Here is a 275000-nt window from a genome sequence, read left to right on the forward strand (position 1 = left end):
TGAATGTTAAGAGTTAGTATACCTGGGCTATAGTTCAGTAGTAGAGTGCTTGACTAGCACATACAGACTCTGCTTTGATCCCCCACTATGACGAAAAAATGCAAAATTAACTCAGGCCTTCAAGATGACTTCATAGGGAAAGGCACTGGCTGCCAATGTGGATGATCTGAGTTTGACCCCAGGAGAACACAATAGGAGAGAACTGACTCCCCAAAGTTATCTTCTGATACTCACGTAGACACACAAACACACACGAACACACACACTGTCTCATGTGCTGCCCCTAGGCCCAAGAAATAAAAACATGTAATTTAAAGTGTTTTTGCAAGTGTTAATTTCAATTCTGCTCTCTTTCTGAAGTTTTTATTCTAGTGCGTGTGGAGAGCATCAGATTCCCTGCAACTGTAGTTACAGATGATTGTGAGCCACATGTGGATCCAGGTTTCAAACTGTGGTCTTCTACAAGAGTAGTCAGTGCTCTTAAACACTGAGTCATCTCTCCAGCCCCTGCTTCTGATACCACTTTTGACCTTCCAGACAGAATATAGGTGTGAGTATTACCCCAATCCCGAGGACACAGTGGGAGAGGATCTTTGGTGGTTACTCACAGGTATAGGAGCACCAGACTGATTGCCAGGAGGACCCAGGTTTCCAGGGAGAGAACTGAAGTCAGGTCCATCCTGGCTTGTCTGTCAGCAGTGCAACACCCTGTGTTCTCCCTCCAGCTGTGTGTGCTACCCTCTGTAGGGCTTCCCTTCTGCCCAATGGTGCTGAAGTGTGCGCAGCCTGCAGTGTTTATACCCTGGGAAGATGGTGGGGTCAGGGATCCAGCTACCTGGACTTTGGTATCCTCTTCACTTTGGCAGATCAGAAAGTTCATGCACAGCCCATTTTAATATCTTTTGAGCTAACATTCAGTGAGGAATCAATAAACAATGTAGTCATTTCAGGAAGATTACAGGTTCTTTGTTTTTATCAGAAATTAAACAAATTCATTGACATGAAATGCCCTCTCACCAAGGCTGTCTTCATTCAAAAATACATGAAATGAAGCAAAAATTGTGCTGTCTGGATGCTGACCTTTTCAGAATGTCAGTGTCCCTCCCTGAAAGACATTTTGTCATTTTTAACAACTCAACTCAGCAAAACAATAGCAATCTGTTAGAACCTGTCCTCACCTGTGCCTCTAACAAAGTCACTTCTCCACGGTATGACTACCACACATGTGTCTCCTTCCCCTTAGCCCACCACTGAGGGTCTTCCTGTGTACCCTTTACTAGAGTGTAAGACGGTTCTAGGCAGTAGTCACCATTATTATAATAGAGTCGTCATTCAGACCAGTCGAGTTGAACTCGGAGAGATGGCTGGATCTAGTATGTCCCAGGGGACCAACAGTTCAGCATGGTCCAATGAGGTCATGCTTTACAGAGTCAGGAAACGAGACTCAAGCCTGCAAGTGCCCCTGGCAGCTATGGCTCACAACCAAAGACTATATGGAAAGTGGGGGGTGTGTGAAAATCCCTCTGATGAGTTGCTTGTAACAGTTAGGGGAGTTGTTTTGAAGGGATGAGATGTTCTAAAAGTCACTGACTGTAACTTCTGTAGAACCATATCTAAAATTATTGAAAATTACACTGTACACCAGGTGGTTTTGGCACACTCCTTTAATCCCAGCACTCTGGAGGCAGAGGCAGACAAATCTCAGTGAGTTCTAGACTAACCTGGTCTACAGAGAAAGTTCTTGGACAGCCGTGGCTGTAACACAGAGAAACCTTGTTTTGAAAAACAAAAGAAAATTACGCTGTATTTGATTAAATCATGCAGTGTGTGAATTAGGCATACCAATGAAGCTGATATATTATTTAATGTTTATATTTTTATTTATTTGTTTGTTTGTTGTTTAGAAAAAAGAAAATCCAGGAGTCGTGATGAGAATCAGATGGTAGAGTGACATCTCAGCAGTCACAAAGCCCTGGCTCCATCCCCAGCACCAAGTAACTGGGAGAAGACTTCTGTAATCCCAGAACTCAGGGAGCAGAGGCGGGGCCCAGAAGTTCAAAGAGAAAGTTCAAAGTTATGTAGAGAGTTTCAGCCCAGCCTCAGATACATGAGACCCTGTCTAGGGGAAAAACAACAACACAACCCAAATTCCTCTACTCCTTCTACCCCCCAAAATTCACTCTGTGACAGGTTATCGTGAGAAGGAGACAGACCTCGCCACTTACTGCTGAACTATTGACTCCTAGCAGGTTCCGGGAGAGAGGGAGGCCTTGTATTCAGTTGTGTGCCCACTGGTGGGTGGTGACCCCACAGGCTCTAACTGACAGTTCTAAACCCACAGTCACACAGGTGGCACTAGTCAAAGTCTGCAGGACACAAACAAATCACGAATATGAGAAAGAGATTTGCAGGGAAGAAGTGAGGGTGACGAGGGTGGGAGTGAAGGGAGAGAGTGGGGGATTAGTCAGGATGCCTCAGATACACGTGTAACGTTGTCAGACGACAAATGTGTTAATTAAAAATAAGGACAGTATGTGCTCTGGGGTGGGGATGTAGGTCACCTGAGAGAGTACTTGTCTAGTATGTACAAAGACCTGGGCTGGATCATCAACACCACACAACAGGGCCTGGTGGTGGTTCTAATCCTGCACTCCAGGGGTAGAGACTGGAAGACCAGAAGTTCAAGACCACATTGTCTACATAGCAAGTTTAAGTTAGCTAGCTTGGGTACAGTGTGAGACCCTGTATTTAAAAAAGGACTTCAGAAGGAAGGCACCATGCCCAGCACATTCTCTAACTTGTTCCCAATCAAATTCACAAAAAAGAGGATAACAAAGTGAAGTGTATGTATCTTTCTTTTGAGAATCAGCATGGGCAGGTGCGCACGCATGCACGCACGCACGCACGCACACACACACACACACACACACAATTCTAAGCCAAATAGTAATAAACAAAACCTAGTAACAGTGGTCTAGTGATTACACTCTGTGATGAGCTAGATTCAACCAAAATTCAAAGGACCTAACACAGAAAAGGATGCTGATATAAGCTGTCATTGAACGAAATGTTACAGGCTGGCAAGATAGCTCAGGGGGTAGAGTCACCTGTCTCTAAATCTGACAGCCTGAGTTCAATTCCAGTTCCCATGGGATAGAATGAGAGAATGGATTCCCTCAAGCTGTCTTCTGGTCTCTACTTCACACACACACACACACACACACACACACACACACACACACGCACACACACGCACGCACGCACGTACGTACGTATGTATGTATGTATATACAGTCACACATAAATATATATGAATTAAATACTTTTATAAAGAACACAGCCCACCATAGAGATGGCTCAACACACAGAGCACTTGCTGGTGATGACCTGAATTGGGATCTTAGCACCCACATCAGGTGGCTCACAGCTACTTAACACCAGTTCCAGGGGATTCATAATGGCCTCTGTAGGCAGTGCTCACACACACACCCATACATACACATACACACACACACTCACTCACATACTGACTGACACACACATTCACACATATGCACAGACACCACTCACACACATTCTTACACATCCAAAGACACACAAGCACTTATACACATACCCACACATACATGTGTGCACACAACAGCATACACACACTCACACACAGGCTTGCAAATAAAGCACTCACACACATACTCACATACACATTCAAACACACACGAATGTGGTGTGAATTCTAATTGGTCTTCACAGTAAAAACCTGGAGACAGATATCAAGGTAAATGCTGAAAGATCAGAGAGACAAAGGAGCAAGCCTCACCCACCTCTTAAATCACCTGCTCCTCAGCCTGGAAGGAGTGCCTGTCGCTGCCCAGCTTATAGCCCTCTCTCCACCTAGCCATATCACTTCCTGTTTCCTCCTCCCTAGTGCTGGGATTAAAGGCTTGTGTGCCTCCCAAGTACTGGGATCAAAAGCATGAGATTACAAGTACTAGGATTAAAGGTATGTGCCATGACTCCTTGGCTTCTATGGTTAACTAGTGGCTACCTCTGCACTCTGATCTACAGGCAAGCTTTATTTGTTAGAGCACAAAAAAAATTACCACATTCCCCCCTTTTTGTCTAAAATAAAAAAAGAAGGCTATATCTACTATGTGAAAAACTACATACAGTATTACAATAACTACATATAATATATACAGGCAATGAATACATCAACAATGTCTAGTCCATTAACAATTGACAAATCCAGTGAAAATATTCCATATCTACCCTATCTTGGTGAGTCCAAAATGTTGTACCTAATTCACTTTCTATTATAACTTGCATTACCAAATCTATTTTTAACATCTCTCAACTTTATACACTTTACACCTCTCTAGTGAATTTCTTTTCTGAATCTGGTAACAAGGAAAACTATAATTATAAATATGAAGTCTTCAACTCCATCAGAGACCTGAAAAGGAAATAATATTACCTGAGTAAGCAGCAAGTGCAAGCAATGGACTTCCAAAAAATGCAAGAAATGACAGAAACAGCTGGCTGCCTGGAAAGTCACTCAAGGTTCCTTTGCAACATCAGGGCATCCATTCTAGAATATCTGACAGACTTTAACTGAATTTTCCCAAGTTTCAGCCCTGAGAAAATTCCTCCCAGAATCCTGGGGAAGACACCAAACCTGGCATGGGGTATCTGAGGGGAAGGAATCTTCATACACCTTGGTCTTTTGTCTGTTTACTTTTTTCCTCTATTGACAAAATTCTATACAGCTTCAGTTCCACCCTGACTCTCAGTTCCTCTCTGAACCTACTTTTTCTGCCCCCTCATAGCTCTAGTAATAACTAAGCACTTATGCTTTTGGTCTCATCTTCATCCCCTGTTCCTTCATCCTCCATCTTTTCTTCCTCTTCTCCTCTCCTGACCTGATACACCTACAATTTACAAGAAACTTTTCCTTGGTCTTCATTCCTCAGCCTGAGCCATTCTGCATTACAATCTACAGAATCTGTGTCTTCCTCTCTTCTCTCTCGCCATGCAGTTCTTTCTACCATCTACTGATGCACAGTTCTCTCCCTGTATTCCTGCCTCACCCTTCACTTCACCTGGATATGCAAAAAACTTCGTTCTCAGTCAATAGCTCTAGAATGCCATTAGACCTGAAGGCAAGGGATGGTCTAAGCTACTCTGTCCCTGCTAGTCTTTCATAGCTTTATTTTGGGCTTGCCCTAGCTAAAGGAGAAATTTGCAAAAGGCAGATACTCAATTCAAATGCTAAAAATGGGGTGCCAGGAGCTCAGAGGCAACAGGCTCTGCCTATGTGACTTTATCTAAATACTGGTCCAAGCATGGTGCTCATACATACACATTCTATGTATGGTGCTTATACATAATTCTATGGGAATTATGAGCACAAGAAATTCATAGCAAGGCAAAGCTGAATATTAAAGATGTATAACACCAAATATTCCATGATAAATGGCTTCACTTTTGACAGACGCTTGGTTGGTCAAAGTATAGCTTATTATATACAGCTGGACTCCCTATAACAGATTCTTGTGTCTTGCCACAAGTCTTATCTGTGAAGCAAGATTTTCTGAAGTATTGATTGTCCTGCCTTGTGTTGGCAAAGTTCAACAGTCCTTTCTTTTGTGTCTTACTTGTCTCATTTGGACAGCAACTGTCAGTAGTCCAGGCAAGGGCATTTTCTTGCCCAGTGGCTCTAACTTTTGCCACAAAAAAGGAAACTTCATATGGAGTTTCTTCAGTGCCATTCATCTCCTATGAAGTAGATTACTGCTGCCAGGAGCAGACATGTCTCATCTTCAAAAAAAAACCTATGCTATTAAAACATCTTAAATGCCATATTCTGTAGACTCTCAAGTATTTCAAGACTAGTTGTCTATCTAAAATATCTCTGTTTGACCTTGAACATACCAAACATGACTACGAGTTTAATTGTAATAGATGACTAACTACTAGCTTTCCTTATTATCCTAAATAGTTTGCAATAAAAATTTCAAGGACTAGAAATTTGTATTACACTGTTAAATGAGTTGTATAGGTACAATATCTTGAACAATAGTAGAAATGTATGTATAGTATGTTCTAACCACTATAACCTTAAATTTTTATCACTGAATAAGCCAACGTAAAATATTTAATACTAGTAGATCCTTTTAAAAAGTAGTTTCAATAACCTACCCTTTTATTTTATCATATCTATATACCCTTTTTATTTTCAGAATAGATTCAATAATCTACCCTTTATCCTATCATTTCTGTATCCCACTTTTTCCTTTTTCTAAACAAGAACCCTGAATCTAAATTTTTTGTTCAGCTTTTTTTAACTCATTACCAATGACAACTTGTACCCAACCACCATAAACAATGACATATACCCATAACCCAGTGAAAGACCAAAAACCACTGACCCCACCTCTTGGGAATGTGGGCATAATGTTCTTAAAATTACCTCCTGCTGTCTGGGGGTGATGACATCTTCAGGAGACCCTGAAAAATTGGATTAATTATCAAGTCATGGGAGAGCTAGCTGTATTATTTATTGTCCAATTTCTGCATAATGGGAAAATGCAGGGCTTATCTCAAGTCCTGGTTAGAATAGTCTTAGCCACCTTAAAATTGTCCTGAGCAGTTTGTAGTCCAAAGCCAATTTTTGGGTGATGTTTGTCAGCTTAGTGGTGCTATCATAGTCCTGGTGGAAATGTCATTGTGGGGACCCATCATCCTTTTGAAATTTAAATGTCATTGTTAGGCATGGTCATGGTTCACTGCCAAAAACTTAAACATTTTAAATGTCATATGTAACAGATCACAAAGAGGTTAAAGGATCAATATTTGTTATGTACATCCAGAGTACAAAAACTTAATTCCTAATTACTTGATGGAGACTCAAACCTGAAATGATGTACAGGAAGCTAGAGGAAGCCTTTTTCTAGAATTAGTTAGTTAATGACCATTAATATCATGACAAAAATTAAATCTTAAAAGTTTGGGGATAATATTTATACTTTAGGAAAAGCTTTAAGGACTTAATATAAAACCAAAGAATTATGAGATTAGGAACAATAGAATAGTCTCTAATTTTGATTTTTCTTCTGTCCCATATCAGGTGGCTCTTCTGACAGGAGACAGAGCTTTTTGATTTTACTTTAACAAGTATGTTTGGGTTTAGAGAATGAGAGAGCCATAGTCCAACTCCAAAGCCAGCCTTAATTTCCAACTGGACTTAATTCAAAAGACCATTTGAGTGATATGTCTGTAGAGAACAGCAGAAACAAACATTTAGGAAGTTTCATGAAACTTTATCCTGTTGGAGATGTGATACACCAATAGGCCAATTTACTCTTTTTCTTGAGACATTTTTCTGGATGATTTGTCCTTTTTCTTCACATGTCTCATTTTTCAAGTGGTCTTCATATTTCTTCACTGGGTGTCTTCATTCTCCTGAAAAGACAACAACAAAGCCCTTCCCCAACCCTAATTTTGGGGAGGTTCCCTTTTGGCAAGTTATATCTGATCAAATGAGAAGCATTTGTTAGTCATATAAATTAGTTTAGATTGAAGGGTCATGCTGTTTGATGAACTATCATCTCTTTCAATCAAGAGGTCTCTCTTGTTAAAATGTAATCTTTATCATTTTTGCTTTATGGTTTCTCTGAAAGTTTTGTTTTTATCTTCTATAGCTGTTATATCATTTAGAGCAGTTTGGGGATTTTTTGTTTTGTTTTGTTTACACTAGACATTAGGTTCTTTAATTGCTCTGGGAAGGAGTTTCCTCCATGATGACAGGAAACAACTGAACCAAATTTGACATGGGGGCCTGCAAGAGACCCCTCGAGGCATTTCCTGATGGCAAAGGGTTACTATACCTGTCCGTTGTTGATCTACAATCATTAGTCCAGTGTCTGCCTTTACCAACCCTTCTGCATACTCCAGAAGAGACGGGTGGTCTCTTGGGGCTGTTCTCAGAAATATCAATGTTTCTAGGAATATTCTGTTTATAATCCTTTTTTAGCTGAGCTTATTTACCACAGTTGAAATACCTGACATTCATATACCTTGCTCTCCCTTTATACAAAGAGTAGGGGATTGGTCCTGCCTCAACTGAATGTATCATGCTTTGCTGTTCCCCTATGGGAGGACTTACCCTTTTGGAGGAGGGAATCATGGATAGGTAGAGGGAACGCCTGCAGGGAGGGAACAGAAAGAAGGATGATATGGAATCTGTGTATGTAAAATGAACAAAAAAAGTTTTCTTTTAAAGGAAACATCTGACATTTAGATTTTTCTTCAAACCCCTGGAAATCACCTCTCCTATCCAAGCATCATCATGATAAAGAGTCAATATTAATTGTTTCTTGTAGTCATTCCTCCAAGGAATGATCTTGCCTCTAATGGCCTAATTACCCTTGTGCATTGTGCAGTAGCATTTCAAAAGCCAGAGATTCAATTACTATGTGTCTAGCTTCTGAATTTGGTATAATTCTATTTACTGCTGAAGTTAATATTTGTAGGAAATCAGTGAAGGTTTCTTCTTTTTTGTTTTTGATTTTTGGAGACAAGAGTTTCACTGTGTAGCCTTGGCTATCCTGGAACTCACTCTGTAGACCAGGCTGGCCTTTACCTCACAGATATCCACCTGCCTCTGCCTCCCAAGTGCTGGGATTAAAAGTGTGTGCCACCACTGCCTGGCAAGTGAAGGTTTCTTTTGGCCTGTATAAGTTTAGTAAAGTACTCTTTCCTACTTCTGCAGTTCTGTCCCAAGCAATCAAGGCTGCTGTGTGGCACAAGGCCAGGGTGTGGTCATCATAAAGAGATTGCCTTTGTACAGTAGAATATCACTCTCCAAGATCTTGGTCTTGGAGGATTTCCGTATCTCTAGCCTTACTTTGTTTTTCAGTGTTCTTAGCCTCATCTTTCCAACTGGTCCTCCACTTTAACTGAGGACCGGGCTTTAAGACTGCCATAAACAAGTCTCTCCAGTCTTGAGGGATAAGTTGACCATGAATTTAACATCTGCTTCACAAAAGGTGAATGCATGCCAGATGAGACTATCATTTTCTTGAATCTCCTCAAATCTAACAGGAGTTGCACAGAAGTCATTTCAGCTCTTACACAGTCTTGGGAATATCTGTCATTTGATAATTCCTGTAAGGTTACATGATAAATGAAAGTTGGTTGTTTGAAAACCTTAGGGTGTCCACTCTAAACTTATAAGGCAATACTAAAATTGCTTCTCCTTTAAATTCCTTTCTCTGGGTCTGAATACCTCTATGACCTATTTTAATAATTTTTTTCTAAAATTTTTATTGACACTCATATTAACCAACTTTTAAAAATATAAAACAAAAATGATCAGACAGATAATGTTTATAATTGACATTACATAAATGTGATATATTGCTTGTACTCTAAGAAATAATAGCTAGTGGAGATCCAAGGACAGAGCTAGCCACAGAGTTAGTCACACAGGTAAGGCAGTAGTGGCACATGCCTTTAATTCTAGCACTCAGGAGGCAGATGAAGAGTTCTGTCTGGATCTCTGTGAGTTCAAGGCTATGCTGAGTTATGCAAGATTAACTAAAAGAGAAACAGGTAGGCAGTGGTGGTCCACACCTTTAACTCCAGCACTTGGAATCACACACCTTTAATCCCAGCACCAGGAAATTTGAGACTGAAGTGATATGGCTGGGCAGAGAAAGGAATATAAGATGGGAGGAGAGAGGAACTTGGGCTCTTTCAGGCTCTTGCAGCCTGAGGAGTTGGTGAATTAAGAGGTGGCTTGCTCTCCTCTGATCTTTCAACTTTCACTCTGGCTCCAGGTTTTTATGAAGACCAATTAGGATTTGTGTAACATCTGGCATCTTACTTTGGGGGCATAAATTTTTAAAAAAATTTAAAAATTAAAAAAAAATTAAAAAAACTGGCACAGGCCAATGTTACAAGCAGCCAGAGTCTCCATTCTACCTGGGCTGAAGTCCCTATCCTGCCAGATAAGTTTTTGTTTCAGCCTCTCTGCAGCAAACTCCATAGGTTTGGGGCCTCCAAAATACCACAGGAGTTAGCCAATTTCACACATTACTCTGTGTAGACAGCTGACTCCAGAGATGCGGGCCCAAGCCCAGGGTCAGGCCCAGGCACAGACTTCAAACACACCAGAATTAGCTGCTTTTGCACCTTCCCCAATGCAGATACTGGCTCTTTGACTTCTCCCCTCTTTCAGTGAGTCGTGGCTTTCTCTGGACCCCCTTCTTGGGCTGCTGCCACACCGTCATCTGAATCATCATTGTCAGCAGATTTGGTGAGTCAATTGGGATTTCTTAAAGTGGGAAATTAGTTAAAAGAGAGCTTTTTCCTACATTAAACAAATGGCAAACACTACTACAATGGAAGAAGTTTGATCTCTGTTTGATAACACACTAGACAGTCTCAACATGGAACAATTAAATGAGAGGATAATTAAGTTAGATGAGATTGATGTAAAGTCAATTATAAACATTATTGGTTTGATCATACTTATTGTATGCCTGAAAAATTTGGTTTATATGAGTGCCAAGTTGGTTGATTGGAGTGCCAAGATACAAGCCTTTGAAAAACATATTAAAACAGATCATAGAGATATCCAGACCCAGACAGAGGGATTTAAAGGAGAACCAATCTCAGCATTGAATTATAAGGATACAGAGAAACAGCCTAAGGCTTTCAAACAGCCAACCTTAATTTATCCAGTAACTTTTCAGGAACTGTCAAATTTTAGATATAGCCATCTACATAAGAAGTGAAAGGACTCCTGTACAAATGTTAGATTTGAGGAGATTCAAGGCAGCAATATTCTCATATGGCATGATTTTGTCTTTTGTGAAGCAGATGTTTAACTTGTGGTCAACTTGTAATAGAATTACCCCTCAAGACTGGAGAGATTTGGTTATAGCAGTCTTAGGGGCTGGTCTCAAATTACAATGGAACACCTGGTGGAAGGATGAGGCTAAGACCATTGAACAATGAGGTAAGCCTAGAAGTATGATTTTTCCCAAGGTCAAATTCATGAATTAGGCCATTATGTTTATATACAAAGACAATATTCATATGATGACCACACCCTAGATTTATGCTTCATGGCAGATTTGAATGCTTGGGACAGAACTGAAGAAGTAGGAAAGAAAATTGAATCATCTACTAAAGTTATACAGGACCCAAAAGATAACTTTACTGATTTCTTACAAAGACTGACTTCAGCAGTAAATAGAATGATGCCAAATTCAGAAGTTATACAAATAACAGTTGAATCTCTGGCTTTTGAAAATGCTAATATACAATGCAAAAGGGTAATTAGGCCATTAAAAACAAAGTCAGCACCCTTGGAGGAATCGATTGGAGATACAATCAATATTGAAGCTCATGATCGTGACGATGCTTGGATAGGAGAGGTTATTTTCAAAAGTTGGAAGAAAAATCGTAATGTCAAATATTTCAATTGCGTAAACAAGGTCACCTAAAAAGGGACTGTAAGCAGGGTGTTCCTAGACACAACATTCTTTCAAGGACTAATTCCAACAGAACGCCCCTTTATTATTGATTATGCAGAAGGTATGGCAAAGGTAGACATTGGACTACTGAATGTAGATCAACAAGAGACAGTCAAGGTAATCCCTTGCCTTTGCCGTTGAGAAACTTCCCAAGTGGCCTCTCGCAGTCCGCCATGTCAAATTTCATTCAGTCCTTTCCTACTATCGTGTAAGAAAACATACTGCTCTCAATAATAGAACAGCCATAGAAGAGAACAAAAAAAACTTAAAAAACTATAAATCAAAATTGTTAAGGATTAATAGGGATCCTCCCAAAGCTAGGTTTGGTAAAAGATTTTGTCTCTATCTTTCAGGAGAATGAAGTCAAAGAATCTGAAGAACACTGGAAAGTGATACATGTGAAGAAAAGGACAAATCATTCAGAAAAAAAGTCCCATGAAAAAGAGTTAATTGGCCTATTAGTATATCACATATCTAACAGGATAAAATTTCATAAATCTTCCTAAATATTTGTTTCTCCTCTTCTCCACAGACAAATAATGCAAATAGTCTTTATGTAGCCCCTGTTCAATTGAAAATTAAAGCTGGCTTTGGAGTTGGAGTGTGGCTCTCTACTTCTCTAAACCCAAGCATGCCTGCCAAAGGAAAATGGAAAATCTCCATCTCTTGTCAGAAGAGCCACCTGATATGGGACAGAAAAAAAAAACAAAATTAAGAGACTATTCTGTTGCTACTAATTTCATGATCCTTTGGTTTTATTTTGACTCTTTAAAACTTTTCTCAAGGTATGAATTTTATATCAAAATTTATAAGGTGAATATACATATTTTAAACTTTTGTCATGATATTAATGGTCATATAGAATGCTAATTAATTCTAGAAAAAGGACTTCACCCAGCTTCCTGTACATGATTTCAGGTTTGAGTCTCTATCAGTTTTCTGCATTGAACAATGACCTTGCCTAACAGTAACCTTTGAATTCTCCAAAAGGATGATGGGGCCCCACAAGGATGATTACACAAGGATTATGATAAGTCCATTAAACTGATAAACACTGCCTAGTTAAAGGTCAGCTTTGGACTACAAACTGCTCAGGACAATATCAAGATGGCTAGCTGAGATGATCCAGCCTCACAGTCTACTCTAGCCAGGACTTCTGACAAGCCCTGCACTTTCCCATTATGCAGAGACTGGACTCAAATGATACAGCTGCCTCTCCCAGGACTTGACAGTTAACCCAAAATTTGTCTTTTCAGGATCTCATAAACATGCTATCAGCCCCAGACAGCAGGAAGTAGTTTTAAGAAATATTATGCCCACATTCCCAAGAGGTGGTGTGTGTTTTTTGGTTGTTCAATGAGTTATAGATAGTACTTTTGTATATAAATATTCTTATATTAGTCACAACTTTCTTTTAATATTTTATACTAAAAAGAGGAAATGTGGTGATATATTGCATGTAATCTAAGAAATAAAAGCTTGCCTGAAGATCAGAGGACAGAACTAGCCACAAGAGTTAGCCATAGAGGTCAGGCAGTGGGGTGGCACATGCCTTTAATCCTAGCACTCAGGAGGCAGAGGCAGAGTTCTGTCTGGATCTCTGTGAGTTCAAGTCCATGCAGGGCTACACGAGATTAATACAGTCTAAACAGAAACAGCCAGGCAGTGGTGGCATACACCTTTAACACCAGCACTTGAGATCACACACCTTTAATCCCAGCACTAGGAAAGTTGAGACATGAAGTGATATGGCTGGGCAGAGAAAGGTTGGAAGAAACAGGAACTCAGGCTCTTTCAGGCTCTTGCAGGCTGAGGAGTTGATGAGTTAAGAGGTGACTTGCTCTGCTTCTCTGATCTTTCAACTTTCACCTTGGTATCTGCCTCTGGGTTTTGATTAAGACCAATTGTGATTTGTGTAATACATAAATCCCATATAAATTAATTATCCTCTTATTTAATTACTCCATTTTCAAGATGTCCCTCCTATTATATATAGAGACCTAACTCCCTCCTTTGTAATAGTGTTTTCCATTTTTAACTTGGGAAAGCCTTCTCTCTTTTAATTAATTCCTCCCTTTAAGAATTCCCAATTGTCTCCCCAAACCTCACCAACGATGATTCAGATGATGAAGTGTGGGTCTGACTGCTCTCCGTACAACAGTAGAAGCTGCAGTGGTATTCAAGGCAGCTAGCTAGTGTGGCTGCAGCCTCAGGAGGGGGGTCCTAGTAAAGCCCACAACCCACTGGGAGAGAAGAAGCCAAAGAGCCAGCCATCTGCATGGAGGAATGGATGAAATCTGCTAACTTCTGTGTTTTTTTCAAGCCCAAAAGCCTATGGAGTTTGCTAAATATAGGCTGCAATAGAAAAAAATCTCAACTCACTCATTTTCTTGAGAAAAAGAAAAAAAACCTCAACCAGAGGAATAGTGACTCCAGCCACTTGCAGTTCCTTGTGTGCCAGTGGCTTAAAAGCCATAGGCAAGTGGCTTTTTCATAAATTTGTGCCCTACAAGTTGGATACCAGATGTAGTATGAATTCTAATTGGTTTTAATAATAAAAACCTGGAGCCAGATATCTGGGTAAACGCTGAAAGATCAGAGAGACAAGGGAGCAAGCCACAAGCCACTTCTTACCTCACCAACTCTTCAGCCTGAAAGGGGGGCTGAGCTTCATCTCTGCCTGCCTTAGAGTCCTCTCTCCACCCAGTCACATCACTTCCTGTTTCCTTCTCCCTCTTGCTGGGATTAGAGGTGTGTGCCACTACTGCCTGGTCTCTATGATTAAATAGTGGCTAGCTCCACACTGTCATCTCCAGGCAAGCTTTATTTGCTAGAGCACAAAGTATCACAATACATGTATACACACACAAGCACTCACACACACACATATACACACACCCTCCCAAAAATTAATCTTAAAAAAAAAATCATGTCTTCCCAGCATAAATAAATATGATAGTGAACAATTATTTGAAAATGCAAACAAACTGCTGGACTCATCAACCTAACAAATATATCCTTTAAAAATATAAAGAATACAATCTTTTTTTATTAATATTTTCCATTTATTTTACATACTGACCTCAGTTTCCCCTCCCTCCTCTCTTCACATTCCCTCCCCCCACCGCCCTTCTTCACACCCACATACATTCCTCCTCTGTCTCCATTTGGAAAGGGATAGGCCCCATGGGAGAAAATATTATTTTTTAACACTGTCTAGAGAATTTTATACATGAGTCCTATATTTGCATCATTTCCACCTTTCTCTCTTCTCTCTCCACTCCTCCAATTATCCCACCCCCTCTCAATTCCATGACTTCATCCTGCTAAGCCCACTTAGTGTTGCTTGGGTGCACATCAATTTAGGGGTGACCACTTACAGGTGTGCCAACTCACAGCCCACAAGCCACACGAAGTCAAGGGTAACTCTGAATTCAGCCCAACACAAAATCATACACTTGTTTAAAGCATTGTAAGTTTGGGGGGTTGGGGAAAAACACAGTTTCTTGTATCTCAATTTGGTTCTAGGGCATGGATTTTGTAGATGACGATGCTGTCACACAGTGTCAAAGAGCTGGCCTCAGAGGCATATTTGACACTTTCACCACTAGCACATCCAACTTTTTTCTCTGGACATCTCCCTCCCCGAAACTTTTCAAAAATGACCCATCTTTTTATTTTTTTTATAATTTTTTTTTTATTAAGAATTTTTTTGGGGGAGCTGGAGAGATGGCTCAGAGGTTAAGAGCACTGGCTGCTCTCTGAATGGTCTTGGGTTCAGTTCCCAGCACCCACAGGGCAGCTCACAACTGTCTGTATCTCTGGTTTCAGGAGATCTGGCACCCTCATACAGACCTACATTTAAGAAAACACCAATGCACATAACATAAAAATAAATAAATAAATAAATAAATAAATAAATAAATAATAAATAAATAAATAAATAAAAACTTTTTAAAAGAGCCGGGCGGTGGTGGCGCACACCTTTAATCCCAGCACTTGGGAGGCAGAGGCAGGCGGATCTCTGTGAGTTCGAGGCCAGCCTGGGCTACCAAGTGAGTTCCAGGAAAAGGCGCAAAGCTACACAGAGAAACCCTGTCTCAAAAAACCAAAAAAAAAAAAAAAAAAACTTTTTAAAAGAAAAAGAATATTTTTATTCATTTTACATACCAATCAAAGATCCACCTCATTCCTCCTTCAGCCCCTTGAGCCTCATCTCCAACCCATCCCCATTCCGTCCTACAAGAAATTAAAGCCTCCCTTGGAGAGTCAGCAGAGCCTGGTACATTTAGAAGAGGCAGGTGCAAGCCCCTCCCCTTGCCTAAGACTGTGTGAGGTGAACCATCATAGGTAGGGGCTCAAAAAAGCCTGCTCATGTACCTGGAATGGATTCTGATCCCACTGCCAGGGGGGCTCCTTAAGCAGAACTAGCTACACAACTGTCTCGATAGTCTATTCCCATACAGGCTCCACAGCTGTTGATCTAAATTTCATGAGTTCCCACTATTTTGGTTTGGTTGTTTTGTGGGTTACTCCATCCTGACCTTGATGCCTTGCTCACAGAATGCCTCTTCTCTCTCTCTTTGACTAGACTTCTAGAGATTGGCCTGGTGTTTGGCTGTGGATCTCTGCATCTAGTTCCATCAGTTACTGGAGAAAGGCTCTTTGATGACAGTGAGTGTATTCACTGTTCTGATTACTGTGGTAAACCAACTCAGGCACCCTCTCCACTATTGCTAGTAGTCTAAACTGGGGTCATCCTTGGGGATTCCTAGAAATTGTGGTATCTTGAATGTAATTGGCCCAGATAATATCTTAGGAAGTGGCATTATTAGGAGGTGTGGTCTTGTTGGAGTAGCTACGGTCTTATTGGAGAAAGTCTGTCACGGGGAAGGTGGGATTTGAGGTCACAGCTATGCTCAAGCCATGCCCAGTGAGACAGACCATTTCCTCTTACCCATGGTTGAGATTTAGGAATCTCAGTTCCATCTCCAGCACCATCTCTACCTGCACATCACCATGTTGCACCATAATGATAATGGACTAAGCCTCTGTAAATATAAGCCATTCAGGTTACATGATTTCCCATTCTAAGAGTTGCCTTGGTCATGGTATCTCTTCACAGCAATAGACATCCCAAGTAAGTCAGCCACCTAGGGCCGGGCGGTGGTGGTGCACGCCTTTAATCCCAGCACTTGGGAGGCAGAGCCAGGCAGATCTCTGTAAGTTCAAGGCCAGCCTGGGCTACCAAGTGAGTTCCAGGAAAAGCGCAGAGCTCCACAGAGAAACCCTGTCTCGGGAAAAAAAAAAAAAAAAAAAGACAGCCACCTAGGACAACTATGTTATAGCATAATTTTGTCATATTAAAAATGGTGTAGATGGAGATGTGGCTCAGTGGTAAAGACAAACAAGTTTGCTGCCAAACTTAAGGACTTGATCTGTCCCTGGGGATCCCATGGTGAAGGTCAAGAACTAAGCCCTCAACATTGTCTTCTGACCTCCACATGCACAATGGCATGATCATCTAATAAACAAGGGAATGTAGTTTAATGAAAATAGAAGTGATTGATGCTTGCTGACTTTCTATGGCTGATTATTTCTGTTTGATAATTATCAGTAGAGGCCTTGTCTCAACTAATGGTCCAGAGCTCTAACGCATGAATTCAATTTATACTGGCTAAATGATATTTCAGATACATTCATTTCCCCGCTCTTTGCTTCCTTAACAGTAATTGAGTCGAGCAGAATAGGGAGGTAGAATAAATATTGATTTTCAACAGTAACTTTCAAACTTTGCTTCCTGGTTATTCTGGCACGCACAAGTTGGATTTGTGAAATGAAGATGTTTCAACAGCAAAAAGTCAACTGAGAGACTTTATTTTAAAATAATGGGTAGGACACAACCTGTTCCTGGGAACTCCAACACATCTCTGCTCCAGTTGCTAGCCAACAGGGAAGACTCCTTAGGATAGGCTCCCCAACCAAAACCCTCGATCAGATCCTGCAATGTACAAGACCCACATCCTACCCCAAACCTACCCATCCTCCAGTGACCCCAGTGCCTTCCTGAGACACAGAATCCACCAGTTCTCAATGAACCAAGAGGTGAGTGATTCTGCTCCCACCCAGAGTCCTGCTTCTAAGTCCTAGGCCCTGGGGCACAACCAGTACCTGGGAACTCCCACCCATTTCTGCCCCAGTTGCCAGCCAGCAGGGAAGACTCCTATGGGCAGGCTTCCAAACCAACCCCCCACATTGGACCCTGCAATCTAAAAGACCCACACCCTATCCCAAACCTACCTTTCCCCCTGTGACCACAGTGGCTTCCTGAGACACAGAATCAGAAAGCTTGGATTGAGCCAAGAGCAGCTCCCTGAGACACAGAATTTGCCAGCTCCAATTAGACCAAGAACTAAGAATGGAACAGAGTGGCCCCCTGAGACACAGACACAGCAAGCACAGATTGGAACAAGAGCATCTCGCTCAGACACTGGCACCTCTTCCACCTACGGGAGGAAGAGATGGGTAGATGTCAGTGCAAAAATACAGTCAACAACATAAAGAGAAATATGGTATCACCAGATCTTAGTGGTTCTACAACAGCAAGACCTGAACATCATAACATAGAAGCAGCAGAAGAAAGGGACCATAAAAATAACATTATGAAAATGATAGAGGCCTTTAAAGAGGAAATGAAAATTTTCCTTAAAGAAATTGAGGAAAAGACAAACAAAAAATTGGAGGAAATCAATAAATCCCTTACAGAAAGCCAAGAAAATAATTAGAAAGCAATTAAACCTGTGAAGAAAACAGTTCAAGAACTAAAAATTGAAATAGAAACAATGAAAAAGAAACAAACTGAGGGAATGTTGGAAATAGAAAATCTGAATAAACAAACAGGAAACACAGATGCAAGCATAAAGAACAAGAGATGGAAGAGAGAATCTCAGGCAAGAATACAACTGAGGAAACAGATTCGTCAGTCAAAGGAAACACCAAAGCCAAAAAAGCCATAACACAAAATGTCTAGGAATTCTGGGATACCATGAAGAGGCCAAACCTAAGAATATTAGGGATAGAAGGAGAATACCAACTCAAAGACACAGAAAATATATTCAACAAAATCCTGTAAGAAAATTTTCCCAAAATAAAGAAAGAAATACCTATGAAGATAGAAGGAGCTTATAGAACACCAAATAGACTAGACCCCCCCCCAAAAAAAAAGTCCCCTCATCACATAATAATTAAACCACTAAACATACAGAATAAAGAAAGAATATTAAGAGCAGCAAAGGAAAAAGGCCAAGTGACTTATAAAGGGAGACTCATCAGAATAAGATCTAACTTCTCAATGGAGACTCTGAAAGCCAGAAGGTCCTACACAGATGTAATGCAGACCAAGGATGCCAGCCTAGACTTCCAATCACCAAGACAGAGTGAACAAGACATTCCAAGACAAAACCAGATTTAAACAATACCTATCCACAAATCCAGCCCTACAGAAAGCACTAGAAGGAAAACTCCAACCTAAGGAAGTCGGATACAACCATGAAAACACAGGCAATAGATAAGCCCACATCAGCAAATCCCAAAGAAGGGAAATACACACACACTACCACCAAAAGATAACAAGGATTAACAATCACTGCTCATTAATATCCCATAATATCAAAGGACTCAATTCACTATTTAAAAGACACAGGCTAGGCCCCTACGACCTATCCCTGGGACACAACCAGTCCCCAGGAACTCCCACCCAACTCTCTTCCAGTTACTGACCAGCAGGGAAAACTCCAGCTGGAAGCTTCACCACCACCAACCCCCTCACCCCCACAACTGGACCCTGCAATCTACACGCCCTGCCCTAATACCCATCCACCTGAGACACCAGCAACTTCCTGAGTCAAGGAAACCAAACCACCAGCTCTCGTTGGACCAAGAGTAACTTCCTGAGGCAGGGAAAACAATCCACCAGCTCTCAATGGACAAAGAGTTCTCATTGGACCAAGAGTAATCTCCTGAGACAGGGAATCCACCAGCCCTCATTAGACCAAGAGTGGCTTTCTAAAAAATAGAATCTGCAACCTCTCATTGGACCAAGAGAAGCTTCCTGAGACACAAAATCTGTCAGCTCTGACTGGACCAAGAGCCCTGATAAGACCAAGAGTGGGCTCCATGAGTCACAGAATCAACTAGCTTGGGTTGACCCAAGAGCAGCTCCCTGAGACATAGACTCTGTCTGCTCCAACTAGACCAAGAGCTAAGATTGGACCCAGAGGGGGCTCCCTGAGACACAGACACAACAAACAGAGAGTGGACCAGTAGCAACTTGCTCAGATACAGGCACCTCTTATATCTATTAGAGGAGGAGATGGGCAGACATCAAGGCAAAAATACATACAACATAAAGAGCAATATGGCATCACCAGAATCTAGCCCTCCTCCAACAGCAAGACCTGAACATCAGAATGTAGAAAAAGGAGAAAAAAGCAACCTTAAGAATAGCATCATGGATCTCCGAGCGAGGCAGCAAGATGGACGCGGGATTCTTACGCAGAACAAGTGCGGAACAGGATAATCGGTTCAGCAACAAACAGAAGAAGCTCCTCAAGCAGCTGAAATTCGCAGAATGTCTAGAAAAAAAGGTGGACATGAGCAAAGTAAATTTGGAGGTTATAAAGCCTTGGATAACAAAAAGAGTAACTGAAATCCTTGGATTTGAAGATGATGCTGTGATTGAGTTTATATTCAACCAGCTGGAAGTGAAGAATCCAGATTCCAAAATGATGCAAATCAACCTGACTGGATTTTTGAACGGGAAAAACGCTCGAGAATTCATGGGAGAGCTGTGGCCCCTGCTGTTGAGTGCACAAGAGAACATCGCTGGGATCCCCTCTGCTTTCCTAGAGTTGAAGAAGGAAGAAATCAAACAGAGACAAATCGAACAAGAAAAGTTGGCATCTCTGAAAAAACAAGATGAAGATAAAGATAAGAGGGATAAGGAAGAAAAAGAGAGCAGCAGAGAGAAAAGGGAGCCGTCTCGCAGCCCACGGAGACGCAAATCCAGATCTCCTTCCCCCTAGAAGACGATCTTCCCCTGTCAGGAGAGAGAGAAAGCTCAGTCACTCTCAATCTCCCCGTCACAGAACCAAGAGCCGGAGCCCTTCCCCTGCCCCAGAAAAGAAGGAGAAATCTCCAGAGCTCCCGGAACCATCAGTGAGAACAAAAGACTCTTCAGTACAGGAGGCCACGTCTACAAGTGACATCCTGAAATCTCCCAAGCCTGAGCCTGTACCAGAGCCCAAAGAACCTTCTCCAGAAAAAAATTCCAAAAAGGAAAAGGAAAAGACTAGACCAAGATCGCGATCACGTTCCAAATCACGATCTCGGACCCGTTCTCGATCACCTTCTCATACTAGACCAAGACGGCGACATAGATCCCGATCAAGGTCTTACTCTCCTAGAAGGCGGTCAAACCCAAGAAGGCGACCATCTCCTCGAAGAAGAACTCCACCAAGACGGATGCCCCCTCCACCAAGACACAGGAGGAGTAGGTCTCCAGGCCGACAAAGGAGGCGCTCTTCCGCATCGTTGTCTGGAAGTAGCTCTTCGTCCTCTTCATCTCGTTCCCGGTCACCACCAAAGAAGCCTCCCAAGAGGACATCCAGCCCCCCTCGAAAAACGAGAAGGTTATCTCCTTCAGCAAGTCCTCCTAGGCGAAGGCACAGGCCATCATCTCCAGCAACTCCACCACCTAAAACTCGCCATTCCCCAACCCCCCAGCAGTCGAACCGTACAAGAAAAAGTCGAGTTTCTGTGTCTCCAGGAAGAACTTCGGGTAAAGTGACAAAACATAAAGGTACTGAGAAAAGAGAGTCACCTTCACCAGCACAAGCCGAGAAAAGTGGAGTTGTCTGAGTCTGAAGACAAAGGCAACAAGATGGCTGTAGCGGATTCTGTGCAGCAGAGGCGCCAGTATAGACGACAGAACCAGCAGTCTTCATCTGACTCTGGCTCCTCTTCCACCTCAGAAGATGAGCAGCCCAAGAGATCCCATGTGAAGAATGGTGAGGTAGGCAGGCGGCGGAGACATTCCCCCTCTCGGAGTGCCTCTCCATCACCTCGAAAGCGCCAGAAAGAGTCTTCTCCTCGTGGTAGAAGGAGGAGAAGTCCCTCTCCACCACCAGCCAGAAGGCGACAATCTCCTTCTCCAGCTCCTCCTCCTCCTCCCCCCCCCTCCTCCTCGGGCGGCGCAGATCTCCCACCCCACCACCACGACGAAGGACTCCTTCTCCTCCCCCACGCCGCCGCTCACCTTCTCCAAGAAGATACTCTCCTCCCATCCAGAGGAGATACTTTCCTTCCCCACCTCCAAAGAGGAGAACCGCCTCACCCCCACCCCAGCCCAAGCAAAGGGCATCACCATCTCCACCACCAAAGCGCCGGGTCTCCCACTCTCCACCTCCCAAACAGAGAATCCCCCCAGTCACCAAGAGACGTTCGCCCTCCTTATCTTCAAAGCATAGGAAAGGGGCTTCCCCAGGCCGCTCCACCCGAGAGGCCCGGTCACCACAACCAAACAAACGGCATTCGCCCTCACCACGTCCTCGAGCTCCTCAGACCTCAAGTCCTCCCCCTGTTCAAAGAGGAGCATCAGCATCACCCCAAGGAAGGCAGTCCCCATCTCCAAGTACTGGGCCCATTAGGAGAGTCTCCAGGACTCCGGAGCCTAAGAAGATTTAAAAGGCTGCCTCACCAAGCCCTCAGTCCGTAAGAAGGGTCTCCTCTTCCCGATCTGTCTCTGGATCTCCTGAGCCAGCAGCTAAAAAGCCTCCAGCACCTCCATCTCCTGTCCAGTCTCAGTCACCCTCCACAAACTGGTCGCCCGCAGTACCAGTCAAAAAGGCTAAAAGCCCAACACCAAGCCCGTCCCCTGCCAGGAATTCTGATCAAGAAGGAGGTGGGAAGAAGAAGAAGAAGAAGAAGAAGAAGAAGAAGAAGAAGAAGAAGAAGAAGAAGAGGAGGAGGAGGAGGAGGAGGAGGAGGAGGAGGAGGAGGAGGAGGAGGAGGAGGAGGAGGAGGAGGAGGAGGAGGAGGAGGAGGAGGAGGAGGAGGAGGAGGAGGAGGAGGAGGAGGAGGAGGAGGAGGGGGGGGAGGAGGAGAAGGAGAAGGAGAAGGAAAAGGACAAGAAACACAAAAAGGATAAGAAACACAACAAGCACAAAAAACACAAGAAGGAGAAGGCTGTGGCTGTGGCCACTGCAGCTCCTGCAGCCCCTGCAGCCGTTTCTGCTGCCACCACCACATCAGCACAGGAAGAGCCTGCGGCAGCACCTGAGCCCAGGAAGGAGACTGAGGGTGAAGCTGAGGACAACCTTGATGACCTCGAAAGGCACCTGAGGGAGAAGGCCCTGCGGTCCATGCGGAAGGCTCAAGTGTCCCCACAGTCCTAGGTGGACATGTTTGTTACGTTGTAAATTTGATTTGGTTTGTACTCAATTCAATTTCAAAATTGCTAAAATGTGTTTGAGCTTTAGACTATAACATTTGTTGTAATAATTGCTAGGTTGAAGTTCACCATGTTTTAAAAAAAGGGGGCATGGATTTACATTACAAAGGCGTCCACGGTGTATTAGTGACATTCTTCCATTGACATTTAGAGTGAAATATTTTAAGCCAAAAAAAAAAAAAAAAAAAAACCAACTTTTTTTTTAAGGGTGTTTAAATATTGTTGACATTTTTGTGGTTCCTTTAAACGCCCTTGCCTCTCCCCAGAGTTAGTTTGTTTTTTTCCCTCACCCCCACCTTTTTTTTCTTCCTCCTCTTCTTTCTCTTAAATTTGAGCACCCATGTAAATTATGCTTTCAGCCTTGGGTAGGTTCGTAAGCTTGCCCAGAGGGAGACCACTGTTGAAGGACAAAGGTCTGAGTGAGTGTGTTAATGTCGCCAGCACTCCTGTTCTGTGGAGTCTCTGCTGACACCTCGGGGTTCCAGCTCTGGAGAGCAGGGCGGCACTGCTCACGAATGCCGAAGAGTCTGTCTGTGCATGCCAGGCTCATACGTTGATTTAGAACTCTGGGATTTTGTCCTCTTTGGGTTGGTTTGTTTTCCTTCCCCCCTCCCTTTTTCCCCCCTCTCTTTTGTAAAGGCAGTTTATCTGACCCAGCAAGGACCCTTCAGTTAGATAAATTTGTTTTATGAAACTTTGTGGCTCCCATGCATATTTTTTTCCCTACTCTTCGAATTGGTACACACAACTGAAGAGCTCTTGCATTGGCAGGCTAGGAGGGCCTGGACTTGGACATAGGGTCTTGGTTTCACTTGTTTTATTTTATTTTAATTTTTAACTAAAGCTATATAAAGCTTGTGGATTAAACAGAATAAATTTCTAAATTTAAAAAAAAAAGAATAGCATCATGAAGATGCTAGAGGCCTTTCAAGAAAAGATTAAAAATTGAAGAAAAGATAAACAAAAAGTTGGAAGAAATCAATAAAGATATTGAGAAAAAGACAAACAAAATATTAGAAGAAGTCAATAAAGAAATTGAGGAAAAGACAAATTTTAAAAAATGGAAGAAACCAATAAAGAAATTGAGAAAAAGACAAAAAAATTGGAAGAAATCAATAAAGAAATTGAGGAAAAGCCAAATAAAAAATTGGAAGAAATCAATAAATCCCTTACAGAAAGCCAAGAAACCCATGAAAAAGCAATTAAACATGTGAGGGAAACAGTTCAAGACCTGAAAAGGGAACTAGAAACAATGAAGAAGACACAAACAGAGGGAATGCTGAAAATGGAAAATCTGAGTAAACAAACAGGAAACACAGATGCAAGCATAACCAACAGAATACAAGACATGGAAGAGAGAATCTCTGGTGTAGAGGATACAATAGAAGAAATAGATTCATCAGTCAAAGAAAATACCAAAGCCAAAAAAGTCATAACACAAAATGTCCAGGAAACCTGGGAAGAAGCCAAACCTAAGAATAATAGGGATAGAAGGAGAAGAATACCAACTCAAAGGCACAGAAAATATATTCAACAAGATCATAGAAGAAAACTTTCCCAACTTAAAGAAGGAAATACCTGTGAAGATACAAGAAGCTTATAGAACACCAAACAAACTAGACCCCCCAAAAAAGTCCCCTCGTCACATAATAATTAAACCACTAAACATACAGAATAAAGAAAGAATATTAAGAGCAGCAAAGAAAAAGGCCAATTGACTCATAAAAGCAAACCCATCAGAATAAAACCCGACTTCTCAATGGAGACTCTGAAAGCCAGAAAAACCTGGACAGATGTAATGCAGACACTAAGAGACCATGGATGCCAGCCTAGTCTAATATACCCAGCAAAACTTTCAATCATCATAGACAGAGTGAACAAGACATTTCAAGACAAAACCAGATTTAAACAATACCTATCCACAAATCCAGCCCTACAGAAAGCACTAGAAGGAAAATTCCAACCTAAGGAAGTCAGATACACCAATGAAAACACAGGCACTAGATAACCCCACAGCAGTAAATCCCAAAGAAGGGAAATACACACACTAACACCAAAAGATAACAGGAACAAACAATCACTGGTCATTAATATCCCTTATATCAATGGACTTAAATCACCTATAAAAAGACACAGGCAAAAAGAATAGATACAAAAGCAGGACCCATCTTTTTACTGCATACAAGAAACACACTTCAGTTTCAAAGAGAGACACTACCTCAGAATAAAAAGCTGGAAAAAAGTCTTTCCAATCAAATGGTCTTAAAAAGCAAGCTGGAGTTGGAGGGGGGGATGGAGAGATGCCTCAGTGGTTAAGAGCACTGACTGCTCTTCCAAAGGTCATGAGTTCAGTTCCCAGCAACCACATGGTGGCTCACAAGCACCTGTAATGAGATCTAGTGCCCTCTTCTGGCCTGCAGGGACACATGCAGGCAGAATGCTGCATACATAATAAATCTTTTTTAAAAACAAAAAAATAAAATTAAATAAATAAATAAAAAGCAAGCTGGTGTAGCCATCGTAATATCCAGCAAAATAGACTTCAAACTAAAATCAATCAAAAGAGATCAAGAAGGATATTACATACTCATAACAGGAAAGATCCACCAAGATGAAGCTTCAATTCTGAACATTTATGCCCCAAACACAAGGATATACACATATATAAAAGAAACATTACTAAAGCTTAAATCACACATAAAAACCCACACATTAATAGTGGGAGACTTCAACACTCCACTCTCACCACTGGACAGATCTGCCAAATCCAAACTTAACAGAGAAATAAGGAACTTAACTGATGTTATGACTCAAATGGACTTAATAGATATCTATTCCACCCAAACAAGAAAGAATATACCTTCTTCTCAGCACCCCATGGAACCTTCTCTGAAACTAACCACATACTTGGCCACAAAGCAAATCTCAAGAGATACAAAAAAATTGGAATAACCTCCTGTGTTCTATCAGACCACCATGGTTTAAAGTTAGATTTCAACAACAACAAAAATTACAGAAAGCCTACAATCTCATGGAAACTGAATAATGCTCAACTGAATCACCAAAGGGTCAAGGAAGAAATAAAGAAATTAAAGACTTCCTAGAGATCAATGAAAATGAATATACTACATTCCCAAACTTAGGAGACACTATGAAAGCAGTACTAAGAGGAAAATTCATAGCACTAAATGTCCACATAAGGAAGTTGGAGAAATCCCACACTAGTGACTTAATAGCACACCTGAAACTCTAGAACAAGAAGAAACAAAGTCACCCAGGAGGAATAGACACCAGGAAATAATCAAATTGAGAGCTGAAATCAACATTATAGAAACAAAGAGAACAATACAAAGAATCAATGAAACAAAGGGTTGGTTCTTTGAGAAAATTAACAAGATAGACAAGCCCTTTTCGAAACTAACCAAAAGGCAGAGAGAGAGCATCCAAATTAGCAACTGACAATGAGGAAATCCAGAGAATCATCAGGTCAGAAATTATACTTCAAAAACCTGTACTCCACAAAATTGGAAAAACTAAAAGAAATGGACAATTTTCTGAATAGGTACCACATACCTAACTTAAATCAAGACCAGATAAACCATTTAAATAGCCCAATAACCCCTAAGGAAATAGAAACAGTCATTAAAAGTCTCCCAAACAAAAAAAGCCCAGGACCAGATGGTTTCAATGCAGAATTCTACCAGCTCTTCAAAGAAGAGTTAATACCAATACTCTTTAAATTGTTCCACACAATAGAAACAGAAGGAACATTACCAAACTCCTTCTATGAGCCTACAGTTACTCTGATTCCCAAGCCAAACAAAGATGCAACAAAGAAAGAGAATTACAAACCATTCTCCCTCATGAACCCTGATGTAAAAATACTCAATAAAATACTGGCAAACAGACTTCAAGAACACATCAAAACAATTATCAACCATGATTAAGTAGGCTTCATCCCAGAGATGCAAGGTTGGTTCAACATACGGAAGTCTGTCAATGTAATACACCATAGAAACAAACTGAAAGAAAAAACACATGATCATTTCATTAGATGCTAAAAAGGCCTTTGACAAAATCCAACACCCCTTCATGATAAAGGTCTTGGAGCTGGGCGGTGGTGGCGCATACCTTTAATCCCAGCACTCGGGAGGCAAAGGCAGGCAGATCTCTGTGAGTTCGAAGCCAGCCTGGACTACAGAGGGAGTTCCAGGAAAGGCGGAAAGCTACACAGAGAAACCCTGTCTCAAAAAAAAAAAAAAGAGGTCTTGGAGAGATCAGGAATGCAGGGAACATACCCAAACATAATAAAGGCAATTTACAATAAGCCAACAGCTAACATCAAATTAAATGGAGAGAAACTCAAAGCAATTCCACTAAAATCAGGAACAAGACAAGGCTGTCTGCTCTCCCCATATTTATTCAATATAGAACTTGAAGTTCTAGCCATAGCAATAAGACAACATAAGGAGATCAAGGGGATACAAATGGAAAGGAAGAAGTCAAGCTATACATAAGTGACCCCAAAAATTTGACCAAGGAATTTCTACAGCTGACAAACACCTTCAGTAATATGGCAGGATACAAGATTAACTCAAAAAAATCAGCAGCCCTCCTATATACAAATGACAAACAGGCTGAGAAAGAAATCAGAGAAACATCACCCTTTACAATAGCCACAAATAATATAAAATAATTTGAGGTAACTCTAACTAAGCAGGTGAAAACCTGTATGACAAGAAATTTAAGTCCCTCAAGAAATAAATTGAAGAATATATCAGAAAATGGAAAGATCTCCCATGCTCATGGATAGGTAGGATTAACATGTAAAAATGGCAATCTTACCAAAAGCAATCTACAGATTCAATGCAATCCCTGTCAAAATTCTAACACAATTCTTCACAGACCTGGAAAGAACAATACTCATTTTCGTATGAAAACACAAAAAATCCCAGGATAGCCAAATGAATCCTGTACAATAAAACAACCTCTAGAGGCATCATGATCCCTGACTTCAAGCTCTACTATAGATCTACAATAATAAAAACGGCTTGGTACTGGCATAAAAACCGACATGTGGGACCAATGGAATCGAACTGAAGACCCTGACATTAATCCGCACATGTATGAACACCAAATTATTGACAAAGAAGCCAAAACTGTACAATGGAAAAAAGAAAGATTATTCAACAAATGGTGCTGGCATAACTGGATGTCAGCATGTAGAAGACTACAAATAGATCCATATCTGTCACTATGCACATAACTCAAGTCCAAGTGTATCAAAAACTTCAACATAAATCCAGTTACTCTGAACCTGATAGAAGAGAAAGTAGGAAGTAGTCTTGAACACATTGGTACTGGAGATCACTTCCTAAATATCACACCAGTATCACAGACACTGTGGATAAATCAACAATTAATAAATGGACCTTTTGAAACTAAAAGGCTTTTGTAGGGCAAAGGATATGGTCAATAAGACAAAATGACAGCTTACAGAATGGGAAAAGATCTTCACCAACTTCACATATGACAGAGGGCTGATCTCCTGAATATATATATAAAAAACTCAAGAAACTAGATATCAAAATACCTAACAATCCAATTAAAAAATGGACTACAGAGCTAAACAGAGAATTCTCAACAGAAGAAGCTCAAATGGCTGAAAGACATTTAAGGAATTGCTCAACATCCTTAGTCATCGGGGAAATACAAATCAAAATGACACTGATATACCATCTTACACCTGTCAGAATGGCTAAGATCATAACTGAAGACAGCTTATGTTGGAGAGGCTGTGGAGTAAGGGGAACACTCCTCCACTATTGGTAGGAATGCAAATTTGTACAGCCACTTTGGAAATCGGTATGGTGGTTTCTCAGAAAATTGGAAATCAACCTTCCTCAAGACCCAGCTATACCACTTTGGGGCATATACCCAAGGAATGCTCAATCATACCACAAGGACATATGCTCAGCTATCAGCATTATTTGTAATAGCCAGAACCTGGAAACAACTTAGATGCCCCTCAATTGAAAAATGGATAAAGAAAGTGTGGTACATATACACAATGGAGTACTACTCAGCAGAGAAAAACAAGACATCATGAAATTTGCAGGCAAATGGATGGAACTAGAAAAAATCATCCTGAGGTAACCCAGACTCAGAAAGACAAACATGATATGTACTCACTCATAAGTGGATACTAGATGTAAAGCAAAGGATAACCAGACTGCAACCCACAGCTCCAGAGCGGCTAGTCAGTAAGGAGGACCCTAGGAAGGACATATGGATCACCCAGTGAAGGAGAAATAGATGTGATCTACATGAGGAAATTGGGGACATGGGGGTAATGGAGAGCAAGAGATGGAGGAAGGGAACATAGGGAATGGGAGGTTCAAGATGGAACAGGGACAGAGTAGAAGAGCAAGGAAAGAGATACCATGATAAATGAAGACATCATGGGAATAGGAAGAAACAGAGTGCTAGAGAAGTTCCCAGGAATCCACAAGGATGACTCCACCTTAGACTACTAGCAATAGTCGAGAGGGTGTCTGAACTGGCCGACTCAGGTGATCAGATGACTGAATACCCTAACTGTCATAATAGAACCCTCATCCAGTGACTGATGAAAGCAGATGCTGAGATCCACGACTGGGTGCCAGGCCAAGCTCCAGGGGTCCAATTGATGAGAAAGAGGAGGAATTCTATGAGCAAGAGATATAGAGACCATGACTGGAAAAAGTACAGCGACAACTAACCAAACTAGTAGAAACTCATGAACTATGGACCATGGAGCCCCCATGGTACTGGACTAGGCCCTCTAAATAGGAGAGACAGTTGTTTAGCTTGAACTGTTTAGGGGGCCCTCAGACAGTGTGATTGAGACCCGTTCCTAGTGCATGAGCCAGCTTTTTGGTGCCTAGTGCCTATGGTGAGACTCTTTGTGCCGACTTGGAATCTGTGGTTGGAATGTAAAATGAATGGAAAATCTCTTAATATTAAAAAAAAAGAAAGGGGAGTCTCAGCTAAAATTTCACAAGAAATAAAGCTATCCACAAGCTAAGCCATCTCACCCACCCAAAGTATGATGAATGCAGTCTCAACTTGGCAGTTTGGGTTTTTTCCCTGCAAAAAGGGATTGAACATCATGCATGATGCTCAAATGCTGTACCACTGATGTAGCTAGAGTTTTCCTGCCTTGCCCACAGTCAAGACAAAGCTTTGTCACCAGCCAGTCCCACAGCCTCTCAGACCCAGCCAAGTAAACACAGAGACTTGTATTGCTTACAAACTGTATGGCTGTGGCAGGCTTTTTGCTAACTGTTCTTATAGTTTAAATTAATCCATTTCCACAAATCTATGCCCTGCCACATGGCTCGTGGCTTACCAGCATCTCTTCATGCTGCTAGTCAGGGTGGCAGCTGGCGGTGACTCCTTCTGCCTTCCTGTTCTTTCCTTTCTCCTCTCTGTTAGTCCCACCTATACTTCCTGCCTAGCCACGGGCCAATCAGTGTTTTATTTATTGACCAATCAGAGCAACTTGACATACAGACCATCCCCCAGCACAGCCAAGTGCAGACCATCTCAGACACCTGCACTCAGGCCCGTGGTCCTAACCATCCTCCATGCGAACCTGCTGGGTAAAGCCATGAGGAACCCGAGAACGGGCTCCCACAGGACATACAGAACATCCCACAGCACACTGAGCTATATTCCCCAGCAGCCTGTGTGCTCTTTACTTCCATAGAATGGAATTATATTTAAAGAAAACATGGAGATGCAATACTGTATATTAAAGTAATGCTCCCGAACACCTGGAGTCTCTCATCTACTGACTTCCGTATTGAAGTGACATGTACTTTTTTTAAAACAGGGTCTCACACTGTAGCTCAGGCAAGCTAACGTAAACTTCCTATGTAAACAACATGGTCTTGAACTTCTGGTCTTCCAGTCTCTACCCCTGGAGTGCAGGGATTAGAACCACCACCAGACCCTGTTATGTGGTGTTTATGATCCAGCCCGGGTCTTTGCACATACTAGGCAAGTACTCTCTCAGGTGAGCTACATCCTCAACCCAGAGCATCATACTGTACTTTTTTTTTTTTTTTTTGGTTTTTTGAGACAGGGTTTCTCTGTAGCTTTGGAGCCTGTCCTGAACTAGCTCTGTAGACCAGGCTGGCCTCGAACTCACAGAAATCCACCTGCCTCTGCCTCCCAAGTGCTGGGATTAAAGGCGTGCACCACCACCACCCCGCTATACTTATTTTTAATTAACACATTTGTCATCTGACAACGTTACACGTGTATCTGATGCATCCTGACTAATCCCCCACTCTCTCCCCCTTCACTCCCACCCTCGTCAGCCTCACTTCTTCCCTGCAAATCTCTTTCCCATATTCGTGATTTGTTTGTGTCCTGCAGACTTTGACTAGTGCCACCTGTGTGACTGTGGGTTTAGAACTGTCCGTTAGAGCCTGTGGGGTCACCACCCACCAGTGGGCACACAACTGAATACAAGGCCTCCCTGTCTCCCGGAACCTGCTAGGTGTCAATAGTCCAGCAGTAAGTGGTGAGGTCTGTCTCCTTCTCACAATGACCCCTGACACAGAGTGGCAGAGGTTGAATTTCGGTGGGTAGAAGGAGTACAGGAATTTGGGGGTTTTGTTGTCCCCCAGCCCCACTGAGACAAGGTATCATGTATCTGAGGCTGGTCTCAAACTCTCTACATAACTTTGAATTTTCTCTTTGAACTTCTGGGCCCCGCCTCTGCTCCCTGAGTTCTGGGATTACAGAAGTCTTCTCCCAGTTACTTGGTGCTGGGGATGGGGCCAGGGCTTTGTGACTGCTGAGATGTCACTCTACCATCTGATTCTCATTACGACTCCTAGATTTGCTTTTTTCTCAAACAACAAACAGAGAAACAACAGTGGTCTCAAATAATAATAAAAGCTTTAAACAATGCATCAGCTATATTGGTATGCATAACTCACACACTGTATGATTTACCCATTTACAGTGTAATTTTCAATGATTTTCATTATGGTTTTATATGGTTCTATAAAGCTACACAACCAGTGAACTTTAGAACATTTTCATCACTCCAAAAAAGCTCCCCTAACATTTACTAGCAACTGATCAGAGGGGTTTTAACAGACATACCCCTACACAAATACACACACACACACACACACACACACACACACACACACACACATACCCCACTTCATATTAGCTTTCTCAACACTTTTTATTGAGATGCATAGCTGTCAGGGGACACTTACCGGCTTGAGTCTCATTTCCTCACTCTGTAAAACATGACCTCATTGAACCATGCTGAGCAGTTGGTCCACTGGGACATACTAGACCTGGCCACCATGTCAACATGACAGGTCTGAATGATGATTCTATTACATAGTAGTGACTACTGCCCAAAATATTCTCACGATCTAGTAAGGGGGATGCAGGAAGACCCTCAGTGGTGGGCTAGAGGGAAGGAAATGATATATGTGTGGGAGTCATACCTTGGGGAAATCGATTTCATTTGTTAGGGTCACAGGTGAAGACAGATTCAAAGGTACTATTATTTTTTTTGCTGAGTTGAGTTGTGAAAAATGATGAAGTGTCTTTCATGTAGTTACAAAGACATTCTGTAAAGGTCTGCATGCAGATGGATGGAATTATTTTGGCTTTATATCTCATAATTTTTAATGAAGCCAACCTTGATGAGAGGGCATTTCATGTCAATGAATTTGTTTGAATTTCTGATTAAAAAAAAAAAAGAACCTTTGGTCTTCCTGAAATGACAACACTCTTTATTGATTCTGCAGAGAATGTTAACTCACAGGAGGTCAAAACAGGGTATGCATGAACTTCATGATCTGACAAGGTGAAGAGGATACCAAAGTCCAGGTGACACAGAGGTGATCCATCTACTGGCTGGCGCTCTGGCCCCACCATCTTCCCAGGGTATAAACAAGGCAGGATGTGCACACTTCAGCACCGTTGGGCAGAAGGGAAGCCATACAGAGGGTAGCACACACAGCTGGAGGGAGAACACGGGGCGGGGGGGGGGGGTGCACTGCTGACAGACAAGCCAGGATGGACCTGACTTCAGCTCTCTCCCTGGAAACCTGGGTCCTCCTGGCAATCAGTCTGGTACTCCTATACCAGTGAGTAACCACCAAAGATCATCTCCCACCATGTCCTCGGGATTGGGTGATACTTAGACCTATATTCTGGTATTGTCTGCAAGGTCAAAAGTAGTACCAGAAGCAGGGGCTGGAGAGATGACTCAGTGGTTAAGAGCACTGACTGCTCTTCTAGAGGACCCAGGTTTGAATCCTGGATCCACATGTAACTCAAAATCATCTGTAACTACAGTTGCATGAGATCTGACGCCCTCCACAGGCACAAGAATAAAACTTTAGAAGGTGAGCAGAAGATGAAATTAACTGTTGTAAAAACATTTTAAAATTACATGTTTTTATTTATTGGAGCTAAGGGCAGCAATGAGACTCTGTGTGTGTGTGTGTGTGTGTGTGTGTGTGTGTGTGTGTGTGTGTGTGTGTGTGTGTGGACAACTTTAGGGAGTCAGTTCAGTTCTCTCCTATCATGTGGCTCCTGGGGGTCAAACTCAGATTGTCAACATTGGCAGCCAGTTACCTGTGAAGTCGTCTTGAAGGCCCAAAATGAAGAGAAAACTGAGTTCATTTTGCATTTTTTTGGCATAAGGAGGGATCAAACCAGAGCCTGTATGTGCTAGTCAAGCACTCTACTATTGAACTATAGTCCAGTTATACTAAATCTTAAAGTTCATATTGACAGTGTGCAGATCTGCTGGGCACACACACAGGAACTTTCAACTCCCTCTTTCTGAGGTAAGGTTGTTTTCTGATAAGATTTACTCTGGCTATGACTTGATTGAATTTCATGTTACCCCTAGATCCACCAGAACTCAGTAGAAACAGGTATGAACAGAGGGTTGCCATGCACACTGGACCCCTCAGCTTTTCCCTAAGTTCCTGGGAACTGGAGAGGCAACCAAGTCATTGCTTTGCTTCATTTGGGGGTTTTAGTCAAAATAACCTTCTCTCTTCTGTGTATGGGCACAAGGCTTTCTGTTTCACTTTATAGATTTAGGACCCATAAACATGACATCTTTAAGAAACGGAATCTGCCGGGCGGTGGTGGCGCATGCCTTTAATCCCAGCACTTGGGAGGCAGAGGCAGGCGGATCTCTGTGAGTTCGAGGCCAGCCCGGGCTACCAAGTGAGTTCCAGGAAAGGCGCAAAGCTACACAGAGAAACCCTGTCTCAAAAAACCAAAAAAAAAGAAAAGAAAAGAAAAAAGAAACGGAATTCCTAGACAGGCCCAGTAGAGGCCGGCAGAGGCAGGTAGGCCCGGCACCGGTCGGCAGAGACATACAGGCCCGGCGGCGGTCCGCAGAGGTAGACAGGCCCGGCAGCGGTCAGCAGAAGTAGACAGGCCAGGCAGAGGCAGGCAGGCCTGGCATAGGTAGACAAGCCCGGTGCGGAGGCAGGCAGGCCCAGCAGGCGGCAGCCGAAACACAGTTGCAATAAAGACCAGAAATTGAGCTATTACCCGCTGAAGAGCTAGTGAAAATAGCTCTTAATCAAGAGCTTGGAACAGGGACACCTTTAACCCCAGCACCCGGGGAAGAAGCTATCTCTGTGGGATGGAACCAGAACGAATCTGAACACTCTGTCTGAGGCCAACCCAGGGCGCAGCTGCTGATCCTGTGAAACCTAACAACTTGGAGGTGTTGGTGAGACTACCCCACTCAGCTGAAATCCATCCGGGAGAGGATTCAGTCCCTACAGTTTGAAGTCTGAAGAAACAAGATCAGCTGAGGAGTTGACAAATGAACAAAACATGACCTGGGAACACAGAAGAAGTCACTGCCCAGCCACCAAACCAGATCACCAGAATCATAAGTATATACTTCACCGACTGGGATCAGCTGCTCCTGAAGGAACAGCCCAATAGCACCAATGTAACCAAGAACTCCTACTGAACCAAGACTAAAAATTAGAACAAGAGAGGCACTCTCAGACACAGACACCACCTGCACCAAGCAGAGGAAGAGATGAGTAGATGCCAGTGCAAAAATACAGGCAGCAACATAAAGACCTATATGGCAACATCAGAACCTAGTGATTCTACACCTGCAAGACCTGAACATACCAAGACAGAAGAAACAGAAGAAATCAATCATAAAAATGACTTTGAGAAGATGATAGAGGCCCTTAAAGAAGAAATAAAAAATTCCCTTAAAGAGGAAATAAAACTTCCCTTAATGAGGAAATGAAAAACTCCATTAAAGAGGAAATAAAAACTTCCCTTAAAGAGGAAATGAAAAACTACATTAAAGAGGAAATAAAAAACTCCCTTAAAGAAATGAAAGAAAAAACAAACAAAAAATGGGAAAAAATCAAAGAAAGCCAAGAAAAAGCAATTAAACAGATGAAAGAAACATTCCAAGATCTGAAAAATGAATTTGAGACAATAAAGAAAACATGCTGAGGGAATGCTGGAAATAGAAATCCTGACTAAACGAACAGGAACTACACAAACAAGCATAACCAACCGATTGCAAGAGATGGAACAGAGAATCTCTGACACTGAAGACACAATAGAGAAAATATTTTCATCAGTCAAAGAAAACACTAAAGACAAAAAAGTCGTAACACAAAACGTCCAAAAAATTTGGGACACGATGAAAAGACCAAACCTAAGAATAATAGAGATAGAAGAAGGAAAAGAATACCAACTCAAAGGCACAGAAAATATGTTCAACAAAACCATTAGAAGAAAACTTTCCTAAGATAAAGAAATAAATACCTATGAAGATACAAGAAGCTTACAGAACACCAAATAGGCGGGATCCAAAAAAAGAGTCCCCTTGCCACATAATAAAACACTAAACACACAGAAAAAAGAAAAATATTAAGAGCCGCAAAGGAAAAAGACCAAGTAACATATAAAGGCAAACCCATCAGAATAACACCAGACTTCTCAATAGAGACTATGAAAGCTAGAAGGTCATGGACAAATCTTATGCAGACACTAAGAGACCATGGATGCCAACCCAGACTATTATACCCAGCAAAACTCTCAATCACCATAGGTGGAGTAAACAAAATATTCCAGGATAAAACCAGATTTAATCAATACCTGTCCACAAACCCAGCCCTACAGAAAGCACTAGAAGGGAAAATCCAACCCAAAGAAGCTAAACACATCCATAAAAAATCAGGCAATAGATAATCCCACACCAACATACACAAAAGAAGGACAACACAACACAACCACAAATAATATCAGGAATTAACAATCACTGGTCATTAATATCCATCAATATCAATGGTCTCAACTCACCTATAAAAAGACACAGGCTAACAGAATGGATAAGAAAACAGGACCCATCCATCTGCTGCATACAAGAAACACACCTTAACTACAAAGACAGACACTACCTCCGAGTAAAGGGCTGGGAAAAGGCTTTCCAAGCAAATGGACCTAAGAAACAAGCTGGTTTAGCAATCCTAATATCCAGCAAAATAGACTTCCAACTAAAATCAATCAAAAGAGATCAGGATGGACATTACATATTTATCACAGGAAAAATCCATCAAGATGAAGTCTCGATTCTAAACATTTATGCTCCAAATACAAAAGCACCCACATTCATAAAAGAAACACTACTAAAGTTTAAAACGCACATCAAACCCCACACATTAGTAGTGGGAGATTTTAACACACCACTCTCACCAAAAGACAGATCTACTAGACTGAAACTTAACAAAGAAATAAAGGACCTAACAGATGTTATGACACAAATGGACTTAATAGATATCTACAGAACATTCCATTTTAACACAAAAGAATATACATTCTTCTCAGCACCCCATGGAACCTTCTCAAAAATTGACCACATGCTTGGCCACAAAACAAATCTCAACAGATACAAAAAAAATTGGAATAACCTCCTGTATCTTATCAGACCACCATGCCTTAAAGTTAGACCTCAACAACAACAAAAATTATAGAAAACCCACAAACTCATGGAAACTGAATAATGCCCACCAGAAACATCAATGGGTCAAGGAAGAAATAAGAAAGAAATTAAAGATTTCCTAGAATTCAATGAAAATGAAAGTACAACATACCCAAACTTATGGGACACTATGAAAGCAGTGCTAAGAGGAAAATTCATAGCTCTAAATGCAAACATAAAGAAGATGGAGCAATCCCATACCAATGAATGAACAGCACAACTGAAAGCTCTAGAACAAAAAGAAACAAACTCACCCAGGAGAAATAGACTCCAGGAAATAATCAAATTGAGGGCTGAAATCAATGAAATACAAAACAAGAGAACAATACAAAAAATCAATGAAACAAAGAGTTGGTTCTTTGAAAAAATCAACAAGATAGACAAACCCCTAGCCAAATTAACCAAAAGGCAAAGAGAGAGCACCCAAATTAACAAAATCAGAAATGAAAAGGGAGACATAACAACAGACAACGAGGAAATCCAGAGAATCATCAGATCAAACTTCAAAAACCTGTACTCCACAAAAATGGAAAACCAGGAAGAAATGGACAATTTTCTGGATAAATACCACATACCAAAATTAAATCAAGACCAAATAAACCATTTAAATAGACCAATAACCCCTAAAGAAATAGAAACAGTCATCAAAAGTCTCCCAACCAAAAAAAGCCCAGGACCAGATGGTTTCAGTGCAGAATTCTACCAGACTTTCAAAGAAGAACTAATACCAATCCTCTTCAAAGTGTTCCACACAATAGAAACAGAAGGAACACTACCAAACTCTTTTTATGAGGCTACAATTACCCTCATACCCAAACCACACAAAGATGCAACAAAGAAAGAGAACTACAGAACAATCTCCCTCATGAACATTGATGCAAAAATACTCAACAAAATATTGGCAAACTGAATCCAAGAATACATCAAAACAATTATCCATCATGACCAAATAGGATTCATCCCAGGGATGCAAGGATGGTTCAACATATGAAAATCAGTCAATGTAATACACCATATAAACAAACTGAAAGGAAAAAAACACATGATCATCTCATTAGATGCTGAAAAAGCATTTGACAAAATCCAAAACCCCATCATGATAAAGGTCTTAGAAAGATCAGGAATACAAGGAACATTTCTAAACATAATAAAGGCAATTTATAGCAAGCCAACAGCAAACATCAAATTAAATGGAGAGAAACTCAAAGCGATACCACTAAATTCAGGAACAAGACAAGGCTGTCCACTCTCCCCATATTTATTCAATATAGTACTAGAAGTTCTAGCTAGAGCAATAAGACAACAAAAGGAGATCAAAGGGATACAAATTGGCAAGGAAGAAGTCAAACTTTCACTATTTGCAGATGATATGATAGTATACATAAGTGACCCCAAAAACTCTACCAGGGAACTCCTACAGCTGATAAACTCCTTCAGTAAAGTGGCAGGATACAAGATCAACTCAAAAAAATCAGTAGCCCTCCTATACACAAATGATAAAAGGGCTGAGAAAGAAGTCAGAGAAACATCACCCTTTACAATAGCCACAAATAATATAAAATACCTTGGGATAACACTAACTAAACAAGTGAAGGACCTTTTTGATAAGAACTTTAAATCTCTAAAGAAAGAAATTGAAGAAGATATCAGAAAATGGAAGGATCTCCCATGCTCATGGATAGGTAGGATTAACATAGTAAAAATGGCAATCTTACCAAAAGCAATCTACAGATTCAATGCAATCCCCATCAAAATCCCAACATAATTCTTCACAGACTTGGAAAGAAAAATACTCAACTTCATATAGAAAAACAAAAGACCCAGGATAGCTAAAAGAATCCTATACGATAAAGCAACCTTTGGAGGCATCACCATCCCTGACCTCAAACTCTACTAGAGCTATAGTAATAAAAACAGCTTGGTACTGGTATAAAAACCGACATACGGACCAATGGAATCAAATTGAAGACCCTGACATTAATCCATGCACATATGAACACCTGGTTTTTGACAAAGGAGCCAAAACTATACAATGGAACAAAGAAAGTATCTTCAACAAATGGTGCTGGCATAACTGTATGTCAATATGTAAAATATTACAAATAGATCCATATCTGTCACCATGCACAAAACTCAAGACCAAGTGGATCAAAGACCTGAACATAAATCCAGTTACACTAAACTTAATAGAAAAGAAAGTAGGAAGCACTCTTGAACGCATTGGCACCGGAGACCATTTCCTAAATAAAACACCAACAGCACAGACCCTGAGCACAACAATTAATAAATGGGACCGCTTGAAACTGAGAAGCTTTTGCAGGGCAAAATACACAGTCAATAAGACAAAAAGACAGCCAACAGAATGGGATCTTCACCAACCCCACATCTGACAGAGGATTGATCTCCACAGTATATAAAGAACTCAAGAAACTAGACATCAAAATACTGAACAGTCCAATTAAAAAATGGGCTAAAGAGCTAAACAGAGAATTCACAAACAAGAATCACAAATGGCTGAAAGACATTTAAAGAAATGCTCAACATCCTTAATCATCAGAGAAATGCAAATCAAAACGACTCTGAGATACCACCTTACACCTGTCAGAATGGCTACGATCAAAAACACCAATGACAATCAATGTTGGAGAGGATGTGGAACAAAGAGAATACTCCTCCACTGTTGGTGGGAATGCAAGCTTGTACAACCACTGTGGGAATCAATATGGCAGTTTCTCAGAAAATTAGGAATCGAACTACCTCAAGACCCAGCCATCCCACTTTTGGGCATATACCCAAGGAATGCTGATTCATACCATAAAGATACATGCTCAGCTATGTTCATAGCAGCACTATTTGTAATAGCCAGAACCTGGAAACAACCTAGATGCCCGTTAACAGAAGAATGGATGAAAAAAAATGTGGTACATATACACAATGGAGTACTATTCAGCAGAGAAAAACAATGAAAGTGTGAAATTTGCAGGCAAATGGATGGAACTAGAAAAAATCATCCTGAGTGAAGTAACCCAAACCCAGAAAGACAGTCATGGTATGTACTCACTCAAAAGTGGACTCTAGATATAAAATAAAGAACAATCAGACTACAACCCATACAACCATGGAGACTATATATATATATATGAGGTCCATAGGACGACTGTGGCTTATAATAAATTTCAACTTTACTCAATTCCTGAGCAAGCCTCAAGGAAACATCTCACTATTAAGATAAGAATACATACTCTATCAAGATGATAATAGAAAAATAGATTTTTTAAACAATAAAAAATAAATAAAAATAGAAAAATTTGAAATATTAAACAAACAAACAAACATTTCCTGAAGTTACAAAAAGGGAGACCTAGGGACTCATCATTCCTCTCCACATTCTATTCTTTCCCTTGTTTTATATATTTAAAATTTTTTTATCGGTGCATTCTGCTGGAGTTTATCGGTGGATTCTGCTGGAGGATCCAATGCAGATAAGCACTGGAGGGCTCCTGTTGCAAATCACCCTTTGGAGCGATGGAAGGATCTTTCTACTAGCACGTGGAGTAGACCCAATCTAGTGTTGGTGTGGTCCCGGAGTTTGGTTTATGTCTTTCCTCAGGACAATGAGGTTCCTCTTTGGATTCCTGAGCACTGAACACGCCCTGTGGCTGCTGCTGAAGCCCAACATGACAGAGACCTAATGGGTCATCATGAAAAAAATCTACCCTTCTGATGCCAATGGAGATTGAGAGCTCAATATGGCCAGCTTTGGCAAGCATTAATGTAAGCCTAGGAACTGTAGCTATGAGATTGGATTCTCCAGAAGAGCTGCCAGCCAAAGTCATGCTTGGATCAAGAAAAACGGGCCTTGGTGGTTCGTGTTTCTGGAGTTGTATCCATGCCAATGGATGTCCACACAATCCAGAAGAGAATCTGACATTGCTGCTGCCACTGTTGCTGTTATAACAATGGCGCACACCACTGCTACTGTTTCGGGGATTACCATTTCATAATTGCTTACTACAGCTAGCACAGTGGAGACCCTGGCAACAAAAGTAGCTACTACAGTTAGTTAATCTTTCATTCTATTGGGCATGATAAACTTAATTCAGTAGTTATATACATCTCGATTGGCATTGAAAATTATAAATTTATAAACTCAAGTTCCGGTTGCTTTTGGGGTACTATCTTACAAGGACTCCAACGTACAGTATGGCTCGATAAGGAAGGGAATGGCTCAGTTGCCTTTAGCCTACTGGCTATGGGTTAGATAGGACCTCTGTTGGTCTTTTCTGTATCGAATACACAGATTGCAAGCCCAGTGCCACTTTGAGATCTTTGGCAGCAATTAACCATGCAGCTCACACACGATTGAGCCGGTATGATAATGAGTATTCAGGGACGGATAATGCCTGGGGAGCACTCACCAACCTAAGACAGAGCTCCTGTGTGGCCTGGGCAGGCTTCTCCATGACGGGTAAGGTGACCTGCTGACGTCCCACGCAACCCAAGTCAGAAGCTCATTTTTTAATAAAAGGGGGACCTGCAGGGCCCTGGCCCCCGTTTTGGGTAACTGTTGCCTTGCTTGCAGACCTTGACCTTGATATCCTCCCAATGCTAATTCCCTGCCAGGTTCCACCCTTCTGAATCTTAAGGGAAGTTCCTTGTCTGTGTATCCTGAATAATGGGCATTAACAGCTTAGATGCAAGATTGTAAAACATCAGTAGTGAACTTCTGCCCTCCGGGGTCCTCCCATTGTGCTGTAAGCCTGTAATGAAGACCTCCTACCCCCTTCAAGAAATGACATTCGACATTTAAAATTAAATATATATATATACATACATACATATATGTATATATATACATAAAATTGAATGAATTCTGCGAATGTAATCTATGAATACCACAAATGTGATTAATATCATGAGTGTAATTTAAAAAATTAATTAATTAATTAATTTTAAAAAGAAACGGAATTCCTGGGCCCAAACCTCTGCCATTTGTAGGAACTCTGCTGAATTACTACAAGGTGAGTGTTGATTGAACTCCCAATATGGCTTCCCTTGATGTCCAAAAATGGTTTAGTTCTATTAAATGATCCTTGGGAGGAAACTCAGAGACTTCAGGCCATCATACTGTGTGTTCTCATGATATTAGAGATTTTCCAGTGGTTCCTTGGGGTTCTGTTGCCAACTTAAAACTATCAAATGTGTTTCTGGGTTTATAGTATGCATTCAAGTATTTGCATGTGTGTGAGTGCCCATATGTGTGCAGGTGCATATGCATGGATTTCTGTGTGTCTGGAGAGGCCAGAGGTTGGTATTGGGTGTCTTCTTGATCGCTCTTCACTTTATACTTAGAGGCAGAGTCTCTCAGTTGAACCCAGCTCTCTCTGACTTGACTGGTTTTGCTAGCCAGCTTGCTCCAGGGAGCTCCTGTCTCTGCATCCTGCAAGCAGGGACAACTGTAGGGCTTTAACCCCTGCCTGGAATTGACATGGATACTACAGATTCAAATTCTGATTTTTAGGGCGTGATTTTTTTCCCACTGAACCATCTCTATAGCTCCCATTGTCAACGTTCCCCTACATTTACTAATTTTGGGTGTGTGTGTGTGTGTGTGTGTGTGTGTGTGTGTGTGTGTGTGTATACCATGGCATGCATACATAGGTCAAAGGACAACTTCTTTGTCAGTTTTCTCCTTTTTCCACCACATAAAAGTGATAACACATGAAACTCAGGTTATCAGGGTTGGTGGCAAGTGTCTTTTCATCCGAAGCCATCTCACTGGCCCTAATGTCAGTTTATTCAACGTCAAGTTTGCCTTGGGTGAAACGCCCAGATCTCCAGCCCATTTCATCTTGATATTCAGGACATGATGCTCAAACTTTGTGAGAAAAAAAGAAGTTTGTTTCTTACCCAGTGCAAATTCTGGAAAGGCACTGCTGTACTTATTGGAAGAAAATCTTGAAGGGGTTTCCAGCTTCAAGGACACCAAGCTGTATGCACTAGATTAAAATTCTCCCCTTTGTACCCAGGCCCATGAGCAACATTTTTTCTTTTTACTGAATATTTCTGAAGCATCAGCATAACACACCCACATGACACCTTTGGGGAACTTTTCATATTTGGGTTCTCTGCATAATCATTGAACCCCTGAGGTTATTTCCATGGCTCTATCCCCAACATTCACCCTTCATGACATGTCTGGGTCCTTGAGGACTAGAGTATTTTGCTTCACTCTCTTCCTGTAGGAACTGGGGTCCAGGTTAACGATCACTTCTATTTGGAAGAAGATTTTATGTGTATACCTCTGTGGGTTTGTGCACATGAGTGCAATACCTATAGAGACCAGAAGAGGGCACTATCTTCCTTGGAGCCAGAGTTACAGATGGTTGTAAGATACTGGATGTGGATTCTGAGGATGGAACTTGGCCCCTCAAGACAATCAGCAAGTACTCTTAACTGCTGAGTTACATCTCCAGCCCTAATGACAAAATTTTCTATTCTGTGTGGGTTTGGTTTTTTTTGTTTGTTTTTGTTTTTGTTTTTGTTTTTGTTTTTTTGTACTGAGAATGGGATCCAGGGCTTCTACATGCCAGGCAAGTGCTCTAAAGCTGAAATGTCTGCTCAGGTTTTTCTTCCTAAAGGTTCTATGCTTACTTTGCACATTCTTTAATACAATTGTTATTGTTGTTGTTGTTGTATGGTGATATGTATATGTACATGTCTATGAGGTTGAAGGCAGAGGCCACAGGATGTCTTACCCTATCATTCTCTCTTTTCCCACTGAGCCATTTTGCTGGTTCCTCTAAATGTTACTGAAGAACTTTTCTCTGTCAGAAACAATAAACCCCCTTTCATGGGATTTTAGAATTTGGTTCCCTGGCTACAGAAGGTTTGATACATACAGGGCAATAATGGATTTCATGCTATTTCTCTTTCCAGGGTGTATGGAATTTTGACATTGAGTGCTATAAAAAGTATGGAAAAATATGGGGGTGAGTATTCTGGAAAGTTCCGTGGAGTTGATCCTTTAGTTGATCAACTCTACATGTGCAAGGACAATGCCAGCCCAGGACTGTAGTCACACACCTCTCTGTTGTAAGGGTGATGTGATGTGCCATTAAGTGCCATGGCTCCCAGGTCTAATTACCTTCAGAACATTGAACACTATGGCTTTATGACAGGCTTTGGTGTTCCATGGACTCTGAGCCTTGTGTTTTGTTGCTTTGGTTTGGTTTTGAGACATGGTTTCTCTGTATAACAGCTCTGGTTGTCCTGGAACTCACTCTAAACCAGACTGACCTGGAACTCACAGAGCTCCACCTGTCTCTGCCTCCTGAGTTCTGGAATTAAAGGTGTGAGCCATCCCCGTCCCCAGCCAAGACTTTTGACAGAAGAGTATATCATTGTGTCCCGTGTAACTGAACAGACTTTGCAGATCCAATGTATTTAAAAACCAAGGTGTTCTTCCTTGGATCTACATCCTTAATGGTCCTGTAAAGCAGCTGAGTCGGCAGCAGGAACTGTTCCCTGTCATTGATGCTGGAGTTTGGGGACATCTTTGGAGTGGGTGTCATCATTGCCAGGAGATACAAACAAGTGGTAGGAGGCTCTGGCTCTCCCTGCCTCTTCATCTCTTCTCCTCCATCCTTAGGGACCACAGGCCTGAACACAGGGTCTGCTGAGTTGACATAGCCCATAAAGACCATGTCATTCAATGCCTGCAGCAGGCTGTGTTGTCTGTCCAATGGCCCTGTGTCTCCTGGAAATATTATTGCTTGTCAACACTTGATAGTGTTTTCTCAACTTTTCATTGAATAATATTTATTTATTTATTTATTTATTTATTTATCCACTTACTGTTTCTTTGTTTGTTTGTTTGTTTGTTTGTTTGTTTGTTTGTTTGGGACAGGATCTGGATATGTAGAACAGTCTTGCCTTGAACTCAAAGATATGATTGTTTCCGCCTTCCAAGTGCTGGAATTAAAAGTGTGTAGTGCATGGCACTAATATCGTTTTTATATGAAACATTTTGCTTATATTTTTCATTAGTTTTATGTGTCTCTGTCTGTACCAATGAATTTAATTGGACTTACTTACAGAAGCATGAGAGAGCAAGAGGTTATTTACAGGAGTGTGAGCAACTTACCAGTGGTTCACCACTCACATAGACTTCTTTCCCTCCCCCATCAACTGTTTCCTTTTTCCTTTTTTGTTATACTTGTTTATTTATCAGAGAGGAGCATGTGTTCCCTGGCACACATGTAAATTTCAGAAGACAACATGTGGCAGTCAGTTCTCCATTCCACCGTGTAGACCCCAGGGGCTGAACTGGAGTTCATGGGGCCATTTTCCTCCCCATTCTAGGGTTAGCTGTGTGTAAATCCTCAGGCAGGCTCAGGCCCCTGAGCTTCCTGCTGCAGTGTTGACAGTCACATCACCCACAGGGCCTGTGGAGGTCATCCCAGCTGCAGTGAGTTCCAGACCAGGGAAGACAGCACTTTGCAGCTCTCCTCTCCCTGCCAGGCTCTCATGTTCTTTCTGCCCTGCCTTCCACACTGAGTCTTGGGGAAGTTGGTAATGGTGCCTCATTGAAATTCTGTGTTTTCATTGTATCAAAGCCAAAGCCTGGTGCACTCTAGGCAGTCATTCTACCACCAAGCTGTAGCCCAGGCCCAGAGAATGAAATATTATATTTTATTTTAAGTGTTTAATTATTAATGTTTACTATAAAATTTTATTTATTTACATTTAATTTCTTTATATTTTACATTCTTTGGTGTTTTGCCTGCATGTATGTCTTCCTGAGGATGACAGAAGCACTGGAACTGGACTTACAAACAGTTGTGAGCTGCTAGGTGGTTGCTGAGAACTGATCCCAGGTCCTCTGGAAGAGCAGCCAGTGCTCTAAACCACTGAGCCATCTCTCCAGTCCCAATATTTTATTATTAAACATCTATTTCTATTACTTTTAATTATGTGTATGTGCATGTGTGTGCTTCTGCACATGAGTGCTGATGGTCATGGAAGCCAGAGGCATTGGATTCCCCTGGAGCTGGAGTTACAGCTGTTGTGAGCCATCCAAGTGGGTTCTAGGAACCAAACTCAAGTCTTCTGCAGGAACACTATGTGCTATTAACCATGGTGCCATTTCTCCTTCCCCTCACAATATTTAAAACATGCAAATATCAGAAAATGATATAAGCAACTCTCACATATTCACATCTAGACTTAAAAATTCCATTTGTTGTTTCTAATTATGATGTCATTGGAACTGTTGTTGGGTGTTTCATATTGCTCCAGACACTTAAGTAATGAGAGTTACTCCAAACTTTAATCTAGGCTCCCTGGCAGCAGGGAGGAACAGTTGCTGTGAACTGAACCTCGAGCCTCTGTTCAGAAGCACATTTACTAAGTGTATGCAAAGGCTGTATTTGGGGTACAAGTTCCTCATACCAGAGTGCATTTGATCAATTCTACATGTTCTCTGAAGGAAGTCATCACACCCCTGCAACCTCACTCCTTATTGTGCACTGTTTGCAGTACCCACTCATTCAAGATCTCCAAGCATGCCTGGACAGTCTTGTGACTAAAAACGTGCAACAGATGGAAAACCCCTTCAAAAAAACAACTCTATAAATCACAGAAAAGAGTCACTGTTCTCTACTATGATTTCATCAAGGTCTAGGTACCTTCAACAACCAACTAATAGATTCTGATCTTTTTTTTTTTTTTTTTTTTTTGAGCTGAGGATTGAACCCAGAGCTTTGTGCTTGCTAGGCAAGTGCTCTAACACTGAACTAAATCCCCAACCCTACATTCTGCTATTACCCTAGATACATTGAGAAACAAATTTTTTTCCAAACTTTCTTTTTTTTAAAGATTTTTTCGTATTTTTTGTCCCTTCTATTCTTTTTTTTTTATTTTTATTTTTTTATTTATTTTTTAAATTACACTCATGATATTCATCACTTACACTCATGAAATTAATCACATTTGTGGTATTCATAGATTACATTCGTGGAATTCATTCAAATATATATATATATATATATATATATATATATATATATATATATATAATTTTTTATTTTAAATGTCGAATGTCATTTCTTTTTTTTAAAGATTTATTTATTTATTATGTATTCAATGTTCTGTCTGTACATATCCCCACAGGCACCAGATCTCATTACAGATGGTTGTGAGCCACCATGTGGTTGCTGGGAATTGAACTCAGGACGTTTGGAAGAGCAAGCAGTGCTCTTAACCTCTGAGCCATCTCTCCAGCCCCCGAATGTCATTTCTTGAAGGGGATAGGAGGTTAAATACAGGCTTACAGCACAATGGGAGGACCCCGGAGGGCAGAAGTTCACTACTTATGTTTTACAATCTTGCATCTAAGCTGTTAATGCCCATTATTCAGGATACACAGACAAGGAACTTCCCTTAAGCATTCAGGAGGGTGGAACCTGGCAGGGAATTAGCATTGGGAGGATATCAAGGTCAAGGTCTGCAAGCAAGGCAACAGTTACCCAAAACGGGGGCCAGGGCCCTGCAGGTCCCCCTTTTATTAAAAAATGAGCTTCTGACTTGGGTTGCGTGGGACGTCAGCAGGTCACCTTACCCGTCATGGAGAAGCCTGCCCAGGCCACACAGGAGCTCTGTCTTAGGTTGGTGAGTGCTCCCCAGGCATTATCCGTCCCTGAATACTCATTATCATACCGGCTCAATCGTGTGTGAGCTGCATGGTTAATTGCTGCCAAAGATCTCAAAGTGGCACTGGGCTTGCAATCTGTGTATTCGATACAGAAAAGACCAACAGAGGTCCTATCTAACCCATAGCCAGTAGGCTAAAGGCAACTGAGCCATTCCCTTCCTTATCGAGCCATACTGTACGTTGGAGTCCTTGTAAGATAGTACCCCAAAAGCAACTGGAACTTGAGTTTATAAGAGAAACAAATTTTTCATTATAATGTTTATCCAGGATACAATGACTCTACTAGATACCCAGTACATCCCACCTTTTATTTAAGCTGTTTTAATTACCTTCAAGATTATGCAGCCACACAGTGAAGATACCCCTTTATGTATCATATTGTCTCACAGTCTTAGGTAGATAAGCCAGAATACATTTTCCATCCAGTAACATTACTACAGTGAAAACAAGTATAATGTTAGGATAAGAATTCCATTAAAATGAAGTACAGGACTGAATGAAGCTAAGGGATCTGCAATGCTTTCCATGACTTCCATTCTGGACACATCAGATAATCAACTGAAAAAGTTTCCTTCCTTTCTTGTTGTAAATCATCAATAATTTCAGAAGAATTAGGGTGATCCAACAAATGCATTTTAACCCTTTCTAATCATACTTGCTTTCAGTAACCTTAAAGATGTAATGCAATGAGATGTCACATTCTAAATACATTTTAATTTAATATGCTCCCTCAATGTCTCTAACTGATCTCCCACTAGGATTACAACTTGTCTCAAATCAGCTATTTCATTGACTACCTGTCTATTCTATTTTGCTGAGCCCAAAGTTCTACACATGTTTATGCCAGTCTTTAATAAATTCAGCAGTCTGAATTTCCTTATGAAAGGCCAGACCAGCTGACACAGTCAGTTAATGCAATAATTCCAATGGCACAGCAACAATTATTCAATCATCCTATGAGTTCTTCTTATATTCTCTCAGAGAGTTTCTGGACTAGAATCATCACAGGTTAGCATATCATGGCCTCAAAAACTTCACTGGCATCCAAACTGTTGGCCTTGCTCCAAGAATGTATAAACATCCAGAGGTGACATCTAATGACATACTAGCATTAATGCAGGTATGAAGAGTACAGTGTTCCATGTGATGCTATAGTGATTAAGGTGCCATTGTTTAGGCCCTTTCAGTACACATGCTACAAAGTGGTGACTTTGATTTCATCTAAAGGACAAAGTATATGTACCATCATTAATGTTTAACCTTCTTTTCCATACTTTAAGAGGATGTAAGGCACTTGCTAATTTCTACAAGTTAGTCTGAACTGAATTGCCGAAATGTAACATAGGAACTGACATCTCAACACCATTCCATTGTATAGGTTCATCAAGAGTACAACTAATTTCTCTAATTCCATTCAAACCATTCCTTTGCCATCTCAATTCTGAGTGAGAATACTTTCCTCGTGGGAAGCCATGGGGGCTTCAGTCAATGACTTTTACCTGGGAGATATTAATAAGTGTAGCTGGAAGTTTTCCTGTGTCTCAGTCTGCCAGCAGTCAGGACAAATCTCTCCCACTCGTGTCCCCCAGATAAACACACAGAGGCTTTTATTAATTATAACTGCTTGTCCATTATCTCATTCTTATTACTGACTAGCTCTTACACTTAAATTAACCCATAATTCTTATCTATATTTAGCCATGTGGCTTGGTACCTTTTCTCAGTTCTGCCTTGTCATCTTGCCTTTTTTGTGTCTGGCTGGCTACTGGCACAGCCTTCCTCTTCCCATAATTCTCCTTGTCTGCTTATCCCACCTATGCTTCCTGCCTGCTACTGGCCAATCAACATTTATCAACCAATCAGAGCAATACACATTCACAGCATACAGAATAACATTTCACAACACAACATGACTTGGGATGTCTATTCCCATTCCTCATGTCCCACGCAGGCCTCCATGGCCCACATGCAGCAGACACCTGTCTTTCCAGAAGGCTGTCTGACCAGTACATCACACCACCTCTGTGGGCGGTTTTAACCCCTTCAAACTGGGCTCTGGTTGAAAGCAAAAGCCTTCCAGTCCCGGAACAGGGCAGCTGATGTTAGCCTCATGACCACCTTGATGGGCTGTATACATGCAGGCCTCTTTATCTGATTGTACCATCAGTGAATGGATGCATTTAGCATTCTAAATTGTTTTGGCTCACTACTGTATACTGTGTTCTTTCATTTTCTTCTTTGTGGTATGGTGGTTACAGCCTAGGGCTTTGTGAATGCCTTTGGCCTTTTCCTATTCTTTTTTTTTTTTTTTTTTGTCATTTTTGGACACAGTCACAAAAAGTTGCCCAGACAAGCTGTGAACTTGGGACCCTCCTACTTCTGCCTCACAACTAAATGGGATTACAGGCTTGAGCTAACAGGTCCAACCCATATTCTTTGCTTTTTAAAATTGTTACATTTTGTGTATGTGTGACAGAGAGTCTGTGTGTGTGCAGGCCTGGCAGCAAGTGTCTTTATCCACTGAACCATCTTGCCAGGCCAGTGTTTTTTATTAGTGCATATTAACTGTCTAAAATGGGTCTCCTTATGACATTCTCATACATGTGTACAATGTACTTGGACAATTCTTACTTTATGTCACCCTCTTTTTTGTTGTTGTTTTGGTTTGTTTGTTTGTTTGTTTGTTTGTTTGAATCAGGGTTTCTCTCTGTAGCCCTGGCTGTCCTAGAACTTGCCCTGTAGACCAGGCTGGCTTCAAACTCACTGAGATCCACCTGCCTACCAACTGCTGGGATTAAAGGCATGTACTACCACTGCCCAGCTACTGTCTCCTTCCTCCCTTCTATTGGTCCCTGAACTGCCCAAATACTCTCTTCTATGTTCATGTTGTCTTTTCTCCACATCTCTTTTCCACAGATCAGAGAAACAACCCCTCTTCCAGACACTAGCTTATTTTAAATCTCTCCAGTAGCTCTCCAGTTCCATCCATTTTCCTGCATGGGCCATGATTTTGCTCATTTCTGCCTTAATCATTATTCTCTTGGTGTGAATAAACAACATGACAATTTTTTTAAGCATTTATTTAATCAGGGGCTTCCTTTCAGTTTCAGAGACTTAGTTTTTTATCAACACTGTAGGGAGCATGGCAGGCATGGTGCTGAAGAAGTAGTGGAGAGCTACATCCTGATCCATAGGAAGAAAGAGTGAGCCTAGACCTGATGTGACATTTTAAAACCTCAAAGTCCAAACCCAGTGACACACTTCCTCCAAGGCCACACCTCCCAATCCTTCTAATCCTTTCAAATAGTGCCACTTCCTAGCAACTAAGCATTCAAATACATGAACCCATGGGGACCATTCTTATTCAAACCACCACAATCTCCATAAGTAACTCATAAGGTTTTGGGTTGTTTTTTTTGTGAAAGGGTTCTCTCTGTAGCCCAGGCTGGCCTGGAACTCGCTATGTAGTCCAGGCTGAACTTGAACTCACAGAGACCTATCTGTCTCTACCTCTTGAGTACTGGGAGCAAAGGCATGCACCACCACACCCAGTATAACTCATAAGATTTTAAAATGCCAGGATCACAGAGCTGGAGTTGGAGCTCAGTTGGAAAAAGGCTTACCTAGTATGTATAAGGCCCTGGGTTCAATCCCTAGCACCTCATAACCCAAGCAAGGCTGCAAATACATTATTCCTCAGGAGGTAAAGACAGAAGGCTCAGACATTCAAGGTCACCCACTGCTATGCAGTAAGTTTTAGGCCAGCCTGAGCTACACAAGAACCTGTCTCAAAAAAATAAGCCACAGGACTATAAAGACGGCTTAATCTCCTTCCAGAGAACCTGAGAGTTGGATTCCAAGCCCTCGTGACAGACAGCTCACAATTGCCTATAACTCCATCTCCAAGTGGATCTGATGTCTCTGCCTCCATAGGTACTTTCACTTACATGCACATACTCAGCTATACATAATTTAAAATAATAATCTTTTAAAAACAAAAATTGAGGCAGAATCTGGATGGGCACCTCCCCATCCCCACCAATCAGTTCACATTTAAAGAACATCAAGAAGAGGTGGTGTGATGGACCATAATTGATGGGATGATCTGTGTGTCAGAAGCACATGGCAGGACTCAGCAGTGCATCAGACTCAGTTTGGGAGTGGACAGGCAATGGAGTGCTTCACTGATGTGGTTGAGGGGAGCCAGGCTACAGAGACCTATACACATCTCTCCCCACAGAGCCCAGAAGGGTTCTCGACCCACTTTTGGGCCTCCACTCCCTGAATGTCATCAGCCTCCAGACTCATGCCCTAACACTAAGCCACTCTAAGGAAAAGAATTTCTTCCTCACCCCCCACACCCTTCAGAATCTCTCAGGGAAACATTCTGATTAGCTCAGCTGGGGTCACACATTTCATTCCACTCTGGCTAAGGAGATTCGCTATGACCCAGGTGGCATAAGTGAGCTACACTCCAGTGACCAGAGAACTAGGATCACCTAAGAAGCCAGGACTTCAAACCACAGATGCAGGGCAGAATAAGCAGGATGGTCTTCTCTTCTTTATTGATTTACTCTGGGTGTTTGTGCGTGGTGTATGCATGCCATGTGTGTGCACATGTGGGAGGGAGTGCATGCACCCGTGCAGTGTCTTCCTTGATGATGATGATCAGCATCAGCACCATTTGAACAGAATCTCTCCCATCATGGAGACCAGGCTGGCCAAAAACACGAGTTTCACCTGGGTCTGCCTTCTCAGCACTGGGATTAAAGGTGTGTGTGCACCACCACACCTGGCTCCATCTTATTTTTTGAGACAAAGCCTCTCACTGAACATGGAGCTCAGCATTTCTGCAGGAGTGGCTGAGCAGTGAGCTCCAGGTGCATCACTGCACCTGGTTTTCACACGGGTGGTGAGGATCAGGCCTGAGCGGGTCCTCAGACTTCAGCAGCAAGCACTTTACCCACTGAGCCCTCTCCCCAGCCTCAGATCTGATTTTTTTTTTTTTTTTAAAAAGTGTGTGTGTATGAAGTGTGTATGTCATGCGTGTGAGTGCATGTACACAACTGCCACAGCACTCATGGGGAGGTCAGAGGACAACTTGGATGTCAGTCTTAGCCTTCCATCTTGTGTGAGGAGGGGGTGAGCTTCTGGGGATTCTCCTCTATCCAATGAGGTCAGAGACACTGGTCATATGTTCAGCTTTTCTTTGGTGTGGGTTCCAGGGATTTGAACTCAGGTTTTCATACATGCACAGCAAGGGCTTTACTCTCTGGGTCATATCCCTGAGCCTTGATCTGATTTTTTTTATTGTGTTTAAAAACATTTGAGGCCAGGCAGGATGGCAAATGCCTAAAATCAAAACACTTAGGAGGTAGAGACAGGAGAATCAAGAGTTCAAGGTCATCCTGGACCACACAATAGGTGTAGGGAAAGGGAGTTGGCTAAAGAAACCCACCCTGACCCTGGAGCCCAGAACTAGGGAAAGAAACACAGCCTGGATCTGGGACCTGAGCCCAGAACAAGGAAAACACAGCCTGGGTCTGGAAACTGAGCCAGAGAAAGGAACACTTTATCCCCAAACCCAGAACCAAGGAAACATACCCTGACTCTGAAACCAGTACCAAAGACATACTCTTGGTCCCTACAATCAGAGCCAGTGAAAGAAATATGAGCTGGCCTTAGAATAGAGTCAAAAAGCTAAGAAAGGCCAGTGAAAGAAACACAGTCTGGTTCAGATCAGAGCCATCTCTGCCAGTGGCCAACTGATTAGTGAAACCAACCAATCACAGAAAAGGAAAGTAGCACTCTCGTCCTGGGGCCCAGAACCAAAAGAAACATTCTTGGTCCCTAGAATGAGAGCCAGTGAAAGAAATATGCCCTGGCCTTAGAATTAGAGAAAACACACACACACACACACACACACACACACACACACACACTCACACACACAGGCCAGTTTTGCTCTTAAATCAGCCATCTCTGCCCCGACCCACAAAATTCAGACAGAAATAGATTATCCCTCCTAGATACCCAGAATAAATATATTTTAATTACTTAATTAGTCTTATTTTTGTGTATATGAATGTGTCCACCTGTGAAAAGAGGGTATCAGATTCCCTGGAGCTGGAATTGAAAGCTGCCTGATGTGGGTTCCAAGAACTGAATCCAGGTCCTCTAAAAGAGCAGTAATTGATCTTAACTGCTGAGGCATCTCTCCAGGCCCTTTAGAAGAGCTGTAACAACACCATACCCAACACAAGTACTTAGAGAAATTCTTTGTTGTTTTTTTTATTTACAATGCATAATTTATTCACAGAGATAGGATTTTTTTTTTTTTCTGAGACAGGGTTTCTCTGTCTGGTCCTTGCTGTAGGGCAAGGCTGTAGACTAGGCCAGCCTTGAACTCACGGAGATCTATGTATTTGTCTTAAGGAAAGTGGTAAGTTTTAGGCCTCCTGAAGGCCTCTCCACCATTGCAACAAACCGAATCAGAGCGAATCAGGAAAAGTCCAGGTTTAAAGGGTAAAGCACTCCTGGGCTAGTCCCCAGCTCCACAGAGGAGAAGGGGATGAGACTAGAAGAACCACAAGTCTGTTTTCAGGGATGCCGCTTATATATCGCCTGTGGGAGTCCTCCTGAGCCTCTCTGGGGAGGAGCTGTGTTTGGCGGGCTTTGAAGGGGCGGGTTGAGGGAAAGAGATGGGGGAGGGAGCTAAGGTGGGTCTTCCACCAGACTCCTTCCACACAGAAAATGTGACTGCTAATTTCATGTGTTATCCTCACTGGACTAGGGGGTGCCCAGATAGTCAGTACACTGTCACTTCTGGGTGTGTTTGTGAAGATGTTTCTACAAGGGAATAGTGGTTAAACCCATAAGCTGTACCAAGATTTGCTCTCACAAACACCAGAGGTACAGCAGTTTACTGACGGTCTGTGATAAAGGTCTGCTATAATCTGAACTGTGGAGCTTGGGAGTGTGGGTGAAATCTCCCCTGGATGGAAGAGCAGATAACTATAAACAAAGATAAACCCGTCTGGTCAGCTTCTCATCTTCGGTCTGGTGAGGCTCCCACTCTGAGGGTGGACACATAGACTGGGATGACATCATTCACGAGGCTCTCCATGGGCTGGACCCAGCTTCGAAGATACTGATCCAAAGCCTAGATCTCCTCTAAAAACTCTTCAGAACAAAGCTCAAGAATTGGGTATGGCAGGGCATATTTAAGAAACCCAGGATTCAGGAGCAGAGGTAGGAGTTTCACAAGTTTCTGGCTGGCTTGAGTTACATAGCAAATTCCAGGCCAGTGTTGGTTGCACAGTGAGGCCGTCTCAAATTAAATACACACACACACACACACACACACACACACACACACACACACACACACACACACACACACACGGCATGCAGTCACTTCAAAAAAGTGTGTAAAGGTAACAGGGCTCCCAACCCACTCCCCAAGGGGCTGTCGAAAGCTCTTTGTCAAAAAAGAAACAACAATAACATCTTTGCTTACTCCCAGTGGGATACAACCAAACAGGACCAGACACCAGCAACCAAGAGACAGGACAGGGTGGTGGAGGCCCCACCCCCTGCCTCCAGGAGTCCTCCCTCAGGGCAAGCACTGCTCAGACCCAGCACTCACTGTCTCATCTTACCCAGCTCCTGGCAGACAATGCTCAGCCTCCCTCACTGTCAGGACCTGGGCCACTGAGCATGTGACAGAAATCTGCTTGCACTCGCAGGTTCCATCTAGGCAGCTGGGGTGGGGGTGTCTAACTCGATGGAGGGTTGTCAAGGTGCTGGGTCCAGAATGGGATGTTTTGGACGTTCGTGGTCATCACCCATGGACTTCTACACCCAACCATCTTCACTGGGCCTGGAGTCTGGTTTGCAGTCATCTTCCTCATCTTCATGGCCCCAAGTGCCTCAGTTCCTCTCAATTCTTCAGGCCCATAGACCCTGCGGCCTGAACTCCATCTAATTCTTCACCCAGCCCCTCCCAAGGCCTGCCGGAGTTCCATTGAGTGAAATAGGAAAAAAGGCCCTAGAGCAAACCAGAAATCCTACTTGTTAGTGATGAAGCAGGGGAGGGGAAAGGTGAATTGTCCATATTGATATTTTATGCAGAAACAGCGGCTGCCATTTGTGGGACACTTAGGCTGACCGGTCACTAATCCCCACGTACCCCCTTTACTCTTCTGCATGCCAGGCACAAAGCAGCACACAAAGGCAGGGGTTGCAGCCTGCACCTCAAACCAGAGCCCAGGCATCTAACTAGACTAATGAAGGGCAGTGGGAGACTGTGGATTTGTAACGCGAGCAGAAGAGGCAGCTCAGACTTTACACCTCGTTGCCAGTTTACAAACGAGGGTGAAATACAAAGGACTCCTCCTTTCCAAGTGAAGAGTGAAGGGAAACACCAGCAAATCAAATTCCGGTGCTCGTTATTTTTGTTTTTGTTTTGTTCATTTTAAAAGCTATCGTAGTCTCAGATTAATCATTGGCTCTTATTCTCAACGGAGGACACAAACGTTGAGACAGATGCCAGTTTGGTGACTCCAACAGGAAACAGTTCCTACAATTCTTTAATCAGGTCTCCAAATTCAGGATCTCCATCCCCTAGACAATTCAAGTTTTCACAGCTAAATCTTTGTTCATTCATTCTTTTTTTTAACTTCTGTGGTCTTCATACCTGTGTTTATATTAACTTTGGGGTAATTTAATTTTATATTTTACTTATGCGTGTGGAGAGCAAATATCCCACAACAGACATGCTGAGGCCAGAGGACACCTTGGTGAGGGTGGTTCTTTCCTTACACCTTTCTGTGGGTTCTGGGGTTAGAAATTAGGCCATCAGGCTTTTGCAGCAAGCATCTTTACACTGAACCATCCTGCTGGCCCAATTTATGGAGGTTTTAAAATATATTCGTGTGTGTGTGTGTGTGTGTGTGTGTGTGTGTGTGTGTGTGTGTGTGTGTGTGTGTGTGTGCTTACATGCATGCAGGTACCCAGACTGTCAAATCCCCCAGAGCTGGAGTTAGCCTGAAGTTGTGAGCCACCTGACACAGTTGCTAGGACACACATATGTGGTATACCTAATACCTACCTTTAATCTAAGCACTCAGGAGGTAGAGCTAGGTGGATCTCTGTGAGTTCAAGGCCAGCCCAGTCTACAGAGTTCCAGGACAGCCAGAGCTATATAGTCAGAATCTGTCTAGTAAAAACAAAAACAACAGAAAAGATTTAATAAAAGATTGTTTTATGTGTATGGTATTTTGCCTGCATGTACATCTGTGCATCACACGTTTGCAGTGCCCATGGAACTCAGAAAGTGTCAGATCCTCAGGAACTAGAGTTATAGTTATGAAGCACCACATGAGTGCTGGGAACTGAACCTGGGTCCTGTGAAAGAGGAACAAGTGCTTGTAATACACTGAACCATCTCCCAAGCCCCATTTTTAATACTTTATTTTTAAAGATTGTACTTGGGTGTGTCTGTGCATAGCAAGAATGTGGAGTCTAGAAATGGAACTGAGGTCATCGGACTCGGCGGCAAGCATCCTTACCAGCTGACCCATCTTACCGGTCCCATGAACTTTTTGAGCTTTCTGTGGCTAGTACCCTTTATATTTATCTTTCACTATGCTTCTATATCATAGGCAAGTTATATAAAATCTCAAAAGTGACACTTATTTAATAGAGTTGAGCTAAGCCCATGTACGTCTACTTTCAAAGCACTGCATTAATAACCTTCAGTTCTCTTTATTTCATGGACTAATTCACTTGATTAGGTTAACTGCCCACATTGGTTAGCACTGATCATATACACCAGGCAACTAGATAAGATGGATGGAAGGAGCCATACTTTTAGATGTGGGAATGTCACTACACTTTGCTGAAGTGATTATCTAGGGCATCCTTTTAACTTCCATAAACCTAGGTGGGGTTGGAAATGTAACAAGGGCAGAGCATTTGCCTAAAGAAGCCTGGATCCGATGCCGTATGGAGACTCGGTGCATTCAGTTGTTCACATCTACTTCCTAGGATTTTTTTCCCCCTCTATAGAATTCCCTTACTCAGCACCTTCAAATGCCACACTCTTGCCACTTTCAGGTTGGATTTGAGGCGACTTCACATGAATTCATGCCTACTACTGAAATCTGGTCACAGCAGGGGAGGTCATGTGAAGGCCTAGACTTGACTTTACAGGCTCCATTTTAGGGAAAGGGCCACTATCTCAGACCACCTGCTGTACTCAGTTCCAGGAAAGACCTCAGGAATGTGCCATAGCAACTTGAAAAGATACAGGGAAGTAAAGTTTAACAAGATCCAGATACTCTTACAGACATCCTATCTGCAATTTATGGCCCTTGACAATGTCTAGATAATCCTGTTGAGCAGCCCAGATAATCCTGCTCAGCAAATTGTGATTCCCCACCAAAAAGTCTAATCCAATGGTTTCAAAGTGTAGTTTCACACCCAAAGTCTAGACCAATAGTTTCAAAAAATCACCTTGCCCCATATCCCTTCTACCCAATCCCAAGCATGTAATTCCCGGTTTGTGGTTTTTCCCTATAAAAACTCTGCCAACTCTCTGGCCAACCTGCAGTGGCCCAGGTTGAACCCTTATGTGCTTGCATCAGAAACCTGCTCCTTGGTGGTCTCTGGCGGTTTCATGAAATGAGTACAACAGTCATAGGCCCACGAATCTGTTACTGCTGTCTTACAAAATGGTCCTGTTATCAAAACATTGTATACATGTATGAAATTCTCAAGGAATAAACAATATATTTTAAAATAAACTTTAAAAGTTGGTAACAAGGGCTGGAGAGATGGCTTAGCACATAAGAGCATTTGCTGCCTTCCCAGAGGAAGTTCAATTCCCAACACCCACATGACAGCTCACAATTGACTCAACTACAGTTCAAAGGGCTTCAACACCCTCTTCTGGCTCCCACAAGCATTGCATCAAACGATGCACAGACATCACACAAGCAAAATACAGCACATACACAAAGATTTCTGCCTTCAATCCCAACACGGGGCAGACAGGAAGGTGGGTATGCCAGCAGGGACAGTATAGTGAGACTTTGAGGTTTTTTGTTTTTTGTTTTTAAGACTTATTTACTCATGTATTTTATGAGTTCTCCATCTTCACATCAAAAGAGAGAATCTGATACCATTACAGATAGTAGTAAACCACCACCACATGGTTGCTGAGAATTGAACTCAGGACATCTATAACACTCAAGTGCTCTAACCACTCTCTCCAGCTTCCCAGAGTCTGTCTTAAAAACAAAACAAAACAAAACAAAACGCATTCTCATTGTGGTGTTTTGAATGAGAATAGCGCCATAGAGCTTATATATTTGAACGTTTGGTTGCCAATTGGTAGATTATTTAGGAAGGATTAGGAGGTGAGAGTTTTGGAGATGACTCATTGAGGGCAGGCTTTGAGGTTTCAATAGCTCAATTCAACTGCCTCCAGCCTGTAGATCAGGATAAAAGGTCTCAGCTACTGCTCTAACACCAGGTCTGGCCCACCTGCAGCCACATTCCCCACCATGAAGATCATAGAATCACCCTCTGAAAACCGTAAGCAAGCCTCTAATTAAATGCTTCCTTTTCTAAATTAGTTGCCTTGGTCATGGTGTCTCTTCAGTGACAGAACACTAACCAAGACATTCATTTATAAGCTTTGGAAATTCTACCCTTTTCATTCAACACTCTTCCATGGCTCCCTACAAGTCTTTCCTTCATGTGCACAGGAATCAAGCTTGCTTACCTATTTTGCTCCAGGTTAAGAGTTCTATGTCCATCAGCTAGTTTTGGCCAACAGAAAAAAAAAGCTAAGAACAAATTTGAAAAGCTGAGAAATGAACAAGAGAAAATGCTAATGGGGCAGGGACATTTGGGCAGGAGAAAGGGAATTGTGTGTTTGGGGGGGGGGCGGGGGAAGTGACTGGTATTCCATTGTGCCAAGATTATCTTAAGTCTACCAACTACTTTATTTGGAAGCCTTTGTATCAGCTGGAGCTGACAATATTGCATCACTAGGGATACCATAGGCAGAACTTCCAAGAAAACCCTGTGGCCTGAGAGTCAGCCATATCACACCCTGAAATATTAACTTGCGGTGAGACCCTAAGATCTTCAATCTCTTTGTACTTCAGTGAATCTGTAACAGCCCAGCTCTCTTGCAGAACTGTGGTGAAAACCAAGCTTGAATGTGTATATGAGTGTGCATGCAGTAAATGAACACAAATGAGTCAAGTGTCCAGCTAAGATTTCTTCTCTTCCTCCCCTAAGACCAAAGACTTAATAGAAACTTATACTGTCATTATACCAACTAAATGTCTACTTGAACAGACAAGTTACTTCAAGAACTATTTTGGCATTCTTTTAAAATTTGCTTTATCTACCAAAACATTCTTAGTAATCACAAATTGCTTGCTTGTATTTTATGTCCTGAAGCATCCCAACTGGATCAATACTCACTCCAGGTGCTAGAGAGCTGGTTCTGTGGTTAAGAACATTGGCTGCTCTTGCAGAGAGGATTTTGATTCTCACCACCCATGTGGTGGCCCAAAATTATCTATAATTCCAGTTTCAGAGATCTGATGTCTCTGCTGGTCTCTATGGACTCACTTCTTATGAGTGAGTCTCACAGAGGAGTCTGCAGGCAGGAAGGTGAGGAATTCCAAGTTGCCCACTGCTTCCGGCAGGAGCCACTAGGCTCGGTTCAAAATAAGAGTCTAAGAGCGTTGAACACACCTTTATTCAGGTAGAAGTACAAAAGCACGTTCCTAACCCAAATGCATACATGTGATTTTTACAGATTCTGCTACTTAGGGATGAATCAATCCTCTGCCTCAGTCACCACAGGTGACTATTGGTCTCTATAAGTAAGAGTATACAAGTTTGATAGGGACAAAAAAAAAAAAAAAAAACATGCATTTTTCATTTGCTTTTACATTTAAATCAATTTGATATATGTCGATTTTCTTGCCTTGATGACATCAACACTACGCTTGCTGATGGCAAAGAAGTAAAATACAGTGGTAGGACTATCCTAGAGGTTAGCCACAAGGTTTACAGAGTGAGCAATTTAGATATTGGTTGAGGATCCTAGTGAACATTACAACATCTGAACTATGGAAGCCTCAACTGCTTGATTGACAACTAGAATTTTAAATAATACTTTTCTTATTCATAAAATGTTATGAATTTTAAGATGAAAAAAATGCTTTGACACCATGTAAAGAATCATGAACTCTATGTAGTATAGGGCAGGGACCCTGAACTCAACACCTGTGATCATTTCTATAAATCAAAACAGCCATGATCTTTTATATGGCCTATAGATTCTATTAAAATACAAAAATAAAATCCAGGCACAGGAGCGCATGCCTATAATCCCAGCTACTTGGGAGGCAGGAAGATTTCGTGAACCCAGGAAATCAAGGCCAGCCTGGGCAACAAAGTAAGACTGCATCTCAACACAAAGTATGGCAATGCACAAACGATTATGCACAAAGCCCTATGCTTCAAAATACTACCCTGGGTTGATGAAGGGAGTGGAGGGAGACAGATAAAGAAGCAAGCCTAGTGGTTACAAGTTTACCAGGAACAGACCTGCCACTCTCTCGAAATACTGTCTAGATACAGCACTAAGAACAGCAACATCCTTATCGGAAGGCTGTATTTTCTTACAAAGTTCTCTGATTTGTGTGTTCTTTGTTTCCCTATCAAAAGCAGACCTGAGCATTTTGTTGGCCTTCAATACAGGCATATAAAAGATTTCTAAACGTACACATACATGCAAAGTAGGCACTGAATGAATGTAGCTAGACCACCAGGAGTCTTACTGGCTCCCTGATGTCCTTGTCATCTCTTTTAGAGGGCTGTGGATGCAAACAAGGCAGATGAAAACTCAGGCATTACTTGCAAGTGTTTGGGTGCCTGTCACAAACTCGGGAAGACGGAATCCTCCAAACGTGGATGGCTGATGTGGAAATACAACTCTTGAAAGGAAACTTCACCACAGGAAAGAAGATCCCACAGAAGAGCAGTGTCAGCTAGTGAAAAGCTTACAACCAGGACATCATTTAAAGACGCCTATGAGAATGTAGAAATCAACAGGAAGCCAAGGGTGTGGCTATGGAAACAACAGCATGTGGGGTCCTCAGAAAAGAATAGGCCCGAGTCTCCACTGCTTGACATTCAGGACAATAACAGAGAAAGCTCACGGAGCTACTGTCAGAAGCTCTGTCAACACTGGTACAAAGACAGCATCCTAGGCAAACTGTGAATACGAATCAATTTCCAAGAAAAAATGTTTTAATGTGTATAGGCCAAACTAAAATAAACTCACTTAAATGTGTTCTATAAATAAAATACTCGTACCTTCTTAGAATATTTTTTTAAGGATGCTGTGAGAAAATGCATTCACCAACTGCCTTCTGGATTCAGTTATTCTACACTGAAAAGACTGGGACTAAATAGGAATAATTACACACAGAAGTAACCATTTTCTCTCCAATACTTTGATACTGGATAAGGCCTGAAACAGAGTGGTAAGTTTCGCTGTTTGCATTCTATCAGTCTCATCTGGTGCAGATGTTCTGATCTTACCATTTTGTCATATCCAGATTCTCACCTGGTACATTCTGATGACAAATGGACCCCTGCTCACAGATTTGCCACGTTTACCACACCCGAATGACCTCTTGGACATAGATTCTTTGATGTGAGCAACCACTGGGGTATGACTGAGTTTCCTCACATACACCCCATCTTCACAGGCTTTCTGCATGGCACAAACGTGACACTGAACCAACAACGTAGTTGACAGATGGCTTTTTCACATTTGACAGTGGAATTTTACTCCAGTACAATTTTTCCAACTGTGACTAAGGTATGAAAATAAGCTGAAGAATGTACCACGTTCTGTGTACTCTAGCACTGATTTACAGGAGCCAATGAAGAATTTAACACCAAAATACTTCCTAATACTCATCACATTCAGCGGGTTTCTCTCTGGTATGATTTTTCTGAGGCTGTCCAAGGGCCGAGCTGATGACGTTAACACAGTTAGTACATATCTGACTTCTGCGGTCAATTCTCACATACTGAATGAGGCCTGAACTTGACTAAATGTCTCCTCAAGTTCATTGCATTCATAAGGTTTCTCTTTGGTATGGACCCTTTCGTGTGGGATGAGGTGCGCTCTCTGATTGAAGCTCTCTTCCCATGCATCACAGTCAAAGACTCTCTCTCTAATGGGAACTTCTTGTTGCAGAGTAAGATCAGAGTTGTGACTAAAACTTTCCTCATAATCGTTGTAGTCATATGATTTCTCTTTCCTGTGCATTTTGTGGTGCTGAATAAGGCAAGAGGTTTGGCTGAAAGCTTTCCCACACTCATTACATTCATGCATTTTCTCTCCGGTGTGAATTCTTTGATGCTGAATAAGATGAGAATTCAATCTGAAGTCTTTCCCACATTCAGTACACGTGTAGGGCTTTTCTCGGAAACGGATTCCTTGCTGTTTCACATAGGCCAGCCCACATTCATCATACTCGTAGGACTTCTCTTGATGATGTACCCTCTGATGTTCAACTAGATATGAGGTGTGGCAGAAGTCACTGCCACACACGGTACATTTACAGGCCATGTCCTTGTGAGTTCTCTGATGCTGAGTAAGGTGCACGCTTCGGCTGAAGACTCTTTCACAGCTGCCACACTTGTAAGACTTGCCTTTGGCATGAACCTTCTTATGCTGAAGCACATCTGAGCTCTGGCTACATGACTTCTCAGGTGCATCACAGGATTTATCGGACACTTCACATCTGTAGGATTTCTCTCTAGTGTGTATTCTCTTATGTCGACTAAGACTTGAGCTCTGACTGAAAGATTTCTCACATTCCTTACATTTGTAGGGTTTTTCTCTTGTGTGAATTCTCTGATGTCTAGTAAGAGCAGAGGCCTGATGGAAGGTTTTCCCACATGTATCACATTTATAGGATCTATCAGTGGTAGGCATGTTCTCCCACTTATTAAGATGGGACAGATCCATTAAGCTTTCTTTATAGTCACTACTCTGAAAATTCTGTGTTAGATTTATGGGTTCTTGTTCACCAACAGTGGGGTTCTGGTTGAAGTTCATGTCATACTTACTGTCATCAATGGTCTGTATTCGAAGAACTCTCTGATCTGCATCAAGTGTAGAGTCTAGACTGAAGCTTTTTTCCGGTTCACTGTTCTTCTCACTGGTGAAGTTTTTCTTGCTGATTGTTATTTGTCTAAACTCTCTCTCCAGAAAGAGAAATTTTCTTAGAATCTCCTGGAGCCTTTCTAATCTGTCCTCAGACTTATACACTTCTCTGGTCTCAGGAACTTGGGCAATATTCTGTTTGAATTTTCCTACTCTCACTTTGTATGAATGTACTTCTTCTGAAATTTTCCGCTTAGGGATCAACAGCTTGTTTTCTTCTCTGGTCTCTCCATCTAATACAATATATAAATAGAAAATACAAATGTAATCTGTACCCTGTAATAAATAAATAAAAATAGGAGGAAACTAAATAATGTAGTATCCTCAAAGATAAGCAAATTTTATTTACTTCAAAAACCAAGCACAAAATTTCAACAGCAGATGTAAGGGCCAAGAACAACAGGTACAAGGTGGGACAGAAATGGATCAAAGGATGATACAAACAGGCTATTTTAGCAAAGTAAAATAACAGGCAGTAAGACATTTCAAATGAACAAATATAAAAATGGGTTAAAAATGTCCTGTAACTTAAACTGGGACCTAACACCCTAGTATGAAAGGAATTAAAATGTAGAGGTAACAAAGTTGAGTATGAGCTCAGCCAGAACTTGGCTAAACACTTGTACTTTACATCTCCACTGATTCATCTGACAGGTTCTGCCTTACTCACCTGAACAGTCATCTCTTATGACTTCTTTATTCTTAGTTTCCAGATCAAAGACCTGTAGATCCTGTTCCCGCTGGGAGATCCCATCAGGCTTGGAAATTGGAAATCCTGCTCACAGAGAAGGAAATAGAATATGGCAACTTATCCCCAGATGCTACACTGCCCTTTCCTTTCTAGTTACAGTTAACACAGAAGATAAGTTCTGAGAAGACATTTGTCAGGAAGACCTAGAGAATGAAGAGGACAATGTCCTCTAAGGAATTCAGAACTGTGCTCTGGTAAAGGGTATGCTAAGGGGAGAGTTTGTAACTTGGAAGCAGCAACTTACATTTAAATATAATTTAGGGAATTTATGCATGGGTGTATATCTGTCTTCACAGAAGTTATCATTAGTATTCCTGTGGCCCAGCACACAATGTTGGTGTTAGACCTGGTCTACAAGTACCACATTGCATCCTCAAACTGTAATCCAAACACCTGCTACACAGTTAATAAGTATAGTAGCAAATCAGTAATAAATAAATATAGCGAAAACCAGTAAGACAGACAAGTTCAATGAAGAACACCAAAACAGGAATTATTTCTGATTATCTTCAGCACAATAGGGTAACAACTCAAACAATTTACAATATAATTCTAATTAATAAGATTTTAAAATCCCCAACATATTACTTCAAGGGATAGACAGATGGCACAGCGGTTAAAGGAACTTCACTACTCTTGCAAGGACAAGTTTAGTTTCCAGCATCCACATGGCAGCTCACACTGGCTATAACTTGAGCTCCAGGGAAGCTGAAACCCTCTTCTGGCCTCCTTGGGTACCTGCACTCATGCACATACCCACACTCAGACACATACATATAATGTAAGTTCCAGGACAGCCAGGGCTGCATAAAGAGACATTGTCTCCAAAGACAGAGAGAGAGTGGCAGCTGTAAAAGAGTCTTCATGCACCTTACTCAGCATCAGAGAACTGACAAGGACATGGCCTGTAAATGTACCGTGTGTGGCAGTGACTTCTGCCACACCTCATATCTAGTTGAACATCAGAGGGTATATCAAGAGATGATGGCTGTCCTGGAGCTCTCTTTGTGGACCAGGCTAGCCTCAAACTCACAGAGATCCGCCAGCCTCTGCCTCCTGAGTGCTGGGATTAAAGGTGTGAGCCTTTAAAGGTGTGAGCCACCATCGCCTGCTTCTTTCCAAGCAGTTATGAAGTAGAAGTTAATTGTTCAGAGAGTAACATTCTCAGGATTTCTAACCTAAGTGATCAGACAGAAAAATATTTTCTAATTATTATGTGTAAAATGTTACTATTTTTCTGATGACCATTCTGATACAACTGCCCTTCATGTCAAATATCTACTGTGCCCAAATGTATTTGATTTAAATCATCATTCTAAATAAATACGACAGATGATTCTTAATTTAAAAAAAAAAAAAACATTGTCTCAAAACAAAAATTACTAAAGGAATGGAAATGCTTATTTGCCCTGATTTGATTATTTGCATATGATAAATAAGTACTGAATTACCATAACGTTCCTTGAAACTGTTCAAATATCTTGACTTTTTTTTTTTTTTTTTGGTTTTTTTCGAGACAGGGTTTCTCTGTGTAGCTTTGCGCCTTTCCTGGAACTCACTTGGTAGCCCAGGCTGGCCTCGAACTCACAAAGATCCGCCTGCCTCTGCCTCCCGAGTGCTGGGATTAAAGGCATGCGCCACAACCGCCCGGCCAAATATCTTGACTTTTAAAGAAAAAACGAGGCCAGGCAGTGGTGGCGCATGCCTTTAATCCCAGCACTCGGGAGGCAGAGGCAGGCGGATCTCTGTGAGTTCGAGGCCAGCCTGGGCTACCAAGTGAGTTCCAGGAAAGGCACAGAGCTCCACAGAGAAACCCTGTCTCGAAAAACCAAAAAAAAAAAAAAGCAATTTTATTCAGCTATGAAGAAAAATGAAGGAGGTGAGAGATGGCTTAGAGAGTGTACTACATTTACAGAGGACCTGAGTTTGATTCTCAACACCTATGCCAGGCTGTTTTAACAGCCTGTAAACCCAGCTCCAGAGAACTGGATGACCTCTTGCAGACTCTAAGGGCACCTGCACTCACACCTACTTTGTGTGCATGCACACACAAAGTAAGCCTTTAAAAACAAAAATAAAATTTGTAGAAAAATGAAGCTGGAAATGTTACATTGAATGAGGTCACCCAGGTCCAGAAGCTTGCAGTCTTCAGATTTCTGTGTTTAAATTGGGAGTGTCTATACAAGGAAGCTAAAAAGGGGGGAGGGGCAGTTAAAGGAAATAAAATAGTAGAAAACACAGAAAATACTGGAGGTAAAAAGGCTTAAATGTGAGTGGAGGAGGAGTGGGGTGGGTTAACATAAGATGGGAAAGATGATGATGTATATAAAAGCCATATGGAAACCTATGACTTGTAAGCTAATAATATTAAAAATGGGGTGGGGGTGGGGCTTTAATTCCACCACTGGGGAGGCAAAGTAAGGATCTCTGTGAGTTTGAAACCAGACTGGTGTACACAGCAAGTTCCCAGCAAGCCAGGTTAAGGGAGGTATGCTGCATGGGTAGAAGATATTGCTCCCCTGAACCACAAGTCCCAATGACAGGTGTGCAATATCTGTCTCCCTATGAGTTATTGGTTGGAGAGACTTCAGAGGTCCCCCAAAACCATAGAGAATATTGCTACTGCCCTTGGCTTGGTTGCCTCCCAGAACTAAATATGGCTCTACTGCTGAAAAGACCACACACTGGCTTCAGGACATAAAGAAATCAAGTTGACAACTTCATCTTTGCTGGCCAGTTTTCAGTGCCAGAAGGTGCTATGCAAGATACTGGGGAGCCAACACCAATGGTCTAATCTAACTGTGAACCCTTCAACCTACCATACCTCCTCGATAGACACACAATAACATCACATCTGTTATAGGGATAACCTAGCACTTCCTCATTGAATTTGAGGCCTGTTCTAAAGAACAAAATATATACCTGGTACTGGAAACCTGGCCAAAACTCACAGCTGGAGAAATTATAGGCCCTACTTCTGTTTTGCTAATTGGACATGGTGTCAAACTGTCTCCTAAATGTGCTTATACTGACAAATTAGTACTGCTTTCAGCTGTGGTCAAAGAAGCTTCCATATGCAGTAGGCAACTGTTGATGCAGAGTCTAACTAGTCAGAGTTGAGAACAAGTGATCATTGAGTGCTCAGCCCTAAAGAGAACATCTGTATCACCCCTTCCATGACTCAAGAAACATCATAGAAGGGGTGCAAGTAGGGGGAAAGAGTGCTGTGAAACAAAGGCCAGCAGTGGTTGGTTACCTACATAAGACTGGGCCCATTGCCAGGCAGTGGTGGTACACACCTTTAATCTTAGCAGAGGGAGGCGGATCTATGAGTTCAAGGCCAGCCTGGTCTACAGAGTTAAGTTCCAGGACAGCCAGGACTACACAAAGAAACCCTGTTTCAGAAAGAAAAAAAAAAGGACCAGGCCCATCAACATTCCACTATGAATAGGAGAGGGACTCAGAAAGCTGCCTCTCCCTGGCTCAGCAGCTAGAAGTACTGGCTGCTCTTCCAGAGGACCCAGGTTGGGTTCAATTCCCAGCACCCATTCACAACTGTCTGTAACTCCAGTTCCAGGGGATCTGACACTTTCACAGACATACATGTAAGCAAAACACCAACGAACATAAAATAAAAATATGGGCATTATCGTGCTCGCTTCAGCAGCACATATACTAAAATTGGAACGATACAGAGAAGATTAGCATGGCCCCTGCGCAAGTATGACATGCAAATTCGAGAAGCATTCCATATTTTTCCAGAAATCCACAAAGATACCCCCACAATAGACTGCTGGCGATGGCCGAGAGACAGCCGGAACTAACCTACTCTGGTGATGGGGTGGCCAAACACCCTAATAGTTGTGCCAGAAACCCCATCCAAGGACTGAGGAATCTGGATGCAGAGATCCACAGCTAGGCCCCGGGTGGAGCACCGGGAGTCTAATTAGCGAGAAAGAGGAGGGTTTATATGAGCGAGAATTGTTGAAACCAAGGTTGGATAAAGCACAGGAACAAATAGCCAAACGAATGGAAACACATGAACTATGAACCAAAGGCAGAGGGGCCCCCAACTGGATCAGGCCCTCTGAATAGGTGAGACAGTTGATTGGCTTGATCTGTTTGGGAGGCATCTAGGCAGTGGTACCAGGTCCTGGGCTCGTTGCATGAGTTAGTTGTTTGAAACCTGGGACTTATGCAGGGACGCTTGGCTCAATTTGGGAGGAGGGGACTGGACCTGCCTGGACTGAGTCTATCAGGTCGATCTCAGTCCTCGGGGGAGACCCTGCTCTGGAGGGTGAGAATGGGGGGTAGCCTGGGGGAAGGGGAGGGGGGCAGGAAGGGGGAGAACAAGGGAATCTGTGGCTGTTATGTAGAACTGAATAGTATTATAAAATTAAAAAAGAAGAAAAAAAAATATGGGCATTATCAGCACTAATAACCTTTCTGGGATAGCCTGAACCATGAATCTTGTACCCTGCCCATCTTTGTTTGTTTTGTTTTTCGAGACAGGGTTTCTCTGTGTAGCCCTGACCATCCTGGAACTTTCTCTCTGTAGACCAGGCTGGCCTCAAACTCCTGCCTCTGCTTCCCAAGTGCCTGCACTTCTTTTGAATAACATACTTAAAAACAGTTTATAGAGTGCCAACTTTGTACCCAAATGTCAACATAATAATGGCACCCACTTTTATTTTAAAAAGGGGGGAGGGCACTTGGAGACTGGAGAGATGGCTCAGATGTTAAGAGAACTTATTGCTCTTGGAGAGGACCCAGGTTTAATTCCCAGTACTCATGGTGGTTCACAACTGTGTATAACTCCAATTCCAGAGGATTCAATACCCTCTTCTGACCTTCACAGGCACAAGCATGAATGTAGTATACATGCATACAAGCAAAACACACATAAAATAAAATGAATTAATCTAAAAAAAAATTTTTTAAAGGGCATTTAGCCTGGAAAATATGAACCTTGGGAGACCAGGTGAGCGTTAATAAGATCAGAACAGATACATGAACAGCATGCACTGTTTCTGAATCCCAGTTGAGGGTTTAAGTAGTCAACCATCTTTACACACTTAACTGAGATCTTTCATGTCAAATCAAAAAAATACTGCTGAGCTACATTAGAGCAGTTGCCTCCACACATATGGCTTGAGTTTACATCCCTGGCATGGCAAAATAATATTCATAGTGCAAAAATGCGACATGAGGGCCAATCATTTTAAACTCAGCCATTTATTTATTTACTGCTGTCTAGTGCAAACACTTAACAAAGAGATTAACCTTCTGGTATCTGTGACAAAAATACAGCTATGGGTAAAACATGAATGGAAAGGGAGATTAAGTCATGGATTGAATCATAAAGTTCTTATGTTATAACCCTAAACACTAAGGAAAATTAGTAAATATATATAACCTTACACTTCAAATGGAGTATGGTGACCCACAAAAATAAAGTTAATTCCCAAGGATGTTAAAAATGGTTGCTAAGAACATGCTTGCTTGGACAGGCAGTGGTGGTACATGCTTTTAATCCCAGCACTCTGGAGACAAAAACAGGCGGATCTCTGTAAGCTCAAAGGCAGCCTGTTCTATAGAGTGAATGTCAGGACAGTGAGGACTGTTACACAGAGACCCTGTCTCAAAAAAAAAAAAAAAAAAAAAAAGCCAGCTTGATCACAAAAGCAAGCTGGATAGGACAAGAGGGTTTCTTGTAGTCTGTAGGTATGCAGGTATGTGTGTCCTTTGTGTGTGAAGAAATGACAAGATAAAATGAGATCAAGTTCCACCCAGTAGTATATCATACTTTTAAGCTTGTGTTAAACTACTACAAAAAGTACACAAGTTAACTGTTGGAAATTCTGTATTAGGTAAAATTAACATTAGTTTACAATTATATAGAGATCATTTTACAATTTACAAAGCTTTTAAATATACATCCATTTTGATGCCCTATACTATTTAATTTTTGTGCCCCCCATTTCCCCTCCATCAAGGACACAGTTAAGAACACTTAATTAGAAAAGTTAATATAATTACATCAATTGGTATGGTACCACAAAGAATCAGAGGCAAGAAGACAGAACTTTAAAGGAAGGATAAAATGATACCAAACATGAGCAAAGTGGTGGGGGATGGGTGGATGGGACACTGTGGACAGGCTATACTCACTAGAAAGAACATACAGCATGTGCTCTCTGCTCTAAAACAACAGGAAACAATGATAACTGAAGAGATAGGGTTAGCTTTATGACTTCTCACACAAGTAGTTGACCACCAAGTGTGGTTTATGAATGAACTGAGTTCCAAATGCATGTGGTTTTATGGAAGGCTTCCATGTTAGAGATTCACCAAAGGTCATTTGGGGATCGGCAACTTTACATAATGGTGGCATCCCAAGGAACATCTATTCCATCAACCAAATTTAATTATCTTACAATCTTGGAAAAGGAGTTTCCGTGCAGGGACGAGCACTACCGATGGAAAGCCGATACCTGGGCCATCTCTTGGTGATTCCTGCCGTAAGGACTGCAAGTGTTTCTCCAGAGAAAGCACTTGCCTGGGTATGACTCAGGGCTGGGCAGGAATTCACACAATGAATCCGGGTGGTGGGAAGGCGGAGAAGTATGCCTATAAAGATCAAAGAGCCAGGAATGGAAAACACACTAGAAAAACCTTCCCAAGAAGTAAACTGCCTCCCCACAGGTAAGAAAATTTCTTAAATCCAACATGAAATCAAGAAGGTTAAAAAAAAAGAAAAAAAAATGCCCTAGGTGCCACCAAAAAGAAAAAAATAGGTGGGGGAAGTTTTAACTATAGACATAAATGCACAAAAGTGCATGCAAGATCAAAGACAGGCAAAAAAAAAAAAAAAAAAACAGGGAGGGAAAAAAGAACAAAGCTCACATCAAGGAGATTGCCAACAATCCTGTCCCTCCCCTGCCCCCACCCCCACACACAGGTATTTCTCAATAGCACTACAGATTGCCTAATCCCAGGCATCCTCAAAACAACAAAGAAACATGATTTAAGGGTTTAGCCCACCTAGTATGGGATGTCTTGAGGCTTCTGCTACATGGGGTATGGTTGCTTAGGATTACCATCTAGGTAATGCACTATAATGTGTAATACCCACAGTGAGTCACGACTTTAAATGAAGTCTTTCGATCCTGCCTGTCTGGAGATGAGTTTGAAAATCTTAAAAACCAAGAAAGTACTCAACAAGAGAGATTTTAGTCTTTCTTTTAAATACGTGTTTCTTTCTTGGGAAAACCTCAGATACAGGGCACAAAAGATCAGAACAGAGTGTTTGGCAAGGGGTTGGGAAGATACTTAAGACTCTCATTTAAAAAAAAAAGAAAGAAAGAAAGAAAATGAAAAGGTGAGAACTTAGCCAAAGCTCAACCAAGTTTCTCTTTGCTAACAGGAAACAGATGTCCCACAAAAGCAAGAGACATGACCTGGGGAAGAGTAGAAGGTCTCCTGATAACCCAAAGGAACCCTAAATTAACCCCCGAGAGGAGAGGACCTCAAAGACAGAGGGCTGAGACTTGAAACCTGAGCATACTCCACTGACCACCTCAAACACCTACTCAGAAACAAGGAAGACATCCAGTGGGTAAATTGAGCAACAGGAGGGTCCTTACCCAGTGAAACCACGTTTCCATAATTCTCTAACATCACTTCTCTGTAGAGCTCCCTCTGAACAGGGTCCAGGCATCCCCATTCCTCTCGAGTAAGATGCACAGCCACATCCTCGAATGTCACAAACTCCTGAAATAATAATTCTGGCTGCTTTCAGGAATGGGCTACTATAGCACCAAGGCCAGAGAATGATGAACATGACACAAAGGGCATCTAGTGGCTATTTCTGTTGTGGAGGAGGGAGAACAGACTAGAACCTAGAAAATAAATCCCTTAAGTGCCCGTATCACAGTGCCATGGACAAAGGTGGTGGTGGGGAGACAGGAATATCTGTGTCAAATCCAGGTCTCTGAAGAGGATCTGTTCCCAAACTGCTACTGAAGAGACTCCAGGCAAGTTTAACAAATGGGATAAAAGAGAGGCCACACTCAATCAGCAACAAGAAACCCTGAGGAAAAGCAGAGGGTCCCTCAGCTCACCTGGTACCTGGCTGTCAGGAGCGCAGCTGCCTGGTCTCCTGGGCTTCCCTCATGGGGAAGAGCAGGCACCTGGGGAACAGGTGGAGCTGAGGGAGGAGAAAGGAGCCAAGAGTGAGAGCAGCCCTTCCACAGGGCTCCCTTTTCAGAAGATACTTCCCCTGCCCAAGGTGTGGGTAGCATCCTCCTTCACATCACCACTGTAGTAAAGCCAACAAACATTTACCAGGTTTCAGGTATGTCTACTCCTCCTTGGTAACTGTTCCTACCTACATATGTTTAGGACTGTGATATGCATTTTACTAGGAATCTCACTTTTTCCTTGACATAACATTCCTCCCAAGGAAAGGCTAAGCATTACACCTGTCGTTAGATGAGCAAAGCAAAGCATAAAGACAAATAGTGTTTCCTGGCCAGCCTGGTCTAGGAGTGAAAAAGGTGGTCTCAAAAAAACAGAAGCAGCAGCAAAGAGAATGCTGAAGACATAGCTCAGGTGGTGGAGTGCCTGCTTGGCATGCATGATGCTCTGAGTTCGATCCCCAGCACCATGCACTGGGTATGGTGGCACACAACTGCAATCTCAGCACCTGGAAAGTGGATGTACAAGAATCACAAGTTCAAAGTCATCAAGTTCATAGGAAGTTCAATACCAACTTGCACTACATAAGACTGTCTCAAAAAGAGTTGAAGGGGACCGGGTGTGGTGGCACAAGCCATTAATCCCAGGACTCAGGAGGCAGAAGCAGCAGGATTTCTGTGAGTGCAAAGCCAGACTGGTCTACATAGTGAGTTCCAGGACAGGCAAGGCTATGTAGAGAGCGCCTATCTCAAAACAACAAAAAAGTTGAAGGACTTGAAGTGATTTATCCAGGGTCAGGGTTTTAGCAAACTTCTGATCTTTTCCCAGATACCATTTACTATAAATTCCATTTTATGCTTTTTTGTGGTGGTGGTGGTGGTGGTGGTGGTGGTTGGGCACTGTTCTCTGCAACTATGTATGAGGCTTTCAAGAACAAGGAATAGTCATGTTTCTTCATAATCCTTTACACCCTCCTCCAACAATGCCCCCACAGCACCCTCCACTTAATGGCACTCCATCTGTGCTGCTAACACACAAGTTACTTCAGGCACTCACAGTGGTCACAGAAATCTAAGACATAGTTCTTACATAATGAAATCAGCAGCTAAGTACAGTAAAGAATGCCTACAATTCTAGTAGTTGGGAGGCTGAGACACAATTCATCCAAATCGTGGGCTGGATAGTACTAGGCTGGTCAGGGCTACACAACAAACTTTGTCGGGGAGGTGGGGGAGGACTGCCAAACCTACCTATCTAATACACGTATGTGAATGTACAATTAGTTTGTAACATTTGTGCATTTAAACAGACACTGTGCTCAACCAAGAGATAAAATGGTTGCGTTCTTGACCAAAATTAGATTATTCACAAACTGCAGTTGCAACAGAATGGCAGGTAGCAAAGCTCACTAAGTCATCAGGAAAGGAGACACAAAGTGAAGGGCACAGAGGGAGGGAAAGGTTCCTTCTGAGTCTATGAGGAAGCAAAAAGCAGGTAAGGCTAGTGAGATGTGGCAAAAGCAGCCTGTCTTAAAAAGTGGTCGGGCTGTGGTGACAGGAATGAAGCCCACATTTTCAAAAGGACAAACAGCTAGGGCAGGACAGAAGACTAGCCATCCTTAACAGAGGGGCACAACCCAGGAAGGAATCCCATCTGTCCCTCCGTCCAGTTCTTCCTCTCAAGGCCTCTCTCATACCAGGCCCAAGAGTTCCTTAATACTACCATTCTCCTGGAAATAAGTGTTGTCTCTGCCTTACCCCCAGGGAATCCCTGCTCCATCTCCGTGTCCTGCAGAAACTGAAGGTCTGGGGAAAGACATTCAGACTGGCTCTCCAAAGGCTGAAACTGGACCCTTGGTGATCCTGCTGCTTCGTGGGATATTTCCTCCATCCCTGTTCAAGAGGACAATGACCATCACTGCAGGGTGAGATTAGGAGAAATTACTTAATAAACTAAAATGTCCCACCATCATTTCACAGTCTTAGTACTTAGCAAACTATTTTATATATGGGTAGATATTTAAGAAAATTCAGTTTAAAATCAATTTAAGACCAGCCTGGTCTACAGAGCGAGTTCCAGGACAGTCAGGGCTACACAGAGAAACCATGTCTCAAAAAACAAACAACAACAACAAAAAAAAAAAGGGTACTCAATTCCAGGTGTCACTGTCCACAAAGCTAAGTTTCTCTAAATGCAATTTATTAAAGTGCATGGTAGCTGGGCGGTGGTGGCACACGCCTTTAATCCCAGCACTCGGGAGGCAGAGCCAGGCGCATCTCTGTGAGTTCGAGGCCAGCCTGGGCTACCAAGTGAGTTCCAGGAAAGGCGCAAAGCTACACAGAGAAACCCTGTCTCGAAAAACAAAAAAACAAAACAAACAAACAAATAAATAAATAAAGTGCATGGTAATCTGGGTCCAAAAAGGAAAAAAAAACGGTCATTAACAGTTACCAAAATAAACAGCAAAAGGAAAAAAATGGGAGCTGAGGATACATACAACTCAAGGTATGAGTACTTCCTGGTATGCACAAAGCCCTGACTTCAATCCCTAACACCCCCTCCCCTCCACAAAAAAACAAAGAAGGGTACCCACTCAGTTTCAAAACTTAATATCCAAATTGTACGGGCTAAGAATTCGGTACTATTCAGACTCTAATGTAAATCCCAAATCTGTGGTATTAAAATATATATCTCGCTGGGCCTGTAATCCCAGCTGTTGGAAAATGTAGGCAGGAGCTCTTGCTCAGGAGTTCAAATCTAGACTCCTCAAGGCTGTCTCAAAAACAAAACAAACAAAAAACAGTAGATAGCCTTTTAAAAAAGAAAGAAAGAGAAAGAAAATCAACCAATACAAAAGCTTAAATCTTTCCATAGGGCGTCCTAAGTATTCAGAGGCTCGAGTTTAGAGCCAGAGAAACACGCCAGTTAAGATTACTCATCACTGTTTTTCTCAAAAGCTTCGGAATTACGTGGTAACCGGTCAGGCCCTTCTGCATTACTCAACGGGCCTGATGAGGAATGACACAACTCCCTTTGGAGACGGACCCTTAGGGCAGGCTGCTCGGACCGCCAGGGCGCAGCACGAGGGAGAGCTGCGATGGGCCTGGTGTCCTTCAGAGCCAAGGACGTGCAAGGTTCCGTCCACCCTCCAGCACCCTCCGCGACGCTCCCGGCCTGCTCACGGGCCTCGCCCAGAGCCGCCCTCCAGCCACTTCCCTTTTAGGTGACGCTGTCGGTCCCCAGAGGGCGAAGCGGGCCACACCAACAACCTACCTACCTCCCACCGGGGGCCCGGCCGCTGGGTTCGCCACCACGAGGCCACCCCGGAGCCAACCCCGGAGCCGACCCGGGGCTAAGGAGCAAACAGGGCCGCCGCGAGCTCGGCCCTCCGCGCGCCCGGGCTCCGGGAAGAGCCGGGACGCGGCGGCCCCTGCGCGTCTGCGGCGGGGCCAAACAAGCGGCCGCTCCCACGGCGACGCGACAACGGTTCCGGGGGACTCACCCGGGGGGAGAGGCGGGCCTAGCGACCGTCCCGTCACGGAGGCTCTCCTCTCTGAGCAGCGCCAGCCTTTCCGGGGCCACTCTCCACGGCCCCGAGACTGGCGTCCTGCGTCACTTCCGCTGGCGGAAGTGCCCGGGAGGGCGGCTCCCGACGAGGTTCCCGGATGAAGAGCAGATTTCCCAGGGCTTCTGGGATGAGGACCGCGAGATCTTGAGTCGAGGCCTTGGTTACTTATTTTTGCTTGGTTTTTCCGAGGCCTCACGGCCCCCCCTGTTGATTGGGGTGCATCTTACATCAGTAAGGAGGGCGACAGATCACTATCGGACCCTTCACACCACCCGCAGGGAGAGTGCACGGGATTCTGGGCAAAATGTGGAATAACACTAATGCTGCCTCCTTCAGCCCTCACAACCCTTATGCCCAATACTGGTTTGCGTGGGCCTTGCTTCTCCTAGGAATTCTACAAAATTGCCCGCAGAAGGGGACTCCCACAGAGCTGGGGCTTCCTCCCGGACTGGGCACAAACCACACCCAAACACGTGTTTTCACAGAGAGATCTTTTATTAAGCGGAGGAGAAAAGTTAAAGTGGCTGCTTCCTGTCTCAGGCAGAAAATAGCAGCAAATGACCTTGCGGGTGTAATTTTTAAGAGGAGGAAAAGGGGAGGTCTGTGTTAGAATGGACTAGGGTGTGATGGTAAAGGAGATAGGAGGTGAGGGGACAAGGGGAAGGGTAGGGGGGGTATTTGTCCCTGAGGGATGAAGGATTGCCTCTGGGTAGAGGGGAAACAGACGAGCCCCACAGACAAACGGTGATTTATAAAGGTAAGAGGGTGAAACCCTGTGATAGGATGAGGTGTTTAATTTTTAATTGGGCATGTTAATTAGGGCATCCAAAAGGGGCTTCTGATTGCTGGACTTTAGTACTTTGACAGCTGGACCTTGGTAGTCAGCCTCAGGAGGAGGAAGTGGCCAAATAAGGCAATAGACCTTGGTCTCTAGCTTTAGGAATGTGATCTAATGGTTTTCAGAAAGCAAGGCAGAGGGAATGGGGGAGAAGGGCAAGGCCTGCCAGAGCCACACGCTCGAGTGGGCTAGTGTCCCTTCACTAGGTGTTGCCCCCCTAGGAAAGAGCGAACGCATTTTTCCCAAAAGGATTCACCCGAGGTCACCAAGATTTCCCTGCCAGTCTGTACTTTGAGATTCCCAACCTCTTCCTCCTCGTTTGCTTCCCTGCCACCATGAAGTGAGCAACTTCCTCGGACATAAGGGCTCTGCTGCTGTGGGCTGCCTCACTATAGGCACAAAAGGAACAGATTTAACTGAGGATTGTCTGAAGCTGTGAGACATAAATAAACCTCCCTTCAAAGTCAACTATCTCAAATATTTTTGCCATAGTAGGTGCAAGGCTAAGACTGCCATAATTTTTATTATGGTGTCCCTGGAAAGAAACCAGTGACACCCAGAATCTTGTAATTTATAATCTTACAACTATCTAGTATTTATGTAGTACTGCTACATAAATCAAGTATTTAAAAATACTGAACAGGGAGCCAGGGCGGTAGTGGCTCATGGCTTTAATCCCAGCACTTGGGAGGCAGAGCCAGGTGGGTCTCTGTGAATTCAAGGCCAGCCTGGTCTACAGAGCAAGATCCAGGACAGGTACCAAAACTACACAGAGAAACCCTGTCTCCAGGGGAAAAAAAAAAAAAAAAAACTGTTCCGGGGCTGAAGGGATTGCTCGGTCTTTAAGAACATGTTGCTCTTGACAAGGACAAAGGTTCAGTTAGTTCCCAGAACCCATACTGTGGCTAACAACCCTCTGTCGCTCCACTTCCAGAGGAGGATTTGATGCCCTCTGACTACTAGGAACACTGCATACCCTTGATGCTCAGACATTCATGCAGGCAAAACACTGGAGGCAGAGGCAGGCACATCTCTGAGTTTGAGGCCAGCCTGGTCTACAGAGTGAGTTCCAGGACAGCCAGGACTACACAGAGAAACCCTGTCTTCAAAAAGACCAAAACAAACAAGCAAAAAAAAAAAAAAAAAAAAAAAAAAAAACCACTTAAAATAAAAATAAGTCCTCTTCAGCTTGGAGAAATGGCTTAGCAATCAAAAACCCTAACCTTTCTTACAGAGGACCAGAGGGTTCAGTTCCCAGCACCCATGTTAGCTTACAACTACCTGTAACTCCAGATCCAGAGGATCAGATGTTCTCTTCTGGCCTCTCTGGGCATGCACGCACGCACAGAGTAGATAGATAGATAGATAGATAGATAGATAGATAGATAGATAGATAGATAGATAGATAGATAGATAGATAAATCTTTAAAAAAAAATACTGCCCACAGTGTGGTGACCTCTGCCTGAAAACCTAGCACTCAGAGGCAGAGGCAGGTGAATCTTTAGTTCCCAGCCTAGTGAGTTCCAGGCTATACAGACTACATAGTAAGACTCTGCTTAAAAAAAAAAAAAAAAAACTAAACAACAAAAAAAAAAGAAGAAGAAGAGGAGGAGGAGAAAGAAAGAAACCAGGCCTCAGAGCTCATAATAGGATTTTAAAAAAGTGAGTGTATGCATGTGTGCATGTTCATGGGGAGCTTTACATGTGTCATGTCTATGCAGGTATGGGTATATGTGAGTGCATAACTCTCTCTCTCTCTCTCTCTCTCTCTCTCTCTCTATATATATATATATATATATATATATATATATATATATATATATAGTGTGTCTGTGTGTGTGTGTGTGTGTGTGTGTGTGTGTGTGTGTGTGTGTGTGTCAGAGGATGACATGGACATTATTCCTCAGGCACTATCCACATTTTTTAAGGTAGTCTGTTGCTGCCCTGAAGCTCACCAATTATGGTAGTCTGACAGCAAGCCTCGAGGATCCTCCTGTTTCTGCTTCTTCAGTACTGGGATGATGTATCACCTGACTGGGATGACAAATATCACCTGGCTTGCTTTTTTTTTTCTTTTTTCTTTCTTTCTTTTTTTTTTTTTCAGACAGCTCTCCTAGAACTCACAGATCTGTCTGCCTCTGCCTCGTAAGTGCTGGAATCAAAAGAGTGGCCTATCACACACAGTGAGGCTTTTGTTTTGAATGTGGGTTTTGGAGATTGAAGTTTGGTCAGTATGTTCTTGCAAAGCCTTTATCAACTGAACCATCACCTCAGCTGTCACTCTGTCACTCTTGGTTTTATCTCAAACCCTTTCCCCTCCTCACTGCTGCTTTGCTTCTTAATATCAGCTTGTCTGGGCATTTCCTCTCTTTTCTGATTCCAGGAAGTAAGCCTTTTCTTGGAGACAGTCTCACCATGTAGTAGCCCAGGCTCTCTGGAACTCACTGGGTAGCCCATACTGGCCTTAACTCAAGATCTTTCTTCTCTGCTTCACCAGTGCTAGTTTTATAGGTGTGCAAGGAAGTGAGTCTTAATGCTGGCCTTGATATCACCTCCCTAGTCACCGGGTTTATTGGGGTATGGGCATATGTCATAATCCTAGCTCATGAGACATGGGGGTGATCCACTGGGATATGTTTATAGGAGTTTCCCTTGCTCTCAGAAAACATGAGAAATGGGAGTGCCTTGGGGGTTTTTGGTTTGGTTTTTTGAGACAGGGTTTCTCTGTGTAGCCATGGCTGTCCTGGAACTGGCTCTGTTGACCAGGCTGGTCTCCAGCTCACAAGAGATCCACTTGCTTTTGCCTCCCGAGTGCTGGGATTAAAGGCGTGCACCACCACTGCCCGGCAACATCGTGTTTTTAAAACTCCCAAATGTCTTTGGAATGACGAGGTGGCCAGGGTAGCCGAGCTTCAAGCCATGGGCAGCATCTGAAGCAAAAGCAGGTGGCTATGTACCACTGACAGGCAGCAAAAATGACACACCTAGCTGGAGTCTGTGGCAGTTCCAGCACTTGGGCAGCTGAGGCATGAGAGATGCCACAAGTCTAAGTCAACTTGGGGGTCCATAGTGAATCTTAGGCCAGCCTGGGTTGTAGTGAAACCCTGTGTCAAGGAGAAAAGGGAGCTTCAGCAAGATGGCTCAGCATGATAGAAGCACTTGCACACACACCTGAGCCCGATGACCAGATTGTGTGAGGAAAGGACTGTTTTTTATTTAATTTTAATTTTTATTTATTTTTTTTATTTTGGGTTTTTCAAGACTGGATTTCTCTGTGTAACCCTCGCTGCCCTGGAGCCTCTGTACACCAGGCTGGTCCCGAACTCAGAGATCTGCCTGCCTCTGCCTCCCAAGTACTGGGATTAAAGACATGTGTAGTCACTGCCTGGCTGAGAAACAACTCTTGAGATTCAATATAAAAATAGATGGGCCAGGCATGGTGATGCATGCCTTTAATCCCTGCACTCCAGAGGTCTACCTAGAGAGTTCCAAGCCAGCCATGCCTACACAGTGAGAGCCTGTGTGCCTGTGTAAAAATAAGTAAATAAATAAATAACAATAGAGATATTTTAATTTATATGCCTGTCTGGCGGGGGGGGGGGGGGGGGGGGGGACACGACACCGGGGCAGGGCGCAGGTATATGTATGTGAGCACAGGTACCCAGGGTAGCCAGAAGAAGGTGACAAGATCTCCTGAAGCTGGATTTACTATAGTTGTGAGCTACCAAACATGGGTGTGAGGAACTAAACTCAGATCCTTTGTAAGACCATGATGCACTCTTAACCACTGAGATATCTTTCTAGCCCTGGACTAAGTAACTAAGCCAAGTAACTAAACCAGGTTTTTTTTTTTTTAAACATAATTTCTTTATTGGATCTTTGGGAATTTCACATCATGCACCCCAATTCTGTTCATTTCCCAGTTCCTCCATACTGCCCTTCACCTTACAGCATCCCCCTCCCTAAAAGAAAATTTAAAAACAAAAAACAAAAAACATTTTGCTCCTCTGTCTTTCCTGGCTCTCCAACATCTCTTCATTCATCTTAGTGGCACTGGGAGCTGCAGTGTGTCACACAGTAGACCCTTTTGTCTATCAGTTTTACTTGCAAATGTTCATTGCAGTGAGTCACTGGTCTGGTTCAAGGTTTCTGGTTCCTGGTACACCATCATCACTGGACCCTCTCTGAAACTCCTCTAGAATATCCCTCGGCCACCCTGAGTCATTGAGATCCCAAGGGTATATAGTTCCGCAGGACCAGTCTCTTCACATGCTCCAGCAGGTCATAGATGGGGTAGATGTTAGGGTGGGCCAACCCAAGGTCCTGAATGTGGGCCTGGGTGGTAGTTGAGCTGGTCAGACCTGGCCACTGGGGCTGCCCTCCTTAGGCACAGGACAAAGCCAGCTCTCCCAAGCTAAGGCAGGTTCTTAGCACAACAGATTTAACTCTCGTTTCTTTCATAAGCAGGATGATACTGTTGATCTAAGGGTTTATTGATCTAGACCTAGTGATGAGTTTGTGCTAAGCCAGTCACCCTCTCATGCTCAGTGATAACAGAATACTTGGAATAATCGTGAGCAAGCCTACAGTAGAATATTATGTTGCTATATACTCAAACTCATCATTCTGCTTCTCCGAGACTTAAGAAAAATCAAACAGCTTGTAAAGAGGTAAACTGTCTTTGACATCTATTCTAGAACACACATGCTCTTCAGTTTGGGGTTCCTCCTTGATGTCCCCTAGTTTACTGTCTGATAGATTTTTCCATGTCCTTTGAGCTCATTATCCACAAAGCAAATATAGTTTCCTTATTTTCCACTCCTGCATCATTCTACTTTCAAGGTGTATCTCATAAGAGACTTGGCGGATTCACCTGGTGTGTGTGTGTGTGTGTGTGTGTGTGTGTGTTGTGGTAGTGGTAGTGGTAGTAGAAGTTGTTCTTTCCCTCCTCTGGAATTTCTCTAGGTTCTCTTTCCTCCTTAATGTCCTCCTTAATGTTCCATTGTTGTGGGATATTTGTACACCGTGTGAAGATGTATTGCAGTGATTGGTGTCATAAAAAGCTGAATGGCCAGCTGGGCATGGTGACGCACACCTTTAATCCCAGCACTCAGGAGGCAGAGGCAGAGGCAGGCAGATCTCTGTGAGTTCAAGGCCAGCCTGGTCTGCAAGTTCCAGGACAGCCAGGGCTACACTGAGAAACCCTGTCTCAAAAAACAAACAAACAAACAAAAAAGCCTGAATGGCCAGTAGCTAGGCAGGAGGTACAGGCAGGACTTCCGGGCAGAGAGAGGACTTTGGGAAGGAAAGGCTGAATAGTCAGCCAGACTCAGAGGAAGCAGGGTGAGCAGTATGGAGTGAGGTAACGCCATGTGGCAGAATGTAGATTAACATAAACAAGTTAATTTAAGTTATAAATGAGTTTAAGTTATAATTTGAGTTATAAGTTCAAATCAAAGAACAAGTTGTTGGAGCGATGGCTCAGCAATTAAAAGCACTTATATACTCTTGCCAAAAAAAAAAAAAAAAACCCTGAGTTCAATTTCCAGCTGTTGGTAAACCGAGACCCACCCACACGTGAAAGTTAGAGCATAACTTGTGAGAGTCAAATCTCTCCTTCCACCATGTGGAGTCCAGGGATGAAACTGAGGTCATCAGACTTGGCAACAGGCATCCATCTCACTGGCCCCATGAACTTTTTGAGCTCTTACTATGTGACTAGTACCCTTTATAAATATCTTTCACTATGTTTTTAAGTTATATAAAAATCTTAAAAGTGACACTTTAATAGAGTTGAGCTAAGCCCATGTATGTCTGCTTCCAAAGCACTGCATTAATAACCTGCAGTTCTCTTTATTCCATGGATTAATTCACTTGATTAGGTTAACTGCCCACATTGGCTAGGCATATACACCAGGCAACTAGATAAGATGGATGGATGAAGCCATATTTTTAGATGTGAGAATGTCACTACACTTTGCTGAAGTGACTATCTAGGGCATCCTTTTAACTTCCATAAACCTAGGTGGGACTGGAAATGTAACAAGGGCAGAGCATTTGCCTGATGAAGCCTGGATCCGATGCCATATGGAGACTCGGCGTTCATTTGTTCACATCTACTTCCCAGGATTTTTTTCCCTCTATAGAATTCAGCACCTTCAAATGCCACACTCTTGCCACCTGTGTTTCAAGGAAAAGTGAATGGACAGAAAGAAGTGTACAGTTTATGTAAGGTCTGAGGATATGAAAGCTTAAGTAAGTGGTAAGGATCTAAAAAAGGTTTTAAGGTATGTAAATGCAAGTTACAAAGGTCCAAGAAAGTGCCTTAAGGTGTGCAAATGTGATTTGTAAAGATATGAAAAGGGATTTAAGATATATAGAAAAATGAAAAAGTGTTTCAGATTTCTTTCCCTCTATGCTATTGTTATGTTGACTTCAAAAGTTCGGAGTTTTAGCCGGGCGTTGGTGGCGCACGCCTTTAATCCCAGCACTCGGGAGGCAGAGCCAGGCGGATCTCTGTGAGTTCGAGGCCAGCCTGGGCTACCAAGTGAGCTCCAGGAAAGGCGCAAAGCTACACAGAGAAACCCTGTCTCGAAAAACCAAAAAAAAAAAAAAAAAAAAAAAAAGTTCGGAGTTTTAACATTAATCAGTGGAGTTCCAATAAGCTATTTATTAATCTAGCTCTGGTAAGCACTGACTACTATTATCATAGTCACATATTAAATTTCCTTTGGTTGTCTTTAAGTATGGACTCAAAAGTGCTTCTCATTTTGCTAAAAACATCTGTCTAATCTATATATACCCAGTCTTCTGGATAGAGGAAAGAGTGTTCATGTTTTTAACCCAAATCATTCTGTGTCCCCAAGCTTCTACTGTGATTCAAAGGTGTAAGTCCACAGCCTTTTATACAACGTGAATTTCAGCACAGATTACAAACAGTGGCGATGCTAATATATCTAAAACTCATCTTTCTGTAAACTTAAAAAAATATTGTAAGCTTTGGGGAATCAACTTAAATCCACCTCTCACAGGTCAAATAGACTCCAGATAAGTAGTCAGCCAACAGCCTGTTTCCCCCACCTGCCTGTTCTGTTTATTCCTGTGGATGGGATCTCCCCCACCGTTTCGCTGGTCTTGGGATTCCCTTCCCCCCAACTACCAGAACCATGGGTCTAAAGTTTCAAATGCACACCTAAGAAAAAGATTCCCCTAAATCCCTTCACTTTACTTTCTGTCCCTAATATATATGTTCCAACAACCTGCTAGCTCCAGGTGTTCCCTCAAAATCTGCATCCAGGACCACTTCAAAGCAGCTAGCCTCAGGAGGCCCAGCCTCCCAGATGCAGCCTGTAATTCCCTAGCCCCAGGTGGTCCTGCAGAGCCTGGACAGTGAGTGAAACAGCCTGCTTTTCCCAGACTTGGCCACTACCCCGGCTTTCTTGGGTTCCCAAAGATGTCTATGCTCCCAGACATCAGGAAGCAGTCTAAACAGCACGGCACCCCCATTTCTACCTCACCAGTCACCCCTCCCTATTTCCTCACCTTTTTTTTTTTTTTTTTTTTTCTTTTGGTTTTTCGAGACAGGGTTTCTCTGTGCAGCTTTGCACCTTTCCTGGAACTCACTCTGTAGCCAAGGCTGGCCTCAAACTCACAGAGATCCGCCTACTTCTGCCTCTCAAGTGCTGGGATTAAAGTCGTGGGCCACCACCACCTGGCTTCCTCACCTTTTATAATAAATAAGAGGGAGGAATTTTGGTAAACTGAGAACTACCCACATTCCAGAAACAGCTGCTCCCCCAGCCCACCTTCAGCAACTCAGCACCAGCAGCCACACCACCATCAACCACCAAATGTGACACATTTCTACATGGCTCTTTCTCTTTCTCTCTTCTCTTGTCCCACTCAGAGTCAGCCTTTCACACACACAATTTAAATAAATCTTTAAAATGTTAAGCCAAGCCCAGTGGTGGTGGCACACACCTTTAATCTCAGCACTCAGGAGGCAGAGGCAGGTAGATTTCTGAGTTTGTGGCCAGCCTGGTCTACAAAGTGAGTTCCAGGACAGCCAGAGCTACACAGAGAAACTCTTGAAAAACAAACAAACAAACAAATAAATAATGTTAAGCCAAAGATCAAAACTAGACTATGGGGCCCACAAGAAAGGGGGGTGTCATTTACCGAAGCTCATGCAACCCACTGAATCAGATACAGACCCGAGCTGGGATTCCATTTACCTGACTCCCGTGTGCTTGTATTGTAAGGGGTCTGGAAAATGGAACTTTGAGTGTTCCCCTTTATTATAGAGTACACCTACCTTAATAAATAACCAGTCATAGGCCACTCTGGGTTGGGGGGGAGGGTCCGTGTGATGCTATCCTGTTGCACTCTTCCTTGAAGGAAGCGGCCTCTAGCCTCTAATCTACAGGCTGTAAGTACAGCTGCAAATTACATCTCAAGTCATCACCCCACTTCACAGGTCAACGTCAGCCACTGATCAGGGGCCACCTTACCAAGGATTGTCAATAAACACTCCAGCCATCATCAATCAAGAGTCCTCCTTGCCTCATAGTGAGTGACCAAGTTACTTCCCAAGCCCACCAATGAATGGCACCAACTGTCTTAGACCAAGCAGCACCAGAGACAGGGGTCAGAGCCATGTGACTAAGGACATGCTCCTCAAAAAAAAACAAAAAACAAAACAAAAACAAAACACTTCTTCGAGGAAAGCAATAAAAGAGAATGGGGCAAGTCTGGGGATATGGCTCGGTGAGTAAAGTGTTTGCTGCACAAGCTTGACATGTTGAGTTCAGACGCCCCAACAGAACACACTTTTAAAAAGCCAGATGCAATAGCACAAGGAGCTGAAATCCCGGCATACCCCTACTAGGAGATGGGAGGCAGGAACAGGAGAATGGTGGGAATCTTCAGAGCCAGCCTGGCATACACAGCAGTGAATAACGAGACCCCATCTCAGACAAAGTGGAAGGCTCTGACCTACACACACACACACACACACACACACACACACACACACACACACCTGGTATGTGTGTGCCTGGCTCTGACCTACACACACACACACACACACACACACACACACACACACACACACCTGGTATGTGTGTGCCTGGCTCTGACCTCCACACACACACACACCTGGTATGTGTGTGCCTGGCTCTGACCTCCACACACACACACACACCCGGTATGTGTGTGCCTGGCTTCAGTGAAGAGCATCAAGCATGAGTGTGGTTCTGATAGAATTTAACTTTGGCCTGATTCCCAGCAGGGCTCTGGAGCTCAGGCAGCCAGCAGCAGTTTTCCCCCGTAGGGCAAATGAATCAGACTTTTAGAGATCACATCAGCCACTGGCGGGAGGCACAAAGGGGAGAAGTCCTGGGTGAGGCAGCTGCAGTCTGCGCAAAGTCAGCAGAACACTCAGTAGTTAAAGTGGTCTGGCAGCGGGACAAAGTGGGTGCGGCTGGTAGTCTAAAATGCATGAAACCCCGGGTTTGATACCTAGAACTACATACAACCCAGCATGGTGGTACACACCTGTGATCCCAGCACTGGGAGGTGGAGGCAGGAGAATCAATTCAAAGTCATCTTCCACTACATAATGAGTTGAAGTCAGCTTGAGTCGCTACACCATCTAGCTGTGAATAGGGCCAAATCCTTTAATAAAACTTGGTCCTATTCATTAGATGGATTGAGCTGTTCACCTTATCTACACTATAAGCCAGTCCATAAATCAGCCTGTCTTTTCTTTTGTCTTTCCAAAGCCCCCTTCTATAACTTATGTGATTGACTAGCATCACTCATTTCTTATACATTTACAAATTAAACTTTTTACAATTAAAAAAAAATTTTTTTTTTCTGTTCCCCCCTGCCCCTTTTTGCTTTTTGAGACAGGGTTTTTCTGTGTATCCCTGGCTGTTTTAGAACTCACTCTACAGACCAGGCTGGCCTCAAACTTACAGAGATCTGCCTGCCTCTGACTCTCAAGTGCTGGGTTTAAACGTGTGCGCCACCACCACCTGGCTTTCCACTTTGGTTTTTTGAGGCAAGATCTCATTGTTTGGCTCTGGCTGGCCTGAAACTTGCTATATAGACCAGGCTGGCCCCAAACTCTAGAGATATGCCACCACACCTAAGTCAAACTCTTAAAAAATTATGTGTGCTTGTGTATGCAAGTACCATAGCACATGTGTGGAGATCAGAGGACAACTTACAGAAGCCAGTTCTCTCCTTCCACTATGTGGCTCCTACGGACTGAACTCAAGTTATCCATGTCAAGACTGGGTGGCCAGCCCTTTTACCCACTGAGCCATCTCGCGGACCCTCAAGTACTTCATACTAGCTGACCTTGCTGCCAGTAGAATCAAAATGAAAACAGGTTGTGCTTCATGGAGAAGCTGTAAACTGAAGGCAGCAGCAAGAAAACATCCCTATTCATCCTCTGAACCCCAATTTTGCCAAAGAGAGAAACTTCAAGTCAACTTCTTTTGAAAAGGTTTAATTCTCAGGATGGGAACAATGACCGGCGTGGTTGGGATAGTCATTTCTAGAAAAGGTTCTTTGCTGAGGTACCAAGGTGGGTATCGTGCCACAGAGTTCCTTCCACTGCAGGATTCTCTGAATAGCTATGCTGTTGAGGTGGGAACTACAAGTAAGCGGATTTCTACTGCACTCATGAGGTTCTCTGTTACTTTCTGAGTTTCAATAAACAATGTCAAGACTTCTCTTCATCCACAGTACCCAGGTGTGTCTGTCTGTCTCTTTGTCTCTGTCTGTCTCTCTCACTCAGGGGTCTCACTATGTAGCTCTGGCTGGCCTGGTATTTGCTATGTAAACCAGATATTTGCCTGCCTCTGCCTCCCAAGGCTTACAGGCAAGTACCACCATACCTAGCCAGAGGTTCTCTTTTCATCTAGATTTCCAAGCATGAAGATGCTAACCAGAACACGTCATGGATGCTACAGGGTCCCTGAAGGCTAAGTTCTACTTACAGGGTTTCCCCTCGCCTGTAGGTTTGATGGTTTAGATGGGAAAAATTCTTGTTGTCATTACAGTAATGACTGCCATAAAAGGCTGTCTCCCAACAGAAACATTCCTTTATGCTTCAGGTGTTTAGGAATCCGTCCTCTCATGACTTCGTAGATGTTTAAAGAGGCTACAGCTCCAACTGAAACTCATTCCACATTCTTTGCATTGGAAGGGCTTCTCACCAGTGTGAATTCTCTGGTGTTGACTGAGATGAGACTTCAGACTGAAGCTCCTTCCACATTCATTGCACTGATGGGATTTCCCACTGGGGCAGATTTTCTGATGTTGTTTTATGTGGGGACACTGGCCGGCACTGTCTCTGCATGCATCACATTTCTGGGGTTTCTCTGCAGTGTGAGTTCTGTAATGCTGAATGAGGTCAGAACTGTAACTAAAGGCTTTCCCGCAGGTGTCACACTGGTAGGGTTGCTCCTGTAACTCCAGCTTCTTATCCTCTATTACTGTCAAGTTCCAGCTGTAGGCTTCTTCACAGACACCGTTCTTCTCGCTTTTCTGGCCCACGTGGAGCACTTGGTGTTCAAGGAGGCTGACATACTGGAAGAAGATTTCTCCACACTCGTGGCACTGGTGGGACTTCTCTCTAGAGTGGAGTCGGAGGTGACCAGCGAGGTGTGACCGTCTCCCAAATCCCTTCCCACACTCATTACATTTGAAGGGCCTCTCCCTGCTGTGCACACTCTGGTGCTGCACGAGATGGGACCTCACTCGGAAGGCTTTTCCGCATAAATGACAAGTGTAGGGTTTTTCACCCGTGTGAACTCGATGATGTTGAGTAAGGTGGACACGTTGATTGTAGCTCTTCCCACATTCCTCACACCTAAATGGTTTCTCCCCAGTATGGATTCGTCGATGCTGAATGAGGTGTGCACTCTGAATAAAGCTTTTCCCACATTCATTACATTTATGTGGCCTCTCTCCTGGAGACTTTTTGTGGGCATAGCTGAATTCGCTGCACTTCATCCTCTTTGAAGAGGGTTGTCCTCGGATTTCTTTCATGACAGCTCCCTGCTGCTTACCTGCCCTATCTTGGTGTTCATAGCCTTCACTATACCCTTGAACCTGAGAAGCATTACTTTGAATTTCTTCTGATAGTTCTATGTCTGCTTCTGAAAATTCTGGAATTTTCTTAACATTCAGTTTAGTGTTCTTACTTCTTTTGTCATTGCCTAAAAAAGTAAAAAGCAAACACAAAGTTCATCAGTTCTTTTACAGAAAAAGAATAAACTGTCAAAAAAATGTGGCATAAAAGGGAACATATGTATCTACCTAATGCCAACAGCAATAACATTGATAATGAACCAATGAAAAGAATGAGACAAAATACAACAAAACAGGGCTGGGGAGATGGCTTAGCAGTTAAGAGCACTGACTGTTCTTCCAGAGGACCCGGTTCAATTCCCAGCACCCACATGGCAGCTCACAACTGTAACTCCAAGATCTGACACCCTCACATAGACGTACATGCAGACAAAACACCAATGCACACAAAATAAAAAAGAAAGAGAGAGGGAGAGACTTACTAGGCCAGGGATAGTGGCATCTGCCTGTAATTCCAACAGCTGTGGAGCTGAAGCAGGATATTTATTGGGTTTGAGGCTAGCCATACTACGTAAGTTCCAGGCCAGCCTGGGTTATATAGAATGAACTGAGAGATGGGGTGTGAGGAACTAGGAGTATTGACTCACTCCTATAGTCCAGCAGTTGGGAGGATGAAACAAGAGGGTTGCAAATTGGAGACCAGCCTGGGCTATACAGCAATCCTCGTGTTCAGGTGGAAGCAGGAGAATCAGAAATTCAGTGTCATAACTGGCTACATAGAGTCCAAGGCTAGCCTGGGCTACATGAGATACTATCTCAAAAGAGAATAGAAAAATAAATACACTAGCTGGGCGGTGGTGGCGAACACCTTTAATCCCAGCTCTTGGGAGGCAGAGCCAGGTGGATCTCTGTAAGTTCAAGGCCAGCCTGGGCTACAGAGTGAGTTCCAGTTTTTTAGCAAAGCTACACAGAGAAACCCTGTCTCGAAAAACCAAATAAATAAATAAATACACATTTAAAAAATTCTTAAGCTTAAATGAAGACTAAATAAGCTATAATCTTTGGCCATTACCACAACTTATCTGTTTTTTTTTTTTTTTTTGAGGGGGGTTACTTTGATTTGATTTTGTTTGTTATTGTTTGAGACAAAGTCTCACTATGTAGCTCTGGCTAGCCTAGAACTAAGTAGACCAGACTAGTTTTGAACTCATATCATCCTCTTGCCCCTGCTTCCTGAGTGCTAGAATTAAAGGTGTAAGCTGCTCTGCCCAGCCCATCTGTTCTTTCCTACTAAGCTGATAAATCAACGTTTGCGTCTGGCCCCTCCCCGAACACACGCTCCCCAGACGTACAGCTTTGGGATTTCTCTCTGAAGTGGCGTTTCAGGTGCTCGATCAGGTGAGAGTGGCGACCGAAGCTCTTCCCGCACTCGTTACACCCGTAGGGCCTCTCCCCACTGTGGACGCTGTGGTGCTGCACCAGGTGGGAGCTCACTCGGAACGCTTTCCCACACACCTGACACTTGTAGGGCTTCTCGCCAGTGTGGACTCTCTGGTGCTGAGTGAGGTGCACCCGCTGATTGTAGCTTTTCCCACATTCCCCACACTTGAATGGTTTCTCTCCTGTGTGGATTCTCCGATGCTGAATGAAGTTGGAGGCTTGGAGGAAAAACTTCCCGCAGTCAGCGCATCTGTGACCTCGCTCACCGTTCGATTTCTGCTTACGGCTGACGTCTGGGCCTGAGTTCAGAGCTCTTTTCTGCCTTGGCTTCACCACGGTGGGGTTCACCGGCCACCTCTGCGCCATGTCCTTCGCGTCGCTAACTTCTGCAAACTCTTGACTCGGAGCACCACTCCTTCCTGTGCTTTCCGCCGCCACCCAGTGAGGGTCAGCGCCGTCGGAAACCTGCGGTACCACGAGCTCTGGGTTGCCTTCCCTCGACTCATAATCTGAAATGAGAGAAGCAAACAGGCAGTCAGCTAGCGCACACACTGCAAGAAAGTGACAGAGGGAGCCAGGGTAAGGGAGGGAGACAAGCGTATGTTAGGAACGCATGGCTTCGGGAAATGACAATACAGGGACAGGATGAATATCGATGCAGAAGGGTGGGCATGAAGCTCAGTTGGTATAGTGCTTGCAAAGCTACAGAAAGCCCTGGGTTCTGCCTCCAGTTGTGGTAGGGCACACCTGTAATCCCTACACCTGGAAGTAGAGGCAGGAGGATCAGAAGCTCAAGGCCAGTGTGAGCTACATGAGACCCTGATGACAGAAAGGGAGAGTGTTAGGAGGGCAGGCGTGAGACACCATGTCTTGTCTAGGCAGTGCTGAGGTGGCTCCCAGGCCTCTGAGCACTCTAAGCACTCCACCAATGGAATGGTACAGAAGAGTCTCCCTTTATGTACTTACTTTTTTAAACATTTACTTTCAAATGTGGTAAGTATTTGTTTTAACTTCTGGCCTTCTATGATGCTATCAGAAATCTGCAAGTATGAAAATGATAAAATGTGGCCTTCTAAAGGAGAGAAGCTAAGGGGCAGAGCCCCTGAAGATGTTCTCAATGTGGCGGACAGTGGGAAGCTGTGAAGGTGCAGAATGACAGCGAGGCAGCCAGGCCTGGTGGCACTGTTATTTATTAAGTGGTGCACTGTTATTTATTAAGTGGTGCAATGTTATTTATTAAGCGGTGCTGTTGACGGTGCAAGAAAAGCCACAAGGTACAACAAAACCCACTGTAAGTGTCTATTAAGGGAAGGAAATAGAAGGGGGTGCTTAGGCCTATGGAAAGATGGTGCAGGAAGAGGAGGAGGGATATGGGGAACCTACTTTTAGAGACACACACACCCCCTCCCCAGCACATGCACATATGGGCTTACGTAACATGCAGTGCATGGATTACGTATGTAAGGCTCTGGGATGACTAAGCATCATGCCAGCGGTCATGGGGGAGTGGCTAGGAATTCTAACAGGCACACGCCTGTAATTCCTGCTACTTGAGAGGCTAAAACAGAAGGATCAAAAGTCCAGGTCAGCCTGAACAGTGAATTCAAGACTTGCCTAGACAACTAACTTCCTAATATCCTTTCTCAACATAGAAAGTAAAAAGGGGCCAGGCGGTGGTGGTGCAGCTTTTAATCCCAGCACTCTGGAGACAGAGGTAGGATCTCTGACAGTCTGAGGCTAGCCTAGTCTACATATCAGTTTTTAGGCTACCCAGGGATATACAGAGTCCATGTCTCAAAAGAAAAAAAAAAAAAGGTGGGAGCTGGAGAGATGGCTCAGTGGTTAAGAGCACTAGCTGCTCTTCCACAGGTCCTGTGTTCAATTAGTTCCTGAGCTCAATTCCCAGCAACCACATGGTGGCTCACAACCATCCATAATAAGACTAGGTGCCCTCTCAGGCATGCAGGCAGACATGCAGGCAGAACACTGCATACATAATAAATAAATCTTTAAAAAGAAAAAAAAAAGGTAGGGAGGAAGCTGGGGATGTAACTCAGTGTACATTAGCACATGCAGATTAGTATAATGCAAGAGGTCTGGGGTTCAACCTGCAGTACCACAAAAAGAGAGAGAGACAGAGAAATCAGAACTCAAGAATGACATAGTATGGCATTGGAGAGATGGCTCAGCAGTTAAGAACACTGACTGCTCTTCCAGAGGACCCAGGTTCAAATCCCAGCACCCACATGACAGCTAACAACTGTCTATAACTCCAGGATCTGACACTCTCCACACAGACATACATGCAGGCAAAACACCAATGCACATAAAATAAAAATAAATGACATAGTAAACAAGTGTAGCTGGATTTGAACTCATAATCCTGCATGAAACCTGAATGGGTACCCAAAGTACACACATAGTTTTAATGGCATTTATTTATTTATTTATTTGTTTGTTTGTTTGTTTGTTTTAATGCAGAATGCCATTTATTGAAGGAGGGAGGAGGTCTTAAATACAGGCTTACAGCACAATGGGAGAACCCCAGAGGGCAGAAGTTCACTACCTTGTTTTACAGTCTTGCATCTAAGCTGTTAACGCCCATTATGCAGGATACACAGACAAGGAACTTCCCTTAAGCATTCAGGAGGGTAGAACCCAGCAGGGAATTAGCATAGGGAGGATATCAAGGTCAAGGTCAGCAAGCAAGGCAACAGTAACCCAGAACGGGGCCAGGGCCCTGCAGGTCCCCCTTTTACTAATAAATGAGCTTCTGACTTAGGCTGCAGCACACATATATTGAAAGGATATATGGTGCTGGTGGCTGGCGCTGGTTACCATGTGGAAAGGTCACAGTCACAACAGCACCCAGTGTTACCTTTTAGAGCTTTATTAGAAGGAGAGAGAGAGAGAGAGGGGCTGGAGAGATGGCTCAGAGGTTAAGAGCACTGACTGCTCTTCCAGAGGTCTCGAGTTCAATTCCCAGCACCCACATGGTGGCTCACAACCATCTGTAATGAGATCTGGTGCCCTCTTCTGTATACACAATAAATAAGTAAATCTTTAAAAAAAAAAAAAAAAAAAAAAAAAAGTAGAGAGAGAGAGCCAGACCTGGCGGAGGAGAAACACAGATAGATGGGCGCAGAGAGAGAGAGAGACTGAGACAGATGCAGAGAGAGAGCGCGTGGGGGTGCATGTCCAGCTTTTAGACTGGGACGCAGTTGCTTGCTGATGACGTAATAAGGCGCCAGACAACACACACACACACACACACACACACACCGAGCTGCACATATACAGAATCCTTACACATGCTACACACACACACACACACACACACACACACACCTCTGATAACTGGTAAGTACCTCTATATTAACTGAAATACATAGGTAGCACTAATAGACTTAAATTACACAAGTGATCTGTATTAATTTAAAAGAAAATGAAGAAAATATTTTAATTAAATACTTTTTTTTTTTAACTTATGTGTACCTGTGTATGACATGTGTATGCTGGTAGCTTTGGAGTCCAGAAAACTACACCAGATCCCCTGAAACTGGAGTTGCAGGCTGGGTGCTGAAGTCCAACTCAGGTCCATTAGAAGAGTGCAAGTACTCTTAGCCACTAAGTCATCTTCCTAGTCCAAAATGTAATGTATTTAACATATAAACAATTTATTGAGATAAAAGACTACCTCTATGGGGGCTGGAGAGATGGCGCAGAGGTTAAGAGCACTGCTCTTCCAGAGGACCTGGGTTCAATTCCTAGCACCCACATGGCAGCTAACAACTGTCCGTAACTCCAAGATCTGACATCTCACGCTGACAGACATACATGGCAAAACACCAATGCACATAAAATAAAAAAAAAATTGATTAATTAAAAGACTACCTCTAAGATCCCAACAGACTGATGAACAGAAGACATGCACAAATAAATTGAGCCAAACAAAATACAGGGGTTGGTGAGATGGCTCAGCAGGACAAAGGTACTCCCCGCCCCGTGCCTGAGGACATGAGGATTCCTGGAACCCACATGGCGGACGGAGAGAACTGACTCCTACAAACTGTCTTCTGACTTCTATAGGTGTACTGTGACACACACACCTGGTTCCTTGTTAAGGGCTAGGCCAGTCCAGGGGACATTCCGGACATTCCCCGAGGACATTCCCCGAGGCCCTGACATATGGAGAAGGATTAGTTCCTGTATAAAATCAGGAACTTGTTTGTCAAAGCCAGTAATGGCCTGGGGTCAGGCCTTGTGGGGAGCTGCAGTTTTGTGGATCCTGAGAATTCAACTTTCCCCCCTTGAAGGGCTGTGGTTATGGGTCCCAAGGCTGTTGAGCAGCAGGTCTATAATGCAATCGAGGTGTCCTCTGTCCCCTTTGTACAACACTGCTGGGTTAGCTTCCTGCTGACTCTGTCCCACTGTGTGATAGCTTTTGCTGACCTTGTCCCATTTCTCCTCCGGCAAGCTGTACATAAGACACTGTGCCTCTTAATAAACCTTCAAGAGCCGTCAGCTTGTGCAGGACTTCCTGGTCCCAAACTTTCCTCAGCCCCTAGTCTGATCCTTCCCCTTCAGGACCCTGTCACTGAAGAACAACCAGATCAACCACCAACAAATAAGTAAATGTAAAAAGAGGGCAGATTGATCAGGGTGGTGGTGGTGCACACCTTTACCCCTAGCACTCAGGAGGCAGAGGTAGGCAGATCTGTGAGTTCAAGGCCAGCCTGGTCTACAGCGTGAGTTCCAGGACAGCCAGAACTACACAGAGAAACCAAAGAAACAAACAAAACAAAAAAGGGGGTGGACTGGTGATATGAGAATGGGAATGGAAAAATGAGTAAAAAGGCAACAAAGAATTAATGCCACTGAGATACAGTAATCACCACTCTACTAGAAATATTCAGTGACATCTCATATGTTCTCACGGTTAATCTTCATCGTCAATGGACCGGATTTGGCATCACCTAGGAAACAAGTATCTGGAATGTAAGGGTACTTCCAGAAGGGTTAACAAAGGAGGGAAGAGCGCCCTTGAATGGGAGTGGCACCATCCCAGGGGCTTTGGTCTGTACAGAAAGCAGAACATCAGAACTCAACCCCTTTGCTTCCTCACTGTGGATGCAATGTGACCAGCTGCCTCAAACATCTGCTACCAGGCCTTCCTCACCATGATGGGCTGTACCCTCAAACTGTGAGCCCAAATCACCATTTCTGCCCTTAGGGTGCTGCTTGTCAGGGATTTTGTTACAGAATCGAGAAAAGTAATGAACCCAGGAGTTTTTGTGAATAAGGACTATTCTACTAAGAATTACCCAACTTGGGCTGGACAGGAGAAATGGCTTGGTGATTAAGAACATTACTGCTCTTGCAAAGGACTGTAGTTCAGTTCCTGGCCCCCATGTCCAGTGGCTCACTACTAAGGGAGATCTGATGCCCTCTTCTGGCCTCTTCTGGCACCCGGCATGCACATGGTGCGCACACATACATACAGGCAAAACACTCACAGACATAACGTAAAATAATCTGAAAACACACACACACACACACACACACACACACACACACACACACACACACACACACACACACACGGGGCTGGTAACGTGGCTCATCAGTAAAGCCACTTGCCTTGCAGGCCTGGCGGCCTGTTTGATCCCTGTAACCAACATAAGGGTGGATAAACAGAACTGATTGCACAAAGCTGTCCTCTGCAGGCGTGATAGTGCACACCTTTGATTACAGCTTTTGGGAGGCAGAAGCAGACAGATCTCTGTGAGTTTGAGGCTAGCCTGGTCTACATAGCAAGTCCAGGCCAACCAGGGCTACAGAGTGAGATCCGAAGGAAAAAAGTTGTCCTTTGACCTCCATACCATGGCACATAAACACATCATACATATACACAACACTAAACAAGTTAATAACAATTAATAAAATTTAAATAACTACCTCCCTTGTACTAGTCCTTCAATCACACCCTTGTTAAGTTAGAAACAATATGCAGAAAAGATTGATTTACTTTCAAAGATTATAAAGTAGAGGGGACTAGAGTGATGCTCAGCAGTTAAGAGCACTGGTCGCTCTGGCACAGGATCCAGGTGTGATTCCCAGCTCTGTGGCTCACAACCAACTCCAGTTCCAGAGGATTCAATACCTTCTTCTGGCCTCTGTGGGCACCAGGCACACATATGATGCACACACATGAAGGCAAAACACTCATACATATAAAACAAAGTAAAAAAACTATGAAAGATTATAAAATAAAGCATAGCAATTAAAGCATGCATGTGAAAGGACATGCTACACAGACTCTTCACAAGGTAACAAAACTGGTGAGTCCTCTGCATGCAGGTTGACAATTCTTACCCACAGGAGTGATACTCTCACAATTGTCCTTTCTGCCATCCCTACTAAGAGACTTCTGGGACTGGTCCAAATGTCCCCATTCCTCCAGGATGAAGGACACAGCCACATCAGCCACATCTTCAATTTTCACCAACTTCTGAAATGGGAGATCTCTGCTAAATTCCCACTCCCCTGTGCAAATCTGCAGTAAGGGCAAACCTGGGGGCACTGAGTCAGCAGCCGGGGAGACTGCACATCCAAATGGGAAGCATGACGCAGAAAGGAAAAAGACAGAGGGAATGAATGGAAGGCAGCCACCAGGGATGGGCCTGGAAGCTAGTCAAGTGCCTGGTAAAGATGGCGCCACAACCTAGAATCACTGGGAAGTGAGCCTCGAAGAGGGGATGTCTAGAACAAGTTGGCCTGTGGACAGGCCTCTGAAGAATCTTTTCTTAATTAAGGAATAGCTGTGGGAAGACCCAGCCTACTGTGGGTGGCACCACTCCCTGGGTTTGACTCCTGGAGTGTGTAAGGGTTGAGAGGGCTAGCTGAGCGGGCATGCATTTCTTCCTGTCTGCTCTGGCCTGTGGGTATGATGTGACCAGCTGCCTCAGGTTCCTGCCACGCTAACCTGCTCACCACGGTGCACTGTGACCTGGAAAGTGAGCTAAAGCAAACCCTTCCTTCCATAGGCTGTGTTTACCAGGGCACCCTGTCCCAGTAACCAGAAACAAAACTAGGACGGATGGGGATGGAGAAGGGGCACGGGTTCTCGTGGAGGTCAGAAGAGCGCTAAGCTCACCTGGGACCCGGCTGAGAGGAGTGAGGCTGTCAGCTCCTGGCTGTCCTTCGGGGAAATGGAAGGAACCTGGAGAACAGGAAGGGCTGAGAGTGGAGAAAAGGTACAAATGAGACTATCTGGTGAGGTTCTCAGTGCCATCATGCTCCTCCTCCTCTGCCCACGGAGCCCTGAGGCACTGAAGTTAAATTCACCTCGGCTCTCAGGACCCTATACACTCTGGACCTGTCCTCCCTCTACCTTATTCCCTCTTCTCCCCAAATGCCAGGCTAGCTGGGCATGTGGGCACAGGCTTTAATCCTAGTGCTCAGGGGGCAGAGGCCAGTGGACTTCTATGAGTTCAAGGCCAGGCAGGGACACTTAGTGAGACCCTGTCTAAAAACAAAATTTCTCAGTCTCTCTGCTTTGGTCAAGCTAATCCCTGCTGGGCCACACCTCAGTAACAGATGCATTCAACTATGCTTAGGGCAAACTGGTATTTCCCAAGGCTCAGAGTTTCACAGGTTTTTAATGTGCCAACAAGTTACCTTCATATCTCAGTACAGGGCAGATTCTGTCTCACTCAAACTCCCAGACTAATCAAGTCCTCCTGCCTCAGCTTCCCAAGAAGCTAGTACCACAGGCATGTGCCACTGTGCCCAGCAGCATGGACTGGTCTATTAACAAGGTCTAATGAACACAATATAGTTTTTGAGTTTTCCTTATTGACCAACTTAAAATTATTTTAAGAATAGGATTAAAGCCAGGAGCGGTAGTGCACACACTTTAATAACAGTACTCAAAAGACAGAGGCAGTCAAGAAGACCTCGTGAGTTCAAGGCCAGCATGGTTTACATAGTGAATTCCAGGACAGCCAGAGCTACATGAGACCCTGTCTCAAAGGAGGGGTGGGGGGTTTGTAATATTTATATTGAGGCTTCCTAAAGAACAAGAAAGAAGCTTTTGTTTTACAACTAGAATGACAGTCATTGCATGTAATAACTTCTTTTTTTTTTTTTTTGGTTTTTCGAGACAGGGTTTCTCTGCGTAGCTTTGCGCCTTTCCTAGAGCTCACTTGGTAGCCCAGGCTGGCCTCGAACTCACAGAGATCCGCCTGGCTCTGCCTCCCGAGTGCTGGGATTAAAGGCGTGCGCCACCACCACCCGGCTGCATGTAATAACTTCTATGCTTGGTCTCAGCCACAGGTTGACAAATACCCACATGCACACTGCAAGAAATCTGTTTCCTCATCTTCAGAGTTACTTAATTGTTTCTAAGCATTGTTCATTCACTCTTCCCAGCAAGGCCACAAATGAACCAAAGTAGTAAGAATAGAAGTGTACTGGATGGTGTTCTGTCAAGGTGACAAAGCTGGGGTCCTCCAGGGTCATCCCTCTGGAGGAGGGACTCTTGGTTGAGAAAATGCCTCCATAAGCAAGTCTCCAGGGCATTTTCTTGATTGAGGATCAAAACAAGAGAGCCCAGGTCATTGTGTGTAGTGCCACCTTTGGCCTGGTGGTCCTAGGTGCTATAAAGCAAGCTGAACAAGCTGTAAGGAGTAAGCCAGTAAACAGCACTCCTCCATGGCCTCTGCAGCAGTTCTTGCTTCCAGGTTCCTCCCTTGAGTTCCTGGCCTGACTGCTCTGAGTGATGGACTATAAGCTATAAGATGAAATAAACCCTTCCCTCACCAAGTTGCTTTTGGTTGTAATGTTTTGTGCTGGGTGGTTTGGTGTGTCAACTTGACACAAGCTAGAGTCATCAGAGGCTCAGTTGTGGTAAGGTCTCCTTGAGATCCAGCTGTAAGGCACTTTCTCATTTAGTGAGCAGTAGAGGAGAGCCTGGCCCATGGTGGGTGGTGCCATCCCTGGGTTCTGTAAGAAGGTGGGTTCCTGCATCAGCTCTTGCTCCCAGGATCTTGCTCTGTTTGAGTTCCTGTCCTGACTTCCTTCAGTGAAGAACAGCAATGCTGAAGTGTAAGCCAATAAACCCTTTCCTCCTCAACTTGCTTTTTGGTCATGATATTTTGTCACAGCAACAGAAACCCTAAGACATGCTTTATCACAGCAACTGAAAACTAATTAAAACAAGTAATCAGTACCAGGAGTGGGGGTATTGATGTGACAGACCTAACTATATTAAAAGAACTATGGCATTCTCAGTCAGTACTGAATCATTTGGCACAAAGATCTTTCCCAAGTGATGTTTTCCAACAAGATCTAGGACCATCCCATGTTCCAAAAGGACAGTATTATATGAAAGTATTCTTTAATCTGTTATGATATTTGCGTGTCAAAATGTACTGCATACAAAGAGGTTTGATTTTTACTAAAATGATTTAAAAAGTAGGGGTACTTGTAGGGGCAGTGGGAGGCTGGGGATGTAGCTCAGCTGGTAGAATGCTTGCCTAACGTGTCTTGGGTTCCATCTCTAGCATCATAGAACCAGACATGGTGGTGCACGCCTGTAATCTCAACACTCTTAGAGGTAGACACAGGAGGATGAAGAATTCAAATCATCATCAGTTAATAGTGAGTTTGAGGCCAGCTGGGCTACATGGGACCATATCTCAAAACAAACAAGGTGTGGGGCTAGAGAGATGGCTCAGTGGTTAAAAGCACATACTGCTGTTGCAGATGACCAAAGTTCGGTTCCCAGCACCCACATCAGGCAGCTCACAATCACTTACAATTTTTTTTTTTCAAGATGGTTTTTCTCTATAGCTCTGGCTGTCCCAGAATTCATTCCATAAACCAGGCTTGGCCTCCAACTCAGATCCATCTGCCTTTGCCTCCTGAGTGCTGTGATAAAGGCGTGTCTAATCACTCTCTAATCACCTGTAATTCTAGTTCCAGGGGAACCAATGCCTCTTCTGGACTCTGCAGGTAATGCATGCACATGGTACACATATACATGCAAAACAAACATACATATAAAATAAAAATAAATGTTAGCTGGGTGGTGGTGCACACCTTTAATCCCAGCACTTGGGAGGCAGAGACAGGCGGATCTCTGTGAGTTCAAGGCCAGCCTAGTCTCCAAAGCAAGTGCCAGGAAGGACACAAAGCAACACAGAGAAACCCTGTCTCGAAAAACCAAAAAAGTAAATATATAAATAAATAAACAGATGTTAAAAAAATCTTCTAAAACTCTCCAAATAGTCCCTATACTTAGAGACATTGTCTTCTATTGTAAGAATTTAGCAGTCACTATATCTGAGGTAGACATTATAATAATTGCTTTTCACTATATCTAGGGTAAACAGAGTAAATAGTTTTCATTGTATCCAGGGCAAACATTAGAGTGAATAGTTGTTTTCTGCAAGTACTTTGACCTTGAAGAATCACTGTGGAAAGCAATAAAGAATCTTTGTGGAAAACAGTGATTGTTTTCTGTGATTTGTAGAATTGTTTTCCTGAAAGGGTGTTGCAGTCTTCATATGACTTTGGTCACAAGACACCTCGGGCACACCTGAGGCTCTTGGATGATTGTGTATTGCAAATGATACAAAGTAAAGGACTAAAGTCATGAGGACATGTGATGCTTTCCTTCAGAGAGACCTAGAGATTAGGCTAGGGACCTTGGTATGAGGAAATACTTCACCCAAAAAACAACTTTGTGAAACAATCAATGAATATGCCTTTGTATGGCTGTTTGGGGTTCGGTTCATCAGAGGCTGGACCTCCCTGCTGCCACACAGGCCTTAAAAGTTCTTCTTGGAGTAACCTCTTTGACCCACGCAACACAGACTACCCTGACAGTCTTCATTATCATTTTTGCCACAGGGGGTCCTGGGAATGGAACCCAAAATCTTGCCCTTACTAAAGCTACACTCTACCACTGAGCTATGTCTGGACTGTCCCTATTATAGCTCTCTTAGTTCTTGAGACAGGGTCTCAAGCAGTCCAGCCTCAAACTTGCTCTGTAGCCAGGATGGCCTTGATGGTCGTCCTGCCTCCGCCTCCTGTGCTGGGGTCCCAGGTGTGCTCCACACCTGGTTTGTGTAGTCCTGGGGACAGAGCCCAGAGCTCCGTGCATGCTAGGCAAGCACTCTGCCAACTGAACCACATCCCCAGTTGATGGATTTTGAGTGAAAGGGTGATACAGTCTCAGTCATCCAAAAAGCTGTCCCTCTCTCAAGGGGGTCCGCCTGCCCATACTCCAGGCCCTCTTTTGCCCATGTGACCAGAGCCCCCATGCTCTAGTTACACTGACTGCACTGAATGGATGAGCCTCACCATTTTCCTCCAGAAGATTCTGTGGCTCTTGATCAGACTGGGCCTCCACAGGCAGAAACTGGTGACTGAAGGACTCCTGCGTGGCTCCGGATGGTACCATCTTCTGAGGAAGCACTTCAGGACATGTGACAATCTAACAACCACAACTACAACCAATCAGCAAAATTATAGACGGGGATGGGAAAGAACCCATTAGAGTCCATTAGACTGTCACCGGTCCCCTTGCTCAACACTGATCTTGTGTCTACAAGGAGCCAGACTCTGATTAAACAGCAGTTTAACAAACATGGATTACTTCTACTGGGAAATAACTTCCATGAGACGACATACCCACATGCAAATACACAATTATGAACTCCATGTTAGACGGGAAAGATACACAACTACAGGACAGAACAGGTGAGACCCACTTTAGCCTGAGAGGCTAGGAAAGGGTGTCACTTTGTAAACACCTAAAAGATGTTAAGAAGGGGCTGGAGAGATGGTCCAGTGGTTAAGAGCACTGGCTACTCTTCCAGAGGACCCAAGTTCAGTTCCCAGCACCCATATGGTGGCTCACAATCATCTGTAACTCAGCTCCAGGGAATCCAGAGTCCTCTTCTAGCTTCTGAGGATACCAGCACACTTGTGTGCATACACACACACACACACACACACACACACACACACACACACATCTTTTTTAAATAATTATTTTTAAAAAGAAGGCAGGGCCGGGCGGTGGTGGCGCATGCCTTTAATCCCAGCACTCGGGAGGCAGAGCCAGGTGGATCTCTGTGAGTCCGAGGCCAACCTGGACTACAGAGTGAGTTCCAGGAAAGGCACAAAGCTACATAGAGAAACCCTGTCTCGAAAAACAAAAAAAAAGGACTGGAGAGATGGCTCAGAGGTTAAGAGCACTGGCTGTTCTTCCAGAGGTCCTGAGTTCAATTCCCAGCAACCACATGGCAGCTCACAACCATCTGTAATGAGATCTGGTGCCCTCTTCTGTCCTGCAAAGGGACACATGCAGGCAGAACACTGTATATATAATTAAATAAATCTTAAAAAAAAAAAAAAAAGCAGGCAAAGGCAAAGGGGGAGAAGAAACCCAGGCACAGAGAGAGTTCCCAAACCTTCCCTCAGGCAAAATAGGGTATTTGATCCAACCCAGGATCCCAAAGAAGCTGGGAAGATGGGAAGGTCATTATGGGACTCAGGAAGCCACTGCTGGTCAGTCTAAGATTTAAGACAGCTTATGTTCCACATGCCTGTAATTCCAGCACTCAGGAGACAGAACCAGGAGGGTTGCAGCAAGTTCTCTATTCCTTGTCTCAAAAAAGACTTAAGCTAGGTCATGTCCAGCATGATATCAGCCTCTACCATCCTGCTCTCAGCCCTCAATCCGACCTAGGGTGTATATAATTACCCTGCTCCAAGGCACAGCTTACTCCTAGAAATTGTGGAAGGCTTTAGAGTCCTGCCACCTCTCCCTTGCTATCTGTGTCACAGGGTGAGCTAAAGTTGACCAAGAGTCTGAGGATGTTCTGGAACTCTGGAGAACCCCTCATCCTCAGAGTGGGAATGATGAGATCAGCACCTCACACAAAGATACAGACACTCTGAGGAACAAGTGGAACCCTCAAGGAAACTTCAAACTCTTCCAAACCCATAGGCTTTTGTTCTGTTTGTTTTTAGACAGAGGCCTTCCTTCTCAGAATCCTTCTATCTCAGCTTCCCAAGTGCTAGGATGAAAGGCAGTTCCCACCAAATCAAGCTGTAAGTTCATAAGAATACACTGAAAGGAAAAACCAGAGGGAAGGAAATGCCAAAACTGTTTATACCTCAAGTAATTTCAAAGCAGACTCAGAACCAACAAATAGGACCATCAAAATAGAATACAAACATCAGAAACAGATGCCCCAAAGAGGCAGAAATTTAACAAGTGATAAAGACAGCATTTCTACTTTTTTTTTAGAGATTTATTTATTTATTTATTTATTTATTTATACAACATTCTGCCTCCGTATATGCCTGTACGCCAGGAGAGGGCACCAGATCTCATTATAGATGGCTGTGAGCCATCACGTGGGTGCTGGGAATTGAACTCAGGACCTCTGGAAGGACAGTCAGAGTTCTTAAACTCTGAGCCATCGCTCCAGTCACATTTTTACTTTTGAGTCAGGGTCTCTCTCCCTATAATTTTGGCTGGCCTAGAACTCTCTCGTAGACCAGGCTGACCTTGAACTCATTGAGATTCATCTGCCTACCTCTGCTTCCCAAGTGCTGGGATTAAAGGTGTGTGCCAAAAGATGGCATTTTAATAAGAAAAAGGTTCCTTTAAAAGCTGCTGTGCTGGGAAGGTGGTGCTGGAGAGATGGCTCACAGGTTACCGTAATAGCACACACTGCTCCTGGGAGGAGGACCCAAGCTCGGTTCCCAGCCCTCACATCAGGCAGCTCATAAGCACCTGTAACTCCAGGGTCAGTGAGTTCAATGCCCTCCAAGGGCATCTGCACTCACATGCACAAACTCAGACACAGAAACACACAATTAAAATAAAAATAAGAACCAGAGAGATAGCTCAGTGGTTTAGAGCACTGGCTGCTCTTGCAGAGGACCTGGGTTCGATCCCCAGCACTCATGTGGTGGCTCTCAACCATCTGTAAACCTAGCTCCAAGGGATGTAACATCCTCTTCTAGGCTCCATGGGCACATACACACCTGCAGGCAGAACACTAAGATGCATAAAATAAATAATTCTAAAAACATAAAATATTTTCTTTAAAAGTTTCTGGAGAAATGAGAGAGGTTTGTGTGGAAAATAGCTGGAACCATACCAAAGACACTATATCAGAACACTCTCTAGACGAAGCAGTCTGTTAAAAAAGAATTTAAAAAGGACTGAGGAAAGGTTTTCATGAACTGCAGTGAAGAAAACCTAAAGTATGAACCCTAGAAACCAGGACACAAGAGTTACACTGGTTCCTATCTAAGTACAAAAGATTCCGAGACTACAAACTGGAAAAACAGCACATGCCAATACAAAAGGCACAATGCCTATTGCTTCTAATGGGTAAGAAATGCAATTAAGAAACACAAGCATAATTTGCAAAAAGAAGAAAGGGAGAAGGAGGAGGAAGAAGAGAAACATTATTCTTTAAAACTCATTACTTGTTGGGTATGGTGGTGCACGCCTTTAATCCCAGCACTTGGGAGGCAGAAGCAGGTGGATCTCTGTGAACTCGAGTCCCCTCGGGTCTACATAGTGAAATCCAGAATACCCAAGGATACATAGTGAGACCATCTAAAAACAAAACCAAACCAAACCAGAATATGACTGACGGAAGCACCAGAGGCCTAAGACTCTCAGCCCTGCTTGGCAGCTCCTCAGTGCTCACAGCCTCTTCCTCACTGCCCTGGCTCCTCCCCCCACTCACCTGTTGCCTGTGCTCCTCCAGCTCTCGCTGGATACTTTCTATCACAGCCACGGCTTCTTCTCCATTCTCGGGGTGATGTTCTCTCACCCAGGCCTGGAACTCTTCAGGCAGGATGGTGAGGAACTGCTCCAGCACCAGCAGCTCCAGGATCTGCTCCTTGGTGTGCAGCTCCGGCCTCAGCCACTCACAGCAGAGCACCCGGAGCTGGCTGAGAGCATCCCGGGGTCCCGCTGCTTCATGGTACTGGAAGTGCTTGAAGCGCTGGTAAAAAGTCTCCAACACTGGCCGGCTGTATCCCTGCATCCAGGAACAGTCCTCTTCTTCCACTTTCACTATGAGAAGGTCGTCAGCTTGCTCTTGCGAAGACGTCTCAGCTGGAGGCTCTACGCGTACAACTGCTGTGGATTCTGTCATTATCATTCCAACTCCGTCTCCAGAGGCTGCCCGTTACACTGACCCAATTCGTTCTCTGCTTTTCTCTGAAGGGCACTTTTTGGGGTGAACAACCTTCCTGGGATGTCGGGAATTATCATCAGCCAAGAGAGGTGGCAAAGATGTCATCTATACTAAAGAAAACCACTCAAGAAAGTCATTCACCATAAGTCAGTCATCACTTCATCCATAAAATTACTAATCGTAACTACGTCCAGATTTTAAAAACGCAAAGAACGGCCATAAAAAAGTGACATCAGGCCCAACGTTTTAGAAATGAAAAAAGTACACATCTCATATAAATAACCGGACTAGATTACTCCAGACAGAGTCGTTTCTTCTCTCTATCATAAGCCAAACTTAAGTCGGAACAGGAGTGAAGCCCATTAAAACGGTCATATCTGGTCCTAGCTTTCAAGCCATAAGGGCTTGACAGGTAAACAGAAGCCTTCATTAGTTCTAGGAGAAAGCACAGTTGGAGACAGAAATTTGGACCTGGATTCCTCGGAATAGCTCCTGACCCGGAGACGGAGACCGGACGGGTCAAGGTTAGGGACAGGACCTCAAGTGGGGACACAATGCCCTAGTCGCTCTTCTCCAGTCCCTAAGTCCAGGGGACCCAAAGAACAAACTCCCCGCAGCCCAGGCTTGGAAGATGGAGTTCTCACAAGCCAAGAGAGAACCGCGTCCGACACTTTCCAACAGTTCCTCGCCGGAAGTAGCCGAGTGCTAGCTTCAGCCATAAATCCCACCCCCAAGAGCGCTTCCGCAGCCTCTCTAGGAATCCCGGAGGTCCTCTCAGCGCAGCGGGAGGGAGGAGCTACTTCTGGACCCGCCCCCTTGCAGAGCTGACCAATCAGCGAGCCGCAGGCAAGCTGTTACTAGGGACCTGAGGAAAAGAGCTCTAGTATCTATTTCCCACCCAAAAAACCATAGTTTGCGCCTCGCCCCGCCTCTGCTAGTAAGGCTAGAGGGCGGGTCTTAGGGGCGGGCCCCCACTCTCTCGCGTCTGATTGGTCGAGAACAGCTTCCCCACACTGAGGAATTTAAGTTGGTCTGCACCTTGTTGCCAGCTCACAACCCTTCGGATTCTATCACTGCCCTCGCCACTTTCCCAAACATACCCAAGACATTCTTTACTGCCTCAGTGTCGAGAGCCAGAGACGCATAGGACTACATCTCCCAGGAAGCCACTCGCGAGCAACACAGTCTAGCCAATATGGCTGCGGCTCACCTCGGTCTCCGGGGCTTATTAAGATACTGCACCCGGTGGACTGGACGGCTCTCTGATATTTATCTTACTGCCAGGCCTGATGACATGAGTTCGATCCCTGGGTTCGAGATACCCAAATGTTATGGAAGTCAAAGTCGCTGTGTACGCCCCACCCCCCAGCTCAGGCATTAGGGAAATTAATTTTTTTAATATTAAAAGGCAACAGGGGATCTATTCCGAAGGCAGGGGATTCTCTCAATTGATTGTTCACACTTGCTCTCTTCTCACGACTGCACTTGACAGGCCTTTAAAAAAAAGTAATAATAATAACAACAGATGTAGCAAAGGTAAGATTACTCCAGTAGCCTGGCAGCCTGCCGGCTGGGGAGAAACCACATTTCAAAAAAGGGGAGTTTTGTTTAAATCCTGTTACCCTAAACCATAAATCTCCATCTTTGATAGTTTATCCCTCTCCTATTGTGTTTTGATCACTTCCCAAGTCCTTCGCGGACAGGCAAAGTTCCTGTTGTCACTCCTTAGGGGCACACTGAAACGGACCACTGTGGAACTGCGACCTCTGCAAATAGTTGAAAACCCAGTTAGAGAATAGACCACAGCGCTGTAGGGCGGCAGAGAGGGCGTTTCTTAGGGGTGGTGAGATTGTCATTCTGAAATCCCTGAGTTCCATCTCCAGCACCAAGGAGCTGGGGAGTGAAATAAAAATTACAGGCGCCAGAGAGATGGTTCAATGGTTAGGAACATTTGCTGCTCTCGCCAGATGATCTGGGTTCCCAAAACTTTGATGGCTAACAACCTTCAGTAACTCTAGTTTTAGGGTATTTGATGCCCTCTTCTGGCCTCTGTGTGCACTGTACACAATGTGAATTAGAGATATGTTGCCCACATCCCCCGTCCCACAACCCCTTCGCGCGCGCGCTCCTCCCCATAGTGAGATAGGGTCTCACTGTGTAGCTCTGGCTGTCCTGTAACTCACTATGTAGACCAAGCTGGCCTCGAACTCACAAAGATCCGCCTGCCTCTGCCTCTGGAGTTCTGGGATTAAAGGCATCTGCCACTATTGCCCGGCAGCAACTATTATGTCTCTACGCCATGTTATGGGAGCCGAGAATTGAACCCAGATACTCAATAAGAGCATCTAGTGCCCTTAACCCCTGAACCATCTCTCCCGCCCCCTTTATTTGTTTGTTTGTTTACTTATTTATTTATTTATTTATAGACAGGATTTCTCTGTGTAGCCCTCCCCCGGTTTTACTTTTTAATTTTTGTTTGTTTCTTTGTGTTTTGTTTTGTTTTTTCGTTTTGTTTTGTTTCGTTTTGTTTTCTTTTGTTGAGACGGGGTTTCTCTGTGTAGCCCTGGCTGTCCTGGAGCTCTCTCTGTAGACCAGGCTGGCCTCAAACTCATAGATCTGCCTGTCTCTGCCTCCGAGTGCTAAAGGCGTGTACCACCACCTCCTCGCTCCGCTGCCGCCATCACCACCACCCCGCCCCTTTTTATTTATTTGTTTGTTTGTTTGTTTAAGGACGTGGCCTTGGGCAGCTCCAGTGCAATATGGAAGGCGAACCACCAAGGTGCATCTTAGTCCTCCAGGGTGCTTAGAGAGACCTTGGAAAGGCAAGGCCTCGCCCCAGCGCGTGGGACAATGACGCATTTCCGGCCTGGGTTTGTTTTTCTGTCACCAGCTAAAGAGAGAACTAAAAGCCGTGATCACGGGTATGTGGTGTCTGTAGTGGCCTCTTCGGGGCCCCGTTTTTCCCTTCTAAAAAAAAAAACAACAAGTTCGAGCTGGACGGTCCAGAGACTGATGGCTGCGAGTGCCGGGCTTTGCACGGTGAAAGTGGAGGAGGACTCACCTGGGAGTCAGAGGTCCTCCGGATCCGGAGATTGGCAGAACCCCGAAACTTCGCGAAAACAGTTCAGGCAGTTGCGCTACCAGGAAGTGGCCGGCCCGGAGGAGGCGCTGAGCCGACTCTGGGAGCTCTGTCGGCGGTGGCTGAGGCCGGAGCTGCGCTCCAAAGAGCAGATCCTGGAGCTGCTGGTGCTGGAGCAGTTCCTCACCATCCTGCCGCAGGAGCTCCAAGCCTGCGTGCGGGACCACTGCCCCGAGAGCGGGGAGGAGGCTGCGGCCTTGGCGCGGACTCTACAAGGAGCACTGGACCGGGCTCCACCCCAGGTGAGACGCGGGGGGTCTCTGGGTGGCGCCAGGGAGATGGTTTAGCGTTTAAGATCGTGTAGGGCTCTTCCAGAGGATGAGTTCAGTTCCCAGCACCCACATAGGGTGGCTCACCATCACCTGTAACTAGTTCCAGGGGATCTAATGCCATCTTCCGGACATCTTCAGTCACATGTGTGTGCACACACACAGTGGTAATTTGAATGTGAATGGCTCCTATAGGTTCATATATCGGAATGTGTTAAGTCTGTGAGAGGACACCTTGGAAAACTAGAGTAATACTCCTGACATTTATTACTGGTTTTGAAATATATTTTGATTTTTTTAAAGGCAGAGTCTTAACTATGTAGCCCTAACTGACTTGAACTCATGATATAAACCAGACTGGCCTTGAACTCACAGAGATCCACTTTACCCCACCTCCAAAGTTCAATGCCTAGCTCATGGAAACTAAGCTTGCCTGTGCCATTTGAGATACAATCCACAATCACTGTCAGTGTGAAAAGTCATTTTCTTTTGCATTTTTTGTTCATGTGACTGTGTGTTTGTGTGAACGTGTGCCATGTGTGTGTGAGTGCCTAAGGAGCACATAAAAGGGCATCGGAATCCAGGAGCTGGAGTCACGGGCTGTTGTGAGCTGCCCAAGTGTGGGTGCTGGAAACTGAACTCAGGTTAAGTCTTCCTGGAAGAGCAGGAGGCACTTTTACCTTCTGATCCATCCTGAAAAGGTAACCCAGCCCCTAAGAAGTTAATATTGAAACATTTTCCAGGTCCTCCCCCCAAAATGTCGTTTCATAATTTAGCCGTTTCAGAGGCAGTTTTTTCACCTTAGCACTATGGACATTTTAGTTGTGGGGGACAGACACTCAAGCACTTCAGATTTGGAGAGCTCAGACTAGGAAAATGCTGGAGCGCTAATTTCATCCCTGGCTGAACTGAGATATTCTGACATTGTGAACAGTTTTGCTCACAGGCATTTTCGATACAGGGAACTAAGCCTATATAAGCATACACGTGTTAGTCATGTACATGTGTACATAGTGTGTTTAGTCAGTTCATCACCGTGATAGATACCTAAGACAACTTAAGGAACACAAGATTCACTGGGATTCAGTGGTTTAGAAGTTAAGAGTCCATGGTCGGCTGAATTCATTGTTTCTGGGCTTGGGGCATGGCAGAACACCATAGCAGAAGGGTATGCTGGCATGTTCACTTCCTGGCAGTGAGGAAACAGAGCAGGGATGCAGAAAAGGGTCAGGGAGCTAGAGCTCCCAGGTACACTCCCCTGCATCAGCATCCTCCACCTAGGATGCCTCTTCTCTACTCTTTCTCTCCCCACCCTGCAAATTGAGACATGATCTCATGTAGCCAAGGCTGGCCTAGAACAACTCCCTCTATAGAGGGAAGAGGATGACCCTAAAATTATCCTCCTGTCTCCACCTACTGAGTTCTGGGATTACAGGTGTTTGCTGGCACACCTGGCTTCTGTGGTGCTGGGGCCTAAGCTCAACTTGATGCATGCCAGGCCATGTTTCCCTTTTGATAAGTCACAGTGATAGAACTCAAATATGTTGCTTGTGCCTTTCCCGAATTGTCACAGATGATCCGCAGGAAGTCTTTTCAAGATGGTAGGAGAATGTGGCCTTCTACTGAGAATGGTAACTCTTCTCAGTGCTGTGACAAGAGCAACCTGGGGCAGGGCTTATTTTGGGGTCAAGGTTTAAGAAGAGCTACAGTCTGTGAAGTCGGGAAGGTGTGGCAGAGGGTGTGGCTGGTCACCTAGCTCCACAGTTAGCAGTCAGAAGGAGGTGAATGCTGGTGCTCCCCTTGCCGCCTTCTCTCTCTTCACTCAGTCCAGTGCATCAACCTCTTAAGGGGTTGATCTTCTCCCCACAGTCAGACCTGTCCGGAAATGCTCACACAGGTAAGCCTAGAAGCTTAGTTTGGGGCGATTCTAAATCCAGTCAGGCTGACAGTGAAGATTATCGGTAACAGGTCCCTTTGGTACCCAGTCACTCAGCATCTGCGGTTGTCACTTGACTCACACCAGCTCTCTGGAGACTGGCTTCGCCTTAGACTGGTGGAAATGTCTGCAGTGACAACAAGGACTGAATGGAGATCTTGTGCTGTTCTAGGGTTTCGTGACGTTCAAGGATGTGGCCGAATCTCTGACCTGGGAAGAGTGGGAGCAGCTGGCTGCAGCTCGGAAGGGTTTCTGCAGAGAGAGCACAAAGGAGCCTGGGAGCATCGTTCTGCCTGGTACGCGCTGTTTTCCGATGAGTTGTAGTTTGTGTGGTTTCCCTCCAGTTGCTGTGACCAAACACAGCTTAAGGGAGGAGAGGGTTTATTTGGCTTTCAAGGCCAGGTCACAGTCCATCACTGAGACAAGTCAAGGCAGGAACCGGGCAGCAGGCCCTCTTGCTAGTCCCCACAGCATTACTTCTGACTAAGGAACTCATTTCACAGCCAATGAAGAACAGTAGAAACTGTGAAAGATGTTGTTTGCGGACGGGCTTAGCCTCAGCTAGCACTCCTTTTTTTTTTAAACAACAGGTTTTCTTTTAAATCTTTTACTTATGTGATATGCATGGGTGCGTGCGTGCGTGTGTGCGTGCTTGCGTGCATGCGTGGATCAGAAGACAACTTGTGGGAGCAGGTTTTCTCCTTCCACCATGTGTCTACTGAGGAGGATCCTCAAACTTAAGCTGTCAGGCCTGCTATAGGTGCTTTTATCCACTGAGTGTCCCGCCAGCCCCATCAAGTAGCTTCCTTCCACAGTCAAGGTAGTCCCCCACAGAGAACCCCAATCTGATCTACACAGTTCCTCAGCTGAGGCTTCCCTTCCGTGGGCTGTCAGGTTGACAGTTTTTGCCAACCAGGATTAACAGCTGAGTTCTCCATGATCTGTGGGCTAGTTTGCCTTTCACAAACATGGTTAAGAACCTTAGGATTTCTTTTGTGACCTACGCAAAGTCTGTCTGTATTTTATTTTGTGTGCATGTGTTTGTTTTTAATATTTTGTTGTTGTTGGGTTTTTGAGACAGAATCTCACTATGTAACTCTGGCTAGCCTGGAACTCACTATATAGACTAGGTTAGTTGAACTCACAGAGATCTGCCTGCCTTGGCCTTCCGAGTGCTGGAATTAAGAATGTGTGCCACTACACCTGGCCTTTAATCATTTTTTACCTGTTCTTTGATATGTATATTTTATTATATGTATGAATGGACTTTGATCAGAATCAACCCCCATTCCTTTCTTATCCTTTCCCACTCCCTCTGGAATCCTTCCTCCCAGAATGCCCCTGTTCCTATCCACCTCCCTCTGGAACCCTTCTTTTTCCCAGCATGTTCTCGTCCATTCCTCTCTTACCTCTTCCCTCTCCCTCTGGAAACCTTCTTCTCAACATGCCCCTCCATTCAAGTTTGTGGTGTTTGTTTTAATAAGGGTTTACATGTGCATGAGTATGGGTTTATTTGCTGGAGCATGGTCAACTTAACAATGGCTACATCCTTGAAGAAAATTCACCTTGGCTCCCCCAGCAGTGATTAAGTAGCAGTAGTTCCTCAGCTGGAGGTGGGATCTCATGGGCCCCTCCCCACGTATATGTGTTTGTGAGAGTGAACATGCACATAGTATGGGTGTATGTGTAGAGGCCAGAGGACAATTTATAGACTCTAACCAATCCTGGATTGACCTCCCACTGAGACCTTGCCTTCAGACTTTGGAGCTACCACCCTATGTCCATTATGGCGTACCATGGAGAGACTTTCTCATATTAATCCATCCCACATTCATGGGATAAAGGTGATCCAGCCTGTCCTGTCATCCTTTCCATTTCACCTCTCTTAGTATGAGATCTGTAGCAATGCAGTGGGACCAGGGAAGAATAGTTTGGTGGCTGTAGAAAAAAATACAGAAGCCAAGTGCATGGCCCCGATGGGTTCATTCGGTTTCACCGGAGGCGTTTGGGAGGAACACTTAGACACAGGTTAGAGGTGCTTCCTCTACCAGCATCTCTCTTTAACTGGAACCCAGAGGTGAGATAACAGTAGCTTATGTTTTCATGGTGCAGGCTTGGAAACCAGCGCTTCGAGCACAGACTGGATTCCAAAGCAAGAAACTCTAAAGGAAGCAGAGCCACAGGCATGGACACAAGACGTGTCCCAAGGAAAGGACCCACGATTTACTAAGGGTGGTGACACCCTCGAGGACTGGGAAGAAAAGCTGCCAAAAGACACTGTAGCGCTGCAACTCCAGAGTGCTGCTGAGGAGCAAGGACGCACCACCATCTCACATCTCACTGGTGTGCCCAAGGAAGAAGGAGTTTCTAAAAGTAGTGAACTGGGCAACAGTGCCAGCTTTGGCCTTGGTCAGCACAGCCAGACAGCAGAGAGGCTCAGTACCAATGGTGAATATGGGAACGACCACAAACAAGGCTTCCATGGGAAATGCCGTGCCGTGAAACCTCACGACCCTGTGGACAGTAGTTTGGGGCTCCGTGAAGACAAACCCTATAAATGTGACAGCTGTGAGAAGAGGTTCAGACAGCGCTCAGACCTTTTTAAACACCAGCGGACCCACACAGGCGAGAAGCCCTATCAGTGCCACACATGTGGGAAAAGCTTCAGCCAGAGTACCGCCCTTGTTAAACACCGGCTGACACACACCGGGGAGAAGCCGTACGCATGCCCAGAATGTGGGGAGTGCTTCAGGCAGAGCTCACATCTCAGTCGGCATCAGAGAACCCATGCCAGTGAGAAGTACTACAAATGTGAGGAATGTGGGGAGATCTTTCATATTTCCAGCCTTCCTAAACATCAGAGACTACACAAAGGGGAGAGACCGTATAAATGTGAGGACTGCGAGAAGAGCTTCAAACAGCGCTCAGACCTCTTCAAGCACCAGAGGATCCACACGGGAGAGAAGCCCTATGTGTGTTTCGTCTGTGGGAAAAGCTTCAGTCAGAGTGCAACCCTCATTAAACACCAGAGAACTCACACCGGGGAAAAACCTTATAGATGTCTTCAGTGTGGTGAAAGATTTAGACAGAGTTCACACCTTGTCCGACACCAGAGAATCCACCGAACTATAGTCTCCTAGCTTTCACATGTCTCTGCGTGACTCATGTGGTGGGTTTGCTATTGCTGCTGTTTCTGAGGAAAAGGTCTCACTGTGCAGCCTTGGCTGACCTGGAAGTAGCTATGTAGACCAGGCTGGCCTCAAACTTGTAGATCAACCTGCCTCCACATCTGCCTCCTGAGTGATGAGATTAAAGGTGTACGCCACTGTGCCCAGCATGACTTGTGTTTTGGTTGTTCAGTTGTTTCTTTATCCAGAAACTACGTTCTTTGTCATTTGGAACATTTCAGTCACTCATAGACAGATTTCCCTAGGCCTCTCACATAAGACAGATTAGGTCTGATTTGAACCATTTCTGTTTGTTTTTTGAGACAGTCTCATTATGTAGCTCTGGCTGTCCTGGAATATACTATGTAGACCTGGCTGGCCTAGAACTCACGGAGATTCTCCTACCTCTTTCTTCCAAGTGCTAGGATTAAAGGCATGTTCCACCATGCCTGGCTTGATTTGAACCTTAATACATGCTCTTAATAAATTCTTCTTAATAAACAATTTCATGGGGCGCTGGAGAGATGTTAAAAGCACTAGCTGTTCTTCCTGAGTTCAATTCCCAGCAAACATATGGTGGCTCATAACCATCTGTAATGAGATCTGGGGCCCTCTTCTGGCCTGCATGTATCCCTGCAGGCATAACACTGTATACATAATAAATAAATAAATCTTAACAAAAAAAAATAATTTCATGGGCTGGGTGGTGGTGGTGCACACATTTAATTCCAGCATTGGAGGATAGCGGTGGGGAGAAGCAGGTGGATCTCTGTGAGTTCAAGGCCAGCCTGGTCTATAGAGGGAAGGAGTTCCAGGACAGCCAAGGTTACACAGAGAAATCCTGTCTCAAAAAAAAAATTTTTTTTTTCATTGTGGCACATGCTTTCAGTCCCAGCACTCCAGAGGCAGAGGCAGGCAGATCTCTTGGGTTTGAGGCCAGCCTGGTCTACAAAGGGAGTTCTAGGATAGCCAGGCTACACAGAGAAGCCCTGTTTTGAAAAGAAAATCAGGGGTGGGACTGGAGAGATGGCTCAGCAGTTAAGAGCACTGACTGTTCTTCCAGAGGACCTGAGTTCAATTTCCAGCAACCACATGGTGGCTCACAACCATCTGTAATGAGATCTGGTGCCCTCTTCTGGCCTGCAGGGACACATGCAGACAGAACACTATACATAATAAAATAAATTTTTGTTTTGTTTTGTTTTGTTTTATTTTTTGAGACAGGGTTTCTCTGTGTAGCTTTGTGCCTGTCCTAGATCTCGCTCTGTAGACCAGGCTGGTCTTGAACTCACAAAGATCTGCCTGCCTCTGCTTCCGGAGTGCTGGAATTAAAGGCGTGCGCCACCACCGCCTGGCGAATAAATATTTAAAAAAAAAAAGAAAGGGAATTTCATGGTGCATTTGAATCCTATGGCCTCAGGGTTAAGGAGATGGTTCAGCAGTAAGAGCGCTTGCCACCAAATCAGACGACCTGAATTCTATCCCCGGGACCAACATGGCAAAAGGGAAAAACTGATAACCCAAACGGTGTCTCTGCTCTCACATGCTGTGCCACATACATGCCTCACCCCTACACTAAATAAATGTTTTTTAAAATGCACCTAGGCCTGGGACATTGCTTTGAAGTTTTATTTATTTTTTTCATTTTAAACAAGTTTATTTAAATAAGATGCTTGACTCGACGGAAAAACTATCTAGGATCATTTTGTTCAAGAGTAATTTATCCTGGCTGGGCGGCAGTGGCACACACCTTTAATCCCAGTATTCGGATCACTGTGAGTTCGAGGCCAGCCTTGTCTACAGAGCAAGATCTAGGATAGGCACCAAAACTACACAGAGAAATCCTGTCTTGAAAAATAAACAAACCAAGAGATTTCCCTACATGTAACAACTATGTACAAAAAAGTAATAAAATTGTCCTTGGTTTTACAATGATAAAAACATTAAAATTCTCCGGTCAAACAAGGTATGCAAGGATTTTATGGTGTTGGATTCTTTCATTACAACAATGAGAGCAAAATAACTTACTGGAATATGAAGTCAAGAGCTGAATGAGCATGCCACTAATGGAGAAGGGGGATATTTTCACAGAACCAGTGCTTTCCCCCAGACCATCTCCATGTGATGTCAGCCAAAACAGAACAGTGGCTGTTCGGTTTAAAAAAGAAGAAATGGGGACAGAGAAGTAAAAGAATAAAGAAAACTAGACTGTAGTAGGATGTGGTGGAACCAAATTGCGGCTTTCTAATTAGGAATGCATTCTTGATGTGTAACAAAATTGTGGAGTAAAGTAGCAGGTTTAGTCCACACTGAAAAGAGTGGACACCTGTCTGCTGCTGGAACATACCAATCGCATCTTCGTCCTCCACTTCCAGCTGTGCAGGCGTGTCTGAAGTCTGCTGACCCCTTGTCTCAGTAGGAACAGCCTCCTGCTCTCCTAACAACTCCCAGTAAATTTTGCTTACTGCAGTCCCTTTTTTCTGGAACAGTTCTTTTTCCCTAATGCTTTGCCACTAAACTCCAAAAGCCAGTCCAAATATCCAGAAATGAGCTCAACTTGGACGATACAGGATTTCTGGCAGTTACATAAGCCAGCATTCCTGAGGAACGTGTGAAGCCAGTTTCCCTCTGCCAAAATGAATCAATTCCCCTCACTCTGGCAAAAGAGACATATTGCTACCTAGGGTGTCTATCAACATATCAAAGTACATGCTGGCCTCCAGGCTCCCTCAGTATTACAAGTACTTGTTACCCATTTCAAAGTCCATGCGGTAACATCCTGGCATCTCCCTGGTTTCTCTTTCCCCAGCTATTCATTCTCCTTATAACCCTACTATTCTCCATATGTTCTATGTTCTGTTTTTGCCCCTGCCTCTCTTTTTGAAACGGGGTTTCTCTGTGTATTCCCGGATGTCCTCACTCTGTAGATCATGCTGGCCTCAAACTCAGAGATCCACCTCTGCCTCCCGAGTAAATTAAAGGAGTGCACCTCCACAGCCTGGCTTCACTGGTTTCTCTATTCTCTATCCCCTCCTCTCTCACACAAATAGCCCTGGCCATATCCAGTTTGTTGGCCATGTTCAGTCTATTTCTCTCTCCACTCTGGACTCTACCAGATGGCTGTTTTCTCTCTCGCACGCGCGCGCGTCTACAATAAAAACCTTCCCCCTATGGGAGCTGGGAAGATGGCTAAAAGTTAAAAGCACTTGTTACTCTTCCAGAGGACCCAGGTATGATTCCCACGACCCACATAAGAGCTCACAACTCCAGCTCCAGGGGATCCAGTGCCCTCTTTTGACCTCAGTGGGCCCTGCATGCATGTGGTATACAGACATACATGCAGGCAATACCCATACACATCAAAACAAAACAACAAAAACCCCTTCACCTTAATCATGCCATGGAGCAGTCATGTCAGTTTATATAGGTAGTGCACACCTGTAATTCCGACACTTGAGATGCTGAGGCTGGAGGAAAGTTCGAAGCCAACCTAGAACACATACCAGACTGACTCTGTCATTTCATACAGTTTTGCTGTATCCAAGGTTGGAAAAGAGAATGCCCAAAGTTGGGAATTAGTGGTAAGATAATTGCCTGTAGCCATATGGTAGCCTGACCTTGGCCCGAACACAGCTTGAGCCTGAACTTTCTTCTGTTGGTCAGATAAACTACCTTTATGAGCTTTAGAAGGTCAGTCTTTGCAATCATCATGGAAACCACGTAAGCATCTTGAGTGGAACTCCAGAGGAGTCTGGGGTCAGAGCCCCAGTGAATAGCGGGTCAAAGGAATTGGGGAGGGCACGAAATGTTCCTGCCTTCAAGACTTCTCTGCTTTTCTTTTTTTTCTTTACAGCATGGAATGAAACCAGAGCCTGGAGCACTCAGGATTGGGGCACATCTCTAACCCCCCTCTCTCTCTTTCTCATTTCTCAGATCCAAAGGCAGAGGACAAAAAACCAGAACGTCCCTCTTCCCTTTTGTTCTTTTCTTCCGTCTGGTCCCAAAAGGCAGGGTCCGCGGGGACTTTCCTCTGAAGGAGCTGCCCTCCCCTTCAAGGCACCCTCGAGTTCCACGCTCCACCTAAGGACGACCTACTTCCGGCGAGCCTCCGCTCCCCGCGCCCGCACCGGGGCTTACTCCCTTCCCAGCAGCCCGCGCGCCCAGCAGGGTTTTTGCGGACACCGGGACTGCAAGATGGCGTCGGTCGGTGAGTCGTCGGCTCCTCCCTGGCCGCGGGGTTAGCAGCCCGAGCTGGGCGCAGGATCTAGGATCCTCACGGTGGGGTGAGGAGGGGCTGCGGGGACACTTGCCCTTCTCCCGGGGACTTCACCGCGGCCTCCCCTGAGGCGCGCTGGACACTTGCTCCGAGGGTCTGCGGTTGCGCGCCCGCCTCCGTGCACTCTGCGGCGGATTACGGCTGTGCACCGCAGGGCCGGGCGGTGGAAGGCCGAGGCAGCCTGCAGCGGCTTCTCCGGGCCTGCACCTGCCTGCGCTGTCGGGAACCATGTGTTTGCCTCTCCGCTGAGGACTAAGCTGCTGCTTTTTTTCCTCCTGCGACGCAGATCCGGGGGCGCTTGAACTTGTAGGCACGGCAGCGCCTGTCCGTCCCAGAGCTGAGGTTCAGATTAAGGTTCAGGAGCAGCAGTTACCTCGGATGGGTCCGGACACATTATGTGACACACGCTTCATTTGAACACGCCTACCGAGGTGAAGTGACCTGTTCAAGGTCACAAGTCCTGAGAGCCTAGTTGGGATTCAGACCTCGGTTGGCGGGGCCTCTTGGTAAATGGGATTCATTCGCAAAGATTTCCATGTGACAGACAAGCAAGCGTTCCTTTAACACGCGCGTGTTAATCGTTACACTCGTACACCATTGTGCACTGCTGGAATTACATATTATGTGTATGATGTGTGTGTCTAGGTATGGTCAAGGGAGTGCTGGAGCTTGTGTGCAGCCGGCTAGAGGACAACTTTGAGGAGTGGCTTCTCCTTCCTGGGATGAAACTCCAATAGTCAGCTAGCCATTTCACGGTTGTCTCCTCCCCTCCCTTTGAGACAGGGTTTCTCCGTCGTAGCCCAGGTTGGCCCTGAACTTGCAGCCTCTGTTGTTAGCCTCTGTTTCTGAGTGCTAGGATGACAGGCCTATGCCGCTGTGCTCTGCTTGATCCTGTATTCTTTATCTCAGCCTGCAAAGATGAAAGGGTGGGGTGTCTAAAAATGGAGTGTGAAGAAGCTGAGGTTTGTTTGGTTGGTTTGGTTTTTGGCTTTTCAAGACCAGGGTTTCTTTGTGTAGTCCTAGCTATCTTGGAACTCGCTCTGTAGACCAGGTTGGCCTCAATTTCAGAGACCTGCCTGCCTCTACCTCCCAAGTGCTGGGACTACCACCCAGGGCTTTAGAAGCCATTCTATCTGTAAAATGCCAGGAGATTATTAATGCACACAGTGTTTTCAGAAGACAGTGTGAAGAGCATTGATGAGACTGCTTAAGAGGTTGAAGAAGGATTCCCCAAGTTAAGGCCAGCCTGGGCTATATAAGTAGACCATTCTCAAAAAAAAAAAAAAAAAAAAAAAAAAAAAGTTTAAATTTGGCGCTCCCCGCCCCCCTCTTTTTTTTTAAGACAGGTTCTCTCTAAATAGCCCTAGCTGTCCTAGAACTCACTATGTAGACCCGGCTGTCCTTGAACTCAAAGAAATCTCCCTGCTTCTGCCTCCTGGGTGTTGGAATCAAAGGCAGTGTACCACCATACCAGGCTTGAAGTTTTCGATCTTATTTAATAAGTAGATGATTAGTGTGAGGAGCCCTTTGGACTAAGGACTAAAAAGTTTAGTACACTTAGTTAGCTGGAGGTGGTAATGCACAACTGTCATTCTAGCACTTGGAGAGGTGAGGCAGGGGGATGGCCATAAGTTTAAGGCCATTCAGTACTACATAGAAATACCCTGTCTCAAACCAAAAGATAATTTAGTTCAAGAAAGATATTTGGGGCTGGGTAATAGAGTTATAGCTTTGTTGGTAAAGTGCTTGGCTAGCATGCACAAAGTCCTGGGTTCTACCACCAGCACCACATAAAACCTGTGATTCTAGCATTTGGAAGGTGGCAGGATCGGGTATCCAACAACATCCGTGGTACACAGCAGCAAGTTTAATTCCAGCTTGTAAGACCCTGTCTTTAAAAAAAAATAAAAAATAAAAAACCTAATAGACAGGGCATGGTGTCACATGAGAGTGTGTGTGTGTGTGTGTGTGTGTGTGTGTGTGTGTGTGTGTACGTGCACAGAAGAGCCATAAGGAAACTATAGAGATCAGAAAACAGCTTTCCAGGGTTTTAACCACTGCACATACTTTTTTGCAGGGAGGGAGGTTCAAGACAGAGTTTCTCTGTGTAACAGCCCTAGCTGTCCTGGAACTAGCTCTGTAGTCCAGGCTGGCCTTACTGCACATACTTTTAATCCCAGTTCTCTGGAGGCAAAGGCAGGCAGATCTCTTGAGTTCAAGGTCAGCCTGATTTGCATATCAAGTTCTAGGACAGCCAGGGCTATAGAGACCTTGTTTCAAGAAACAAAGATAATGGAACAAAATCGCTGGCCCACAATGCAGGACTCCGTTGATGTGAGCTGGACATCTGGATTTCCTCTGGGGCACTTGAATAAGATCAGTTCACATAACCTGACTTATTCACTGTTACTCTGGTAAAGGAATTGGAGTTTATGCCTCCTAAGTATTGATTTTTTTTTTTAAGTGAGGGAAGTAACAGTTACTAGTAGCACATAAGATTTGGGAATGGGGGTGTTGTCTAGGATGTCTCAGTGGTTAAGAGCACTTGTTGCTCTTGCAGAGGACCAGAGCTTGGTTCCCAGCTCCCACATGGTTCATATTCATCTGTAACTCCAGTTCCAGGGCATTTGATGCCTTCCTCTTACCTCTTTGGATACCAGGCTTGAATATGGTGTACATACATGCATGCAAGCAAAATACTCAAGTACATATAATAAAAATAAATATTTTGTAAAAGTTTTAAATGATTTTATTTTTATTTTATGTGCATTGTTATTTTGCCTGCATGTGTGTCTGATGGTGTCAGAGCCCCTGGAATGGAATTACAGACAGTTGTGACCTGCCATGTGAATGCTGGGAATTAAACTTGGATCCTCTGGAAGAGCAGCCAGTATTCTTAACCACTGAGCCATCTCTCCAACTTCGTTAAAATAAATCTTTTTATTTTTATTTATTTTTATTTATTTATTTTTTTGAGACAGGGTCTCTGTATGAAGCCCTGTCTGTCCTAGAACTTACTATGTAGGCTGGCCTTGAATTTACAGAGATATACCTGCCTGTCTCCAGAGTGCTGGGATGATAAAAGTCATGTACCACCATGCTCAGCTTTTCAAAATTATTTTTTGTTAACAATATTTTGTGTGTGCAAGCATATTCATGCCACAGCGTGCATGTGGAAGTTAAAGAACAATTTGTGGGAGTCGGTTCTCCTCCAAACCCTTGGATGTTCTCAGGCACAGATCCCCAGGAGTTGGACAGACCTATCCTGAGATTGGTTTCCAGAGCATGGAGACAAGTTGTGAGATTTGATTCACTTCCTTCCAGTGTATGGGTTCCTCTCACCGTGGGGTGATCATTAACTCTGTGTGACGACTGAAGGGAACGCAGAACTGGGAGGTTGGCTTGGTGGTTAAGAACACTTGTTATTCTTCTAGAGGTCTAGAGGACCTGGGTTTGGTTCCCGGCACCCACATAACGTGCCTCACAAACCACTGTAACTACAGCTCCTTGCGATCTGAACCATTTGTCCTCTTGGGGCACTTGTACTTATGTGGACATACCTGACACACACATAATTAAAAATAAATCTTTAAAGTAAATGAAAAAGGAAGGCAAATGTTAGGAATTTATTTATTTATTATATATGCAGTGTTCTGCCTGCATGTTTGCCTGCACACCAGAAGAGGGCACCAGATCTCATTACAGATGGTTGTAAGCCACAATGTGGTTGCTGGGAATTGAACTCAGGACCTCTGGAAGAGCAGCCAGTGCTTTTAACCTCTGAGCCATCTCTCCAGTGTGATTTTTATTTTTTTGAGACAGTTTTGTTTGTAGTTCACACTTTGATATCTTGATCATCGTGTCCACACCTCCTGAGAGCTGGGATTACAGGTGTGTGCCACCATGCTTGACTTAAATGTTAGCTTTATAGTGCTCTATGCTGCTCTCCATTTTATTCTTTATTCTTTTTTTTCCCCCTTGGAGTTGAGGATCGAACCCAGGCACTTGAGCTTGCTAGGCAAGTGCTCTACCAACCCCCTCCATTTTATTCTTTTTTGTGGCCCTTAGCTCTCTTCTTTACAGTCATTCTCAGTAAGCTATTAGACATATTGTCGGTTTATAAAGCTTTTTTCTTTTTTAATCTTACTTTTTAGGTGTATGGGTATTTTTGCCTGTGTGCATGTCTGTACACCACATAACATGCTTGGTGCCAGAGGGGACCAGATTATAGACTGTTAGGAGCTGCCATGTGGATGCTGGGAATTAAATCCAGGTCCTCTGAGTTCTTGTCTGCTGAGCCATCTCTCCAGCCCTTGGTGTTTAAAGCTTTTACTAAACAGCTCTATCACATAGGCTTAGGCCTACAATAGTGGTTTTGGTTGATATATTTAATCAGAAAATGACTGATGGGCAGCATCTGTGTACTTCATATACCTGCAAGAACAGTTGAAATGGTACATGGAAGAGTGCTGTGTGTGTGGCTGAAAGGTTCGTCAGTGTTTTTGTTTTGTTTTTCTTGCAGTGCCACTGAAGGATAAGAAGCTCATGGAGGTTAAACTTGGAGAGCTGCCAAGCTGGATAATGATGCGGAATTTCACCCCCAACGGCATAGTGGGGGCCATTAAGAGAGGTCAGTGTCTCGGGGTGTGAGGACAAGAGCAGTGCTCTTGTCTTCCGGTCTCTTTTTGCGGTGAGGTAGTCTGGCTGATAAAGGCCTTTCTGTCCTGAGATTTGTTGGTTTTGTAGAGGGGACGATGATGGTGGTTAATTCCTGAATTTCTGTGTTTGCGTGAGCCCATCAAAGGCTGACTGTGAAGCTGGGAATGGTGGAGCACGCCTGGATCTCTGAGAGTTCCAGGACAGCCAGGGCTGTTACGCAGAGATAATTCTAAACGAAATAAAACAAAGGCTGACTATGTGGGAAGGGCAACGGCTCAGTGGGTGATGGGGTTGCTGTGCAAGCATGAAGATGTGAGTTTTGGTTCCCAGTGCCCGTGTTAAAAGCTCTGTGTGGCCCGGCGGCAGTGGCGCACACCTTTAATCCCAGCACTCGGAGGCAGAGGCAGGCAGATCTCTGTGAGTTTGAGGCCAGCCTGGCTACAGAGTGAGTTCCAGGACAGCCAAGGCTGTTACACAGAGAACCCGTCTCAAAAAAACAAACAAAAAAAGCAGTGTGTGCCTGTGGTTCCAGCACTGAGAGGCAGAGATAGGAGGATCCCTCCCAGGAGCTCACTGGCTGCTAGTTAGTCTAGCTAACTGGTCAGCTCCAAGTTCAGTGAGCCACCTGTCTCAAAACATGGAGACCAATAACTACCTGACGCCGACCTCTGCCTCCACACACTTTCTCTCACATCTGTGAACGGGAAAATGCACACGCCATTTGCATGCATACACATAAAAACAACAACAAAGGTGAGCTCTGAGATGTTTCAGCCCAGGAAATGTTTTGCATCTTTTGAGGCCATGAACTAGCCTTGAACTTTCCTTGAACCTACCTCAGCCTCCCAAGTAATGGTGCCACCATGCCCAGCTCAAAATAAATTTATTGCTTTGGATCAGTGCCTCTGTCTTGGAGGAAACTGAAAAACCAGATGTGTTTACACACACCTGTACTTCTAGCACTAGGAAGCTGGAGGCAGGAGGATCTAGAGTTCATTGTCACCTTTACCAAATTTGTTGGCTGTGATACATGAGACTCTAGTTTCAAAAAGAAAAATTATAAATAAACAAAACAAAGACTTCTTTGAGAAGAAAATGAGTTTGAATCATGGTGGTCACCAGCCTGTACCATGCTCATCCTTCTTCAAGCCTTCCTAAACATTTCAAACGGCCCATCCTTGAGGCCTGTGCACATAGTAAGTACAGGACTGGCCAGATCTTCAGTGGAGTCATGCATGGCCTCTGGCCTCCTCAAGGGATGTATTTTCCTAATCTGGCCACCCCATGCTATCATTCCTGTGGCTTGGTCTTAACGCTTTCCCTCCAGTTCTGCCCTCAGAATATTCTACCTTGTACCCCCATGTCTATTTACAGCTGTCCAGGAAATTAATGTGGCCTATGGTTATAGCTCCTCCTGGGCAATCCTTGGAATTTTAAACTTTTAATAATGCCTATCAAAACATTCCGTTTTGTTGTTGTTTGGATCTCACTATATAGCTGTGACTGCAATAAAACTTGTAGAGCAGGCTGGTCTGAACTCAAGAGACGACCCCCCCCCCCCCCCCCCCCCCCCCCGCTTTACCTCTGAGGTGCCTTTTTTGTTTGTTATGAGACAGGGTCTCGGGTAAGCAGGTCTCAAATTCAGTTTGTAACTGAAGATAACTTTGAACTTGTGATCCTTCTGCCTCTACCCACAGTGGACCATCTCACCTTGTTCATTCTTTTTCACTAACTAGAGTATGTTTATACCCTCTCTGGTGAATGCACCTGGCTGCTTATATTTAAGGCACTCAGTGCTGTCATGAAGGGCTTCATTAGTCAACCTAGCTGGCTCTGGTGAAGTAGCCCTTATTGGGGGTTGGAATCTGGGGCAGAATTAGAATAAGAGGGTCCCCAGGCTGGAGGTGGGGGTGAAGTAGGGAGCAAAGATTAACAAGCTGAGCCAAATTTATAAGGCTAAAGCCAAAGAAAGTGTAGCTGCCCTATTAAAATGGGCCTTAGCTCTGGGGCTAGTCTTGGGTCATGGGGACAGAACCCCACAGGGCATTTGTGCTGTCCACCATCATCAGTAAATGTAGGGTGGGTTGCTGTGAGAGCCCCCGCGATCCCACTGTACACTGCATTATTGGCAGCAAGCGCCTCCTCTGTTGCAGGTTCTGACCGGTATTACAACAAGTACATCAACGTGCGGAAAGGCAGCATCTCGGGGATTACCATGGTGCTGGCAGCCTACGTGGTTTTCAGCTACTGCCTTTCTTACAAGGAACTCAGTAAGTGCTGTGGCATGACTCAGCTTCCTGCTACCCAGGATGCTGGCTTTGTTAGATGTGGCAATCCACAATCAGCAGTGGAGCTTTGGGATGCTCCTTACCCTTTCTTCAGCCTGAAGGGAAGTTACAGTCATGTGGCATGTATGATACCATTTTAAGTGAGGAGCTTATGAAAAAAATCACAGGAAAGATAAGATGGAATTAGGCTAAAGTTTAGTGTTTGGGAAGCATAATATACAATGCTGAAAACTGGCGTGTCTTCCTGGCAGCCAATGTGAAGAAGGAGGCAGTGGGCTGAGTAGTATGACCCAGTGTCTGGCACAGCACGGCTATTCCTGTCTCAGGCCTGGGCTGGTGAAACCTGATGGGAGACTGGGAGCAGCAGCCTCTGTTGATTTCACAGCTGTTCTCACAGCCCCAGCTCCTGCCAGTCTCATTGGACCTGGGCAACACTGCTAGTTGGGGGGCTATTAAGGAAACCAGTTTAGGCATCTCACGTGGGAGAAAATTAGCCAGATGGCAGGTCCTAAGGATTCGCTGATTGTGAACTGTTGCCATCACTCGCCTATGCTTTCACTGGAACACATAGTGGGAGACTGTTTTTCCTAACTTTAGAACATGAGCGGCGACGCAAGTACCACTGAAGAAGGGTCACTGTGGAGGGCGCTGCACCCCGGAACACAACCGCCTGCCCCACTCCCATCCATGAATCCAACTGTGGCTGAGTCTTCATAAGAACTGGTGTCCAATAAAAGGTGACTGGCTCATGCACTGCTTGCCTGGAGTATTATGTTCTGTGCTTCTGTTCCTTTGTCACACAGCCCACGACTGGCTCTGTACACTGCTGTGTTGCTTGGGATTGTGTCCCAGCTCACTGTGGGTAGCATGTCATCTGGGGCTCAACTGCCCAAGAGGCCTGTCCTCTGCCATAAGCACTGTGGCTGTTTAGAGGTGCTGTGGCCTTTGGTTGGCAGGCAAAACAAAGCATGGGCCCTGACTCATGACAATTTTTCTTTTGGGGGACAGAGTCTCTACTTAGCTCTGGCTGTCCTGAAATTCACCACGCAGACCAGGCTGGGCTCAAAGAACCAGCCTGCCTCTGCCTCACAAGTGATAGATCAAAGATGTGGGCTACCACACCTGGCTTTTTAAAGAAATTTTGTGCACGGGTCTTTTCCCTGCATGTATGTATGTATGTATGTATGTATATATATATATATATATATATATATATATGTATATGTATATGTATATGTATATATGTATGTATGCACATCACATGTGCCTGGTGCCCACAAAGATTATTGAATCCCTTGGAACTAGTTATTAGCTGCCATTTGGGTTCTGGGAATAAAACACAGGTACTGTAAGAGCAGTAAATATTTTTAAATTACAATTTTAAATTATGTGTATAGGTATTTGCCCCCCCGCCCTATGTATGTATGTATGTGTATGTATGTATGTATGTATGTATGTATGTATGTATGTATACACACATACACACACAACTTATTATCTGGACCATTTGTGTTCCTGATACTACAGAAGCCAGTGGAGGGGGTATGAGATCCCCAGGAACTGGAGTTACAAGTGGTTGTGGGTGCTAGGAATCAACTAGGGGCCTCTGAAGAACAGCCAGTGCTTATAACTAAGCCATCTCTCCAGCCCACTCCTGGACATTTTAACAATGTGGGGGATTTGGGGATAGATAGCATGAATGTCTTCCAACCCTCCTTTCTCATGAGGACTACCAGTGTACTGGTAAAATGGCTCGAGTTAAGACTTTGTGGATGGGTGGTAAGGTACCAGCCTGCCTAAAGCCAGCCCTCCACTCTCCCTGCAGCACTCCCCATTGCTGCCTCTTCAAGATTTAAGGCCAAGCCAATTCCCTATGCGAGTGGAGGAGAGGAATGGAGAATACTCAATGCATAGAGCCTACCTGAATGGGGATAGAGCTAGGCCTGGCTTGGAGGACTAGGTGTCATCAAAGGTAATGAGGTATAATATGCTAAGTCCCTAAAGTAATGAAACATAGGCTAAAAAACAAGCTTTTTAATCAACTTCATAAAAAGTATTCTTGTAACTGAACTTAGATAGGCCCACTCGCCCAGCAGGTTGCAGGTGATGGATTCACATTTTCTAGGCTCAAGGATGGGTGGCTTCTGCATGCCACAGGGTCTGAGTGACAGCAGAGCTTGCTTGGCAGGAGGTAGGCGCAGATCAGGTGGGTCAGCTATTTAAGGTGGTCTGCAGCACTGGCTGAAGGTGTATCCGAAGCACGGTCAGGTAGGGGCTCCACGAGTAAGCAAGCCCAGAAAAGTTGCTCAGCCTGGGAGCCTGACACCAGGGCCAGGCCAGGCAGTGGATGCTCCAGGTCTGTCTGTCAGGAAGGGCTCTCTGTTCAAGTCACATAGGCACAGCTTGAGGCTTCAGCTGGACATGGAGAAAGCAGGCTGACCTGGCCGCGGCCCCACAGGATCCACCCATCCTCTCTCTCCAGGTGCTGGTGTCTAATGAGGCCCTGAGGGGGACTGCTGGCCATCTTCCACACAAGACCAAGAAGCACAGCCCTTCCCAGCTTCTGTCCCCAAGAGGGCAGTGTGCAGGGAGTCCAAAAAAAAAAAAAAAAAAGTGAGGCACTGACGTCCAAGCAAACTGGCCCAGGGGACCCAAATGAAGCACACGTCCCTTCTTAAAAAAAAAGATTACAGCAAAATGACAGGACAGACATGGCCCCTCGAATGTGCCCTGGCACGTGTGCCTGCGGCTCTAGCCAAAGTCCTGCCAGCACTCCATTCAGCAGCTAAGTGCTTGTTCCACAGAAGGGCTCTCAGGCTGCTCCACAGATTCCGGCTGCTGTCACTGTCCACTGAGAAAGGCCAGATGCCCTTTGGTGCATCTGTTGGCGTAGTGTCCTTTTTCACCACACTGGAACAGGAGGGAAGGAAAGAGAAAAGCATGAGAACTGGCATGCTATCTAAGGCAGTGCCTGTGAAGACGCTCAGAAGAGGAAACGGGGCCGACACAGGGAGCAGCTCCCCAGCCCCACTGCACCTGTACTGGACCCAGGCCTGCCCACCAGGCTGGACCCAGGCCTGCCCACCAGGCTCCCACAGCACCCAGGAGCTCCCCACCTGCCCCTCCACAGGGCAGGCCCATCACCTTACCTCTGAGCCAATGTCTGGGGTTCCTAGAAAAGATAGGACGGACCAACCCGAAAGAAACCGCCAGGCTCCTGCCCCAGTTCAGGGAGCCATTGCTGAGAACACTGAGGGTGGGTCCGAAGCTTTCCCCCTGGATCTTGTATACATTTCCAAACTACCTGAGGACAGGCTTTGACCACAGGGCCAGAGCAATCTCAGTCCCTCAACCTGGAGAAGGCATAGCTGGTCGTGTCACCTGACAGAGCTGTAACTAACCCTGTGGTGCCTGTTCTTCTACTGCCTCAAGAGAGAATTATCCAGAAATGAACAGCAGCCCTGGTCTAACACTGAACAAAAGAGCAGGAGACTGCAAGGGACCACAATTCTGTGCTGATTCTCCATTAGGTCCCCATGCCCATGACAACTCAGCCCTGGCTTCCTTAGTGGCAGTCTGTCAGTATCCAGCACTTGAAGGTCTCACATCGGGTAGCCCTGGCTGACCTTGAACTCAGATCTCAGATCTGCCTGCTTCTGGCTCCCATGTGTGGGGTTTAAAGGCATGTGCTACCACTTCCTTCCCTTCCTCCAGGAAAAGAAACTTCTCCAGGACAGAGCAGGGTAACAATGCCTGGTTGTATAGCACTGCCTAAGGCCAATGTGTATGAACACCCTATGACTCACAAGCCAGCAAAAAGCAGATGCCAGTGGACATCAGATAAGAATTAACTAACGCCAAAGTGTTCAAATCAGTGCTATTGTTAGGAACAAAAGCCATAAATAATTTGTCTTTTAACAGACCTGGTGAAATAAGCTGTGGTTATGTAGCCTCTGAAAAAGATCAGACTTTCACGCACAGCCATGGAATGATCCTAAGGTATTACAAAGAAAGGATAGATTAGGCTTGCTCTAAGAGTACATGCGTGTGCATGTGTGTGCATTCTTACATACATGTGTGTTTGCCCATGTGTGGAGGCCCCAAAGTGACAGTGTTCCTTCTCTCTACTTCAGAGGCAGGGTCTCAAATGAGCCTAGAGCTCACTGACTGGCTCACCTAGCTCCAGGATCTTGTCTTCACTAGTGAGCTGGGTAGGCAAGCTGCCATGCCCACCTGGGATGCACATAGGTGCTAAGGATCAAACTCTGGTACCCATGGTTACAAATGTCTTACCCGCTGAGCCGCCTCCCACACCTGAAGTCCTCATACGTCTATTTCTGTGAGTGTCACTACTGACTCACCATGCGGAACATTTCCCAGCATGTTTTGTGATTTTTTAATCACATGTTCATCCTTCAGAAGTCTAGTGGTGGACACATCCCTCAGAGGATGAGGGCTCGTTCCTGTCAGATACTGTGGTACACCCTCAAGCTTTTAACTTTTTAGCTCTCAAAGATGCAAACACAAGTCCAAACTCGTGTAAGGCCTAGCAAGCAACTACAGACTCTCATGAGACTCTGGGCCTATCACCAAGAGTTCATTTCTTGTATAGGCTGGGCTGTGCTCCTAATTCAATTCCTGCCAGTGTGGGCCCAAAGCTTTATCCTGTGCCTTTGCCATGCACACATGGGCTGCTTTGAGCATCACTCTACCCTGAAGCATTTCCATTTTGTTCCTCTACCCTTTAGAAATTCTCATGTCAAAGCATAGTGCGCTCATTCGCCAGCGTGTGTGTACCTTCCTCCACCTGTCTAGTCAGTGCAGGGAGGAGGATGGTGACTAGCCACCACAGTGGAGGCCCACTTTTACTCTTCAAACCAGCAATGTTCAACAATAACCACACATCCGAGGAGTGAGGGAATGACCACTAATTGAAGTCCCTGCCCTGTCCCCCAGTGACCCCCACCCCTACCCCAGGGACTCACCTTGTAGCAAGTGACCTGCTCCAACGGCCGGGGTCCCCGGTTGCCTGCACTGCTGTTTTGACTCTGCATGACCCCAATGACCTGCGGGGCTCTCTGCTGGTTGGGAGAAGAGTTCTGACTCGTTAACTGGATCAAGGAGGACGACCTTTGTAATGGCGGATTGTTACTTTGCTGGAAAGAGTTACACAACACGGTTTTACTGCGGAAAACACGTGCACGCGGACTACCAATGGGGACGGAAAAAAAGAGGACGGGACCTCTCCCGCATGACCAGCAGGAAGAGGGCTTCTGCAATGGCCTGCCCCAGGAGAGTGGGCCGAAAAGAAAGTTCTGGTGATGATGGCAGGAGCTGCTGTCTGAAAAAACACCATGCAGACACACAAAGACAAGAACTAAAAGTAGAAAAGAAAACATGGAGGAGACAAGAGGAAGTCTCTGGGCAGTGGGGTGAGGGCATGATCAGGCCTTACTTTTGTTTCTGAGGTTCTAGCTTCAGGTCAGGATGAACGCTTGGTTCAGCCAGATGTTTAGCAGCCTACACGGCGAGCAACAGTCACAGAAAAAAAGTTGGAGCCTGACACGCTGGCCTGCAGTCTAGGGGCTGAGAGGGCCCTCCTCTAGGGAGTCACATGGGAAAGGGGAGTGGGGCTCTTAGGTGGGGATTCCAGAGCTAGGCACCTCCAACCAGATGGGATCTTGGCTCTGACCCAGGAAATGTCAGGCTAGAGCTAGGAACCCCCAGGCTATAAGCTGTACTTGTGCCAGGGACTGCCTGGCTTTCCTCAGGAAGTCTGATTTGCTTGGTGCCACCATCTCCCAAGGGTGGGGGTCTGTGCAGGCCCCTTTAGGCTCTGGCAGTGGAAGGACTGAAAGGGGACATGGTCCCTGACTTAAAGCCAGCCAGCCGAAGTAAGGCTTCTGCAGTGTAGTCAGCTTATATACAGGTGCCCTGCCTGTCATGTAGGCCAGCCCTTCCTCTGGGCCCACTCCTGTCAGCAAGCCCAGGGTACCCTGGTTTGAGCACTACTATACATCCCTGTTTATCCACGGCACTTCCCTCTTTCCTTGTGCTTAGGGATAAACACTGACTAGATTGTGGGGCTGGTTAATCTTTTATTCCTGATAGTGACAGTAATCCCCACTGGAGCCATGGTGACACTAACCAGTTATCAGTCAATCTTGGTCATGCTCTTATTTCTGCCACTGCTTGACAGTAACCCATCAGGTAAATCCCTCCCTCCAGGAGGTCAAGTTTCTTCCTTTGTAAAGGGAAGGTTCTGGCTCAGAAGCAAGAACAGCCAATGTGGGCCCAGTCCCTGTGCCCTGGCTCAGTTCCCAAGGCAGACACCAGAGCCAGAACTGCACAGTGCATGTTTACAGTGATTCTGCTACATGGACCCATCTCCCACCTGCTCTGGGGCTTGCTGCCCTCCATTTCTAAAACAAGCAAACTGCTTCGCTCTGATTTTTCTGTTGCAATGAGAGAGTACATCGCCTCTCTCCTGCCTCCCCCTTTACCCTCCTCACAACACCCCCCCCTGGGGTTTATAGCAGACCTCACACTGAGTGGATAATGAGGCCGTGTCTGCAGGCCAATGTGACCAGGAGCAACCAAGGTACAATACCTTTGTTGGAGGCTGTGTCTGCTGTGGCAGTGGGGGCTGCTCAGTCGTTCCCATGGGCAGTTCAAACCGGGGGCTAGTCAGAGAAGATGACAGGGCATGAGGTTAGGCCAGGTGGTGTTTTGAAAGCCACACTTACCCCCTGAGCAAAACATCCCAAACTTTAGGACCCAGGGCGAGACTGGCACAAAAGAATGGATGGTGGCGCCCTTGGGCAAGTGCTGCTCTAAAGGAAGGCATGGTCTTCCTGGTACTTGTGCTGGGCAGGAGGAGGCATGCATGGAAGCCCCTCCCCCATGCAGTCTAATTGGAGTGTCAGGACCTCCTGACAATGCACAGAAGTACTACTCAGTGACAAGCAGGCATCCCTGGACCAGATGCAAGCTCCAGGGTTTTCATCTAGGAGCAGGACCCAGTAGCAGCACTGGCCACTTGTCTTCATTAAGAGGCAAGAGACCACAACACAAATCAGGCAACTATACAACTGCTGCAGGCTGGGAATGTGGACTAAAGCAGCAGTAAAAGGGAAAGCTCTCTTCAGTCCCCATTATCACTTCAGACAGAAGCCCAGTTCCACAACTAGTAAGGAACTTAGACTCTCAAGGTCAAGGCTATGGACCAGAAAAAGGATGCTAATCCTGTGGTACAAGAAGAGCCCAGCTTCAGAGGTCCAAATGGCTCTGCACTTGACCAGGTACCACCAGCTACCAACACCACTGACTGAGCCCTGAACCTCAGGGGTTGTATATGGGAAACGACCATTCTCTCTCTTCCACTGTCTGTGGTCCATGAACTACTATATAAGGAACACCAAACTCAGGGCCAACACAGGTGAGTCTCTAATTCCCACAAAGGGTACTGTATGAGAGCTGTTCTGGAATACAGGGCTCATAGCTTTCACCAGATTCCTCAATGGCCCACGGCTCACAGATGGTTAAATGCTGGGCTAGGCAGAGCTGCCTTTGGGCTCTAAAAGTAGAAGCAGCAGCAGACATAGCAGTGGCTCCTCTCCACCTCCCAGCTCTACCCAGACGGGCACCTAGGATGTCCCCAGAGGGGCAGCAGCAAAGCTGCTATCAGGATACTCACTGCATGAATTTACAGGAGGGTCCCTCAGGGCAGAATCCCACGAGGTAATTCACACAAATGACTCTTCGAGTGTGCCGGTGCCTGCACAGGGGACCTGCAAAACCCAGCATTCAGGTCATTCAGACTTCCTTTCAGTGAGGCAACGCCTAAGTGTCCCACTACCAGTCAGAGCCCTGCTTAGACCAGAGTGGCTTCAAATGCTGGCTTCCTGTCTCATTCAGCAGGGACAGTGTGCAGCACCCTAGACTCTCCATGCTGAGCTTATTAAAAATGCAAGTGGGAACACCATGCTCACAGCTTCCTTGGGAGGCTTGAGGGAAATGATGGGTAGGAAAATGCTCCACAGACAGGTGTGGTAGCACCCACCTGAAATCCCAGCACTTGGGAGACCAACAGAAGAGAACTGAGTTTAAAGAGCTTGGGCTATACAGTGAGATTCTGCCACAAGGGAGATAGATAGACACACACACACACAGAGAGAGAGAGAGAGAGAGAGAGAGAGAGAGAGAGAGAGAGAGAGAGAGAGAGGGAGGGAGGGAGGGAGGGAGGGAGGGAGGGAGGGAGGGAGGGAGGGAGGGAGGGAGGGAGGGAGGGAGGGAGAGAGAGAGAGAGAGAGAGAGAGATAGAGATAGCAAGTCTCACTGGCCACAGCACATCAGGTTTTGGTGAGCCAGGTAGGGTAGGGGAAGTGATGCCTCAAGAGGATCATCTGGTAGCCTAGGGGATCAGGTGGGCCTGAGGAAGGCCCCGTCACCTACCATGCTTACAGAAGCCGCGGTCATACCAAGGGCAGTCCTTGATCTTGGACTCAGGGTCGATGTGCAGGAAGGGGCACTCCTTGTTGCTGCATTCCCCTGCAGGAAATTGGACACATAGCTTCATGGAACTGTACTAGGACTGTCTCCCGAAGCAAAGGGATCAGGAGGTTCTAATGTCCAGGAGCAGCCTGCTCATGTACCAGCTGAGGGCAAAGTCTGTGAAGCTACGACAAGTCCTGCCTCCACACACATCACTGCTGCTGGGAGGGTACTAGGACATCTTAGCCTGTGGCATCCCAAGGTAGTGGGAGACCAGATATTAAAGTGTATCCATTGAGACCAGGAAATCACTATTATGCTGACTCTTTACATCTATGAGCTGTCACTCATAGGAAGGTTTGAGGAACTCTAACTTTTAGGAGAAACATTAGAACTATATGGTAGTTAAAGCTGGGTCTCTGTGGTGGCAATGGGTAAGTCTTGCTGAAGATATCATGTGTGGACCAGCATATCTCAGGAGCATCTGGTGCTGGACCCACAGCATGAGGAAGCACCTCTACACTGCCCTCTGCAATCAATGCTAACACATAATTCTACCTACAGTACAGAGGAATGCCCCAGCTCACTTGTTTGCTGATAGACCCAGTGCCCTTCACCTAGCCACAACGACTTCCCTGTTGCCAAGATGAATACTTAGTCACAACTGGTCCTTTCTTAGCCTCCATCTCAGGATTTTCCTCTGGGACCTTCCCAGATCACTCTGCTGAAGCCAATTCATATCTCTCCCCCCACCTACCCACCCCAGGAGCTGAGGACCGAACCCAGGGCCTTGCACTCGCTAGGCAAGCACTCTACCACTGAGCTAAATCCCCAACCCGCCAATTCATATCTTACAAAACATTTCCCATGACCAATTCTCCATTATACCCCTAGTTTATCAATTACCTGACTCTGGGCCACTGGAGCAAGATTTTAGCATGCAAGAAAAGGACTGTCCCTTTAACACCTAGAGGGAGAGGATCCTTAACACAAGTGTGTTGCTCACCTGCCAACAGCTGTAGCTGCAGTATCTGCACAAGGCAGACTGCTCTACAAGGGACAGGCAAGCAAAGGGGCCAACAGAGACATGGAGGGATACCCCAAGACAGTCTGCAGAGGTGGGCCCTACTGCTATGGGTGACAGGTGAGATAGTAATGATAAATGTGGCAAATGGAACAAGCTTGAGAAGGCAGGGAGCTAGGAAGCCTGCATCTTATTTCTGTCGTTTTGGCCTCCCAGCTTATTATACTGCTTCAAAAAACAGAGCAAAACAAGCAAGAGTTATCACCAATGATAAATAATATCATTAAGAAAGAGAGAGAGAGAGAGAGAGAGAGAGAGAGAAAAGAAAAGAAAAGAAAGGAAAAGAAAAGAGAAAAGAAGAAAAAAAGAAAAGAAAAGAAAAGAAAAGAAAAGAAAAGAAAAGAAAAGAAATGAAACTAAGGTGCCAGCATCCAAAGGCAGGCATGGTGACTCTTAACCCGTTAGCCCAGCACTTGGGAGACAGAGAGGTAGGGGGTTCACTAAATAGTCAAGACAAGCCAGGTCTATATAGTAAATTACAGACCAATACAGAGCAACAACCAGTCTTTAAAAAAAAAAAAAACACACAGTAAGAACAAACCCCAAGCGCACTGGGATGCCAGAACAACCAAAATCTCCTCTAGTAACAGTGCTTTGAAAGCTCAACACATGCCCAATACTCAGCTTACCATTACTTTCTTCTTGGCAGTATACAGGGCCGGAGGCCACAGAAGCCTTTGGGCTGACCAACAGAGCTTCCTGAGATACCACTAACAGCAGACCAGAGCAGAGCCCCTGCGGACTAAGTTCTGTGCCAGCCCTAGCACTTCCGCTCTGCTCCTGCTTCTCCATAAGGCCACTCCAAACAGTAGGGGCCTCATGACCTCTCATCAGAGTGAAAAGCAATCTTAGTTTCATGGGAAGAGAAGGTTCACGTCCACCAGAAGACAGACAGCCCCAGACTTGCTATTACAAGGACTGCTGGGATAGCCATACAACTACCTAGGATCATACTCCCAGAAAGAAGGAAGAAAATCAAGCTGGGGGGGCGATCAGAGACCAAGCCAGACATGAATTTTACAAATAAGGCTGCCATGAGCAAAGACAGTCTCCACTCAGTTTCCTTGCTCACTCACTGGGACCCTTATTAAGTCTCAATATCCCAAAGTGCTCCAAACCCTGAAGTTCCATGAGGACATAAAGCTACCACAGAGAACAGTAACTCCCCCTTACAGAAGAACCAGCTCAGGCCCCCAGGCTCTGTCCAACTTCAGGAAAGATGGGAGAAACAGAGGTGCAGTGGGGCCCTGAGCAGCCACTGGGCCCCTGGGGCTTGGCTCTCAGCAGAGCCTCCCAGAATTCTATGTGCCTTACCGAACTTGGAGTAAAAGTAGCACTCGGGCATCTTGGTCATGTCGTACTCATGCAAGAACTCACACTGGTCCCCTTTCTTGCACAGTCCTCTCAGCCAGTGTTTGCACACAACTGTCTTCTCACCACTAATGTGGCGGAATGGACACATGCCCCCTGCCAAGGAAGAGTGAAGAGACATACAGGCTCAGTTGGAAATTAACCTAGGGGCTGCTGGAGAGCTGTTATCCTACACTTCTTTGAACCACTTGAAACCAGCAGAGGTGTCTGTGGAGAAGGCAATGTGGATTTAGGAGGTATACAAGTAAACACTGCATTTTGTGGGCGTAAAAGTGTTTTGCCTGTCTGTGAACCACCACATTTTTCCATAGTGTCTGCAGAGGCCAGAAAGTGGGGCAGGGTGTCAGATGCCCTGGAATGGGAGTTACAGATGGTTGTGAGTTGCCATGTGGGTGCTGGGAATTGAACTTGGGTCTTCTAGAAGAGCAGCCAGTGCTCTTAACCACTGAGTCATCTCTCTAGCCTCACTTTATATTTTAATAGCCATGTATTTGAGTTTAAAGTATTTTAGAAAAACCCAACTGGAGACCGGCGGTGGTGGCGCACGCCTTTAATCCCAGCACTTGGGAGGCAGAGGTAGGCCGATCTCTGAGTTCGAGGCCAGCCTGGTTTACAGGGTGAGTTCCAGGAAAGGCTCCAAAGCTACAGAGAAACCCTGTCTCAAAAAATCCAAAAAGCAAAAACAAAACAAAACAAAAAAACCCACACAACTAGAATACTGCTGGGTGTTGTGACACACACCTTTAATCCCAGTACCCATGAGACAAAGGCATGCAGATCTCTGAGTTTAAAGCCACCTTGGTCTACATAGGGAGTTCCAGGCCAGTCAGGGCTACACAGTGAGATCCTGTCTCAAAACAACAAAACACTAAAATATGTCATAATATAGTATAAGACAGATACACAATAAGCCTGGGGTAGGGGTCAGTTGGTTCCTTAAACAAACAGAAACTAGCTCTAGTAGTACACAGTTAGTAGAAATAGAAAAGTTGGAAGGGGGCTAAAAATAATAAGCCTTACAGGATAAAGAGGACCATTAGCAGAATGGACTCCAGCCACAAGACCAAAGTCAGCTTTGTAACTGAAGAGATGTGACATACACAAACAGGAGCAGTGTCCTTCTGCAGCAGGATGTGTCCTACCCGGATGGGACAGAGCCATCCTCTGGGGATGTCACACTTGTAACCGATGGCTTGCCAGGACTGCTGAGAAAAAGGCTGTGACTAAGAAAGACGAACGAGACCAGCCCTGCTCAGAACGTTTGGCCACAGTGGAAGGAAATGCTCTACATTTTCTCTATCCAGTACAGCAGCCACTAGCCTCATGTGACTGCTGAACATTTGAGTTAGCAGCAGTGTGACTGAAGAACTAGACTTAAAGATTTTAATTGGTCAGCACACGTATGTGGCTAGCAGCTATGGGACGGCTATAGTGTCATGAATTAAGGATGGCTCTGTAGCAGAAGATGGGTGGTCACGTTCCTGGGGGAATTTCAGGAGCTCCATAGTGTATGACACATTATCTGGGGACCTGGCGTCCCTTTTGGGATCCTCAGTCTCATTAATAAAAGAATTTAAAAATGGACTCAAGAGGAAGCCAAGGACAATGTTATAGAAGTTTGAGAAAAACAACAGTCTGCCAATATCTGTCTAGCTACCTAACAGTCAGAGGGCAGAACAGCTGAGCAAATATTTGGGAATGAGATCAGGACACAATGAAGGAGTGATGTCCTGACCAGAAACCTATTTGATTCACCTCCAAGGGCTTCTACTTCAGCAGCAAGTAACTGTACTGTGGAGCCCAAACTCACTAGACCTATCCACCCATTCAAACCATCCCTTTGCTCTAGGTTTGTGCTCCCTAGTCAAGCTTCTGGTTAAAATTTACTTTCCTAAATAAATTCCCAGAGGGAGAAAAATGCCCAGATGTATGCATGACACATAAGGTCCTGCCCACTAATACCTATGAATCAATGGATAGCCAGAGTCCCATAGCATCTGTGGAGGTCTGGTTAGTTAGTGTCAACAAGACCCCAGAAGAAAGAGTGATGGAGTCTTTACCTAAGGAACAGCTTGTACACACTGAAATTCTTAAAAAAAAAAAAAAAAAAAAAGTCTGTATTCAAACACTGTGTGTGGCCACATGCAATTCTGGGACGATGAAAAGTTCCTGAAAGGCTCTATGTTCCCTTTGTCTATGTCTGAGAAGAAAAAAATGTCACAAGAAAGCATCCTCTAAGTTAGGCAAGCTCAGACTGTGTTTAGGTTTTGGGTAGAACCATCATCCTCAAGCCTAGCCAAGCCACAGCTTAATTTAGGGACACCTATCTACGGAGAGCAATACAAGCAGATACCTGGTGGCCTGTAAATCTGCTGGGGGAAAAGTAGGGTACCTCAGGAAGGATGTGAGGAAGTCAAGAGTGTCTTACCTTTGCCACAGGCAGCTTTCAAAAAGAATTCACAGACAGCAGCCCCCGACTCTGTAAAAGGAAAAACAAACAGTTATCAACCAACGCCAGGTGCCAATGGGAGGCTCTTTAGTCCAGGGTGTATTGAGCTGGCAAAACCCACAAAGCCCATGCCTGGCATGATGGCATATACCTGTAATCCTAGCACTCAAGAGGCAGAGGCAGGTGAATCTCTGAGTTCTAGGCTAGCCTGGTCTACATATTAAGTTCCAGACCAGATAGGGCTACACAGTAAGACCCTGTCTCAAAGCAAACACCACTTGTTTCAGTCAAATCGTGAAATGTGACCTGTATGGTGGAACTAAACATCATTGTTCTTTCTGAGAACCTCCTAAAAGCCCATAGCTTCCAAGACATCTAAGAGTGGGTGGAGAAGGCAAGAAGGATCACAAGATCACAGAAATAAGTTAATTACCCCCAGCTCAGACCTCCCAGTAGAGTTAATTTACAGGTACATTAGCATGAGACACACAGAGAGAGAATGAATGGTCTCACAGGAGTAGAATAACAATGAGTAGATGAGGTCTCTGAGCAGGGACAAATTCCAGAGCAAGCAGGTGCCTCTGAGATACTAGCCTAGGAGAAGACTGTAAGTAAAGACAGCAAGCCAGCCCTTAATATGCAAGGTTCACATGGAATTACAAAGGAGCATGGTCTTTCATCCCCATGGTGCAGCCAGCTCTGGGTGGACAGTAAAACTATAGAGTCAGGATGTGGTAGCACTCAGTGGGCCCAGGGCCATCTATTCTATTGCATCTAGAAATTCACCAGCCATGATTGAAGAACAATTCTTGACTTCATAAACTGTCTTCACTGATTCAATCAGTGTGTATTTTCAGAAAACAAACTTAAAAAACAAAAAACCAGCCAGGTGGTGGTGGTGGTGGTGGTGGTGGTGGTGGTGGCGGCGGCGGCGGCGGCGGCGGCGGCGGCGGCGGCGGCGGCGGCGGCGGCGGCGCACGCCTTTAATCCCAGCACTGGTACTCAGAGCCAGTCGGAATCTCTGTGAGTTCAAGGCCAGCCTGGTCTACAAATGGAGTTCTGGGATAGACTCCAAAAGCTACACAGAGAAACCCTGTCTTGAAAAACTAAACCAAAAAACAAAACAAAAACCAAAAAACAAACAAACCCAGAGATGGCATTCCTTAAGACTACTCAAGTGCTTCCTCTTGCTAACTTGCAAGAAATTCAGCAGCTTCACAGAAGCAGGCAGGTCTTGCTAGGTCAGAGTAAAAGTGGTAGAATGTAGAGATATTGCTGGGCGTGATGGTGTACACTGGTGATCCCAGTACCCAGGAGAAGGGAACTGAGGCGGGAAGATTTCAAGTTCAAGAAAAGCATGAGCTACACAGTAAATTCTAGGTCAGCCTTGGCACAAAAACAAATAAAAATAAATAAGAAAAAAGACGAAGACTGGAAATGTAGCTCAGTTGGTAGAGTGCCTGACCAGCATGCACAAAGCTCTGGGTTCAGTCCCCAGCACTACAGAAATTGGGAGTGGAGGTTTAAGGAGGATCAGGAGTTCAAGGCCATCCCTAGCTACAAAAGGAATTCCAGGCCAGCCTAGACTACACGAAACCTCTCAATAGCAAAATAAAACAAAACTATTATCTAAGAGTACAGGTGATCTTTCTATTTAGAAGTTTAGTCTTGCTTGCTCCCTTCTTTAAGGTCATGGGCAGAATTTTACATTGTTTTCTTTTTTTTTTTTTTCTTCTTCGAGACAGGGTTTCTCTGTGGCTTTGGAGCCTGTCCTGGATCTCGCTTTGTAGAACAGGCTGGTCTTGAATTCACACAGATCCACCTGTTTATGCCTCCCAAGTGCTGAGATTAAAGGTGTATGGCACCACCTCCCAGCAAATTTACATTTCTTAAAGAGCACCATCACAGGGACCAGCAAGGAGGGTCGGTAGCCTTGCTGGGCTTTGACATACTCTAAACAACCACAAAATAGAAGTGAATGTTGAGCACCCACCAGGTCTGGAACTGAGCTGAAGAGGTACCCATGCTACGTACCTCCCTGGCTCTCCAAGAAAACAGGCATGTGAGGGGCTTACTACTGCGCACCTACCTCCACAGACTTGTGGAGTGGGAGGAAAAGAGCTGCCCACACCTATTGTCCCATGGTCTCAAGGTAGCGCCGGGACAAGTCAAGAGAACGCCTACTGTTTAAGAGTGGACATAATGTGTGTGCAAGAACGACCTGGCCAAAGACAGGTTATGTCTGAATTGGAGCTGCTCCCCAAAACATAAGATATCCCACCAGCATGGGAAAGCTACCATCACCTGAAGAGGGACAGTAGAGGGAGCCTGGGCTAAAGTTCCCCCAGGGACCTGTGTTGGGGCAAGAGACCCGGAGGTGGAGCAGTGAGAAAAAAGAATTCCAGAACAAGGAAGGAGTTCCCAAGAGTAAGAAGACCCAAGTAAGACTGCAGTGAAGGTCTACTAACTGCCTAGTTCTGACGAAAGTAAGAAAGGAGCCAAGAGGTGGAAATGGGGGACATTCTAGCGCTTTGCTCTAGTAGGAGCAGAGTGGGAGAGGGGAGCTCCGCTTAAGGATAACACGCACTCATTGCAGAACTACTCGAACAACCGACACCGCCCTGCTGTCCCGAGGATCGCCAGGGAACAGTCCCTCGGGATCAGGGACCCAAGGAAAGGGCTCCGGAGTTTAAGTGACACGGGGATGTCCCAGGACGGAAAAGGAGGAGCTGGGCGAGGGTGAGGGTCCCGTGACCCCGGGTTGGGGAAGCCCCCGGTCAGAATCGGCGTCGCCCACCCGCCGGGCCCCATGCTCACTATCCATGCCAGGGAAGGGCAGCGGCTGCGCCCCGAGCTGCTGCTCCACGGCGATCTCCAAGTCGAACTTGATGTGGTCCACGCTGGCGATAATTTCCTGCATGGTGGCGGCGGCGGCCTCCGGCCCGGCTCTCCCCTCGCGTCTCTCAGCCGCCTTGCCCAACTCACTCCACTCTCCGCCGTCCCCTCCTTTTATCCCGCCGCCACCACCGCCCCGCAAGGGATGCCGGGAGCGCGCCGGCCCTATTTCCTCCCCGCCCACCGCCCAGACCCAGCCAATAGAGCGCGGAATCCTGCCCTTCCTTCAGGCCTGGCTAGACGCTGGCCGAACGCCCTTCCTGGCCGTACTCTGAAAGCACCTGTGAGGCGGCGACGCAAAGTGCGCCTGCGCGGGTCCTCTGGCGCGTGTAGTGAAGGGAAGAGAGGTGACTCGGGGCCGAGACCCGGCGACACTGAGGACAGACACTTCACAGGGCCGCGCCGCGCGGGACATCCTAAGTGAGTTCCTCTTCTACCCTCGTAGGAATCCGGGAATCCGGTCAGAAATTGGACCCGAGGGACCCTGTCCAAGCCAGGGGCGTCGGGCACAAGAGAAAAGCCAGGCTCTGAAGGCCTGGGGAGAGGAGGCAGGGGCGGCCCGAGGGTCCCAGGTCCCGCTACGGGGTTGACAGCTTCTATGTATCTAATTTAGAGGTTTGCAATTCAGGTAAGGAGGCTGAGATGTGGCTCAGTTGGCAAAGTGCTTGCCTAACATGAGCCAAGGCCTGGGTTCGAGCCCCAGCACCGCACAAACTCGGGAGTGTTGGCGCTTACTTGTAATCCCAGTAAGTGACAAGTGGAGGCAGGAAATCAAAAGTTCAAGGCCAACCTGGATTACATGAGACCCTGGAGGGAGAGTTAAGATTTAAAATGCTTATCCTGAGCCGGGCTGTGGCGCACGCCTTTAACTCCAGCACTCGGGAGGCAGAGGTAGATGGATCTATGTGAGTTCGAGGTCTCTGGTCTAAAGATCGAGTTCCAGTCAGAGCTACAATAGAAAGAGAGCCTGTCTCAAAAAACAAAGTTTATTCTGATTTTATGTGTATACAGAGATCTGTCTGCCTCTACCTCCTGAATGCTGGGATTAAAGACGTGAGCCACTACCACCCAGCTATCCTGATATTTTGTATTAAAGGGTTCAGACTATGCAGGCTAAACTCTCTAGCCCACTTAATAAAAACAGAATGTTAGTACGGGAGGATGCAGCTCAATGAGAGAACTTAGATTCACAAGCCCCTGGATTTGAAGCCCAATGCCACCAGATTCATAAACAAGCCAATAAATACAAAAACCAGACACAGTGGTGCTTGCTTGTAATCCTAGCACTGAAGTGAGGCTGACTCAGGAAAATAAGATGAATTTGAGACTAACCAAGGCTACTTAATGGGAGCCTGTCTCAAAAAGTATAAAGATTGCTGGGCAGTGGTGGTGGGAGCCTTTAATCCCAGCACTCTGGAGGCTAAGACAGATGGATCTCTGTGAGTTCGATGCCAGTCTGGTCTACAGAGTGAGTTCTAGGACAGAAAGCAAAGGCTACACAGAGAGACCCTGTCTGGAAAAAAAGAAAAAAATATAGAGAACTAGAGATATAGCTCATTGGTAGAGCTCTAAATTCAACCTTTAGTACCACAAAAGAGAAAAAAAAATGCACGTATATGCTTTTCTGTTTTGTTTGTTTGTTTGTTAGTTTTGTTTTGTTTTGTTTTGTTTTGTTTTGAGACAGTGTCTCCCTTGTAGGCCTTGCTGAACTGGAACTCATCCTATGTGGACCAGGCTGGTCTCTAACTTAGAGATGACCTCTGAGTGCTCATACTAAAGAAGTGCACCACCATACCCCTCTGTGTATTTTTGAGGATTGAACTTAGAACCTCGTGCATGCTAGAGAAGAGTTTAGCATGGAGCTACAAACACCCTCACCTCTCCCACCCCACCTCCACCCCGTCCTTTGTATGCTTGTAGTCCTTCTGCCTCAGGAATTTCAGACATAAGACTCTTTTTGTTTGGTTTTGGTTTTTGGAGACAGGGTCTCATATAGCCTGGTCTTATTTGTAGCAGAGGCTACCTTTGAACTCCTGTGCATTTTTTAAGCACATTGATTTATGCGTGCATCGTACACATGTGTACAGGTCAGAGAACAGCTTTCACTACAGCTACCAAGTAGGTTCAGGGATCAAACTCTCGGGTCATCAAGCATGGCAGAAAGCACCTTCATCTGCTGAGACAGGCTGGGGCCCTCTTTGTTGTTGTTGTGTTTTCGAGATGGGATTTCTGTAGCCGGAACTAGCTCGGAACTCTGCCTCCCAAGTGCTGAGATTAACTGTGCGGGCTACCACACCTGGCCTTTCCTTTTATTATTTTGAGACAATCCCAAGAAGCCCAGGCTGGCTTTGAAGTTGGTATGTAGCTGAGGATGACCTTGTTCTGATTGTCTTCTACCCATCAAGTGCTGAGATTATGAATATGGCCCATCTCCCACTCCGCACCCCCAGCCTGAGCCAAGGCGTCCTAACTCAGCCACCCTCGTAACTACACTTCTCTCTTCTTTTCAACTCTTACACGTGGGCTGATGTGACTTCCTTATTTTTCTTGATTTCAGGTTGTAGAAGCACAAGAAGGCCAGTTATAGACCTCATGAGACTTTCCCGGCTCTTTTCTGGCCCCCACCCCATAGGACTGTCTGTCCTTCAACACTTGGATCTTCTTGGATCTACCCGATGGACAGGAGGCAAGGAGGGATTTGCACAGCTGAGGGCGGCATGGCCACCTTGGCAGGTGTCAGCAGCCTTCTGCAGCTCTTCCTCCCACCAAGGGAGCCAGCGGAACATGAGCAGCCCCTGCTCGGACTCCAGCAAGCTCAGCACGGTGGCCCCTCAGGAGGAGGAGGAGGAGGAGGACGAAGAGAGCTTTGGGACCCTCTCTGACAAATACTCCTCTCGGAAAATATTCCACAAGTCAACAGCCCAGCTGTATAACCTGCGGCTCAAGGAGCAGGGTGGGGAGGAGGAAGAATTGGAGCCCAGACTGTGGCGGGGCCGGAGGAACACCCCATACTGGTACTTCTTTCAGTGCAAACGTCTGATCAAGGAAGGAAAGGTCCGAGAACCTTGGGGTTTTCCTTTCTGCTGCGTTGGCGTTTTACATGGGGCAGTGTAGCCTCCTCAGTTGTTGAAGTTGGAGTGTTCCGTGCTCAGTCCTTGCATCTCTGTTACTGTTTTTGTGCATGTGGGAATGTTTGTGCCATCGTGCACAGGTAGAAGCCAGAGGACAACTTGGTAGAGCTGCTTCTTCCTTTGCACCTTTATGTGGGGCCCAGGGATCGAACTCTGGTCACTAGGCTTACACTGCAAGTACCTTTATCTGCTGAACCATGTTGCTAGCCCCCTGCCTATCTTTAACTCACTACATGGCAATCCCACTGGTCTTTTTTGTCCATCTCACATTTTCCTGGGTCATGATTTGTTCTTTTTTAACAACTTGACCTCTAACTGTTGCCAGCTCTGACTCATTTTAATAGTTCCACCATTCTTTCAAGAATGTCTTGCTGTGTATCCCTGGCTGACTGGTACCCACTATGTAGTTCAGGTTCGCTTTAAACTTATAATCTTCCTGCCTCAACATTTTGAGTGCTGGGATTTCCTAGCATATGCCACTGTTCTGAGCTTGTTTTGTGTGCCACCACGCCTGGCAGTAACTATTATTTGAATGGACAGATAAGAAAAGGAGTGAGAGCTGGGCATAGTGGCACACACCTTTAATCCCAGCACTGAGACAGACAGATCTCTGAATTTGAAACCAGCCTATCATACATAGTTGTACCCTGTCTCAGAAAAAAAAAAAAAAAAAGGAAATTGGGCTAGGAATTCAGCTTAGTGGTAAATTATTTGCCAAGCATGTAGAGGCATTTGGTGTAATCTTCAGAACAACAACAGAACCGAAAACAAATGATAAGGAGTGAAAGCATGTACTGAGGGACAGGATGGTGTAGGAAATTAGAGATGGGCAAAGGCTACTTTTTTTTTTTTAAGATTTATTTATTTATTATGTATACAGCATGTATGACTGCAGGCCAGAAGAGGGCACCAGATCTGATTACGGATGGTTGTGAGCCATCATGTGGTTGCTGGGAATTGAACTCAGGACCTCTGGGAGAGCAGTCAGTGCTCTTAACCTCTGAGCCATCTTTCCAGCCCAGGCAAAGGCTACTTTGGGCAGAAGTTTGCAGTTGGAGGGAGCTGTTGGCCCGTACCATGTCAGAAGGGTGACTCTGCCTCCCACCCGCTGCTGGGGGCCTTCTGTTTTTGTTGGGGTTTTTGTTTGGAGACAAACAAAACGAGTCCCAGGCTGTTCTGAAACATGCTGTGTAGCCTAGAATGGCTTTGAGCCTCCTGCCAATTGTGTGCCCCACTCTCCCTGGCTTGTTAAAGGCCCTGAGACCATCCTGAGCCCTCTCTCCTCTTGGCTCTTTCCCCAGCTGGCGGAGGCCCTGGATCTGTTTGAGAGGCAGATGCTGAAGGAGGAGCGCTTGCAGCCTCTGGAGTGCAACTATACAGTGCTGATCGGAGGCTGTGGGCGCGTCGGCTACCTGAAGAAGGCCTTCAAGCTCTATAATGACGTGAGTGTGGGTCAGGATAGGCCCAAGGCTCTGAAGTGCGTGCTGGGTGCAGATCCTGAGCATAGTGTCACTGTGGGCAGATGACATAGGCTTGTCCACATGGAATCCAAATTGAGTTTTTCTTGGAGAATTAAGTGAGGTGACAGAGACATGCTTCATCATGTGCCTGGGCTGCTAGGAACCCACGTGTCCCCTTATTTCTCTGCTGCCATGCCCAGTTAGTCTGTGTTCCTCTCTACAGACCCCAACAGTTGCTCACACACAAACCCTGTTTCTGTTTCCTTCCTGAATCAAGAAAGAGCCTTACCCTGGACAACTGCAGACTCAAACAAGAGACAACCCATCTTCTCCTGGGGCCAGAAGCTAAGGGAGTCCTCACTCCAGCCAACCCTTGCTAACCCTAGTCCTCTTATTTGGTACACTACCCCCGACCTCACAGTCTGGCCAGAGCAAACAGAGAATCTGTACTTCTTTTTTTGGTGTTTGAGATGGCCTTACTATGTAGTCTTGGCTGACCTAGAACTCACTATGTAGACCAGGCTGGCCTTGAACTCATGCCTGCCTCTGCCTCCTGAGAGCTAAGATGCCAGCATACCTGACAAAACTGCACTTCTGAAAGTACATTGTAGGTACATTAATCATTGTAATGATCTTTCTGAACGATCTCGTCCTGGTTTCTAAGGAGAGTTCACTGGCTCATGAGCTCTCAGTTAGTGAGCACTGGTCCCCCTTTCCCAGAACAGACCCACTCTGTGCCCTCTGGATAGTCAGGGTGAGCTGGTCAGGCCTGAGGATAGGGCAATCAGAAAGAAGCTCCTGATACAAGTACACCAGCTCTAGAATATTCTTTCAGGTACCCCAGAAGGATGGTTTCCTGTTAGCATTTCCATGAGTAAGGGCTCAGTTTTCATAGTCCCTCTGGTTGAGTTGGGAGTTTGAATACGTGTATGAGGTGCCACTTGGGTCATCTTAGCTTCTGTCATAATTAGATGTGGTAACAGACCTCTCTCGGGTCCTTCAAAGTGGCGGTGATCTCTGTATCCAGCTTCTCCTAGAACCTCCCTCAGTCTTCTCCCATCTCAACAGATGAAGAAGAGAGACCTGGAGCCCTCAGATGCCACATACACAGCTCTGTTCAATGTCTGTGCGGAGTCCCCCTGGAAGGACTCTGCCCTAGAGAGTGCGCTGAAGCTTCGACAGCAGCTCCAGGCCAAAAACTTCCAGCTCAACCTGAAAACATACCATGCCCTGCTGAAGGTGACCGCCAAGTGTGCAGACCTCAGGATGTGCCTTGATGTCTTCAAGGTGGGGACTTCCCTTCTTCCAGCTCTTTGAAGTCAGGCCCAGTCCTGTGGGACAAGTGAGAGAGATTGTCTGTCTCTCTTCACCTGGAATGTTCAGGAAAGCTGAGACCGCCCACGCTTTATGCTGGGGTTTGCACACATATCCAACATGACCTAGCTTTGTATGGCCTCAGTGTGACAGTGGCAGGCTGTCAAGAGGATGGTGTGGAAAGGGAGTCCTTGTGCTGAGTGTCAAGGACAAGAGTTTTTGAGAGGTAGGAGTATCTTTTAGGAGGTCTTGCCCAGCTTGACACTGAAGAGGCTGGTGGGGACCGTACTCACCCTGTACAGTCCCTACATGGTTAAAGGGTTGTTCAGATGTCCTAGAAGGTGTGTCCTTGCGCAGATGAGGAAACTGAGGCTGAGAAACTCAGAGCCCATAGTTGGCTGGTGGTGGTGGGTCTTGAAACCAGTCCTGTGATTCCAGGGCCTCAAGTCTCGTGGCTGCTGCGGTCAGCTTTGCAGATGCTCCTGACTCTAGGAGCAGAGCTGGGAAGACAGGCCTGGGGATAGCAGGGGGATTGGTTGGGTGCTTCACCTAGGAGCTGGTTCTAACTGGTCCCAGCACTACATCCTGGTACCTATTCCTTAGAGATAGCAGGGGGATTGGTTGGGTGCTTCACCTAGGAGCTGGTTCTAACTGGTCCCAGCGCTACATCCTGGTACCTATTCCTTAGAGATAGCAGGGGGATTGGTTGGGTGCTTCACCTAGGAGCTGGTTCTAACTGGTCCTTAGAGATGCATGGACCTGGTACTGAACCAGATCAGACATGGCCCTATCTGGGCCTTGCCATTGGTTCTGAGTGAGACTGCCTTCTTCTCTTGCCCAGGAAATCATCCACAAGGGACATGCAGTCACAGAGGAGACCTTCTGTTTCCTGCTCATGGGCTGCATCCAGGACAAGAAGGCAGGCTTCCGGCAAGCCGTACAGGTCAGTCTTGCCTTTCTGCCCTGCCTGGTGCCAGGGTTAGCTTTGTTTGGTTTTTGTTTTTAAATTATATGTATGTGTGCAGGAGGCCAGAAAGAGGTCACCTGGAACTGGAGTGATATAGCCTGTTGTGAGCCACTTGAAGTGGATACAGAAACCATACTCAGGTCCTCTCAAAGAGCAATGTGCTCTCTCAATCACTGAGCCTTCTCTCCAGCCCACTGTGCCAGTTGTTTTTATATCTGCCATCTTCTGGCCTTCATGGTAATCACTATGGGACATGCTCTTCCTCCATCTTGTGGACAACATGGAAGGGAGGCTTGTGGAAATGCTGCCCCACTAGTGAAGGCACAGCCATCCCAAACCTCTTCTGCTCAGACCGTCTAATTTTGGAGTTCCTGACCATCACAGTACGTTCGAGGGGGGGGGGGGGGGCGCGAGTTCAGCCCATCCCTCGGACTCCTTCTCTTCTTGGCATCTCTACAGGTACAACCCAGGAATGTACACTTAGTCCCAAAGTGAGATATATACTCTAATCCTATCTCAGATCCCCCAGAGATGACGCCTCCAATCATGTGGAGAGTGGGTATTGGTGTTGCTGCCATGGAAAATTCCCAGCTACTTTGCAGAATGACGACCCAAGACAACAAGGTTGTCCCTCTGCAAAGAATTTTGAGCAGTAGCATGATATAAAGAAAGCATAGAATGAACCTATCAATACTAATGCCTATTTGTGTTGCATACTTCCTGAACTGCTTCTTCAAGGCCACTGCCAGCCCCTTTTTGCAGGTGAGGGAACCGAGGCTCACAGACATTTATAACTTTCCTGAGATTCCCACAGCCACTAAGAGCTGGGATTTAGGGGCACAGAGATGGCTCAGTAGGTAAGAGCACTTGCTGTATAAGCACGTAAGGACCTAAGTTTAAATCCCTAGAACTCATGCAAAAAGATGGATGTGGCCCTGAGCACTGTGACCCTAGCTCTGTGGGCAACAGTGACATGAGGATTGCTGGGTCTTGCTGGCTGCTGTGCCAGGTTGAGTGAGAGACCCTATCTCAGAGAATAAGACAGAGAATGATAGAACAGGACACCTGATGCTTGCCTCTGGCCTCTGCTCCTCTGCTTACGTACAGAAAAATACATATATCCATATGCAACAGCAACAACCATGTACAGACACACACCAAAAAAGAAAAAAGAGCTGTGACTTGAAGCTAGTCTGGTCTACATTGAGAGTTCTGGTTTGAGACCCTGTCTTTTTTTTTTTTTTTTTTTTGAGACCCTGTCTTTTTTTTTTTAAAAAAAAAAAAAGCCAAGTTTATCAGACTCTAGTGCATGAATCCCTGCCACCACATTTTATTCCAACAGTATGGTGTGTGTATCCCTTAATTGACCATTCTGCTAACCATTGTTTAGGAAAGGCTGCCAAGACACTTGCCTTCCTGAAGACCTTGCCCTGGTAGGCATTAGACCCTTGCAAGGTTTGCCAAGCTGGTGCCTGACCTGCCAATCCCCATCTGCACACCTCTTTCTGATAAGGTAGGGTGTCCAATGTTGCCCATACCCAGGTTGTGGAGGTTCCTGCCAGAACAAAAGGGGTTGGTCAGTTACTACAGCACCTAGAAGGCAGAGGCATCTCTGAATTCAAGGCTAGCCTGATCTACATGACTCCAAGGCTACATAGTGAGAACCTATCTTAAAAAAAAAAAAAAAAAAAAAGGAAAAACCAAAGGGAGCTGGAGAGATGACTCAGCAGTTAAGAGAAGTTAAGCTGCTCTTGTAGAAGACCTGGGTCCAGTGTCTAGCACCCACATTGTGACTCACAGCCATTCAAAGGTGTGTGCTACCATGCCTAGCCTCAGATTAGATACTTTCTAGATGCTTCTTTATTTAATCACTTTTTAAACCTATGTATTTGCCAGGTGGTGGTGGCACACGTCTTTAGTCCCAGCACTCAGGAGGCAGAAGCAGGCGGATCTCTGTGAGTTTGAGGTCAGCCTGGGCTGCAGAGTGAGTTCCAGGAAAGGCACAAAGCTACCCAGAGAAACCCTGTCTCCAAAAAAAAAAAAAAAAAAAAAGACAAGACCTTATTAGGGCGGTGGCAGTGCACGCCTTTAATCCCAGCACTCGGGAGGCAGAGGCAAGTGGATCTCTGTGAGTTCGAGGCCAGCCTGGTCTACAAAGTGAGTTCCAGGAAAGGCGCAATGCTACACAGAGAAACCCTGTCTCGAAAAACCCCCCTCAAAAAAAAAAAAAAAAAAAAAAGAGTGAAAACCTATGTATTTATTTTTATGTGCATTGGAGTTTGGCCTGCATTGAACTCATTGCATTGAAATAGACATTGAACTCAGGGCATCAGGTTTGGTGGCCAGCACCTTGCTAGTCCTCCCCAACCCCTCCTCCGCCACAGACTTGACATTGCTCAGGTTAATCTTAATCCTTCCACCTGGGACTATAGGCTGGCTTCACAGGGACTGAACCCAGGGCCTCTGCACCCTGAGTCACATCCCCAGCAGTTTCCTTCTTCTTCTTTTTTGGGGGGTGCTAGGGTTTTAATCCAGGACTTTACACATTCTAGGCAGTTGCTGTACTAGGAGTAGAGCTACTTCAGCTTATGAGTTTGCTGGTTGTCTGACTGTGAACTCATAGCACCTACTTCCATTAAAGACCTGTAGATGCAGGAACATATAGCTAACATTTGTTTCTCCTGCAGGTGTGGTGGCAGATGCTGAGTCTGGGGATCAAACCAACTAGGCATGGCTATAACCTCCTCTTGGGGGCAGCTCGAGACTGTGGTCTGGGGGACCCAGAGGTTGCCTCCAGGCTGCTCCTGAAGCCTCAGGAAGAGACCATCCTACTCCAGCCCCCAGCAAGCAGGCCTCAGGCAAGGAGGAAAGTCCAGGCCAAGGCAGAGGATGGTGTGTCAATTAGACATGTGGAGGCACTGGAGAGGCAGTTGTTTCTGGAACCGTCTCAGAAACTTGAGGGGCCTTCAGACTTCCCTGAGAGTGGGGTAACAAGCAGGACACAGCCTGAGGTAGAAACCAAGGCAGAACCTGGCGACATAGCAGCCCACACCCCACTGGCCCTAAAGCCTTCCCACTTGGAGCTGGAATTCAATATCCTGAGTCTTGGAACTCTCCCCTCGACCGTAGTCTCCTTCGGGACAGTGGCCACTCCTGCTGATAGGCTGGCCTTGATGGGGGGCCTGGAGGGCTTCCTGGGCAAGATGGCAGAGCACGGGCTCCAGCCGGACATCAAAACCCTCACTCTGCTGGCTGAGATGGTGGAACCTGGGAGCCCCGCAGAGTCCTCGCTGCTGACCGTCCTGGACAGGCGTGAGGTGAAGGCCGACGTGACCTTCTTCAACACGCTGATAAGGAAGAAGAGCAAGCTGGGAGACCTGGAGGGAGCAAAGGTAGAGCGCTGTCTCCTGGGGACGCCCCTTCTTTCCCCTCTGACTTCAGATTGTAGAACATAGATTAGTGGTCAGCAGACACATTTGGAGGCCTGCTCTAGGCTTGGCCCTATGTGAAGCTAGAAATTGAGCCGTCACAAACCAGCCAGCTGCACTGCCATGCAGAGGAAGGGTATGAAGGGCACCCGTGGAGAAGGGACATGCTGACATGCTGAGGATATCGGGTTCCAAGAGGCTAAACATGTCACACTGAGGAGGGGTACATAAGATAAGCAGGTGCTTCAGGAATAGGACTGTAGAGTTGTTCAGCTGGTTTGAGAAGCATCATAAACTTGGGCTGGAGAGATAGATACCTCAGTGGTTAAGAACACTGGCTGTTCTAGAGGCCCTGGGTTTGGTTCCTAGCACTCTCAGCAGCTCACAACCATCTGTAACTCCAGTTTCAGGGTATCTCATACGCTCTTCTGGCCTCCATGGCACTAAGTATTCAAGTGGTGCGCAGAAATAAATGCAGGCAGAACACTATACACATTCAAAACAAAACAAAAAGTCACTGTGAAGTGCTGAGGTAGCTCAGCTGGTAGAGTGCTTGCCTAGCATACATATGATTCTGGGACCCATTCCCAGCACTGCGTAACTGCTGTACACCTATAGTCACAGGAGTTGGGGAGGGAAGGATGGTGGGTCAAGAATTTAAGGTCACCCTTGGCCACTGTCTTCGTTTGGGTTACTATTATAAAGATGAAACACCATGACCCAAAGCAATGTGAGGGGGTTTTGTTTGGCTCATGCTTCCACATTCCTAGTCTTATCACTGAAGCAAGTCAGGACAGGAACTCTGATGGGAACCTGGAGGCAGGAGCTGATGCAGGAGCCATGGAGGGGTGCTGCTTACTGGCTTTTGCACCACGGCTTGCTCAGCCTCCTTTCTTGTAGAACCCAAGACCACCAGCCCAGGGATGGCACCATCCACCATGGGCTGGGCCTTCCCCCATCAATTGCTAATTAAGAGAATGTCCTACAGCCCCATTTTATTTAGGCGTTTTCTCAACTGAGAATCCTTCCTTTCAGATATCTCTAGTTTATGTCAAGTTGACATAAAACAATCTAGCAAAGCCAAATTGAGAGTTCATTGCTGGCCTGGAGTCCTTGAGGGCTTTTCTTTTCTTTTTTTTTTTTCTTTTTTTTCTTTTTGGTTTTTCCAGATAGGGTTTCTCTGTATAACACAGCCCTGGCTGCCCTGGAACTAGCTCTGTAGACCAGGCTGGCCTCAAACTCACAGAGATCTGCCTGCCTCAGCCTCTCGAGTGCTGGCATTAAAGGCGTGCACCGTCACTGCCTGGCGAGACCTTTTCCTTTTTTTTAAAAGGGAGAGAGAGAGAGAGATCTGAGAAGGGCTGGATATGGTGGTACACTTGGGAGGTAGAGATAGGCAGATCTCCCAAGTTTTAGTCCAATTTACGTAGTGAACTCCAGACTAGCCAAGGCTGTCTATTGAGACCCCGGCTCAGCATCTCCCCAAAAGGAAAGACTCACCATGAGGCACCCCAGTACAAACCAGAGTATTCCCATCTCCTCATCTATGTTCCCAACGCTGCACTTACTCTGTGTTATCAGCTTCAGGTCTATCTGCTTCTCTCCAGGGCAGGCCAGGAGGCACAGCCTGGTTATGTGCAGCTTTCCCCATATCACGGAGATGATAGCTAGGCTCCAGGCTGGGTTTTCTCACTTACACAGTTTTTATGTGATGTGCTTTGACAGAAGCAGTTCCCTGGGCATCTGCGAGGGTCAAAGGTGATAGGTGATGGTCACAGTGCAGAGCACGCCTTCCTTGAGACAACCTAAGAAGACAGTCCCTCTCTGAGGCCCTACCTAGGCTGAAAGACGCCCTCTTTCTTACACCTCCCTCAGCCAGCACTTGCCATACTGGTCAGCGCTGCTTCCTGCTCGCATCAGGAGCTTCTGGCTCCTTGGCCCAGTACAGGGATGGGCAGCCAAGGAGCTTGACACAGGATAGGAAGGTCAGAGACATGAAGGGCAAAGGGCATGGAATCTTGAGTGCTGAGTGGAGACCAGGAATACCATACAGTCAGCTGAGGGAGTCAAGAGGCTTCTGAGCAGTTATGTCCTTCAGTCTTTAGCATCCACAAAAGGGATTCATCAGCACATCTGGCCAGGACTTACGGGTCTCAGGTAACAGCTGCATGTCTGTCCTACAGGCGCTGTTGCCAGTCCTGGCAAAGAAGGGAATTGTCCCCAATCTTCGAACTTTTTGCAGCCTGGCCATTGGGTGCCGTAGGCCTAAGGATGGTATGCAGCTGCTTGCAGACATGAAGGTGAGAGACCCCAGCAGGATGCCTACAGTTCTGGGGGAACTCTGGGAGTTCTCAGCAAGAAAGTTGTGGGGAAAATGGGACCCAGCGGTATCAAATGAGTGTGGAGCAGGGCAAGTGGGACAGCATCCCTTCTAGTGTGCATGCCCCCTCTGGGGACAAGCAGGTTTGCCAGCCATCTTGAAGGTGCTGTTGGTTCCCATGGAGAGATGTGAATGGGGCTGAACCCCAACATCCTGGAGGGATGGGAGCTATATCCAGAGGAGAGATGAGCTAGGTCTGCGGGCACAGCATAGTTTTCGGCCCTGGCTTGCTCTCATGCTCATTCTCTCTGGCCCTCTCATGAGAGCTTGCTGAGTTGATTCCAACCAACCCCAGGAGTGGCCACTTCCAAGGACCCAGTTGTGTCCACACATTCTACCACTGCACTAATGCTAGCTGTTATAGACTGACCCCCACCTTGTGGTGATGACACTGTCAACCAATAAACTGCGGCCAAGAGTGAGGAGGTATTTCACACATTTTCTGCCTGTCTGTTGACCCCCAAGTAGCAATCTTTCTCCCCAATTCTTCAGGGCTGTTGTGATAGGGCATGCAAGCTTTTGTACGGTACCAGACAGCCAGTTGCTGTGTGGTCCCACCCTTCTTGTTCCTGGTTCCTAGTCTGTGGAACAGACCAGTCTATGGACCTGGCACAGTGGGCTGCTTTGTCCTACCAGCCACCATCATCCTGCTGACCATGTGATGTACATGTTCTAGAAATCCCAGATGACCCCTAACACCCACATCTACAGTACTCTCATCAACGTGGCCCTCAAGAAGCTGGACTATGCCTATCTCATTGATATCCTGAAGGACATGAGGCGGAACAGTGTCCCAGTGAACGAAGTAGTCATCCGCCAGCTCGAGTTTGCTGCCGAGTACCCTCCCACCTTTGACCGGGTATGTGCGCCAATTCTACAGTGCCCACCATTGCCTTAGCTGCTGCCATCTCTGGTTTTGGCCTATGGGGCTTGACATTCATTTCCTTGCTGAAAGTTGTTCAGCAGCTTTAAGAGAAAACCCAAGGCCCTGAGCCACATTGAATCCCCCGGAGCTGACAGGTGGTGTGAGCTGCCTAGTGTGGATATCCAGCTGGGAACTGAAGTCAGGTCCCCTGGAAGAACAGTATGTGCTCTTAACCACTAAGCTATCTCTCCAGCCCACTTTTTATTTTGAGGCAGTCTCAGGTAACTCAGGCTAGCCATGAACTACTGATTCTTCAGTCTCCATCTTGCAAGTGTGTGCAGCATCATGTCCAGCTTAAGTACCCCCTCTCAGATATGCCTCCCTTCCCCACATAGTCTTGTGATGCCATGGTTTACTATGTTCACACAAGGTTCTTGTCTTCACTGAACCACCTAGGCTTAGAGAGGTGGAGACTGTGCCTTGCCCACCTGGTTCCCCAGTGCTTGTGTGTTGTTTGGTGCTCAGTACTTACTGTTCAGTGGATGGGCAGATGCACCCACCGGTGGTGATACAATTTGATAAAGGCTACTGCACATGTCCCCCTTCAAGGACATCAGGCTCTGTACTTTAGTATGGGGCTCTGTTGAGTCGCCCTGTGCTCTTTCTAGAGCACTGAATGGCAACTGTGGCCTAGAAGGACACGAACCAGGTAGGGAGGGAGACAGTGAATGGGTGAGAGCACACTTGAGGCAGTGCTCAGGGATGGCTCCCATGTGTAGCACTTAAGTGAAGGCTGAGTAAGAGTGGGTGGGTTGAGGGGCCTATCTGAACATCTGTGATCTTACTGCTTAGTGCCTAGAGAGGGGCCCTGGGTGCAACTGAAGGCCTGAGACCACCTAACGCCTTCTGCCACTCGCAGACTTTCTTAGACAGGATCTCACTGAACTAGAGCTCATCAGTTCGACTAGTCTTGCTGTCTTGTCTCCTGTCTCACCTCCCTAGCACAGGGATTACAGCATGAGGCATGGGTGCAAGAGTGCATTTTTCAGCTTGCTTGCAGAGCAAGCACTTGACAACTGAGCCATTTCCTCAGCGCACTTAGTCCTTTTATTATTCAGAGACAGGGTTTCTCTGTGTAGGCTTGGATGTCCTGGAACATGCTTTGTAGACAAAACTGATCGGCCTGCCTCTGCCTCCCAAGTGCTGGGATTAAAGGCGTGTAACTCTACATAGGCCCAGCTTGAACTTAAAAATCTTAAATTCAAACTTTTAGTATTGTGGGGTTTTGTTTGTTTGTCCTTCTTGTTCCTTTTTTGGTTTGGCTTATTTTTCCTATGTAGCCCCTCACCAGCTGTTTTAAACTCTCCATACCTCTCCTCCCTGCAAGGAGATGCTGCATGGGTCCAAGGTGATAGGTCAGAGAGGGCAACAGCTCAGCCAAACAGGCAGAGTTGATGGGATGCCTCAATTCTAGCTGTGGGCTGAGATGACCTCCACAGGTTTAGGAGCACTACAGTGCCCTTAGACTAGACGGCTGTTAGGCAACGGGCAGTCTGTCCTAACCCAAATACAGCAGATTTATCTGGAACTTCACAGCAGTGAATCTAATGTCCATTTTTCTACCTTGTCACTGTACTCTCCTTGAGGAAAGACGAGCAGGGGTAAGCTGCTGTGGGTGGTTATTAGCTTTGGGTGACATGCAGTGGTTTGGACTGGCTGAGAACATTTCTGAACTCCCTGCTTTTCTTAGTGTATTCTGTATCCATTGTACAGTGATGGGTTTCATAGTGAAGCTTTTGTCCATGTATGTCACTCACCTTGACACAGTCCTGTTCATTTCGAATTACAGTACAAAGGGAAAAACACCTACTTGGAGAAGATCGATGGTTTTCGAGCATATTACAAGCAGTGGCTGAAAGTGATGCCAGCAGAGGAAGCCCCCCACCCCTGGCAGGAGTTCCAGACCAAGCCTAAGGAGAACCAAGACACCACTGGGAATGCTGGTGTCAGTGGAGGCCTTAGGGACAGGTGATGGAGCATGCTGCTATGACAAGTACCCAGCTTTCACAGTGCTGATGGAACCCAAGAGAATATGCTGGTGTCACCTTTCTAGAGGTACTGAAGCATTTTATAGGCATAGGCGTGAGGACAAATGCTGGGCCCAGGGTACCCTCCCTATCACTGTTGAGAAAGGTTATGCTCCTGGTCACACAGTGCCTATGACACTGAGCCAGGACTGAGCCCATCCCCTGCATTCCACAGCCCACTGCTCTAAAAGAATGACTACAGCCAAGAGGTCTAAAGGTTTTATTTTTACAGATTTCAGCTACTAAACACTGAAGCCTTCACCTGTAGAGCCCATGCTCCCTCTGGGTCTCTTCTCTGGGCACCACTCTGAGAAGAGCTGCTCCAGGAGCGGGGTGGCCCAATAAGCAGGAGCCAACAAGGCCCAAAGTCCAGAATGTAGAGGGATCAAGGGTGTCAGCCAGAGCAGCCTCGGCAGCCACAGTGCGTGCACTCAATGATGCGACCCTGTAACAGAGGAAGGAGACATTTGTATATACTGCTACAGGCCTGCACATACCTATAGGAACCTGCTGTACAGGCTGCTGGTGGAACACTCCCTGAAGGACATCTCTACTAGACAGTTCCATTTGGGTATTTCAGCTTTGTGAAAATGGAAACAGCTACTACTAGCCCAAAGTTTTATGTCTGTGTTTGACTGATTAAAGACGTGCCACAAAGAAATCCTCTGTAAGCCAGCCTTTTGTTTTTGAGACAAGGTTTCTCTGTATAATAGTCCTGGCTGTCCTAGAATTCACTCTGTTCTGTAGACCAGGCTGGCCTTGAACTCCGAGATCCAGCTGCCTCTGTCCTCCCTAGTGCTGGGATTAAAGGTGTGTGACCACCTGACAATAAGGCAGCCTTTTTTTTTCCTGGTGGGATTGCTCCTGCCTAGGGGGCTGAGGCCAGAGTTCTTGAGGCCATGGGGCAAAAGGTGCACACTTAAGTTCCCGTGGCCAGAAGAATCTTGTCACAAGGGCATCGTGGCTGGCTGGGGGACTGGAGCAATGCTGTCTTTACCTTCTCTTCTACAGACCAAGAGCACATTTTAAGCAAATAAAGTTCTCTGGCGAGGCTCTGCTAAATCTTTGAGACAGGTTCTCATAAAGGATGACCCTAAATTTCTGGTGCTAGTCTACAGATGTGTACTGCCACATCTGGTTCTATGGGGCACTGGAGATGGAACTAGGGCTCCATGCATACTAGGCAGCCCTCTACCAACTGAACAAACTCCAGCTCTGAAGATCAGCTTAAGCCAAAGGCTGAGACACCAAGAGCCTCCTCTTGGGAAGTAGCCATCCATCACTAGCCATGGATTGGCACATCCACACCAGAGCCCCACCCCTGGCACAGAGAACAGAGCTGTCTGCTGAGCTGAGGCCATCTGCACTGAATGAAAACTGGGAATTGAGTCCTGTTTCAATGTAATGAGAGAAAACAAAGGTCAAGCTGAGTGGATGGCCTATATGGCCTGATGTCCTGGGATTCCATTTCAAGGGTCTGGAGACTAGAGCTCAGCCACTATACACCACACCATTGCCAGGTGCCTGAAACCATTATTGATTATGATTATTATTGAAACATAATCTCAGTACTAGCCCAGGCTGGTGTCCCAAGTGTTGAGATTAAAGGCAGGAGCCACCACTCCTGGCTTTGGAACAAGGTTCAGACAGAAGACATGCAGAGATTAATGTCACCATGAGACTAGAGAGAAAGGGACAGGTTGTCTAGTGGCCACCCCAGTGTAGCCCTCTCAGCTATTGCCATTACTACTCCCTAAGAAAAGAGTTCTGTTATTTGCCCACAGGTAGTACTGAGACCAGCCCTACATCTCAGAAAGACCGACTAACAGATTCCACCCAAGGATCCCTGATCAGAAGGGACTCATTCTTGGGAAGGATGGCTAGCAGGCTTCCAATGACAAAACTACTTCCCAAAATACCCCTATGGTCAACCTAGGCAGAGCTTTAAACAGAAAATAATTCCCCATCTAGCCATCAGGCATTACCACTTCCAGCTTGCTTTTAGGAACCCGGCAAATGCAGTTCGTCCCGAAGTTGGTGTCTCGAGTCTGAATGCAGCGTAGGCAGCACAGATTCTCGTAGCCCTGCTTTTTCCACTTTGCAATCAGGTTTTTGTCTGCATAGCCTTCTTTAATGCAGTATTCGTAGAGTTCTATCAGAAAGGTGGGGACAAGGCATCAGAACATGGCACAACAAACCTGCCTTCACCCTGGACTAAAAAGGAAAATTAAGCTGGGTATGGTGGCACAAGCCTTTGATCCTAGCACTTGGGAGGCAGAGACAGAAAGATTTTTCTGAGTTTGAGGTCAGCCTGGTCTACAAATCCAGTTCCAGGAGAATTATAACTACACAGACCCTGTCTCAACAAAAAAAGAAAAAAAAACGAAAGACAAACAAACCAAATCAGGCAGGGGCAGGTAAAGCATTGTTAGTTTGAGACCAGTCTATGTAAGTTCCAGGCCAGCCAGGGCTACATTAGTGTAACCTTGTTTCTGAGGAGAGGAAAACAAAAGAAAACAAAAACAAAAACTAATTTATTCATCAGTGGTAAGAAAACTGATGTTTACTGGGTATGCAAAGACAATCATTGTTTTTTGGAGTCAGGATCTCAGTTAAGGCTTGCCTGGAATTCTCAAGTTTTCCTGCCTCTACTTCCCAAGTGCTGAAACTATAGGTCTGAACCATAACACCCAGCTTTTTCCTTAAGCTTCCCTCTCCCCCCAGGGTTTCTCAGTTTAACTTCCCTGAATGTTCTGGAACTTGTTCTGTAGACCAGGCTGGGCTTGAATTCTGACAACCACCTGCCTCTGCCTCCCAAGTGCTGGGATTAAAGACATGTGCTACCAGGCCTGGTGACACCCAGCTTTTTATGAACCACTATATAAATTCTGAAAACCACTCAAGTACAAAAAGGTCAAGAGGGTCAGCAAGATGGCTCAGGGGCCAAGAATGCTTTTCATACAGGCCTAATAACCCAAATTCGATCCCCCAGATCCTCATGGCAAAAGGAGAACCAACTCCTATAGGCTGTCCCATATCCTCCACATGGAAGCCTTGGGAGGCACTTGCCTCTACATGTATGTGAACATAGTAACAATGCTTTTTAAAGGTCAAGGTATTTAGCCAGTTACCTCTGCTTATGGCTTTCCTCTTGTAAAAGAGGTCAAAGATATATCGGGTTTTCTGGTGATGGATTCTGAAGATGGGCCACAAGGATTCCACTTTCCTCTTTCCCTCATGGGGTTCAGTTTCAGCTGGAGAGAAAAAAGAATGTACGTTTTAAGAGAGAGTCAGTCTGCATAGCATGTTGCATGTTTGCTTCCTTAACTACAGCTATGACTATTTTTTGCCCATGGGGATAGTAATGAAAACAATGGACAATTACGAGAGTGGACAAGAAACTGGAATCCTAAGCCCTTTTAGCAGAATGCAAAATGGTGTAGAAAATGTCTAGCAATTCCCCAAGAAGTTAAATAGAGTTACCATGAGTTTAGGAACACATCAGAGAGCTGTAGACTCTTTTCATCCACACTCTAATTTCCTTTACTTTCACAGAGCTGTGTCAAGAAATCTCTTGACACATAGCAACCTTGACTACTGCAAGTTCTGGGTATCTAACAGACACTGGCACAACCAGTTATGAAAAGAGAAAGCAAAGTTAACAGTGACTTAGTGGTTTTTGCTGCAGATCTGACCTCATAATAACAATGATCAGATTAGCTGTAAACAGGTATTTCAAAAACTGTTTTAAATAGCAATTTAAGGGAAGCTGGAGAGATGGCTCAGTGGTTAAGAGTACTAGCTGCTTTTGCAGAGAACCCAGGTTCTATTCCCAGCACCTAGGTCACAGCTCATATCATAACTGTAACTTCAGTTCCAGGGATCCAACATCCCTCTTTTGGCCTTTGCAAACACCAGGCACAAACACAGTACACATGAAGCAAAAAATTCATATATAAAAATAAATTTTAAAAAAGTAGCAATTCAGGGGGCCGATGGGACAGCTCAGTAGATATGGATGCTTGCTTCCAAAACCAGTAAGAGTCTGATCCCTAGAACCTTCATGGTGGAGAGAACTGACTCCAGTAAGTTGTCCTCTACCTGTACCTGTGCTTTGTAGTACATATTTGTGCATACACCACTCTCACACTACACCCCTACCACACACACACACACACACACACACACACACAAGTAGTTATACTACAAGATATTTTTTAATTATCATCTTGCCAGGACTTAGACTCACCTAAGGGGGCCTCATTGGAGCAATGAGCTAGATCAAGCTGGCCTAACTGAGTGTGTGTATGTGGCCTGAGAAAGCTAGTTGAACTTCTGTATTGAGCAAACAGCATGTGTGCATTTATCATTTTTTTAAAAAGTTTCCAAAAAAAAAAAAAAAAAACAAAAAAAAAATGGCCGGGCGGTGGTGGCGCACGCCTTTAATCCCAGCACTCGGGAGGCAGAGCCAGGCGGATCTCTGTGAGTTCGAGGCCAGCCTGGGCTACCAAGTGAGTTCCAGGAAAGGCGCAAAGCTACACAGAGAAACCCTGTCTCGAAAAAAACAAAAAAAACAAAAAAACAAAAAAAAAAAAACAAAAAAAAAAAAAGTTTCTTCGATTTAGTTTATGTATGAGTGTTTTTCCTGCATATATGTATGTGCACTGTATGTGTAGCTGATGCCCATGGATGTCAGAAGGTGTTGGACCCCCGGAACTGTAGTTACAGTTGTGAGCAGATATGTGGGTGTTAAGAAATGAACCTGGGTCCTCAGGAAAAGCAGATCACTGAGCCATTTCTCCAGCCCTGTCCTCTGCTTTTGACTGTGGATGTGTGTGCTTTAGTTTCTGCCATAGCATGCCCTCAAGGACAGACTGTAACCTGGAATTCTAAGCCAAATAAAACCCTTCCTTCCCTATGTTGCTTTTGGTCAGGGTGTTTTACCACAGTAAGAGCAATCAAACCAGGACATACTATGCTCCCCAAAGGCTATACCATATGCTTGAGGCTTCAGATCACATTTCCAGAGACAAGCTGACTGCCAGGATTCCCAAAATGCAAGACTACTATGGCGCTGTGTTGTAGAAACTGATACATGGTGCAAAGACCAAGGTATAAAGAAGATTTTCAAAGACCCATAAAAAGAATGTGAATATGTAGCAGGGCTCCAAGCCATTCAAAGCTACAGAGTTTAAAAAAAAAAGCATGAATAAAAATGCTTCATAATGGGGCTGTTCCCAGCACCCATGCGTGTCATGGTGGCTCACCACTGCCTGTAACTCCAGCTTTAGGGGATCTGACACCCTCTTCTGGCTTCCCCAGGTACCTGTATGCCCATGCATATAACCCTCCCCCAATATAAAATAAAAACAAAACAAAACACATAGAGTAAGCTGGGGTTTGTGGTGGTCCACCTTTTATATCTGTGCTAGGGAGGCACAGACAGGCAGCTCTCCATGAGTTCGAAGCCAGCCTGATCTACACAGGTCCAGGACAGCTAGAGCTATGTAGAGACCCTACCTCAAAAATTATGAAAAAGAATTTACATAGACCCTGTCTCCAACAAAACATTAAAAGTGAAAAAGACACCTGATCTTTCTTTCACAAATACATATTCTACATACATATACATACATAAATAAAACACCTTTTTTCTGTTTTGGAGGGGGGCGATGTTTTCATTAATGTTATCTTACATTTCAGAATTTTCAAGCATTCTAAGTAAACAAAACTTGACCAGTTTGCAACAAGCCTCTTCTCATAGATGTTTGTCTATCCTTGGAGGCACCTGAGCCTTGACACCTCATCCAGCCTATCCAGGCAGGAGCACCACCACTCACCTTCTCTCATCTTTTGATCTAATTCATCCAGTGTTGGTTCAATCAACTCCCAGCCATCTGGAGGAGCTTTCCGGCTTCTTTTGACTTTGGGCATTTCCCAGCAAGATAGCTTATAAAGACCTAGGAGAAAGTCAAGTCATTTCTGAGTCTCAGATTGCCAAAGGCCTTTGGCAGCCATTACTGGTGCACATTCATCTACTCAAAGCAGCAAGAGCTCCATGAAGGGACTCCTATCCAGACTGCCTGAGCCACACTGCAGCTCTGCTCCTCAAGGCTGTCAAGCTCAGAAAGTGTAATGTATGTCAGTAAGTCCTATGTTTTCTGAGTTGGCTCTGGGAAAGCCACACCACCCCCTATTTCAGAGCCAAGCACGTATGTCTCAGTATCCTCCCCAGTCATTTATCTAAGAATGGGCGCGCGCGCGCACACATACACACACACACACACACACACACACACACACACACACACACACACACACACATCCTAACTCTACAATAGGGAGGAATGAAAACAGCAAAGCAGACCAAAGGTGAACACACCATGGCCTTGAGAGCTGCTGGAAGGTAATCTATTTCCAACAGTTACTATTGTTTATCTCACAATATAAAAATGTCTACAGTAGCAAAGAGAACCTGGAACTTCAGCCATCAGAACTCCAGGTGAGTGCTTCAATTTCCCCAGTCAGTTTCTGTTGGCTGTTGTGAGCAGCAGATCTGATGACATCAATCTCTACTTACTGAAATTTGTTTTTTTGCTCACAAGTCTCATCTGAGTGGACACTGTAGCCAAGCTCTACTGGGCACTCCAGCTGGCATAGGTAGGATAATGACTGTAGGTCATTATCCAGAAGGCCCCAAACAGCTACTTAGCCTCCCTAGACGGGAAGGGTGGAGGCAAAAGGATCAGGAGATCAAGGCCATCTTTGGATATCTGGTGAGTTTGAGGCCAATCTAGACTACATGAACCCTCTCCAAAAAAACAAAAACAAAAACAAAAAATCTACCTTATGGGGTCATCGTGAAGAACTGATTAAAAGCCAATTACAATGTAAACCTTTAAGTGAAGAATCCCAGGGATGACAGTTTCAAGGGGAAAAACTTGAGTATAAAAAGCACAATACCTTCTATCTGTTTCCTATGAGAATATATAAAAATCCCTGGTCTCTGCAGTTACAAGCTTGTGTTCTTGTCCAGATTTACCAATTATTCTGTGACTTTGGAGAGATCACTTTTCTTCTTTGGACCTCTGTCTCATCTGTAAAATGAGAGCAATATATTACACACAATAAACAAAGGCCAAAGCAACACATAACAATAGAAAAGTATCTTTTCTTTCTTTCTTTCTTTCTTTCTTTCTTTCTTTCTTTCTTTCTTTCCTTCCTTCCTTCCTTCCTTCCTTCCTTCCTTCCTTCCTTCCTTCTTCCTTTCTTCTTTCTCTCTCTCTCTCTCTCTCTCTCTCTCTCTCTTTCTTGTTTTTCAAGATAGAGTTTCACTGTGTAACCCTGGCTCTCCTGGAACTCACTCTAGACCATGGCCCCCTCGAACTTACAGAGATCCGACTGCCTCTGCCTTTTGGGACTAAAGGTGTACACAACCACGCCTTTAATCACCTAAAAGACAAAAAAGCATCTTTTCAAATTGCATTATGCTTTCTAGCTGGCAAAGAGAAACCTGGCCATGTATTACCTGTAAGCATAACCCACTCATCTCTTCCAAATGTATTCAGTCCCACTGATATTTTACAATCCCCTCACACACACCTCTCCTTAACAGTCTTACAAATGAATCAAACACTAAGAGGTGGACTCAGGGTCACGTAGCTGAGAATTGGCAGTCTGACTGACTAGAGGCTCCAGACTTCCCCACCCGTGGTGTTTGCACCGGTTTTCCCAGCACTAAAGTTAAGAGGTGGATGGAGTCCGATCTCTTCCCGGCCTGACTTAGAGAATCACTTTCTCCTGACCCCGGAGAATTCAGCCCGGAAGATTCTCGGGTCAGGAGAGCGGTAAAACGAGGAGGTGAATGTATCAGGAGGAAAGAGGTGTTGGTCGGTCTACAAACTAAAGGAGTTCGGGCAAAGAGGTGAACGAGAGGGAAGTTACAGACCGGATAGTGGGGAAAACTCAGAGACCAGCATCTGAGAAACAAGCAGTACTTAGAAAACGGTCCCGGAAGAGAAAACGTGATGGGGGGGGGGAGGAAAGGGGAGGCCGAGAAGGAGCCCCAAATCTATCATCCCTGTGCAGAACGATAAAGGCACCAAGTCATCGGGGACTCCAGCCTCTGCCGCTCAGATCGCCTTCTTGGCCGCAACCGTTGCCTAAGACACAGTACTCGAGAACAGAGGAAAGAAACACTCACCGGAAGAACAAACACCTACAGCCGCCGCTTCTTTATTGACGGCTTCCGCCCCGGTGAGAAACTCCTCAGAATAAGGCCCTCGCGGGGCCCCGCCCACCTCGCGCGGGGATTGCGTCACCTTAGGTGCCCGGGCGCTGCCTTTGTAGAATTCCGGAAACCCTACGGCCTTTTTCCTCTCACTTCCTGTTGGGGTGGCCGACACAGCTACGCGTCTCCCCGGACCAGGATACCGGGGAGTGCGGTTGCCTGGCAGCACGCGGTCGGGCCAGGAATTCAGGCAACTCGCAAGACAGCCCGGCTTCGGTGAGGTCCCCGTTCCTCGCGGCGGCGGCAGCGGCGGCGGCGGCGGCGGCGGCACGCGGAGAGGGACTGGGCCGGGCGGAAGAAGTCGATCCCAAGGCATTTCCGGTTCCGGTGTCAGTTCGAGGCGCCGCCGCCGCTGCAGCCGCCGAAGCCGAGATGCCTAAAGGAGGTGAGGGGGTGGGCGCGCGTGGTTCGCGTGGCTTCGCTAGGGGCGGCCGTGGGTGGGCGGCCGCTGTCCCCTCAGCCCGCGGGCTCCTAGGAGGAGATCCGCGCCGAAGGAGGCCATCCCCGCCGCCTCCCAGCCGAGCGTGGGCCTCGACGCTCAATTGTCCTGGCTGGGAAACTGAGGCTCGCCGTGGTCGAGAGCCTCTCCATCGGGGATTTGAAGGAGATCCGCCGGCCCTGGGTCCTCGCCCCCCGAGGAAAGCGGGACCCGGGAGTCGCTCCTTCGAGCCTGGGGAGCGTCTGAAGTTAGCCTCCCACTTGGCTGGCCGGAGACTGAGTCACCGCGTCCCGCGCTAGCGCGGAGCCTGTCTGCCGCGAGCATAAAATGTGGGTTCTGTCGGGCTCCAACTCGGCCACGCCTGCCTCATAATAAGAGCCTGACTTGATGATCTGGATCCCGGACCACCTTGCTCTCTCCCTCGCGCGGTAGCCATTAAGGATGGATGGGTCTCTGGGCCGGTCGCCTAACTTCTTTGTGTCTCGGTTTTGTCGTTCCCAAGTGGGGAGGCATAGATGCTATCTCTACCTCTTGTTCTGTTTTGAGGCTTAAACTAGGGGACCCAAGTACTCAGTCCAGTGCCCGGTATCCCCTAAATGCCCAGGCAAGCACTGTTACTGTGTGTAGGGACCAAGAAGACCGCGTTTCCCATCTTAACGTTCTCATTCCCTTTTAGAATCGGGGATTTGAATACCAGATATATCACGTCTTAATTTTGTGGCCTCAAACAAGATTTTAACCTCATCTAGCTCATCTTCATCTGAACTACAGGGGTAATGAATAAGGCTTAGCTGGATGAGTTGGAGACAGGAGTTATACGATGATAGAATAGATCGCACTAAGGTCCTGACTCGCTTCTGGCACAGAACAGATGTTCAGTTAATGTTGGTAGCTCACGTGTTAAGCCAGTTAATGCAATCAGCCTACAGGAACATCTGCCTGGAGCTTTTTCAAGCCTAAATTGCTTCCTGTCAATATTCAGATATTAGGCTTTACAGAGCCAAGTGCGGCTAAACCTACTTCTCTGCTGATTTATTCTGAGTCTGGAAGACTCTTTTCTTCCTCGGTCTCATCTGTAAGACGCAAAGGAACTTTTCCAGCTCCAGAATTTTGACTCCAAGGTTGGCAATTACAGTCCCTCAGTCTTAAATATGGAATCCTGGCTAATAGACTTAGTCTTTTGATTTGTGAAAATCTTTGCAAGCAGACAAGCCTTGTTTCTTTGCTTGATAAAACAATAAAAAATTCCCAGCCGGGCAGTGGTGGTGCACGCCTTTAATCCCAGCACTTGGGAGGCAGAGGCAGGCGGATCTCTGTGAGTTCGAGGCCAGCCTGGGCTACCAAGTGAGTCCCAGGAAAGGCGCAAAGCTACACAGAGAAACCCTGTCTCGAAAAAAAAAAAAAAAAAAAAAAAAATCCCAAGAGCAAAGGACCAATTCTGTTTTCATCATACTGTGAATTATTTTTAGAGTCTTGAAAGAGCCGCTGTAAACCAAGCTAAGGTCAGTATTCCGTAGACAAGTGTAGGGAATGAGGGCCTGTAATGACCAGTTTTGAGTTGTTACCTGGAATATGCAAGAAAGGGTGTTGTTTTTCGGGGGGTTGTTTTGTTTTTGTTTGTTTGTTTGTTTAATGACAAGCTTGGTATCTCACAATAGGCCTTTCATGAGCATACCTAGATACACCTGGGAACTCAGGTAGTCATTAAAAATGGGTGGTGTGGGCTCTGGCAGCCCAGTTACAGCTCTGCAGCTGCTATCTAGGAAATCAGTGTCTCTGCAGTGTTCTCCAGAGCTTGGAGCAGTTCTGGCTGTCTAATTACAGATTCTCTACTCACAGCAAGGGGCGTTCAGAAATCGAGAGAGGTCCTGCCTGGCAGTATAGGCTGCAAGGATGCAGAGGAGTTGCTGCCCAGCTATAAGACAGGCTTTAGCAGGAATTGGTCTAGTGTTCTGGCTAGAGCATCAGGGTATGGCACTTATCCTCTTAGGTGAATTGTCACTGATAGTCCTGGTCAGTGTTAGACTGCTGTTAGATCTGTATTCAACTTTAATTTTGCCAGTTTAATTTTTTTTATGTGAGTGAGGGTTTTTTGCCTCCATGTATGTGAGTGCAGTGCCCAGAGAGGTCAAGAGAGAACATCGAATCACCCTGGAACTGGAGTTACAGATGTTTTGGTTTGTTTTGATTTTTCGAGACAGGGTTTCTCTGTGTTGTTTTGGTGCCTGTCCTGGATCTCGCTCTGTAGACCTGGCTGGCCTCGAACTCAGAGATCTGCCTGGCTCTGCCTCCTGAGTGTTGGGATTAAAGGTTTGTGCCACCACCACCCAGCCTACAGATGGTTTTTGAGCTGCCTTGTGGGTGCTAGGAACCAGCCAGGGCTGTCTGAAAGCAACAAGTGCTCCTAACTGCTGAGCCATCTCTCCAGCCCCATTTGCTAGTTTAATTCCGAACACAGAATTTCTGCTGGTAGATTTTGGGCTTTTATCCTGTAAGTATTCTCTTCATATAGTCAAGATGGAGTATTTTATTCTTTCTGCCGCCATTGGTGGTAGTTCATTTATGGGGCCATTGGTAGCATATGTTTTTCTACCAAGCAATATATTAGAACAGATTAGCAGATATTTTGTGTTGCTTATCCAATGCCACACACAATTCCAGCTGCTTTCTTTTTTTGTTGTTGTTGTTTTGTTTTGTTTTTATTTTTTTGAGACAGGATTTTGCTTTGTAACAGCCGTGGCTGGCCTTGTACTCCCTCTGTAGACAAGGCTGGCCTTAAACTCACAGAGATCTGCCTGCATCTGCCTCCTGAGTGTAGAAATTAAAGGCGTGTGCCACCATGCCTGGTTCCAGCTGCTTTTCAAATGGTAACCAGTTTATTTCCATGGCAGCCTTATGGGAAGAAAAGAGACTGAGGCTCTGGCAAAGTATAGGACTGCCCAGAGAGCCACAGATCAAGGGAGTGGTAAACCCAGAGCTTTAGGCTTCAGAATTCTTCTTCTTTTGCACTTTACTTGACAGAGTCTCCTTCCCTGTGGTAGAAAACCAGCAGTGGCTTTTGTGCTGTACCTTCTTTCTAAGGATCAGATGAGCTTGTGACAGAGTATTAAAGTCAAAAGCTTTGTAGTGCCAGAAAAGGCATACATGTTTCCTGCTTCCTTGCTTGCACCTGAGAACACTGTTTGGACTTTGTAACAAGGTCTCACTAGGTTCCCTGGCCGGCCTGCAACTCCATATGTAGACTGGGCTGGCCTAGAACTCAAGAGGTCTATATCTTGCCTGTCCCCGCTGTCTGGAGTGCTAGGACTAAAGATGTGGACCACTACGCCCAGCCATATTTGCATTTTAAGAAAACAGGATTCAGTCAGACTCCATCTTCCTTTCCTCACCTCAGGTCTTGTTAGGAACCTACATCTGACAGTTGTACATCAGATGGAATAAGCTGCTGCTTTTGTTCTTTGGGAACATTGTAGGTTTGGGTGGTACTTGATGGGGGTAGGTGAGGTCCCTTTGCCCCAAAAAGGACAGCCGTCCGGGGTCAGTGCAAAGGCGGCAGCCTTCTCTCTCACCTTCCTGAACTTCTGATCTTTGTGCAGGTAGAAAGGGAGGCCACAAAGGCCGGGTGAGGCAGTATACAAGCCCTGAGGAGATCGATGCCCAGTTACAGGCTGAGAAGCAGAAGGCCAACGTGAGTACATGTCTGATCCAGTGGTCTAGCATGGTGCTTTGCTTCTGGTTCCTGGGGAGGACAGGAAAGGACTGCTGTTCTCCAAGAACAGTCACCACATTGGGGTGGGAAGGACAGCAGGTGGCAGATGTGAGCCCTGGAACAGCCAGTCACAGTCACAGGGGCCGTCCTGTGATTGGACCGAGAAGAGGTTTTGCCCACTTTGCAGCAGTTGCCTTGGTTGTCTCCACTCTTGGTCCTATATGCCTGCCTTGTAGAGGCTTTCCCTCTACCAGCCACTGTCCATCTACAGCTCTGATCTCCTGTACCTCCCCACTGGCTCCCGGAGCCACACAGGGAGGGCTGTCTGCCAGATTCTACACACATACTGCCTGCCTCCCACAGCCCAGTGTCCTGTTCATTGCTAGTAGCTTTATCCAGCATCGCCTCTGCTGTGGCTCTTACTGGTGGTGCCTGTCCTCCAGTCCAAGCGGAACTAGTAGTTCCTCTGGGCCCAGGGTACCCTGTCTAGTCCACTGTTATTTGTATCCCCTGCAACACTGAATTTTCACACCTAGACACCCCCCTCCCCTGGCCCTGAGAAAGGGAGGGGCCATATCTAGCTGGGGATCTGGGAGGGCTTTGTGGAGTTCCTGGTATTTACATGGGACCTTGCAGACTGTGTAGGTAGGTGTTAAGAGAGGATGAACTTAAGTTTTTGTTTTTTTTGTTTTGTTTTGTTTTTGTTGTTGTTGTTGTTGTTTTTTGGTTTTTTGAGACAGGGATTCTCTGTGTAGCTTTGCGCCTTTCCTGGAACTCGCTTTGGAGACCAGGCTGGCCTCGAACTCACAGAGATTCTCCTGCCTCTGCCTCCTGAGTGCTGGGATTAAAGGTGTGCGCCACCACCGCCCGGCTGGACTTAAGTTTTTTATTAAGGCTTTATTAATTTGGTTTTTGGGACAGGATCTCGCTATGTAGACCAGGCTGGCTTTGCACTCTTGGCAATCCTCCTGCCTCTGTCTCTTGTGTGCTGAGATTACAGGCATAAGCCATAATGTCAGCTCTTCCCAGTGGGTTTTTTTTTTTTTTTTTTTAAACTCGAGACAGAAAAGTAGAGGCAGGTAGCCTGCCAAGGTGTGATATTGGGCATTTGGTGCTAAAAAGAGTTTGTGGGCAGACATGACCATGGGAGCATAAAACCAGGAAGGCATGACCAGGAAAGTCACTTTGGCAGCTGCGTGTAGCAGGTACAACTGAGCAGGCACACAGTTTTCAGCTCCACACCTGACTCTTTCTGACCTTGTGAGATCAGCTGCTCCCTGGGCTGACCAAGGTAGCTATGAAGGGGATCAGTGTCTTTTGTGGCCTCATCAGAGGCTTCACTCGGCTAGAGGACTGGCCTCTGGTCCCTCATGCTGAGTGACTGGGGTCACAGAGTTAGGACCCTTGTCATACTTGGCTCAAGCCTTTCAGGGGCTTAATGTGAAGGTCCACAGTCAGAGGGTGGTCATGGGTGTTACATTCTTGGGGGTCTGTTTTGCATTTTTGATTCTGCAGGTTGTCCATTTCTGAAACAGGAAGAAGATGAACAAGAAGAAGGTGGAGATGGCGCTTCGGGTGACCCCAAAAAGGAGAAGAAGTCTCTAGACTCAGATGAGAGTGAGGATGAAGATGATGACTACCAGGTGAGTCTGGGGACTGCAGGCCAAACCCCTTCACTGGGCAGATGCGGCAGGGTCTCACATAACCTAAGCTGGCTAGGAACCCCTGACGATTCTATCGCCACCTCCCAAAGTGCTGGGTTTATGAGCGTGTACCACCATGCCCAGTTTGTTTTGTTTTTTTAACTGGAGGAGTGTGGATACATACCCTGCTGGCAGATGAAGTCAGAGAACAGCTTTGTGGAGTCAGTTCTCTCCATCCATTTTGATGTGAGTTCCAGGGATCAAAGTTAAGATGTCAGGCTCGCCAGGCAAGTTCTTTACCTGCCTCGCTATCACTGGCCCTCTTTTTGTTTTTGGTTTTTTTTTTTGAGTTGGGGTCTCATGTATCCTAACTTGGCCTTAAACTTGCTATATGACTAGTCCTGACCTTGAGCTGGTCCTCCTGCCTCTGCTGCCTGTGTGTTAAAGTGACATCACATACCTTCAATTCTTGAAGACACATTATCAAAAGCTCTTGTTCTTAAAGACTCCTAATCTAATGGGAACATAACAGTGAAAATAAAATGACGGTGCAAATTCAGATTGTGAGAAATCCTATGAATCAGTCTGATAGAGGATACTTGGAATAGCATTGTGCTAATAAGATGATGGCTTATGTCAAGGATGGAGCCAGCCATGCTTAAAAAAAAGAATAACAGATGCTAGGCAGAGCAGTTGAGGCAAGCAGACTAGCAACTGCAAAGACCCTGGGATGAGAACAAGCTCTTCATGTTTGAAGAGCAAAATTGGGGGCTGTTGGGGCTATGAGTTAGTGGGCAAGGGTGCCTCGATAGTTACAGAAGTGTGTTGGCTTCACTGCATCAGGGACTGAGCAGGGACAACTGTGGGTGCCTTGAAAGTAGGAGAGAAATAACTAGGTTTGCTTTTTATTTTATGTTTCTAATTATATTTATTTGGTGGGGCGTGGGGAGTATCACTATACAAGCATGCCATGGTGCATGTGTGGTCAGACAAGTTGCAGAAATCATGGGTCCTGGTGATCAAACTCAAGTCAGTAGGCTTTGTAGCAAGCAACTTCACCCCATCCAGCCTATTATCATCCCAAGGTTTACTTTTTTGTTTGTTTAAGACAGTTGAGACTCCTGGCTGGCCTGGAACTCCCAGAGATCTGCCTGCCTCTGCCTCCCAAATCCTGAAATTAAAGGTGTGTGCCGCCGCCACCCCCCCCCCCCCCCCCCCCAGCTTACAGCTTACTTTTTAAAGGTCACTGGTTTTGGCTTTTCTAGGGAACAGAGGCTAAGGTATTATAGAATGCAGGAGAAAGCATCTCATGGCTTGCTCTTCAGTGATTGCCAGTAGCAGGATTAGAAGAGTGTTTGGAGTCCAACTGTACTTTGGACATGCTGAAGGGAGGAGAGATCAGGTTGTGTGAGAGCAGTTCTCAAGCCAAGCTATCATGGATGGTTGTTGGCATGATATAGAAGGAGGGAAGTTGGATGTAGGCTAGGGAACTCTGGAGTGCTCAGATAATCAGCATTTGGAAGCTCTTTCCTGGTCACTTCGAGGAGAAAAACTAGTTTTAACAAAGCTTGAGATTAAGCAAACCTACTGTAAAACTGTTTCGTTTCTTCTTGGGTCTCATCAGATAGGATGACTTAGTTCCTGAAGCCTGTCATCCAAGAAGCACCTTCATCCTGGGGTCATATTTCCCACCCAAAGCTGAGGTGTGCGGGAATTGCAACACCATGGCTCACCCTGCCCCAGGAGCCGTGAGGTCATTATAGGGGAAATCAGTCTTAGGATTCTATGGGAAGCTGCTTCTGGAGACAGATTGAAATGGGGCAGTTCTGCTCTCTGTTGATCATGGGCAAGTTACTGAAGCCTGAGCTGCCAGTCTTGCTGGAGCCTGACACAGGTTCTTGCCCTCCCCAGACTGGTAAGATACTCCAAAGTACTGTCCTCATCCTGATGGGCTCTTGGGAGGTGGTGGGCTGGCCTCCTGAGGCACCCCAAGACCTAACCTCTAACATTCCTGCTCTATCCTAGCAAAAGCGAAAAGGCGTGGAAGGGCTCATTGACATTGAGAACCCCAACCGGGTGGCACAGACAACCAAAAAGGTCACACAACTGGATCTGGATGGGCCAAAGGAACTTTCAAGGAGAGAACGGTAATATCTGCTGGGTGAACCTGCAACCTAAGCACACAGACTAGGGCCCCAGAGCAGGCACTCTATCTTCTAGCCACACCTACAGCCTCATTGACTTAACGGGACTAGACGACCTCGTGGCCTTTTTTTTTTTTTTTTTTTTTTTTTTTTTTTTTTTGGTTTTTCGAGACAGGGTTTTTCTGTGTAGCTTTGCGCCTTTCCTGGAACTCACTTGGTAGCCCAGGCTGGCCTCGAACTCACAGAGATCCGCCTGGCTCTGCCTCCCGAGTGCCCTCGTGGCCTTTTAAGAGACTGAAAGCTGCTAGGAGTTCAGCCTGGCACCTTGTGCAAGGATGGCTAAAGAACAGGTCTCCAAACGCTTCAAAGAAGGGGTTTGGGTGTCACTGGGGCTGTGTCTGTACCCCTCCATTAGTTTCCTTCTTGTGATTGACTTCCCCCAAAACTCAGCAGACTGGGCTGTCCTTCCCAGAATAGCAGGGCTCTAAGGTTCTGCCACTTCACTGAGAAGCCATGTCACTGTCCTCTTTGGGTCTCAAGTCAAAATGTCCCATTCTGCCCAACAGAGATCATCTGCAGCAATGATGATCATGAAAGCCACACCCTGCCAGTACTTGGTCTTCACTGAGGGTGTCCTACAAAACCTTGAAGCAGCCTTGGTTAGTCCTGAATAACCAAGAGACATCTCAGTCTATCTAGCACATCCCTATCAGGGTGGATCTGCTGGCCAACAGTGCTATCTCCACACCTCAGTAGTAGGTGTCTTGTGTGGTCCCCTGAGTGTAGTATTTCCTCATCAAGCCCTTGCTGGCTGCGTTTCTCATCCATCCTCTTGAAGCAGGCCCCCATGCTTTGCTTCCTATTACTGCCAGCCTTGTGGACTGGGAAGGGCCTCCAGAAAGCCCCTCTACTGCTCTTGCCAGGCAAGCCTCTTTGCTCCTTTGCCATTGGGTCCTCCAAGGTTTCAGTGGAAATGGAGCCCTTTGCTCTCACATCCTAGACAGCCCTCCTAGTCAGAATCACACAGGGAAACTGATGGCCCTTCCTATTCTCTATTTAGACAGGTGATTGCTAGCCATACCCTTTCCCATGGAATCCTGCATTTATTCTCAACACCCCACCTGAAGGGGCTTACCTGTTTGGGAGGTACATGTGAACTACTGAAGTCAGGTTGTGTCTCTTTCCCATCACTTGTGGCTTTCATTCCCTGCCCAGTACCTTCTTCATTATGATCATCTTCTCTGGAACACAGTGCACTTGGTTTTGAGTTCCACGTGAAGTTTTCAGGCAGCAACCTTGTCCCTGCAACCAGACACTGTCCCCTCTTGTGCCAAAGTTCACACAGGGGTTTCTCTCCTGGGACCATTCCTTCTCCTTGTTTGTTTGAGGGGTGTCCACTAAAAGACACTTGGAATAGCGCCTCCCACTCAGCTGGAGTGTCTTTTCCCTTTACACTTGGTACTTACTCCCATGTCTAGCCCTGTGACACCATTTTATCCACACAGAGAAGAAATCGAGAAGCAAAAAGCAAAAGAGCGCTACATGAAGATGCATTTGGCTGGGAAGACAGAGCAGGCCAAGGCTGATCTTGCCCGGCTGGCAATCATCCGGAAACAGCGGGAGGAGGCAGCAAGAAAGAAGGAAGAGGAGAGGAAAGGTAGGTCTGCTACAGGCCCAGGTACAGTTAGGTACCGGAAGCCCATCTGTGAGGTGGGAGGGGCTGAGGAAGGGCAGCTGCCTCATCACCCATGTCAGCCAGTAAAGCCTTGCCATCGCCGGGGAGACAGACGCTCTTGCCCACTGTCATGGAGTAGTAGGTGAGGGTTAGGATCAGTAGAGCACTATCTAATAGCTACTGTGTCCAGCAACAGGAGGCCTTTGAGGGTCAGGTCTGTGGAAGGGGCTGCACCTGGAGTTGTACCACCCTTCCAGGGGCTTGAGATGGTAGAACTGTATATAAAAGATGCCGGACATCATATCCGTGTCCACTCCTCACCCTCCCTCTGGGCATCTAAAGGAGATCCAGGTTCTCACAGGCCTGGGGGTGTCTAGTGTAGAGCACTTTACTTGAGACCTTCCATGGGAAAAGGGCATGGGTGGCTGTGAGAGCCCTCAGCTCACTTTCCTATTTACTGAAATAGGAGGAAACTGAGAACTCACTGGGGCATCTATCCCTTTCCTGAGCTTAGTTATCCGAACTAAGAGTTCGGCTTCCCATACTCTGAGCAAGAAAGGACTTGATGTGTGTAGGTATTGTTGCTGACTTGAGACATTAGACTTCAGAGTACAGAGAGAGGTTAGAATTGCAGAGTTCTACCAGGGACGCCACAAGTTCCCGGTAGCCACCAAACTGTGTTGCTGGGCCTGAATGGACAAGTAGCTTTTGACACGGTGGTGACAGTCACTCAAGCATAGTGGGAACATCTGGAGACCTGGGCCTTGTGACCTCAGCAGAAATTCTCTCCCTTGAGTGGCAGTCTGGATCCTTCATGGCTTTCTTCCTATCTATTAGCTGAGCCCGTTTGCACAAAATGTTTTTTCTAAAGCCTTGGTCCTGAAGTCCTGTGATTCAGAGGGATGTGGGAGGTGTTTTTGCTGTGTTCTAACCCCCACCCTTCCCTTCCAACCCCTCAGCAAAAGATGACGCAACTTTGTCAGGAAAACGAATGCAGTCACTCTCCCTGAATAAGTAAGCTGGCCTGTGGGAGGAGATGCCGAGGAACTGGGCCATGCCTCCAGGACCTCTGCCGTGTCTCACCCACCCTGTGCCCTGGCGCCGCTGCAGCAGCCCCTCATGGCCAGGAGCCCCTATGGCCTGGGGCCTCCTCTTCATCTTGGCACAGAAATCATTCAGGGGGTGTGGGGGGGCTGGGGGGAGGGGCAGCTGCTATCTTTGAGACAGAAAGATGCAGGACAGCATTTCATACATAACCATTTGAATGTTTTTGCTGTTTTTAGAATTTGGAACCCTGGTTGGGGGCTGCCTGGGAAGTGGGGTAAAGAGATTCCATTTGTCCAGTAGATTGCACGTTGGGGGTGGGGGGATAGTGCCAGTAGGCAGCTGATGTGGGAGTTGATGACAACCAGCCCAGATCGTTGTCTGGGTGCTCACTCAGAGGGGCTGTCAGGAAGCCTGTGCCCCTAAGGGTCCAAGGTTTGTGCCTGGCCAGTTCCGTCCAATGAGGCCTCTCCTCTCTGACCTGCTCTGCCCCCTTCCCACCCACCTGGTCAGGGCTAGTGGCCATTTTTAACCCTACCCATTGATCATTTCAAGAAACCTCTGGTTACTGTGCATCACCCAGACAAGACATGCTCCTCAAATTCAACTTGTATATTTGGCAGATTAAACAACATTATCGTAATCCTTGTTTGGCAATTCATCTTCTGGCTGCTATACCCTAATTTTGTTCATGGCAGGTACCAGCAGGGCACACGCCTACCTGGGAAAACACTATCAGGCTTTTACACAAAGCAAGATGCAGAGCCTAGATGTCAGTATCAGTAGAGTGAGACTTAGGGCTAGTACTCAACCTACAGAAGACCCGAGCAATACTGAGCTTCCCCTGTGGGCCTCCAGGTGCTGCCTGCTTGTCATATCCTAATCCTCTGCTAGAAGTCTCTAAAAGGTAATGGCCAGCGCTCACCAGTCTGAGCTCTCCACTCAATCCTTAGCATTGTGGCAGTTGAAGAAGCAGACCTAGCACAGCCAGTGAGTTACTTGTGTGTTCAGGACCAGTGAAAGGGTTCTGTCCTGGCCCCATCTGAGCTGAGAGGGGATGCTTCACCTGAGTGGCATTGTCCTTTGTGCATCCCCAGAGATCAAAGAGCTTGGGGGGTCGGTGGATGTGTTGGGGCACAAGGAGGGGTGGTATGGTTGCCAGAGGATCAAGCAGTGTGATGGCAGAGATGACACCCAGTCTATTTCCTAGTGACCTTTACCACGTGCCCTTGGGCCTGACCCCAATTGATGGTCTCTGGAGGGATCCTACAGCTGCCCAGATTCAAGATTGGCTCCCAAATGAAGTCTCCTTCAGGGTGGAAGAAGGTGGTAGCTATTTAACAATGCCTTCTTGCTGGTTCTAGGACTGAGTAGTAAAAAGGTAGTTTATCTCTTGAGCTGAAAGACCAGCCTGGTCTACAGAGTGAGATCCAGGACAGCCAGGGTTACACAGAGAAACCCTGTCTCAAAAAGAAAAAAAAAAATGTTTATAACATTTGGGGATGAGTGTCAGGGTTCCTGCTTGAGGCCCCCAGCACCAAACCAAAGTGTACTGCTTGGGTTGGAGGGAGAGTGTGATTGGGGATTGTTGGGGTCCTTTTACACATCTGAAGGCCTGACTGTCACAGAAACTGAGACCTGGGCTGAGTAATAGAAGCTTGTGTGCCTTGGTGCCATCTGCTAGAGTGATTTGTCTTACAGAAGGATGGTTTTCATCCTTGATGGAATTTTGTCAGCTCAGATGCTGTGTAAAAAAGGTAACCCAAAACATGTGACAAAAGGCCGTAGGCTAAAATAGAAATAGGGGATTGTACAAAAACCAATGAACATTTACCAGAATTCAGCTGCCCACATCAGAGTGAGAAATGAGAGATTTCCACCATGGTCCAGAGCAGTGTGTACCCCGTTTGTGTTGGAATCACACCACTTAATCATAGTTGGAAGAGAAGGTCCCCTGTACTGAAGGTCAGTTTTGTTTCCAGCAGCCCACACAGCAACTAGCTTCTCTGAGACACAGGCAGGCCTGTCCGCAGATGGCATTTATTACCCCATTTTCTGAAGCGATTCATGACCAGCATTGTGCTTAGGGGCTTTTTCATCTTTCTTTCTTTTTTAAGCAGTAAGTGAAAGCATTTCTTTAAAAGGCACATATTCTTTAAATAGGTAGGAAAGTTCCCACCTGTCTCCTCCCTTCTTGGGGAGCAGCCCCTTACTTGCACCCTAGAAGCATTCAGCAAAGCAGCCCTTGGCCTCCCCAGCGCCCTTCCCTCTTTCCCAGCATCTGGGTGAGGGTGGCACTCCACAGCTCATTTGATCTTCAGGTCCTTCAAGGCTGACTCCAAGCTCTGCAAGTAGAGAATGGACAGGCTGGTTCTCCGCTGTCCTGTAGACACCCCACACCCATCTCAGCCCCAGCACAAAAGAGGGCGGAGTTTGAATCCCAACAGAAAGGCATGCACACCCAAAGGTCAGGAGATGATCCCCATCCCAGGCCCCAGGGCAGCTAAGAAAAGGGGGGGGGGGAGGTTGCGGGGGCAGCTTCACCTTCACATCCCAGATGCTCATGCCACCATCCATGCCTGTAGTGCAGAACTGCGAGCACTTGGCCTTGCCCCCGCTGAGCACCGAGATTTGACTGTAAGGAGATTGGGTTTAGAGGCCAAGCTTGCTGGCCATGAGCTCCCAGACCCATTCCCATGAAAAATACCAAGATGAGGTAGGACCAGCCAGGGAACAAGGCTTGGAGGAACAGTGTGTCAGGTGAGGGAAACAGTCCTGGCCAGAGAACAAGACCCTTGAAGCCTAGGCAAGGACAGGCCTGAGTGTATGGGGAATGCAGAGTGCCACTAGTGTGCTGAGCTGGAGGGGGGTGGTGAGGGGAGGGCTAGAAATGGGTAAGGGAGGATACTGTGCCTGGTAGTGAACAACCTTGGAAGCTAGCTTGGATGTTGGCTTAAAGACCTCCCAAGGCAGAATGCCTGCTTCCTAGTATGTTTCAGGGTGGACCCCTGTGGCTGGTAGCATTGGGGTTTTGGAGGGTCTCCCACACTTGAATCTAGCAAGAGACCCACTCCCAAGAAGCCCACCAGTCACTCTCCTGCATCCTAGAGGCCCCGCCATGCCTTAGGCATGCCCCAGTCCAGGCTGACTGCTAAGTTCCTACTATTTGAGTATGGCCTGGAAGTCGGCCTGCTTCCTCTAGTCCCCCTCTAGCACCATGCCATTTCACGCCCCTCCCTCGGCTCCCACCCCAGCCCTCTGAAGTGGGTCTTGGTTGTTTGCAGAAGCACCTGACACTGTTCTTGTGCAGTGAGTCTAGGCCGGCGCCTGTGGCTGCACCACCCTCAGAGCTGGCCTTCTTGTCGAGGTTCTGGAAGCGTTCTCGGGCTGTCAGGCCACGCTGGGAGCTCTGCTTGGGCACATCCAGCCGACCACCAAAGCTCAATGTCCCCGCAGAACTGTCATAGGTAAACAGCACGGGGAAGCAGTCGTGGCCCTGAGGAGGGACAGGAGGGACACTGAAGCATCATCTGAGGTAGGGACTCTAAAATGGAAACTGAGGCTTGAGGTGAGACTGGAGATGAGGGCATCTGGCAGCTACTGAGGGCTATCAGGAGACAGATGCCCCAGCAGGGGGATACACCAGGACCCAGAGAGAGGGACTTCAGCCTCAGAGGTATCAAGTAGGCACAGATAAGAAGGCTGCCCTCCCCCCCACCATGCAAGGCCAGCATCTACTTGATATGTGTCTGGGACCCTTTCCTCGAGCAGACCTCCATCCCAGCTGGGTGATCCGTCAGGGAGAAAATAAGCCGCCATATTAATGGAATAGTGGATAGACGAGACAGTAGCTTTTTTGGGACACTGGGTGACTCTGAGTCCATTCCCACAGGCCTGCCTCTAAAAAATCTGGTGGGTGTGCATGTGTGTGCATGGGCAGGTGCCATGGGTGCATGTTGAGGTCAGAGGGCAACCTGTGAGAGTTGGCTCTCTCCTTTCACCATGTGGGACCCAGGAATTGAACTCAGAGTCATCAGGGTGAACAGCAAGTGCTTTTACCCCCAGAGTGACTTCACAGGCCTCAGTTAGGTATGGCCTTGTCATCTGCACTGGTCATTGTAAGCAAAGATGTTAGGGCACAATTCTAGAACGACTCTTCTACACTCAAGACAGCTGGGGAAGCACTGGAAATGAAGCCTCCCCAGAGTCCCCTCCCCCACAACACCTACACTGGATAGACGTGCAAGCAAAAACGTGTGTAATCCCAGGTATTCAAGAAGCTGAGGCAGGAGGATTATAAATTGGAGGTTGGCCTGGGTTACAGAATGAATTAAAGGAGAACTCAGAGGGAAAAGGGAAGACTAGCCTAGGCCACACAGTGAGACCCTGTCAAAAATACCCTGTGTCGTGCCATACACAGCTGGGAAATTTTGTTACTACAGCATACCCAAACTGTTATGCATAAAAGCACAACAAAAAGCAGGAGAGGAGCTGGGCAGTGGTGGCGCACGCCTTTAATCCCAGCACTTGGGAGGCAGAACCAGGCGGATCTCTGAGTTCAAGGCCAGCCTAGTCTACAGAGGGAGATCCAGGACAGGCACTAAAACTACACAGAAAAACCCTGTCTCAAAAACCAAAAAAAAAAAGCAGGAGGAGGGAGGAAGGGCTGAGTGAAAAGACTACGTACTGGCCCCTGCCTTTGCATCCCCAAAGGCCACTTACCGCTGCCACTAGACTGTTTTCTGTGATGAAGGTGATGGCCAGGAGTGGCAAGGTTTCAGAGGCCAGGGTTGCAACGCTGAAAGAGAAAGTGCGTCAGCCATGCTGTCGCCCGCTCCTGCTCTGGGCTTCAGTTGTAGCCGCCCGCCCCACAGCCTGTTCCCAAACTCACGCCATCTTCTTGTCAGCGTCCACCAGGCACACTGTGCTGTCGTGGCTGACCCAAGCCACTCGGCTCCCACTGGCCGAGAAGCAGACTCCATGCACCCAGCCACAACTGCTGCTCGACTCGAACATCAGCTCCCCAAAGGGCATCTTGGAGCCCCACGGTGTAGGGGCTGGCCGCTCCTCCACCTCCTTGATATAGGCAGAGAAGATCCTGTAGAAGAAAACGGGCCTGAGAAGCGGATCCTCCCCCAAGTCAGCCAAACGCGCTGAGCCTGTGGGCCAGGATGGGAGGCCTCCTGGTTCAGAGTCTTGTGGCCTGGAACCCAAGGGACCCTAACCTTAAAGCTGTCCATAACTTCGTGGCTCCAGGGGGTGTCCTAGTTCCTGCCAGGCTTGACATGGACAGCCAGTGGCTAGAACAGCTCTTGTGCTCCAATTCTGCCCTCTCCTCTTGGCCCCACAACACTATCCCCACACACATTCAACTCCTCCTGACCCACCTGTTTCACACCTCTAATAGAGGACCGTAAGTTTGAGGATAGCCTGGGGTATACAGCAAGACAGTCTCATGAAAACAAAAGTGGGTAGGACCAACCTACCTAGCAACCCAAAGCCTTGTGGGACACCACACTCTGGGCCCAGGATTAAGAAAGGGGGCCTTTGGTGCCTATAGTTTCCCATGTGGGAATTCAGACACTTGGGGAAGGGGCAATGTCTGCCTAGAGCTGGGAGGAATTTGAGCTCACTGGCCAAGAGAGGTTTCTAGGTCCAGAAGTGGAAAATAACAGAGTGAGTTTTGTTGAGGTCATCAGTCATTCAAACCTTAGTAGGAATAAGTACACAGCATTCATTCTTCAGTAGAAATCAGGACAGCTGTAGTGGGGGAGGCAGGGGAGGAGGACTTGGGGAGACCTTGCTGACATTCAGAGATGGCAAAGGACACATCTTGCTAAGATTCCGTCCTGGGGTGCTAGCAGGCCATGGTGATCATGTGCAGAGCAAACCCTGTCTGATGCCCCAGGGATCCCAGGTCACTTTGCTGGTAGCGAATCAGGAGTTGGTTTGGAAGGAGGGGCTTGGGGTTCTTCCCCCACCCTCCAGTCTCTGCTATTGGTTGGCTAGGGTCCCCCTCTCAGGTGGATGGCCAGCTCACCTGCACTTGAAGTCACAGGAGCCTGCAGCCAGGAGCACGTTGTTGGGGTGCCAGTCGAGGCTGAGGACAGTGGAGCGGATGGGCTTTTTGATGTGCTTGCACACCCACCTACACACATGGGTGGAAAAGGCAGGCAGGTGGGTAATGTGGACAGCAGTGTCCTGGGGGACAGTCAACCGATGACAGACACTTGAGTGACCACTCCAGGCAGCGATGTCCTGGGTTCCTTCTGAGGTGAGAACTTGTCACCACCAACCACATAAGATCACATGGTTCTAAATGGCTAGGGTAGAATTTGAATTGTTTTCTAGACTCAAAACTGTCCTTGTCTTCCAACACTGGCTGGGACAGGCCATCTGGTGCACACAAATACTAAAGAATCGAATTCAAGGGTAACCTTAGCTACATAGCAAGATCCTGTCCAAAAAAAAAAAAAAAAACTAGGGCTGGCAATGTGGTTCGGCAGCAGAGCTCTTATCTAGTATGCAGGAGACCCTAGGTTCAGTTCCCTAGGGCTGGAGATGTAGTTCAACTGGTGGAGTGTTTGCCCAGCATTCACGAAGCCTTATGTTCCATCCCTATCCCTGCAGACACCAGGCATGGTGGTACACACCTGTCATCCCAGCACTAAGGCAGAGGCAGGAGGATCATAAGTTCAAGGTCACCTTGGCTATACACTGAGCTTGAAGCCACCCTGGGCTGCATTTAGACCCTGTCTTTTTTGTTTGTTTTGGTTTTTCTTTTTTTCTTTTCTTTTTTTTTTTTGGTTTTTCGAGACAGGGTTTCTCTGTGGAGCTTTGCGCCTTTCCTGGAGCTCACTTGGTAGCCCAGGCTGGCCTCAAACTCACAGAGATCCGCCTGGCTCTGCCTCCCAAGTGCTGGGATTAAAGGCGTGTGCCACCATCGCCTAGCTAGACGCTGTCTTTTAAAAAGTGTGGCTGGGTGTTTGTCAGTGGCTCCTGGAGTATGATACCTCAGAGACAAGTGGGTGGCAGGCCCAGTCCACAGTGCTGCCAGGAAGCTGGTGGCTGTGTGCACACAGGGCTTGTGTAGTGTCCCCAGAAGTAGCAGTGGCATGGTCTATGTCTCTGGTATGTCAGAGCTGTGGGACCACAATAAAGAGGACTCACTGCCTCACCAGCAAGGCTCAGAAGACAGATTTCCCTGGAATCATGGGAGCAAGAGTCTCCTCATTTCATTTGCTGTGGTCTGGGACACTCTGATCTTGCATCCTGTAAGTCTGCAGTCCTGGGCTCCACCAACACCCCTACCCCCACGCTGCATACCCCCCCCCTTCTCTGACCCCAACCAAGCACCCACCAGTCATTCTCCTGTTCAAAATAACAGATGGAGATGACCCGGGAGCCACTGCCCACGGCGAACTTGTTCTCATTGGGGGCCCAGCGCACACAGCGGGCAGCTCGGTTGATCCGCAGGATGACCAGTGTAGGCTTCCACGTGCGGCCCTTCAGCGTCCACACATAGGCATTGCGGTCTGTGCCGCAGGTCACAATGCGGTTACTCTCAGGGGCCCAGTCGATGCCTGCAGGGTTGGGTCAGAGGACACAGGCTAAAGCCACCAAAGCTACAGCGGCCACACCTAGATGTTTAACTGTGGTGCCCAGTGCCTTGCTCACACTAACAAGTACTCTATAACTGAGCCAAGCCTCTAGACCCTCACTGGGCAATTTTAGGCAGGTGCTCTACTGCTGAGCCACATCCCCAACCACTCACTGGCATCCCCTGCCCCTAACAGACACTCCTAAGTGTCAATAATAATGTACAACAACGTAATCTTTTTACCACCTAAGCCAACTGGACTTTTAATTTTAAAAATTCATTTTGTGTTTGTGTATACTAGTTTGTAGAGGTCAGAGGACAACTTTCAGGAAGTGGTTCTCTTCCTCTGTGTGGGTCCTGGGGATGGACCTCAAGTAAGTTCCTTTATCAGCTGAGCCATCTTTATGGTCCCGAAACCAGTTTGAACATGTTTTCACATGGTGAGTGGACAGCCCCACCCCGGCCTGCTGTCCCTCGGCCCCTCTCTCGAGGGCGGTCCTGACCCACCTGTCACCTGCCCGTTGTGCTCCTTAAGCTCATGGACCTTGTTCCACTTGGCTCCGCTCTTCTCATAGATGTGCACCTCGTGGTTGTTGGGGCAGATGGCGATCTCTGTGGGAGGGAGGCAGCAGCATGGGTGCCCGCCCTTCCCACCTCTGCTCCCCCTCAGGTGCTCTTCAAGAGCCAGGCTGTCCTGTCTGAAACCTCTCATGTCCTGCTGGGCCACCCCAGGCCTGTCCCCATCACCCTGAATTTTCCCACAGCAATCCTCAGCCCAGCCCACAGCTCTGGCAGAAGCCATTACTGCCCTATCCCCAAGACCGTCATCCTGGCCTGGGGCCTTCCTACCCACGCCTTTAAGTTTTTTACATTTGTTTATTTTGTGCACGTGTGTGCGTATGGGAGTGCCACAGCATGTGAGTGAGTGGAAGTCAGAGGTAGAGTGATGAGTTCTTTCTTTCCAATATGTGGGTCCTGGAGACCAAACTCACCGGGCTTGGTAAGCAATGCCGAGCCATCTCCCTGGCCCATTTTGTTGGATTTTGGAGATAAGGTCTGGCTGTGTAGCTCAGGCTGGCCTCAAACATATACTCTCCCTGCCTCAGCCTCCTCAGTTTGGGGTGGCAGGTGTGCACTACCATGCCCTGTCCTTCGTGTTTCTCATGGTAACTCCACCACCCACCAGACTGTTCGGGAGGCCCAGGCTGTTCACCTCCATCCGCCCAACATGCCAACGTCTCTTTCTACCCTCCTGGCCACCCAACATGCCAACGTCTCTTTCTACCCTCCTGGCCTCCCCGCTCGCTCTTGGGTTCTTCATCCGTCTCCCAGGAGCAAGCACTTGCCTTAAGTACAGAGACTCAAAGTATGGGGTCTGGCTGCACCCCTGTTTCACTGCCCTGTCACCCCAATGTCCCAACTAGTACCAGTTCAGCAGGCCACCTTGCAGAAGTCAGCACTCACGTGTACGGTCCTTGTTCCAGGCATGGCAGCTGATGGGTTCCACGAGGAAGCTGTGGTAGGCCATAGTCACTTGTCTCCTGGACCCAGGGGAGGGGACAGAATGCAGGTCAGCTGTGCCCTGTCTTGACAGGGAAGCAGCGTGGGTCACCCTAGTCTCCTGACTGGCCAAGCATGTTACAACCTCTCCTTGAGCCCAAGAGTCCCTCATCCCAAAAAAGCGGGTGTCACAGATGTCCTGGGCTCTAGAGAACAAAAGGTGGGTAGAACAGAGCTTGGGACTGCAGGCAATACACTATGTGAGTGGGGACTGGGACCCTGAGCCACACAGGCCTGTCACTTATCACCTGTGCCTCAGTTTCTTCATAGTGTAGACAGACACACACACACACACACGCATCATGAAAATTAAACAGTCCCATAATCCACTTCAAACAGAGCCCACCTGTCAGTGGTCCTCCCTTCCGAGCCCCGTGGGTGGAACAAAGGCCAGGCGAGTAAGACAGCTCACATTCTAGAGCTGGTCGCAGCAGAGCCTCGGCTGGGCTCCCACCGCCTCCCCACCAGCCCTGCCTCTGCTCCCCTGGCTGGCCTCCCCCAGGGCATGCATTCCCCATGCTTCTCCCACACTCTGCCAGATGTCCCTTCCTGGCCACCACTGTCCACATTTTCACGTCTCTGAGATCTTCTCTGTTGTCCCTCCATTCTCCCCCACCAAGACACCCATCCAAAAATATCACGGAAAGTCACTTCCCCAAACCCCATTCTGCCCAACCCCTTCCCTCAGCTCCCCAGTCATGAGGTTTCCAGAGTGGGGAGGCATCATGGCACTGTTTGCCAGCCACATGACCCAAAGCACATCACCTGCTGTTCCTGAACCTCATTTCCTCATCCACACAATGCAACAGTAACCCTGCCCACCCCGCCTGAGGTGTGGAGAGCAGAGTGAGATGCCAAGGCTGGGCCTGATAGCACATGCCTGGAATTCCAGCCACGGGAAGAGTAAGTCAGGGTGGTCATGAGTTCAAAGCCACCCTGGGCTACCCAGACCTTGTCTCAGGAAACCAACAGGGCTGGGGATGTCGCTCAGTTGGCAGAGTGCTGGCCTAGCTAGCGTTCATGAGGACCACATAAACTGGGTGTGGTGGCACAAGCCTAAGAGGCAGAGGCAGGAGAATAATGGTTAAATTCACAGTCATCCTCAGCACATACTGAATTCCAGGCTAGTCTGGGCTACAAGCACTGCTGTCTCGTAACAACAACAAAAAGATACAGCACGGCTGGTAGGTGATCGGGAAGTGGTCCATCGGTCTAGACGGATGTTTTCAGTGGGTAAGGGCACTGCCACCAAACCTGATGACCTGAGTTCAATCCCCGGGACCCATGTGATGGAAGGAAGAACCGACTTCCTCGGGTTGTTCTGTAACCTCCACATGCATGCGTGGCACAAGCATGAAGAAACAGATAGTTCTTTAAAGACACGTTAAAGGAGCCAGCTGACAAGCTATGCTTTTGTTCCACAATATACGTGATGCCCAGCCTCAATTTCCTCATTGAAACATGCTCTCCTTAGCCCTACAAGCTAACCCTGAGCTACATCGGCATACTCCTGCCTCAGGCCCCTGCACTAGCTGTTCCCTGAGCCTATAATGCTCTTCACTCAGACACCGACACACACACACACACACACACACACACACACACACACCTCGGGCCTACATCCTTTGCCATTTCATTCTGAGTTCGGTTACATCATGGTCCTTCCACTGAGCACTCACTGATAAACCCTGCCCATGGCGGCCCCACTCTGCTAACCTGGTGAAAACCTCTTGCTTACTGGTGCAACAGGGACACTTAGACGACAGTTCCTGGGTGGCACAGGGACATTTAGACAGTTCCTGGGTGGCACAGGAAACATCTGCCGCAGAAACCAGGACTGTATCTGGCTCCCACGCCCAGAATGGTGACCTAGTGGACTCTCAGAAAACCTTTGCTCAGCAAGCGGGTGTGTGCACACCTGGCTAGATGGATGCACACCATCCTAGATGGATGTATTCGAGCTTTGCACACAGGGGCCAGGTGTCACTGCAGATGGAGAACTGCCTGTCTGCCTCCTCGGCACTGGCATGACGTGTGTGCGCGCCACCACACCTAGCCATTTTTTCCCTTTTCTGGTTTTTCGAGACAGAATTTCTTTGTGTAGCCTTGGTTGTCCTGGGCTGGCTTCAAACTCACAGAGATCCCCCTGCCTCTGTCTCCTGAGTGCGGGGGATTAAAGGCGTGCGCCACCATGCCCTGCTGTCTTTTGTTGTTGGCTTTAATTATGTGGAGGTGGAAGGACACAAGTGGTGCGAAACCCAAAATGGCCAGAAGAGGGCGCCTGGTTCCCTGGAACTGGAGTCCCAGGCGGCCGTGGGCCGCCCTACCTGGTTCTGTACCGATGAGCCATCTCTCCCACACCACACCCAGCTTTTTCACATGGGCTCTGGGGATCAAACTCAGGTCCTCATGCTTGCAAGCACACTTGGCATACATGGTCTTCCTTTTACAGATCAAGACATAGCAGCCTTCCCTAGCTCCCAGATCCAGGAAGAGCTAGGCTAAGGGGAGGGACCCGGGAGAACAACCTTGAAGCCCTCACCTTAGCCTGCAGGCTAGATGGGAATTCCCCTGAGCACTTGTGGGTGGGTCTCCCAGCCAGGGCCACCACAGCCAACAGTCCTCCTGCCTTCCCCTAGAAGAGGCTGGCCAAACTAGGATTCTGACCTGGCTAGTGATTTATATAAACCCTCGCTGATGATCTTCCCTTTAAAAAAACAGATCGGACAGCATGGTCTACTGAGCAAGTCCCAGGACAGCCAAGGCTGCACAGAAAAACCCTGTCTCAAGAAACAATCAGCAGAGGAAACCTGTGGTCAGCCTAATCCATAAAATACATCAGCATAGCAGGGCTAAGCCAGAAGCCACTCCAAAGTCCAGCTGAGCTCTGGCTGGTCCCTAACTGCAGTGGAAGTTGATGCCCATCCTTCCCCATGGGAGTAAGAAGGGCAGGGCTGTAGCCTGCCTTCCCAGTATCGGCCCCATCACTCTCCATGGGCCGACACTGCCCTCAGCAGCAGGCTCCGTGTGTCCTAGAGGGTAATTTAAGACAACTGGGGGAGCCCTGGCCCCCATTTCCTGGAACCTGAAGGTTGTGTGGAGGAGCAGTAAAAGCTGCTAATGCTAACCATAGGCATAGGGTGACCGAGTAAATGACAGTGTCCACTGGTTGGGCACAGGAGAGCCAGAAACAAATGGTGAAAGGGAAGACTCACTTCCCTCTTCTTACAGCTTCTGAAAGCAACCAAACTGGCAAGACCCCAGACCTACAGCAGGGGTGGAGGAGGGAGTGTCACCCACTGCCTGCCATCCTCCTGGTGTAAAAAGGACCTAAAGCTGCATCTGGTGACCCATGCACACCTTTAAAACCCAGCACTCGTGACAGAGGCAGGGTCTCTGTTTGTTTCAAGGCCCGCCTGGTCTACACAGTATGTTCCAGGCAAGCCAGGGCTATACAGAGAGATCCTGTTGGGGGGGAGGAGAGAAAAAAAAAAAGGACACAGAAAAATTCGACCAAGAGTGGGGTGTGGTGATACAAGCCGTAATCGTGGCACTCGAGGCTGAGGAGGGAGGGTTTTTACTTACTTACTTTGGTGCTGCTGGGGATGAGATCCAGGCCTGTGCACTCTGTTGCTGAGTTAGACCCTGAGCCCTCTCATCCATCTGTCAAAGGAGGTGGGCAGGGAGGGGCTGAGACTGCTCCTGCTCTATTATTGCCCTGGAAACTGGGAGAGTCTGGGGGAGTGTGGATTAAACTTCCTGTCTGGCTCCAAGCCATCTCCTGCCAGCACAGGACCAGGTCTCTGTTCTCCCAGGAGCACTGCCCACACAGGGCTACTCCCTGCTAGCAGACCCAGCGCTGGCTAGGGCAAGGGAGGCATCCTGAGGAAGGTTCTGTTTCGCTCTGAATCCCTGCCAGTGGCACTCAGTAGTGCTTTGGGTCTCCAAGGTGAGTTGTTTTTATCCTGAAGATGCCCAAGAACATGAACTGGGGTCTTGACAAGACCTTAAGTTTCTGAGACGTGCATTTTTCATTTATTTTTGTTGGTTTTTGTTTTATTTTGTTTTGTTTTTGTTTTCTGAGACAAAGTTTCTCTGTGTAGCCCTGGCTGTCCTGGAACTCACTCTATAGACCAGGCTGGCCTCAAACTCAGAGATCTGCCTGGCTCCACCTCCCAAATCCTGGGATTAAAGGTTATGTGCCACTATTGAGCTAGACATAAATTCTTGAACTGTGCTTGGTGGCACACACCAGTAATCCCTTGCACTCTAGAGACTAAGGTAGGAGGATTGTGAATTTGAGGTCAGCTTCAGGTACATACGAAAACTGATTTTTTTCCCCCTTCACAGTATTGGGGTGGAACCCAAAGTCTTGTGCATTCTAGGTAAGTGTTCTAACTGGGAGCCACACCCTAGTCCCTCACTGGGGGATTCTAGGCAGGTGCTCTACCACTGAGCCACACCCAGGCCCTTCACTGGGGAATTCTAGGCAGGTGCTCTACCACTGAGCCACACCCCTAGCCCTCCAGGAATATATTTTGACCATTAATGAATGAATGACTTCTACTTTCTTTTTGCTCTGTCTTGAAGGATGGTGAGGCAGAGAACGCGCCCTGTTGCCTCACCGCAATACATCAACAACTGGGGGGCAGGGCGGGGTGGCGGGGGAGCGGGCTAGGAACAAATGGTCACAAAAATCAGAAGCCTTTACCCTAGGACATCTCCTGTGGCTGGAGAGGACTGATGCAACTGCCCTCCTAAGCCAGCCAGCCAGAGCCTCAGGCTGCTGTGCAGCCAAGTGCGGGGTTAAAACTCGCCAACAGGGTGTGGTACCACACAGAGATGCCTGCACTTAGGAGGCTGAGGCTGGAGGATCATGAGTTTGAAGCCAGCTTGGGCTTCACAGTGAGAACCTGTCTCAAATAAATAAGTAAACAGAGGCTGGCAAGATGTCTCAGCAGGTAAAAGTGCTTGCTGCCCAGCCTGATGACCTGAGTTTGATCCCCTGGACCCACACAGTAAAGGAATCAACTCCTGTAACTCATCCTGACTCCCCCTACACACACACACACACACACACACACACACACACACACACACACACACACAGAAATGCAGTAATAAATAAATAAAATACTCTAGCTCTCTCCATCCTGGCTGGGTATCCTCCATCCCACAGACACAGTCTATTGGTCCTTCCTTGCTCACTTGGCTTTTCTTGGCTCTGTTTCCTTGAATCCAGTTTGGCTGAATTTGAGACTTAAACCAAGCAGGAGTTGCCTACAGCAAGGACCTTGGCTCCACAGGCAATCCAGGAAGTCCCCGCCCAGCTCAGGCCTCGCTCAGAGCAGCCAGCAGCAGTTTTTTTTCTTTTTTATGGTGCTAAGCCTTACTCAACTTCCTGTTGTGGGTAGGAGCCTGGGTGGTGTGAGCAGCCCTCGAAACCCCGATTCCTCCTTCTCTAGGCTTCTCTTGAAGTATTACTGAACTAGGCAAAGCCAAATCCAGCAACACAGATTAAAATAATTTTAAAATACTGTAAAACACCAGTTCAAATAATCAAAACAAAACTCATCCAAAACCCATAAAACTCAGTGCTGGCAGGACTGTGGAGAGATCCTCAGTTGTTCATTTGTTGTGTGTGTTTGAAGGGCCGTGTGCTAACTAACTCCAACAAGAGCAAACAGAACATGGGACTGGAGAGAAGATGCTGTGATTAAGAACACTTGCTGCTCTCGCAGAGAACCTGGGTTCAGCTCTAGTAGCTCACAGCCACCAATACTCAGCTCCAGGGGAATCTGACATTTTTCTGCCATCCTAGGGAGGGAGAGAGAATGCTCGCGAGAGAGAACACACAAGAACGAACACACACACACACACACACACACACACACACACACACACACACACACGCCAGTGACAGAGTGGAAAAACCCACATACCACTTAGGGGGCTGGAGGGTGTGGCTCATTAGTAGAGCACTTGTTTAACAAGCGTGAGGCCCTGGGACCAAGACAAAACACTCTAATCCATACTGAGGTTATTTATTTTTTAAAATGATACAAATGTGTGCTCACCTTTAATCTCAGCACTGGGGGAAGCAGAGGTAAGCTGATCTGTAAGAGCGTGAGGCCAGCCTGGTCTACATAATGAGACCCTGTCTAAAAAAAAAAAAAAAAAACCCAACCAAACAAAAAACCCAAAGCAAAAAACAGAACTTTCATTCACACAGAACTTTGCCTTACACTCTTGCGTGCGTGTCCGTGGATGTCAGGGGACAACCTCGGCTATCTTATCCCACCCCAATCGGGGCACTAGGATTACAGACATACTTCCAGTTTCTCGTAGATGCTGGAGATTCGAACTCAGGTCTTCATGCTTGCACGGCCAGTGTTTTTATGCACTGCGCCATCTCCCAGCCCCACACATTCTCTTACAATCCAAGTCTGTAAATCTGTTTCTTTTTCATTTTGCACGTGAAGAAGTTTAACTTCCCTCAAAGTCACCCGGCAGGGCTGCAGTTTGGGACCCCACCATCCTACCACCACCACGCAAGGCAAGGTTCAACCCGGGTGCAGAAATGAGGTCGGCAGCAGCAGGCAGGCAGGCACACTGCCAAGTGTGTTGGCCACATCTGGCCGCTAAGCCTCCGGATCTGGAAGGTCCCCATTTTCCAGTCAAGGCAAGTTGAGCTCCACAGCGACTGGGTGGCTCACCCGTGTCACCGGCCACGCCGCCCCAGGCTGGAGCTGCCTCGGGGAACAACTCTAAGACCAGCACCTGGGCTGACTCCCAGTTTGGGGAATCCTGGGGGCCCGATCGGACCTTCCCAGTCCCGAGTGGCTGGCTGGGCTTCTCTCGCGCTGCCGGGGTCCGCTCGCCCCGCACCGCACTGGGTGAGACCCAGAAACCTGAATCCCTGAATCCCGGCGGGGTGGGCACGGTCACTGGGGGATGAGGCGGGGCGGGGGCGCCAGCTCATTTCCCGGTCGCAACAACCCGGAAGGCTGCGGACCAAGGGGGAAGTGACTGGGCGTGGGGCCCTGCACCCGAAGTAACGGGGCGACACCGGGCGCGGTGATCGAAAAGCGGGACCAGAAAAGCGGAGAAAGGGCGCGAGGGCTGGGGCTGTGCCGCCTTGATGGCGTCGAGTGCGCGGGGAATTTCTGCGGTTCCTCCCACCGCGCCCCGCATCTCCAGAACGCCGCCCCCCAAGAGTTCCTCTTCAGTCGCACCCTCGCCGGGAGCCCCATCAGGCCCCCGTGCACACGGCCCTCCAATCCCCTCTCACCCCCACCCCCCTCACCGTCGAACATAGCTTCAAGTCCCCGGACTTCTAGGTGGCCTCATATCCCCCACACACACCACGCGACCACCCCACGCCGCTCACCTCGGGGCGCCCCGGCCGCGGACTCTGGACAGTCGACGCGCCGAACCGGCTCTGAGACCCGCGCAGCGCCGCAGCCACTTCCTCGTGGGCGGGGGGCGGGGCCTCCGGGCACAGCCCCGCAGGGACCGGGGGCGGGACCCGGGCGGCTGTGGCCAGATCCCAGGGCCCGCCCACCCCCGGAGGTACGGAGCCGCCCGGACCTCGGTAAAGTCCAGCTCAGCTTAAGATTCGCTTGGAGAGCGCACGTTGTCTCTCCGAACTACTTTCTGCGTGGGGAAACTGAGGCTGGGAGAGAGGGGGAGCCGGAGCTCGGGCCACAAAGAGTGCAGAGGCTTTGAGACCACAGGCAGGCACCCCGGAACTCAGTGACCCCTGCGGACCTCTGGCCCTCGCGCTCTGGGAGCCACTCCAGGCACCCAATTGCAGACCTTGGCGGTAGGCGCCCCCCCACCCCAGATCCTCAGTGTACCAAAGGAGGCACTGCCACTCCAGGTGACTTCTTGCGTCTGTCGTCCCACACACTTCGCTTCTGCAAGTCACCTGGGCCGTCTTGCAGCCACCTGAGTCAGGTGGTGCTCCAGGGTCACCCAGGCCGATTGTTTCCGAGGTCACTTGGCCCCCCATCCTGTGATAGAGCCTCCCTAGACTCCCAGCCGTATCCTGTGTCACTAATCCTGGCTTCATTTACAGAGACCCTGAGCACTTCCTCTAGGGGTGGCTAGCATAGTTAGAGGTGTCTACGCTTGTGATGACCCACACCTGAACAGGTTCAAGTTCATCCTTGGCTGCATAGCCAGTTCAAGACCAGCCCTTGTTACATGACACCCTGCCTCAAAAAAAACAAACAAATGGGCCAGCGAGACAGCTCAGATGGCAAAGGTGTTTCCCACCAAACCTGAGGACCTGGGTTGGATCCCAAGAAACCACAGGGAGAAGGAGAGAACAGATTCATGCAGGTTACCCCCTGACCTTCACACATATGCCATAGTGCACTCTAGTGTAAACACACACACACACACACACACACACACACACACACACACACACACACACACACGGTAAATCAATGAATGTAATACTTGGTTTTTCAAGACAGGGTTTCTCTGTGTTGCCCTGGCTGCCCTGGAACTCACTCTGTAGACCAGGCTGGCCTCAGATTCACAGAGATCCATGTGTCTCTGCCTCTGAGTTCTGAGTTCTGGGATCAAAGGAATGTGCCACCATGTCTGGTGAAATAAAAAAAAATCTTAGGTTTGGAGTGGTTCCCATAGTCCATGCCCAGTGAATCTATTTTTCTTAGTGTGGTTTGGGATTTAAACTCCGGATCCTACACATTCAGCAAGCATTCTACTATTGAGCTACACCCCCAGTTTTCACTTTTTACATCGTCTCTCTAAGTGTCTGGGGCTGGACTTGAACTCTGGCAGGCCTTGAACTTGTGATTCTCCTGCCTTCATTCTCTCTGTGCCACCAGACCAAGCTCAGGAAGATTTAGCTCAGATTTTCATGAGTGACTGTTCTGTCACCAAGACAGAGGTGCCCTGATCCTAGGTCCCCACCTTGCTATTCCTGTAGATTTGTTTCCGTAGCCTTGGCAAGGCCGGGTTTCTTTGGTTTGGCTAGGAAAAAAAAAAAAAAAAAACTGCACCAGCAGCCTTCTTCCCCTGGGACAAGCACTTCCCTGGCTTCCGTTCTGTCCCAGCTCAGCTCTCTAAGAGCCCAGGGTAAAAGCCTGGGGAATGGCCCCAGGAGGCCTTGAGTGATCTGACTCTGTAAGCTAGTGGTACCTCCTCTGTCCTGAACTAGTGACCTGAAATGACCCAGTGTCTTTGGAGGATGAACAAAGTAAAGTCAAGCCACTCTAGATAGTGACCCACTGCAGAGAAGCCCTTTCTGAGTGAGCTGTATGAGTGAAGGGCAGGAGCCTGGAAGAGGAGACGAGCCCTCAAAGCAGAGCACAGAGCAAGGCAATCCCACAGAGAAAACCAGAGCTCTGGTCAACTCTGGTCAGCTTGAGCTCAAGCTGCCTTCAGGAGGGTTGAGAAGCATGCACCAAGTTCTCTCTCTTTTGGGGGGGGGGGTGATTGGGTAAGGAACCTCAGGCCTTGCACACGCACTGAGCCACATCCCAGCTCCTCACTGGGGGATTCTAGGCAGGTGCTCTACCAATGAGCCACACCCCAGCCCCTTACTGGGGGATTCTAGGCAGGGGCTCTACCACTGAGCCACACCCCAGTCCCTCACTGGGGAATTCTAGGCAGGGGCTCTACCACTGAGCCACACCCCAGCCCCTCACTGGGGGATTCTAGGCAGGGGCTCTACCACTGAGCCACACCCCAGGCCCTTACTGGGGGATTCTAGGCAGGTGCTCTACCACTGAGCCACACCCCAGCCCCTCACTGGGGGATTCCAGGCAGGTACTCTACCACTGAGCCACACCTCAGCCCCTCACTGGGGGATTCTAGGCAGGGGCTCTACCACTGAGCCACACCCTGGCCCCTGTCTGCTTTGTTATGTCGGTTTGAGGACTGCTTCTTCCTGCTTTGGAAATGGACCTGATGGGATGAAGAAACAGCACACTGCAGCAGCGTGTTCGTGTCACTGGCTCTCCCATTCTTGGACCCCAATAGAGAAACTGCACGTGAGATTCACTCAGCACCATCCACACAGTGAAGGAATGATAGATAAAGCAGTGCTAGAAAACTGAATAGAATTCTGGTTCTGCCACTTAAGCCTTGCTCTGCCTCAGTTTCCACATCTGAGAAGTAAGGCTTTCAGGCACTACCTCCTGCCCCTGCCTCATGGGGAGAAATAACTAGACATTAAATGTCTCCTGAAGCCCTCCATTGGAGGGCCTCCTGCTGGTAGCACGAATGAGATGTGATTGGATCCGGAAGGTGCTGGCCCCAACAGTGGGTGAGTCCACTGGGTTCTTAGCCGGATTCATTGCTAGGAGCTCAGACCTGAGAAGAAAGTCCTGGAGAAGTGCCTTGAAGGGTGCATCTTAATCTGCTGGCTCGCCCACTCTGCTTCCTACGGCTGTGAGGTGAGCAGCTGGGCTCCACTACACCCTCTGTGGCTGTCACACTCTGGACTGAAGCCATGGGGTAAAGCAGATCATGTGTGTGTGTGTGTGTGTGTGTGTGTGTGTGTGAGAGAGAGGGGGGGGGGAGGTCAGCCTCCGTCAGACAGCTTGTGTTTTGAGTTTCTCTTTGGCCTGGAATTCACCGTGTGTGTGTGTGTGTGTGTGTGTGTGTGTGTGTGTGTGTGTGTGTGTGTGTTAGGTTGGCAGGCCTTTGCACCCCAGGAATGTTTTCACCTCCCAGCAGAGGGTTACAGGTACATGTCACTAAGCCCGCTTGCTTAAGTCTGTTCGTTTTTGAGACAGGTTCTCACGATGTAGCACTGGCTGGCGGGACTCAGAGAGATCCGCCTGCCCCTGCCTCCTGAGTGCTGGGATTAAAGGCGCCACCACCATGTCCAGAAAGCTTTTTTATTTAGATTACTTTTATGTATATGGGTGTTTTGCTTGCATGTATGTGCACCAAGTGTATATAGTACACACCAGGGTGGAAGAGGGCATCAGATCCCCTGGAACTGAAGTCACAGATGGTTGTGAGCCGATGAGTGGGTGCTAGGAACCAAACTCAGGTCCTCTGCAAGAGCAGTAAATGTTCTCAATCACTGACCTCCCCCCCACCCCCCCCCCACCCCCCCACTCCCCCCACCCCTGCCTTTTCTCTTCTAAGACAGGGTCTCTCTACTTAGCCCTGGCTGTCCTGGAACTCATTATGTAGACTAGGCTGGCCTCAAACTCACAGAGATCCACCCGCCTCTGCCTCTGTGCTAGAATCAAAGACGTGCACCACCACACCTAGCTTTTTTTTTTTTTAAGCGAGTTCTGGGGCTGGAATTCAGGTCCTCGAAAAACACTGCCATCTCCCCAGCCCCTTTCTTTCTTTTTTGTCCTAGCCATTAAAAACAGGTGGTGCAGATGGCAATGACTTCTGCCAGTTGTCCTATGACCTCCACATGTGCACTGCAGTAGTGTGCATGCCTCCGGTACGAAATAAATAAATAAAAATACAATCAACACTAACATAGAAAGGAACCATCGGAGTGCAAAGCGACAGGAAGCTTGCTCTCTCCCACCCACCCCACCCCACCTTCCACCTCAGTGTCTCGGGCTCCCTGGTGCTGGGGTTACCCTGATGAGTGCATTAGAGAGGGAGCTGTATGACCTCAAATGAAGCAAGTCTTTGGGGGAGAGGAGCTCAGGGACTCCACCTTGGCCAGCTTTCTGTCTCTTCCAGGAACCTGCACATAGTGCCTTGGGAATGATGATGACCTGCCCTATCTTTTCTGCATCTCTGGTTTCCAAAAACTGCAGCCTCATGCACACTTAGGAAGAGAGAGCCGGGTGGGGCTGGTATAGCATCTTCCATTAGCATGTGCTGGCTCAGGCCCACCCCCACCGCCTTGCTGCCTGCTGGGCACAGCTGACTGGACTGGCCAAAGTAGTGGGAGGCCTTCCCCAGCAGCTCCACATAACCCCCCTTCTGGTTCAAGGATCAGAACAAGGAGAAAAGGGAAACTTCTGGCCACCCAAGGCCAAAGGTCCAGAGGGGGCATGGCCACCAGCAGCCTCAGCCCATGGCCTCCGAGCCCAGCTCCTTCTCATAACAGTCCATTGACAACTGAGAAATTCAAGTCCAGAGTGAAACCCTTCAAGGTGTTCCTTACGAAGGTCCTGGTGTGGTGGTGAGCACCTGTAACCCCAGTACTCAGGAGGCTGATGCAGGAAGAGGCCTAGCCATGCACGGTGGTTACTGCTGGTCCTGGGGGGCTGGTTATTGACTCCCCTTCATGCACATGAGTTTTATCAGCCCTAAAGTGCACTGGGAACAGCAACTCTACAAGTACACAAGCCTGTGTTGATAGGAGCTCCTGACGTCAGGGGCAGAGAGGACACTGAAACACAGGGGTTGATCAAGGCGGGGCCACCAGGCCAGCACCCAGGTGCTGCCACCACACCCTCTTGGAGATAAGGTTTGCCATTTGTCATCAAAAGGGCCACTTTCACGGGCGGTGGTGGTGCACGCCTTTAATCCCAGCACTCGGGAGGCAGAGCCAGGGAGATCTCTGTGAGTTCGAGGCCAGTCTGGTCTACAGTGTGAGATCCAGGACAGGCGCCAAAAAAACTACACAGAGAAACCCTGTCTCGAAAAACAAACAAACAAACAAAAAGCCCAAACAAACAAACAAAAGGCCACTTTCTTTACAAATATCCTAACATTCTCTGAGACCCTTGCTAACTAGCCCCCAGTAGAGAGCAAACAGCTGCCCAGAGGCCTGGGGCTGAGGCCCAGCTGGAAGAGTGCTGACCTGGCACACAGGGCCCTGGATTCCATCCCTGGTACCACAGGGCACACCCGTAATCCTAGCACTCTGGAGGTATAAACCACGGGATTGGTTGTTCAAGGTTATTCTTGCCTGCATAGGGAGTTCCAGGCCAGCCTGGGCTAACTGAGGGATCCTTGGTTGTTCATCCGTTGTGTGTGTTTGAAGGGCCGTGTGCTAACTAACTCTGAACTCCAACAACTTGTGTAAGAGCAAACAGAACATGGGGCTGGAGAGAAGATGCCACGATGAAGAACACAACCCTGTGCCAGAGTGCCTTAAACTTGCAATCTTCCTGTCTCAGCCCTTAAGGTGGTGCGCTTGTGGGTGGGCACTACATGCCTGACTCAGTAACTAGTCCTCTCTGGTTAAAGGTTGTAGAGATCAGTGCAGTTTTTTTTTTTTTTTAAGGATCTGAGATCTAGGGCCTGACCCTAAAGACGACTAACCTAATGAAGATGAGCTGTTCCTCTGCTAACAACAGAAATAGTATAAAGAAAAACAAAACACATTTGCACACTTGGGATCTTTAATTTTTTAGCAGACAACACACACTTCCCTCACCCTTTAAGTTAGTGTGACAATCTTCCATAATAAACTACTTCAAGAGAAGCTTTGGTCAAAAATGGAATGAAATAGCAAAATCAAAACAACGAAACGGAAGAAAAACGAAAAGAAACCCCTGCTGTCTTTAAAACCCACACTTCACCCACAACACCCACACGAACACACGCTAGTTGCTTGATAGTGTGACAGTGTTTCCACGGCCGGCGATCCTCACCACCACGCGAACGGCAGAGTGCGCTCAGCCCCGTCCCGCTCCGCATGCTGGATGGCAGAGGCTCCCTCGGCTTCACATTATCCGGAGGCCCTGGATGGAAGACTCCAGGGTCTTGAGAAAGCAGAACACCCGGTCAGTCTGAGGATCTGCTGCCTGCTCCCTGCACTGCCTGCCACACAGCTGCGCTCCTCCCTGTAGGTACCCAGGCCCACCGTCCTCATCCTGCACTCTCCAGACCTTGGCTCCAGGGTGGTTCCCCAGGCCTGGATGTCTCTGTCCCCAACAGGATCACACCACCTCACTCTTCTTTTTTTTTAAAGACAGGGCTTCTCTGTGTAACAGACCTGGAAGTCCTGCAACTTACTTTGTAGACTAGGTAGGACTCAAAATCACAGAGATCCACTTTCCTCTGACTCCTGAATGCTGGGATTAAAGACATGTATCACTCTGCACTTTTTTTTTTTTTTTTTTTTAAAGATTCATTTATGAGCCAGGTGGTGTGGCACACGCCTTTAATCCCAGCACTTGGGAGGCAGAGGCAGGTGGATCTCTGTGAGTTCAAGACCAGCCTGGGCTACAGAGCGAGATCCAGGACAGATCAAAACTACACAGAGAATCCCTGTCTCCAAAAACAAAACAAAACAAAAAAGCTGGCCTTGAACTCAAGAGATCCACCTGCCTCTGCCTCCCATGTGCTGGGATTAAAGGTGTGCGCCGCCACTGCCCGGCTCATTTATGCACTTTTATGTGTATGTTTGCCTGAATGCATGTATGTGCATACTTGTGTGCCTAGTGTCTGTGGGGGTCAGAAGAGGGCACTGGACGCTAGAACAAGAGTTACATGTGGTTGTGAGCTGCCACATGGGTGCTGGGAGTGAATCCTGAGTCCTAAGCAAGTGGTCTTAACTGCTGAGCCGTCACTCCAGACCCTGTACTATTCTTGCACTACCACACAGTGCGTGTGGTTGTGTGGTGTGATCCATCTTCTCAGCTCCTTGCATTGTTTGCGGGGAGGTGGGGAGCAAGGTTGTATTCTCTAGCACAGACTGGCATCCAACTGAAAGCCTTTCTTCTCCCCCAGCTTCCCAAGTGCAGGTATTACAGGAGTGAGCTCCATGAACAGTTGTATTCATTAAATAAATGGTGTAAACTATAAAATATGTCTACACACAGAAGTGCAGGCTGGTGGCCAGCACAGGGCCTGTTTCAACAACAGCATTCCAAGTTTTCTTGAGAACAAATACTATCCAGGAGACATCAACTACCCGAAGGGAATGGTGCTCCCCTCATGCTTAGAGATTCGGGGCCAACTCTTCGGCCATACACTGCGCTGACACTGTATTTCAAGAAAGAAGAAATGTTTCTTTAGGAAGAGTTTGAGCACAAGCAGGAGTTGATATAAATGGTAGGAACACTTAGAAATCAAGGGCTAGGGCAGTTCAGTGGAAGAGCGCTCTCCTAACAAGTGTGAGGCCCTGGGTTCCATTCCCAATGCTGCAAAAAACAGTAGCAAGAAGAAATACCTTAAAATCCCAAATTGTCATGGCTCCATCGATGCCAGTAGTGCAGAATTTCCGACAGTCTTGCTTGTCCACCTCATAAATAGACACCTGACTAAAGAAGCAACATCAAGAGACTGTGAGGTCTGTGGTGAAGTGAGCCCCACCCTCACCTACTATAAGGTCCATGAAAGGAAATGAACTCTCTCCACTCCTGAATATTAACGCGTCCATCAGCACTGGGCCGTAACAGCAGGAGTCAGGAACTATCCTAAGATAGCTGAGCTATATAGTAAGTTTGTGATTCATCAGGGTTACATAGCGAGACCCTGTCTCAAAATGGGGGGTGGAGAGCCTCACGAGCTTGAGACATACCTCAGTTGGCAGAGTGTCTGCCTAGAATACATGAGGTCCTGGCTAGATCGCCATTGCCACACCAATTGTGTGTGTTGGTACATGCCTATGGCTGTGGCACTTAGAAGGCAGCGGCAGACGATAAGTTTAAGGTCATCCTGAGTAACACAGCAATTCTCTACCCACCTATTCCCCCCACCCACCCCCTACTCCAGCCTATTCAGTGAGTCTGAGACCAACCTAAGCTACATGAAATCCTATGTCAAAAAGAAGGGGGCAGGGCATGGTGGCATGTGTCTTTAATCCTAGCACTCAGGAGGCAGAGGCAATCAGGTATGGGAACTATAGGCCAGCCTGGTGTATATACAAAACTCCAGGCCAGCCAACATGCTATACAGGTTGTGAGTGTGTGTGTGTATATGTGTATAGGAGGGAGGTGATTTTGTTACCAGATGTCAGGGAAAGACAAAAGTGGAAGGAGAGACAATGGCCTCACGGCATGTGATGGGTACAAACAGGGCAGGGGCTCAGGAGTGATGCAGATGTAAAGAATTGTCTTGATTTTCAGATACATGGCAGAGCATGACCGAAGCCAACTGGTCCCCAACGAGCCCTTTCACATCAACCTGCCAGGACAGCCAGGGCACAAGGGCCAGAGCCTTCCCTGCATTTGAAATTAGTCTTCATTAGGCTGGTGCTATGGCCCGGTGGTGGAGAACTTGCCTAGCAAGGTCCTGGGTTCAATCCCAAGTCCAAAACACCAAAGAATAAATAAATAAAATGACTCACTACAATGCCAGAGGCAGGCAGTCACTCCTCCAGATTCTAGCAGAGCCCAGCAGATAAAGAAAACAACCTGTGTGAGCTAATCACGTGGAAACCTTCCAAGACTGCGGACAGCTTCTTCTTTCTCCTCTCAAATGTCCAGACGAGAGCCTGCCCCTCGAAGGAGACAGCGAACCACAACACAAGACTACTTCTGGACAGCCTGAGCGGAGGATGGCTTTTACACATATCACTAGTTTTCCATCTAATTGATTATGTGTGTAGGTCAGAGGACAACTTTTGGGCGTCAGTTCTCTCCTTTCGTCATGTGGGTTCTGGGGGCACACTCAGTCTGTCAGGCTTGGCAGCAAGCGCCTTCATCCACTGAGCCCTCTTGCTGGCCCTCTTGCCTCAGCCTCCCATGCACGCCCAGCATGAGCCTAGCCACCCCCCACACTGGTAGAGTACTAGCTGGCCAGGCCTTCGCTGACAGGAGCCACACTTCTCCTGCGTGCCTGCTGCCAACAGCAGCTTGAAGGGCACAATGATGAAGTGGTGGCAGCTCACTTTTGTTGGTGAGACAGGGTTTCACCATGCGGCCTTGGCTGCCCTGGAACTCCCTATGTAGGTTATGTAGACCAGGCCAGCCTTGAGTTCACAGAGACTCACACCTTCCTCTGCCCCCTGAGTGCTGGGATTAAAGGCCTGTGCCACCATGTCCAGCCAACTCCCCTCTGTCATAAGCTGAAAATAAGACCTTGGGTAGGAGGCACAAGCTCACTATTGCTCTCATTCCTTCAGGGATGCTGGGGCCTGAAGCACAGGGGGCTTCTGTAAGGAAATGACAGGGAGTGGGCACCTTGGCCAGCCACTTCTCTACAGAAGCCAGTGCCCTGGCTCCAGGTGGCACCTACGTGATGCTGTTCTGGTGCAGCGTCTCCAAGGCTGTGTTGCGGTCCTCAGTTGTGGCTCTCTTGTCCATGTTGCGGAAGCGTTCCATAGCGGACATGTTGCGCTGGATGCTCTGTTTTGGGACGTCTAGCTTGGACACAAAGGTCAAGTAGCCACGGTCGTCATAGTTAAAGAGCATCGGGCAGCAGTCATGGCCCTGAAATGGGAGGTCGGTCAGCCCGAGGCCCCCTGTCCACCTACCAACCCCAGTAGAGTGCTCTCCCAGCTAGACTGTATTTCGGATATGCTCCTGTGCCTGTCACAGAGCATGCATTATTCCTGGCTTGGAGATGCATATGGCACACTGTGAGGATGAAAGACACTCACGGCGGCCACAACGCTGTTCTCTGAGACGAACGACACACTCAGCAGTGGCAGGAACTCCGTCTTCAGAGTTGAAACCCTGAACACAAGAACACTTGTTACACTAGGGAACCACAGCCCACGGCTTCTTCACAGACAGAGGACAACAAAGGCCCCTTTCTCACAGTGGCTTCTGCTGTACCAGCCAATACTTCTCTAAAAGAGCCCTCTGACCTCTCCTTGCAGGAATCTCAAGCATGAGGTGACCCCAAAGTGACCTTCAGAAACTGAGGCCTTGAGGCTGGGAATATAGCACATGCAAGGCCCTGGTTTGACCCCTAGCACCCTCTATCAATCAGTCAAATAAAAGTAAAGAACTGGCTCTTAGCTTGTGCCCTGCCTGTCACTGAGGCGTTATTCATGGCCCCCAAGGAGTCCTTCCTTTCTGCCTTTGTCTCACTAGCTGGATCTGTCCCTCTTGTCCATCCAAGTCCTCAAACCTTGGCTCTGACTGTACCTCAGCCTACAATGGCTTTTCCTCTCTTACCTGCCATGGCTCTTCCCGTCACTATTGCTGGTGAGCCAGTTCCGGTGCTGGCACTAGAGACACTTGCTGGCAGCCATGTCCTGTGAAAGCCACCGCTATGAGATGAATCTTAAGTCTCAGTCAGCTCACACACTGTGTGTGTGTGTACAGATGTGTATAACCAGTTGTGGCAGAAAAACACCTAGTGATAAATTAAGGACACCCCATTTTATGCAATTTTCTTCCTGTGAATGTTGGTACATGTGGACGTACACTTGATGTCCTGTTCTATCACTTTCCTTCTGATTCCCTCAGAAAGGCTCTCTCACTGAACCAGAAGTTCAATGTTTTGCCTTATAAGCTGGCCAGCAAGCTCCCAGGGTCTGCCTGTCTCTGCCTCTCAATGCTGTGGTCACAGGCACATGGTCATTCCTGACTTTTATGAGGGTGCTGGGGATTTAAACTCAGGTCCTTGTAAGATGACTCTTACCCACTGGGCCACCTCCTCAGACTATAGGATGCATTTTTGAAAGCTAGCTGTGGCAAGCAGCTGGTACACACCTGGTGTTATCCAGCATCTGGGAGGCAGAGGCAGGTGGACCTGGAGAGCCAGGCCAGTCTGAGCGCCATAGTGAGCTTGAGGACAGCCTGGGCTAGAGAGACCCTGTCTCAAAACACATCCACACAACCCATAAAAACAGCTAACTGCTTGTGTCTCAGGAGACCCTTTAATCAAGCAGCTACAGAACTATAGGACTAACATCACCTGAAGCTCATGCTGTGGCATATTTATGCCAGAGAAGGGGAGGGGTGGAGTGGACAGAGCTGAAACAGGCAGCTTACTAGTGAGAGTGAGTGTAGAGGAGACACAGAACAACAACAAGTGCCAGCAGAACCAGCACTGCCATTAAATACCACTGAAAGAAAAAGGAAGACCAGTGTGTGACGTGCAGGACACAACCCTACTGTGCTAAAAACAGAAAGACCAAATGTGAGTGTGTGAGTGTGAGTGTGAGTGTGTGTGTGTGTGTGTGTGTGTGTGTGTGTGTGTGTGTGTGTGTGTGTGTAATAGTATGTGTGGAGTAACAGGACAACTAGTGGTAGTCAGTCTCCTCCTCTATGAAGTGGACTCCAGGGATCAAGCCCAGGTCATCAGTCACCTTTCCCCACTGGACCATCTCCCCAGCTTCACGTGTTTGGTGTTTGGAGTTTCTTACTATGTAGCCCAAGCTGGCCTCAAACTCATGCCTCTCCTGCCTCAGCTTCCTGAACGTTGGAATTACAGGCTAGCACCACCCTGCCTGGCATATAAAACTCATTATGTGGGAGGCTGAGGCAGGAGGATCAGAAGCTTGACACCAGCCCAGGTTACACAGCAAGTTCCAGGCAGTATTTTTAACAAGGATAACCTTTCACAAAGGAATTCCTATAGTAAATTCAGTTCAGGAGAGAAAGTATCACCTCTGCAATTTCATGTTTTGTTCCTATGACACAGAGTGGCCAGTCCGGAGACCATCATAATGAGCTTTCCTCAGTTACCCATGGGGAAGGGCTCACAGCAAAGAGCAGAGATTGCTAAGAGGAGGACTCCAGGCTTCTTCAAACTTTTACTCCCATACCTGATAGTGCTTCAAGGCTGAGACGGTGACACACTGACAATGAGTCACTGCAGTTCGGGTTCTTCCAGCAGACTTCCCGAACAGCATGAAGGCAGCTTTGTTCTCTGACTGAGCGGAGTAAGGATGGGTCACCTATTCTTTGGGTGATGTAAGGGAAAGGAACTGAAGGTGTGTGCATGCCAGGCAGGTGCAACAGCCTCAGTCCTGGTTTTTGAGACGGGGTTATGTACGTAACCCAGGCTGGCCCTAAACTCATGATCCTCCTGCCCCTACCTCCTGGGTGCTAGAAGTATAGATGTGAACCACCATGCCTCACTGGAATTTTCCTTCAGTTGCTGGGTAACACTGACATGAGGAAACAGTCACAGATTTATTAGTGCTGTCCTCCACGCCTAACAGCCATCGTCTTCATCAGAGAAGCTGTGACTACTTTCCAGAGGCCCTCCAGATCAGGCCTGTTGGCACTACCTAATAGGAGGGGGCAGGGTTCCTGGACCCTCACCTGGGGTGCCAGCTGCTCTATCCTGCGCCTCTCGGCTAGCTGTATAGAATTCTGCCCTAACTGTAGGTGGTCCAGGGAGAGGCTAGAGTGTATTGAGTATGGAGGGCTAGAGGAAGCAGTGTAGGGAGGAGATCCATCTATACCTCTACAGACAAGCCACTGTCCATGGCAGGTGAGACTGTTTAGTGCTGTGTCTCCTTTGGGGTCACCATGCTCTGTGCCTGAGCCCAGGAAGCTCCCTGCCTGGGAAGCTGGACCTCGGAGGGTCATCCTTTGGTTGTCATGGGCACGCTGCCTCACAAGACACAAGATAACCTGGCTATTCCCGAGGCACCCTTGTGAACAGCACAGCAGGAGGGTCTTCAAAGGGACACTACAGTACTTCCCCAAGTGTTTCTGGAAGGAAATTCCAACTCCTTCAAGTCTCCCAACAGGTATTTAATATCTGCCTGTGACTTTACAGGCAGCTGCAGCTCTTGGGGTGTTCAGAAGACACCCAGGAAAGCGGCCTCAGTGTGCTGCTGAGAGCTTCCACCGAATGTCCCACCTTCCACCTGCAAGGCAAATACTCACTGCACACTTTTCGAGGCATCAGCAACGGACACAGTGCTGTCATGGCTGACCCAGGCCAGGCGGCTCCCACTGGCAGAGAAGCTGACCCCATGCACCCAGCCGCCAGTCCCACTGCCACCAAACTCAGACATCAGCTGACCAAAAGGCATCTTGCTGCCCCAGGGCGTGCTGGCTGGCTTCTCATCCACCTCCTTGATGTAGGCAGAAAATACTCTGTTGTTCAAAACATAGGAAATGAAGAAAAACACAAATGAAAATGTGTGAATATGGGGCTGGAGAGATGGCTCAGAGGTTAAGAGCACTGGCTGCGCTTCCAGAGGTCTGGAGTTCAATTTCCAGAAACCACATGTGGCTCATAACTGTCTATAGTGGGATCTGATGCCCTCTTCTGGCCTGCAGGCACACGTGCAGACAGAACACTGTATACATAATAAATAAATAAAATCTTAAAAAAAAAGGAAAAAGAAAATGTGTGACTATAGAAAAGGGCAATGCAGAACAGAGGGGTTGGCCTGAAAAGGACCAAAGCATGATGGGCAGATCCACAAGCGGCTCCAGACACAGAAGGGCTGGGGGCCTGAGACGCACATGTGAGGAGCTCTGCTGTCGCTCCACGTCACTGCACTCAGAGCAGAGCACCCTTTCTGCCTCCTACAGCACACACAAGAGGCCCACAGTCAGTGGCGGGAGAGGAAACTGCCGCTACCCCAAAAGAGCCAGACATCAACTCACTTAAAGACAGATGAGTTGGTAAGCTGAGCAGTGCACACCTTTAATCTCAGCACTCAAGAGGCAGAAGCAGGAGGATCTCTTCAAATTCAAGGCCAGTCAGGATTACATAGTAAGTCTATGTCTCCCAAAAGAGGGTAGGGGGAGTTGGGGAGCCAGGGAGATGGCCCATCAATGAAGTGCCTGTGAACAAGCATGAGAAGGTAGTTCAGATCCTCATCACCCACATAAAAACTGGGTATGGCAGCGTGCATCTGTAACCCAAGCCCTAACAGGGCAGAGACGGTCCTGGAAGCTCGCCAGCCAGGCTGACATGGAAACCCCAGTGCAGTGAGAGACCTTGTCTCAAACACTAAGGTGGGGAGAGAGGACAGGAATGAAGCTGACTCTCGTCTCCACACAGGCGCCCACATGTACACACGCACACACCACACAGATAAATAAATCGGATCTTCCACAGCCCATGTCCTCAGTCTCTTTCCAACTCCGCCTCTAGTTCCCTACAGCCGTATGTAATGTGCGTTAGCCCAGACTCAGGAAGGGGAGGGACAAAGAACAGCTGGAATCTGCCTTCCAGTCTCTTCTGACCCCTCTTGTCTTTAGGAAACCTCTAAGCCTGTGTGGTGCAGGCCCATAACTCCAACCCTGGGGAGGCTAAGGCAGAAGACCAGGAGTCCAAGGTCACCTAGCGAGGTGGGGGAAACTGAACCTCAAGACTCCCTAGAGAACTCTGGTCCCCTAAGGCCAACTCCAGATGACAGTGGCAGCTGAGGCTCTAGAAGGTAAGGTGACATAAGGGGAGGGTGAACGCTGGGGGGGGGGTTGTAGGCACCTGCCGCCACCACCAGACAGTACCATCTTGCCTCGTTTTCCGAGGGAGCTAGGATGACTGGATAAATAGCAGATCACAAACTCCTGAACAAAAAGTCCCGAAGACTACCATAACTCCATCCTTTTTTCCTTCATAGATTTTTCTTTATTTGCAGTGCTGAGGATTGACCATGCCAGGCAAGTGCTCTACCACTGAGCCACACCAGCCCCGGTTTTTGTTTTGTTTTATAATTAAACCCTGTATTCCTAAATATAAATCTTTGGCCAAGTTTTCTGGAATCTTTCACATAGGTACTGAATGTGGGTGTGGGTCTCAACTCTGCCGCCAAAGAGTCAACATGAAACAGTAATTGTTTGCTTTTCCTTTTGCTAAGGGGAAAAAGTCCTGATGAAGAACAACTTTTAATCTTTTTCTTTTTCTTTTTTTTGAGACAGGGTTTCTCTGTGTAATAGCACTGGCTATCCTGGAACTCACTAACTCACTCTGTAATCCAGGCTGGCCTCGAACTCACAGAGCTCCGCCTGCCTCTGCCTCCTGAGTGCTGGGATTAAAGGCATGCGCCACCACCGCCCGGTTTGTAGTATGATTCTTAGCTCTCTCAGCAGTGTGGTCATGCTCCCTCTAGCCTGGAACTGGAAAGGACAGTGCAGGAACAGCTGGCAGGACACCGTGCAGTGACATTTGGCTAATCTCAGGTTCCTCTGCAGCCTGCAGACTGTGGTCTGGGAATGACAGGCTGGCAGGCATGAAGGTGCACGCTTGTAATTCCAGCACAGAGGAAGGCAAGGGAAGGTGGTGAGCTCCAGACCAACCCGGGGTACACAAGTCCATGTTTCAAACATCTGTCCCATCAAAAACCGAGGAATGGACTGGAGAGATGGCCTGGGGTGAAGAGCACTTGCTGCTCTTGCTGCAGAGGACTGGAGCTGGGTTCCCAGCACCTGTGTAAGGAGGGGGCTCACAACTGCCTGTAACTCTAGCTGCTGAGCAATCTTTCATCCTCTCCTGGCCTCTGCCAGACACACATACATAAAATAAATCTATTTTTTAAAAAGACTGAGAACGACAGGCTGTGAGAGATAGACAGATGGACACAGCATGGCTCACTCCTGCACTCGGAACTACTGATCCTCTGTCTAAAAAGCGCTGGTCTGGCCGACCTGCTGTGCTGGCCGACCTGCTGCAGCTCCCGCTCACCCCAGGCCAAGTCCATCATATCCTTTGCTCCTTGTTCTTTTAATCACTGTGCATCAGTTCACTAGCTCACCTGCTCTTTTTCTTTCCTCTCTCCCTCCCCCTCTCTCTCCTGAGATGGGGTCTCATATAGCCTAAGCTGGCCTCAAACTCACTATAGCTAAGGATGACCACGGACTTCTGATCTCCCTGCCTCTACATCCAGAGTGCTGGGTTCACAGGCGTGCAGCATCAGGCCTGGCTTACACAGTGCTGGGGGATGGGACCAAGAGTTTTGTGCAAGCTAGGCAAGCACTCTACCTGCTGAGCCACACTCCGCCACCCTCTGCTCCTTTTCTAGACCCCAAGTTCCCTTCATTATTGAGTTCCTCACAGTGCTGCTGGAGAACCTTGCAAAGAAAGAAACCCCACGGATGTGCCAAAGCCGAACAACGGGCAGCTCAAGGCTCGGTGCTTACTGATCCCCACCTGCATTTGAAGTCACACGAGCCTGCAGCCAGCAAAACATTGTTGGGATGCCAGTCCAAGCTGAGGACTGTGGAGCGAATCGGCTTCTTAATGTGCTTGCTCACCCACCTAAGAAAGAGAAAAACTAGTTTACATTGTCCTTACAAACAAAAAACGGTAACATTTTCCAAGCCACTCCTATAAACTTACTTCAAATCAAAACTAAACTACACATTTATAAATATAGCCTAAATTCTGGAATCCACAAGAAATGTTAGCTACATTTTTTGAAGTAAGTCCTCTAAGTACAATTATTTTTAAAGTTCCTTTTTTTTTTTTTTTTTTTTTTTTTAGTTTTTCAAGACAGGGTTTTTCTGTAGCTTTGGAGCCTGTCCTGGAACTCACTCTGTAGCCCAGGCTGGCCTCGAACTCACAGAGATCCACCTGCTTCTGCCTCCCGAGTACTGGGATTACAGGTGTGTGCCACCAGCACCCAGCTATTTTTAAAGTTCTAATGATTTCTCTGATGTCCTTTGATGTACATGTGTATACTTGAGTCCTTACTTTTTTTTTTCTTTTTCTTTCTTTTTTTAGTTTTTTCGAGACAGGGTTTCTCTGTGTAGCCCTGCCTGTCCTGGAACTCACTCTGTAGACCAGGCTGGCCTCGAACTCAGAGATCCACCTGCCTCTCGGAGTGATGGGATTAAAGGTATGCACCACCACTGCCCCGACATGTGAGTCCTTTCTTATGGGCTACCTACAAAACACAGCTGCTCCTAATGAAGGGGGGCCCATATGCCTGCCCTTTGTTAGACAGGAGCTTGCTATACAAAGTTCAGACTGACCTTGAACTTGCTACATAGCTAGGACTTGTCTCAAATTCCTGAATGCTAGGATTACAGGTGTGTGCACACCACTTGGCCTGACGCAACTTCACTAAAATAGACAGCTCATTTTCAAAGATCACATCTGAGACTGCAGTAAAGGTCTAATTTACCTACACAGAGGACAACCTCTCAATGAATGCAAAGAGTAAACAGTTACTGTGTTGAAGCTCAGCCAGGAGGAAATGTTTCCTATGTGAATTAAGAAAAGTCAGGGGCAGGAAAGGGAAGGATGGAAATAAAGGGATGAAGGAAGGGAGGAAGTAATAGAAGAAAGGAAGTAGGAGAATAAGGAAGGGAAGGAGAGGAGAGGAAAAAGGAAGATTAAAAGAAAAAGTGTGGGAACTAAGTCGTGTGCACAGGAGGAACGTTTACTCAGGGAGGAATTCAGAGGGAGAAGCCACTCTCTGGCCCAGAAATGGGCCACTGCAGCTAAGCACAGAGCCTCAACAGGGTCCCAAGAGCACAGCCATCCAAGCATGGATTACACAGAGAGGAACAAGAGGGCGGAGCATTGCTCACCAGTCATTTTCAGACTCAAAGTAACAAACGGAGATGAGCCGGGCCCCACTGCCCACAGCAAACTTGTTCTCCAGTGGGGACCACTTCACAAAAGTAGCTGCGCGGTTAATCCTCAGGATCACCAGGGTAGGCTTCCAGATGCCATCCTTCTGACTCCAGACGTAGGCGTTTCGGTCTGCCCCACAAGTGACGATGCGGTCGCTCTTAGGAGCCCAGTCAATACCTGCAAGTGAGGCCAATGACAAAGGACTGGGTACTGACAGTGAGAGCAGGACATGGGTAACAGTGGCCTTGCTGGTTTCCTCCCACGCTTCTCACGTCTATAGCCGTCACACCACACAAAACCAAGGCTGTTTCTCTCCCAGGTGTCTGGGAGGACTCAGGATCCTTAGGAAGCCAGCCAGAACAGAACTGGGGATTTTTGTGTTTTCTTTTGGGACAGGGTGTCAAGAAGTCCAGACTGGCCTGCAATTCACTATGAAGCTGAGGATACTTTTAAACTCCCCATCCTTCTGCCGCCTAGTGTTGGATTATTGGCGCCACCATGCCTAGCTGCTGCTGCTGCTTCTTTTTTTTTAAATCACTTAAGATTTCTATAATGAGGGTGGAGGTAAGGGGGTGGGGACTGCAGTCAGGATGTAAAATAAATGAAAAAATGATGATAAAAAAGATTTCTATAATAAAATAGTTTTGGGTTTGCTTTGTTTTTGCAAACATCTTTGCACACGTTCCCGTGTGCCTGTGGAGGCCTGTCATCGGGTGTCTTTCTTGATCATTCGCCACCTTTATTTATTGAGCAGGATCTCACCAAACTCAAAGCTCATCAGTCCCTGCTAGTCTAGCTACTTAAAGCTACTAAAGAGACCCCTGCCTCTTTCCTTAGCAGCCTGTCCAGCATTGTGTGGGTGCTGAGGAGGAGACCCCTGCCTCTTTCCTTAGCAGCCTGTCCAGCATTGTGTGGGTGCTGAGGAGGAGACCCCTGCCTCTTTCCTTAGCAGCCTGTCCAGCATTGTGTGGGTGCTGAAGAGGAGACCCCTGCCTCTTTCCTTAGCAGCCTGTCCAGCATTGTGTGGGTGCTGAGGATCTCAACTCCAGTCCTCACACTTCATCCACTGACCTGTCTTCTCAGTCCATAAAATAATCTCAAGAAGTAGCTGAACAGCCAGGTGTGGTGCACATGGATTTAATCCCAGCACACAGCAGGAAGAGACAGGCAGATTTCTATGAGTTCAAGGCCAGCTTGCTCTATATCAAGAGTTTCAGGTCATCCAGGGCATGAAACCCTGTCCATCCCCCTGCCCCCCCAAAAAGGAGTGGTGGTCAAGTAGTTACCCTGAGGAATAAACTCAGAGAACATGCCAGAACTCTGCCATATGCTACACTATCTCCTATGAAGTACTGATAGGCTTTTCTAGAATGTCAGGTCCTCCCAACCCCCACCCACCCTGAATATTTATGGTCTGAGAGAACACTATCAATCCTAGAGTCTGTTAGAGGTATATTCAGACTTTTCCAAGTTCTTCAGATCTAAAAAATGCTATCAGAAAATGGGTCCAAGTTCAAAGAACCTCAAAAGACGTAGGGAGAAAAGTTATGAATATTTCAAAATTTTTGAGGGGAAGGAGGAAAAGGTACTTTCATCTTTGTCTTTTCTCATGTAAAAATACTTCCTAATGCTAAAATTCAGACTAAGATGAGTGTCCTTATTTGCAGGCATAAAGCCATTGGTAATGGAACCTAAATGGGCCAAAGCTAACAGAAACAACGCCATGGAGAGAACAGCAACTGTGCTGGCTTTGATGATGTGACGTGGTTAGGAACCCCGGTGGGGACGCTGGACACCTTCTCTGTGTCAGTGCAAGTGCATGTGCATGTAGGCCAGAGGTCAACTTTGGTCATCTTCCTCTACTTCCTCGTATTTTGTTGAAACAGGATCTCTCTCCCTCCCTGAACCTGAAGCTCACTGTTTCTTTAAGACTGGCTTGCTGGCTGGGGATCTGCCTGCTGAGCCCACTTCCCAAGCCCTTGGATTGATTACATGTGCATTCAGCCATGCCTGGCTTTTGGGGATTCAAAGTCATGTGTTCATACTGTAGTGGCAGGTACTTATCTACTGAGCCATCTCTCCAGCCCTAATGCTGAACAACCTCAAAGGATACAGAAGGTAAAAAAAAAAAAAAAAAAAAAAAAAAAAAAAAGTTGCTTTTTGTTCGTTTTTCTGATCTGGGCAAGAATATCTTTAAGCTAATCAGTATAATGCAGTCTCACGTAGCCCAGGCTGGCCTCAAACTTTCTTATATATCTCAGGATGACCTTGAAATCCTGGTCCTCCTGCCTCCACCTTCCAAGTGCTCCACCTCTCAGAAAGAATGACCTAACACAGGAGCAATAGGTGAGGAATGGTTCAGTGGTTTCGGGACAGTTTCATGCCAAAGACATGTCCTGGATGTATGAGCACATAAATACATGTTGAACACGCCTAGATGATGTCAGAGCAAGTTACAGAAGGTCTTCTGGGGAAGCAGAGAAGACCACACACAAGAGGACTTCATCCCTTTCCCTAGTCCTGCATCCCTTTTAAATATTCTGGTAGAGAGGTAAAGATATTTCCTGATACAGGAGAATCTGTTAACTGTAGGGGAAGGTAATCTGGGTGTTTGCTACATCACTCCTGATTCAACTGTAACAACTTTGATTACATCTACTTAGAGTATGTGCATGTGGGCTTGTGCTGTCATGGCATACTTCTGGAGGTCAGATGACAAGTGGGGGGGGGGGGTTAGTTCTCTTCTTCCTAGTGGGTCCCTAGGACTGAATCTGTGGCAACAGATGCTTTTACCTTCCAAGGCATCTCACTGGCCTCACTCAGTATTTGGAAAGCTGTCCTGGCTCCTAAAACAACACAAAGGAAGGTGTGTCCCACAGCAAAAACAGTTAGCCTCAAATTTCCTTGGTGCTCACACTTCACAGGGTCTAGCTTTGGCTTTCCTGGCTCATCCCAAGTGCAGAACAGGTTCGGTGCTCTCCATACTCTACCAGAGTACCACTTGGGCCACAAGAAATACATAATGATTACAATCACTATTTTTTTTCCTCTCAAATTTTCTATAAAGAACAACTTAGCTAAGTGCCTTTAATTCCAGGACTCAGGAGGCAGAAGTAGGCAGATCTCTGTAGGTTCAAGACCAGTCTGGTCTTTACAGTGAGTTCCAAGACAGCCAGGGCTACATAGAGAGACCCTGTCTTAAAGAATCTGAGAAAAAAAAAGGAAGGAAGGAAGGAAAGTAGGAAAGAGGGAAGGGAAAAGAAAAGAAAGGAAAGGAAGAGAGAAAACTCGAAATTCAAAGGCCCACTTAATTTGATGAGGCTCTTCACTTACATAGGAGAGCGCTCTGTTTGGAAACAGCACACTAATCAGCAGCTGCATTACCTGTGATGTGTCCATTATGTTCCTTCAGCTCATGAGCTTTCATCCACTGGCTCCCATTCTTCTTGTAGATGTGTACTTCGTGATTATTGGGGCTCAGGGCGATCTCTGGGGAAAGAAGTCAGCAAACTGTTAACACTTTGCTGTGCGTTGTTATTACCTACAGCACTGGAGTTTGAACACAGAGAATCATAACTGCAAGGATCTACCACTGAGCTAGGTCCCAGCCTCTTCTTTTTTTTCATAGAATCTCACTCAGTAGTGCAAGAAAGTCCTGAACTCCTGCATCAGATTTCCAAGTGCTGGGATTTCAGGCATGAGCTACAACAACTAGCCAAAATGCAAAATTTTTGTCCATTATGTTGGTACTCAAAAGATTTTGGCTAAGCATCTCAATTTATGATTTTTCATATTAAAAAAACTCAATCTGGAGCTGGAGAGATGGCTCAGCAGTTAAGGGCACTGACTGCTCTTCCAGAGGTCCTGAGTTCAATTCTCAGCACCCATATGATGGCTCACAATCATCTCTAATGAGACCTGGTGTCCTCTTCTGGCCTGTAGGCATACATGCAGGCAGAGCTCTGTATACATAATAAATAAATAAATCTTAAAAAAGAAAAAGCGGAAAAGGAAGAGGAGGAGGAGGAAGAGGAAGGAGGAGGAGAAGGAGAAGGAGGAGGAAGATTAGGAGGAGGAGGAGGAGGAGGAGGAGGAGGAGGAGGAGGAGGAGGAGAAGGAGAAGGAGAAGGAGAAGGAGAAGGAGAAGAAGAAGAAGAAGAAGAAGAAGAACAACAACAACAACAACAACAACAACAACAAAACAAAAAAAAAAAAACTCAATCTGTGCAGGGCAGTGGTGGCACTCGCCTTTAATCCCAGCACTCAGGAAGCAGAGGCAGGTGGATCTCTGAGTTCAAGGTTAGCCTGGTCTACTGAGTAAGTTCCAGGACAGCCTGGGCTACACAGAGAAAGCCTGTCTCAAAAAAAACAAAACATAGAAAACTCAATCTGAAATTTGAAATTAGGCAAAATGACTAGGGTATTCCTCAATAAATACCACTGATTTATATATTTTAAAAGGGTGAATTTTATATTTTTTCATGAGACTGAAATATGTGAATCCTAATGCCTGTATGTGAGACATACCAAAAGTACTAAAAAAGGGGGCTGGCTAAACAGCACTCGGGAGGCAAAGGCAGGCAGATCTCTGTGAGTTCGAGGCCAGCCTGGGCTACAGAGTGAGTTGCAGGAAAGGCACAAGGATACACAAAGAAACCTTGTCTTGAAAAACAAAACAAAACCAAAAAAAGGGGTGGGGGTGGCGGTCGGGGGGGTGGGGGTTGAAGATGTAGCTTCATGATAGAATATTTGTCTAGCATTGGAGAGACCTTGGGGTCAATGTTACACAGACACACAGAGAAGCAAAATGAGGGGCTGGAGATAGCTCAGATGGTATGTGCTTGCCATATAAGCAGGAGGACCTGAGTTCAATCCTCCAAATGCCTGTAAAAGCTGGGTGTAGCAGCGTATGTCTATAACCTCAGTACCACATGGGGGTGGGGCAGAAATAGGACACCTGGAACTCAATGGCCACTGGCACGCCAGCCTAGGCAAACTAAAGTGCTCCAAGTTCATTGACAGACTCTGCCTCAAAAAAAGGGTGGTGAGGTGCACCACCTCTGGTCTCCACATGCCCCCCCCCCCCTGCAAAAGCAGCATCAAATTCAAAGCACACTTACGGGTACGATCCCTATTCCAGGCGTGACAGGTGATTGGCTCTAGCAGAAACTGATGCAGAGACATGATTCTTAAGTGTTCTCAAAGGTCAGAAAGCTGTAATAAGCAACAGGAAAGAAAACACCTAAAATGTCATGCTGCAAGTGTGTAAGTTGTCGGAGTAACCCAAACTATTTGGGGATAAATACAATACTGACCTCCTATTAGAGAAGACTCAATCTCAAAATTAATCCCGTAACTAGAACCAGCACTGTAACCACCAGCGTAGAATCTATTTTCAAGGGTCATCAACAGACTCTCAAATTACAGGTTAAAGATTGTGACGAAGTAGATGGGATATTCAGTCTCAAACTACCACTCTACACAGGACTTACTAATTACAATAGAAACATGCCTTCACAAAAAAGAAATCTGGTAGTCATCATTTGACCAAGTGATCAAACCTGGAACTACATACAGGCACAGAGCAATCTAACCCAACAGTCCTCCTGGAACATGAAAACAATGATTTAACTTGTCATCCACACCAGGATATTTACAAGAACAAAACAGATGAGGTGGAAAGGACTGGGAATATATGTAGCTCAATGGAATAGTGCTTGCCTAGAATGTGGAAGGCCCTGGGTTCAATCCCCATCGAAGAAAAAAGGAAGAAGAATGGGGTCTGAAGAGATGGCTCAGCGGTTAGGAGTGCATACTGCTATTACAGGGGACCCAAGTCCCAGCACCCACAATGAGCAGCTCATAACCACCTGTAACTCCAGCACCAGGGGATCTGATATCCTCTTCTGGGCTCCACAGGCACCTGCACTCACAAGGATATAACCCCCGAGACATACAACACAAATAATTTTTGTTTGTTTGTTTGTTTGTTTTTTAATTTTCTGGAGCTGAGGACCGAACCCAGGGCCTTGCGCTTGCTAGGCAAGCACTCTACCACTGAGCTAAATCCCCAACCCACAAATAATTTTAAAATGAAAATAAATCTGAGCAAGTGTGGTGGCACACACCCTTAGTCCTAGCACTCAGAAGGCAAAGGCAAGAAGAACTCTGAGAGTTCAAGGCCAGCTTGATCTACATAGTGAGTTCCAGGACAGCCTGGTCTACAGAGTAAGACTCTGCCTTAAAAGAAAGTAATATGCCAAACATATTTACTCTAAATCCAACCGAGATCGGGATCTCATTTTCAGTTTATAGGAGATTAAAGGGGAAAGGAGTAGTTAAGCAACACCAAGAAATTAAGTCAAAACTGATGGCGGTCTTCAGAGATGCTTAGAGGTTAAAGCGCTTGCTGTACAAGCCAATGACCTGAGCTCTGATCCCCCAAACCCTCAGGACAGCTGGAAACAGAAGCCCATGCCTCTGTGGTCCCAGTGACCCTACAGGGAGATAGGAGGTGGAGGCAGGAGACTCTTCATTTTTTTTTTTTTTTTTTGGTTTTTCGAGACAGGGTTTCTCTGTATAGCTTTGCACCTTTCCTGGAACTCACTTTGTAGACCAGGCTAGCCTCGAACTCACAGAGATCCGCCTGCCTCTGCCTCTCGAGTGCTGGGACTACACCACCACCTGGCAAGCAGGCAGGAGACTCTTTAGAAGGCCTCTGTCTCAAACAAGGTGGAAGGTGAGGACGGACACCCTAGGCTGTTCTTTGACTTCTGGGCTTGCCTTGGCACATTCCTATGCATGCACACACATGCACACACATACTCACACACTCACTCACTCTCTGTCTCTCTCTCTCAATTAAAAATCCCAGAGATGCCCATTAGAGAACAACTTGCCCAGATTATTTTAAAAGGCAACACTGACAGGTATGGTGGCAACCAGCTGCAATCCCAGCACTTGGAGGGCAGAAGGAAGAGTCTGTACTAGATTTCAAAAAAGCCATGAAAACCAAATTTCATAAGACAGTTGATTATAATTGGTATGTTTAAAAATAACCATAAAAGACATGTGTTGTATTATAACAAATTTGAATTTGAGCTCGATTATTATATAACAGCATGAAATTATTTTAATTTCCTAGCTATGATAATTGTATTGCCTTAGGTAAGAACAAGTCTTAGCCGTTAGGAGATAAAGTGATCATGTATTTGGGATAAAATGTCTTTTCTTCTCACTACGTAGCCTTGGCTGCCTGGATGTCACTCTGTAGACCAGGGTGGCCTCAAACTCATATAGATCCTCCTGCCTCTGCCTCCTAAACTGCTGTGATTAATGAAAAATGTGGCATGGAAAAGAAACACTCTGATCAAGGAACCCAAAGGTCAAAAATTTTAAAATGCCCGACATCTCTCTTCAACTGACACACTCTACTCAAGAGCCAAGGTATTTGCTGGATGTGGTGGTGCACGTCTGTAAAACCAACACTTTGGAGGTGGAGACAAAGGATCAGGAATTCAATGTCATCCTCAGCTACACAGCAACTACAGCGTCAGCTTGAGCTACATGAGACTGTCTAAAAAAGCCAAAGGAAAAAAAGAGAAAAGAGTGAACTATTTATTACATTTTCCTTTTCATGTTCTAGAAAGCAAATTGCAACTCATAAAGAACCTTTGACTTTCACCCCAACTAATTAACTTTTTTTTTTTAAACAGGTTCTTCACATTTTAAAATTTTGTGTGTGTCTGTCTGGGTGGATTTATACACCCAAGTGCAGTGTCTGCAGAAGCCAGAAGAGGGTGTTGGATCCTCTGGAGCTGGAGTTAACAGGCAGTTATGAGTTGACTGATATGGTCCTAGGAACCAAATGTGGTATTCTACAAGAGCAGTATGCACTCTTAAATGCTGAGCCATCCCTCTAGCTCCTTATTTACCTATTTTTCGGTACAAAGTAAAGAACTCAGCACTTTGCATATGCTAGGGCTTACTTAGAAATTACCCCCCCCCAAAAAAAAATTATTGAATTCAAGTGAGACTGCTTAATTTACTTTTAAAAACAAACTTTCAGCTGGGTATGGTAGTGCATGCCTTTAATTCTGGCACTGGGGAGGCAAAAGCAGTTGGATTTTATGAGTTCTAGGCCAGCCTGACCTACATACTGAGTTCCAAGTCAGTCAAGGTTACACAGTAAGACTCTAACTCTAAATAAATAAATAAACAAACTTATATACCTGGAATCTCAGCAGAGGACAGAGGCAGGAGGATCACTACCAGTCAGAATTACACAGTGAAACCTTGTCTCAGAAAAAACAACCAAGGGCTGGTAAGATGGATGACCTAGTGAGTAAAGGTGCTTGGTGCCAAGTCTAAGATCTGAGTTCGGTGACTAGAACCCACGTGGCAGGAGAGAACCAAGCTGTACTCTGACCTCCGCAATGTACCATGGCACTGTGCACCCACACTCATACATACACAAAAAATAAATGTGTGTGTATGTGTGTCCCACACAAACCAAAAGACTTCCAGATGCACATCTCATGCAGTCTCTCCTTGTTTCTGGTATCTGATATGCTTACTCCGATTTTGTCTCATATTAAACTCAAAATAACATCTTGTGGGGGCAGGAGAGGGAGAAAGTTCAGTGGTTAGGAGCACTTGCTGCTCCCTAGGGCAGTGGTGGCACACGCCTTTTGTCCCAGCCTTGGGGAGGCAGAGGCAGGTGGATCTCTGTGAGTTCGAGGCCAGCCTGGTCTACAAAGCGAGTTCCAGGACAACCAAAGCTGTCACACCAAGAAACTCTGTCTCAAAAACACACACAAAAAGTGCACTTGCTTGCTCTTCCAGAGGACAAGAGTTAAGTTCCCAGCATCCATGTCAGACAGCTTACATCTCTTACAACTCCAGTTCCAAGGGAACTGACACCTCTTTGGCCTCTACAGGTGTGCACATACCTGCAGATGTGTGCGCGCACACACAATCTTTTTAAAGCCGTTTGTTACAAATATTACTAACTATAAACAATTAGCATAGAAATCCAAATGTGGTAAGCTCACTTGTTACCTGAACAAAACTGGTTTGTAAGCTAGTAACTTGGATATCCACATGTAATGGGGGCACCTATTCCACGGACAGCTGGAACTACACAAGTGCAGATAAAGACTTTCTCACTCTCCCATTCAGTCTTCTGCCCACACAGAAAAGTTTCCAAAGGAAGTGAACAGTCAGCCACACAACAGCAGAGTCACTTCCACAGCCACACTTCTAACTTTGTCCTATCAGTCAAGTTCTATAATTGAATATACATTCAGACATGTCTGTTGAGGAACAGTACTTTAACTATGAAAATGCTTGTTACATTTGTTTATGCTGCACTTGTTTAACTGTGCAAAGATGTGTTATATTTGTTTATGCTGCATTTGTTTAATTGTGCAAAGATGTGTTATATTTGTTAATGCTGCATTTGTTTAATTATGTGAAGAAGTGTTGCTGTTTCACCTTGCCTGCCTAAGGCACCTGGCTGGTCTAATAAAGAGCTGAACAGCCAATAGCTAGGCAGGAGAGGGATAGGTGGGGCTAACAGGCAGAGAGAATAAATAGGAGAAATCTAGGCTCAAGAGGAGAGAGAGAGGGAAGAAGCAAAAGAGTAGGATGTACAGAATGAAAGAAAGGTAAAAAGCCCTGAGGCAAAACGCAGATGAAGAGAAACAGGTCAAATTAAGTTATAAGAGCTAGTGGGACAAGCCTAAACCAAGGCCAAGCATTCATAATTAATAAGTCTCTGTGTCATGATTTGGGGCTGGTGGTCCCAGATCTGTTACACATCTTTCCTTTATAATCACTTGGCTATTTTAAGCCTGAATTCTGTACCAAGTAAAATAAACCTTCATGCATATGTTGATAATTTTAATCTCTAAACTGCGGTGATATTTAAGTCATGTTTGATCTTAACAAGGCTTAAGAGGAAAAGGGGGACACTATAGGTGGTGACATGAACTTAACAAGTTTTCCCGGGCACTCAGGAGGCAGAGGCAGAAGGATCTCTGTGAGTTCCAGGACAACCAGGACTAAGACCCTATCTCAAACAAAACAAAACAAACAAACCCAGGCTCCTGTTGTCCACGTCTAGCACTGAGACATGAAAAGGACTGAAGAAACAGGGTGACTCCATAGGTTCCCACTCTCTTCAGTTACCACTTAGTATATATAGTCTTTTCTTCCTGTGGTGCCAGTGAGCCAACCTATGCATTGTGAACACCACAAAAGTGCTCTACCAACTCAACTATAACCCCAGCTTTTTTTGTTGTTTGTTTCTCAAGACAGGGTTTCTCTGTGTAGTTTTGGTGCCTGTCCTGGATCTTGCTCTGTAAACCAGGCTGGCCTCGAACTCACAGAGATCGCCTGGCTCTGCCTCCTGAGTGATGGGACTAAAGGTGTGTGCCACCATCACCCGGCTCTAACCCCAGCTTTTCAAGTATGGTTAGCCATGGGCTCTGGAGACAAGGAGACCTGAGTTGGAATCTTGGCTTTGACACATACATAATGAGATGCTGGGCAAGTCACTCTTCATCTGTAACATAGGTCTCCAACTGACATCACAAGACTAACGTCAGGAGGATTAAATGAGATAGCACATAAAACCATCCCCAAACTGATCTCAGTAGGTTAGTTCTCTGGTCTTTTTGGTTGTAAGCCTAGCCTTTAATGGTGGAGCCATCTCGGTAGCGCGGTAAATTAGTTCTCTTTCTTCCTCTGACACAAAGCTTTGGGCCACCCCAGAAGGATACTCTGAACTTGGAAACATTGACATATGTTCGTTTCCTGGTCCCACGCCACTGGAGCTTGACGAATTTCACGTAAGTTGGAATTTCCGTTCCCTGTTAGGGTCGATTTCAAGTCTGTGATTCATCTAGTTTCTAATCTCTCTCATTAACCAACCCAGCAACATCAGGTACTCCAACAAGGTCACCACACCCTACCAATGCTTGGACAGGCTCACTCCAAATTCCAGCTTCATCAGACCATTCTACATTTCCTGTACCAAATTTGTTTTGATATTACACTAGCTATTTAGATCAAAACACTGTCACCCATTCCTCCAAAGGAGTTTGCAGTTTCCAAAAGGATCCCCCAGTTGGATACAGCAGATAAACTGGAGAAGGCCTCCAGATACTCTGTGGTAGGAAGCAGCCAGCAAGACTTCGCTCTAATGGGGCAAACACCCCAAACTGAGCAATTCTAGAGACCTGAAATCCTAAGGCCAACAAGGAAACAAAAAGAGTAAATGAAATTGTCCGGGCATGGTGGTACACACCTTTAATTCTAGCACCTGGGGAGGCAGAACCAGGCAAATCTCTGTGAGTTCAAGGCCAGCCTGGTCTACAAAGAGCATTCCAAGACAGCCAGGGCTGTTACACAGAGAAAAACCCTCTCTCAAAAAAACCAAAATAAATGAATAAATAAACGAAATCGATAAAAGAGGGTGCAAACTAGGTCATCTCAGTAAATTGGGCAAGCAGACAGGAGAGAGACTCCCAAGCCACAGCATGACAACAGATGGCTTTATATTCAGAGATCCCAAGCTACAATTTATTAAGTGCCTACCATATTAATCCAACAGTGTTAAGTATTTGAATGGGGCCAGAAACATAAATAAATCATAGTCTTCAAGTCCAAGGAAAGCGAGAAGAAAGGAAAGGAAGGCAGATATTCGTAGAATGTCTAAGAAGTATTAGTAATGTATATTATTTATTTTCTTATTATTTGAGCAGCTATTCTGGGCCAGGCAACTTAAGCAAATGAACTCACTTGAACCTAATAAAAGCCAAGTAGATCAGGAATCTTCTTCCTGCAGCTGGGGAAACCGAGGCACCAAGAAGCAACCTTCCCGGGGTCCCCCGACCAAGGGGCAGAGTCAAATGAGAACTTTGGAGGTCCTACATAAAGGACTCTATGCAGTGAACAGGAGGGGCAACTTTGACGGGCGTGGGGGGCAGGGTGGGCGGAACAGAGGAATCTTAAGGTTACTCGGAAAGATGGCTTTTCTCTTGTCGGGGAGGGTCCCGCAATAACTGAGGGATCGTAGGCTGCTCTAGGCAACATCCTAGACGTTGAAGAGCTGAACAGACACTCGTGACAAGCCATCGGGGGAGATCGGCCGGTCTAAACCAATTTTACAGATGGAGGTAAATGATCACAGGAGGGGGGCACATGGTACTGTGGGGGTGTCGGCGGCCAAGCTGTCTATCCTCTCACCCAAAGACGGAGGGCAGCTGCAGCGTGTTCAGAAACGCTCGCTCGCTCTGTGGGTGGGGGGACCCCAGGGACTCAGGGGGTCACCGCGGAGAACGGAGATGCCGGCCCCCTCCGCTGGAGACCCCGCGCCGAAGCGCCCCGGGCCCGCCGCCCCCGCGTCCCATTGAAGATGCAAGCCATGGGGGCGAGCCGGGCCAGGCGCTCGGCCCTGCGGCCCCTTACCTGGGGTCGGGGCGGTCCGGAGGGCCGGAGCGGACGATTCGCGGACTCTGGGCAGTCGACGCGAACAGGCTCCGGCGGGCGCGGACGGAGGAGGGAGGCCCAGAGGGAGCGGCTGACAGATCCCGGAAGTGGCCAGGGCGCCTGCGCCGCGCGGCCGCGCAGGTGGCGCGCGCGGCGCAGGCGCAGAGCTCAGCGCGCGTCGGGAGGCTGGGTCTGAACAGCTGTGGTCGCTTCGGGAGGGGGGCAGCCGCTCGTCCGCGCTAGGGCGTGCCTGTGGAACTGGGTGGGAGTCCGACTCCTTTCCTTAAGGATGAATAAAAAAGTTTATATATATAGATATCTATATCTATAGATATCTATCTATATCTATATATAGATATACCTGAGCCATGGCCCAGATGTGAATTGTTGGCAGCTTCTCAAGTGCTTTTTGCTGTAAATTACTGAGGATTATGTTCTCTCTGGCCTCGTGGGTCTGAAGAGCAGTTCAAGCTAATATATATATTTAAGTTAAGTGGATGTGCATGTGGGTGCAGGTGCCCTTGGAGACCAGAAGCTGGAACTGTATGCGGCCCGATGTGGGTGCTGGGAACTGAACTCAGGTCCTCTGCAAGAACAGTACAGTCGTTCAAACTAAGCCATCTCTCCAGCCTCTGCAGCTGAGTCTGTGTTCGTTCACAGGGGCTGGGGCAGGACTGGGGCAGACCACGTTCTGCCTGGAGGGCTGCAAGTCTCATGTCTACCCGAGTCTCCTTGACCATTCCTGGATCAGGATCACTTGTCCTTCACCCACGATGACACCACAAGAAGGAACAATAGCAATATGGCAAGAGTCTGTTTGCTGTGTAGATGCAGCTTCTAAAGAACTGCCCTGAACCCCACTTCCAGTCAGACGCTGCCCGTGCCCTGGGGGAAATTCTGAGGCGACCAGGACCCAGGTTCCACTACAGGTGGGCAACCCAGTCCTTGTCTTGTTCTCTTGTGGTGGGTTAAGTATTTGACCCAGCGGGCAGTAAACACTGCCTTAAAAGAAATAAGGAAACGGTTTATTCAGAACCAAATATAAGTGCTCAGATTCATTACTAAATGCATGTTCCACCTTGAAACCAGTGGCATATTTTCTAGAATTATTACTAGTTCGTTCATATGATGTGTGTTTGGGTAGCATTTTTATGGAGGCCAGAGGACACCTTTGGGGAGTCAGTTCTCTACTTTCACCTTTATGTGGATTCCAGGGATCAAACTCATGTAGTCAGGCTTGCTCAGCAAGTATTTTGCCCACTAAGCCATCTCGCTGGCCTTTTGTGAACTTTTGTAGTTTCAGGACTAGAGAAAGCCATAATTCAATGCATTTGGCAGAGTTACAAAGGTGGGAATATCAGGAAGAGGGCTACAGCAAGAAGAGTCAATCTCTTCCATAGATTGCAAATGTTGAGTCCTCTTAGCTTCAGGGTTGGTGGAAGCTGGAGGTCTGCCTAGCATGGTGGTACACTGTAAAGGGTTTACATGATGAGCCTGAGAATGTGAAGCTAAGTGTAAAAGTAAAGACAAGGGCTGGGGATGTAGCTCTGTTGACAGAGTGCTTACCTAGCATGCACATGAAACCCTGGGTTAGATCCCCAGCCCTGTATAAACCATATAGGGTGCCACATGTCTGTAACCTCAGTACTTCAGTGGCAAAGGCAGGAAGATCAATGCCAAACTAAGATACATAAGGGGTTTGAGGACAGCCTAGACTACCTGAGATCCTGTCTCAAACATGAAGACTAAAAAAGGAAAGCAAGCTTTGCAGACACCGCTGCACCCTGTCGCCTCTTCCTGAAGCCATGCTCAATGCCACCATGTGCTCGGCTGATGGAGAGATGTCTCCTTCAGGCTGTTTGCAGACAAAAACAGCAGCAAACTCTTGAGCTCTGAACACTGGGGAGGAAGGATTTGGACAAAAGGGTTCCTCCTTTCACAGAATTATTCCAGGATTCATGTGCCAGGGTGGTGACTTCACACACCACAATGGCACTGGCAGCAGGTCCATCCGTAGGGAGAAATTTGAGGATGGGAACTTCATCCTGAAGCATACAGGTCCTGGCATCTTGTCCATGGCAAATGCTGATCCAGACGCAAATGGTTCCCAGTTTTTTGTTTGTTTGTTTGTTTGTTTGTTTGTTAGCTGCACCGCCAAGACTGAGTGGCTGGATGGCAAACATGGACTTTGGGAAGGTGAAAGAAGGCATGAACACTCTGGAAGCCATGGAGCATTTTGGGTCCAGGAATGGCAATACTAGCAAGAAGATCATCATTCCCTGCCCCCCCTTTTTAAAATCAGCAATAGTGTTTTGCCTGCATGTGTGTCTGTGTGAGGGTGTTGGGTCCCCTGGAGCTAGAGTCACAGACAGTTGTGAGCTGCCATGCGGGTGCTGGGAATTGAACCCGGGTCCTCTGGAAGAACTCTTAACTGCTGAGCCATCTCCCCAGCCCCGAAGATCACCATTTCCGAGTGTGGACAACTATAATTCTTTTGACTCTCAGGCATCTTACCCATCAGACCATTCCTTCTGTAGCTCAGAAGAGCACCCCCATCTGCTCACAGTATCCTGTGATCTCTGCTGTCACAGAAGTTCTTTGGGTTCCGCATTTTCCTCATTTCCCTCCAAGTCTAGCTGGATTGCAGAGCTAAGTTTATGATTATGAATAAAAACTAAATAAGAAAGTAAAGTCTAGTAAATAAATGGCTACTAAAAGGCCCAAGATGCCCCAAGATAATTTTGTCTTGGAATTTATAACATTTGATCCCTCACACCATGGTCTAGACAAGCAATATCAATCGGTCTGCAGGACCTTTAATATAGACAGAACTTCAGGGAATTTTAGTTCACAAGCCCTTGACTGTAAGGGGCTGTCTACGGAGACGAATTTGCAAAATTCCTGATTTCACACCTGTGCTGTATTAGTTGCAGTTAAATAGTCCAGTTGTTAACAGAGCCCTCATGACTCAGAAGTCCTTGTTTTTAATTTGTTCCATGGCTACAGGTTTGTAACAAGTCTTTCTCTGTCCTGCCAGCCAGCTCCCAAATAATGGCACGGAGACTTCTTATTAATTATGAAAGCTCAGCCTTTGCTTAGGGTTGTTTCTAACTAACTCTTACGACTTAAATTAACCCATTTCTATTAGTCTATGTATATCTGCATGGCTCCTGGCTTTACCTCTCCACCTGCATGTTCTGCTTCTTCTGCATCCATCTGGTGACTCCCCTTTTTTCTTCCTCGAGTCCTCTCTGCCCCCAAAAGTCCCACTTAACTTCTTCCTGCCTAACTATTGGCCATTCAGCTCTTTATTCAACCCATCACAGTGATACATCTTCAAACCATCTAAAGGAATAGTCCACAACACAGGTTCTGTCATGGGGGAGCAAAGGGATGGAGTAGGAAGATAATTGTAAATTAAAAATATCTCCTAAGAGAAGATAAAGGGGCCGGGCGGTGGTGGCGCTCACCTTTAATCCCAGCACTTGGGAGGCAGAGGCAGGTAGATCTTTGTGAGTTCGAGGCCAGCCTGGTTTATAGAGCGCAATCCAGGTAAGGTACCAAAACTACATAAAGAAACCCTGTCTCGAAAAACCATCCCCAAGTGCATACAGTTGATACCCAAAGCCAAAAACAAGGAAAGGAAAACTGGGCTGTGTTTTATTTAGACTCCAACTCTTTACACAGGATGGTTTCTTCTTTGAAGAAGTTTAGTCTGGATAGATAAAAAATATACTGTCTATGATAACCGACAAGTGTGCACCCATGTCGGTTTGTTACTTTACTATCATTGTGATAAATCCATGACAAAAACCAGTTAAGGAAGGAGGTATATTTTAGCATATGGTCTGGTCTTTTGGTCGTGAGCCAAGCCTTTAATGGCTGAGCCATCTCTCCAGCCCTAGCATATGGTTTGAAGGAATGCTGTCCCTCATGGCAGAGGGAGCTGGAGGCTGCTGGTTACAGACAGGCATGTGTCCCCCAATCCGGTCCAGGTTGAGAAGCAAAGAGATGAAGGATGGTACTCAGGTCACTTTCTCCTTTTTATTCAGTCCAGATCCCCAGCCGAGGGATGGTGCCATCACATTCAGACATGCCCAGATGTGTCTCCTAGATGATTCTAAATCCAGTCAGGCTGACAAAGCAAAGCATCACAAACACCACTACATTAGAGCCATTTAGTAGATAACCTGACTCCATGTTTGTTTGTTTGTCTGTTTTATTTTTTGTTTTGTTTGTTTTTGCAGACAGAATTTCACTAGGTATGCCTGGCTAGTCTGGAACTTGCCATGTAGACCAGGATGGCCCAGAATTCACAGAGATCCATCTGTTTCTGCCTTCCAAGTACTGGGATTAAAGGTGTGCACCACCACAGCCAGCTTCAGTTGCATCTTTTTGAGTCACTGTTTATTGTGTTAGCCTAAATAAAGCTTCCATTTCATGTTTTATGGGGGCATTTGAGGCAGTTGGATTTTTAGCTTTATACAAGGCTCTTTAAGTCAAGCTGCTTCATTCTACAACCGAGAAAACTGTAAGAGTATTTTTGAGACTTGAAAATTTTGATACAAGGTAGGGAGCCAGAATGGCCTTCTGCTCTCCCAGTATACCTTTGTGGCCTTGTATAATCACTTAAATTCCAAAGAGAGTGAGTATTGGGTTATTCAGTGCTTGTTTTTTTTTTTTTTTTTGTTTTTTTTTGTTTTTGTTTTTTTTTTTTGGTTTTTCAAGACAGGATTTCTCTGTGTAGCTTTGCGCCTTTCCTGAAACTCACTTGGTAGCCCAGGCTGGCCTCGAACTCACAGAGATCCGCCTGGCTCTGCCTCCCGAGTGCTGGGATTAAAGGCGTGCGCCACCACCGCCCGGCCAGTGCTTGCTTTTTAGACTTGTGTGATGACACTGACTTAATATCTAAAATGAGAAGCATGCCTTAAAAAAATTAGTTATCAGGGTAGATCGTCCATTAGCTTTCCGTCGCTATGATAAAATACTTGAGATCCTTAACTTATAAAGAGAAAAGTTTGGGCTGGCAAGATGGCTCAATATATAAAGCACTTGCCATACGACTGCGAGGACCAGAGTTCAGATCCTCAGAGCCCACGTAAAGCTGATGCTGTAGCACACATTTATAATCCTAGTGTGCTATGGCTGGATGGGAGAGGGACACGGGAAAATCCTAGGAAGCCACAGGCCAGCTAGCCTGGTGTGCACAGGTCTACACAGGAGACCGTGCTTCCAACAAGGTGTAAGGCAAGGACTGACCACGAGGTTGACCTCTGACCTCTACATGCTTACCATAGTACCTGAGCACCAATACTCACGAATACACCAATACTCGTGTGTATACACACATACACACTATATACACATGCATCATATACACGCACATGATATGAGATTAGGCAGACCCATTGCTTTGGGCCTATGGGGGATGTGCTGGATGATAATGACAGGGAGCATGTTGTATAACAAAGTGCTTGCCTCAATACTAGGAAGCAAAAATAAAAATGTAGAAGAGATGGGGAACTAGGATCCTCTTCAAAGTTGTGGCCCTATGGAGTGAGCTGTCACTAAGTTCTTCCTCCTGAGCATCCCACCACCTTATAGTTATGCTGCCTTGGGGACCAAGCCTTTAACACACGGATCTTCTGGAGGATATTCAGCATCCTACTCATAAGCATTGGTGCTTAGAAATGCAGGGTGCTAGGGCCAGAGAGATGGCCCAGTGGTTAAGAGACATACTGCTCTACTAGAGTACCTGAGTTTAGTTCCCAAATCCATGTCAGACAACTTTAAAACACTTGTAATTCCAGCTCTCGGGGATCTGTCACTTTCTTCTGGTCTCCATGGGCAGACACCATCCCCCCTCCTGCTATAAGCAAAAAAATAAATAAATCCTTAAAAAAAAAAAGGAAATACAGAATGCTAGCTTCATATTTGTTTCTGTGATAAAACACCCTGACCAAAAGCAACTTAGGGGGAAAGGGGTTATTTGGCTTACATTTACAGTCCATTATTCTGGGAGAGTCAAGGTAAGAACTCAAAACATCATACCCATACTCAAAAGCAGAGAGAGAATACATGTCTGAATCCTTTGCTTGCTTTTTAAGATATTTAAGATTTATTTATTTAGTGTACAGAAGAGGGCACCAAATCTCATTACAGACAGTTGTGAGCCACCATGTGTTTGCCGGGAATTGAACTCAGGACCTCTGGAAGAACAGTCAGTGCTCTTAACCTCTGAGCCATCTCTTCAGCCCAACTTGCTTCTCTCTTATACTGCTCAGACTCTCCTGCCTAGGGAATAGTGCCACCCTCAAGGGTCTTCCTATATAAATTAATAATAACTTAAAATCAAGACAATTCCCCGCGGACATATCTAGAAGCCAGCCTGATCTAGACAATTTCTCCATCAAGGCTCTCTTCTCAAGTGATTCTTGAGTTTTAGTAAACTGACTATCATAACATCTAACCTACAACTTTGACAGCTTAGCAAGCAGTATTCTATATAGTATTATTGGCTTTCTTTTGTGATCCCATGGCTGACTAAAAGCTGCAGCTCACTGCCCTGGCCAGTATCACAAGAAAAGGCCCAAATTCATATTGCTAGCCTTGGGAATATGCAAAATTCAGGAACTGAAGAGTGGTTTCCACTAAGTGTGTATCATTTCACACCATCATAAAATTGGAAAATCAGAAGTGGAACTATTGTGAGATGGGTTTTCTGATGGCTGTTCTTGGTTGTCAACTTGACTATAACTATAACTGGAATGAACTATACTCCAGAAATCATACTTGTGACCTGGATCTTGAGGCAAGAAGACAACGGGCCTTTGATCGGATCTTGAGGCTGGAAGACACACCTTTAACCCAAGCCACACTTTCTGCTGGAAGCCTACATAAGGACAATGGAAGAAGGAAGGGTTTGTTCTTCACCTGTTTGCCCTGTCCTCATCAGCATGTCCATTCTCCTTCAGGATCCAGCAGACCAGCTGAGACATCCAGCCTCATGGGACTGAGCAGCTACTAGATTCTTGGACTTTCCATTCACAACTAGCCATTGTTGGACTGCAGCCTATAAGTCATTCCAATAAATTCCTATATTTATATCTATCTATCTATCTATCTATCTATCTATCTATCTATCTATCTATCTATCTACTAGCCATTGTTGGACTGCAGCCTATAAGTCATTCCAATAAATTCCTATATCTATATCTATCTATCTATCTATCTATCTATCTATCTATCTATCTATCTATCTATCTACTAGCCATTGTTGGACTGCAGCCTATAAGTCATTCCAATAAATTCCTATATCTATATCTATATCTATATATATAGAGAGAGAAAGAAATATATATGTATATAAATACACATACATACATACATATGTGTGTGTGTGTGTGTGTGTGTGTGTGTGTGTGTGTGTGTGTGTTAAGGGCCTGGCTCACAGGTAGAGTGTTTTCCTGGTATGTACAAGGCTCATAGTTCCATTCCTAGCACCAGCAAAGAGAAATCTAAGAAAAGCAGCCAGGAAATTACTAAGATTTGTGGTGGGTCCTGGAATGCAGCTCCTCTTTGTGCTCCTGAGATGCTGTTAAAAGTACTGCTTTGGTTCTCAGTGTCCTGGAACCAGAAAGCCAGGTGCAGTGTTGTGCTTCTGTAGCCCCAGCTACTGAGAATCCTGGAATCTGGGACTAGTCTGGGCTATACAGCAAGAGTTTTACCTCAGGTGAGGAAAAGCAGTCCCACAGGCTGGCTCTCTTAAGTTCTCTTGGTTCTTGGTATTTAACCTCATAGGTTTTACCACTTTATTCTGTCTAAACTTGGAGCAGATATTTTGCATATTTGGTCTACTTTTCTAATAATCATGAGCAAGACAATTGCCTGATTGCCTGTCACCTCCTTGGTGGTTAGACTGTAAGTATTCTACCATGCATGTGCAGTTGTGTCTTTGGTATATATTATATTGTTTAGTTAATCGTATGTGTTGGTTACAGGGTAGTAGGAAATATTTATTTACTTATTTATTTTTTAAGACAGGGTCTCTGTGGTGGTTTGAAAGAAAATGGTCCATGTGGTGGTGGCACATGCCTTTAATCCCAGCACTTGAGAGGCAGAGGCAGGCGGATCTCTGTGAGTTTGAGGCCAGCCTGGGCTACCAAGTGAGTTCCAGGAAAGGCGCAAAGCTACATAGAGAAACCCTGTCTCGAAAAACCAAAAAAAAAATTAAATTAAATTAAAAAAAGAAAGAAAATGGTCAGTATAAGGAGTGGCACTATTAGGAGGTGTAGCCTTGTTGGAGTAGGTGTGACCTTTGATGGAGGAAGTGTGTCACTGTGGGGTATTTGGGACTATGGGGGTCCAGCCCCTCAATAGTCCCTTCCCAGGGTCTGGGAAGAATCTACAACCAGCTGATAATTTAATCTTAATGAAAAGAAATCAATCTATGTACCCCAAACCCCTTAGTCCACACACTTTATTATTCTGAGTCAGTTCTCTCTCTACACAGCTTCTATTCTGCTCTCATGCCTAGCTCCTTTCTTGTCTGATTTGTCTCTGCATTAATCTGCTGCCCCCTCTAGGTTCTATCTTAATTCTCTCATCTTAGTTCCGCCCCATCTAGGTTCTCATCCATCTAGTTCCTTCCCATCTTAGCTCCTCTCCCATCTCCTTCTCTCTCATCTTGTTCTTCCCCACCTGGCTCTTCCTCATCTTCCATCTTGTTCCTCTGGTACTCTCTTCTAGCCCTTCAATCTAGTTCTTCCCATCTAGTTCATTCCTCTCCACTTCTTACCCATCTAGTTCTTCTGTTCTCTTGTCTCTTCTCTGTCTCATCTTCAAGTTCTCTCTTAAAAAATCCTCTCTCTCCTTCTACCTCTCAGTTCTCTGTATTCTCTCAGTTCTCCCTAAGTCTCTCTGGAATCCAGTTAGACCCAAGCAATAGCAATCCTCTTGCAGAGCAAGGTCACCAGGCTTGAATTCTTATGGTGTCATAAAGGCAGGTGAGAATTTTCCTCAGGTAGTGACCACCAGGCTTTCTTTTACAATCCAAAAGGGAAGTGGTAAAGGAGGAGGTCAATAGAGATCTAATGAATCAGGCAATTGTCCCACTAATGATGTAGCTCAGATTGGCCTCAAGTCTCCTGCATAGCCAAGATGCTCTGATTCTCTGATTCTCCTGTCTCCAGAAGGGAATTTATGTGCTTAATATGCATTCCTAGAAGTGGATAGATAAGAAATTAGTAGTCTATTAGTAAGGCTGTAAGGAAGAAGGGTCTCACCCTAAATTGCACAAGAAATAAAGCTATCCTCCTGACCTAGGAGACAGGTGTTGTTTCATTTGGCCTTGGATGCTTAAGTCTGTTCTTAGAGAGTACAGAGGTATCTCTGATAAGGTACTTTCATCCCTCCAGGCATGGTCCTGGCCTGATTGCTGCCAATGACAATAATTACAGGGAGGCTTGAACTGGGGTTCTGGCTGTGCATAGCTGTCAGCGCAGAAGGAAATCTGAACATTATTTTAGTATAGAGGAAATGGTGCCCAATAAATGATGGGCACACATAAACTTATAGCAGGAAATGGCTGATAATCAAAAGCCAAATATCACCAAGGCTCCTTGAGCCTCAGCTTGACCTCTGGAAGGCCATAGGTATTAGCTATGTTATAATCAGCTGAAATCCTACTTTATATATTTTTGTGGCTTGTAGCAGCGGGGGTGGGTTTTGAGATCTCCTATGCTCAAGCTACGCTCATTGTGAAAGACAGTTGCTTCTGCTTCCTGCAGATCAAGATGTAGGACTCTCAACTCCTTCTCTAGCACCATGTCTGCCTGCATGCTGCCATGTCCTGCTGTGAAGATAATGAACTAAACCTCTGAAACTGTAAGCTAGCCCCAGTTAAATGCTATTTCTTTATAAGGGTTGCCCTGGTCATGGTGTCTTTTCATGGCAATGGAAACCTTAACAGTCTTACTACGTGGCCCAGGCTACCCTTTTCGTTTGTTTTCATTTTGTTTTTTTTCCAAGAAGGATTTCTCTGTGTTGCCCAAGTGCTTGGATTAAAGGTGAGTGCCAACACACCTGGCTTCCAGGCTAGCCTTGAACTTACTATGTAGCTCAGGGTGGCCTTGAACTCTTTAATTATTTATTTTTTGTAAAGATTTATTTATTTATTTATTATGTATACAGTGTTCATCTGCATGTCAGAAGAGGGCACCAGATCTCATTATAGATGGTTGTGAGCCACCATGTGGTTGCTGGGAATTGAACTCAAAACCTCTGGAAGAGCAGCCAGTCAGTGATCTTAACCTCTGAGTCATCTCTCCAGTCCCCTGGCCTTGAACTCTTGATCCTGCCATTTTATCCTCCCTAGTGCTTGGATTCTAGACATGAGCCACTATATCCTGCAGGAATATGTAATTATCACTCAGTAGAGTGCCTATCATCATAGGCTGCTCACAAACATAATCATTATGGGGTTCATTAGGTCCTAATTGAGTAATTACTGTTCAAATGTTTATATTATGTAGAATGGTTTGGGAGATTATTTTGGAAGTGGTGAAGGGCTCTAGCAATGATTAGAAAGATTGGCTTTTGGGGCAGGGTGGGAATACATTCTCCGTTTCTCAAATAAATAACACAGTATAGGCTATTTTATTGTTGTTGCTGTTTGTTAAGGAGGAGGTTGAGACAGGGTCTCATGTAGCTCAGATTGGCCTCAAGTCTCCTGCATAGCCAAGATTCTCTGATTCTCTGATTCTCCTGTCTTTATCCGCAGAGGGCTGGGATCATAAGCAAGTGTCACCATGCCCAGCTTGACTCTTGAGTGAGCTTGTTTTCAAGAATGGATCAGGAGCCAGGCAGTGGTAGCACACGTTTTTAATCTTAGCACTTGGGAGACAGAGGCAGGTGGATCTCTGTGAGTTCAAGGCCAGCCTAGTCTACAGAGTGAGTTCTAGGACAGCCAGGTCTGTTACAGAGAAGCCCTGTCTCGAAAAACACAAACAAACAAACAAACAAACAAAAAATGGGAGCGTGGCAGGTGGAGGGGGAGGATGGATCAGGGGCTAAGAGATGGCTCAGTGATTTTAGAGTTCTTGCTTCTCTTTAAGAGAACAGAGGTTCTGTTCCCAGAAACCAAATTGAATGGTCCCTTATAGTCTGTAAGCCTGGCGCCAGGGCATCGCACGCCCTCTTCTGGTCTCTTCTGGTACTGCATGACATGTGGAGTAACCTGTGTACACACACACATATATACTACATGAAAAAGAAGAATAATTTTTTTTAAAGGTTGGATTCACCTGGAAGAACTGTAGTTCTAATTGTATATATAGTATGATTTTGTGTTATATGCATTTTTGGTGGGTTTTTTTTTGGGGGGGGGGGAGCGGACAGAGTTTCCATATGTAACAGCTGTGGCTGTCCTGGAACTCACTTGGTAGCCCAGGCTGGCCTCGAGCTCACAGAGATGCACCTGCCTCTGCCTCCCGAGTGCTGGGATTAAAGGTGTGCACCGCCAACACCTGGTCTTATATGCATGTTTTTATGATCTTCTAGACATATCACATTCTCAAATGGCGATTGTATTCATTTCTTGTCAATGTGTTCAACTTGGCAGAAACCACTTAGAGGGGAAAGTTGATTTTGGTGTAGGGTTTCAGTCCATGATGGTGGGGAAGTGGGGTAGGAGCATCCAGGCCCATAGACGGGGGACAGACAGAGACAGAGAGATCTCTGCATCAGGTAGGAAGCAGAGAGAGCAAGCCAGAAACAGGTGCATAGAGCCTCCATGGCCTGCCCCGCTAACCTCATCCACCTGCTAGGTCTGATGTCCCAAAGGTTCCACAACCTTTCCAAATAGCACCATGAGGGGCTGCAGAGATGGCTCCGTGGTTAAGCACATCTGTTGTTCTTCCAGAGGACCCGGGTCTGTTTAGTTCTCAGCATCTACAGTGGGCAACTGAGGTGCCTGGAACTCGAATCCCCAGGCTTCCAATGCCCTCTTCTGGCCTCCTTGGGCACTTCACACACCTCTCTCTAATACACACACACACACACACACACACACACACACACACACACAGAAACACACATACACAAATAAACATTTAAAATCTTTTAAAAATGAAGCCATGAAAAACAGCAGCTGGGAACCAAGTGTTCAAAAACATGAAATTTCCCTTTTGAATTGTAAGACACTAGCAGCCATCCAGTGACTTCTTGGCTGGAGGAGTAAATCAAAATACAAGTGTCAGCCGGGCGGTGGTGGCACACGCCTTTAATCCCAGCACTCAGGAGGCAGAGCCAAGCAGATCTCTCTGTGAGTTCGAGGCCATCCTGATCTACAGAGCAAGATCCAGGACAGGCACCAAAACTACACAGAGAAACCCTGTCTCAAAAAAACCAGGGGGAGCCGGGTGGTGGTGGTGGTGGTGGCGGCGGCGGCGGCGGCGGCGGCGGCGGCGGCGGCGGCGGCGGCGGCGGCGGCGGCGGCGGCGGCGGCGGCGGCGGCGGCGCACGCCTTTAATCCCAGCACTCGGGAGGCAGAGGCAGGCGGATCTCTGTGAGTTCGAGGCCAGCCTGGGCTACCAAGTGAGTTCCAGGAAAGGCGCAAAGCTACACAAAGAAACCCTGTCACGAAAAACCAAAAAAAAAAAAAAAAAAAAAAAAAAAAAAACGGGGGGAAAAATGCAACAAGTTGAACATGATGGGAAGTTTAAAGTTTGTTTTTTTCAAGACAGGGTTTCTCTGTGTAACCCTGGCTGTCCTGGAACTCACTCCATATACCTGGCTGGTCTCACACTCAGAGAGATCCTCCTGCCTCTGCCTCCCGAGTGCTGGGATTAAAGGCATGCGCCACCACTGCCTGGCTGGGAAATTTCAAGTCTGATGATTATTTCTGTAAGAGCACTGTGTAAAATTGCTCATGAGCATTATGGTTCCTGGTTGGCTGCTGCACCTGAACGTTAGCTCCTGCCGAGGCTAAGAACTTCCCTCCACACACACCCTCTCTGTCACTGTGATAAAATAGCATGACTAAAAGCGACTTAAGGAGGAAAAGGTTTATTTTAGCCTGTGGTTCCAGAGGGAAAGTGCATTAATGGTGGGGTAGGCGTGGCGCGGAGGGGAGGTGTGGCGTGGAGAGGGAGGCATGGCACGGTGACAGTAGCAGGAGCGGGAAGCTGGCTGATCAATCAGGAGAGAGAGAGAGGGAGAGAGAGAGAGAGAGAGAGAGAGAGAGAGAGAGAGAGAGAGAGAGAGAGAGAGGGAGGGAGGGAGGGAGGGAGGGAGGGAGGGAGACAGAGAGAGAGAGACAGAGAGAGAAAGACAGAGAGAGAGAGAGAGAGAGAGAGAGAGAGAGAGAGAGAGAGAGAGAGAGCAGAAAGTGGGACAAGGCTATAAACCCTCAGGACACACCCCCAGTGACATTTTTTTCCAGCAAAGCTCCACCTCCTAAAGGTTCCACAACCTCCCCCAAACAGCACCACCAACTGGGGACTGAGTGTTCCAGTGCACGCGCCTTTGGTGTGTCTGTGTGTGTGTGTGTGTGGGAGGTATTTCTCATTCAAACCGTATCTGCTATAAGTCCTCTCACCGGTTCTAGGCTTCCACTGTTCTCAGAGGTCTTTGTCTAAATCAAGTGTTTCCAAGTTCCTGGTATCTGTTCAAAGAGTCGAGTAGGTGTACAAATGAGTACAGTAGCGAGGGGTTTTATTCAGAGGCAAAGCAAAAAGGTACAGAGTGGATATACTGCAAGGGAGCACCTGGGTCCCAGGAAGCATGCAGCTCCAGAGTGTCTGTCTGCTCGATGACAGGGGTTTCCTTCAGTGCTTCCAAGGGGAGGAGCTGGTTGCTACCGGTGGGGTGGGGATGATTGTCTATGTGTAGGGTGTATGTGTGTATATGTTTATATGTGTATATGTTTACATGTATGTATGCACGGGTGAACATGACTGTGGAAGCCCAAAGTTGATAACATGTGTTTTCCTCAATCTCTCTCCACTTTATTTATTGAGGCAGGGTCTCTCCCTAGACCTGGAGCTCACCAGTTCCAGCTAGACTAAAGGCCAGCAAGCCCCAGGGATCCTCGGGTCTCTGCCTCCCCAGTGCTGGGATCATAAGCATGCATCATTGCCCCCGCCTGTTTTACCTGGGTTCTGGTGGTAGAATTCAGGCTTCACGTTCCCGCGGTGAACACCTTACAAAAGGAGCTATTATTCCCCAAGCCCAGCTCCCAGATCAGATTTTGTTTTGTTTTATTAGCCTAAGCTACAGTGTAGTTCTTGGTGAACTGGGAGTGTCGTTCTCTTGGTAGAGTGCTTGTGGAACCCGGAGTTCCATCCCCAGCACCTCATTAAACCAGGCGTTGTGGAAGGCTGGAGGACTAGGAGTTCAAGGTCTTCATAAGGAGGAGGTTGAGACTTGGTAGCATGAGACCCTGTCTTCAAAACTAAACAAAACAGAGCAACAGCCACAAATCTGCCTCTGATCATTGCTAGCTAGCTGGTTCTCTTTGATTCAGCTCCAACTCAGAATGGTTTTTTTTTTTTTTTTTTTTTTTTTTTTTTTTTTTTTTTAAACAACATACCTCCAGCCTGGTTTCCTGGTAGATTGTGAGTGGGAGGCTGGGGAGGTTTTGTGATCATTTCCTCAGTCTTAGCAACACCCACGAGTGTGCTGCATAAGGACGTCCCAGAACCTCCTGGGTTCCCTACGGGGATTCACAATTGGTTCCCAGAAAAAAGAAGGGGAAATTAAGAAAGGAACAGGCAACTGTGGATATGAATTTGCAGCCTTTAAACCTAGCTCTGGACACAGAAAAACCCTCTGAATAGTCTTTGGCCCATTTTCTCTGCAGAATGTGCAGTCAGTGCCCTGACTCCTGTTGTGGAGAACACTGTCACCGTCGTTGGTTTTCCAAGGTCGGAGATTATACTTTGTGTATTGAGTTACTTTCCTCATTGCCCTGACAAAATGCCCGAGGAAAGTAACTTAAGGAAGAAGGTTTCGCTTCAGCTCACATTCCGAGGGTGCAGTCCGTTGTGGTGGGGAAGGCATGGCGGGCGGCAGGAACTGTTCACCTTCATCTGGTCAGGAAGCAGAGAGACATGAATGCTGGTGCTCAGCTCGAATTCTCCTTTATATTCAAGCCCTCCGAATGGTGCCATTCACATTTGGAGTGGAATTCCCATCTTAATGAACACAGTTGCGAAACTTTTCTCACCGGATGTGTTCAGAGGCTTATCTCTTGGTTGATTCTAGAGCAGGTCAAGTTGACAATCAATATGAAACATCAATGATGGAAAGGTGGCTCAGTGGTTAAGAGCATGTTCCAGCAGACCTGAGTTAAGAGCACCTTCCAGAGGACCCAGATTCGATTCCTAGAACCTACATGGTTGCTCACAATGATCTGTAACTGTAGTTCCAGGGATCTGATGCCCTCTTCTGGCTTCTGTGGGTACTGCATGCATGTGGAGCACAGACATTCCCAGGCAAGACACCCATAACCATAAAAAGTAAATACATATTTTAAAAATTTATCCCATTTTATTTGTTACATGGGGTGGGGGCACATGCATGCCATGGCACCTATGTGGAGATCAGAGGACCCTAAGGTTTTGTGTGTTTCTGGCATTCAGCTCAGGAAGCTGGGCTGGGTTTAAAGTCCCTTTAACTGCTGAGACATCTCACTGCCCCCTTCCCCCATCTTTGTTTTTCCAAGACAGAGTTTCTCTGTGTAGCCCTGACTGTCCTGGAACTTTCTCTGTAGACCAGCCTGGCCTCAAACTCACAGAGTTCCGCCTGCCTTTGCCTCCTGCTTCCTTTGTATGTGTGTGGTGCTAAGGACCCAGAATTGTGCATATGCTAGGCAAACATTCTACCATTGAGTTATATATATGAACCCCTTTTTTAAAAAATTTTGGAGCTGGGCAGTGGTGGTGCACACCTTTAATCCCAGCACTTTGGAGGCGGAGGTAGGTGGATCTCTGAGTTTGAGGCCAACCTGGTCTACAGACAGAGTTTTAGGACAGCTAGAGCTACACAGAGAAATTCTGTCTTGAAAAACCAAAAATAAAATAAATTTTAAATAGTTTTGGGACAGAGTCTTTCCAAGTTGCCCAGGTAGGCCTTGAACTTGTCATCTTCCTAACTCAGCCTCTCCAGTAGCTGGGATTACAGGTGTGTAATACCATCTGGGAGTCTTTCTTTCTTTCTTTCTTTCTTTCTTTCTTTCTTTCTTTCTTTCTTTCTTTCTTAATAGATAGTAAGGCAGGAACATTGCCTCATCTCACATTACAGAGAATTTTGATTTTTTTACATTTTTTTATTTTTATTTCATATGTATGGATGTTTTTTCCCCAAATGTATGTCTGCACATGTGTGTACATTGCTCATGGAGGTCAGAAGATGGTTGTTGAACATTTAACTGCTCTTGTACCAGCTCTTCTAAAGCCTGCAGTTTCTTTGTTGTTAAAGGCCATTGCTGAACCCATACAGGCTTGTCTGTTAACCATTTTAAAGGTCGAGCTGTTGGTGTCTTTGAAAGATCAGTAGTTGTTGTGCCTTGACCTTGTACAATCTGGGTGGCCGGTGACCATTCTTTATAATAATAATACCTCCTAAGTGTTAGCTGGGCAGTGGTGGTGCCACGCCTTTAATCCCAGCACTTGGAAGGCAGAGGCAGGCGGATCTCTGTGAGTTCGAGGCCAGCCTGGGCTACAGAGTGAGTTCCAGGAAAGGTGCAAAGCTACAGAGAGAAACTTTGTCTAAATAATAATAATAATAATAATAATAATACCTCCTAATATTTATCTCAGAAAAGTGTTAGTTTATGGTTTGTCTCTGAGGTTGGAGGAATGTTAATCTGAGTATTCCATTGTTATAATAGGTCATGACTCATAAATTCATGGCTATATTAGCCACATATGGCTTTAATTTTCCTCTCTGTCCTTCTGGACCTATACATTCGAGCCATCTTGCACTGTTTCACTTGAGATAATGTTCCAATCCCTAATAGCTGAACATTTACTTCCTGAAGAGGCCAATTTGGATGCCAAAATTCTGGTGCAATTATTGTAACATCTGCACCTGTGTCTAATAAACCTTTCAAGAGAATGTCATTTATTCGTATTTTTAATTTTGGTCTTTGTTCACTTATAGAAGTTTGCCAAAAAATTCACTTGATGGTTTCTCCTGAATTTTCTATTCTCTCTGCTACAGATGTTTTATCACCCAGAGCAGCCTGGTTTATTCCAATAGGCATTTGGCTATTTAATTGCTCTGAGAAGGGGTTTCTTCTACGATGGCAGGAAAGGTCTGAACTGAATTTGCTGTGGGGGCCTGCATGAAGCCCTTCTGGGAATTTCCTGAGGGCAGAGGCAAAGACGTTGTCTGTCTCTTGTTGATCTACATTCTTGGTCCAATGTTGACTCTTACCACACCTTCTGCATAATCCAGAAGGGAGGGGCATTCTCTTGCCATTTATTCTTTTTGTTTGTTTGTTTGTTTGTTTTTTGAGACAGGGTTTCTCTGTGCAGCTTTGGAGCCTGTCCTGGAACTCACTCTGTAGACCAGGTTGGCCTTGAACTCACAGAGATCCACCTGCCTCTGCCTCCCGAGTGCTGGGATTAAAGGCGTGCACCACCACCACCACCACCACCACCACCACCACCACCACCACCACCACCCACCGCCGGCTGCCATTGATTCTTGAATAAACATCCTTTTTAGGAATGCCCTGTTTACAGTCCCTTTTCAAATGACCTTGTTTACCACAACCAAAACATTTGACATTATTTTTCCTCAAAGCTTTTGAAATTACCTCTCCTATCCACATACCATCATGGTCATGAGACTCAATACTAATTGTGTCCATGATCCATTCCTCCAAGGGTGCTGATCTTGCCTTTAATGGCCTGATTATTCTTTTGCATGCTGCATTTGTGTTCTCAAAAGCCAAAGATTCAATTATTATCTAGCTAGCTTCTGAATTTGATATCATTCTATTTACTGCTGAAGACAGCCTTTGTAGGAAATCTATGAAGGATTCTCTGGGGTCATGTATAACTTTTGTAAATGAATCAATTTTCTTTCCTGCCTCCTCAATTCTGTCCCATGCATTCATGGCTGCCATGCAACATAGAATTAAGGCTTGGTTATCATATAAACATTGTCTTCTGCCACAGACTGGCCCATTGAGGGTACCACGACCATCGGGGGACCAGAGCTTGGGTAGTCAGGAAGACAAGGATTCAGCAAATGACAAACAGACAACACAATCAGAAGTGGTTTGAATCTGTTGTAATTTTACTTTTGCAAATCAGTAGTTTATGTACAGAAAAGAAAACTATCAAGTCATACAGGGAACAACAAGAGCTTGACAATACTTCAATTACATCATCTTTAAAAAACATCAAGCACACAGTTATTAATCAGCACTAGACATATTTCTTCACTCACAAGAACTTTATGACCCAAAGAGCAGTCTATGTTTTTTAAACTTAGTACAGTTCCTAGACTTGTGAAGGCTTCTTTGCGGTTGCGGCTGTGTCCCTTATCTTATCTCAGCCGCTCTCTAGTTTAGTATGCACTTCTACTTTTCTGGTTCTCATGACCCACTTAGCCAATTTGGATGTTGCAGATCCTCCCTAAGTCTTTCTTCAGTTCTTTTATCACATATATAAAACCTTTTTACCTGCTGGAATATGGACTCTTGTACTTTTACTCCTGTAAGGGGAAGGGGTTCTGCTGTAGTCCTTAAGTTTCCCATATTGAACTTCCTCAATGGAAGGGCCCACCATCTACCTCCTATGAGATAACGTTTTCTGCCATAAATCACTTTTTGTTGGGATTCCTAAAGGATTCCTAGTGGGTGAGTGTTCCCTAGAAGTGCCTGAACTATTATACTTTCTATTATCTAGTGGCTTGAGGTCTTTAAGGAATAGCTCATTCCGCTATATCTAAATAAGGTCCATGTCCAGCTTCCCCTTTCCTCCATAGTTCACAACCCAAGCATTCATTAATTTTGGCTGTGTTTTATAGATTAATTAGAACATTATCAGAAAAGCAGCTATACAGAACCCATAGCCCAGAGAGCTCATGATTTGTGAAGCATGTCTCCTTCAAGAAGGAGGCATAACACAGGCACTCTGCCAGGCACCTCCAGGGAGCTTAGTCACGTGGGACATGTATCTCCCGTCCACTATTATTGACATAATTGTTTATGTCACACGGACAACACTGGAGTTGGTGTGGCAGTCTTCATATATCAGCATATTTGCCTTTTCCAAGAAGCTGATCCTGGGAAATTTCCACACCTCCAGTCCTACATTGTTGCTCTATTGTTTTAGCCTCCTCTTTGAACCATGTTCTCCACTGTAATTGTGCCCCAGCCTCTAGGACAGCTATAATTAATTCTTCCCAGTACTGAGGGACAATTCTATTACAAGTTGACCACAAGTTTAACATCTGGTTTATAAATGGAGAATGTATACCATATGAGACTATAGCTTCTTTAAATCTCCTTAAATCTAACATTTCCACTGGAGTCCAATTAGCTTGTACATGTCCTTGAGCAGGTAGTTCCTGTAAGGTTACTGGATAGATTAAGTTTGGTTGTTTGAAAACAGGCTGTCTTTCTGTAACCATGTAATTCAATCCTGAAATAATTTCACCTTTAAATTCTCCTGTCTGGGTCTAAATTTCTCTATGATTCATTTTAACAAGCTTTTCCAATGCTCTTATCTTGGCACTTAAGTTGACCAACCCTTTAAATACTAAAATAAAGATGATTAAACAAATAATATTCATAATTGATGTTATGTACATCCCATCAACATTAATTATCCTCTCATTTAATTGTTCCATTTTCAGACTGTCTAATATGTTATCAAACAGAAACCAAATTCCTTTCCTTGTAAAAATATTTCCCATTTTTTTAATGTGGGAAAAAATTCTCTTTTAACTTATTTCACCCTTTAAGATATCTTAATTGACTTACCAAATCTGTTGACTGTGTACAAGAACAGTAGAAGTCTGAGGAAATTTCAAAGCAGCTACCTAGTGTGGTGGCAGTCTGAGATGGAAATCCAGAGGGGGTGGGGGTGGGGAGCCCACCACCCACCAGGAGAGAGAACACCAAAGAGATTCCAGCCACGTGCTCAGGCCTGAGTCATGCAACCAGGCCCGGGGCCAGGGGCTCTGTAAGCCACAAGTGTTTCAGCAACATGCAGCTCCAGCCGCTCACAGCTCGGGCTGTGTACAGCATTCAGCTCTGGTGGAGCTGGGTCCCACAAGGCCACAGGCAAGTGACTTTTTTTGTGAAATTCTGCCCCTCAGTTGGACACCAAATGTAGATGAATTTCTAAATGGTCTTATTAAATAAAAAACATGGAGGGGTGAAAACCTTAGAGATCAGGGAAATAGGAAAAGTCACCAGCTAATCTTACCTCACCAGCTCTGCAGCTTCCAAATGTGAGCTACTTCCTATCTACCCACACCTTTATAAAGGTGTCACATTTATAAAGCTACTTTATAAATGCCTTGCTTTTCTGCCCTCTCATTGTCTCTTAGCCCAGACATCTCACTTCCTTGTCACTGTCTGTCTATACAGACCTCCATGTCTCTATGGTTGGTACTGGGATTAAAGGTGTGTATCACCATGCTTGGCTCTGTTCCCTCGTATGGCCTTGAACACACAGACCCTGCCGACTAAGTGATGGATTAAGGGCCTGTGCTGCCTGACTTTGTTTACTCAAAATGACTGGCCTTTTCCCCCTGATCTTCAGGCAAGCTTTATTTATCAAAGTACAAATAAAATATCACCACATTTCAGCACAAATAAAATATCACCACAGATGGCACTAGATGCCCTTGGACTGGAGTGGCAGATGGCTGTGAGCTGCCATGAGGGTGCTGGGAATTGGACCTTCTGCAGAGTTAGAACTTGGCCAAGCCACTGAGCCTCTGTTCATGTGGACCATGTCCCACTGCAAAGCAAGGGGCTGTTTAGAATTTGTAGAGTGTGGGGAGAATATAGATGGACCAATTCCTGAAAACAAGGATGCTAAGTTCTCATGGACCATCCTGGGATTTCTCCAGCAAAAGTCCTGCAACTGTCAGCTACTAGAGTGAGGAGCCTGGCTGAGGCTTCCTTGCTGTGGGATGTTCTGTATGGCAAATGTGTTGCTCTGATTGGTTAGTAAATAAAACACTAATTGCCCCGTGGCTAGGCAGGAAGTATAGGCGGGACTAACAGAGAGGAGAAAAGAAAGAACAGGAAGGCAGAAGGAGTCACTGCCAGCCGTCACCAGGACAAGCTGCATGTGAAGATGCCGGTAAGCCACAAGCCACGAGCCACGTGGCAAGATATAGATGTGTGGAAATGGGTTAATTTAAGATATAAGAACAGTTAGCAAGAAGCCTGCCACAGCCACACAGTTTGTAAGCAAAATAAGTCTCTGTGTTTACTTGGTTGGGTCTGAGCAGCTGTGGGACTGGCGGGTGAGAGAGATTTGTCCTGACTGTGGGCCAGGCAAGAAAACTCTAGCTACACTTCCTTTGGGAACCAAAATGTTGAAGTTCTATGAAACATTTGAAGATAGATGACAAATTTCTAATTGTCATGTAAAATGGCTTCCATGCTAAGTTATTTAAACTTCTCATTCTGGGCTGGTGACATAGTCCAGTCCCTAAAGGATTTGCTATGCAGATATGAAGAGCTGGGTGTGACCCCCAGAAAAAAATGTGAGGCACGATGGAGCATGCTGGTAACTCCATCACTGGGCAGGAAGAGACCGGTGACTCCCGAGGCTCACTGGCCAGTCAGTCTCCTCTGATTGACAAGTTCCCAGCCAGTGAGAAGAGACCTTGCTCACAATGAAAACTAAGGCCAGGTGTGGTGGTGACGCCTTTAATCCCAGCACTCAGGAACCAGAAGCAGGGAGGTCTCTGAGTTCAAAGCCAGTCTGGTCTACATAGTGAGCTCCAGACCAGCCAAGGCTGCATAGTGAGACCCTGTCAAACAAACAAACAAACAAACAAAAACCAAGTTGGGGGCTGGTGAGGTAGCTCAGTGGGTAGGTGTAGATGTAACCAACCGTCTTATTAAATAAGAAACACAGAACCAATGCAAAGAAGAAAGCCAAGAGATCAGAGCTAAGGGACTTACCGCCTGCTGCAGCTAGCCTCTTCAGCCAAGAGACCTCTCCGAAAGAGAGCTACTTCCTGTGTGTTTGTCTTTATATAGTCTTTCTGTTCTGCCTTCTCATTGGTTGTAAACCCAAACACATGACTGCTTCATCACTGCCTGTCTGTATAGACTTCCAGGTCTTCTATGGTTAGTATTGAGATTAAAGGCGTGTGTCTCCAATGCTGGCTGTATCCTTGAACACACAGAGATCTACCTAGCTCTTCCTACCAAGTGCTGGGATCAAAGGCGTGTGCCACGAATGCCCAGCTCTGCTATGGCTCTATTAGCTCTGACCCCCAGGCAACTTTATTTATTAACATACAATTAAAATCACATTTCAGTACAAATAAAATACCACCATAGGTAGGCACTTCCTGCCAAGCCTGACAACTGAGTTTGATCCCTGACCCCACATGGTCGGAGAGAACTGATTTCTGAAAGTGGCCCTCTAACATGCATACACATGCCATGGCATGTGCACTATCCCTCCCCCCCCCCCAATTCCCAAAGTAATGTTTAAAATGTTAGGGGCTGGCAAGATGGCTCAGTGAATAAAAGCATTTACCTCTAAGCTTGATGGCCTGAATTCAGTCCCTGAACTCATGTGGTAGAAGGAGAGAACTGCTTCCTGCAAATTGTCTTTTGACCTCCACATGTGTGCTGACACAGACCTCAGTTCAATCTCCTAGAATCCACACGGCAGCAAGAGGGAACAGATTCCTATACATTGTCCTCTGACCTCACACATATGCTGTGGTACTAGCATGCATGAGTGCGCATGTGCATGCTCACAGGCGCGCACATGCGCGCGCGCACGCGCGCGCGCACACACACACACACACACACACACTCTTGCAATGCATGTACATATAGATGCAAATATATACTGCACATTCCTATGAGGCAGATTCTGCATTACCCTTATTTCATAGTCGAGGAAACCCTTCCAACACTCTTGGGTAAATGGAACTTGTATGTAACTTAAATGTGTGTGGATTAGACTTAGATGATCATAAATATGGATGTTAGAATAAAGGCCCGATACAGTGTGATCTGCTCTGATGGCATTAAATGGAACTGTCTGACCCTGATCACCAGTCCAAACTAGAATGAGCTGCTCCACCCCCACCACTATGCATCAAGTAGAAATGTGTTACTATCTTTTTTTTTCCCCCAAGAATTTTACAGACTCTCTAGTTGGCTGCTTTTTTCTAAGGGTCTGTGATTTGGTCCGTCAGGAAGGTCTCACATACAGCAGTAGAGACCCTGACCACCAGAGGGCGGTGTTTACACATTTGGTCCAGAGATAGCAACAAATTCCCTCTAGCTGTCCTGAGAGACTAGAACCACCCCCTAGGGGCTTCCTTTAGCCCAGGCTTGCTTTGAACTCCTTATGTAGCTTAGGGCTACATAGTGAGATCCAATGTCAAAACAAACAAACAAACAACAACAACCAAAAATCTCTAGGGGCTGAAGCAATGGCTCAGTAGCATTAACTGTTCTTACAGATGACCCAAGTTCAAGTCCCAGATCCACATCCCTCACAATTACCTGTAACTCCAGTTCCAGGGGATTAGATGCCTCTGGCCTTCTTGAACACCTGCATTCATATCTGCAAACTCACACATTTTTTCTTTTAAAGAGCCCTAAAGCTAGGGGTGGTGGTGCATTCATTCAATCCCAGCACTCAGGTGGCAGAGGGAGGTGGATCTCTGTGAGTTTTGGGCCAGTCTGGCCTACAAAGTGAGTTCCAGGACTATCCAGGTCATACAATGAGATCCCGTCTCAAAAAATCAAACAAACAAACAAACAAACAAACAAACAAAGAGCTCTGGAGCTGAGTGTGGTTGGGTACACACCTGTCACCCCATCACTCACGAGCCTGAGGCAGGAAGATATTTCTTTTTTTATATCAAGGGCAGCCTGAGCTACGTAGAGAGTTCTATTGGTCAACCTGGTCTTCACAGTGAGACTTTATCCAAAACCAAAAAACAATAAATCAATAAAGCGAGCTCTAGTTGTTTTTCATGTTTCTTTTATTATGCCATATTAGGACAGGTGTATGGCTGTCACCCTGAGGAATTATTTCACGACATCCAGGTCACAGCGGTGAACCACATATTCTGTCCTTGACAAGAACATATAGGCTGTCAACTAGAACAGAATCATCAGTACAACCGCACACCATTTAACTACTCCAGTGTCTGGGAATTAGTTCCCCCTCCCCACAGCTGTCTTTATTCTCCAGCACCCGACTCTTTCTGGCTTGTGCTCTGAACAGGAACAAGTATCAAGGCAGACTCCATTTCCCGCCTTCATGTGTTCTTCCTCTCCAGAACTGCTGTCGAGATCGGTATCACCTTGAGCCAGAGTGAGGGAGACTTAGCGAAGGTGGGGAGTCTATCTGAATCAATTAATTTCTGTGTGAATATCATGGCATGTATACGGAGGTCAGAGGACCACTTGTGGGAGTTGGCTGTCTTCTTCCACCATGTGGGCTGGAAACTAACTGGTATTAGGCTTGGCAGCAAGTGCCTTTACCTACCAAGCCATCTTGTCAGTCCACCCCCCTCTCACCCCCCAAACCACCCCCCAACCCACTTTTTTAAACATTTTATTTTATGTGCATTGGTGTGAGGGTGTCACGTCTCCTGGAACTGGAGTTACAGACAGGTGTGAATCACCATGTGGATTCTGGGAATTGAACCCGGGTCCTCTGGAAGAGCAGCCAGTGCTCTTAACTGCTGAGCCATCTCTCCGGCTCTGCCAACCATTTTTAATGGATTTGTTTCCTGTGATGTTGAGGAGAACAAGGTGCCAAGGGCACTAAGCTCAGGAGAGTTGTCTCTAGACTCACTCTTGGTCCTTCCTTTCAGTGGGGCTCGTTTGAACCGAGGCTGGAGCAAGTGCTGGGGACAGCTAAGGAAGGAGGTGTGGACACTCACCGCCTCTTTGATCGACAGCTCCCACATGTGCTGGGTCGTCTCGTGGTCCTGCTCTGTCTGTAAGACCAATTTCCTGACACAGTTTCAACTTCTCATATAGAAATACCTAACATCAGCCAGGTGTGGTGGCACACGTCTTTAGCCCCAGCACTCGGGGGTGGGGTGGGGGTCCAGAGGCAGGTGGATCTCTGTGAGTTCGAGGCCAGCCTGGTCTATAGAGCAAGATCCAGGACAGCCAGGGATACACAGAAAAACTCTGTCTCAAAAAAAAGAAAAGAAAAGAAAAGAAAAGAAAAAGAAAAAGAAAGAAAGAAAAGGAAAAAATAAAGAAAAAGAAATGCCTAACATCACTGATAGCTTCTCTTCTAATCCCATCAGCAAAAGTGGCTGGACCAGTCCGTCCCGTCCCAACACCAACACTGAGCTGTGTCATCATGCCATTAACACGGACTCCCTGGTCACATGGTTCTGGCTTTGCCCAGCATCTTGACTGTTGCCACGTGCCACTCTTCAGCCCTTTCCTTCATCTGAGGGGAAGAAGAGAACAGATGTAGCTGAGGATCGAAGCGATTTTGAAGTTCAGAGTTCAGGGAGTCCTGGACAGGGCATCCTGGCTACAGCGTCCACCTCTTGCCCAGGTATAAGTGGATGAGCCTTGCATGGGGGAGCTGGGTGGATGCTGCCTTTTCTGAGCAGAGGACAGTGACTCGGATTCCTTCTCTGGGAAAAAGGTGTCAGGGAGTTGGATGAAATGGCTGATTTTAAGAACCATTCCAACCCTTGGTTCTGTCTGACATCTCGTGGGGTAAAGACTGAAACCAGGTAGAGTGTCACAAGTCTATAATCCCAGCCTGTGGGGGGATAAGGCAGGAGGATAGCGAGTTTTGAGGCATAGCTAGTTCCTGTTGAAAACAAAACATGAGGCCTGTCTGCTGTGAGAAGAGGGGAGAGCCATGTCGGAAAGACACAAAGGAATAATATAGATAATTGCCTGACTTGGAGGTCATACACACCTAGGGGAAAAGGTGATAGGGTTTGGGGAACGGGCTCAGTAGATAAAACATTTGTTTTTCAAGCTTGAGGACCACACTTCAGATTTCTAAAACCCCACACTAAAAAAGCCAGGCAGAAGCTGGGTGGTGGTGGCACAGGCCTTTAATATCAGCACTCAGGAGGCAGAGGCAGGCGGATCTCTGCAAGTTTGAGGCCAGCCTGGTCTATAAATTGAGTTCTAGGACAGGCAGGGCTGTTACACAGAGAAACCCTGACCAAAAAAAAAAAAAAAAAAAAAAAAACAGAGAGAGAGAGAGAGAGAGAGACAGAGAGAGAGAAAGAGAGAAGAAAAGAAAAAAGCCAGGCAGGTAGGCAAACAGGCATGGTGACTGCTTGCACTTGAGGTGTGGAAGTGGACTATCTGGAGTAAGCTGGCTAGCTACAATAGCCAAATCGGCGAGTTCCAGGCTCATCAGGAGACCATGTCTCAGTAAACAGAGTGTACAGGGATCAAGGAAGACACCAACATCAACTTTGGGCATCTATATGCACCTTGCACACATATGCGCATCTACACACATGCAAACAGGCTTACATATCCCCACCACGCACATACAGACAGGAGGATTTTTGGATAAATAAGCTGGAGCTGTTGTCTCCCCTTCCCTCTCTTCATGGTACTCGTGTTACCCAACTCATCATCAAAAGCGGGGAAGACTTTTGGCAAAAGGCACACTCCCCCGGTTTCGAGACAGACAGCTCAGTGTGGCTCTTGACCTGACTTCCACCTTCCTGCTGTGCTCTTCCCTCCCCTCAGAGCCAGCTGCTCCACATCCTCAAGGCGTCTTGGCCTTCGTGTCTTTGATGGTGACCTCTTAGCTCTGGGTTTTCTACAGGTGCTTGCAGTGGCCCTTTTCTTGCTGGACCCACCTGGGCATACCTGCATGCCAGCAGAGGAGAGACTTGAGCTAGAGCTGTGTACCACTCAGGATGTCGGCACTTTTGAGAGATAGGGGCCTGGATCCTGATTGACACGCAATGGGGTTTGGTGGCCTTATTTGATGTCGAGTGACATTCATAACTACCTCCCCGCCCCCAACCTCACAGAGCTCTTGTCAGCTGGCGGCGGTCAAGTAAAATCGTTCATATCATGCCCACATGGGACACACAGTCTGTAGCTGGAGGGCTCAGAACTATGCACTACAGGGAACAAGTGCATTGTTTGTCACAGATACAGCCATGCCAAGGACCGATGCCTCAGCCCCATGGGAGTGGCAACGCCTTCCCCAGGTGAAGCTCAGAGGGATGGCCAAGCCTTCCTCTGGTCTGAGTGCAAATGTTGACAGTGTGTGCAGGAAATGTCCCACAGACCTTTCCCCCAGGATGTTTATGGACTGAAGACTGCTCCCCTACAGAGACAGCCCCTACCTGATTAGCTAAACCTGCCCCCTTCTTCAGCTGTAAACAGTAACCCCGCCTCCCTGTTTATCTGTATGTAATAACCCCGCCTCCCTGTTTATCTGTAATAACCCCGTCTCCCTGTTTACCTATATGTAATAACCCCGCCTCCCTGTTTACTTGTATGTAATAACCCCACCTCCTTGTTTATCTGTATGCAATAACCCCACCTCCCTGTTTATCTGTATGTAATAACCCCACCTCCCTGTTTATCTGTATGTAATAACCCCACCTCCCTGTTTATCTGTATGCAATAACCCCACCTCCCTGTTTATCTGTATGTAATAACCCCACCTCCTTGTTTACCTGTATGCAATAACCCCGCCTCCCTGTTTATCTGTAATAACCCCGCCTCCCTGTGTATCTGTATGTAATAACCAGTCCTCTCTGTTCAACTCTGTATAATAAAGAAACTGAGCCAGGCGGCAGTGGCGCATGCCTTTAATCCCAGCACTCGGGAGGCAGAAGCAGGTGGATCTCTGTAAATTCAAGGCCAGCCTGGTCTACAGAACAGGATCCAGGACAGGCTCCAAAAGTACACAGAGAAACCCTGTGTCGAAAACAAACAAACAAATAAGAAACTGAGCTCCTGGGGTGCTGTGATTCTTTCATCTGAGAGCCCAAGCCACCCGACCCCAGCGTTTCTGCCTCTGGTGTGTCTGTCATTTCTTGATCCCCCATTACCCTAGTTAGGTCACCCCTTGGAGCCACTCAGGGTGCAACATCCCACAGCAGCTCACTTCCTCTCTCTGCTCCCTCACTCCCAAATACATTCCAAAGAAAGCCACACTCTGCCAAACATGAGTCTATGACCTTGAAACAGTGTCGAATAAAAAGCCCTCGATGTTCCTGAACTCTTGGTATTTCCCATAAGTAGGAAGACTGATGATAAACATCTATATCCCTGGAGACAGCCCTCTCTGGTGAAACACATGCCCAGCACATCGAAGGCCTTGGGTCCGATGCCCGGCACCCCGAAGTCTGTATTCCTTTATCTCCATAGTAAGGATGATGGAATCTGCCATTCAAGGTTTGTGTGAGCCCTGAAGGGACACAGGTGAAAGTGTTTGTGACACATTTATGACATTGGCTTCCTCCGATGAAGTCAGGAAGAACGCCTCCCCTCCTCCTTGAAAGGTCGACCATCAATGGCTCCTCGGCCCAGAGTCCTCCGGCCTCACATTCAGCCTTGGACAAAAATCATGTGTAGTTTGTAATTCTTTCCCCGCCTCATATGTTTGGCTTTGGGCCTCTTCAAAGCAAGTTTCCACGTCCCCTGCAGGTCTCCATGAATGACTCCACAGAGGCCCTGCAGGCTGGGCTGGCCTGCTCCTCAGGCGCCAGGCTCTACTCATCAACCCGGGTAACACCTGCCCTTACAGCCGTCAGGGCCACGCAGGCCCTCTCATCCGCTGAGCAGAACCCACTGAGGAGTTAGTTAGTTCCTAGTACTCGCTGGTGATGTGCTGGACTTCTGACTCCGGCTTGCACTTGACCACGAGGAGGCTTTGGTTCTGGAGGAGGAAACCAAATCATGGCCATGAGGATTCAGGAAGGAAAACCGCTCTCTTGCTGAAAACCCTTCAGGAGCTGACCCCGGCCCCGGCATGGCTGAGGGTCTCTACTGCGCTCCTCTCTGGCTAGCACAGCAGTACCACCATGGGGGCCGGAGGAAGTTGTGATCTTAGAACCAACCCTGAACTCAGAACTGGTTCAAGCCCTAGAGCAGTGGTTCTCAACCTTCCTAATGCTGTGACCCTTTAATACAGTTCCTCAAGTGGTGGTGACCCCCACGCCCTACCACAACCATAAAATTATTTTCGTTGCTACTTCATTCATAACTGTAATTTTGCTACTGTTACAAATCGTAATGCAAATAGTTTTAGAGACCGAGGGTTGCCAAAGGGGTTGGGACCCACAGGTTGAGAACCATCGCCCTACTCTTCTACCTATATGAGAAAATTCTTTCTCTCTCTAGACTTTGGTCTTATCTCTAAGATGTCTCTATATCTCATGCGCATTAATTTGGAGGTAGGGGAGTTCACAGGAGCCAATCAGGATTTAGTTATGCTGGCAAACAAGTGTGTCAGGACCTGAAGCAATGTTTCTGTTGACACCAGTAGCAGATGGGAGTCACAGATGTTGACTTTGGGTAAGCCACTCCATTCTCTGGGCTGTAAGTTTTCATTTGTGTGTGTTTATGGATGTATGTGTGTGTGTTAGTCAGGGTTCTCTAGAGTAGCAGGATTAATCAAATGAATCTCTTACACACACACACACACACACACACACACACACACACACACACACACACGGATTTATTAGAATCACTTACAGGCTATGGTTCAACTAACCCTATAATGGCGGGCTATGAGTGGAAAGTCAAAGAATCCAGAAGTTGCTTGGTCCACAAGGCTAAATGTCTCAGCTGGTCTTCAGTGTACCCTGGGACCCCGAAGAAGTAGGCTCCAATGCCAGTGAAGGAATGGACTTGCTAGCAAGGCGAGAGCAAGCAGGCAGAGAGCAAGACCTTTATTCTTCCACATCTTTATCTATTGTCTTCCAGCAGAAGGTGAGGCCCAGGTTAAAGGTGCATCTTTCCCACCTCAAGATCCAGATCAAAGGTGTGCCTCTCCTTACTTCAAAGGTCCAGACTAGAAGTGGGTTCACCCACTTCAAACCAAGCAAAAATAATCTCTCACAGGTGAGCCCTCCATTTCTGGATCGTAGTTCATTCCAGATGTAGTCAAGTTGACAACCAAGAACAAGTCGTCTCAGTGTGCTTGCATGTTGAGCTCAGAGATCAACCTCCTCATCAGTCCTTCCTTTCCATCTTCCTTGAGACAGCATCATGAGCTCACCACTGCACACCAGGCTAGTTGGCCCATGAGCTTCTGAGGATTCATTTGTCCCTGCCTCCCATTGCATCCTAGGAATGCTGGAATGACAGACACGGGCTACTGTGTTTGTTTGGCTTTACATGCATTCTGCGGGATCCAACAAACTCAGGTCCTCATGATCTTGAGGCAAGCGCTTTACCCACATCTCTCCAGTCCCCAGATTTTCATTTTTACAATGTAAGTCAGGGCTTGGGAAATAGCTCAGGGTTTGAGAACTTGCCTAGCAGGTCTGAGATCCTGGATTTGAACCACACACTGTAAAACAAACAAACCAGATTTAATGAATGTCAGACTCTAGGATATTCAGGATACCTTTTAATTCAAAGTTCAGTCCTCAGCTACACTGGATGTAACAGTGGTCCCTAAAATTGGCTAAATCATAATTTTCTAGGGATCTTCTGAAAATCAGAGGTCAGGAATCTCTAGGACAGAGCACAGGATTCTATGTTTTGAAAACTCCACATTTCTGACAGGGAAGCAGGTGTTTCTCTGTGAGTTTGAGGCTAGCCTGGTCTACATACTTCCAGGCTAGTCAGGGCTACACAGTGAGACCCTCTTTTACAATACAATACATACATACATACATACATACATACATATGAAAAGTCCATATTTTTTGAAGTCCATATTTATAATGAATATATCTGTGCTGTTATCTAAAGAAATTACAATGATATATTTATGTTACAGCTTTTTAATTTTTTAAAAAATGTTTTTGTTTTTGAGAAAGGGTTTTTCTGTGTAACTCTAGCTGCCCTGGAAATTCACTCTAAACCAGGCTGGCCTCTAACTCAGAGATCCACTTGCCTCTGCCTCCTAAGTGCTGGAATTAAAGACATGTGCCACTACTACCTGGTTAAAAAAAGATTTTTAAAATTAAGATTATTTTTTAATTTTATGAGTATGTGTGGATGCCTGCACATATGTATGTGCACCATGTGCATGCCTGGTCCCTCATAATAGGCCAGAAGAGGGCGCTGGATCCCCTGGAATTGGAGTTACAGGAGGTTGTGAGCTGCTATGTGGGTACTGGGAACTAAACTCAGTTCCTCTGCAAGAGCAGCCAGTGCTTTTAACAACTGAGCTCTCTCTTCAGCCCCATTATAAATGTTAAAATAGCTGGATGTTGGTGGTGCCTTTAATCCCAGCATTCGGGAGGCAGAGCCAGGCAGATCTCTGTGAGTTCAAGGCCAGCCTGGTCAAAGAATGAGATCCAGGACAGTCAGGGCTACACAGAGAAACCCTGTCTTGAAAAACAAAACAAAACATCTGAGACTGAAGAGACAGCTCAGCAGTTCAGAGCACTTTCTGCTCTTCCAGAGGACTTGAGTTTGGTTCCCAGCACCCATGTCAAGCGGCTCACAGCTCTGTAGACCAGGCTGGCCTCAAACTCACAGAGATCTGCCTGGCTCTGCCTCCCGAGTGCTGGGATTAAAGGTGTGTGCTGCTACCACTGCCAGGCTCTTTTCCTTCTCTGTCTCTCTGTCTCTCTGTCTCTCTCTGTCTCTCTGTCTCTCTCTCTCTCTCTCTCTCTCTCTCTCTCTCTCTCTCTCTCTCTCTCTCCAGTTTCATGTAACCCAGGCTGGCCTTGAGCCCACTCTGTAGTTGAGGATGACCTTGACCTCCAGATTCTCTTGTCTCCACCTCCCGACTGCTAGGATCACAGAAGTGCACTGCCATCCTGTCGTGTTCAGGCAGTGACGGGAGTCCAACCCAAGGTCTAATGAATGCTAAGGGAAGAGTGCCTTACCAACTGAGCCACATCCCCCATCCCATCAGAGCTCCAGTTTTTTTCATCTATGAAAGGGAAGGCTGATTTCTTTTTTTTTTTTTTTTTTTTTTGGTTTTTCGAGACAGGGTTTCTCTGTGTAGCTTTGCGCCTTTCCTGAGACTCACTTGGTAGTCCAGGCTGGCCTCGAACTCACAGAGATCCGCCTGCCTCTGCCTCCCGAGTGCTGGGATTAAAGGCGTGCGCCACCACCGCCCGGCCTTTTTTTTTTTTTTTTTTTTTTTAATTTTATTTATTTTATTTTACAATACCATTCAGTTCTACATATCAGCCACGGGTTCCCCTATTCTCCCCCCTCCCACCCCCTTCTCTTACCCCCAGCCCACCCCCCATTCCCACCTCCTCCAGGGCAAATCCTCCCCCCGAGGACTGCGATCAACCCGGTAGACTCAGTCCAGGCAGGTCCCGTCCCCTCCTCCCAGGCTGAGCCAAGCGTCCCTGCATAAGCTCCAGGTTTCAAACAGCCAACTCATGCAATGAGCACAGGACTTGGTCCCACTGCCTAGTTGCCTCCCAAACAGATCAAGCCAATCAACTGTCTCACCTATTCAGAGGGCCTGATCCAGCTGAGGGCCCCTCAGCCTTTGGTTCATAGTTCATGTGTTTCCATTCATTTGGCTATTTTTTTTCAATAATTGAGTAAATCTGAAATTTATTATAACCCACAGTCGTCCTACTGACTTCCATGCTATATATATATATAGCCTCCATGGTTCTATGGGTTGTGGTCTGATTGTTCTTTATTTTATATCTAGAATCCACTTATGAGTGAGTACATACCATGACTGTCTTTCTGGGTTTGGGTTACCTCACTCAGGGTGATTTTTTCTAGTTCCATCCATTTGCCTGCAAATTTCATGCTGTCATTGTTTTTCTCTGCTGAGTAGTACTCCATTGTGTATATGTACCACATTTTTTTCATCCACTCTTCTGTTGACAGGCATCTAGGTTGTTTCCAGGTTCTGGCTATTACAAATAGTGTTGCTATGAACATAGCTGAGCATGTGTATCTTTATGGTATGAATCAGAATTTCTTGGGTATATGCCCAAGAGTGGGATGGCTGGGTCTTGAGGTAGTTCGATTCCTAATTTTCTGAGAAACTGGGAAGGCTGATTTCTGTTTCAGAGGGATGCTATAAGGATTAAGGGCAGTAACAAGGGGGAAATCACAGCCAGGCTCAAAATGTGAGGGATCGTTATGATATGGGACTGCTCTGCAGCTCGGTGGTGGAGGGTCCTCCTTCACTACCATGAAAAACAAGCCTTAAGTAGAAGTACTACATCATGGTCCTAAAGGACCTGGCTGTAGGTAGAAGAGACAGTAATGGAGGAAGGTAGTTAAATACTTCATAGAAAAGAGAAGGAACTTCAGGCTTTAATTCATGGCATATGCATGGGGCAGCTCATCATCAAGAAAACAAAGTCAGCTTTCCACAGGGATTAGAAAGAGCTAGAAACAAGTTAGGAACACAAATGTATGTATGTACATATGTATGTATGTATATAGCATATGTGTGTGTGTGTGTGTGTGTGTGTGTGTGTGTGTGTGTGTGTGTTTGTGCAGCACTTGGGTACTTGTAAGGCCAAGGCAGAAGGATCATAAGTTTGAAGCCTGCCTGGATCTGATTAATTCAAAACTTCAGAGCTGGGGTGAGGAGTAAAGTGTAAGTTCCAGGTTGTTTGTTGATTGAAGTCTAGGAAATCCAGGCTAGCCTTGAACTGGTTGTGTGGCTGAGGCAATCTGCCCAGGCCCACTTCCTTTGTGCTGAGGTTATAGGCATGTGTCACTGTACCAGAAAGCTCAATTTTGGGTTTTTGAGTGGGTTCATGAGTGCTGACCCCAATGGGTGGATGATGTGTGCAAGCAAGCTTGTGTGAGAGGCTATGCTCATGGATGTGCGGATTGTCTGCCAAGCCAAGCTTTCCTCTAGGTCACCCTGTGTCACAAGGAAGTACAGTTCTGCTAAGCAGCTGTAGATGGACACCTTGTGCCATCAGCCTGGGTGGCCTTTAAAATCCCAGTGGGACTTTCTTCCTTTTCCAGGAAATGGGGCAGTTGCAGGGTGGCCCAGACCCAATGAGTCAAGGTCAAGAGGCCACTCTGAGTCAGCCTGGATTCACCTGCCAGCTCCAGGCTTAGACTCGATGGATGAGTGAGCTGGGATTACCCAGATTTCATCAACTAGGCCCTGCCCTTATATGCCGCCAGACTTGGCCAGGTCCAGGCCCTTGATTGTGAATGGGTTGTGTGTGTGTGTGTGTGTGTGTGTGTGTGTGTGTGTGTGTGTGTACACTCATGCATATGGTGACCAGAGAACAACCTTGTGTATTGTTTCTCAGGCACTGTGCACTTTATTTTGAGACAGGATCTCTCACTGGCCTGGAACTCACTCCTTTGGCAAGGTTGGCTGGCCAGGGAGCCCCAGGGAGCCTTGTGTCTCCATACCCCCCCAACACTGGGATTACTGGTGCGCACTCCAACCCCCCATTTTTCTGGGGACTGAACTTAGGTCCTTGTGCTTGTAAGACAAGTACCTTATAGATCCCCCCCCCCCCGCCGCTTCTTAAAATTGTTAAACAGGGCCTGGAGAAATGGCTCAGGGGTTAAGAGCACTTGCTACTTTTCTAAAGGACCTAAGTTCAATTCCCGATACCCATGTTAGGTGGCTCATAACTGCCTGTAACTCCAGTTCTAGAGAATCTGACATCATCTTCCAGCCTCTGTGGACACAGGTAGCATGCAGATACTCTTTGTTCACTGCAGAGTCTTGGTGCTAGAAAGAACCACAGGGTCTGTGTTTAGAACCTGTCCATTGTTAACCTCTCTAATGGATGGATGGTCCCTTCTCTGCAACATGAATCCTTCAAAGGAGGTGACTGCCCTGGGGTAGCTTGTTCCTTTGGAAATCTTCCTTCTTGCAATGGAAGGTTTTTCCAGTAGCCCTCAAGCTGCAGAAGCTGTAGCCAGCTCTGAAGACTTAGAAACTAACTCTCTGACACAAGATTTGAGCTTTGTGTTTCTGGGGGTGGAACTCAGGGTCTTGGGCACACTAGGCACACACTGTACTTGAGCCAGATCCCCAACCCCTCACTAGAGAGTTCTAAGTAATCACACTACCACTGGACCACGCCTCCATCCTCTCATTGGCAGATTCTAGGCAGGTGCTCTACCACTGAGCCACACCCCAGTTTATTGGAGAAATTATTTTGGCCACTCCACGTAGTTAAAAGGATATTTATTTAATGGCGTAACTCACAAATTAAGTAATGGGTAGGTCGCAGGGTCTGGGGAAGGTGTAACGCAATCCAGCGGTGTTCTCCAGAGCTCTGCACAGTCAACCTCCACCGTTCAGCGTCCTGGCACCGAGTGAGGAGTGAGCGCACAGAGAGAGCGCTCGCCCATCCAGCTCTCGGGTCCCCCGGCGCCTCCCCTGGCCCCGCCTCATAGGTGTGACAGTTGCCAGAGTCTCAATGGGGGTTGGAACTTCCAGATCCAAGCTGGAATGGCTACCCACTACACCAGCCCCTCACTGGGGGATTCTAGGCAAACACTCTACCACTAAGCTATATACGCAACTTTGATTTTGAGTATTTCTTATCTTTGATTTATTACATTGAACAGTGTCATTATTTTATATTGTTGTTGGGAGAGAGGGTTTTCTATGAAGTTTAGGCTAGCCTGGAAGTTAGGATCCTCCTGCATCAGCCCTAGGCATGCTGCTCTTACAGTCAGAGCCACCATACTCAGCCCACACAGTGCCTTTAAGAACTGGTCTAGACCCTTTTGAAGGGGACTTTCTGCCCAATGGTCTTACGCTTCTGTGGCATCTTTGAAAGGAAAGAGACACCGATTAAGGAGAAAACACAGGCAGAGAAATAAAATCATCCTACCCTTGGCTGTGAAGCAGCAGGTAGACACCATGGGAAGGAAGGGCTGGGGATGGTGGGTGCTGGACCCTAGGTGGTCTCTAGGCAGCCCCACTTACCCTGAAGAAGTTGGTACCCAACATGAAGGAAGACCCTCTCTTCTGCTTCTTGCCTCCAGCTGAGGAGGCAAAGCATGTTTTGTGCCAGTTTCTAGCACAGGGACAGAGAGTCTCATTGAGCAGTCTATGCCAAAGCATATGCATTCTCTAGTTTAAAAATGCTTTTCTGGCTGGGCAGTGGTGGCGCACACCTTTAATCCCAGCACTCAGTAGGCAGAGGTAGACAGGTCTCTGAGTTTGAGGCCAGCCTGGTCTATAAAGACAGGACAGTCGGAGATACACAGAGAAACCCTGTGCTTTTCTGGAGCAGGAACGGTGATACATGCCCATAACCCTAGCATGGGAGGCCGAGGCAGGAGGGTTTGTAAGTCAAAGGCCTGCCTGGGTGGGCTACAAAGCCATACTGTCCCAAAACTCAAATAAACAACAAAACAGCTTTTCTAGACACTAGGTATGCATATGGATAGTGAGTGGTCACTGAAGCCAGAGCGCTGGCAGATCCTGTCTAGCCAAATAACTCCACAGGACAGCTTTTCCCTTTGGGGCTGTGGCCTTCCTCAGTATCGCCTGCTCTGCTGGCTGCACTGAGCCTCCTTGACACTCAGGTCATTTTCTGCATAGGGCTTGTTGTCTGTCTGTTAGCTATGGCTATCAGAATCTTGAACTCTATGAAAAAACCTCCATGAGGGCTCTTGGAGTCATTGCCGAGGACCTTGCAGGCTACGACTCTGTAGGGTCATTGCCAGGTATAAGGGGTGTTCCCTCCATACCGGGTGGAGGCTCTCTGTACATCCAGATCATTGGTTCTTATTCTGCTTGGTGCCTCTGGGAAGATGGATAAGGAGAAAGCAGCCTTCTAAATCCTTCCACTGAGCAGAGAGAACTGAGAAAAGTGAAAAGTCAAACCTTTGCGCTTCCCCTCTCCCATTTAACCTCTGGACATCTGTCACCTCAGTGCCTGGTTTAGGTCCTTTGAGGAAGCTCATGGGTCCCATTTGATTTTGAATTTTCCATCACTATAAATCTGGAGCTCACCTCACTCCGGTGTGGGTGAGGAAGACAGAACACAGCAATCTGCTTCCAAACCTTCCGCTCGCTCAGAGTCTCTGTCCAATTCACTTTTGAGTAATTGGCATCGTTGGGGCTGGTGATGTGAAACCTCGGCCCCGATGCCCTGTGCAATCGCAAGCTTTCCTGACAATGCTGCCGCAGGCTGCGGCTTCCTGCAGTTGAACCCACAGGGATTCGGTGAGCTCTGCTGCTAACAGGCGCATTGATGCTTACAGCAAAATTAAAATCCAGAGGAAGTCAACACTTCCTTATAAGCTAGATGGACGAATGCTAGCTTCCCATTCATTATCCAGAGAGAACCCTGGCCCTGTCTGCGCTTGATTTCCTTCTTTCCCAATGACTACATTTGTCATGTGTGAAAAGGCCCCTAGTCTACAGATGCCCCTTCATTGGTCTGACAGCTATGAGTGGTCAGAAGGATATATTATTGAGTTGGGAATAATTAATAGGCTTATGTGTTTTTCTTTTTCCGTGTGTGTGTGTGTGTGTGTGTGTGTGTGTGTGTGTGTGTGTGTGTGTGTGTGTGTGTGTGATCATTTCGAGCCAGCAACAATGCTCAGCTCAGCCATCCAGAGGAAGACTATAAACCCTGGTGTTGCCCGGGCAGGTCTGGTGGCACTAACTCCTGGTGGCTCCCTAACAGGCGTCCTTGGCCACATGGCTTTGGAATTCTCCAAAGGAAAAGGGATGAAATATGACCCGTGGTTCATTTCAGTCGGCAGAGTACCTTGATACATCGTGGTTTGTGCCAGTTAGAGGAGGGAGCCAGTGATGGGGCAGGGGGGTGAATGGCAGAGTGCAGGTAGCTACAGAAGTCACCAAGGCCGGCACTTACGGTGCCTGGGTCATGGATGAGCCTGAAGTAGGTCATAGGTCCCTTCCCTTTGCCCACCTTGGACTTGAGGAAGGTGCTGGATTTTCCTGAGTAATTGCCCAGACAGGGCTGCCTTGAATGTGGCATCTATGCTTTAGAGAAGATACACGATTCTTCTAAGAACATGTCCATGGGGCTGTTAAGGAAGAAGACAGAATGGTGTTGGAGGAGGCTGCAGGACCCCCAAAAGTTCTCACTAGGGGCTGTGATAGAGATGTGGAGACACCCACAGGCATGGAAGAACAGCTCATGGCACTCCAAGGCTTTCTCTTTTCTTCCTGTTTCTTTTATTTATTTATTTTTTTTAGACAGGGTCTCTCTAACATAGCCCTGGCTCTCCTGGAACTCACTCTGTAGACCAGGCTGGCCTTGAACTTATAAAAATCTGCCTGCCTTGGCCTCCCTAGTGCTGGGATTAAAGTTCTGTGCCATCACCACCACCACCTGGGCCAGGCTTTGTTTCCAAGTTCCATGGCCACTTAGACATGAAAGAAGCTGGATCCTTGAGTCCAACAGAAGGCAAGGGGAGCTCTGGAAGAGCCACACGCCCAGCTTGGTTATGTGGGCTCTGAGGACCCTGCTCAGGCCCTCATGCTTGCTCGGCAAGCACCCTACTGTCTAAGTCAGCTCCCCAACCCCAGAAGATGCCTCTCATATTAAACCTGACCACCACAGACAACCTGCGAGGCGGAGGCTGCCGCTCCAGTTCCAGCCACTTCTTTCTCAGATCCTTCCCTAGCCAAATGGAGACACAGCTGGTTTCCAGGACGCCTGCCATCTCACCTGGTTGAAACAAGGCCGGAGGGCATGACTCATAGTTTCCACATGAGAAACTCCGTGTCACGCTCTCAGCTCATTCATGGATTTCTCTGTCTCTTCTTTTCCTTCCAAACACTTCCCATTTAATGACTCAGTTAAAAACTCACTATATTGCTGGGCATGGTGGCACACGCCTTTAGTACCAGCACTTGGGAGGCAGACACAGGCAGATCTCTGAGTTGTAGGCCAGCCTGGTCTACAGAGCCAGTTCCAGGACAGCCAGGGCTACACAGAGAAACTGTTTTGAAAAAAAAAAAAAGAAAGAAAAAGAAAGATAGAAAAAAGAAAAGAAAGCAAGCCCATTATTTGAAAGGAAAGCTGCAGCTGTTCACTCCCATTTGTATCAAAGTGAAGAATTTTAAAAGGTTTATAACCTTTTTTTTTTTTTTCAAGACGGGGTTCTCCTATGTAGCTCTGGCTGTCCTGTAACACCTTCCCTCTGTAGCCCAGGCTGGCCTCAAACTCACAGAGGTCCACCTTCCTCTGCCTCCTGAGTGCTGGGATTAAAGGCATGCGCCACCACCACCTGGCTCCATAAGCACTTTTAACTGCTAAGCCAGCTTAGCTAAATGGGCAGTCTTCAGGTTCAACCAGAACTCCTTCTCCAAAAACTGGGTAAATACTGAGTGGTCAGTCCTAGAAACATCTCTCCAGCTAAGTGGAAGGTTTCTAAGCTGTATTGGGAAAAAAAAAAAAAAAAAGACACAGAGCTGGAGATGTGGCTCAGGTGGTAAAGTACTGCCTGGCATGCATGAAGCCCTGGGTTACATCCCCAGGAATATAAACTAGGTTTACACAGTTGTAATCCTCCCTCTTAGGTAGAGGCAGGAGGATCAAGGTCCTCTTTGGCTACATTTCGAGTCTGAAACTAGTCTAGAATATGTGAGAGCATGGGTCCAATGCAGTTGCCCATGAGTAGGAGACTGGGTCTACACAGTGCCCCTCACTAGTACAACACCAGGAAATCTCTCAGTGGATTCCTCCCATGGGACATCTCTGCTATAGTAAAAGGGAAATGGGGGGAGGGCTATACTGCCATATGTAGTGAGGCAAAACTTTAATCTTAGCATTTGGAAGGCTAGGATAGGAGGGTTGTGCTCAGTGGTTAGTGCTCACCAAGCATGAAGTAAGCCTTGGGATTGATCCCCCACTATCACATAAACTGGGCACATTGGTGTGTACCTATAATTCTCTCACTCAGGGAGTAGAGTCAGGATCAGAAGTTCCAGGTCCCCCTCAGCTAGAGAGTAAGGAGGAAGGCCAGGGGAAAAGAAGGAAACAGTCTTTTGTTTTAAGAAGAGGGAGGATCAGGGCTGGAGAGATGGCTCAGCAATTAAGAGCACCTACTGCTCTTCCAAAGGGCCTGAGGGCCTTTCCAGTCACCTACATGGGGCAGCTCACGGAGATCTGGGGCCCTCTTCTGACGTCTTTGGGCGTACACACATGTGGCATACACTCACACATATATATATGTATTAGTTAGGGTTTCTATTGCTGTGAAGAGACGCCATGACCGTGGTAACTCTTTTTTTTTTGTTTTTTGTTTTTTGTTTTTTTTGTTTTTTTGAGACAGGGTTTCTCTGTGTAGCCTTGTGCCTTTCCTGGATCTCGCTCTGTAGACCAGGCTGGTCTCGAACTCACAAAGATCTGCCGTGGCAACTCTTTTAAAGGGAAACATTTAATTGGGTTCAGAGGTTCAGTCCATCATCATCATGGCGGGATGTAGTTGCCTGCAGGCAGACATGGTGCTGGAAAGGTAGCTGAGAGTTCTACATCTTGTGCAGGCAACAGGAAGTGACATGTCTCACTGGGTGTAGCTGGAGCATAGGAGACCTCAAAGCCTACCCTCACAGTGACACATTTCCTCCAACAGGGCTACACCTACTCCAACAAGGCCACACTTCCTATTAGCGCCATTCCTTTTGGGGGCCATTTTCTTCAAGCCACCACAACATACAAATAAAAATATTTTTGAAAAGCTTTAAAAACAGGAAGAATGGGCTAGGTGTGGCCATGCATGCCTTTTTCTCCCAGCACTAAGGAAGCAGAGGCAGGTGGATCTCTGTATATATAACAAACTTAGTGTGTATCTGGGGGATGGGGATTGAGCACGGAACAGGATGAGATAGTTTAGCTGTGGATATATCCACACAGTGACTGAGTTATCTGGAGAGGGAGAGGAGGGGAGAGGAGGGGAAGAGGGGGGAGAAGGAGGAGAAGGAGGAGGAGGAGGAGGAGGAGGAGGAGGAGGAGGAGGAGAAAAGAGAAATAATTCAGAGAAGGCTTATTTTGCATGCTAGTCTAAGATCAACAGATATTCTGGAAGGATATCCAAGCTTCTCTCGCAGATAGATCAGCAGTGTTCTGAGTGATGGCCCCGGTCTAGGGAACTAAGACCAGCTCACCATCTTCATTTCCTCCCAGCAGACCCATGCAGGCCTATTCTTCATGGACCCATGCAGGCCTGTTCTTCATGGACCCATGCAGGCCTGTTCTTCATGGACCCATGCAGGCCTGTTCTTCATGGACCCATGCAGGCCTGCTCTTCATGGACCCATGCAGGCCTGCTCTTCATGGACACATGCAGGCCTGCTCTTCATGGACCCATGCAAGACTGTTCTTCATGGACCCATGCAGGCCTGTTCTTCATGGACCCATGCAGGCCTGTTCTTCATGGACCCATGCAGGCCTGTTCTTCATGGACCCATGCAGGCCTGTTCTTCATGGACCCATGCAGGCCTGCTCTTCATGGACCCATGCAGGCCTGCTCTTCATGGACCTATGCAGGCCTGTTCTTCATGGACCCATGCAGGCCTGCTCTTCATGGACCCATGCAGGCCTGTTCTTCACGGACCCATGCAAGCCTGTTCTTCACGGACCCATGCAGGCCTGTTCTTCATGGACCTATGCAGGCCTGTTCTTCATGGACCCATGCAGGCCTGTTCTTCATGGACCTATGCAGGCCTGCTCTTCACGGACCTATGCAGGCCTGTTCTTCATGGACACATGCAGGCCTATTCTTCATGGACACATGCAGGCCTATTCTTCATGGCTGCTCATCTATGGGGCCTGGGTGTCCAATATGTACAAGAGCAAGAAGCACGCAGAGATGCCACCCCACCTCTTCATCTCCCTCAACACCATGATGTGCTCTGCGATGCACACCAGTGGGTCTCCTGGGGGCTGAACTGCACTCCCAGCCCGTGCTCTTTACTCTTTATGTCGCTTTATAAATAGGAAGCTGCTGAGTTCCTGGCCTTTCTGCAAGAGTGTGCCTGGCATGGGTGCATGGCCACAGGTGCCAACAGATCTGGGTTTGGGCTTCCAAGTGCAGTCAAGGCTGTTTCTGAAGCCGAGTGGGATTTCCAGAAGGGCTGACTGCTTGGGTAGGGGACTATCAAATGCTTAATTTCTAAACGTTTCCTAATTACATCTTCCTGTGGCTGTTTTCTTCCCCACAGATCGTGGAAATCAGCCTATGCTAATCACGTAAGTGTCTCTTCCGTCTCTCAGTCTATATACATATAATTAGGCCTGTGCCTTACACATATAATTAAGCCTTCTTGGAATTAATCCGGGGACTTTGAGCAGAACTCTGCAGGCAGTGAGCGGGCTTAACGGGGTGAGGGAGGCTGCACCTGCTAAACTCATAGGGTGGAGAGGGAGGTCTGGAGTCTCGGAGGCTCGGAGGCTTCCTTACCTGCTCATCCGTCCGGTCTGAGGGAATGCGACGTGACTGGAAAGGTGCAGGTTTCTACGGCTTCCCCTCGCTGAGGACAATCCCCTGGGACCCCTCCACTGTCACCTTCTGTTTTTCAACTACAGCGGAGACTCTGGCGCTGACTGAGAACACAAAGAGAACCATTCAGTGCACTACTGACTTTAGCGGAACTGGAAAACAAGTCCCCTCCCCACCCCAAGAAGGTCTAGCGCCCTCTTCAGGTCTAATGGTCCATGAGGCAAGGCTGGCTGGTCCTTAGGCGGCTCTGTGGGTTAGAGCCATGAGATAAGACTAAGGATTGGGGAGAAGCAACTGAGGGTGGGTGTCATACAGGGAAGGGGTGGCTATAGACCCTGGTCTCTGTTTCAGAAGGACAGGGGCTGAGCTCCTTGCACCTGTCAAAGCATAAATGGGAACAGGGACTCCTTGTTAAGCTATTTCCACAAGGCCCTGGCCACTTCTGGAACACAGGATCATTTGTTGGATCATTATAAAAAGCAAATAAGCCAGGCGGTGGTGGTGGTGGTGGTGGTGGCGGCGGCGGCGCACACCTTTAATCCCAGCACTTGGGAGGCAGAGGCAGGTGGATATTTGTGAGTTCGATACCAGCCTGGTCTACAGAGTGAGTTCCAGGACAGACAGGGTTACACAGAGAAGCCCTGTCTCAAAAACCAAAGCAAAACAACAATAACGACAACAAAACCCCAAAAACAGTAACAGAGGGACCAGTGAGATGGCTCAGTGGGTAAGGGTGCTTGCCACTAAACCTAATGACCTAAGTTCGATCCCTTAGACCTCTTGGTGGAAGGAGAGAACAAACTCCGATGTTAAACTTGTACCATGGCACATGTGTTCTCCCCATAAATGAACAAACAAACAAATAGTTAAATAATAGAGTTGGGCATAGTGGTGCAAATTTGTATTTCCCTCATGGGGGAAGTTGAGGCAGGAGGATTATGAGATCAAAGTCAGCCTGAGATACATCAGGCTGTCTCACAAAACTATCCCAGCTAGATAGATGTCAGTTATTCCAGCACTCAGGAGACAGAAGCAGGAGGATCAGAACTTCATCATCCTTTTCTTTGCTTTTTGTTTGTTTGTTTGTTTGTTTTTTGAGACATGGTTTCTCTATGCAGTCCTGACTGTCCTGGAACTCGCTATGTAGACCAGGCTGGCCTGCCTCTGCCCCCTGGATATTGTGGGGTAGGGAGAGGAGGATCATGAGTTTGAGGCTGGGCAGGGAAACAGTGAGTTTAAGGCCAGTCTGGGTTATGTAGTAAGACTGTCTCAAACAAAAAAACACTGTATCTGGTATAAACACCTAGACCATCTCAGTATCACTGACCCATCTGTCCTTGGCATGCATCATTTTGCAGTGTAGAGTCAATTCTTAATTAACTCCATGAGTTAAAGAAACCTGGGCCAGAGAGATGGCTCAGCACAAAATAAATGTAATGGAAATATTTTTTTAAAGGCCACAGGCTATATGTGCTGGCACATGCCTTAAACCCCAACACTTTGGAGACAGAGGCAGATGGATCTCTGTGTGTTCAAGGTCAGCCTGGTCCTCAGAGTGAGACCTGAATAAGCCAAAGACCTTGCGTAATCAGAGAAACTTGTTTCTGTTAGCTGTGTTCTTTCCTGCTGTGACATGACCTCAGAAACATGAGGCCATAGCTGTGTTAAAGTGGGTTTGAACATGAGAAGTGAGCTCAATTCTTACCAGAAACACACTTTTCAGAAGGGCACAGCATCGTGGCGTGGCAAGAAACGACTGAGTTATGGGAGCGGTACCCCAGAGACGGGTCTGAAGAAAATTTAAGGACCACACGCAAGTTCTTTGAGCGGCCCCCAGTGGAGGAGCCAACCAATCAGGTTTGGGATAGAAAAGTGGGCATGACTCACATGGCTCCCAAGACAGAGTCCTCCACTCCTCTGCTGGAAGAGCCCAGGGAAGCATTTGTGTGTGGGCGACACCCAGAGATCTGAAAATTACTAGGAAAAGACTACAAAAACCCCAGCTGGATTTACTAAGGGTGTGGTGACCATGGGTGGGAGGATTTCCCACAGCTGTCAAAATTTCAAATTATCTGTCCATTGTACTCCTAAATTACTAAAATACTCCAGAAATCCCAGCGTGCATTACATCTGAAGCTGTGGTATGCAGCCCAAAGATACTTGGTTCCTGGGTCATGTGTCTTAAGCTTTGGTGTCAGATGATAGAATTAATCACTAGCACCAGTTTTCACTCCCAGATGAAGAAAGAAGAAACTGACCTAGAGAGTGAGAGAGAGAGTGGGAATGGTTCTGCCTAGCTGACCCAGAAACCAATGGATCAAGTACTCACCAGACACAGTTTTTATCTTCTTTAAAGATTTGTTTTTATTATTTTTAGCTCTGTGTGTGTGTGTGTGTGTGTGTGTGTGTGTGTGTGTGTGTGTGCGCATGAGTACAGATGCCCTCTGGAGATGGTGTCAGATCTCTTGGTGCCAGCGTTACAAGAAGTTGTGAGCTTCAGATAGCGATTCTGAGACCCAAACTTGGATCCCTGGGAAAAGCTGTTGACCTCAGAGCCATCTCTTCAACCTCTGCTTTCAGTTTCTTGATTTTTGTTTTGTTTTGTTTCTCTTTGCTTTATTTTACTTTATTTTTTTTTAATTATTTTTTTTTTTCTGAGACAGGGTCTTACTATGTAGCCTTAGCTGGCCTGGAACTCTGAGAGAAAACAACTCTGAAGAAAGTAAGCCTGGCCTACCCCCCATGGGCAAAAACGGGACAGGCACGGTGAACGGTAGCTTACAGAGAGAAGACAGCCACTCAGAGCAGAAACCGAGTGCCAGGCCAGGCCCACCTCAAAACTCTCAAAGCCAGCAGTGTCCAGCACTCAATAAAGAGTTGTCTCTGCAGCTCAGTGTCCAAGGTCTTGCTCACTCTGAACATCCTGTCATACATGGATGGCCTTGCCCAGAGTCCAGATGGAGTTTTGACATGACATTGTTCCATACTCCGGCCCCTTTGTACAAACTCATTACCCACTTGACCCATGACCCGATGATGTCCTTCTGGAGTTCCCTGTTTGATTTCTGCCTTATGGAAATCTGACTAGAGAGCTTAGGTGGTAGGAGTGTCCTCCTCCCCGACCTGCGGTAGGGACACGAATGGACTATTCTGGAAATGTGTATCTTTCTGTCCCTCTTGGCCCCTCCTGGGCACGTTTGCCTTAAACTCAATCCCTCATCTGTACCCAGTCCTGTTTCTGAGGGTCCTCAGCCAGCTACTGGGCTTAGCCAACTTAGGGACCCCATCGAGACAGGAGCAGTAGGAGAGAAAATCCCACATTGCTCTGCTTGTTGGGGTCTCAGGAAGTGTTATGCTCCTTCAGTAGCCTTGGCTTCCTGGCAGGGGCATCCCCTAGGCATTCTGCCCCTCACCTGTGTCCCTGCAGACGGGAAAAGCCTCACTTATCTGTTGTTTAACATGGCTCCTCCTAAGAGTGGCTCTCAGGCCCTTCATCACCTAGAACCATGCCTCTGCGTCAGCGCCTGTGGTGGTTAGAAAATGGATCCCATAGGCTCATAGGGCGTGGCACTATTAGGAGGTGTGGCCTTGCTGGAAGAAGTGCATCACTGTGGGCGGGCTTTGAGGTTTCAGAAGCTCAGGCCAGGCCCAGCATGTCACTTTTTCTTTCTGCTGCCTGTGGATCCAGGTGTAGAACGCTCAGCTACCTCTCCAGCACCAAGTCTGCCTGCGTGCCGCCATGCTTCTCACCACGATAATCATCGGAATTTTCCCAAGGGCCTGCCCTGAGAAAATCCCTCGCAGGGTCCTGCGGAAGACGTCATATCTGGCGGGGGGCGGGGGGGCGGGGAGTATCTGAGGGAAAATAATCTATGTACACCAAGCTCTTTTGTCCATTTACTTTATTTCTCTAAGACAAAATTCTGTCTATACGGCTGAAGCTCCATCCTCACATTCAGCTCCTCTCTGTACCTACTGCCCTGTCATAGACCTAACTAAGCTCCTGCCTATGCTTTCATCCTCATCTTCGTCTTCAGTTCCTTCGTCCTCCATCTTTCCTCCCTCTTCTCCTCTCCTGACCTGATTCACCTACAATCTACAAAAAAACTTCCTTGCTCCTCACTCCGCGACCTGAGCCACACTCTGTAAAAAAAACCTGCCTTACCGTCTACAGAAACTCTGCCTTCTTCTCTTCTTTAAACCTCTGAACTGAAAGCCAGCTCCAGTGAGATGTTTGCCTTTATCAGAGTTGCTGTGGTCACGGTGTCTCCTCACAGCAAACCCTGGATTTTGTTTTGTTGTTCTAGTTTTTAAAAAACGTTATTGTGGAGCCAGGTATGGTGGCCCATTCCTTTAGTCCCAGCACTCGGGAGATAGAGGCCAGCCTGGTCTATAAAATGAGTTCCAGGATAGCTGGGTCTACACAGAGAAACCCTGTCTCAAAAAAAAAAAAAAAAAAAAAAGTTACTTGTGTATATTGGGGTGTCCATATGGCACAGCTTGTACGTGGAGATCAGAAGTCAGCTTTGTGGGGTCATTTCTCTCTCCAACTTATGTGTGTTCTGGACATCAAACTCAGGTTAGGGTTATGTGGCAAACATCTTACCTACCAAGCCAACCCACAGACCCTTTGTTCTGTTTTTTTGAGACAGGCTCTCTTGTAGTCCAGGCTGGCACTGAACTCCGTATGTAGCTAAGTCTGGCTTTAAACTACTGATCTTCCTGCCTCCATCTCCCAAACACTCAGATTACAGGAGTGTTTGCTCCCCACACCCAGTGAGCCCCCAGACTTAAACACGGAAATGGATTTTTCTCAATGATTGGACTGTGTTGCATCTTAAAAACCTTAAGCAAAGCCGGGCGGCGGCGGCGGCGGCGGCGGCGGCGGCGGCGGCGGCGGCGGCGGCGGCGGCGCACGCCTTTAATCCCAGCACTCGGGAGGCAGAGCCAGGCGTATCTTTGTGAGTTCGAGGCCAGCCTGGGCTACCAAGTGAGTTCCAGGAAAAGGCGCAAAGCTACACAGAGAAACCATGTCTCGAAAAACCAAAAAACAACAACAACAAAAAAAAAACAAAAAACAAAAATAAAAAAACTTAAGCAAATGCAATGCCCCCCACAGGCCTTATTCCCTCACCATAACTTCAACCGTTGTCAACTTCCTGACCTGAAATGGGGTCACCACAGTATCTAACCACCCAGGAGGCCTGCATTACCCCATCCCCAGTCTTATTTATTTAGAGAAGGAGTTGTTCTAGGTGGTCTTGACATTCCCAAAGGCCTCTGGGACAGAGTTTGCCCTGATGATTTGATCCTTCAGGGACCCGTGATCCAGAGAGAACCCCAAGGAGGAATGACCATTTGGCTGCTCCCTGGGCATCCTGGGGAAGGGGCTGGAACTGCAAATGACACCAGGGGAGGCTGGGGAATCAGGACCAGAAGGTTGCTGCATGCAATACCTTGGGAGGGTGTCACAGGATGTCATCTGTCCATCTTTGCTCTCTGATACTGGGCTCGGGAGGGGGGGGGGCGGGGCGGGGGGCGGGGCGTTGCCTAGTAACAATGGCAGTCTTGGTTCTAAGCTGTCATTCTTTCACTTCACTGTCGGCTGAGAGACCCCTGAGGAAGCCCAAAGCCCCTTCTTCCTTGCCCATCATTGGTCTACCTCCCCAATCTGAGTTTCTTTCCCACTGAGCCACAGCCTCAGCCCCTCACTGGGGGATTCTAGGCCGTGTGTGTGGAGGCCAGAGAACATCGGCCGTCCCGAGCTTTCCCTCTCTGCCTTATTTCCTCGGGGTGGCGTCTCCTACTGAACCTGGAGCTAAGCCGGTGGCCAACAAGCCCCACTGAGCCCTCCTGTCTCCACTGCCCACGACAGCAGCATTACAGGCATGTGTGTGACCACATGTGGGTGCTGAGGTCTGAACTACTTAGTCCTCCAGGTGTGCGATAAGCCCGCTTACCCGCTCCCTCTTGCTTAATTATTGCATTTTGAGACAGGATTTTGCTAAGTTACTCAGTGGGCTTTGAACTCATGATACTTCTGCCTTCTTGCTGGTGTTAGATGGTGGCACTCATTTAATCCCAGTACTCAGGAGGCTGAGGCAGGAAGATTGTAAATTCAAGACCTGCTTGGGCAACTTAGTAAGATGTGGCTCAGTGATAGAGCACCTGCCTAGAATCCCCCAGTGAGGGGCTGGGGTGTGGCTCAGTAGTAGAGCACCTGCCTAGAATCCCCCAGTAAGGGGCTGGGATGTGGCTCAGTGGTGGAGCCCCTGCCTAGAATCCCTCAGTGAGGGGCTGGGGTGTGGCTCAGTGGTAGAGGCCCTGCCTAGAGTCCCCCAGTGAGGGGCTAGGGTGTGGCTCAGTGGTAGAGCACCTGCCTAGAATCCCCCAGTGAGGGGCTGGGGTGTGGCTCAGTGGTAGAGCACCTGCCTAGAATCCTCCAGTGAGGGGCTGGGGTGTGGCTCAGTGGTAGAGCACCTGCCTAGAGTCCCCCAGTGTGGGGCTGGGGTGTGCCTGTATATGTGACACACATATATAGCTCAGTGGGAGAATATCTAGCGTGCATGAACTAGGTAGTGGCTTCTATTCCTGGCAATGAAAACAAACAAACTAAACCACCCAGGGCTTATTAGAGAATTTAAAGAACACTGTCATTTTTCAGAAAATATGAATTAGTGTTTTGTAGCTGGTCCGTGGTGGCATACACTTTTAGTTCCAGCACTCAGAAGGCAGAGACAGGTGGGTCTCTGTGAGTTCGAGGCCAGCTTGTTCTACAGATCGAGTTCCAGGATAGCCAGGGCTACATAGAGAAATCCTGTTTCAGAGAGAGAGAGAGAGGAGAGAGAGAGAGAGAGAGAGAGAGAGAGAGAGAGAGAGAGAGAGAGAGAATGTTTTGAAATCTGCCGTTGATATCCTGTGAAAGGAATGACTTTGCTACAGAGAAAGCCCCAGGCTTAACGTTAGGCTCTGACTCACTGCCTGTGTGTGAAGGACAAGATGTAACCCCTTTCAGCTAAAATCAGTGAATCATAATTGAATTGTTTTCACAATGAAGATGCCCCAGAACCTCAGGGTCTGGTGTGGTGGCCCATGCCTTTGTTCCCAGCACTCAGGAGGTAGAGGCAGGTGGATCTCTGTGTGTTCTAGACCAGCCTGGGCTACACAGCAAGTTCAGCCAGTCAGAGGTACATAGTGAGACTCTGTCTCAAAACAAAACAAAACACAAAAACAAAAAACCCAGCCTAATTGTTCCTGCATGGTAGGGCGGAGGGGTGGGGAATCTTGCCTTCTGTATATAGTGTAGGGTATTGCAAAAATGTTTTTTCTTTAAACCAATGTTCAGCCCTGAAAACATACATAAAGTAACATAGATTGAGCAGGTTGTATTTATGTGTTTAGGAAGAAAAAATATATATACATATAACAACAACTAATGAAACAAGAGGCTGTGAATTTGAAAGAGTGAGGAAGAGGGGTATATGGGAGGGTTGGGGGGGTGGGGGGATGGGGGGGTGGAGACGGGAGATGAGACAATTATAATCTCAAAGAGTAAAACATCTATATTTTAAAAACCAGGGTTTAAAAACATTTGTTTATCAGCCGGGCGGTGGTGGCGCACGCCTTTAATCCCAGCACTCGGGAGGCAGAGCCAGGCGGATCTCCGTGAGTTCGAGGCCAGCCTGGGCTACCAAGTGAGCTCCAGGAAAGGCGCAAAGCTACGCAGAGAAACCCTGTCTCGAAAAACCAAAAAAAAAAAAAAAAAAAAAAAAACATTTGTTTATCTAATTTATTAAGTATGTCTGTGTCTTTCTCTCTCTTTCTCACACACACACGCACACTGTGCATGTGCGTGTGCGTGTGTATGTGTGCGTGTGCGTGTGTGTGTGGTGTGTGTGTGCATGTGTGTGTGTATGTGTGTGTGGTGTGTGCGTGTGCGCGTGCAGTGCGTGTGCGTGTGTGTGTGTGAGTGTGTGTGTGTGGTGTGTGTGTGGTGTGTGTGTGTGTGTGCGTGCGTGTGTGTGTGTGTGTGTGTGTACGTGTGTGTGTGTGTGTACGTGCGTGCGTGTGTGTGTGTGCGCGTGTGTGTGTGTGTGTGTGTGTGTGTGTGTGTGTGTGTGTGTAAATCAGGCTTGGCAGCAGGTACCTTTACCACTGAGCCGCCACCCCTCCTCCACCACCCTTATTTTGAAACATGGTCTTGCTTTGTGGAACAGGCTAGTTTTGAACCCACGATCTTCCCGCCACTGCCTCTGGACTGGGATTCCAGGTGTGCACCACTCTAGGCACAGCCTGAGAAACTATTGTCTTTCATCCAATAAAGAAACCTGACTCAGGTATAGATAGCTCTTCCTCTGGTCACCTTGGACAGCTCAGGCACCCCCT

The 275000-nt window shown here is 46.4% G+C and overlaps 12 protein-coding genes, 1 non-coding gene and 1 pseudogene across 42 annotated transcripts in view; 7 read left to right on the forward strand and 7 right to left on the reverse strand.

The window, feature by feature from the left end:
* Positions 1-843, reverse strand: part of LOC102908778 (cytochrome P450 3A31-like) — a 30810-nt gene extending 29967 nt beyond the window's left edge. The window contains exon 1 of one of the 2 annotated variants that reach the window (XM_042268098.2): positions 609-843. In XM_042268098.2, coding sequence (XP_042124032.1) covers positions 609-679 — 71 coding nt within the window. In that variant the 5' untranslated portion in view covers positions 680-843. The remainder of the gene's footprint in view (positions 1-608) is intronic. The other variant, XM_042268096.2, reaches the window with a different exon arrangement.
* A 19218-nt stretch (positions 844-20061) lies between these two features.
* On the forward strand, positions 20062-23952 carry LOC102922074 (serine/arginine repetitive matrix protein 1-like). Its single transcript, XM_076560324.1, is given in 5 exon segments — positions 20062-20620; positions 20622-21433; positions 21435-21768; positions 21771-22524; positions 22722-23952. Coding segments are annotated over 5 exon segments (2718 nt in total). The 5' UTR covers positions 20062-20077; the 3' UTR covers positions 22997-23952.
* A 36660-nt stretch (positions 23953-60612) lies between these two features.
* On the reverse strand, positions 60613-76716 carry Znf655 (zinc finger protein 655). 17 transcript variants are annotated; one of them, XM_076560294.1, is made up of 6 exons: positions 76581-76713; positions 74836-74970; positions 73003-73088; positions 72526-72652; positions 64799-64903; positions 60613-64361 (listed from the first exon to the last, which is right to left on the reverse strand). In XM_076560294.1, exons 2-6 carry the CDS (start codon positions 74966-74968, stop codon positions 62977-62979), a joined length of 1836 nt encoding a protein of 611 aa, XP_076416409.1. In that variant the 5' UTR covers positions 74969-74970; positions 76581-76713; the 3' UTR covers positions 60613-62976. The 17 variants fall into 17 exon arrangements, with proteins under 17 accessions (XP_076416409.1, XP_076416406.1, XP_076416410.1 ...); XM_076560291.1 differs by having other exon boundaries at positions 74836-74995; positions 76581-76711; XM_076560295.1 differs by lacking the exon at positions 76581-76713 and adding an exon at positions 76356-76521.
* Positions 68531-68637, forward strand: LOC121825546 (U6 spliceosomal RNA). The gene has a single exon (XR_006067873.1). It is a non-coding gene; the product is annotated as a U6 spliceosomal RNA (small nuclear RNA).
* Positions 76717-87985: 11269 nt separating the features above from the next.
* On the reverse strand, positions 87986-107051 carry Zkscan5 (zinc finger with KRAB and SCAN domains 5). 5 transcript variants are annotated; one of them, XM_006982673.4, is made up of 6 exons: positions 105820-107051; positions 102401-102533; positions 98187-98269; positions 97406-97541; positions 90943-91539; positions 87986-89718 (listed from the first exon to the last, which is right to left on the reverse strand). In XM_006982673.4, the coding sequence occupies exons 1-6, from the start codon at positions 106237-106239 to the stop codon at positions 88616-88618; spliced, it is 2472 nt and encodes an 823-aa protein (XP_006982735.1). In that variant the 5' UTR covers positions 106240-107051; the 3' UTR covers positions 87986-88615. The 5 variants fall into 5 exon arrangements, with proteins under 5 accessions (XP_006982735.1, XP_076416404.1, XP_076416403.1 ...); XM_076560289.1 differs by having other exon boundaries at positions 91106-91539; positions 105820-107038; XM_076560288.1 differs by having other exon boundaries at positions 102401-102546; positions 105820-105943.
* Positions 107052-107059: 8 nt separating this feature from the next.
* Positions 107060-114956, forward strand: Znf394 (zinc finger protein 394). Its single transcript, XM_006982672.4, has 4 exons — positions 107060-107121; positions 109006-109656; positions 111792-111915; positions 113732-114956. The coding sequence occupies exons 2-4, from the start codon at positions 109126-109128 to the stop codon at positions 114757-114759; spliced, it is 1683 nt and encodes a 560-aa protein (XP_006982734.4). The 5' UTR covers positions 107060-107121; positions 109006-109125; the 3' UTR covers positions 114760-114956.
* Positions 114957-116403: 1447 nt separating this feature from the next.
* Atp5mf (ATP synthase membrane subunit f) lies at positions 116404-126762 on the forward strand. The gene is made up of 4 exons (XM_006982671.4): positions 116404-118993; positions 123585-123692; positions 125875-125991; positions 126607-126762. Exons 1-4 carry the CDS (start codon positions 118981-118983, stop codon positions 126633-126635), a joined length of 267 nt encoding a protein of 88 aa, XP_006982733.1. The 5' UTR covers positions 116404-118980; the 3' UTR covers positions 126636-126762.
* Positions 126763-128028: 1266 nt separating this feature from the next.
* On the reverse strand, positions 128029-142485 carry Cpsf4 (cleavage and polyadenylation specific factor 4). 3 transcript variants are annotated; one of them, XM_006982669.4, is made up of 8 exons: positions 142224-142485; positions 139386-139436; positions 136901-137053; positions 134464-134559; positions 133706-133799; positions 132620-132692; positions 130995-131090; positions 128029-128919 (listed from the first exon to the last, which is right to left on the reverse strand). In XM_006982669.4, exons 1-8 carry the CDS (start codon positions 142324-142326, stop codon positions 128851-128853), a joined length of 735 nt encoding a protein of 244 aa, XP_006982731.1. In that variant the 5' UTR covers positions 142327-142485; the 3' UTR covers positions 128029-128850. The 3 variants fall into 3 exon arrangements, with proteins under 3 accessions (XP_006982731.1, XP_015856727.1, XP_006982732.1); XM_016001241.3 differs by having other exon boundaries at positions 130995-131165; positions 142224-142440; XM_006982670.4 differs by having other exon boundaries at positions 130995-131087; positions 142224-142438.
* A 74-nt stretch (positions 142486-142559) lies between these two features.
* Ptcd1 (pentatricopeptide repeat domain 1) lies at positions 142560-158594 on the forward strand. Its single transcript, XM_016001238.3, has 9 exons — positions 142560-142721; positions 144859-145355; positions 146734-146874; positions 147961-148179; positions 149048-149149; positions 151861-152565; positions 154785-154901; positions 155658-155840; positions 157696-158594. The coding sequence occupies exons 2-9, from the start codon at positions 144894-144896 to the stop codon at positions 157876-157878; spliced, it is 2112 nt and encodes a 703-aa protein (XP_015856724.1). The 5' UTR covers positions 142560-142721; positions 144859-144893; the 3' UTR covers positions 157879-158594.
* Positions 158139-166539, reverse strand: Bud31 (BUD31 spliceosome associated protein). 5 transcript variants are annotated; one of them, XM_006982668.4, is made up of 6 exons: positions 166137-166451; positions 164897-165030; positions 163774-163893; positions 161065-161187; positions 159919-160085; positions 158139-158378 (listed from the first exon to the last, which is right to left on the reverse strand). In XM_006982668.4, the coding sequence occupies exons 3-6, from the start codon at positions 163865-163867 to the stop codon at positions 158328-158330; spliced, it is 435 nt and encodes a 144-aa protein (XP_006982730.1). In that variant the 5' UTR covers positions 163868-163893; positions 164897-165030; positions 166137-166451; the 3' UTR covers positions 158139-158327. The 5 variants fall into 5 exon arrangements, 4 of the variants coding, with proteins under 4 accessions (XP_006982730.1, XP_076416435.1, XP_076416437.1 ...); XM_076560320.1 differs by lacking the exon at positions 166137-166451 and adding an exon at positions 166036-166122; XM_076560322.1 differs by lacking the exon at positions 166137-166451 and adding an exon at positions 165882-166044.
* On the forward strand, positions 166500-177534 carry Pdap1 (PDGFA associated protein 1). 3 transcript variants are annotated; one of them, XM_042268635.2, is made up of 6 exons: positions 166500-166608; positions 170259-170350; positions 171907-172014; positions 174040-174161; positions 175664-175815; positions 176793-177534. In XM_042268635.2, exons 1-6 carry the CDS (start codon positions 166596-166598, stop codon positions 176849-176851), a joined length of 546 nt encoding a protein of 181 aa, XP_042124569.1. In that variant the 5' UTR covers positions 166500-166595; the 3' UTR covers positions 176852-177534. The 3 variants fall into 3 exon arrangements, with proteins under 3 accessions (XP_042124569.1, XP_076416433.1, XP_042124568.1); XM_042268634.2 differs by lacking the exon at positions 166500-166608 and adding an exon at positions 168541-168631; XM_076560318.1 differs by lacking the exon at positions 170259-170350 and having other exon boundaries at positions 166581-166608; positions 171887-172014.
* A 1363-nt stretch (positions 177535-178897) lies between these two features.
* On the reverse strand, positions 178898-193533 carry Arpc1b (actin related protein 2/3 complex subunit 1B). The gene is made up of 10 exons (XM_006982667.4): positions 193428-193533; positions 185942-186018; positions 184985-185089; positions 184238-184460; positions 182918-183025; positions 181769-181975; positions 181600-181675; positions 180168-180373; positions 179422-179512; positions 178898-179222 (listed from the first exon to the last, which is right to left on the reverse strand). Exons 2-10 carry the CDS (start codon positions 186003-186005, stop codon positions 179184-179186), a joined length of 1119 nt encoding a protein of 372 aa, XP_006982729.1. The 5' UTR covers positions 186006-186018; positions 193428-193533; the 3' UTR covers positions 178898-179183.
* Positions 193534-199338: 5805 nt separating this feature from the next.
* Arpc1a (actin related protein 2/3 complex subunit 1A) lies at positions 199339-223986 on the reverse strand. The gene is made up of 10 exons (XM_006982666.4): positions 223829-223986; positions 216475-216568; positions 214739-214843; positions 211309-211531; positions 209924-210031; positions 206701-206913; positions 203505-203580; positions 203141-203334; positions 201132-201222; positions 199339-199719 (listed from the first exon to the last, which is right to left on the reverse strand). The coding sequence occupies exons 2-10, from the start codon at positions 216536-216538 to the stop codon at positions 199681-199683; spliced, it is 1113 nt and encodes a 370-aa protein (XP_006982728.1). The 5' UTR covers positions 216539-216568; positions 223829-223986; the 3' UTR covers positions 199339-199680.
* A 1821-nt stretch (positions 223987-225807) lies between these two features.
* LOC143270523 (peptidyl-prolyl cis-trans isomerase A-like) lies at positions 225808-226338 on the forward strand (annotated as a pseudogene).
* The last annotated feature ends 48662 nt before the right edge of the window (positions 226339-275000 follow it).

This window comes from Peromyscus maniculatus, chromosome 23, assembly GCF_049852395.1.
Source record: "Peromyscus maniculatus bairdii isolate BWxNUB_F1_BW_parent chromosome 23, HU_Pman_BW_mat_3.1, whole genome shotgun sequence".
NCBI classification, from domain to species: Eukaryota; Metazoa; Chordata; class Mammalia; order Rodentia; family Cricetidae; genus Peromyscus; species Peromyscus maniculatus.

Excerpts from the sequence above, each read along its gene's own strand:
- Bud31 (XM_006982668.4), bottom strand. The coding sequence starts at position 163,867 with ATGCCCAAAGTCAAAAGAAGCCGGAAAGCTCCTCCAGATGGCTGGGAG. Across the intron at positions 160,086-161,064 it reads GAGGAAAGCCATAAGCAGAG|AACTCTACGAATACTGCATT; the intron begins GTAACTGGCTAA and ends CCTTTCTGATAG. Across the intron at positions 158,379-159,918 it reads CTAAAAGCAAGCTGGAAGTG|GGTCGCATCATTGAGTGCAC; the intron begins GTAATGCCTGAT and ends CCTCTGTTACAG.
- Ptcd1 (XM_016001238.3), top strand. The coding sequence starts at position 144,894 with ATGAGACTTTCCCGGCTCTTTTCTGGCCCCCACCCCATAGGACTGTCT. Across the intron at positions 146,875-147,960 it reads CCTTCAAGCTCTATAATGAC|ATGAAGAAGAGAGACCTGGA; the intron begins GTGAGTGTGGGT and ends CCATCTCAACAG. Across the intron at positions 154,902-155,657 it reads AGCTGCTTGCAGACATGAAG|AAATCCCAGATGACCCCTAA; the intron begins GTGAGAGACCCC and ends TACATGTTCTAG.
- Pdap1 (XM_042268634.2), top strand. The coding sequence starts at position 168,556 with ATGCAGAGGAGTTGCTGCCCAGCTATAAGACAGGCTTTAGCAGGAATT. Across the intron at positions 170,351-171,906 it reads CTGAGAAGCAGAAGGCCAAC|GAAGAAGATGAACAAGAAGA; the intron begins GTGAGTACATGT and ends TTTCTGAAACAG. Across the intron at positions 175,816-176,792 it reads GAAGGAAGAGGAGAGGAAAG|CAAAAGATGACGCAACTTTG; the intron begins GTAGGTCTGCTA and ends CCAACCCCTCAG.
- Zkscan5 (XM_006982673.4), bottom strand. The coding sequence starts at position 106,239 with ATGATAATGACAGAATCCACAGCAGTTGTACGCGTAGAGCCTCCAGCT. Across the intron at positions 102,534-105,819 it reads TGGAGGAGCACAGGCAACAG|ATTGTCACATGTCCTGAAGT; the intron begins GTGAGTGGGGGG and ends TGTGGTTGTTAG. Across the intron at positions 98,270-102,400 it reads GAATCTTCTGGAGGAAAATG|CCCTTCCTGTTCTCCAGGTT; the intron begins GTGAGGCTCATC and ends CTCCACTCTCAG.
- Znf394 (XM_006982672.4), top strand. The coding sequence starts at position 109,126 with ATGACGCATTTCCGGCCTGGGTTTGTTTTTCTGTCACCAGCTAAAGAG. Across the intron at positions 109,657-111,791 it reads TGGACCGGGCTCCACCCCAG|GGTTTCGTGACGTTCAAGGA; the intron begins GTGAGACGCGGG and ends GTGCTGTTCTAG. Across the intron at positions 111,916-113,731 it reads TGGGAGCATCGTTCTGCCTG|GCTTGGAAACCAGCGCTTCG; the intron begins GTACGCGCTGTT and ends TTCATGGTGCAG.
- Cpsf4 (XM_016001241.3), bottom strand. The coding sequence starts at position 142,326 with ATGCAGGAAATTATCGCCAGCGTGGACCACATCAAGTTCGACTTGGAG. Across the intron at positions 133,800-134,463 it reads CCGCGGCTTCTGTAAGCATG|GTCCCCTGTGCAGGCACCGG; the intron begins GTAGGTGACGGG and ends TGGGTTTTGCAG. Across the intron at positions 132,693-133,705 it reads CCCTCCTGTAAATTCATGCA|CCCCCGGTTTGAACTGCCCA; the intron begins GTGAGTATCCTG and ends TTCTCTGACTAG.
- Atp5mf (XM_006982671.4), top strand. Across the intron at positions 123,693-125,874 it reads AGTGGGGGCCATTAAGAGAG|GTTCTGACCGGTATTACAAC; the intron begins GTCAGTGTCTCG and ends CCTCTGTTGCAG. Across the intron at positions 125,992-126,606 it reads CCTTTCTTACAAGGAACTCA|AACATGAGCGGCGACGCAAG; the intron begins GTAAGTGCTGTG and ends TCCTAACTTTAG.
- Arpc1a (XM_006982666.4), bottom strand. The coding sequence starts at position 216,538 with ATGTCTCTGCATCAGTTTCTGCTAGAGCCAATCACCTGTCACGCCTGG. Across the intron at positions 201,223-203,140 it reads CTGCACCAGAACAGCATCAC|TCAGGTGTCTATTTATGAGG; the intron begins GTAGGTGCCACC and ends TTGCTTCTTTAG. Across the intron at positions 199,720-201,131 it reads TGACAATTTGGGATTTTAAG|ACCCTGGAGTCTTCCATCCA; the intron begins GTATTTCTTCTT and ends TGCTTTCTCAAG.
- Arpc1b (XM_006982667.4), bottom strand. The coding sequence starts at position 186,005 with ATGGCCTACCACAGCTTCCTCGTGGAACCCATCAGCTGCCATGCCTGG. Across the intron at positions 181,976-182,917 it reads TCCTGTGACTTCAAGTGCAG|GATCTTCTCTGCCTATATCA; the intron begins GTGAGCTGGCCA and ends TTTCTTCTACAG. Across the intron at positions 179,223-179,421 it reads TGAGCATCTGGGATGTGAAG|AGCTTGGAGTCAGCCTTGAA; the intron begins GTGAAGCTGCCC and ends CTCTACTTGCAG.
- Znf655 (XM_076560294.1), bottom strand. The coding sequence starts at position 74,968 with ATGGAGGAAATATCCCACGAAGCAGCAGGATCACCAAGGGTCCAGTTT. Across the intron at positions 73,089-74,835 it reads GGAGCAGGGATTCCCTGGGG|CTCCACCTGTTCCCCAGGTG; the intron begins GTAAGGCAGAGA and ends CTCCTCCCTCAG. Across the intron at positions 64,904-72,525 it reads TGGAAACGTGGTTTCACTGG|GATTTCCAATTTCCAAGCCT; the intron begins GTAAGGACCCTC and ends CTCTGTGAGCAG.